General features: G+C 41.9%; 2 protein-coding genes across 3 annotated transcripts in view; one reads left to right on the top strand and one right to left on the bottom strand.

Annotated features, from left to right (window-relative positions):
• Positions 1-54,276: 54,276 nt before the first annotated feature.
• Positions 54,277-229,250, top strand: GRIK1 (glutamate ionotropic receptor kainate type subunit 1; the record flags this gene model as incomplete). 2 transcript variants are annotated; one of them, XM_084261975.1, is made up of 17 exons in its annotated part: positions 54,277-54,403; positions 144,436-144,603; positions 147,698-147,955; positions 155,836-156,017; positions 167,702-167,755; positions 169,465-169,638; positions 174,174-174,317; positions 192,021-192,128; positions 193,322-193,366; positions 196,364-196,477; positions 197,661-197,864; positions 198,424-198,647; positions 203,832-203,950; positions 208,115-208,332; positions 213,071-213,296; positions 217,636-217,886; positions 228,850-229,250. In XM_084261975.1, the coding sequence occupies 17 exons, from the start codon at positions 54,277-54,279 to the stop codon at positions 229,003-229,005; spliced, it is 2,772 nt and encodes a 923-aa protein (XP_084118101.1). In that variant the 3' UTR covers positions 229,006-229,250. The 2 variants fall into 2 exon arrangements, with proteins under 2 accessions (XP_084118101.1, XP_084118102.1); XM_084261976.1 differs by lacking the exon at positions 193,322-193,366.
• Positions 229,251-282,228: 52,978 nt separating this feature from the next.
• Positions 282,229-288,358, bottom strand: part of BACH1 (BTB domain and CNC homolog 1) — a gene marked incomplete at its 3' end in the record, with an annotated part of 14,153 nt that continues 8,023 nt past the window's right edge. The window contains exons 4-5 of the mRNA XM_084277411.1: positions 286,852-287,058; positions 282,229-282,690 (exon numbers count right to left, since the gene is read on the bottom strand). Of these exons, the coding sequence (XP_084133537.1) occupies positions 282,229-282,690; positions 286,852-287,058 (669 nt within the window). The remainder of the gene's footprint in view (positions 282,691-286,851; positions 287,059-288,358) is intronic.

The raw sequence follows: 288,358 nt of genomic DNA, 5'->3' as shown, positions 1-288,358 counted from the left end.
GGAAAAGTCTTTGACTGGATCTTCTACCTTCACCTGGTTCTGATGAAGGTAACCACTTCAGAGTCTGAGTTTTGGATGGAAACTTCAGCTTAGAGGCAATAAAATAGCCAATGCGTTAATGACTGGCTAAGTTCCCCATTCGAGTGCCTGAAGCAATGAGTCATTAACGCAACCATGTAATTAACTTGGACAAGGGACACATTGCATTTAAACTGATTATGGAAAAAAACCCAACCAACATATGCCAAGTAATAAAAAACTTTCAAGGATCTAGGCAAGGACACAATATGAAATAAAGCAGAATGCAGTACATTTTACCCTGAAGGATACCTAAGTGCTTTGCAAGTGATATACAGTCAGTACTGATGAAATAAATCCACCTTGAGGTGAGATGCAATATTCACCTAGCAAAGAGCACGTGCTCTACAATATGGAGAAAAGACAGAAAGAATTACTTTAACTGTGGGATGCATGGAAAACTCAGCATTCTGAAGAGGACCCTTGGATCTTCAGAGTAGATGGGATCTCTGGTTTTATGTGAATTGCAGAGCATCTCAATTAAAATATATAATACCCTATATTAAGGGATAGGAGTAGTATTATTACAGGCAGTAGGGTCAGTGAAGGTGCCCATGCAGCAATACCAGAGAGGAAATTAGTTGCTGCTGAGAGGACAAACACCAGCTGCCCTGCATTGCTTCTTGTCTTTGTTTCCAGCTCCACAGCTATAATTTGGGAGACTTGTAATGCTGTGAAGAATTTCCTCTAGTAGAATATATTTACCTTTGTCAAATTCTTTCTATTTCCAAGGAGAGTACAGAGGGATAGAATCTTCCCTCAGATGGGAGGTGTGGTTACGCCTTTGCAGTAAGAGTGAGAGTGAGACAGCATGTCAACCCCTCATTACCTGGCTGTCCTAACGAAACTGCCTGCCTTATTCTAATTGGCCTTTGTGGATAAGTGGATGGACCTGAATTGATCATTTCCAGCCTTTCTGTCATTTCTTATGGGAAGTCTCATACTGCAGAGCAGCATGATCTTCAGAGGACCACACTGCTGGGGAGACTCTCCATTCCTCCTTGCTGGAGTCTTCTGTGGATGAGAGCCAACTTGGATTCTGTAGGATGTCTCAGTCCAGACTCTTGGAAGCAGTAGGCTGATTTAACTAAGCTGAGCACATATCACCCATGGCACAAAAATGCCTTTCTTCAAGCCACATGAGCCCACGGGCTGAGTGGATATGCACCTTTGATAGCTGCTGGAGCTCCATGGCCTGGCATACTACCTGTGTGTGTCTGGTGGCAGCTCAGTCTCTTGTAGTACCCAGACAGCTACCAGGGACCAAGTCCTTCCTTGTCTCCTCTGAGCACCCAGGAAATGGATGCTTCTTCCCACCTGCACATTATGCAACTCTTTGGGTGAGCTGTGTAAGAGGAAACAGTGAATTCTGATGTCACTGTGCTCAATGTCTCCTTCTGGACCAGGGGATGTGAACATCTTGGTGAAGGTCCCACAGCACTGAGCTTCCAAGAAGGTGAGGGATGCAGCCACTGTCTCATTTCTGTGCTGTCACTATAGTGCGTTTTTTTTTCAGAACACCAGAAAGATAAGATTCCCCAGTGAAGTGCAATTTCTCTATTCCTGTCTGCAAAACTCACTGCATTACAACTTTTCCCAGCAGTAGGATAACCAGACAAATTTCCCTTGTTGGGATATGTTATAAGCCTTTGGTTTCTTAGTTTAGCCACTTTGAAACTGAATTGCTGACTCATTACAGCATAAATATTAGCACTTAAGTAAAAGAAATAAAAGTGGCATTTATCAAAATGATCCCATTGGTTAACAGTAGTTTGCTTTCCAGCATTTCAAAATTAACCAAAATAAAAAGAAGCTCAGTGGGAACCTGGGATTTCTTCAAGAGCAAATTCATCATTACCTTAATGAGCATATAATGTAGATTTTTGAAAACTTGGCCAAAAGAACTTTTTGATAACTAAGAAACCATGAGGCAAGGTAAGAGTGGGGATCATGGGCAAAACTATGAAAAAAAGCCTCCACAAAAAGCCAATTTCTGCCACAGGAATGACATTTATTTGGCTTGTGTCCATTTGAACCAGGTGGTATTTAGATCAGCAGTGAAACTTTAACTCGTTTTTACATTTCTCCTGAGGATTAACTGGGGAGGTGAAACAGTGTCTTTTAGAAGTACTGCCTCCAACTCCTAACCCACATACTACTCACCTTTCTCCACTGATGCACAACTTGGTCAAGGTCAGACAGGCACCAACCTCCCCACCCTTTTCTGTCACCATCCAAGTCTTTAGATTAAGCCTTATAACATACAGTTAAAATTGTATTGTACAAAGGGTACCAATAACTTCTGTTATGGAGTAGGGCTGGGGTAAAGAAGTACATGTTGTTGAGTGTTGTTTTAATATCATCTATATAATTATTGTGAACCAGCTTTTTTATAGTCATATTATGACTAAAATGAATGAAGAAGGGTAAAGATAAATTTGGAATTCACGTCTGTTAAAATCACAGTCTGATTCTCAGGAAATTCTTGGAAGGCATGTATAATTGCAGCAGATGAAATATCAGACCTCTGTCAAAAAGAAAAGATATTTTTATTTGCAATAGATTGATAATGACAATTCTTACTGAATTGTACTATACACCCTTGCACTCTGCTTGTACCATCAAAGCAACAATTAAAAATACCCTGGTTTCTACATCCTAAGCATTAACAATTGTTGCAGACAATGATCCAATGACATCTTTACTGTGGTTGAGCATTGTGTAAGGTACATTCACTTGATTACCACAGGAGAAACCAAAGATTGTTGCTTATGGTTTTTGGCAAACACTGATTTGGATGTGCCAAGACATCAGTAAAAAACATACTGAGGAAATATTTGTTAGAAAACACCATACTAATTCAGAAATTGTCTGATGCACTGATGATCCATGCATCAGACTGTTACCAGGCCTCCTTTTCTCTGACCAAGATGTGATTTCCATACCCTCCTTGCAGAAATACCAGATTAGTTTTCTAGAGATTCATAGAATCATAGAACATCCTGAGTTGGAAGGACCCCATAACGATCGTCAAGTCCAACTCCTGGCTCCACACAGTTCCAGCCAGGTCAGAACATGTGACTGAGCGCATCATCCAGACACTTCCTGAACTCAGCCAATCTGGGTGCTGTGACCCCTTCCCTGGGGAGTCTGTTCCAGTGCTTGACCATCCCCTCAGTACAGACCCTCTTCCTAATGTCCAGCCTAAACGTCTCCTGTCACAGCTTCATGCATTCCCTCAGGTTCCATTGCTGGTCACCAAAGAGAGGAGATCAGCACCCACCCCTTCGGTCTGCCTTGTCGGGAAGCCACAGACTGCAATGAGATCTCCCCTCAGCCTCCTCTTCTCCAGGCTGTAAAAACGGAGGGACTTCAGCCTGTCCCTCTCCTTGTAAGTCTTCCCCTCCAGACCCTTCACCATGCTCACTGCCCTCCTCTGGACACTCTCCAATATTTTTATGTCCCTCTTGTACCGTGGTGCCCCAAACGGCATTGTACTGAAATTGAGTATCAAAAGATCCTGAAATACAAGCTCAATTAGAAGAAACAGGAGTACAGTGAGAGAAGTGTTTTATTTTCTTTTCTGAATCACATTGTAAAGGCAATTCAAGCTGGAGTAGGCATAATCTCTGCAAAACTCAGAGAAAGTGGTCAAGTTCTTGAAGGATATTGCCTTCCAATTTGTCATTGTGCTTTTCTCCATAGTACAGCGCTTTGATCATTGATGCCTTAGTGCAAATTGGGATTTTAGGTGTGTTTCTGAAGGGGGGAAACCTAGTCAGATTACTTTTTGCTACTGACCCCGTGCTACCCACCGCCAGACCATTAGTGGGAGTGCACTGATTTACGACAGTTGCACATAAGCCTGAGCTGTTGTGTAGTGCGAAGGTACGTTAGTTAGCTGGGTCTGGAAACAGATACCCTTTCTGGGGCGAAAAAAAAGCAAACATTGACTCTATCAAATATTGTTTAATGCTGATTTGCCCAGTATTTGTGTTTCTTTCTAGGACTAGAAGAAAAGGTGGACAAGCAGTTTAACACAGAAACTCTAAAAAATACTTTTTCCTCTTCTAGCGTGCAAGAAAACTGTGTTGTTTCTGCCAGGATATGAAACCCTTAATAATCCTGCAATTTGTCACCTCTGGGAGGGATTACTGTAATTCACTGCATTTCAAAGCTGAACAAGAAGACAATGCATTCACTCTTGGTTGATCCAGAGGGCAGCTGACTCTTCCCTCCATGGTTTGGGCTGCTGCAGGCACATTAAGCCACAGTTGTGCCCTTTGTCTGGCTTTTCATTGGAGTGTGGTGCCAGTTTACAGTCTTAATCTCCTGGTGTAGTTGGCATACTTGTGCCAGAAATTGAAATTCAAAGTGCGGTGGACTTGGCAGGAAAGGGGTTTAGTGCTGGTATGTGCCTCTGGAGGAAACATACAACACTGCCCCATCCACTCCATGCCAAGGCAAGAACTTGCCTCTATGAGAACAGGCTCACCCTGGGACCTGGCCACAGCTAGAGCTGGGAGTGAGGGTTCTCTTGTCTTGCCTGGTGGAAGGCAGCACTTGTGGGTCATTTCTTATCTCTGTAAGAACATACCTACCTCTATTCAGGGTTCATAAAAGCAATAATTAAAAAATATGGTCCAGAAGTGGTAACTTCTTGAAGTGGTAATGCCGAGTTTACTCCCTACAACATGAGTAAGTGTGGGTTAACAGGCAAAGTGTAAGGGCCATTAAAAAGTGGATGTTTTAATGCAAGGGTCATCGTATTGGGAAAATACAGGTCATGCAGAAAATCTGTGGCAGATGAGATGGAGTGTTCTCACTCCACTTGGAGCAAGTTCACAAGGAAGAGAGGATGATTATCTTTACACAATACTGAACCCTTCTAATTTTCCAAAATATTCTCATTTTCTGTGATAGATATAACAAACCAAGTACTAGTGCCCACCAGGCACCAGTACTAGTGTTCCACCAGGAAAACTGCCACCAAACCAAACCAAACACTCTTCAAAAACAAAGAACACTGGTCAACTATGTGTCTAGATGAGAATGAAAATATGAAAAATTAACTCCTTTAATTTAGCCCAAAGTAAGCTTCTACCCAAAAGGTGAGAAGAACTAGAGACTTGGGCTCATAAATTTATTAACAATTACATTATTGCTATTGTTTTGATGTAGAAAGTCCTAGAACACCACAGTATTGGGTGCCACAGTGAGACAAATGATGAAGAAAATGTTGTCATTACAGATGCAAAAAATGACAGTAATAAATTACTGGTTTCATTCAATTTACATGAAGCATATTTGATAAAAATCTTCCTCAAACAACTGGCATCTCAAATAAAACCAAAACCAAAGGAAGACTTTGGGAATGATAAACCTGTAATCACATCAATGGATTTACATTTCAGAATGAATTTGACATTGCCATATCCCCATCAGAAGACAAATTTGAATTACTATTCCAAAAGCACACGAGTTTATTAAGAGCTTAACAAAGTCAGTCTTGCAAGCAATAACAGACATGCTAAAGATGCTCTAAGAAGTTCAACTTTTTTTAAATGCTTGGATGTACAGCAAGCAGTTATTGGCTTCACTGAGTGTGCGATCATCAGAATACATTAGCAGTGGAAACAGGAAGAATATATGTGAAGGCAAACACTGTAGCTTCTAAAGACTAAAGTTTGATACTCGGTTTCAAAAGATCATGTTAAATTACAGTGCAGGGACATATTATACTAGATTTGAGGCAAACAGTCCCAATGGCCATCAAAATCAATATATTTTCACTCATCCTTGTAAGAGCTGGAGTTCAGAGGCTGGTGGAAGGTGTGGGAACCTGTGCGAAGCACAATGGTAACTGGTGCTATGTGAATTAGCTGCTAAACTCTTAATTCCAGCCAAAATGTTATGGCTAGGATTTGTGTGCTGGTTTGGTGAAACACGAGAACAAATGACATTCTAGCATAGGTGGACTTCAAGTATGAAGATTTAACTCTTTAATTCTCCCAGACTACACGCCTATGGCTTTCCAGAGGCACATGACAAGGCAAGAGAAAATGAAATGCTCCTGTTGTCTTTTTCTCAAAAAAAGAGAAAAGCTTCTCTTGCTTTATGTTGAGAAACAAAAGCACTCATTTATTTGAAATATCTATCATTTTATCTCCACTGTTACTAGGAGAATTGAGGTGTGAAAGAAGAGGAGGAACAAAACCAGATGACTGGTTTATCAGACGATGCTGTGAGCTGCATTGAAAAGAAGTGAAAGATCGTGTCCTCTCTCTGGAGAGGCAGATGGGGTCTAGGCTGGCATAGAGGGACACATCAGCTGATGCTAATGTTGCTGGGGCCACCTTATATGTTGTTATATTGCTATATTACTAGCATATTATGATTTCTTAGTTGGAATGCTAAAAAAGTGCTTAGTGCTTTATAGAACAATGAGCAGATAATTAGAGAAAACAGAAATGTTGGTAATTAGAAAAGCTTGTTTTAAAAAGAGCTCAGCAGCACTTCTGTCAACCAGCTGGCAACCTCTGGAAATTACTAAATGATGCTTCCTTAATGCTACTTTCTAAAATCCTGCTTTGTTTCCTTCAGCCCTTTGCCTGACTGACAGTGCAGACTCAATTAAACCTTGATTAGACCAAAGGATGCCACTGTTTCTATCCTGGATGTCTCTGTCTTGCTAGTAGATGTAAAAAACTCCAGCGTTGTCTGGGTTTTCTGTTTCCTAAAGTACCTCTTGAAACAACAATATTTTTTTCCAAGTACGTTATATATACTTGTTTCAAAGGCCACCTGAACAGTTGAAAAATGTAACAGTAGAAAGCCAAATCAAAATCATGCCACAAAGCAAAGGCTTCCTCAGGCAAAAGCAGAATTTCTGGAGTAGAGCTTGGAGCGAGCATTCCTTCTCTACTGCAAGCCCATGTACAGACTACTCTTTTTGACCAGAGACAAAGTGCTGTTTTTTAGGAAGCATGTTTATATGTGCTGTGTGTTTAAATGCCCTTTAAACAGGCAGAGCATATTAAATCTGACTGGGAAAAAAAATAAGTCATTGAACTGAACAGAAACATCATCTGAAATCCCTTGGCTTTCTCTGACTGGTATTTCACAGCCAAAAAACGGTAATAATATTTTTGCTTATAACCCCCACCCAACTTGAAAAAAGCCCTTATCAGCATTCTTTGTAGGGAAATGAAAAATAGCATAGGTTTCTCTCTCAGGCGTTTACTGTCCTTGTTGCTCCATTTAACTTTTTGAAGGAGCTATATACAGACTGTCAGCTTGCTTTTAATTCCATCTACTTCATCTATTGGTTCGCTATATAATTGTCTTCAGCACAAACACACTAAATTTGATGTAAAATCAGGCTCTGCAATACCAGCTACACCATAGGAAAAATCAGTGTGGTGCTATTAAGTACTTCAGGGGATGTCTCTTGCATACATAGTTAGAAAAATTAAGTCTCAGCAAGAAGAAGAGACACACAGTTGTAACCACCTTATGAATGATTTATGTCCCTGTTTTGCCACAGATTTCATTTTTACCTGCACAGAACTTATCAAACACGATGTGCAAAACCAGCAGTAAACGGAATGAGTCACAGAACGTTCGGGAAGGAACTTCCCCAATACCACAGAAGAACTGATAAGCCTTTGGGCTTATCTTTCCTCTATTCTGCAGCAGTCTAAATGCCACTGCCCATTTTTTTCCTGCATATGCTGAAAGTGTAACTAAGAGGCAGTTTTGGCCTGAAATGTTTACAGTTGGAGTTTCAGCTGAGGAACACTGAATACAACAGGAAGGGATCACATGAGGTAGCAGGCAGGGAGCACGTGAGGTAACAGAGACACTTGTGTATGGTAGGGAAGTCAAGGCTGTTGTGGTTCAAGGCACGTCAGATGCCCACAGTTGTTATCTGCACCCTATGACCTGAAAGAGAGTTCAAAGGGTGGTGGTGGTGACTGAGGGAGAAAGGACTATTGAGATTCAATTATCTTTACACTAGTTTTAATTTGCACAGTTTAATCTGCATAGGCTTTCTATCTAAGTAGTTCTCCATCACCACTTTGCAAGGCACAGCAACTGCAGGCACTCTCAGACTTACTGCCTGGGGAATGCACCTGAATTAGAGAAAAGGGACAAAGACACTGTGCAGGACCAAAAGCAGCACCTCACCTCCACTAACTGTCTCTGAGGTAGGAGTTTTTGTTTTCCCTCTACTCCCAAGGATTCTGTGCCATGAGAGGAAGTCTCCGGATTCCCTGGGCAGCTGCAGCACACACCTGTCTGCCAGGGCAGAGGAACAGCAAGGCTGGTCAGTGGTCAGGCAGAAACCATTTCAGGCAGGTCAGGCAGTATGGCCAGAGGACAACCTGGCACAGCTTTGCTGTGGCTGGAGGTGAGCTGGGTCCTCAATGTGAGCTGCTCCCTGAGATCAAGACACTGTCCTGGCTTTCTGGATGCACAACAAAAAGGTGGCATGGGAGAAGATTTCTGCCTGTTGAAAACTAGTGTGGGGAGTTACCAGCTGCCAGGGTTGCAACAGGACCCGTTGCTTTCTCTGTGTTGTCACTTTGAAAGATTTTGTTCTGTGTCCATTCTTGTAGAAATTAGAATGATGTTGTGCTTGCCATATAAATGTATCCGTTAGCGTTCCCTAAAAGTATTGAATCTATTAGCCAGTTCAACCAATTTTTTTCTCCCAAGTTTTGTAAACCTCAGTGTCTACGTAGGAAGAGGAAGTCTTATTAATCTTCTTTTTTGGGAGGGGGAGAAAGGTAGCTGCATGAGATCAACTACATTAATACAAAATGGTGAATACACATTAAAAGAAAAAGCTTTATGAATACTCAAATTGCAGGAAGCTTTTTGATGAGAGCTGGTACTTTAGGTATCAGGAAATACAACCACCTCACAGCAGTTCATCTGGAAGCAGGCTTCATTAAGTTGGCTGTTCACAGAACTACTCACTTTCTTTACTGACCCGCTAGTGCTCATAAAAAGAGAAGTGCTGTGGATTCAGAGTACCCCAGGACAGCAAAGAATGACCTCTGAAGCACTGGGAAGTCATGAGCTGGACTGACTGGAAAAAGGGAAACATAACTCCCATTTTAAAGAGGAAAACCAAGAACCATTTAACAAGGCCAAACACAAGTTCCTGCACGTGGGCCAGTGAAAGCCCAAGCACAACTACAGGCTGGGCAAGGAATGGACTGAGAACAGGGGTGAAGGACTTGGGGTTATTGGTGGACAAGAAGCTTGACTTTAGTAAAAGAAACTAGATTTAGATTAGGAAGAAATTCTTCCCTGTGAGGGCAGTGAGGTGCTGGCACAGGCTGCTCAGAGAAGCTGTGGCTCCCCTCTCCCTGGCAGCGTCAAGGCCAGGTTGGATGGGGCTTTGGGCAACGTGAGCTAGTGGAGTGCGTCCTTGCCCAAGGCAAGGTGTGTCCACTAGGTGGTCTTCGAGGTCTCTTCCAACCCGAACAGTCCTGTGATTCTACAGTTCTATATTAGGTGTTTTGCAAAATTACATGAACGGGACAGCCAATGGCAAACAGAATTGTGAAGTTGTGATGTTGTCAGGAAAATAGAAAGGGTCCTAAACTTTGCCAGGTCACTTGTAAAAACACTGTAAGGAAGGGTAAAGAAGATTTTGAAGAATAACTTGCAAGAATAATAACATTTTTTTTCAGACACAGCAGTAGCAGGACATATGCCAGAAGATGTGGAGACCTGACAGACAGCAGAGACATAAAAGGAGTGAATGCTCAAGTAAGATAAGGACAAAGCAGGGAAATGAAATTATCTTTCTGTATCTGTTTATCATGGAGAAGCTCAAGGCATTTCCCACGCTGTGTGTCCTTACAGGGGATGCACCAGAGGCTCTGTCTCAAATTGACAAGGTCAGAAATCAAATGGATGAAAAGAGCAGACACAAATCTCTTGGACCACATGGAGTTTCTAAGGATCTTAATGATGAAACTGTGATGTGAAACGGCTTGCGTGAGACTGTCTCCATATCACAGAACTGCAGGGTGGCTAGCGACACCTCCACCAGGCAGCCTGATCAAGCCAGACTACAAAGAATCAGTAGGCGAATAAATAAACACTGGGTATTCAGAAAGCTCAGCAGAGCTTTGGCAAAGGGAAGTCAGGCCTTACAAATCTTTTGGATGGAGGAGTCAGAAGGAGCCAGTGAGCATGTACACCAGGAACAGCCTGCTGATGAGGCTGGCACAGATTTACAAAGGGAAAAAGTTTCCTTGCCAGAGGCTCTTCAGGAGGCCAAGCAGCCGTCAGATGGGAGGGGAAGTTTGCACGCCTGGAGATCCACTGAAAAATATAAGAAACAATAGGTAGGAATAAGTGGCTGGTTTCATTCTAGTGGAAGGTCGTCAGTGGAGCCCTTCCAAAATGAGATGAGAAAGAAACAAATAGGGAGATGGCAAAAGTTGCTGGTGCTCATAGTTGGCTTTATAGTAATACAAATATTTGCACCTCCTAGAAAGCTACTATGCCATATTCCCCCATAACTGCTAAGTTACACTGGGCATCCTTAAGTTTCCTAAGAAACAGAGGCCAAAACAAATGCTTTTGAGGCACAGTATTTTGTCCTTTCTCCAAGGCACAGCACAGTGTCACTCAGAGGATTATACAATAGGAGCTATGGAAGCATAATAAGTAGGGACCTAATGCTCCAGCATCTAGAGAAGAAGAAATACATTTTTTACTATGTGTAAATCCTCAAGGTTATAACTAATTGTGAAGATGACTTTCAAATAATAGAATTTTAGGCTGGAAGGGACTTCTGGGGGCCATCCCGTCTGGCTTCCTCGTCAACAATAGGTCAGGTCAAGTGGCTTTTTCTAACCATATCTTGAAAGAAGGATGTTCTATGACTTCTCTATTTCAGTGCTGTTCCACTTCTCAAATTGGGAGGGCAAAAAATAACAAAAATAAAAGAAAGATGCCAATATAAAATTATTTATACTCACTTTTTGGACTCTGATCCTTGAAGCATCTCATATTAAAGCGTTTATTTGCACTGCTCAAGGCTAGAAGCACCATTCTTCCTCAGTAAAAAACTTCAGCTATTTCTGCAGAGGTGACTTCAAAAGCTGTATCTCTGAGAAGCACACTTATGACCATGAGACTTGTGAAAAGTTTCAAGATTTTGCAACCCCATTTTTATATTTTTTTTTATTTTTATTCATACTTAACTGAAGTTATACAAGCCTGGCAGAAACCTCTGCTGTTCTGAAACAGTCTGAGCTAGAATTTCAACTCTACAGCCTCACCAGCCAGACAGATAATGAATGACTGGCAGATATCTCATGTCACAAGTAACACAGTGTCGGCGTTGTATTAAAATAGTCTTATGAATTTTAAAGAGCCTTTTCCAAGCATCAAGACAGTGGTTTATAGCTAAAAATGTATCAATACAAATTAAATATTTGCATGACAAGGGTGACTTTAATTAAAACCCTTTGGTATAATTTAAATCACATCCATGAAAGTAGTCATTGAAGAATGAAACGTCTTATAGGAATTGACACTTATAGTTCAACATAATTGGAAGGGAATGTCTGGGACATCACTCACCATAGTGGTTGTAAGATTCTTTTAATAAACAGTAAAGCAGCTGAGCTAAAACTGATATATAATTCTGAAAAGTAATAAATTTGTATTTGCTTAAAATGAAAATGATTTTGATATGGTACAGGTGGATTTTTTGCACTTCAAATGAAAAGCTGTCAAGTGCAATGGAAGTTACCATATTCCCATGAGGATTCCAGGATGTTCAGGAACTCAGCTGTGTGAAACTCGTGCATATGTACAAGTTCACTTCTCTTCAGTCATTCTCCCCAAGGAGAAAGAATTTAAACATCCTGCATTTTCTAACTGCATCTTCCAGTGTTATACCTTCTCTGAATTATGCATTTATAGGTGATATGGTAATGTCTTAGTGTGTGCACACCACTTTTCCTCCCCAGAACTAATCAAGATGTGTCAGACCTATTCAAGAATGTGGGCAGGGGCAATGATCCTAGATCACATTCAGTGGCTGACCTACACTTGTTTTCCATAATTCTGTTTTATAGCTAACAAACATCCTTCTGAGAGATCATATATATTCTCCTTTAAATTTTGGGCCAAAGGCCTGCATTTTTAAAGCTGATTTGTTCAGTGTAATCCCCCACTGCCATCTGAAAAACCTCTGCAGTGAATGTGTGTGGAATTGAGTAACAGTCGTGGAGCTGGTGTTGTTAAAATCATTATACACACAATTGTAGAATATATTAGAGGTCTGAAAAGGCCCTGCTCAAGCTCAGTGTGTCTTGAGAATAAATTTAATGGCTTTATAGTCCTCAGGCAGCCATGAGGAGAGTGTTATTTACTTTTTCCTCCTGTCTGACAAGCTACTGAATACTCAGGTAGAAGCAGGCTGTGGGAACTTGGCCATGTACCATCACTACAAAGCAGTGGTTTCTCTTAATCTTCCTTTCTCCCCTGTGGTCACAGTATTATCCCTCCATCTCTGGCCTCCTATAGCTTGATAAGCTTTAAGACACGAGCTGTGCATATGAGTTCAGAAGAACGTGCACGCTGTCATTGGTGATGCCAACATAGGAAATGCTGCAATACGCTGAGGTAGAAGACAAAGCAAAGCATGTTGGTGTATCCCAGGGAATAACTTAGACTGCTCAGGATGCAAATCAGGGAAGAAAAGGACGATATACTGCTGTCAAAACTCTTTCTGCATAGTGCATGCCTGCAAGAGGTTATAATTATTTAACATTTTGATTTTCACTTTCCTCAAGTGGTAAAGTGCTTACTGCCTAGCCAGCTTCCACAGCTCTGCAGCAGGTTCAGTACAGCAAATTTCAACATTCCTCAAGAGGGCAAAAGCTGAGAAGTCACACAGTTATCATGAATTTTGTTGATCTGTTTGGAGGTCTCTGTGTGCACTCAGATATACTGAAGTATGGTTTGTGTGGAGACTATTATTAACATACAAGCAGATAGATATCCTCATTTTCCAGTACAGGCAGAGCACTGAATCATGGAATCATAGAATGGTTAGGGCTGGAAAGGATCTTAAAGATCACCAAGTTCCAACCCCTCTGCCATGGGCACAGACATCTCTCACTAGACCAGGCTGCCAAAGCCCCATCCAGCCTGGCCTTGAACACTGCCAGGGAGGGGGCAGCCACAGCTTCACTGGGCAGCCTGTGCCAGGGTCTCACCACCCTCATAATGAAGAATTTCTTCCTAATAGCAAATATAAATCTACCCCATTCCAATTTAAAACCATTTCCCCTCGTCCTATTACTACATGCCCTTCTAAAAAGTCCCTCCCCAGCTTTTTTGTAGGCCCCCAGAAACTCTCTGTGTGGGATTTCCAAAGGTGAGGTCAGGCCTGGGAGCAAAGGTCTGTCCTGCATGAGGGTCATCCCCTGACTTCAAGAGCAAAAGGAGGGCCTTGATTTTGATTTTTGAAGTGGGAAGTTAGTACTATGAGAGTAAAGGCACTGAAGAACATGAGGTGCTCAAGTGCTGGTGTAACAAGGATGGGAGGAACGCTTGAAATTCTCAGCATGCTGCTATCTAAAATAGGTATTGAGTCACATAATACTCTAGTAGCCTGTGAGCCTCCTTGGAGAGCTGAAGGAAACCATGTCTGATAGTACATACAAATGAACGAAAGTGTTCTTTATGTTCCATCAAAAAGGAAACAACATCAGTTACCTGAAGCAGTGAGGCAAACAGGACAGCTTAGAAATGAGGGTATCTGCCCATTTTAAGAATCAAAGAGCTGCTCCTGTAAGAACAACTCATAAGTACACAATCCCAATTAAACACTCAGGTGGGAAGCTGTCCCAGAAGCTTACAGCAAAAGCTGGTTCATACCACCTATAGTCTCTGCATTGCTCTAACAGTGCAGCCTCTGGCTTTGGCTGAGCTTTGCTCAGACACAGTATCTGATAGGAGGGACACATAGAATCACTAAAATCCTATTTCCCAGAGCCTCAGGTCAAATAGCCTGTCTGCCTCCTTTAGAAAGGGAAAAGTTGTGTATCCCATTTCTAAGAGAGGCATCTAGTCACTCAGCTGAGGCAATCCTGGAGTAGATCTCAGCCTTTCTTGTTTTAGGTTTTAAGTTTTTCATAAATAACTGTAATTTTAATTAGGTTAAGAAGAGGTACGTAGGTCTTCTAGCACAAATTGTTCCAGAGCCCTGATAGCATTTCTGAGAGTACCTGATTTGCCAAACAATGCAGAACACAAACCAGTTTTTCTCTGTTTTAGCAGGCAAAACTATGCTGACATGGCTGAAAAGGACTCTGGCTGAACCACTTGTGTTCTCATAGCAAACCCCCTTCAACTTCTGCTACGAAATGCAGTGACCCTAATTGCATTGGCAAGGGAGGTCTTAGTTCTGCTGTATCAGCAACTGTATCTCTTGATTTGTAACTGAGTCATAAAGGGAACCCCTGGAATCTTACAGGAGGGGCACCAACACTTGGAGACCCCAGTGCCAATCCAGGTATTGTCATTCTGTTTGATCTCTTTTTTAATTATGCTGTGCCTTCCATATAATCCAAAGAAAATTGGGGCCGGGGGGTGGGGGGGGGGGGGAGGGATGGGAGCGGGGAGGGAAATAAACCAATACACCAAACCTGGTAGCAAGTGGAAAGCTTGTTTCTAACCGGAATTTTTTCTTCTTTCTTTTCTTCCTTATTTTCTCTCCCTTACTTTCTGTTCCCTACAGCTTAGCTAGTTAGGCTAGGCACACAGTTAAAAAGTGGAAAAATAATTGCATCTGTTGCCCTTAGTGTTACTAGCAGCATTAAGATGCCTGTTGGACTGGTGTCCCTTCACTAAGCTCATCACCTGTCCCAGTGCACACATTTGTGTTATGAGCACAGTCTACTTCTGAGCAGCGTTCCCAGTTAGCCCAGCTGCTTCTGCTGGTGCCCCTGTGCACAGTCCAGATGCAGACATGGAATAAATGATGAGGGGAACAACATTAGGTGAAGTCTGTATGTAATGTGTCAAGCTGACACATTTTACCACAAGTGGGCCAGGCTAAGGCCATGAACACACACAATTGCTGCTTAATCATCCCATGGGTAGCGAGTGGGTAGCTGTTGTAACACTTGTGGGAGGTATTGCTGTACCCTTGCAGCACATGGTGGATTTGGGACTGAAACCTACTTCATGACACAGTAGTACAGAGCCAGGACTCATCCTGCTGCTCCAGTTCAGTTCAGTAACTTGTGGGCCACCAGTGGACCTTCTCCCTGGTGCCTACGGAAAGCAGGTGCTGTCAATTGCATGATAATGGCAGTTGTATGGCAGCATAATTTCATTAACTGCTGCCACACTATGGACAGTACCTCCTTTCAAAATGCTCTCACCAGAGTGATGTCCGCCTCAATTGGGTTGGTACTGAAGAATGAGTTGCAGTGCTGCCTTGCATAATTACCTTTACAGGGGGAGGTGGAAGGGTTTATTTTTCCTTTTCATTTCTTTTTAATAAAAAGGGGGTAAAACCTAAAAAGTTACATCTTCATTTCTGCATAGTTGTCAACTGCCCTACACAGCTGCCAGTTGCCCACCAGCCTTCCCTCCCTGCTCCCTTAACTCTTTGGGCTGCCCTGATGTGTTCAAGGAGGAAGGGGTCAAACTTAATTTCAAGACATGGCAGGGAGGAGAGAGAAAATGAGTATATGCTGAAAGTACCAACTGCAAAGAAGCCAGGAAAACAAAGGCTGCCAGGTTTTCTTAGAAGTGAACAAAGTGAACACATTTTTCAGTGAGCAATTCATAATCCTTGCCATTGAGAGAATTTTTCTGTGATAGAAAACAAAGCTTTATGGAATTATTTTGACTGGTTTGTACCTTTACAGAACCCAGTAGATGGGCAAGCAGAGCCCTATTTGGGGACACTTGGCGTTATCATAGCAATGCCAGTAGTGTCATCAGCAAGCTTTCAGTTGTCATACAAGTAATCAAAGTACAACTAGTTGAATGGTTTAGGTCATAAAGGAAATTTTACATCCTTTGAATGGGACAAAAAGCTGAAAATTTAACAATAACTATTTTATTATTTATTTCTCAAAAATTGGCATTTTCTAGATTTATAAGGTTACCCCTTTGTTTCTCTTAAGTGTCCCTCTACTTCTAAATGGACACCTTTATGCACGCCTGGCTCCGACTGCCCTTGATGGCCAATGGGAAGCCAGACATGGCTGCATTTCAAAATTTGGTGATATATTACCTATGTATCCTATACAAACCCCACAGACTGCTGCAGACCTAGTATTTTCAAAAGAAGGACAATGTATTTTTCATGTTTACTAAATGCTCAGCATTGGATTTGACAAATATATCCTTTCTAAGAGCGTGGTTAGCCACTAGAAAAAATCCCATTTATTCTCAGTGACAAGCCATTACTTAAAGAAAGAACAATATAAATCCATATGCAGATTATCCAGCAATCCCAGCCCATGTAAGCGTCTGGATTTCCTGAACCAGCCACCTACTTAAGTGACACGTAATAATTTTGCAAATTTTCCCACTTTTTCCTTACCTACTTTGAGGTTTTGTGCTACATGTGTCCTTGAAAGCAACTACCAGGCACAAGAAAAAAAACCCACAACACAGGAAATAAAAATGTTTCTGTTGCTTGATTTAATCTATTTTCTTCTTGCATATGCATAGATGTGCTGCAGTTCTGCAATCTTGTTTATATGGAAAAGTAAATGAATGCTTATTAATGGAAAAATGTTGCTAATTTTAGACTGAAAACTCTTGATATCTCCAGGATTAGCAGTATGAAAATAGGCACATGAATATTACCGTGAAGAATTGGGCGCCGTCTTCATCCGAAGCAGTACGCGTGATGAGTCTGTGGGGTTGGCATTCCCGATGTCACCAAAATCCAAACAAGTACACATGTATTGTTCACGTGCACACGGTGACAAATTGCTTTGCCTCTCAGGCTGAGCTTAGCGATAAACTACCTGAAACTAATAAACTAAAAGACCTTTACAACCCAAGCGTTTAGCTGCCAGTTAGTGAGTGCTCCATTTTACTGGATTCGTGCAGCTCAACACTGACATCCGATGGCTGGTCCTAATAACCCCAACTGTTCCCACTCCCCAGAGGGATTAATGATTCGCAGCTCCAAAATTACTTCTCAACACACAGGTGACAAATGTTATCACAGGTGGCTTTAAGGGTAACTTTTTCCTCTTGGCTGCTGTTTGAGTAGGCTGCACCTGCTGCAGGGTCTATAATTGCCCCAGGGTCTGTAGTTAGGACACTGGCAACATCAGGCCCAGTCGAATGAATAGGACTGAGACCAAGAGAACATCCTTCTCTCCACATTTCCAGTGTGGCTCTGCCCAGAGGTCAACCAAGCTTGTGGCCATGCAGGAACATGAAAACATGCTGCTGTTGGCAGGAACCAGGTAATAGATCCTAAAACAGAGGCTCAGGGATGTGAGGCTTGCAGAATGGATACAGTTGTAAATATTAGGAGAGTCATGCAGATCGTTTCATTAAGATAGTTGCTCTAAATGCCACCTGAAGAAAGACAAACAACAGAAACAACATTTTAAAGACCAAAGTAGGCTGATCAAGGAGTGATCGGTCTAAAGCAGCTTTGAGAAAAATATTCTGTCATGTCATAGACATGTATTAGAGTAAAATGATAATGAGGACGTTTTAGAAAAAAACACAGATACAGCTGTAAAACAAAACAAAGGAAAATCATAATCCAGAGTTTTGGGAAAAGAAAAAGGCTGCTTTTTTTTTTTTTGTATTGATATGTCGCGTTTGTAAAAGAATTAGGAAAGCGAAAGGATCCGACAATAGACGTGAGATCCTTATCAGCTGTTAAGCCAGATTAACTCAGTTTTTCTAGTTGTTAATTAAATATCTGCAATTTCATGTGTTGGGACAAAACTTTAACCCAAGAAATAAGCATGTAGTCTAAAGCAGACTCAATAAAATGGAAATACATGTCAACAAACAATCCACTCACATCCTAAAGAAGTTAGGAGACATTCAGATGTGGTGTCTTAAATTTCATTGCTGAGTTCAGGAATGAAATTTAAAGCATTTAACCTGGTTTGCTAAATTCATATTTTAAATAGATTTATACAGGAAGTATTGAGGGCTTCTGGGCACTGAAGCGTCGGGGTCTTCAATTTTGATGCATATTGATAGTATGTTAAGGCAAGTGTAGAATTTCAAGCAACAAGGCAGTGTCACCGTTTTGGGATTCTGGTGAGATGTGATGTATAATATAACTTGATATCCAATAATGGCATAACTGCAGTGGACCAAGCTCTCTCTCAGCATTGCACTCTGGCAATTTTCCTATTGAAGCCAGACCATAGCTGACATTTTATGTTTAAATGTCTGAGGTATGGTTACAAATATAATGCCTGACAACTCACTGCTTATCTGTTATTTTTGAGAAGAAGTCATGATTATGATTGAGCAAGCAGCTCTTTTCACCATAATGGGGATTACTTTACTCATACATCTTATCTTGAAAGCAGCAAGTACAGCTGGTTCCATTGCTGGCAATCTTAGTGAAGAGATACTACACCTAGTGGGACAAACACAGAAATTTTGCACTTCCCTCTTTTCTGTATCTTTTGAGATACAAAAAGCCAGATATTCTGGGGCATGGAGCTCCCAAACTTCCAGTTAATTCTGTGGAATTTTTAAATCTCTGAAAGTCACCTACTGCCAGGAGACTAGAAAAGCAAAACTGAGGTACCCTGAGGTTATCAGGCTGTGTTTGATGATATGGATCCTAAGAGGCAACAGATTTTGACTACAGTACCTTCCATATCACATTTCTTTTGATGGATTAATGGAAGACTTCTGTCTTCAGAAACTTCTAGTTGACCGGAATCAAAAACATATGGGTGCTCACTTCTCTCCTCCATCATGAATTTCCACATTTTTGGGTTTTTTGTACTTACTTATATCTATTATGAAACACTGGTATTGCAGAAAGGATTGGGAGAAAATAAAACATGCATCAGCCATAACAGCCCAAGAAGTTTGCTATTTTCTCTGATAACAGCTGAAATAAAGGTTCTACAAGCAACCAGTAAATCCAAAAAGGAGGGATTTTTAATTTTTTTTTTTTTTTTGCTTTACCTAAATAGAAAAGATGGAAAAATCTAGAGGAGTTTGCCTATACTCAGGTTAAGCAACACTCGTGAAAGAAATCTGAGCTGCCTAAATGACGTTCAGGGCTGCCAAAAAAGAATTGACCGTTAACCACCTTGAACAAGTAAATCGATTCCTTTGCGGTTTGCCTTGGACTGGTCAGGAATGTGCAATGATGCCTCCTGTGGCAAGCTGGCAAGCTCTTCCCATGGGACGTGCTCATGTACAGGGAACAGTACTGCAATTACTGATCTGAAGTTGTCTCACGTCAAGCTCGCCCCTTGCCAGCCCAGGTGTTTGTGCAAAGACCCTGTGTCTGCCAGACATCTCCTGGGCATGACCATGGGAAATAGCAATGTCTCCCTTCTGCGAGTGCTTGGGATCTTTCAGGGTCAGGCTGCTCTTGCCTTTGATGTGTTGACACCTTACATGAGACCCTTGAATCTTATTACTAGGTACCAGTGAAATGAATCTTCTGGAGTGCTTTTCTTTTTAAGGTCATGTGATCTTTTTAGATATGTTTAGCACTGCATACTTCATGCCAGAGAGGATTATCTATTCTACCTGAGTAAAAAAGAATTGAGATCGTTTTAAAAACAACTTTAAATCAAGTAAACACCAAGTCATTAAAATGCTACGATGAATTAAGAAATTGTTTACTTAAATATATTGAATTTTGTGGTTTACTAAATCAAGAGTTGTTGTAGTCTCCATGGAAAAACAAACTCCATTTGTCGACCTTTACATTTATGTGCAAAAATATTGGAAAGAGGCCAACACATTCTCTGCCTGTAATTTAAATTTTTCTCATTTTGGACTTTTACAAATGAAACACCTTTTGTATTTATTGTGGTAACAAGTCCTTCAAATTCCTTATGCAGTTATAAATTCAAAACAGCTAAAGGCAAACACATTTCAGACAATCAGTGCTTAAGGCTCCTCAGTCCTTACACAAGCTCATATCTGTTCAGAAGAGACCGTGCTTATGCTGTGGCCAAAGACACTGTCATCCTCAACCTTCTTTGCGAACTTCTGCTGAAGGAAGCCACTTTTTCTTTTTTGGAGGATCTTCACACTAGACCTACAGGACTCAAGAGGCAGAACCTTAAACATGCTTTACCTTAGGAACACAAGATATTTGGCAGGGTGCTCATGCATGTGTGGAGGGACAGCCCTGTTTTGCACTGCATAATCTCTTTACTAACACAAATCCTGACGCAAAGGAATTTGGGCCAATATCTCATCCATGGAATATGATCGTTTCATCATCTAGAACACTGATTAGGGCTTTTTTTGGCTTTGTTACTTGTCTCCCTGGTTTTTTTTTTTTATTTATCTTTCTGTCTCAGTGCATGTATGACTACATTTGTCATATCAAAGCCACTATGGAGGAGAGTTCCTAAGGCAGGGCCTGAGGCTATTCCTTAAAGTTTGATTCTGCAGTCTGAAATAATGTTGCCTGCATGTACATACCAGTCTGCTCACAGGTATAGACTATGTATTTCATAGCTTTACCCATCATAGCCATAAAATAAGTGGACAATCCTCTAGGGAAACCAAAAGCCACTTAGTACTGCTTTTCTTGTTGTGTACTACACAGGGAAATATCCTTTAAACACAACGTAAAAATTTGATCCAGACATTATTTCTATTTCAGGTTGCAATGTACCTTTCGTCTTACACAGCCCTGGTCTCTGGTGACTGGGTTTGTTGGGTTTTTTTCCTTCTTCTGTTTGCTAGGGAGGCAGATTGCCTCAGCGAGCATTGACGGAAGAGCAGCTTTCAACTGCGTAATGCACTTGCTGAGAAATTGAGCGGTCGCAGAGCCGGTCTATTCCTTCAATTGCCAAAGCGCGTTTTCTTCTTACCACTTTGCCCACGGAGGCATTTTTCTTCCTCAAAGGGGGATATTTCTCTAATCAGCATCAGTGATTTGTTCCATTGTAGGCTTAGTAGTCAAAATAGACGTAGAAAGAAAAGAAGGAAAAGAGAGGTGCCTATTTCCTGCTTTTAAAAGTATTAGAAGTTGGGTTTTTTTAGCACAGCTGGTGGTGACACCACTGTGATGTGGAGTAAGTGCAGATATGGCCAGCCATGGGTCAGTGGTGAAAATACAGAACTGAGAATGTTTGCAGCGGTCTCTTCTTTGGCACAAGGGCCATCTTTGCCTGCACAGGGATATCTGTCTCTCTTTTTATAAAAGTGACACTGTGTATTGTATTTCCTGAACAATGTGAAGTTGAAGAGAGAAAACGCTGGACTCAAAGTTCATTGGTTTGGCTACTATTGTCAGGCTGACATGGTTCGTATTTACCTTCTAATTCAATACAGAAACTTTGGGGAGATATAGAGACATTTTCATTTTGAAATCACATGCTACAACCTTTGAAGCAGAAGAAACACAACAGTGGGAATGCTGCCTTAGTTAAATGGTGACTGTAGACACTGTAGGTGAAAGGCAAAGTAGAGATTTGAGGGGCTTACATCCCTTGAGATCTTGGTTGTAACCCTTTTAGGTTTTTTTCAGCATCTGGTATGTCTGAAATAACCTGGAAAAAAGAATATCCTGAAACAGACAACCAGGACCCACCCCCCCCAAAAAACCCCCAAATTTAAATCTCCAGACATCCAAATACAGGATCTTTACAAAAGCATATTGGAAGAGTTAGGCTGAAAGAATGATCAATGAGTGAAACAAGTCACAGCAAAGGCAGAAGGCTTCTTCCAGGCATGTTCATAAAAAGCAACTAACAGTCTTTCACTGATGATCAAAGTGAATTCAAAGTGTTTGCACATTTGCCCACAACTTCCATTATGAAAATGACCAAACCCCATCATTATGTGGTTTAAGTTGAATCCAAAAAAGAAAAGCACGTAGTTGTGCTTGACCTACAGGATGGCACTCTGGGGAAAGCAAGTCATTCAGCACTTTGCCACAAAAACATTAGTATCATTTGTAGCACTAATTGCAAAAAAAGGGCTGTACCTGTTGGAAGTAATGAGGTTATTAGTAAGAAAGTTGAAATCTGTTTCAGAACACAGGCTTTGCTACCTGCTAGCCTTAAGGAATTCGGACATTGTGCAGGAGAATACTTGAGTCAATGCATTTTTATTAATTGCAGCTTTTATATGAGCACTTAGACAATGCATTAAAATAATGACTTTCAGCGAAGTGGCATTTAACATACTTTTCATTCTTGTTTTGCTGCTAGAAAAAGTGATGCAGCTCACTGACAGCAGGTAATCAGAGCTCTTCATAACATCATTTCCCTAAAAGCATGCAAAATAATGGATGAAATTATTTTAAAAAGGGTTGTTAGAGGAGGAATCTATACCCATCTTTTGTGCTTTGAGGCCCACTTCAGCAAACATTTAACCACATGCTTAACTTTAAGTACAAGCTTGCATGCATTACTGAGCAGGCAGAGATTGCTTTTCGAGTGTGAAATGGAGCAGCCGGGCTCTCAGCTGGTGTAAATCAGTGCATCGCCACTGCCTGCAGTCAGGCTGAGAGCCCACCACAAGGTATCTCACAGCGCGAAACTCCGCTGGCAAAACTCCGCCTGTGGTTATTTACCAATATGATTTTCACTGACTTCAACAACACCAGAGTTTTGTCTGGTGGGTCTACCTACTGAAAGCGCCTTTTAGACTTGGGGAGACCTCCTACTCAAAACAACGAATAGTTCTGCTTGAATCAAGACTCATGGCTGTGAGATTTTCATGCTAATAAATGTATCATTAAACTATACGTGCATACATGTGCAAGGAATAATTACATTTGCCACAAGGCATTCAACAGAGACAGGAAAGGTACTAAATGACATCTGAGTGGAAGGAGCACAAAATACATGCTCACACAAGGCTGCCAAGAAATGTGTCAGCTGCTTTATCAACTGGGAATTTCAAATCTTGATTTAAAACTCCGGACTATGAAGAGACAAGCTTTAGGGGCTGATATTTAATGAAACCCCAAATAAAAAGTAGTTTAGTTCATTAAAAAAGTCAGCAGGAACAAAGCTCTGCCTATTGCCATCTGGGATCTTGCACATGGTTTGTTTTTTCTTCCCAGGTTTATTGTTTTCAGAGTACCTTTTTTTCTTTGTTGAACCAGGAACTAATATTGGAATTAATCTGAGCTTCATTACCAGTGAGCAGTGCAGAGTCCTAGTGCCTCTGCTGCTTTATTGACAAGAAACAAATTACACTGGCAGCTGCAGTGCAGGCTTTGGCTTACAAAGGGACACCCTGCCCATCAGAGACCACCGGCTGGAGGGAGTGGGGGGAGCTAGCACACACAGCCCCTCCATTCTGCTTCCCCCAAAACAAAGGGCTGGCATGTTTGCAGGCTTTCACTGCTCATACTGCAGTGGATTTATTAACTAATAGGCTTTTCCAGCAACAACTGATTTGAGTCAATAGCTTCCTGTCAGGCAAAGTGAGCCCTAAGGTTGCGCTTGGAGATGCAATGGCTCACAGGAGATGTGGCATGAAGGGCACAGGTGTAGCAGTAAAGTTCATAGAATCACAGAATATCCTGAGTTGGAAGGACCCATCAAGATCATAGAGTTCAACTCCTGGCTCCACACAGGGCCAGAGAGGTCAGAGCATGGGACTGAGCGCATCGTCCAGATGCTTCTTGGGCTCAGCCAAGCTGGGTGCTGTGACCCCTTCCCTGGGCAGCTTGTTCTAGTGCCCGACCACTCTCTCAGTAAAGAACCTCTTTCTGATATCCAGCCTCAGTTCTTCTGAGGTTTCTCCAAAGTATGTTTGTGACCAGGTTGGTCTAACAGGAGGTAGATTCCAATTAGCATCATCTCTCTAGCATTTTATGACTATTTCAACAGGTTCTCCTAGCCTCATCCTACTGGTTCCCAACATCCCAGGAGAGATATCTGCCTCTTCAGTTATGCAGGCATTGTCTCCTTGTCTCCTCTGTTTGTGTAGCTACTTCATTTTTAACAGTTCCTCATTTCATTTCCCAGTATCATTTTTGTTCTATTTCACTAACTTTTTTAAGTGCATTTTTAATTAGGTGCAGATATATAGAAAAAAAAAGTGTTTGAATAGATGGCAGGATAGCTCTTCATCCCTGAAATACCCAGGTGTATTTGTTTTCTTAAAGCTCATGAATGAGAGAACTCCAGAATTACCAAGGGGCTCTGAGACCCGTGCAACATGTCCTCAAGTGTGCTGCTCAAAAGAGAGGTAAGTAGCAGCAAGTATTGGGCAATGACATTTGCATTGCTGGGGAGGTCTAGTCATCTGCTCCAGCTCCAAATAGATCTTCCACACTGGTAATGACTGGCAATTGTCACTTCCACATTGTGTCCACGGATAGGCAGTGGGAGACCTATAGTTGGGGAAAACTGGCATATTCTGTGAGGTGGGTGGAATTTTGCTAATTTACCAGCGAAGTGTAGACATTTTTTTCTGGTGGGAGCATTTGTTCCTTCAATCAGTGTCCAAAGACTTTGCCATAATATATGATCACATAACATGAAAACCTAGCAGCCATAGCTGATATGAGCAGCTATTAGCAGAAAAAAACCCACATCATCAAAGCCTCCAAAATAATGAGAAGAGTTGCTACCATTGTGATTTTGGCTTCCTGAAGCAGAGCAGAAAGGGAGATGGATGGTGAAATGATGCCAACAACTGAATGGGCGCAGAGAACAAAGTACTCACTCCCATCTGTAATTCTTAGGATGGTCACTAAAAGGAGATGTAGTGATACCTCCTAAAGGGTCTTCCATATGCCCACTACTTCCTGCTCTATGAGTATTACCAACTGTATTTTTACTCATTATTTTTTTTTTCTGTAATACCTTAGCTAAGAGCAACTTCATTTTACAATCCTTTGCTCTGAAACACTTATGGGATCTCCTTATGTCTCTGCTTTTCTGTTCATGGCCTATGGTTTTGTTTTTAATCCAAAACTTCATGAAGCCACATGGTGTTTCCTTGCTGCCCCTCTCATCTAGGAAGTCTTTCTACTGTACTTCAACCGTAATCTACTTCAGCTTTGAGGATGCAATGAATCACAGAATCACAGAGGTTTTGAGGTTGGAAGGCCTCTGGAGGTCATCTTGTCCAATCACACAGTTCAAGCAGGCTCACCCAGAGCCAGTTGCCCCAAATTGTGTAGACTTTTCAATTATCTCTAGGAATGGAGACTCTGCAACTCTCTGGGCATCCTGCATCAGTGCTCAGTCCTCACCCAGTAAAAAACTGTTTCCTGATGCTCAGAGGGAGCCTCCTGTGTTTCAGTTCATGCCCATTGCCTCTGGTCCTGCCACTGGGCACCACTGCACAGAGCCTGGCTCTGTTCTCCTTGCACCTTCCCTGCAGGTATTCCTATACACTAATGAGATCTCCCCGAGCCTTCTCTTCTCCAGGCTGAACAGTCCCTTCCTCACAGGAGAGATGCTCCAGGTCCTTCATCATCTTTGTGGTCCTTTCCTGGACTCTCTCTAGTGTGTCCATGTCTGTCTTGTACTGGGGATCCCAGAACTGGACACAGCGCTCCAGGTGTGGCCTCACCAGCGCTGAATAGAGGGGGAGGATCACCTCTGGCAACGCTTTGGCTAATTCAGGTCAGGGTAACATTAGACTTCTTTCCTTCTTTACCACAATGGCACATTGCTGGCTCATGTTTTATGTTGTGGCCACCAGGACCCCCAGGTCCTTTGCGGCAAAACTGAAATGCTCCTGAACTTCAGTATTGCCTTCCTGTTATCATCAAACTGTAGTGAATCCTAATTCCTCCCTGCTGAATCTAGGAATCCCTTCTTGCTCTACTCTAGAAATACATAGTGTTCTGTCATGTATCTTCAGTGTTCGGGATAACTGGTGCTTAGCATGTGGCTTCTCAGAATTCCCTCCACATTTGCATGTACAATAGACATATATCTATTGCTTGTGTAACTGCAACAAGAAATGAATCATGAGTATATAAAGCTCAGTTTCATGTCAGTGCTCAACCATTCCAGGAACATGCAAACAAGTCCAAAAATACTGTACAGTCTTTCATGTCTCATATTATGCCTTTTTTGTTATTTATGGTTAGAAGCAGGTAGAACACAACATATTCCTCTTTGTCTCAACCATATGTCTGAAAAATACATTTGGTAGTTGATTGCAAGTATGGTATAATCTTAAATCACTTGATTCAATCATTTAAAATTATGTCTGTAGCAGTGGCATCTGCAAGGGAAATATTTACACACAGGATATTTCTTCTACCTAGAATATTAAAATTCATTTCCTGATGGAAAATATTTTTGTCATAAAAGCTATGATCCATACAAACACTTAGAAGTTTGTTTACTACTCGTGTTTTCACAGTATAACACTGTAGAGTATGGAAAGCAGTAAAAGGAAAACAGTAAACCCCTAGTAAGTGCAGTGTAACAGAGAAATGCCAAGAGCTGAATCCTCATTTTCAAGGTTCATTATTCTGAATAGCTACAGTTTTAAAGGACTTTACCAGATTAACTGTGTTGCCTCAGATGAAAAATCTTCCTGCCCCTCCTTCTGTTTCTGATATGAACAGAAGTACACACACAAGGAAAGAATATCTTAGCAAGTGGAGAGTAATATATATCCTGCAGTTTGCTCTCCCCATTTTTAGCAATAGGCATTTTAGGGATTTCTTTAGCCAGAGGTTGTAATTGGAGCCTCATGTCTGCTCCTTGGAGAACTGGTGCTGCTTCCTCTCTGCATTTGCCCAGTCACAGTCTGTGAATGAGCACCACAGTTTGGGTGCTCTGTGAAAAAGTGCTTCTTTCTGCTTGTCTTAACATGCCACTTGATTTCTTCTTTTGGTGAGTTTTGTGCTTACAGAAGCAGAGGATAAATATTCCTTGTTTACCTTCTCCCTGCAATTCCTAATTTCTGATCCCTTTTCTATTGCCTCTTATCCAAACTAAAATGTGCCGCTCCATTCAGTCTTTCCATCTTCAGAAGTCCTTCCCTGCTGCACCTCATTCCCCTTCATCTGAATTTTCCTAATCCTGTTAGTACTCAGAGGTGACAGGGCTGGCTGGAGCAGTACAGGATATTCAAGGCACCAGGTGAGCTGCTTGTTTTTTCACAGCGACACGATGATGTCTTCTATTTTCTTCTCTCGGTCTTTTAAAATAATTTCTAAAGACCACAGATGAGCAGTAAATTGACTTCTTCAGTACATTTCACACTGCAATTCCAAGATGATTTCCTAGCACTTTTGGAACTGAACTCTGTGTACTTGTGTGTGCAGCCACACAGGTGTTGGAAAACACGCGGAGAGGAAGAGAACACATCTGTTAAAGCTGCTTTACTTTGTATTTTCCTTGTTGTCACTGTCATATACCTTTCCAGCATTTGGTCAATCACATGAAGAGTTGCAATTATCTGACGTACAAATATCTAGTCTTGTCATTGCTATCATGGCACTTAGATGAAGAGAAGACCTGCTTTGGCCTGTCAAGTGTAAAAGCGGCAGACCTCACGAAGAACGTAAATGTCCTCTTCAAAAACAATAAGGATAAATGTCAACAATGTTGTGATATATGTTCTGGAGATGAAACCTCTGCGTAGGCAGGAAGAGAGGCTCAGGCTCACCAGAGCCACACAGAGCGGCAGATGGAGAGGCAGAGACTCAGTGCTTCACTGAAAACACAGTGCAAGGAAGGATAGTTGAGATTTATTACTCTCTGGGAGGGACGGGGTCTGTGCAATCCAAAATCGAACCCGGTAACTGAGAATTAAAAATCAAAAGTTCCAGGCAAAATTTTAAGCTAAGACTGGGGGGAAGTCAAGACATGAGAAAGAACACGTACCACAGGATGGTGCATTGCACAGGGGCAAAGTACAAAACCACTGTCTTACAAAACCTATCTTAAAATAAAAGATAGGGTGGAAACATAAAATGCAGCAAAACAACAGTGAAGCACAGCTTACCAAATAAATCCCTATTTCAGCACATGCATACAAATTGGCAAGCTGACTAAGACTGAAATTATGTGCCTGTTTGTATTAGTTCTAGAACTCCGAACTACAATAAGGACAGAGAAACTGGAGTGTCTGGCTTAAAATAAACATTATGAATAAATTAATATATCTGAAACTTGGTAGAAGGAACATATCAGACCAGTTCTGATTTCAAGGACTACAACAGTAATTTAGGGAGTGGCTGGAATCAGATCAGGTAAATATTCTAAATGTGTGTACTAATTTTGGCTGAGATGGAGGTAATTTTCTTCACAGTAGCTGGTATGGGGCTGTGTTTCGGATTTGTGGTGAAACTGGTGTTGATAATACAGAGATATCTTTGTTACTGCTGAGCAGGGCTTACACAGAGCCAAGGTACCTTTGCTGCTCTGCACCCCACCCCACCAGGTTGGGGATGCACACAAGGACTTGGGAAGGGACACAACTGGGACAACTGACCCCAGTTGAGCAAAGGTATGTTCCATACTGTATGACACAGAGCAGCTGGGGGAGCTGAGTTGTTTAGTCTGGAGAAAAGGAAGCTGAGGGAAGACCTTATTGCTTTCTAAAACTACCTGAAAGAAGGTGTAGTGTGGTGGGTGTTGTCTCTTCTCTCAAGTAACAAGTGATAGTATAAGAGGAAATGGCCTCAAGTTGTGCAGGGTGGGGACAGGGGAGGGGGTTAAATTGGATTTTAGGAAAAAATTCTTCACTGGAAATGTTCCCAAGCACTGGAACAGCCTGCCAAGGGATGTGGTTGAGTCACCAGCCCTGGAGACATTTGAAAGATGTGTAGATGTGGTGCTAAGTGATATGGTTTAGGGGTTGGACTTGGCAGTGCTAGGTTAATGGTCAGGCTCTGTGATCTTAAAGGTCTATTCTGACCAAAACTCTTCCATGATTCTGTAATTCTATTATGCTCAGCAATAAAACCTGGGAGAAGAAGTAAGAAGGGAGAATGTTTGACATTATGGTGTTGTTTTGTCTTTCCAGGTAACCATTAAGTGTGATGGAACCCTGCTTTCCTGGAGAAGGCTGAATACCTGCCTGCCATAGGTAACACAGGTAATCACAGTGATAGGAGACCTCATATCTTCCAGATAGATTAAATACCCATCATGACAGGGCATAATGCAGACAGCATTATTTTAAGCACTGTAAAGGATTGTTTTTTCAGTTAATTGATCAGAAAATACACAAAGGAAAAGCCATTGCTGATTTAGTTTCAGGCAGAGAACGTGACCTGTATTAAGATGCAGCCACTGAAGTTCTTAGTAAAAGTGGCCATGAAGTATTCAAATCTGACTTTTTTGTAGACTGAAAAGTCAAAACACTAATCCACCATAATAACATCAAACTTAAGAAGTGGAACTACAATCAAGTAAAGAATTTTATTGAGTGGATATTAAAAGGAACCACTAAAAAAGTAAAATGCTTGCAGGTAATCTAAAGATCACTTCAGGACATAACCATAGTCCAGGCTGAGAATAACAATTGAAAATGGCTTTTAGAGGTCAACCTCCTCTCTGCCTCCCCCTCAAATTTCCCTTCCCCCACAACAAACCGAAAACATCCCAGGCAAGAATGAGTAACAGTTTAGTGAAAGAGATAAAAAAAATATTTAAAAAAATTTAGAAGTGGGAGTTGTATCAATATTTGGTAAGTAAACCAACTAATTCTTGGCATCCAGTATTTGATATTCTGGAGAAGCTTTGTTTTGCAACCTTCCCATAAGGGCCACAGTGTGAGTGGTCTGACACACTAAAGGGCTCCAGCTATGAAAAGAAGATGGAAAAGGGGTTCAGATAGGCAACTGCTAACCTGATAGCTGTGGCTGGTAGCCCATTCCCTAAAGTAGACTTGAGGCCAGTGGAAAAGACAGTGATACATGTAAAAACATTATTTAAAAATATATTAATTCCTGAACAGGAGAAGTTCAAGAATTTATATTAAAAAGTCCCTCCAATTTCTGCATTGGTAAATTAGTCAGGACAATGGCACATGTATAAATAGATAACAGGCAAGTACCCACATGACTTCTGTGGAGGGAAGAAATGCCATGTGAATCTGTTAGATACTTTTCAAATTAGTAATGAGATTAATACCCAATAATAAGAGGCAGATGAATTTTTGTCTTTTTTTTTTAAACTGGCTTTCAGAGAAGCTGAATATATACATATCTCTGATTTAATTTGGAACTGTTTCTCAAACAGCTCAGCATTTTAGAACTGCCCCAGAGTACATCAAGCTGGCAACAAAAACCTGACACATCACAAGCGAACATATGTCTCCTCTGAAAAACTGTGTTTGAGTGTCTAGATACAGCCTACATCTTCTAAAATGCAGCACTGAAGTGATGTTAATGTCTGTTGGGAAACACGAAAAATAAAAAATACATTTCACTGCTTTCAATTTTTGAAGACTTTTTAGCGATAAACTTGGAATTCATCACCGATTTTGACCTCTCTTTTTTCACCATTTACACTAATAGTTCACTTGTACTATTTTATACTGAAGGCTTTCATTTTATTTTCTTTGTATGTCTGAAGCTATCTTCTGGCCTTTGTTTAAACCAGGACTTTGAAATATTCCCATTGTTGCTGAACTTTCCTGAAGGGTTTGGTTTTTTTTTTTTTTTCCATTTCCCCGCGATGTCTACAGACTGCTGCTCATTGTTTTTAATTTGCAGCTCCTGTAATTCCAGCTCAAGCCTAACTAGACTATTTCATCAAGGAAAAGCAAGGGCATTACTCAAAAAGTAAAAAGTATAATGGCAAAAGCAACAACTTGTTTTGCAAGGGGCTTTAAATGTTTATTCCAATGTATTCTGATTGTGCCTAAGAGGAGCAAAACATAAATTAAATTAGTACTTAGGCTTATCATTAGGAAACAAGCCCCCTTTTCTTTTTTTGAAAAAAAAAGGAGAAAAACCCCTAAATTAAGCCCAATGTGGGTTAGGCCCACCAGTTACATAAACCACTAATCCACATCAAAACCCTTTTAGTAGCATATGGCCCGTAATAATTTCCGGTGCTCTTTAGTTCTTAAGCATAACAAGCTGGTAACTGAGAGGGCCTTATATTTGCATTGGTAGTTACAACAGAGTTCAAAACTGGAATTTTCCCATAAGGACCATTAGATACTGCTTAAAAAGTCTGAGGCTCACAGTTAACGACATTATTTAGCAAAGAGTAGAGCTAAGGCATCAGGATTAAGCAATCCAAATCACGGCCCCTGATGGAAATGCAGCAGCAGAGCTACAGTTTGTGGGCAGGATGTTTTGGGGGCCCTTGGAAAATGCATGCAGGGCACTGCATTAAAGTCTTCCTACGAAGGGCAGTGGTGTACTTCCTTCCTCTTGTTTTTAAAATGAGAACACATTATGTGAGAGTATTTTTGTAGCATCTAATAGCAGGTGTAGATTTTTCTTTAGAATACAACCTTTGTATTACAAACAATACTTGATGATAGAGTATCCAATTAATTGCTAGCTTTATATGCATACAGCACAAAATGAATTTACATGAGTGTAGAGAAACAAAGCAATATTCATCCTTAGTGTAATCCTGCTAATTATGGATGTATGTTTCAGTCTTCATCTGTTCCATTATTCAGAGCACCCATTCTCCTCCCATTCATTCTTCCGCATCTCACAAAACTTCCTCCATGGCCGTGCTGCCCCTTAAAAATAGACTCTCATTAAGGCATAACTAATCTTGTAGTCCAGATGAATGAAGTAGCCACTATTTCTCATGAATGCCTAGGATTTACTTTAAATTGTGAGATATTCGCGAGAACAGTTTGAACAAGTCACTTTTTTTCTCAGACTGTTCAGGGAAATAGAGAGACATCACTGTAACATATAATGTATCTCTGCAGGACAGAGCCCACAGTTGCTTCTTTGCACTGCATAGTATAATATTGGTCTGAAAATACAGAATTGGAGGTTTAAACTTAAATGTTAAGCTCTGCAGAGAAGAGGATGGTCTTTTTATTTGTCTACAAAGGGCCATGCCCACCTACAGGGCTGCAGAGACCAGAATAATAGTCGTGCTTTAAAAAAAAAGTAGATATAGGCCAAAAACTGGCATTAACTAAACTCTAATGGCTGTTGCATTGACTGCAATCTAGACAAAAAAGATGAAAACTAGTCACCCTAGTGAGGAAGGGGAGAGGAACTCCTAGTACAAAACTGATTTTTGCTCTTTATTGGTGTTTAGCTCATGTAAAGGTAAGCAAAGATTGAAAAGCTGATTTTTAAAACTGAAAATGATTCCTCTTTTTTCCTTTTCTTTTTTTCCCCCAACAATATGTTCTAGTCTTGTTCACTTTACTTGAAAACTCAGTGAAAAATTGGGAAGAACTGTGTGGCAATGACTTTCTTTTACAGAAAGGATTGCTCTACGTGCATGTGTGCCACAAAGAGGTAGTAGATCAGTCCCTCTGCCCTCCTCCAGCTGGAGGAGAAAGAAGCTGCCAAGTGACATCATCTCAGGACCTACTGGGTTCCTCCAGCATCACCCTGAGCAGGGAGCTCCTCTTCCTCCTTCCAAAAGTATAAACAAACCCCAGCCTCAACAGATGTATAATTCTGGCTAGAGGGTCTTCTTTATTTATTGCATAGGACTTAAACACACAAAAAAAGACCTTGTTTTGCTTCGTATTTCACCTCTGATTTGAAGTACCTGGTGTCCCTCTTACCTTCCTTGGTCACCTTAGGACTCCCCTGTGGGAACTACAGCACTGTCTAAATAAATATCAGTGCAGTGTAGTGTGGAAATTCAGAAAGCAGAAAAGCTTATGTTCTGTCAGAAAGCACGCCCACTTTAAAACTCCACTTGCTTCAGCCAGGTGTTGTCAGTAACATTTATTTCCTACGAATTCCCCCCTGGCTCCTGTCCTTTCTTCCAAGGCAGCGCTCACTCCTGAGGAAAGTGAATCAAACATTAAAGACTCGTCTTGGAGTAATTTCTCAGAGCAGGCAGCATCCTTCTCCAGTCAGAAAGTGTGAAGATTGATGTCCGGAATGAACTAGTTCCTGCAGGGCTGATGGATAGGATCTCCACAGTCCTTCCACTGATTCTGTCATCAGCATGAGCCAATGCATATTTTATGCAAAAGATCAGGAGTCTGAGGGAGGGAGGAAGGGAGGGAGGGAGAAAAAACTGCTTGGCCTGCAGAAACTAAAATCAATAGTGGTGGAACTCACAGTTTTAACCTACAGGACTTACAGCCCAGTAATTAAACCTTAAGGTTTCACAGAATGAGCTCTGTCCATTAGGAGCATGACCTTCCTTTCTAGGAACAAGATTACTTAAATGCAACAATCCACCAAAACTAAGCAGAATGAATGCTTTGCTGACAGAAAAATAAAACCAGCCGGTGTGTACCTGTGAAAGGCCAGGTAATAGGTATGAGGTTGCTAAAGCTGTTATTTGGAAATTTGGGAAGGGAATTATCTTTCTAGATTTTGCACAAAGCAGAGAAGTGGACCTTACAGAGAAAGATCTAACAGAGATGCTGCTGGCCTTACTGGGACTTTCCAGACCATAGGTGCCATCGAACAGTTGGATACTCGGTGAAAAACATACTCTGCTGTCGCTTCCACCTCTACTGCTCTCTGAAAGAAACTCTGAGAGAACTAATCAGAAGGGAGCAAAGTTTTGCGACCACATGGCCAAGTGATGATCAGACCCATCAGAAATAAGACAGATGAATACAAGTAGAATAAATAACCATATACAGTCTTGAGCGAGAAAAGTCTTTTAGGGGGATAAAAGAAGCTTTATCTTTGCTCTGAAGTGGTTTATGAGAGCAGTCTCCAGACCTATAAACTACAAACCAGATAAACTCTCTAGGAAGTACTTAATTTGGAAGAAAACTAATAAAAATCAAGCTCTCTGGCAAACGTATTCTCCCAGCAGAAGGTAATCCCAAAAAGCCAGTTACTCTCCATCTCTAAAGCTATTTATTGAGCACATGGTAAGTCTTCCTCTCATATGTGCTCTCTCAGCACATGAGGAAAAGAAGCTGGGTAGAGGAAAGCAAACTGTTCCCTGAATACCCACAGTCGGGGAAGGAAGATTCCTAGGCTCATGTACCTTACTGTCCGGCTCAGGATTGTATTCATGCATAAGGCTTTTGGGCCTGGAAGATGCGGAGGAAGCTATAAAGGGTCAAGGATCCTGTTCTTATCTCAGTTATACAATAATTTGCACTCAGGGCTGTGTCCAAGCAGATGCACGATCATTACTTGGGGAATACTGCTGCTCTCTGCAGTATGTCTTAACAAATTAACACTTGCCGAGTGTTTCGAGGAGAGCTCTCCCACAAGGACTGCCCTGTTGTTTGTCACTGCTGACACATGCCTTATGTCCAATCTCAGGGAAAATCTGGGGAGGGGCATTGTCACATTCCCCTTGTGACTTTAGTTCCGAGCTCCACAGCCCTGTGTTTGCCATGTGGGAACATTGCAGGACAGAAGGTTGGATGGCACAGGTCCAGCCTGTGTGAGAGCTCTCTTCCCATGGCAGTGGCACCGTGCTGCTCAGGTGTTCAACTGCTCTCTCTACAACATAGGTTTCCAAACCACTACCAACATATTACCTTGGCTTCAAATTGCTTTTTGGAGTGAAAGAAAGAGACAGTAGGCTGCAAGTGCCCATGGTATGCTGACGCTGCGAGCCATATGTATGGGTAAAGGCCTTTTCTCTCTTATGTGCTTAAGCCACTGCCTACATTGGCTTGCGATCCTGCCCTAAAAGATGTATCGCTATTAATCCAAACTGATAACATTTGCTATAGACTCCTGGATAACTCAACATTCCAGCTAGCTACTTATATATTAATTCTATCTAGGTATACTGATGATCTCTTCTACATTTGGAAGAGTGACTGCATCAGAAGTTTAACACAATGTAATCACATATCCCCAAATTACTCAGTTAGAGGGTACACAGTCATGTTTACCAGCAGACGTTACAACTGAGCACTTCACAGACCTACATGAAGTCAACAAAACCAGCTTCGTTACAAGCCTGTTTGGATTTCAGTCAAAGTCACAAGCCTAACACTGCACGGGGCATAACTGCGGTTTTAATACATCAAAAGGACATAATTGAAATGAAAGCAAGTAATTATGACATGCAGATAAAATGTATTTTAATACATGCAAATCTACTGATGTTCAATTTTAATGTATGTCATTGACTGAAACAAATTCCAGTAATATCTATCTGTAACACTATTTCCCCCTGTCTACCACTCTTTCCTTCCCTCGTAAACTTCAAACTGAGATAACTATAATGAGTAAAATACTCCATATCATTATGATAACATGGTTCAGCAGGAATAGGACGTTTCATTGATTTTTTTCTGCTTGCACTGTAAGAACCACTGTGCTCAAGAATTCAGAGGAGCAGAAAACTGAAGGACATATAATGAGAATCTTGTGTACTTCACTCATTTAGTGCATCTGCATCCTCATAATAAAATCAAATTATCCCTTTCACCCCTCTTACCCCACTTTTATTTCTCAGCACAGCATTTAGGATTTTTCAGTCATTGTAACGGTAATGCTACTAACAATTTATGTTTTTCTTCTAGATAAATGCTGTTGATCACCTTTATGCCTGGAAACTTTAAATATTTTTGAAATTTGCTTCAGGGGTGAGCTTTGGAAAGACTATTCCTGTGAATCATATATTTTGAGAATAAACATGATATGACAATGAAGAGTGCTGAGACCAGAGGTGTTTGCTCCCCCAAATTAAAAAAATGCAGTGTTTAGGAAGTGTCATTGACATGATGCCAGTTAGTCAAGTGCAGGAGAAAAAGTTAAATTACCAATGTGAATCCAGGAGATTTTTGGTTTGGATTTTGCCTTTTCTGTTTGGTTCCTTCCAATTTAGATGCTGAGTGCATATACTCAATCCTTGTATGCTTTATATTCTGCTATATAAAACTAAAATAATAGTACTTTCTGCCATGATATGTCTTTCTTTTCCTGCTCTATAAGCTCTTTTGGACAGGTACTAGCTCTTACTATATATGTGTGTGGTGCCTTAACATGGGGCTCTGATTGTGACTTATGCATCTTAGTAATAATAAACTAACACTTTCAATCAGTGCTTCTGTGTAGAGGGTGCTTCTGGCAATAAGATCTGGGGACTTAGTCAATTCATCCTAATTTACGTCATTCTCTGAGATATTAGCATAACATCCTGCAGTGGATGACTTTAAATAAACAGCTTCAGAGGTATTACAATGCATGCATATTATCCCAGGCACTGACTCCCCCAAGGACAGATGAACACCATGTACGCGCACTGAAGAAGAATGGGTGAGTTTAATTTGCAACTCCGGCTCTTTCATGTGAAACAGGGCTTAAGGATCACGAAAATCTGCTTGGCCAACAGTGCATGGATGTGCCTGGTGCAGCTGCTGTTTCTTTTGAATGTCATTCTGATGATGATGGGCTCAAGTAAAATTAATGCCCTAAGTTAAATTGATGGGCATGCTTTGTGTCTGCTTGTTGACTAACTCCAGGTGCCTACGCTCATCTTCTTGGCTCCTTCTGTGGTGAGAAAGGGGCATATCAAAGCACCTGAAACAGGCTCCTGCTTTGACCTGTCCCCTGGAAGAACGTGTTTTTGTTGACTAACTACATTGGGAACCTGCTTCCTAGTTTAGGCGTTTTATGGTCAATGCCACAAATTATTTAGTGTGAAAGCCACGATCCTGCCTCAAGTCCATAGCTGAGGGTTTTTTGTTTTGTTCTGTACCAGTCCAAATATGCATTCTCAGCCCTAACTCTTCACAATGGTAACTTAAATAGTCATCAATCTGAGTATGAAATGTGGCAATATCTATCAAAGGACTCAAATAGTAAAAGACTTAGCTTGGACAACTTATATTTTTGCAATCAAAGTGTAGCATCAAGCTTTCTGGTGTGCTGCAGCCATTTTGTGCCAAGCACATGATGTTTAACATCAGGTATTCCCTGCACAGCTAGCTGGTAGTGGCAGGAAAGTGGCACAGAGCACAGCTGGTGTCCTGAGGCACGCATTGGTGACGCAAAGCCATCCCTGTCCTCTCTTCTGCCATAGCCCTTCAGCCAAAGTCAAGGTGGACAGGTATAGTTTATGAGACTTGAGTTCTTAAGTTACTATGAACATGTAGGTGCTGTTGTGGCTGCTGTTCTCGCATCGCTCTTGCTGTCTCAGTGGGACCATTCTGATACCACCATTCCTGTAGAGAGCTACCTTCAGCCAGGATGGTTCTCTGCCTTTCAGGAAAGCTGTTTTTGTGAGTAACGTGCTCTGTGGCAGAGGCATGACTGATGGCATCTGCATCTCTTCGTCCAACAGTCTTCTTTTCATCTCTTTTGTATTTGTCAAGATTGTTAATAATTTCAATAAATGTCAATATAGGTTCAGTTCCATTTTGGAAGGATTGTTTAGAAGGGCCTAATGCTTTTTGAACATAATTCATTATTATAAATGACCACATTATAAATGGCCATGGTCCTCCAGTAAAGAAAATGTAAATTGCAGAATACAACATTTTACTGAGGTCATATAGTAAATGGCAGTGTTTCTTCATTGTCTCATTGTCTTAATTTCCTGCAATGCCAGCTGCCACTGACATTTAATTACTCTAAAAAAAATACTCTTAACATAGTATTTTAAACCTTCACCCCCTCGTCCAACTGGGATGTCACTTGGCTGACAAAGCATGAATTAGGTCTTTTCTCTAGTACTTCAATGGCATATAGCTAGTGACTACTTTCGAGAAAGAAAATATTTCTTTTGACATTTTAGATGAAAGTAATGCATTCTGTTTTGTTCTACAGGTATTTCGCATAAGGGCAAAGTACTGTTATATTCACAAAGACAGAGTTCAATGGAGGTTTACAAGTACCTTTTATATCTGTGAAGATGACTACTCTACTGCAATAGCATCCAAATTCAAAGAGAACAGTCTTTCTGCCATAAGCAAGACTCATTTTTGTGTCAGCAGAAAGCTTTGCTCTCTTACATAGTTTAGCATTAAAATAGGCTTATTTATTTAAAAAGTCACAAGTTATTTTTGTTGGCAGGTTATTCAGGTAAAAACACTTAACTATTCTGTAGTGTTTTCACTGAAAAAGGCAAAGGGTTAGTTTTTTTACATAAGATAGTGGAGTTACCACTCTAATCTTCCCTAAAGATGAACTAAGAGAGTGAAGAATGGGGTTTGCAAATTAATCAAAGGAGGAGCTTCTAACTCTGGTGCCAATAAAAGTAGCTCTCAGGGTAGTGTTTGTGAATGTAATGGACTTGACACAAGCTAAACTAAAACTCCAGGCATGCTTAGCTTCTTTGCATTAAAAAGTCAGGCTGCAAATAATGTTTGACTAGTCATAAGGCCACGTCAAAAACAGTATCTGCCTTGGGGGCAAATATGAAAACATTGCGTGGGTGATGCTTCAAAAAACTGATAGCAAAAATATATGAACTCTGGGCTCACATCCTACTGCTCAGTCCTACAAAATTATCACCTAACTGTGAAGCGGGGAGTACATTAGGATATCAGAACAGTCAGAATTTAAGAAAGAAGATTAAACAGTAATACTTTCTGGTAAGGAAAACAACACACCCTTAGTGGCCAGATGTAAATACTCCTAGCAACCAGCTCTAAAACAGGGGAAATAATCACATAATACTGCAACAGCACAGCTAAGAATAGGAATTGGAGTGGTCCCACAGCATGATGGACAGGGAATGGCATAGTCTATTAACACATGTACTTGAACTTTGCATTCAGCCAGGCTGCCATGTAAGCAGGTGCTGGTGCATAGCCGTGTAACTTTAAAACAGCTCATGCCTAACAGGGTGGCAGTGAATGGATGCTCTGTGAGCCACAAATGGCAGAATAGGGGAAACTGCAAACTCAGAAAACTGGCTTATTAGGTATGTAAACAGCAGATACTTAACACACCGGTTTACCACATTCTTCTCTGTCAGACATCATGGGGGAGAACTCCATACTTTCCTCAGGAACAGTGGTTGTACAAGACTGATTGACTTAGAAAAGTAGGCATAAGATAGAAAACACAGTAGCAGCAATTTTAATTCATCTTTTGGAGGCACTGTGCTTTGTCCTGCATACAAAATGGAAAATAGCTTCCCAAACAGCCCTGACAAGATCCCTGATCCTTAGAAGATCTTTCAGGAGTCAAAGAAACCCTCAACGTCTTCAAGGAAGTGTGGGGAGATCTGATATATGATAACTATAATTTACCAGACTACAGAAATGTTATCTAGTTTTAAATTTTCTCTTTTCTCCTATCAGAGGAAAATGCCCCATTTAAATCAATGGCCCATTTATGTAGACAGCTATAGCACTTTTTCCTATGAAAAAGAGATTCCAACTGCCCAGTGATTTTGGAGGTCCATTTCTCCTCTGCTGTTCACCTTTCAGTGACCCAATTCTATTTATTTTATTATTCAAATACTTTTGTTCCACCTAAAACTTAAGTTATTCTACCAACTATCTGCAATTTGTTAGTGAAACAGTTACCATTCATATTTTTAAGGCTTAGCTAAAGGTATTTCATCATGAAGTCATGGACACTACAGATCTGCAAACAAGATGAGTACCTTCCATCTTTATTCAGAAAGGTAGCATGGGTGGGCAGATGAGACCAAGTTTTATTCTCAGCACCAGAAAATTTGTGCTCTCTAGCAACAATGAGGTCTTCAAAGAAATATTTGTGAGGTTTGTTTGTTGTTTTATAACCTTGGGAAAAGATATATTTTTTTCTTCTGGATATGGCCGAGCTGCTTCTTGCTAGCTTTTCACCAAAGTTGAAGAAAAAAAGCAAATTTAGTCAAGTCCTAAGAAATTATATTTAAGGTTTTTTCAGTATCACTACTAGACCGTCATTAATGGCAAAATAAATTTTCAGTGTTTGCTGAATTCCTGCTAAATTTATGGAAATCTTCTCGAAAAATAAAGGCTAAAATATGCATAGGTACTATATAATGAATGATATCTTTGAAAAGGGATATGCAAAGACAGGAATCTGAGCAGTAAGTTTTATCTTTTCCTTAATTTAAGATGGAAAATCACCACGCTACAATGAGTTTTATATATCCCACCCCTGCCTGGAAAACTTTTAAACTATAATTATTATAATTAGAAAAGATTAAAAGATAAAAAAAAAAATCACTCATTTTGTGCATTTGACCCTACTGCACACAGTGAATTTCTTTGTTATGTGTGTTAACTGATTGTTTTTTTACCTGATTCCTTGTCATCCACTCTGTTTTTCCTTCTCATGTGTTTCTAAGTAGAGGATGTAAGCCTTGCACACCATGAGGAGTACTCTTCACCCTCAGATTGTTCCACTGAAATCATTTGCATCCACCACCCACATCAAATTAAGAGACTCTGAGGCTTACAGATACACTGGTACTTACTGATATTTACTGGTATTTACAAATACATTTGGTATAACCAATGTTTCTTCTGGAACTAGAACATTAAAGTGGTATTTTAAAGCTATGTACAATCTTCCGACAGTCTGCTCCCTCAAGGCAGAGAGACTTTTTTCACACCTATATTTTTTTCCTAGAAAATGTCATAACCCTTCAGCCCTCCTTGACCTGTTTCTCTGGCTGTACTGTGGAACGTGGAATGTATCTGTGTGTAGCATATATATATGGACTGTGTCAGAGAGTGGGCTTCACATTGGATTAAATCATCCCAGCTCCACTGAACTTGGCACTGATGCTCCAAGAGGTCCTTGGGCCACAGTTGGGAAAAGCTGAGATGGGGGATGGGGTAAAGTACTAGACAACATCTTCCCTTACACCTCTTCTCACACTCCTCTGCTATGGACCTGCTATGGACCTGCTTGCTAGAGACAGGACATCGGGTTTGTGGACCTTTAGTCTAACCCCTGGCAGCTGTTCCCATAATGGCTTCCCTACTGTGACCACAAAAGCGTGTCAAACTCTCTGGTGTCCCCATGCAAAGCCTCTAAATTTGTCTCACAATACCTTTGAGACAAGGAATTACTGCTTTTTATATTTCTCTGTCGTTAACAGCTAGAGGAATGGATATCCCTAAAAGTCAAATTAAACACAGTACACTTGTCCCAGAAAGATAGGAATAGCCATCTCTCCAGCTTTGTTCTTTTAATAGAAATGCTTTCAAACAATGTTGTGTGCTTTTTTCCTTGTCAACTAAGAGATAACCATTCAATATAAGTTAATGCTGATACTTAAGAAAATCATAGAGAATGAACCATTTATGAGATGTGAGAAAATGTTTTGAGCTCAACAAACAAGTAAATGGTATGTAGGTCACCTCTTGTGTGGCTCAGGCTTTTCCTGCTGAATGAAGTAAAAACCTGAACTTTTTGTTCTGTTTTGTTTGGTTTTATTTTGCTGTTACACAGAGGAATTTTTTAAATATCTAGAAAATTTAGCAGCACAAACCCTTTGGCCCATTATAAATCCGGACTCAGATGGCTTCTCACTTGGGATCTGACTTCTGAAAGATGTCTTTTTTACTGTAAGTCATCAAATTCTGGCACAGGTTGCCCAGAGGAGTCTCTATCCTGGAAGATACTCAAAACCAGACTGGACATAACCCTGAGCAACCTAGTTTGATTTTCCCTACTTGAGCAGGTGGGCTGAACCAGATGATTTCAAGAGATGCCTTCCAGCTTTAGGTGCTCCAGGATTCAGAGTTGCTGCTTAATTTTGAACGTGGAACCAACATTCTAGAATATTTTGCAAATCTGTATTAATTATGCAGTTAAAGTCAGATGGAAACACAAACATGGAAACACAGAAGTAAGATTATATGTTAAGTATTTTGTTTTCATTTGATCATATTCACAAACATTTCTCTGAAGGAAAGTTTTCAATTAAAAGCTCTGAAAATTCCACATGTAGAAAAGAAAACAGATCTACTTTTGTGCGGTAAAAGGCTACCTAGGAGACAAACAGTCCTAATGATGAAGATCAGATGTCTTTACAGATTTGCCTATGTCATGGGAACACTGGAGAATTTGCAAATACTTTCTTGAGGAGGAAATGCTTGAGGGACAGAAGCGTATCCAACAGTTTCAGGAACGAAGCATGTCCTGCACTTTGGTTCTTAGGATGGAAGCGAGCCTTGATTTATCATTCTGACCCAGCTTTCCTGGCTTTATCTCCAAAAGAAGATCTCCAGGAGATCTTCAGAAGTGAGTACTTGGAGGATAGGCTAGCTAAAATACCTTAGGAATGTCATTCCTTTCATTACTTTTTGTCCATGTTTTCAATAGGTAGTTTTCCATAAAATATTTACATGTGAAGATGGTCCAGCAAGGTTCTCAGAAAATTATCAAAGCTAATACAAAGCCTCATGCTGCAATTAACGCAACTGCAAAGAGTATCAGGGTACATGTGTACATTAATTAGCAGCTCTCAGAATGAAAACAGCTCCACTGGAGTTGAAAGCTGAAAGAACACCATCTGAGGATCCTAATAATAAAAATATCAGAAGAATAAGTGAAGTATTTTGTCCTCTGCATGATTTCTGTACTAGATCGAATCTGAGAAGAAAATGAGATTTTGTGTCAGCAATTTAATCCCAAATCCAGAAAGGTAAATACCTCATTGGTATTGGTGTAAGATGTATTTACTCATACGGTTTTATTGCCCCACAGATATTTCAACTAAACTATTACTATTACATTAAGGAGTCTGAAAATAGTCTGACTGCAGCAAGGGATAACACCAGCTCAGTATTTTATTGGCACTCCTCCAGTGATAGAGCTTGGATTTTTGGGTCCCTGGATTATATTGCAGTTCAGGATAAGAATCTGATTGATTTCAGATCATTATGTCTGGCTTTCAAGTTGTTTTGGCTTGTAGCTCTGACGTCTTAAATCAAATGGGAAAACTCCATCAATTTGGAAGATTTAGTGTTCCCCTGCTGTCACTAATACAGCTCTAGGTACAGCTCTCTTTTAAAACATGGTAGTGTTGTAGCCCAAAAGGGGATGTGCCTTTAGGAGCATAAACTGGCAAAGGTCCATCAAATACAAACAGACCTACACTGAATTATCTTGCCCTATGTCTTATTTACAGTTTTGATACTGCTAATGCATATAACCAGGGAGAGTTGCAAGCATATCCCCTTGCAGGCACAGCTTTCTCTAGCATTCTGTTGGGGTTTTATTTTTCAATATTTTGTTTAGAGTGGTGAAATACTGTTCCATTCTTCTTTTCTCCTTGGTCGAACATGTAAAGGTAAAAGTAACTAGAAAAAAACCCCATCTGTTTATCATAGTGAGAAAATGAGCATTGTACAGATTACATAAGTAGGAAAGAATCAGGAATTAGTGTCGTGAAGGGAGATTTAAGTAATCTGAAGCAGTAAGAATAACTGTGCTGATTAACTTCTCAGCTTGCAAAAGCATTTTGTTCGTTCCTAAAAGACACTGCACTAAACATCATAGCTACCACTGAAGAAGTTGCCCTACATCAACCTGATTGCTTCAATTAACCTGTACTTCAAGCTAATTAAGAACTTTAACAAGTCCAAAGAAATGTAGGAAGGCTGGCAGTGGATTTCTCAATTACAACATCATTGTTTCAGATATAATCATCTTCATGTGACCCTGTCTGTGATTTTGTCATGGTTTTGCCCCAGCCGAAAGCCGAGCACCATGTGGCTGCTGTCTCTAAGAGGGTGTAGGTGGGGAATTGGGGAGGGGGGGGAGAGGAAGGGAAAAGAAAATGAAGAAAAACCCAAAACCTGGCTGGTTGGGATAAGGATTTACTGGGATAGCAGAGAGATAGATATAGTAACAATAACAATAGGACTTTATAGCAAAATACACAGAACTGGTGATCACAAATGCAATTTTTCACCAACCCGCACAACTCAGGCTGTACAGCTCAGAGCTGTCTGAAAACCAGACCTTCCCCAAACCCACGCATCCTGGAGCTGAGTGCTCCTCCCCCCAACAGCCTCCCTTTATGCTGAACATGATGTAATTGGCATGGAATACCCTCTTTGGCCAGTTCAGGTCACCTGTCCTGGCTGTGTCCCCTCCAAGATTCCTGGGTGCCCCCCACCTTCTTGGTAGCAGGCCAATATGAACAACTGAAAAGTCCCTGACTGCTGAGCAACAACTAAACCAGCAGTGTGTTACCAGCACTGCTCCCATCCCAACTCCCAAACATGGCATTCCACACGCTGCGAGAAAACTGAAACCAGGACAGATTTTTATAGTGAGCTATCAATTTCATAGCTAGAGAGGAAAAAGATACACATAGAGCCAGTTTGAGTCTTGTCATATATAATGTTTTCTCCAAAGTGTGATGTTCGCCCTAATTCTTTGACACAACACAGAAAAATGAGGAATTTTGGGTGAGATATATTATCCTCTTCTGTTTCCTACAGAAAAGGCAGCAAAGTGCTTCTACTGGGTCAAATAATAGGATAGTCATCAGCTAGTTGCAGAGAGCATTCATGCAGCAACACAACAGAGTGGACAGAATGTGAATTAGTCAGGACTCAAGACAAAACAAAAACTCAGGCGGGAATGTGGAATATGGAGAATGTGACTGTTTTCAACTCCCAACGTAATGCTAATACCGAGGTCTTCAGCATCAGCTGTATGAGAGGAAAAGAACAAAACGTGCAAGAAGTTGGTGTTCAGATGCAATAGAGCAAGTTAAGTTGAACACTGCAGAGGAAAGTCCCATAAATACAATTTGCTTACTTAAATGCTGCTTGTTCAGGCTTTGGGTTATTAAAATAAGCGTAAAAGAATATTCTGTGGAGGCACAGGCTCTAGGATAACACAATTTGAACACAGGAACTTGAGGGTAACTCCGAGAGAACATTTCTAACATTTCTCCTTTACTTGATTTCATTTCATACTGGAATTGTTTCCACGTATAATACCTTTTGTAATTATAGGATATATATGAGATGAGCAGCTTACCTCAAACATGAGAATATTAAAGAACTTGATCTGAACCCCAAAGTCAATAGAATGGGCAGCCCCCCAAGGAGCTAAACACAGCTGGAAATGAAATGTTCAATCTCCATCCCAGCAAGACCAATATGACATTAGCTGCAAGGGGAGGACCATCTAAGAGCAAGCTCCAGACACTGTCTGTTCCATTTGTTACTGGAGCTGGGGTAAATATCTGCTCTGCACAATCTACAGACATTTAGACACATGGCTTGAGCCCGAGCTCATGCACCTCATTATCAGACACATGAATAGAAGGTACCAGACATACTGTGCTGTCCCAGCTTTTTATACATTTCTAAGAAATAAGTAAATTAGCCTGAGCAAAGCACTGTGTTAGTGATGCTAGGCATTAGAGTGACACTAAAGTGTCTTTACATAGCACAGCCTTGGTGACACTGCTGTATTATCCTGCTTTTCCCATTCTTGCCTGGAGATGCATCCTTCCCATTGGGCTCTGCACCTCCATCACCTCCTGGGGCAGAGATGCGTAATGCCAAGGGCAGAGAGGTAGGAACTGTGTGCAGGACTGGCTTGTGGGGACCAAAAGCAGTCTAAGGTGGCTGGATGATGCTGATCTTGTACTTTTTGCACACAGCAAAGTAGGCATACACAAGTACATACTGATGACTCTTGTCTGCAAATGGAGGAGTCCAAAAGAAGAAAGTTTCTCCAAATCCACTCAAGAGTCAATGATGTTGCATCACTGCTGTCTGTAGGAATTCATCACAATGTTGAGATCTGGCCTTGTTTCAAACTCAGCAACAGATGTGTTATTTATCAATACTGATAAAGCTGTCAAAACCTGTAGCACAGGGAGAGGCCAGGTGGGTCCTCACATTTCACCACTAGTAGCAATACGGAAAATACAAATGGAATTGCTCATGAAAGCTCCCTCTCCATCCCCCAAGAAATAAAATCCTTTCCATTCCTCTCTGTGACATGCCAGGCTCTCTGCACCTAATTTAGGGACTATTTGATCCTTGGGTAGCAGCTACAAGACCACAGTGCTTCTGAGATATATGATCTCCAAATAAATTCTGTCTTCTTAATGCCTCCACTCCAGCTCCATCTGTCTGTCTCCTTTCTTCATCTTTACTTCTCAGATTCCTGTTTCTTCCTTCCACTCTTCATTCTTAACAGACTTCCTTTTACTTCTTTCCTTTCCTTGACATTTGTACCCTATCCTAATTTACTCTTCCAGCATTTGTACTAACTCTTAATAAAAGCTAAACATGACCAACATCGAGAAAAAAAAAAAGGGAGATAGAAGCTGCTTTTCCAGGCTCTCCTCGGCTGTGCAGGTGAAGTATGGTCCCTGCTTTGCTGCTGCTCATCCATCTACTGCTCCTAATACAAGCTTTTCACAGAGGGGAGAGGGTCTCTCTGTGGCTAGTGATTGAAGAGGGGGAAAAAGCACAAGAAATCACACATTCAACAAGTTCCCCTCGCAAACACACACACCCCCCCCACACACACACAGAGGAGGTCAAAGTCTGCTAATAGATGACTCTGGAGTTCTGAGCAGACCTGGTATGGCATAGAGATACATACTACTCCATTTATGTGTGTGGTGAACAGTGGAACCCCTCTCTGGCTTTGAAGTGCTGTGCATTGCCACAAAAGAGGCAATATAAATATAAATAAGACCCAGTATTCCAGATTATTAAAAAGACACATATATATGAGATATACATACATTATATTATATGTACACCTAAGTATAGATGCAGATCTTAAAATCGTCTAAGTGGCTTTTTTAATTCTGTGCTGACAGGTGTATATATGCTCAAACCCGTTTATCTCTACACAGAGTCAACATTCCATATATTGCTTTTCACCACAGATAGCACATCGTAGCTTGTTATTTGTGGATATATAAAATAGATTATGCAAATGCCATTTGAAAGACAAAAATAAGATCACAGAGCAAACACAGTTTCTTTGATCCTTAGGATGCAATTTTAAAAACAAAAATTACAGCTCTCTGTGAATTTGATTTTGCCAGGTGCTACCTAAATGGTGATGCGAGCTATCAAAATACAAATCGTACGTGTTTAAAATGAAACATTCATTGTTATGAGCAAACTTAAATCTTTATTAAGCAGCGGAAGACTTTTCCCAAAATCCTGATTCATGTCCGTCGCAGAGTGGGAAAAGGCCTGCAAATGCCAGAACTGCTTTAGGCACTCCTTGATACTTGTTTAGCTTCCCTGGGAGCAGAAGCGCTTCAGTCTGGGATGAGTTGCAGTTCTGAGGTGCACTTCTGAGGGACCTCCAAATCTTGTGTTAGTTCCTAGGATCTGCTGTAGCATGGAGGTACCTACCACATCAAAGCTGCTCCAGGTGGTATTAAGAGGTGAACTACCTGCTGGAGTCCGTGAGAGGGCAAACAGAAGCTTTCCCATCTTTTCCACCATTGCTGACCACAATGGAGCAGGAAAAATTTACATTTCTGGAGAATCAAGAGAACTAATCCCTCTGTTCCTGTCAATCTAGGAAGAAAAGGGCAGAAAATAGCAGTTTCTTTCTCCCTCAGGTCCCACTTGATTTTGTCAGGGCTGGGGTACTATAATAATAAAGTGAAATACTCTCTTTTTGACATTTACGTTACTGTTTTGAAATAAGTGTAGAAGCACAAAAATTGCTTAGGACACATTTAAATAATACTGTGTAGAAATCCAGAACAGTCATTAATTTACCCCACCAGCTTACTCATAATTAATAGTTACACCATGGCAGAAAAGAGAAATATACACTAGGGAAACAGTACAGTTTAATAAAAAAATAGTATTAATTGTTTTCCCTGCTCCATTATCTGCTAAAAGTTTTGTGGGTTTTTTTCTTCCAGCAAAAAGGAAATTTGACAAGAGCTTCTCAGGGTAGAAGCACTGGTCTTGGTCAGATATTGGAAGCTCACATTGACCCCACTCACTATAGTGGATCTTTCTAGATTTCTACTAATGTGACTAAGCAGAAATTGATAGAAGTCCCTTCTTCAGTGGAGGATGTACGAGGATGTTCTGTATATATACAGTCGAAGTTTTCTGTTTCAAAAAGCCTCTAGTGTGTCATATATTGGAGAAAAATATGTAATTGGTCTTTGGCTGAGAAGGGTTTTCAGCAGGTTGCATTTGAGTTGCAGGTTATTTATGTCTTTTAGCTAAATAGTACGGTGGATAAAAGTATCTACTGCTCAGGGAAAAGCAGTTTTGCAGATTAATGTTGGACCAGTTCAATGGAGTGGATCAATGTTAGTTTGTTATGAGATTCGCTGTAGCATTTCTAGTGAAAAGAGTTTGGAAAGAGGAGAACTGCATTTTTGGGCTTGGGAACATAAATAAAGAGAGCATTTGAACTGAAAAGAGACTTTTAAAATGTGATGCTTAAACTTGCTGTAATCATGGTGCTATTTTCATCGGGGAAATAATTTATATTTACTTTCCTAGGTATTATTTCAGTGTGATGCTTGTGTCTTAGCATTTTTAATGTTTAAAAAAGAGTTTAATCTCCTAACTTACATGAAATTCAGCGGTGTTTTGGTAACATGCTATTAAAGAGAGAGGGGAGAATTACAAAAGTTATCTTTGACTTCAACTGAAGAAAAATTGAAGGTGTGCCAGGGGGATCTGGAATAATTTCATTCAAACAGCTCTCTCGTCTCCCTTGCCAAATGCACGGTGCTCCATCACTCATATCCACCAGCTCTGCTCTACAGACCAGATTTCTTGTTTCATCATATTGCCTTCCACAGATCTTCGTAGCGGCTCTCCCAGGACAGCTGTTCTTCATGGGCAACGCCACCCTCAGCTGCATAAAGCTTATTTGTGTTCCTGCTGGCTGCAGAGGATCCTTGGGGCTTGCTCCTTGTTTGTTCCCAGCTGGGGAGGGCAACTTTCCTTTCCCTCTCCTCTCCTCTCCTCTCCTCTCCTCTCCTCTCCTCTCCTCTCCTCTCCTCTCCTCTCCTCTCCTCTCCTCTCCTCTCCTCTCCTCTCCTCTCCTCTCCTCTCCTCTCCTCTCCTCTCCTCTCCTCTCCTCTCCTCTCCTCTCCTCTCCTCTCCTCTCCTCTCCTCTCCTCTCCTCTCCTCTCCTCTCCTCTCCTCTCCTCTCCTCTCCTCTCCTCTCCTCTCCTCTCCTCTCCTCTCCTCTCCTCTCCTCTCCTCTCCTCTCCTCTCCTCTCCTCTCCTCTCCTCTCCTCTCCTCTCCTCTCCTCTCTTCTCCTCAGAATCAGAGGCAAGATATGTGGAGACCCAGAAATTAATTTTGCTGGGGGTAAACGAAGTTAACAGCAAGGTGGTGTGGGAGTCACCACAAAAAGTGTTGAAGATGTCAAGGGTCTGTGGAGAATGGGAGATAGCCAGGAATTTGGTTGGTCTGAGAGGGAAACAGCGGCCAAGATGCAGAACCTGAGCTACTGCACCATCTATGGAAGTCCATCAGATGAACAGAACCCGTATCCAGCAGCAGCAGAATTTTTTGGACACTGCGATGACAGCGCTGGGTGAGACAATGTCTCTGTGGAGGGCCAGCACTATAGACAGATACAGAAGAAGGTGTGAGGAGGTGGGATGCACAGGGAAGTTAGTGCTGATGGAGCAGCCAAACTCAAGTCTGCAACCAAAGGAGCCACAGTGGATACTGAGCATCAGGAGATGAAGAACTCGAGAAATTATTTGCTTTTTCAGTTCCTGTCCCCTTTGGAGTGACATTTATTTTGCAAATTACCTTGAAAGAAAATGTTTGAAAGGGAAAATGACAAGAAAGGGATGTTTTTGTCTCTTCTTTTGCTCTTCAGTTTCCTGTGGGTTTTTTTTCTAAAGTTCATTCAGAGTGAAAGATTTTTTTTGAAGATACCGGCTATTTGTTGGAAGAGCAAGGCACTGATGTTGTATGGTTATTTTTAGATGACGCTATCAATTTCTCTCTTATCAGGTGTTGCACGTAGGTTATGAAAGACCTGGGGAAGTCTGATTTATTATGTTTCCATTTGGAGCTTTTACTACTGTGATATTCTACAATCTGGTGCTGAATCTTGTACTGCATGATGGTAGAAGGCTATTGGGAGACAAATGTGGAAAACAGCCTTCCCAAATGAATGTTAACTGCAGCCTGGGGTCTCAGCTCAGTAAGGAAATAGCTTAGACTGGATAAGGTCTGGTTAAAGTCCTCAGGGCAACTCAACACAGCTAAAATTTCTCAGAGCTTGACTGAGCCATTAAGAAAATTTCCAGATTTTCTGGAAACTTCCAAATTTTCCAACCTGTCTGTATACACTTGACCTCCTGGTATTTTGACTGCATCCAAACTCAAAACCAGAATTCTGAAATGGCTATGGAACATGAGGGAGGCAGTTTGCCCTCCCAGACTCAGTCATGAGGCCCTGATATCAGACAAGGTTTTAGCTATCAGCCTAAGAGTATGATTTAAACTGCAGATTGCATAATAATGACACATTATGTCTAACTGAAATCCAACATCATGAAATGAGAATAAAGACCCCAAATCCCTGCCTAAAGGACTCTGTTACTATTTGAAATATTAATGTGCTATGTGATAATAACAGACTTTGATGACATGCACTACCCTTTATTCTCCATGTATTTAGACACACCTTGCTAATAAATTTATCCAAATATTGGTGATACAATGAATGAGTAAGCAAATGTGGCAGCCATTATGAGCTGAGCAACAGCTCACATGTTAAGGCCCTGGGCATCCAAACCTGCTTAACTGGGAGAAAAAAAGATTGGCAAGAGACCCAGGCTTTTTCCCTACTCTTTCTGAACCAAGTCCAAAAGGAGATTAAAGATTCAAGAATATCGATAACTGGAGACCAGCAAGATGAACTGTATTGAGACTTCTCATTTTAAAATAACAGCCAGAAATAAAACAGCACTCCCTGTAAAGCATGCCATGGTTTTGTGGGATAGAGCTTACGGGGTGATTTACTATCTTGCAAGCAACAGAAGAGCCGTATGGATTAGAGCTTGCTGTAAAACTAGAGACCTGGAGGATACTTCAAGGGAAATTTCAGTCACTTAAATTTTTTTCCTGGTCTTTTGTGTTTCAAAATGACCCCAAATTCTATAATATTTTTTCAGAACTTCCTTGAGAAGAGGAAAAATTTTACATCTCAGAGTGGGTGGTTTAAGACCCTGTCCCTCAGTTTTTCTGTGAAAAATTCTGAAAGCACAACTTCCGACTTCATGTCTGCCCTGGCCAGTACTGGACTCAGGGTTCACATACACAAATAAAAGCAGGGAAATAAAAAAGGATCTTCCACAATAACAAATGGACTATTTCTCATGTTAAAGTTTGGCCAGTCTTGGCAGCATTAAGGCCAATCCAAATTCTTCCATACCCACTTGTAGTTTTCCAAAAACCATCTCTCTTTATGTAGGGAGGGAGCTGTGGAGTACAACCTAGGTAGCACTTAGCTCCACGCTGAAGCAGAAGTTAGGACCTCTTCCAAGTGTCCTTATGAGCCACTCCTGCCACAAAGGGGTTAGCAGAGTTTGAGCTGTTCAGGTCTCTGCTGCTGGTGGCAAGCCTCGGCAGACCTCTGCCACCCTCTCGCAGTCTTATTAAGCCCTTGTTTTTCCCATTCTCTTCAGTTCACGTACTTCAGAGAAGCAGAAGACTGAAGCTGGTGGTATTTCCAAAAGCATTACAGTTCTGGTCAACTTCTTGTCTTACTGAAAGGAACACTGAGGTGTCTTTGACTGCTGCAGGAGCCCATTTATCATGAGGACAAGTGATTGTTAAAACATGAGTAGGTGTATATTCAGGGTTTTTTTCCCATTCAAAATAGTACCATTTCTCAGCCAAGAGGAACTAATATGACTTCCCTTTGGAAACCAGTACTTGCTGTTATATCACTGTTATTTGCCACGCCAGCGTGCGAACTGTGAAGACAAAACTTGCTGGTACAGTTGTAGCTACTTGTACTGCATGGTTTGGTGTGGTGGGGTGAGCATGTACCTGCGGGGCAGCTCTTAGGTAGCCGTTGCTCAGCGGACGGGGTTTTCCCCGAATAGGAGATGCACACCTTCTCCCGCGTCCAGCGATTTGGAAGGCAGTAACGGATTATAAAGCTGTGCCCAAGTTACGGAGCTGTTCAGCCCAGTCCCGGACGGCCACGCAGAGCCGTGAAAGCGGGTGTGGGGATGGAGCAGCGATGCCGCCGCCATCCACAGCCGCGGCTCAGAGCTGCGGAGCGCTGGTGGCCCCGGAGGAGGCAGGGGCTGAGCTCCGCGCTGGCACCGTGGCAGGGCAGCGGGAGACGAGGCATGCAAGCTAACGGGAAATGTAGCTGCGTCACCGTGGGGGCTGCCAGGGAGCTCGTGCCTGCCGGTCAGTTTAGCTCCGGTCCTAAGGAAAGGATGCCTCTTAAGTAAAACAGATGAAACATCGACATCACAGGCAAAAACTCTCTGGGATGCGTGTAAAACGTGAGGTAACAAATGTAAAGTGGAGCACTAAGTAGTATCCTGGCCGGGAATCTCGGTGGTGGGAACTCCTGAATAGCCTGGATTGCTCTGTAAACAGTGGAGGCAGGCTTTTCAGGAAGCATTTGAGGCTGACTGGGAGATACAGCGTAGATGCTTGCATTTCCATTGCACTTCAGCATGTGCTGCAACGACTCCGAGGAGTTAATTTCTGGAACAACAGTTAGACAGACCGGGGAGGAATACAAAATAAACAAATCTAAATGATTTCAATTTTGGATCTCAGCTATGCAATTTTAGTTCTGTTGCTAGGTGGGAGTCATTCTCCCGTTATGTTTTTTTCTTTGTTCAGATCAGCTTAGGACCCATATGTTTACTTTGTAGTGAAGCATTTTGAGTTTCACTGAACCTTTAGAACCAGGATTTTTTAAAATGATTTGAGAATGTCAGGTCACATGGGAAAAGCAATCCATGAGCCGAGTCAAGGACAGGGAATGTTATGGTCCCTGTAACCCATGGTTCATAACCTGCCTTGAGTTTTCACAACTTTCATGAGCTTTGTGATCTCCTGATGCCAGTTTAGCAGCCCTGCAGTCCCCCCGCTGAGGCTCCTGCCACGTCTGGGGGAGATGTGCTGTGGGGACACGTTTGCTGTCCCTCACTTGGTTGCAGATGCCCAGGGTAGCAAACACAGTGCAGAAAGGGCTGCATTCCGTTCACCTTTTCCCCAGGGGTGTTCCTCAACCTCCTGTTATGGTCCCTGTTGAGGCACCATTGCCTTCTCCCATGCCGGCCGCCCCAGAAGAGAGCTGTGTGCCCACAGGGGCTTCCTGCCTCCGCTTCGCCTCTTACACTCATTTCAAACCCCCATGCTACCGGGAGGAAAAACCCAGGAACTGTGAGGATGAGAGACAGGCACAGAGAGGAAATCTTCACCCATGACAAGGAGGGACCCGCAGCCTTGCGGGGCTGGCGGGACCGGCGGCAGGGAGCATGCCTGCCCCTCTCCCCGTCCGAGTCCTCTGCCTCTCTACCCTGTCCCTGCCTTGCCCTCTCCTTGTCCCCGTGCCCGTACCTGTCCTTGTCCCTGTACCTGCCTAGCGCGGTCGGCGCTGGTCCGGCCGTGCCAGGGAGCAGCAGGACAGTTTTGTGTGCGTGTTCGCGTGTGTTCCTCCCCACCCCGTGCGTGGTGCCCCGCCACGCCGCCCGTCCCGACCAGTCCCCGGAGCTCGGGGCCCCGCCGGAGCCGCCTCGCCCCGCCCGGGGCCGCCCCGCGGGAGGAGCCGCCTCCTCCCGTCCCCTCCCTCCCCTCCCGGCAGCGGCGGGGGGCGAGGGCAGCGGGGCGGCGGGAGCCGCGGGCGGCGGCGCAGCGCGGCGCGGCAGCGGCGGGAGCGCGGGCGGCGGGCGCGGAGCCCCCGCGCCATGGGCGGGCGGCGCGGAGCGGCGGCGCGCAGCCGGCCCCGCTGGGGGTAGCCGCCCGCGCCCCGCACCCGCGGAGCCCGGCATGAACTGAAGCGGGCGCGAAGGATGGCGAGCGCCCTCGGCCCGCGGTGGCCCCGGCGCCCGGCTCCGGGCGGCGGCGGCGGGCTCCTCTTCGTGCTGCTCTGCGCCTCGGCCGGCCTGCCCCGGAGCAGCCAGCAAGTGCTGCGGATCGGTGAGTGCCGCCCGCGGGCCCTCCGCGCCCCGCTCCGCGGGCAGCGCAGGCTCCAGCCGCCGGGGGCGGGGACGGCGTAGGGGGCTTCTCGCTCCTGGGCTCTTCCCCTCCCGCCAGCCCCGGGCGCTGCTGCGCGGGGGCTTGCTTGTGCCTGGGCAGCGGGACCCGCGTATCTCCCGCGGGGCGCTGGGGCTCGGCGCAGCCCGCGGGGACCCGCCGCGCTGGGGCTGCAGGCGACTCCGGCTGGGCTGGTCCCAACCCTTGGCTTTCCTCGGTGAGGCGTTTGCCCGCGGAGCGGGGCGCAGCCCGCGCTGTTCGCTCCTCTGCCGGGCTCAGCGGGGCTCCGCGGGTGCCGCTCCCGAAAGTTTGCCCCGGCGGGACGCGGGGAAGTTGAGCACGGGGATCCCGGCGGAGCGGAGCGGGGCCGGGGTCGAGGCTCGGGCCGGGACCGGGGCGAGCACCCCGGGAGCCGCTCGGGGCCGGCCGGGGGCGGGGAGGGTGTCCTCGCTGAAGCGCTCCGCCGCCGCGGGTGTAAAGTGCGGCCAAACCCAGGCAGGCACCGCACTCTCCGCCGCGCCGGGGCGATGGCAGGAGAGGCTCGGTGACCTTAAAATGCATGCCGGAAAGTGATAAGGTTTCCCGGGTCGGACCGGAGAGCAAGCAGGCATAACACGTGAAGGGTAGCATTTTAGGATGGGGGACGTGTTTCCACCTCCTCTGCCCTCGGCCCCTGGCCCTGGGGTGTAGGGAGCTTCGCGAGTCCCGTACATACGCATAGCCCCAGAAAGAGGGAATTTATTTTTAAGTAGAAAACTCCGCACCATGGAAACGGGGCTCGGTTCACAGGAAGCCTCTCTCCCCACAGTGGGTTTCTTGTGTCAGTCAAGTGAGACAGTGAATACAAAGTATCGGCAGAGTTAGGGGTTAGGAGAAACTGTGGGAAAGATGTAGGCAGAACCTGCCACCCTTCTGTTTCTCTGCCCACCCCGCTTTGGCTTGGCAAACACTGAACATGAAAGGAGGGGAAAAAAGAAAAAAAAAGGGAAAAGAAGCTGCTTATGCCACCTGGGGAGGAGATACATCCCTAAAGGCATGTTCTGATGCAAAGTAAAAAGATTGATGCTTTTTGACCTGCCAAGCGTTAACCCCATTTGGCTTTCCTCACATGAGTGCTCCTTGGAACATCAACTGGAAGGCTCCTCACATGCTTAGAGAGCGAGGGACGCGATGACTGGAATGTTTAAATAAAGGGGCACAGCCTCTCAAAGTGCTGAGCAAGGGCAAGGGGTGGGGGGGAAGCCGGAGACATTCGGTGCCTTGCACCTGAAAACCTGTTGTAAGTTTATAACTGTCTGTGTTTGGCTCGCTTTTTTCCTCACGGGATGCGGGTGAAGTTTGCTGTTTCTCCACTCACCACTACAGTGTAACCGTGCCAGTTTGGAGCTGAGGGGACTGTCCGTGCAGGGGCACGGAGTGCATGAAGCATAAAGCTTTGTGCTTTCACAGAGTGGTAAATTCAGGGCCAGGGAAACTCGTGGAAGAAAGTAAAACACGTCCAGGTAAACTTATCTGCATGCTATGGCAGGATGCTTTGGAAACACATGAGCATCATCACTGCTACTAGGCAGCCTTAACTTGCTTAGCTTTAATAGGAATAGCCTCTGAAGGAAAAAGGAGCATGCCAGAGTATAAAGGGAAACATATTTGCTTGAATGTAGCCTAAATGCTTAGGCTTGGCTTCCCAGCGCTGCAGGGACCCGGGGAAGAGATTTAGGGTGTGCACTCCTCCCTCTGTCAACCTCCCCATTGCATAACTTGCTTGTCTGCTTCTGTTTGGTCTAGCAAGGCTCCCAGGCAATTGCCCACGTTGCTTTTCCCTAAATTTGCTCTGCGTGGTTTGTAGACTCTCTGCTGCAAGATCTGTGTGTATCTCTAGTTTGGATTCGCTCCTCGAGTGTGTGCAACGATGGTTTAACGCTGGTGAGACTCTTACTTCCACCGCAGCGTACACAAGGATAAGTATGACAAACTGCTCAGCTTTCAATCGCAGCAACACACACACACATGTCCAAAGAGATGCTGCTGGAGAATAAATGCTCCTTGCGTTTTACACAGCTGTGTGAATGCCTAAAATATTACTATAGGTATCCGGCTTATAAAGTAATCATGTAATAAAATATTAATCCTTCACATCCATTAAGAGCAGCAAGTTTCTCTGTGGAATCTGTCACTCTTAGAGGTGACAAACTGAAGTAATGGCAATAACTCCTCCAACACACTTTGTGATAACATAATAAAATCATCCCAAAGCGTTTCTGACAGTGAGGAAAATGCTATTAAGCCATCAGATTTTCTTCTTCATGCTTTAGTTAATTAAGGAAAGCACTGCTATACAATTGTGCAGCAGTTTGCACCTGAATTAATACACTGGTAGTTTAATTGCATTTTCTACTGTTAGGGAGCTTTTTTTTTTGCCTTTTTTTTCCTCCTGACTTATAATACAAACGAATGGATTCTCTTGTTGGTATTTAATTAGTTGAGAAAGGATATGTGAGCGATAGAAATTCTAGCTATTTCTCAGCATCTAGCTAATGATTACTTTTCTAGACCTCTACACAAGAAAATGAGGATGGCAATATGAACAGTAAAACTAACTCATTAGGATGAAAAATAATGGATTTTGAGATAAGGTATAGTTTTCAGTCTCAGGTAGTACAATAATTAAATTTTAGTGTCTTACTGAGTATTTCTTTCACGTTCCTGTGAAAAAGCTTTTCCCTTGATATATGAACTAATAGCGCTGTCCAAGGAAATACCATCTTTATCTACACATAAGCCACTAGACTAAATTATATAAAGCTATATTTAAAGTTCACGACCCTAATATTTTTGATTTAAAAGCAAGGAATTTCTAGTTTTTACACTGAGTCAACCTAACCTGCTTATCTATCCTACTTGTATAAAAGAAATGAACTCAAGTAACAGAAGGAAGGATATAATTTAAGACTAACGGACACTTAAGTTCCAGAAACAGCCTCCAAAAAGCTCAGCAGCAACAGAATTCATTTGCTAGTAGGGGACACAGAGCTTTCTCAGTTCTTACTGTATGTCCTTAAAGCCACTACCACCTCCAGCTAGGTTGTAACACAACACCTCAGCGATAGTAGGTGAACGCTTATAAATGGTAGTCATGCAAGCTACGTTCTGGAGTACAGCTAACCAATAGTTGAGAAACTATGCAGGTTATTAGCATGTTACTGGAGTTAATTGAAAAGAGAATGTGGGACTTTTCAACAAAATACTTGTAGGAAGTTGTACTTGGATGAATCTTGGAATTAATCTCTAAAATTAACAGCTCCTGAAAATGAGCAAATGAGTAATTCTTAGGTTTCATAGGAATTGCTTTAGGTGGTGAAATAGACACCCTTCAGTTTGTACCTGAAGTAATTTTCAGTAATTTGTATGTTTCTGTAGTTAAATGGAATTTTAAAGTACAGGTTCATATTCTGCATTGATTTATTCCTTACTTAAGCAAAATTTCCTCAAGGTTTAGTGAATTGTGTTTTCAAAGATGCCCTGTAATATTTCTCTCAAACTGAGAAACACAAATTAAAACCAGCCACGTGTAAGTCAACCTAACCTGCAAAGTATTATTTCCTGATAAGTTGAAATTTTCAATGTAGACATCAAAACAAATAGCTCTGTTTCCCCAAGCAGGGCTAGAGCTGTGAGGATGGTTTGGGTTTTTTTTTCCCTGTGTGATATTATCGTTTGCACACCGTGGAGAACAATGAAGACAAAAACCTAATTAATTTCACTACAAATCTGCTACTTTTTGCCAGCCCTTTTCAAGATTTTGTTTGTGAAGGGAACGATATTAATATACATTTGAGCTTCATCAGCGTGACACGGCAAAAACCGTATTTGGAAAGTCTCAATCGTGTTTGAACACCATTAAAAATGTTATTTTTTCAGAAGCATTTCTTACTAGGTGCCTACAAGTTATTGTAGTCTGTGTGGTAGGTAGGAAGTGGGACTGCATTTTCTGTCACTAGGTATTCAGGAGTTGCCACGTTTTGTTCACCTGACTCTGAATGCTCAGTGGTTTATCACTTCACTGTAATACAACTTGACTAAGTTTCTTCATTCCACACTTAACAGAAGGCAATTTTGCTACAAATACTCCTAAAGGATTGGCACCAAAATGTCCAGACATCAGTTTTTATGTATCTCCCTCCTCGCTGGCTTTGACAGTACGGTGCTGGCGTGAGGCATTGCAAGGCTTTGCTCGCACGCTTTAAATGGTGAATCAAGTTAAAAATACCCTAGAAAAGGCAGATGAAAAATGTATTGCTAGAACCTTGGCAGGGCACTCCAGCAAGCCTCTACTTGTGCAACAAAAGGTCAGTGGAGCCGAGTGGCTTCTGCGCGTACAGGGAGCTCAGGGAAAACCCTTGGCTGCATCAATGGTGCGCGTAGGTTCACCCTAAATTATTAAAATAAAAATCTCATAGGTGATTTCTTTGCCTTGTGGCATTTAGGCTTGGTGATGCAGGGGATGGGGTGCTCTCAGCTCGGTACTGGTGTATTTCCAGGCTTTTATGCGGTGGGAGGTGGTTGCTGTGACGGGTTGCTCCATTGGGGGATATTAAAAACCTGTGCAGCCAGTGCTTGGCTGATGTAAATGGCGTCCTTCTGCTGAACACGAGGGAGCTATGCCAGTTTAAATGGCCCAAAGAGCTGCCTGGATGTAATACACTGAGAATGATGGAGCTTTTGCAATTCCACTGACGGACATACCTACTTACCACCCATCCTAACGACAGGTGGGATCGGGCAAAATCAGGTCCTGCATATCCTTAGCTCTTGTTTTACCCCAGTGCGCTCTAAGGAGCGTCTCTGGTGCTTGTTCCTGAGGCTTGTTCCAATGGCGGTCATTGAGCAGGTGAAGTTTGTCAGCGTTGTGGTGACCTGTTACACTGTCAACCCTTGACGCCCCAGTAAGGGCGTCTGCTGGGTGGCTGTGTCATGGTCAGAACGTCCTTATTGCAGGGGTGGTATAAAGCGCTGCTCAGGATTTAAAGGAACAATAGAGGAGACCTTCACTTTCCAGAAAATTGGTGCTTTGCTTCTCTGTTGTCAGAATATACGTCTTAGATATCTGCTTTAGCATGAAATAGATGAGCTGTAAAGGCACATGATGGTCTTCAAATAGTCTATAATACTGTTCCTTGATGATTATGCAGCAGGCAGCCAGCCGCTCAGGGCTGTATTAACAGAAACACCAAGCTTGAGTTACTTCTGTCCTGGGCCACTTGTCAGCAAAGGTTGATGGACAACAACAAAGAAAAGGTCCTGAGACCAGAAAATGAAAACGAAGGAAGCAAGGCTGAATTTGCCTGGTTTGGATCAGAGGTAGGACAGTTAATACAATATTGAGGGAGATGATGAACATTTAAAAAATAACTCACAAGGATATATTAGTCCTGCATTTCACATCTTGGGAGACACGTGGTTAACTATGGCAAATTTCACATAGTTATCTCTGTCAAAATTGAAGTAGGTTATGGGAAAATATCTGTGCTGTGGTATTTTATTATTTTCTCTGAACTTATACAGGGTGTATCCTAATGTGCCCCTGTGCAAAATAGGTCCACAGTGCTGCAGTGAGCTCCAGGTGGGCAGATAAATAGGACATCCCGCTGCAGCTTCCCAAAGCTCCAAGTGCATTTACGTAACGCGTGTGCACGTGTTCAGACAGTTCAGACTTCTGTAAAATACAAGATGAAATCTTCAAAACAATGAAACTAATGAAATTTTTCAAAGCATAAGAGGCTCTTATCATCTGTTTTGTTCCAGCAAAATGGCTGATACTTAACCTAGTACTTATGGGTACCTGTGCGACCTGTCCTAGGGAACCTGCTTTGGTAGGGGGATTGGACTCAATGGTCTTTGGAGGTCCCTTCCAGTCCCTATGATTTTGTGATTCTGTGATTTTCCAATTAACAATTCATGCAGAGTACAGCCATCATTGCAGGAAGGACAATATTCATAAATAAAATAAAATAAAATAAAATTTCTTTGAATTTCCTTTCTTGCTTAATAGCCTATTTGTAGCATTCAGGTGTAATTTTTTTTTTAATTTCTGTGACTTTCCTGTAACGCCTAATTTCACTCATTCAGAGGGCATTTCCCTCAGCATCAGTTCTTGCCATAAGTATAAGCTGCTCCATATGGCCCTGTCTTCGCTTAACATTTTCCATTCAGACCACAAGGACAATCTCAATACTGTTTTTTCATTACAGTCTGTTTTGTATATCCTGGTCAGTAATAAAGCTTAAATCCTTCCCTTCCCCTCCCTCCCTCCCCCCTCCAATATTTTAAACAACTGCCTCTAATCGTCTTTTCTCAGAAAGGCTTGATTTGACCAACTAGACTATAGATTGTACTGCAGTAAAAAAAAAATAAAAGAAAAGAAAGAAATCCTATCCAAGAACTGATTAGTTTTACCCCACAGCTTTGGATCTGTAACCCACGAGCCCAGTATGTCCTAGTTTTGGGTTGACTTTAGATTTTAGTTTGCAGTAATGAGTTTATGATTTTGGGAAAGCTTTGCGGGAATGTTATTACCTCTCTCTCTCTCTCTCTTTCTGCTGAAGGTAATGCAGCATTATCTAGAAAATGATTAGCTTTCAAATGATGAATTTGCTTTCACTGAGAAAAATCAAAATTCAGAATTAAAACTGTTTCATTATTCCAAATAGGCATCTTTTCCATTTCAGCTAGAGGAATGAATATCTGATAGGGCTGCTGAAGTATCTTCTGTGGGTTTTTTTTCGATTTCTCTGACAGTGCAGAAGGTTCTTTATACTATCTTTACAGTTTCACCTGTACCGAGACTCTACATTAAGGTGATACAAACACTGGCAAATGCAAATCAGTTATATGGCCCGGCAGTACGGGCAAAGAGTCAGAAGTGTTTTGAGCTTCTTTTCTTGGGCCCAGTGGGCTCTTTACAATTACACCTTCAGCTGGTTTTTTTTTTCCCTTTGAGTTTTCAGACTGCACCACTGCAGGTTTAAAAGTGGAGCATTGTAAGTTCTTTTAGCATTGAAATTGTTCCCACGTTCTGCCATTGGATCTGCACATGCAAACTTGGTCTGTTCAAGGAAAATAATGTTTACAGCACATTGATTCTGGCTGGGGTTCAAGACCAGCCATCCTTCCATATTGCTGAATGGCATGGAGGTCCTGGTGCAATGCTGAGTGGGTGGAAGTGGCAGTCAGTGTGCAGAAGTACCTCCAGAAATATGGAGCAGGACTTGCTTTGAGTGAGCAAGTGTGCGAAACTCATTGTTCTACCTACGCCTGAAGGAGGAGTGTAACTTCCCACAACCGTTACGTCCAAGCAACACTTTTGCTAGAAGCATTATCACAGATGCTGAGGCTTTGCTTTGGCTCACAGATGGAGAAGGAACAGAGACCTCCGTGGATTCAGTGGTACACCACTGAGACCTTAAAATCACTGTGATTTTGCATGTTCTCCTACAGAGAAACAAACCTGACAACAAACCAAAACCAACAAAACCTCAAGTTTTTTATGATTTTTTTTTTAAATATCACATATGCTAAAATGTAGTAAGAGTCATTCACTGCACTGTAACACAGGTTTTTCAGTTCTAAATGTTTTGGACAGAATGATCAGGAAAAGACACTAGTGTATGCTGTGGATCAAAGGTGTTTTTGGGGAAAAAAGAAAAGCTATTTTATAAGACAACATTAGGTAGCTGTAAGAAAAGAAGAAAAATTGCTTGAAGATACAAGTTTATTCTCCTTTTCCTCTGGGATGAGTGATGGAGCGGAGTCCTGCCAGGATGTTTATATGGTGCTTGCTGCCACTCAACTCCTACTAAAGATCGCCTCCCCTTCCCCTCCCAGGGAGAGATGTGTCATTAATGCCCTCAGCATGCAAGCCAGATCCCCAGGTGAGTAATTAGGCTTGCCTAATCTGCCACTGCTATTTCTGCAGTTAATGGCAGTCGATGTGTCAGCCCAACCTATCCTAAGTATTACTTTTAATGTCAACTGTCTTCTACCTGAGAGCTTTGGCCATCGTGGTCCATGAGACCTCACACAGAAGCCTGTAGGTTTCTAACTCTCTGCTTTCCAGCAGCGAGCAGCAAGAGCAGCCCACAGGTTGGGGCTTACAGCTGTGTCTCTAAACAGGTAAATCAAAGGTTGCTACTTCATGAGTCTTGCCTGGCTAGAGCTTTGCCTGCCTATAGTAACACTGCTGCTGTGTATCGTAGTGCAGTAGAACAATTAGTCAACGAATGGCTGCTATGAATCGAGATATCTTTAAGGGAAGATGCATTATATAGATTTGGTTTAGCATGATTCTGCAAGACAGCACTGAGAAGAAAAGCTGTATGTAATTCATATTCTTGGATTATATAATTTGAAGGCGAATCCATGGAAATTGGTGCTTGTGGGGTCCACCATGCGATGAAAGGTGGTATTGAACTAGTTTCCTAACTGCTTTGCCACATGTAGAGTGAACTGTGTTGTATTTCAACAAGAACTGTAATGAATAGCAACAACACTGGGATCTTCTGAAGCAGTAGAGCTCAGAGCACTTCACCAAGCACATACAATTAGTTTGATTTTATGATTGGGGAAGTCAAGGCCAGGTAACTGAAGTGTTTTGTTGGCAAACTTGTGGCAAAGCTGGGAGTGACTCCAGGTCTCTCAAGTGCTATCACCTCAGACCTGGGCCCACCGCATCACAACTTTGATATTTTGTATGGTGAAGATTTGAATATACCCTTTGGAAATTAGTAGTATGAAGTGCTAAGTGTTGCTGCCACAGAGGGCCAAGTGTGTTTAACTAAATAATTTATGGGTAGGTGTTTTATGGCCTGAATGGTTTGGACCTCAGTGCTGGATGTGTGATGCCAAGCAAACAACAGTGACTCTTTTCCCTGACCCTGGATGATTCTCTGAAGGAGCAAATATTAGGTGCTGTGCTTGACCTGAGCCAGAAGCCCCTCGGAGGCCACCAACTTCTACAGCCCTTGGAAGTGCCTTTTTGCTACTCAGATTTCTTCCTAACCATGTTTTCAGCACAGTTTGCTGTGTTGTCTCCTGCCTCTGATTTTGCAGCTATTACAGATGAAGCATGGTAAGTCTTAGGAAGGGATGGATGCCTTTAGGGTGCAGAAGAATTTGAATTTCCCCCCCCCCTCCATTTTGGCACTCCCATGAACTATTCCGCTACCACACGTGCCCTCTTTAATTATGTATATTTTGAATGCAGAAAGATTCTGTTATTTATGCCCTTTGTAGAAGGATATTATGTACAATGGCAAGGTGGTGACGTGTTTTACTAGGCTATAACTCCCAGGCAAATTCACCTGTGTGAATTGGCCTGACTCATTGTCTTGCATCATGTTTGTTCCAGCACTGTGTTTCCTCCTTCATCCCCAAGCAAGGGTCTAAGCAGTTGGAAAAAGGCTTTCAGAGCATTCAAGCCATGTGCGATGTTGTCGACTGTACCATCAAAACTGCTGAAGTCTTTATCAAATATTCAGGTGTCCTTATAAAATTTTACAGCCACACTAGCTGGGAATTAACTCTAGCTTGAGGAATTACACATCTCAGTGCTTGCAGTTCTTTGCTTTCACTGTCTCTGTCTCATCCCCGATGAAGAACTGAAAATTAGATACACCGAATTTTATGTAACCAGAGGAAAAAGAAAACAACCCCAAAATACAACTTTTGCTTTCACAAAAATTACCTTTTCAAGAAAAACACAAGAGAAGCCAAAGCCATTTTAAGCCTCCTTCCTGCTGTGCAGACGTCTTTCTCCTAAATGTCTTGGGGGCCCTGTGCCAACCCAGTCATTTCTATAAAGGTTATGAATAGGAAGCTCAGGCCTGATGGAATGTGAAAAGTAGTTTACGCGAAACAGTTACTTCATTTTCGAGGAACTGCAAATTAATCCAGATTTCTCTGGAATGGTCCCAAGAGATTAATCTCAAGACATCTGAGCCCATATCAAGCTTAGAGGCTGCCTATCAGTAGTCAGAGGAGAGGAGGCCAGGTTGCTGCAGCAACAGTGTGACATATGTAAAACTCTATTTGATTATGTCGGTATCACAGAGAAAGCTGTTTAAAAGTTAGGTCAGGTTTTTTTAGCTGTACTATATTTTTCCAGAGACTGTCAGTCACTGTCAGGTTGGCCAATGAGTCAAAATGCATGATGAATAACTTCAGCAATCTCGTGTGGATAGCAAGTTAGCTGTCCGTATAAAAATATACAGTAATAAGCCATTGGAGAACTATTAAAGAAACTATAATAAGCCACTCAAGAATTCTTCCCTGCAATTTGGAGACAAATAAAACTGCAAATTCTGTTTGAAATATTTTCATGGTTTGTTTTTGAACCTTTTTATTCATCTTAGGGTTCAGAAAGACCATAGGAAATTACTTAAAAATCGATAATCTGTTGGAATGGGACATGAATGAATAAATATCTTGTACAGGGCCCAAAAAGGACATGGAGTCATCGCTGTACTATTTTCCCTTACAATTGTTCACATGTATTTTGTACAATAAACTGCGCTCATACTAAACACAATTGCTTGGTTAATAGAATCCTATATCCCAAATTTATTCATGGGCACTTAAAAATATTAAATGCAAAAGACTGTAGTAAAGGAGTGTGGTAAATGAGGCAGAAATCCTGAAGAAGAATGTCTCTAGTTAGGTTACAAAAGATTTTTAAGCTGTTCAGTCAACATCAGTTCATATTTCCCATCTTGGGGTTTCACTTTTTTAATCTCACGTGTTCATTTAAAAAGTTTTTGGCATAATCCTCTATTGGTGTGTAAGAAACAATCAGAAATGCCAGGAGCATTCCCCTCGCCCTGGGGTACGGCTGGGACCCCTGATGGTTCAGGAGCTGTGCAGTGGTGGGGGATGGAGACCTGTGCCACCCATCGCCAGTAGATGTGGCTGTTCTCCCTGTGGACCCAGCCCTAGAGAAAGACGAGACAGCTTCTGCTGGTGTTTTTCCAGATGTGTTTGATGTCAGGATGCTGGCTGGCAGCACAGCAGAGGGGCAGCCAAGGCTCCTGGCTCGTGCTGCAGCAGGCACCAAACTGAGCAAGGGACAGGCACGTTTCTGCAGGTCTGGACAATGCGTGCAGATGGGTACAGTAGGTACTTGTCTGGCTATTGGTAAAAAGCTGCCACTGACTGGATTCACAGCACTGGGCCATCAGGTGGAGGTGTTCTTGGTGGAAACATTCTCAGCAAAAATCCATATAGTTTTGGCGGGGGAGAGGGAAGTGTTTGTTATTCTCAGGAACAGTTAAAACCTCCTGCATTTCGTCTGGGACAGCTGTATGGGGGAAAGTATGGCTAACATTTGACAGTTATAAGCAGCTATAGGCAAGACCATGTCACTGTGGACATTGGAGTTCTGCTGGAAGGTCTTACTGACAAGGCTTACAAAAGACAGGAGGCCAGGCTTCCTGTGGGAAAGGTGTTTTGCCTTTTCTGTTGTGAAGTGCCTAAGACATCAGCCTGCGTGAGCCTGCCAGCCTTGTAGGTCTGATCTGGGTGGGCCAAGTTTTGGGTCCATAGTCTGGTGAAAGACCATGGAAACTCAAGATACAGTGGCAGGGTGGTGGCCTGCAACAGGGGTGGCAGCTGTGGCAGCTTGTCCAAACCAGACCTGCTAGGACAAGACAACACGAGCTGTTCTCCTGACATATTACACTGAAGTGCTAAGATCTTTACAGTGTCAAGACATTTCCTTCACTGGGGCTCTGCCTGCGTAAGTAAACCCATGATGATGGGCTTTTCCTCTTTTTTTGAACAAGTTTCCACTTGTTTGTCTGTTAATGGCCAAGTCGTGCAGAGAGAAGTACAAGGTTCCCTGCTTTTCCATTTGGAAATGGTTCAGGGAGGGTTACTCCGAGGACACACAGCACCCTTGTCCATAGCACGTGTTCCCTGAGCCTGATGGCAGGGATCTGGGCAGAGGGAGCTCGCTGCAGAGAAAGGCTCAGTGTTCAGTGCATATAAGCCAGCATGGGGTGGGAGGACACACTTTGAAAAGAGACCTCAGCCTGTGCTTGTGCTGAGCTTCACTGGAGGAGGCTTGTTGGTCTCTGAACTACCACTAAGCTGTCATGGTGGTGGCTGTTGTGTTAGGATGACTTCAGCACTCACCCACAGCTTGCTACCACACACAAGGCCCCACGGAGCCGAGCGGATGCTTGGAGTGCGAAGTTGAGTGTGCATGTGTCTAAAGGTTTTGTCCACAAAGATGAAGGAGTCCATGGTTATAAGGAAGTCGAACATCGATGCATCTCACTGGATTGAGTGGATCACTCCTCTGCACAGGTACCACTAAGCTTCCCAGCTTTTCTCCCTCTGTTTCTGCTTCCCCTCTGCTCAGCTCGCCCCAGCCATGTGCTCTGCTGTATGATTTGATCCTGCCACCTAGGCCACTTTCTGAATTTTGATGTCTTTCTTTGCGCTATCTCTTATCCAACAACTTGTACACAAAAAGCTTTTTATTCTTTCAACGCTGCTTCCTTTCAACTATGCCAAACCACCCCAAAAACTTATCAGTGAGGCACCGCAGCTGGAGTCCAATGTGAGCTGATGCTTTTCCAACTGTAACTATCTTGGAAATTTTCATTTCACTTCCAAATTGTTTACTTATCTGTTAGAAACATATGTTAAGAGAAGTTAAGGCTCTGTTGCCCAAGGTGCATTTTAATACAGGGGAAGAACTGCTTCAGATATTTCACATTACATCTTCTAGCTTTATCTGGTGCTGTAAATTATAAAGCTGCTCCATTGAACTGAATGAAGATTAAATTTTTGAGCACTGTTTTCTGAAGAATGCAGATTTTTCTCTTTGAAATGAAGAATCTGTTCTGCATCAGTGTGGCTCGCTGCATACTTTGCTGCTCAAGCCTTTCTTTTTTCTATTAGGGTGCCAGGCTGTTCCCCGGGGACCGTGTCCTGTCGTTGATCCGTGTACTGACATTAAAAAGCATCTGCAGATGGAGTGAGTGTGGGATGTGCCCTGAACAGCAAGTGGTCTGGGAAACCATAATCCTTACACTGTCATCTTGAAATCAGGACTGTCATGAAAGAAAACCAGCAAGAAACACTTATTTTCTCATCAGCATAGACCTTCTCCTATAGATGCCTGATGTATGTATGATACACAGATGTGTTTTAAGAAAAAATCCACAATTGCTTGCACCATCCAAGCAAAATACTTATGCATTGCTGTTTTACTCAGACACACGCCTGTCTCAGGATGAATTCCTGGCTTCCAGCCCTCTTCTCTTAGCTCTTCCAGTGTGGGGAGATCTCATCCGTGTTTGTTTCCTTCTGTGCTTAACACAGGCCCCTGGGAGGAAGCTCAGTGGGTGCCTGCTTTAAAGCAACATAGTACCAATAGGACTGAGTGTTGCAAGCAGCTCTGGTGCCTGTGTATAAAAGGATGAATTTGGTCCTCTTTCCTCTTAGGAATTGTTTCCCATGTATGCATACGTGCACACAAAAGCCAGACACTACAGCTGCCCCAGAGGCGGCTTGCTCGCTCAGAATTGGAACACAACTGCCTCGTGCAGACACTTTGCGGGGCTGGAGGATGTTAACCAATGTGGGAAGAGCGCCAGTGTCACGGGTCACCATTGGCCTCTTCTCTATGTCGTCCTCATCAGCATCGCAGGGGAGAGTGGAGTGGGGGATGTGGTATCATGGTGTCTCTTTTCCACCCCCATGGCAACTGCACTCCTCTTCTTCTGGGAGCAGTGCATGGAGGAGCAACAGCACGTCCTTTATGTCAAAAAGAAAGTGATGGTGGCAAGCATGCCTGGGACAGCTGCAGCCAGCGTTTTTCTGGGTGAGTGGGTCGAGGCCATGTCCAGCTTGCCAAGTTCTCCATCAGCAGAGATGCTCAGGGCATGCTGCGTGCGTCTTGACTTTTTCAGCAGCGCTGGGGTTAGCACAAAATCAGAGAAGGAAAATGTTTTCTACTAATTAGATGGCTCTATGCTTTATGCCCTCTGGTTCTTTGCTTTAAATGGGAACGTTTCTGTGTTTAAGCAGATTACTTGGGTGTTAATCAGGGTGTTTCGTAGCCTGTTTTATGTAGGCAAAAGTGAGTCCAGTTTTCCATGATGTATTGAAATACTTTGCGTAGCTAGATAACGAGGAAGGCTGCTGAGGGAAAAGAGAGTGGTTCTTTATAAATCCAGAATAATTAATATCACAACTTATGTTTTAAGATGACTTGTGTACTAATTTATTTCTGCAAGTCTAAGTGAAAGGATGATGAGATCCCACCTTTTCTTCCTTTTAGCAAAGGCAATTTCAGGAAGCCACTGTATGAATCCTTGTCCCGAGTCTTTCCGTGAGTGCTGAACTGTCACTGTGCATGGGCAGTAAGCAGGTGAATCTAGTTTCCCAGCAGCTGCATTTCTGCTTGGACTTTCCCTCTGCCCTGTGAACAAACTTCCTCCGAGTTGGCCTAGATCTGTTTTCTGGGTTGCAGATTGTTTTACAAGTATCATGTTCAGGAAATCAAAAAGCTTTAGCAATAATGCTTATGACTTACTGAAATTGCCCCCAGAAACAAACACAAAACGCAGCCCAGCAGTGAGAGGTGAAGGGAAAAGTGTCTGAAACAGCCCTGTGATCACCCACATGAGGGGAGGAGGAGGTGCTCTAGGGTCAGGGATCTCCTGTGTCCCTTGGAGAGACCATGTTGGAGCAGATACCTGCACTGCATCTGTGGAGGACCCCAAGCCAGGGCAGGTTGACGTGCCCTGAAGGAGCTGCAGCCTGTGGAGACAAGGTTTATCCTAGAAGACTGGAGCCCATGGAGAGCCTTCATGCTGGAGCAGGGCAAAATTGTGAGGAGGAAGGAGCAGCAAAGAGGAGCTCCTATGGACTGACCACAACATACACACACCCCCCCTTTCTTCCCCCATTTCTCATCCCCCTGTACTGCTCAAGTGAGGAGGAGGTAGAGGAATTGGGAATGAAGGTGTGAAGTTGAACCTGGGGTAAGGCGGTGTGTTAATTTGTCTTTGTTTCTCGCTATCCAACTCTATTTTCACTGGCAATGAATTAAATTAAATTTTCCCCAAGCTGAGTCTGTTTTGCCTATGACAATAATTGTTAAGTGATCTTCCTGTCTTTACATTGACCAGGGAGCTTTATAGTCTTAGTTTTCTCCCTGTATCCTGTGAGGCCGGGAGTGAGAGAGCATCTGTGAGGGCATCTGACAGCCAGCCAAGGTCAATCTACCACAACTAGGATGTAGAAAACCTGAGAAGTATTATTTCCATGGCCTTTATATTGGAATCGCTCATTTTTAGCAACTTTGAGCAAGAACACTGTGAAGCTGCTTCTTTCCAATGGCTTTTAACTGCTATTGTAAAAGCTGGAGTTTCTTAGGTGGGAGACTGAGCTGCTCGCTGATACCAGCTGACTATGCATTTGCACAGTAAGAAACAGGATTTCTGAATAATTTAAATAACTAAGATACTTCAGAAGATGCAGAGAAAACTTTGCCGGGGAGCTTTAATTAATGCTAGAGTTCCTGGCTTTTGTATTTGCAACTCAGCTGTTTGCAATACCAAGAGCATATTTCATTAACATTCTTAGAATGATGCAATGATTCATGGTATTTTATAATGAAGGAATATGAATGTAAATTTGTATTAGTAAACTCTCTTCATTGATTATTTGACCCAGAATTCCAAATGTACAGGAAAAATCCAAATGAAATGTAGTTACTGCTGATGCCAAATTGTCAGTTTTTATGTCTTGTTATCACCATTGAATTAATCCACATTGGAGAATTAACAAGAATCAAAGAAACATTTTAAAAGGAATATCCAACATATGTTGTTTCACATTTTACAATTCTAATACAGACAACTCTGTTCCTTCATTACTCCTCTAAGTTAAAATGGAGCCAGGTGTGATAGAAGGAGGTGATGGTCGGACATACTTCCGATTCAACCCCTTGAGAGCAAGGCTTAAAATTAAAATGTCAATTCCTGCTAAGACATGCTGCTTCAGGGAACGTCATAGTTTAAATCGCTTCCTACTTTTGGCAGAGCTGACAGGAGCAGGCACAGACTTTTTCAAAGATTCAAAACTTGGTCCTTTCATGGTAGTGAAGTTGTTTGTTACAGACTTCACTGGCAACAGGTAAAGCCCAACGACAGTGCATCCAATTTTTCCAGGAGGTTTGATTGACATGAAGTTTAAACTGCCTGTCGAGCAAATTTAACTGCAAAACTTCTTCAAAAATGAAGCCCTCGCTTTTATCTGTGAGTTCTTACAGAAAATCTGTGAGAAAATGGGGCACAAAATCATCTCTTCTGATTCTCTGCCCTTTGTTTTAAGCGATGGACCGCTTCTGCTCAGAAAAAATGAAAAGGACTCAAAGGTTACTGTACCTCTCCCTCTCCCAGAGTCAGGGGACCTGAGGCAGTTTATAGTGATGAGGTTCTGGCGAGTGTATTATTCTGACAGAAGGGAACAGTTGGGCAATTTTCTGCAGCTCATCCAAACTGCAAATGAAGGTTCGGGGTTCTATTAGCTTGAGGAAATCAACGGTAAAAGGCCTCCTCCTACTTCCTTTCTCTCCAGCTGCTGATTTTGTCAAGATCTCTCATTTTTTCAAAGTTTTCCTTCCCTGCCTTGCTCTCTGTTCTCACTGAAGCAGGGGCATGGAAAAGATGCCGAAATTCACTAGTTTGTAGTCAGAACAGATGCTGCCAGGTGTAGGTTATTCCAGCTTCTGATGGTGCTCTGAACAGGCTTCAATAAGAGAGCTGGAATGTCTTCTAGCCACAGCTTCTAGAAATAGCGTTATTATTTACATGCAGCCACGTGGTTGGAGCTAGCACAGCAAACACTAAAAGCGCAAACCTCTATTTATATAGAAGAACATCTTGTTAGAAAAGAATCTTCCCTTGCTTTGTGCGGCTTAGCACGGAGCTTCTGATTCAGTACACGAATATATCAAATAAGGTCAAGTATGATACAATTTTGGTGTCACGCTGAATTCATGGTAGAGCTAATATTGTTACAGTCCTGTTGTGACTGACATAAACCTGTCATATTTTCAATAGGGTGATTCATGAAAGATACAGAAGAATCAATGGGAATAAAAATAGGTAATGCAATAACAGCATCCATCTCATCGTAATTTTCCTTCTATTATACTGAGTAACCTGATTAAAAAGGTCATATTTAAATGTAATCTGACAAAACTGCTTGTAAAAATGAGAGTGGGAGAGAAGTAACCCAAACTGGTGAGGTTTGCCAGTAAGCTCAGGGTAATAATACATCAGTCGCCACAGGGGACGCAGTCCCCCATTGCCAGCAGCAAGCTCCCTGTATGAAGGGGGGCAGCAAGCAGCCCCCACCATCTGTGAAACCTGCTCTCATCTGGAAAACTGCAGGCAGCCTGGCACATTCCTACTCGACAAGAGCCATAGTGAAATAAAAAGACCCTGCATGGTATGCTAAAAGTAAAAAATCTCATTTTTGCTCACACCTAGGGTGGTGCAAGGGTCTCTGGGTCCCCATGGCTGGTGATTCTGAGTATTTTGAGGTTGTTCAATCACTCCTATATATAGTAGGAACGGCCCATTCTGTATTTCAGGATGGATTAGCTTATGCCATTCTTCATGACATACTTGGTGGACTCAGGAGTACATTATCAAAGAAGGAAAGACAGCTGTAAACATATAAAACACAGCATTACAACCTAGTTACAATTTATTAATTTAAATCCCTCCCCACATTATTGACCTCTAAATATACAGTAATCCTTTGGGTGAGGCTGGATAAAGATCTGAAGAGCTCCCTGACCTTCAAAGAGCCATGTGAACTTATAGCATTGAAAACTATTCAGTTTATTTGTACTGTATCCTAAAAAATAAAGCATTACTTCTAGATTCCTTTTCCTGGATAATGATGCTACCTTTACTCTGAGACACGGTAATGCTTATATTGCAAGTAAAGGAAAGAAAGAAAGGAGAAGAGGGGAGAAAGAGGGTCCAAGAAACAAACTATTTGCTTTAGACTTAACCTAATGAAGCCCAGACCTGTCTTCTGCTTCTCCCCATCCTACAGTCACTGTAACCTTAGCTGCCTTTATTGACCTCTCTGCAGCAGCACTCATGGTCTTCTCTTTCTTCAAAGTCCCCTCACTACCCCCAAATGACAAGTGGCAAGAGGCAGTAGTGCTGTTTCCAAGAGACACGCATCCAGCAGACAAAACCTGCAGGCAACTTTAGCTTTTTCTCTGGTGAGACCATTTACTGCATTCCTCAAACTGTTTTTCACAAGACTTGTATGAATTGCGTGACTTTGAGACCTCTACCATTTGTCAAACTTGGCTAAAGGCAGCCAGTGGTTAGATTATCGCTGCTGTCAGCACGGAGATGGCCAGATAGCATAATTTTGCAAACCTTGTTTCCTTAGAAAATCAGGCTGCAAAGGTTTTTGGCTTAAGAAATCAGATATGTGACCTACAACCTAGGTTACGTCTGGGAGAACCAAAATGCTGGCTTCCCTCATTCTACACTCTGTGAAGATGTAGAAGCAAAGTGTGACTGCTCTTGCCACGAGGCTTGTACTTTTGCGAAATATTAGCTCTGGGGAGACTGGTGCTCCTTGTGGGGCAAGAGTGGAATTCGATGTGATGCTACTTTCATTCAAGTCGTGCTATGTTATGCCAGCGATATCTCTCTTTCCCCCTCAACCTGGGGGACAGTGCAGTGAGGATGTAGATGGACATCAGAGGGAAAAGCTTTGATAGCAGCTTCTGGAGTATCAGGCACATCAGTGGAGCTCAGCTTTCTCTTCGTTACAGGGAAACATGTTTCGAGAAATCAGGGAGTATAGGCAGTTCAGAAGCACACTGATGTTTGTTAGTCAAAATGTGTGATCTACATCTTTCACCAATCTCAAAATTTACTCTGCTGCCTTATGTTGTGGATGATAAATAAAGAACAAAATCAAAGAGAGAATTTTTCATCTTACTGTGAAAGCCCTTTACAACCCAGAATATTCATCATAAACATCTATGTTTGAATTAGAAGGAACAAAACCAACACAAGCAAGCACAGGACAGAACCATTGAGTGAGATGATGTCCCCTGCTACCTAAAGTGGTAGAAGAGGACCTGGGACCTGAGCATCCTTTTCTCAATGACTCAGACTGCTGCAATATGCAGAAGGGACATGGAGGCATTTGGAAAGCAGATTATACATTCGTATAGTGATACCTGCATATGGCGGTACAGTGCATATGTATGGGCCACATATGGTAACAGGAACGGCAGCCCTTCTGAAGCAATACTTTACTGTTTGTCATCATATTAAGGAAGGTTATCATCTTCCACATTCCTTCCTGTCACCATTTTTCAATCTGCTCCTTTTCCCTGCCCTCAGAGCCCTAAAAATTGGAGCTGGAGGCTGCTTCTGTAAGCCTGCAGGCTTACTTTATAAAGGTGATCATTTTTGTGAGATTCAGTGATTGGAGTTCTGCTACAATAGCACTTTACTGCAGTCTTGCTATCTCCTGTCATCATGAGCTCAAGCACCAGTACACAAGGAGGATAAAGAAAAGGAAATGGAATGAAAAAATCTTAGATAAGAGCAAATTGGCAGGTTGATGATAATCTTAAGTATGTGGAACTGTGTTTATGCACGTTTTCTAGTTAAGTGCTTTGCAGCATGCAACATGCTTAAGAGATTATGGAGTGTGGGATTTACTCCAAAAACTGTCAAGAAATTCTCAGATACATTTCTCTTATCCTGGCATATTGCATCATGTCCCAAACTTGAAAGAACACTGCAGCGTGAACTTGGACATCTTAGCAAGTCCCATGAATGTGCTTATAACACTGACAAGAGGGCATAAGAATGTATTTGCGGCTAATGGGGAATAAAGGATTTACTAATTTCCCCTTCAGTAAGCATGCCTTTGTATTAAGACTCAAAGTCAGTATTTCTGCCAGGATAAGAAAAAGTGTCGAAACTGTAAGAAAGGCAGTGAGTGTTCTGGCTTTGTAAGTCTTAAAAATTCAAATAGCTGGCAGTGATAAAATGACGACAACTCTGACTGCTACTGACAGCCTGTTACTTTTACAGTCACCTTCCAGAGCTTTACTGCTTATCATCAGATAGAACAGTTGGCCCCAATGGAAAAGACAGGTTGCTACAGATGACAGGATCTTTACAACAGGCAATCATGACGGCATTAGTGTTTATCCACTGCAGTAAGTGTATAAATCACAGCAAATGGGCTTCCCCTTGGAGTCAGAATCTGTTGTGTTATTTTTGCCCAGCCACAAATATTTAACCACCAAATGGTGAAATTGCCAGGCACACTTTATGCCTAGTCTGGTCAGCAGACAGAGATTTCCATCCACAGGTCACAAACTCAGCATTAGGATGCCACTTGGAGATGCAGAAGCTAAATTAAGGGTAGTTTGTGTATTTGTTAAAGAGCTCTCCCTGCTCTCTGTGAGCCAGAGGTGTTTTGCAGTCTGTCAGTGTAAATGAATGCAAGATTTAAACAGGTGCTATTTCTCTTTGAGGTCTTTGGTGGGAGAGTGAGGTAACATATTAAGGGCACGGGGCTGCATTCTTTCTCTAATTCACGTATGAAGCCAGCAACTTGGAAACAGGAGGTTAACTTTACCTAGGTAAATACTGATATGCAGTTTTAGTTCCACAGTCAGACTGCTGTAGAGCAGGCACTTCCCAGAAAGTGTCGCATAAATCCGAGTAATTACAGTATTAGCATCCTCTGGACCTTTTTCATTCCAGTTTTCAATATAGAACAGTATCCAGTGTTAGAGGTTTGAAAGGAAGAAATTAGAAACCCTGTAATGGAGAATTATGAAAGATATCTTTCAACAAACCTCTCTCCCAGCTTCTTATCCTCTGGTGTTTCACCTGTTACTATCATGCATGAATTCTGCATTTAATCTTATCTGAGGCAATAATAGCTCTTCTCATTCTCCCTATAAGTGTCTTGTCTTTCCTTGAATCTCACTGAACTCTCGGTTCTCTGTATCACCTTGTAGCAACACATTCCCCAAGTTAATTATTCTTTCCTTGAAACAGCGTTTTCTTTTATCCGTTTCAAATTTGGTGCTTTCCCATTTCACATTGCATCTGCACATATCTGTACAAATGAAAAGGATAAACCAAGAGGATAATCTTCAGCCTGTATCCCTCTTGCTATTTTCTGTATCTGCATTACATTTTCTCTGCTCCCTTCCATCTGTGGCCACTCCATCCCCAAAGGCAGAGCCTGTGCTGCGAGCTGGTCTTCATTCCCCTTAGTATTAACAGCCAAATCCAAATCTTGGTTCAGGTTAAACAAGGAGCTGGTTTGTTGAGGGAAAAGGAAAGAAATAGCTAAGAGAATGGACAGCAATTACTTCTCCCCCTGGAGGCATCTTAATGGAAATTTTTTGCCCCTGAGAGGGAGATTCCAAGGTTAAACAACAGTAGTAGAAATTTTACAGCTTGGAGTGTGCATCTGTGCTTTCGCTTCTACTCTCCCTCTTCTCTGTTAGCAAAGGATGCCCTGAGAAGAGCAGCATCTTCTGTTCTCCCAAAAAAACCCATCACGTTTCCCTAACTGCCCTACTGAGGTGAGCTCTCTCCTACAAAACCCTGCTGTGGCATTGTATTTTTTTTTTTGACATGGCACTCTGAGGTCACCTGAACGTGCTTTTTATAGCACTCGTCCCTCTGCCTCTGGAGGACACTTTATTGTACAGAGCAAAGCTGAACTTCTCTCCCGCAGAGAGCCTGTGATGTTAGCCTCTAGAGATACAGCTATAGATAGTTATCCACTCCTCTGTAGGCACTGATGCAAAGAAGTGGTAATTTTCTGTATGTAAATTATAACGTCAGGTATAGCACCAGGGCCTTCGATCCCACATAAAGGGAGCTTTCCTGAAAGTGGGTTGTCCCACCCGCTGGACAAGGTTTCCTTTGAAAACAACCTCCCACCTTTTATTCAACAGCCTGTTTTCTGGAGCTATCTCCAGATAGCTTTCTGGTCACTTTGTGAGCAAGAAAAGCTGCCGGCTGTATTTCTCTACAGATAATGCTCTAAGATGTAATTTATGCAACAGTGAGATAAGCACCCATACAAAAAAAGACACAGGGGTGTGCTCTCTGGACTTGTCTGGAAAGACTAGGATGCTTCCCTGGGGACGAGCTCAGATCTGGAAGTAAACCATGCAGTGATCTGAGTGGTCCGGTGGGATGTTAATAGGGACGCGGCTTGCTGCACAAAGAACAAACCCGCCGTTTTTCTTGAGGTCCAGCAGCAGCATGTGTGTCCGAGTCCAAGGCGAGCATGAGCAACCACAAAGGGCTGAGGTTCTTGTTTTGTTCTGGAAGATGAAAGCTATCAATGAAATTGGGAGAGCAAAGGGTGTACCCTTGGCATTTTATGCTTGTCATCTAATTTTAGTGCTACAAAAAACAAGGGTCTAGTTATTTATGTCCACATTACTGTCACCCTCTTCTGTTCCCATTTGTACTGTGTATCTCATCCCTATGAAATGGGATTCTGCTCACAGCAGACACTGATTTCAGCTTTTTTCCTTAAAACAGGTGTTATTCTTTGTTTTATCGTAAACTGGGGAGCTACTCTGCTAGGCACAGTGTAACCAAACACTTGTATTTTCAGTGTGGGATTTACAAAAGTGCTGCGATTTGTCTTGCTTGCACCAAATGTACCTCAATGGTAAAACCTCAGCCTTTATCGGAGCAGAGTTAAGTTAAGCATTTCTAGATGTTTCTGTCTGTTAGTTTTCTGTCCTCAGTGCATTGACAGGTGCAAACCGAAACTCTGTGCTGGTAAAGTGCATTTTTCCAGGGACGGCTTGCTGCAGAGGAATAAAGATATTTGTAATGATCCATATCCAACTATAATGATGCATATCCAACTAGGTGCTTGGAAATGTACCAGAAGTCTTTCCTGGTTGTCCAACCCTAACAGTGTATACAGCAATATTAATATTTATTAGTCCCATTGCTTTTCTTTCCCATGCAGGAATATTGGCAACTGCAGAATTGCCTGGAATTATTTTTTAATTAAAAGAGGAAAAAAAAAAAACCAAAACAACCCACAAAACAAGACATAGAATTTGTTAAATGCATAAATCTACTGAGATCCATGTCAGGAATAAATATTTGGATTTGGTTTTGTTCAACAAGCTTTTTGTTTGTCTTGGTTTTTTTTTTTTTGTTTGTTTGTTTGGTTTTTTTTTGGTGAGGGATGGATAATAACAGGAAAGAACTTACACTGAAGGACTCCTGACATCATGAGAATAGATTATATGCCTACGCCCGAAGGAGAGCCACCCCTGCAGCACTGGGGTATCTTTTTAAAATGCACTTTACAGTCACAATGGACCTTTTCTTAAAAAGGGAAAAGAAAAGAACTGGTAGTAGGCTCTAGGAGCTAAGTTATTTCCTCTTTTCTGAGGGTGAGAGTTACGCGTCTCACCAAGGAGCAACCCTGAAGAGTACAAACATACTGGAGAAATCCACTATTGTATGTCCATTCAAATAAGCTGAGATTCCTCGAATTAAAGTCATCTTCGCTTTGCCTGCTTTTCACTTTCCTGAATATCTAGTTTTTCAGAACTCTGGGAAATATTACATATACAGTATTTACCTGTGTATGCCCTCAGAGGTTTGTGAGGCAGACAGAGCCAGCTCGGTCCATAGGAGATACTAGTGCATCAGGGCAGAACAATACCCAGGCTAGCGTGTTGTGTCAAGGGAGCACTAGCCTGGCTCCACAGTTTTGACTCCAGTTCTTGCTTTTTTTTCACCTGCCTTGGGATGCTGATAGAGATGTTGAATATCTTTGTGGGCATGCCCTACTGGGATGTTGGTGCCACAAGGTGCTATCCAAGCACGCATTTCCCAAAGCAGTAAATGTAATTCAAAATAGGAGTGAAATCCTACAGCATCAAGTTTATATCCACCTAATAGCCTAAAACTTGCAAAATATTAGAAATTGATAGGTTCACTATCATTTTAGCGACGAGAGGCTGCCCCCTCTTCAGTTAGAGTGTCCTTAGACATGCCTGGGCATCAGGCTCTTCCTGCATTAGCAGACGGTGCTGTAGACCCATCCACCAAAACAGGGGACAGCCCTGGATGAGCGGCTGCATGCATTTGTGGCGGCTGAGCTTTGCTGTGGACAAGATACCTGCTGGTGGTTGGTCACTCTTCTGGAGTGCACCTTCCTGCTTGGCTTCATCCAGATGCAAAGTAGGTCGTGTGCCCCAAGACTCCTCCAGGATGCAAGGAAGAATCTGGTAACCTGGGGTGATCAGGAGGGTACCTTCAAAAACACACTCTGAATTTTGGCTGAGCAAAAACGCTGCATAGACCTGCTCTATAAAGAGCTTTTCATTCAACCTCTAACAGCAGCACCATCACTGCAGAACAAACTATGTATACACCCTGTGTGTCCTGTATCTGAAAAAGGATACGATATGCTGTGGGTCTGTGTGCTCAGAATTTTCACCTTGTACTGGATCTGTCACTCACAGGCCTGCGTGCCAAACATTATACCTGGCAGCTGTCCTCCTTTGGTAATCCAACAAGCCCTGGTTGTGCTAATAACAGAACAAACCCACTGTCGATTGTGGCATTTCAAACCCCAGCTTTTACTGGGAGCATGGGCAAATCTTTATAGGAGCGCAAACATCGGCGGCATCATCCTAGCAGCCGGTCCCGCTGAGGAGGATGTGTGACTGTAAATTGGGGACATTGACAAAAGTGATGGTAAGAGCAGTCAAAGGAAGTGTGAAAAATTGCACACTGACTGTGATAAAGTTAGATAAGAAAACTAGGAAATGAAAGAGCAAATGTACTGTCGGGAGAGTTGTGTTGAACACAGTGAAAAAGCATAGCTGCCATAAAGCAGGCATGGGATGGAGCCCCAGGAAAAAAATTCCTGGGGGACTGCAGGCTAATTTAGTAAATAGGATTTAAATTTAGTTCAGCTTTGTCTGTTACAATGGAAACCAGTACCAATAAAGTGTGATTTCTTGGAAGTTTCTGTCTGGTTTGGGACGGGGAAAAATAATGTCTGAAAGAGAAAGAAGCCATATTTTTTTAATGTTAATTTTAGATTCCTTGAGTTAATTATAATCCCATGTAGCAGAAGAATCCCTGTAGCCAGGGACCAGACTCTGAATCCAATATAACTTTCCTTTCTGTTTACTTCAAAATGTGTTTATCATAAATGAATTGAAAGAGACAGAAACATCTAATTTAGCTTCAGAACCAATCTGTTTCTCGCAGTGGTTACTTAATCATCAGACACTGCATATAAGCTCTATCAGTAATAATGATAAGTTTGGTTGTGGACAGGAAGCATAAAGAGAAAAGAAATTCCTGGGCAGAGAACACATCCCTAGATATGACACTGAAAGCACTGGATTTGCTTTTTGAACTCACTTGTTAAAGCAAGAGCAACATCAGATTTCTCCAGGGTGTGCTGAGTTGTCACACTCAGCTCCTCTAAAATGGGAAATGTCTTGGGAATTTGCAGCCAAACAGGAGGAACCTGGATGCCCAGCATATCCTGTGGTTCAGTCACTCTTTGGGATTTAACCTTAGGTCAGGGCAATTGTAGTAGATTAGAGCATCCATGACACCATACAACTGCAAATTATTTTTCCCCCAAATTGTTCCTACAGGGAACATTTGACAGAAGGGAAATTATGACCCAGACTATCTGTCCTTATTCATGCCACTGGCCTGAGGGGCTTTCCATAGGTTTTCAAGGTTAGGGTGTTTTAAAAAAAACAAAAAGTCTTTGACTTTTTTTTTGTCACAATGTGATATGCTGTTTTGGCCACTTTGTGCTTCCTTCCTAAAATAAGTTCAGAAACAGCTGGGAGCTCTCACATATTGAAAATCTAGACAAATGTTAATACTGGGTCTGTTTTTCCCCAGGTGATATAATCTTAATTACCCCAAGAAACCTACTTTAAGTGCCATTTGCTGACATATCATTTGCTGCTACTTATCTGTTTGCTTTGGTTTAACCATAGAGAATCTGAAGAAATTATCTATTCAGAAGTTTTATTCATGCCTAGAAGATTAAACCCTTATTTGTTTACTTAAATCCTGTCAGCCTTTAGCTTTTTGCTTTTTTCTTATTAGCTTTGGGTTTTTACATTTTGTGGTGGCAAGCACAAAGGTTTTATGAGGTGTCAGTAACTCAGGTTTGGGAAGATGTACAGGAATTATCTGGTATACAAACAAGACCATCGTGGGGAAATTATGAGATAAGAAACTTCAGGCAGAAGCACACTGCCAGTACTTTTGCAATGTGCAAACACATTTCCCCCCAAGACCTGTCTATATATAGAGCTACAAAATAATAAGTAAATAAATGAATAAAAAAAAACCACACAGGCAAATAAAATATTTAGTGAGCCTGTGGAGAATATCGTCCTTGTGAACTGGACTCCTGCATCGGATGGCTCAGCACCATCTGGCCTGACATATTTTTAAGTACTGAAATGTCATATATTTTTAAAGTTTAGTAATGTTTCAAAGAAAAGCTTTATGGAGCGGAGAGAAGAATGAGTGCACATGAGCATTGTGTGTGAATCAGGTAATTTGGTGACTGTGTTCCCTGTTCCTGAGACTGGGATTAGGAAGAAGTGGATCATGAAACAAACCATGCCCATGTCCCACTCTTTGCTGCCCAGTTTTAAAAAGTTTCTCTAGTAGCCATGAATGACTGTTTATGCTTGGGTGATGAGGGGTTACTGTGACACGGTGATTTTCCTGAAAAATGGCAACCAAGTTTGGGTTGGTCACTGACGTATTGCCAACTGCCTCAATGTGTGGTTGCAACTGTCCATCCTACCAAGCAGATAGTTTTCCTTCTTGTGTGTGTACTTAGAGATGAAGTCTACTGTCCTCACATTAAAGCCATTTTTTTCATAAACACAAATATTCTGCCATGGGAGCATTAATCTGCTAAAATCAGAGTTTGTTATGTTCTTTATTTAAAGAGCAATAACTAGTGTCTTTTTTAGTTTGACTTCAATTTGATATGATTTTAGATTCCCAAATCCAAGGAAATTGAAGGGTAAACTACAGTTTTATTGGATGGGGATAACCGTGATCTGATGAGGTATGATTCCAGTAAGAGAGATTGTTCTTGTCAAGACCTTACAAATAACTGCTTTTAGTGATCAGTTTCTGGTTCTTCAGATAGAGGATAGATCTGTGTTTTCCCTTTTCCAGAAAGTAAGAGGAAAGGTATCTGGAGCTAAAAATTACAATTTGGCTATCCGGTATATGAGTGCCAATCATCACTCCAGTTCTGAGCTTCCTTTACTGGTACAGATTGTCAGAGTCATCTTCCTTATGAGGAAAGGCTGTGGGAGCTGGGTCTCTTTAACCTGGAAAAGAGGAGACTGAGGGGTGACATCATTAATGCTTATAAATATGTAAAGGGAGAGTGTCAGGAGGACAGAACCTGGCTCTTCTCAGTGACGTCCAATGACAGGACAAGGGGCAATGGGTGCAAGCTGGAGCACAGGAGGTTCCATGTGAACAAGAGGAAAATCTTTTTCAGCTGTGAGGGTGATGGAGCACTGTAACAGGCTGCCCAGAGAGGTTGTGGAGTCACCTTCTCTGGATACATTCAAAACCCACCTGGATGTGTTCATGTGTGACCTGCTGTAGGTGATCCTGCTCTGGCAGAGGGCTGTAGGTGATCCTGCTCTGGCAGAGGGGTTGGACTATACGGTCTTTTGAGGCCCCTTCCAACCCCTAACATTCTATGATTCTGTGTTTTTCCTTGAGACTGGATCAGCTTCAAGAGCTCAGCTGATCACAAAGGAAGTTTATGGGAAAAAGAGCCAATTTGACAGGATTCATTTGTCATGATCAGTGGTGGGCAACTCTGATGAAAACATATTAACTACATGTTGTCCGTGTGGAATCATAGTCATTTTTTCTATTGCTTTCATAGGAAATACTGAGTGCCACCGGTACCTGGCCAAGCTGAGAGTTATTTTAAGTGGCAAATAAGACCTAATTCTCTGAAGAGGTTTTTGTTATAAGTATATATACATATATATATATATATATATATATAATTGACTTAAAAAGACCTAATTCTCTAAAGAGGTTTTTGTTATAAGTATATATATATATATATATATAATTGACTTAATAACTCAAACATTGGAAGGTGACTTGCAATTAGGGTGTTTAAGTAAAAATTAAGCTGTTCACTCTTTTTTAGGTTTGCCTTTTCGATACACTGTTGGACAGAACTAGCATTTTTAAAATGGATGCAACTTTTTTTTTCAAATACACACAAGTCAGGGACTCCACTCCAAGCCAACCTCAGAGTAGATTCAATGGGCGGGGGGAAGCCTCTGGCACAAGAATCTTTCTGCTTCTCTTTTTGGATGAAATGAATGTCATAGGAAAGAGTATCTGGTAATACTCTTGGGTTACAGAGGTGTTCACATTTGGAAGAGGCAAATCTCAACCAAAAGAAGCTGAGTTTGCCATAGTGGGCCATTCAGTGTCCCGGGCCCCTGCACGGACACTGAGTCTTCCCCAAGTCTCCTCTGTCAGCTGCATTTGCACCCTCTCTGGAAAGGACCTGTCTGACACACGGGAAGAGTCCGGCAGACCTGTTGTCTAAGTGAAAGCAATGAAGGGATCTTGTGTATTACTCCCACAACACTTTAGAGACACATTTACTGTAAAATAGTTGTTGAGTGGTTGTGGTGTGCTCTCACACGTGGCAATGTTGGATGGAGAAATGGATTTATTTATTTGTTTGTTTATTAATCAGGAATAATTTTCTGGCTACTTTTGAAGCTGCCAACATGTGCTGCTGTGGGAGATGAAGTTTTCTGTCCAATTTGGGATTTAAATGGCCTTGGCATAGTGATGACATTTCTAAGGGATGCATGGTTTTGCTCCGGGTTGCAGGGTTGCATCCTGCTCCTGCTTGCAGCTCTCCAGCTGATCCATAGACAGATTCTCTATAATTGTTTGATTGCCTTTGTCTGAGTCGTACATTTCAGATTCTGAAAGCTTCAGGTTTCCCTTAGTAGGCAGCAAACCCAAGTAGAATATTCTGCAAAATTGCATCCACATATAAATAGGAAACGAGATAAGATACCAGCACTGCATGAAAATGTCAGCTGTCGTCAGGGAGAGAGCTGCTCTGGAGGACTATGCAAGGAGCCCAGCCTGTTAGGGAAACTCGCTAGCAGTAAGGCGGTTAACTTCTTAGCTACATCAAAGCCACCTCAGCAGTGCGCTCCCCTTCTTCCTTGCCTCAGCACTCCTAGACACCACAGTATTTTGTTATATGTGATGTTATTTAATATATTCTTATCCTCCCATTTTGGTTTCATCTCAGAGAACTCTACGATAAAGTTTGGCCGTATTTTCCTAGTCTTTTATTTTCCTCAGGCACAAAGTCTTTGTGAAGTGGGCAGCTTACTTAACTAGCGGCGAGGGTAATGGCGTCATTGACATATCCTGTGATGTGTGCCCAGTTGTTTCCAGAGATGCAATCTATTTTAAGGAATTCATTTTCCTTTGGGACAGTCAGTAGATTTTTAGTGTTATTTAATTACACTCACTTTTAGACGGTGCTCTCTGATCACCGTAGCACCGTCCTTTGGATGAGAATTAGATGTGCTGCTTAGAGAAAGAATTTAATATCCTTTTCCCAACTTCACTTCTTGCTTTTGTTTCTTCTGTCTCGCCTATCGTGACACTTTGATTATACCGGCTCTTCTTCATTATTGTATCCGCTTGACCGTTTTCCAACTTTTGCTGAATTTTACTTCCTCCAGCACAGCCATACTCTTCTCCCCTTCTCCCCACCACAGATCCATTTCTCCCTCTTCAGTCTTTTGGCTTCCAACTGCCATTTAATAAAGTTCTGACCACTGCGCTAAGAGCTCGAGATAATAATTTCCCTTTACCTGCCAAAACAGTCCATGCAGAGCAGAGCGGTAGAGATGAAAAGGATGCACTAAGCCTTACAGCTGCAAGCCTCCTGCCCTGCAGAGCTCAGACACAGACTGCCCTTAGTGCAAATGACCCCTCAGGTATAATATGGAGGAGCACAGAGATGTGAGAGGGGGTGCGCCACCCCCATCCTTTGTCAATGCATAAAGGCTGAGGACCCTCTCATTATGGAGCAAAGAATTATTCCTAAGTTATTTTCTATCTTTCTATCTAGCAGCTCTCAGTATGGAGCTGGCGAACAACTGGGGGAAAGCTTGAATCTAGAATGCAATTATATAGATGAATATCAAACATAAAAAAGAGCTCTTCTGAGAAATCAGACTTTTCTTCAATACCAATGTGTGTGCTTGCAAAAATGTGAAAATTAGTGCACCTGAGGACGCATAAAACATTTTTTAGTTTTCTTCCAGAGATGTAATATTATTAATTCAGGGAAAATTGGAATAATAGCATAGCTAAGAAATAATTATGCAGTGCCAAGATCCCTGCTCATTCTGTCTTTCTACATTGTATAAACTTCTATCAAAATGGGCTATTATACCTGTTTCTGAAATTTTTTCTAGATCCAAATCCTACGGAGAGTCCCCCTCCTTGGGAGTGACCCCATGCACTTCTGCAGCTGGGTTTCTTTGAGCCCTATGCCCCGGAGGGTTATGACCACAGCTAACATCATTACTGACGAGGCAAAGTGCTGACCTCTGCCTTCACACTCCTAAACTTTGGGCACCTAACTTTGGTGCCTAGATTAGGAACCTAAGGGACACACTGCCAATGGAGACATTTCTCCATAGGGTACTTGCAAGTTATCCACTGACTTCATTAGACTGCTAATTTAAATACCTTAATTACATGTCTAAAATGCAGCAGTGTGAATTCTCCACATACTTGATGTGATCCTGTTTCTGTGCCTACCGATTCAGCTGCCACTCTGCCATTCTGATATGGTTTAGTGGAGACTACAGGCAGAGAACCTGCTCTGTAAACTTTTGGAGGAAAATGAAGATAGGGACCAAAAGATTATTTTTCTCATACGTTCTTCTTATCTGACTTTATTCCTTTCTCTAAGGAACATGAAAAAATGAGTAAGCCACAAATTCAATCCCTTCCTTATGTTCTTATCACAGACATCTCTATGTGGTGTGTTTTTTCTCACCCTGTGTTTACAACAAAAAGTGGAAGATTGAAAAATACAAGTATCAGATCTGCCTATACTAAAAAATTCTGTTGACCCAAAAAATACAAATTTAACCTAAAAACCTGCAATATTTGCTGTCATGGCAAGATAAGGAATTTTTTGTGTTAATGAATCAATGACTTTACATCATACTTAATAAGACAAAATAAAAAAAACCCAACCCAACCAGCTTCAAAATTAGCAAAATTAATTAACATGTAATTATATTTGAACTACCCTGAACTGATGTTCCTGATGAGCTGCGCTAATCCTGCGCCACTTTCAACCTGAATGGAATTGAAATGTAAAAGTCAGAACTCCGGGAAGCTGAGTACGTGGGGGATTTTGAGCAGATGCAAACAGTGAAATGCCGAACCATTTCCTGGAGTGCCATAGGCCTAACCAAAAAGCTATAGAAATCTTTACGCCTCATGACTCTAATACAGATTTTTGGACACTTAAAAACAATTTTTGCCCTAAACTTTGTGTGACTTTGTTAGGTGGCATACTTCAGAAAGATGTGGGTATGAATCTGAGCTCCGGCTTTGGAATCACTGCTGTGTTTCTATGGACAATTCTCTGAGGGAGAGGAGCTGGTAATAACTCTTTGCATCCTTTCCTGTTGCCTGCCAAAGTCTCTGCAGACAGGGTATATACAGAATATAAATTCTGTTTCCAGAATCAGTTTGTTTTTTCCTCACAATCCTGGAATGAATAGGAGAGCTAAAGGTCAGAGTCCAGGCCAAACTAATTAACGATATCCTTAAACAATGATGGATTGGTATCCTAACACAGAGGTTGCTTCTGCCACCACTGGTTTTGAGCAGGAAGCCCCTTTTAAACCTTTGTATTGCTTTACTCATATTATCAGACAGCTCCACTTTTAGGTGTATTGATAGAAGAAAATTGATCGTTAATCCTGGCTTAACATCTCATTCGGGTGTTTGTGCCAGCATGCCTGATATGTATTTTGGATCTTCTCTTGAGTGTGGAGATGAAGACAGGCTGAGAGATGCAACGCTCTGAGGCCAAAAAAAAAAAAACTGGGCAGATTATTTTTCAGCATCTATTCTTTTCTGAAAAACAATGCACTGCGCTACAGGCACATAATGACACTGCTGATATGCAACATTTCTGTTATGATTAATTTACTGCATGGATGAGATCATTCTGTATTGCAAGATGTCTTAAATTATGGTTCTGAATGTTTGGCAGGGCTGTTATAAAGCATTGTTGTGGAAAGCAGAATATTCAAAATTCACAACAAGGCTTTTTTTTGGTTTTTTTTTTTTTTTTTTTCCCCCGCTCTTGCTAGACCATATGCAAGTAGACAGTTTGCATCAGGCCCCCAGTGCCTACTTCTGAATTACTGCCTAAATGGGGAATGTTTTGATAAAAGCAAAAAGCTTTCTGATGGCATTTCATGCCCCATTAGAAACTCGAGGACCAATCACTAATAAGGTTATACCAAAAGTGTACTTATTCATGTTCTTTTTTCTCACTGTGCAAACGTTTCCAGCCTTCACCCATTATGAACGTTACAGTGTATGATGTGCGAATCAATCCTATCTGTGCAGACACAGCAGAATGAAAGGTATAATGATGTGGGAGTGAAGTGTCAATGCATAATTCATATCTGACAGCGCACTCTGTGGAGTGTTATCCGGCAGGCTTCCATGGCAGAGAGGTCCTCACGCGCTCGGGAAATTCATCTGCATCAGCTCATTGTGCTTCTGCTTGGGTGGCAAGCTCATCATTTAGGATGAGTGAAACGCCATTCAGAGACACTGCCGTAGTGGAGAATAAGGGCAATGTAGTTCTGCACTACTCCATTGAGACCTTTTTGCCCCAAAAACTGGTCTGGTGGAGCGTTTCTCTCTGGTTCAAAAAACCCACCTCCAGCCAAGATCCAAACCCCTTTAATATGGTAATTTAGTGTTACCAAATTACAGAATAAAACAGAACAGAACAGAACAGAATAATTTCAGTTGAAGGGACCCTCAAGGATATCTAGTCCAACTGCCCAAGCACTTCAGGGCTGACCAAAAGTTCAAGCCTGCTATTAAGGGCAATGTCCAAACCCTCTTAAACACAGAGAGGCTTGGGGCATCACCACCTCTCTGGGAAGCCTGTTCCAGGGTTTGACCACCCTCACAGTAAAGAAATGCTTCCTCATGTCCAGACTGAAAACTTATTACAGTGTCGAGTCCAAAAACTTACTGTATACTAGGAAATACCATCACAGCTCCATCCTGTCCATGCTAGCACCCTGACCTGCTGGAGTCAAAGGGGCTACCACTGTGAGGACATGCAGTTGGCTATGTAGGCTGTTGCTGTCTGTAACCTGCAGCCAAGCGGAAAGCTCACAAGCTGAAGTTCTTTCTTCAGTTCACCTGAGCATGTTTATTTATCATAAAACTTAGGACCATCAGATTGTCAGCACATTTAAATAAACACCATGCACCAAAAGCTAGTGGAGCTGTGCCAATTTACACCTCAGTGATAATCTCCCAAATAGTCAGTACAAGGTAAGGACCCAGAGCTTGGTCTTGCACTAGCAGTCAGTTGGAACATGTCTTGATTTTGACCCAAAAGAATCAGTCACAGCTGAGTGTGTCTTCTGAGTATCCCTGAGTTTGAAGTTTCTTTTTTTTGGGGGGGTGGGTGTGGGTGTGGGTTTTGGGGTTTTTTTTTGTTTTTTAAACCTTCACTTTTCTGAATGACTGCTTTTGTGTACAGTGCTTAGTGATTCCTTGCTATTCCAGGATCATAATAACAAGGTTTATTATGTTCTAACCCAGTGTGTTGTGACAATATCACAAAATTATTGTTTTGTTTCTCCTAAACTCAAGACTTTTTGTAACAGTAATAATAATAAAAGACATACAGGCTGATGAATTAGCTACTGTATCAGGCTGCCGCACAGTGGAATCTGAAATAGCTGAGAGAGTAGAACTGAGAAATACCACACTTTACAAGTGAAACACTAACACACACTAAGCTTTGGCTGCTGTATTCCTCATCTGTGTTTTTTTAGTTTTGTCTTCACAAGCATGCAAGGCTCACGCTGCTCAGGTGATGAATTTTAAGCAGACCGTAGGGATCTCCAGCACAGGCTTTCTCTGGAATGCAGAAATTGAGTTCTTTGTGCAGGTTCAGGATCCGAGGAAAGCAGTACATCTCAGATTGGTGAGAGATGTATTTCCAAACAAATAAATAATCACTACTGGTTCCCAGCTAGATAATAGCTAACTTCTGGTATGATATATCAAGTAGAATAATTTGAAATGAAATAGCAACTGCTGACTGTGTGCCATTAATGTTTCTCAATATATGGTTCTTGTGAGGTTTACAACTTTGGCCACGGGAATTGGAGTGGTTATACCTTGTTTTGATTTACACCAGCGGGTAGCTGGCTCATCTGAAGGCATAGCAAGAAATGTTCACTTGTAACTTTTTTTCACCTCAGTTAAAGCTTATCTCCTCTTGAGATCATGGGAAGGAGGAACAGGAATGGCGGCATGGCAGAGACAGGCACAGTGCTCCAAGCCTGGACCTCCTCTAAGTTTTCGTAGATGTGGATGCAGCCACATCTAATCTACTGCAGCTTCTGCTGAGGGAAATTCCCCTCCTGGCATCCCAATATTCCTTGGGTAGGAACCCCAGCTGGGATTTTTTGTAAGCAGAAGCTGTCATCTGTGCAGTTTTGAGGGATGGCTGTCCTCAAACACTGGAAATCCTTCCTGCTAGGGAGAGGATTTAAATCTGAGTCTCCATCTCAGCCCCTGCGGCGTAGTACATCATCTGCTTCCCCTTCGGAAATGAAATTCTCCTGAACAGGAGGATCATGGGGAAGTAGCAGTTACTTGAAGGAATTCCTAGGCAAAGGTAGTGATATTCATTTTCTGTCACTGTAGCAAATATTTATGTCTTATGAAAGGTTGTATCTATTCCGGGAGACAGGGCATGCTATTTAACATCTGTTAAGCTTGCTGAACTACTTTGTATTAAACTCCACACACCTTTTTCATGTCATAGCTTTAGGGCATGTCAAACATGCCATGCAACACATGCCCTAGATTTGGGGGCAGTTGGCGCATTTGGGCATCCTGTGCTGTTTGAAATCATATTCACAGCAGGACATGAAACCTCAAAATAGGACCCTAATGGGATTTTAGGTGTGTCTGTGCCCTTCGCTGGCCCTCTATCTGGAGGTGAGCTGCAAACAAGGGCCAGGCTGTGTGGCTACCTGTCTCTCAGCACCTCACAAGCCAGTGCATCAACAGAGTGGGCTTTTAATACTGGGCTCTGATTTTCATTTCAGCAAGCAAATATACATAGAATAGCATTAAGTACATTGTAAGTGAAAAAGAAACAAAGTTATTTTTCTGGGTTTTTTTTTTTTTTTTTTTTTTTTGCAACTGCAGAAGGTTTGAGATGTTCTGTAAAGGCTGGACATTTAGTTTTGTTATCCACCTTTGTCTAGTCAGGCTGCAAGTTTTGGGGGCAGAAAGCATTTATCTGTGTGCACTTACACAACATAAAGGAAATACTGATTTTTCCTGTACCTCTGACTGACCTTCAGAAGTGCACAAACTACTTGACTGGTTTAAGTGAAAAAACATCTTTTCATGGAGAACTAGTAAAAAAGAGACTGAATGAAGATAAGTGTGCTTCAGATGTCAGACTGGTGCAGGACCTCTGAGCTAGAGAAGTAGTTTTTGAGGAGCTGGTATTAAATCATGATTAAAGCTCTTTGTAGCATCCCAACCTGTCTCCTAAGGAATGACACAGATCATCACATAGTGTCACCTACGTACTCTGGAGAACTTAAAAAGGGGAGGGCTCGGATGGAGGGAGCAGCGTTGCATACCTGGAAAAGCAGGTTTTGTAGGAGGAACCTTGTAAGAGTGACCTCTAGACACTTTGAATAGGAGTTAGTGTCTAGATGGCAAGCAGCATCGATAAGGTGCCCATAAAATGATAAATACTATTTGCAAGGGAATCCAAGTGTACATTGTTGTATGTAGTCCTTACCTGGTATGCTTTCTGAGGAGAATACACCTGCAGAGAGCCAGCAACTCAGCTCTACTAGCCTTTCCAGGACTGCCTGGGGAGGCAGCTGCCACTAGTTTGCATCAGGCAAAGTGAAGGAAGAAAGAGGAACATTAAACAGGAAAAGAAAATGACAGCAGAGATGGTCAAGGGACATTTAAAGAACCAGCCCCCAAGCCCTGCCCATAAATAAATAACTTACCCAAATCCGTTTGCCTTTTCTTCCTCTTCATCTGCCATATGCTCTGTATCCCCACTGGATTCTTTTCATGCTTCCCTGTGTGCAGAATTAACACAAACCCTCACTTTGTACTGCAAAATTGTGAAGACAATTTAGCTTTGATTAATTCTAGTTGCAAGTGAATGCAAAATATGCATGAGGGACAGTTACCCTTTAATCTTTGTTAAATCCTAAAGTTCTTAGAATGAAAATATTAATCATTATCTCCCCGATTCCATATGATAAAATGCAGTACTTGCTGATTATGGGAGAAATTGTTTCATCAGTTGCAGTTGGAAAAGTGATGCTTAATGTTATTACACTGAGGATGTCTGGAATGAAAAGGTACTTTTCTGTGCAAACACCCTGGAGGAATGTAAGAGAAAAAGGCCAGAAAAACCTACAGGATTTTTCTTCCGTTCATCCTGCACTCTTTCCAGCTCATTTGGTCTCACAGAAGGCTGTGGAGAGTTGGTATCTTTGATTAGATCTGCTGATACTGCTGTAAAAAATGTTCAAGCTCTTATGTGCATAGTTTCTTCCCTGAGATTTCATAGTGTGGCCATCTCCGCTGTGCCTCCACACACATCCTAGGTCTCAGTTTGAGTGAGAAAGCACCCTACCAATGGGTTTCTTCCCTTGCTCAAAGATTATTGCAGTTAATTTGATTTATGAATTGAAATGTCATTAATTCTTTGATAATATAAGTAGATTCAAAATGAAGCTTTGCCCAAGGAAGATGTGATGAAGGGTCACTGCAGGGATTCATGCTTATTGTGCCCCCCCAATTCTGTATCAGATTTACCCAGAATAAAACAGCATTTTCCTGTCCTGACCTCCAGGTTCTCTGTGGATTCTGAGTCTCAGGGGGGTTTCTTTCCTTGCACTCGTCATCATTATAAGTAGCCAGATTATGCCTTCAGGTCACTTTGTGCAACCCTATTACCTTCGAAGTGAATCCAGTGATCTACAGCCTCATTAGATTTGAGGGAGTTTGCATAGGTTTTTCCAAAGGCACAATCTGAAAGTAATGAAGTTATAGAATATTACATTAGCTGCAGAATATCTTTCTGCTGATGCTGGGAAGGACCCAGCTGTACTGGCAAAGCCCTGGTTGAACTTTCAAGGAGGAAGAAAACATTTAGAAGACAAATATAATGTGAAGTAGGTGGGACACCGTAATTACATGGTTTTGGTCCATTTTTACAGCCATTTGAAACTGATTCATATTTTCTTACTAACATTTCTATTAAGCTAAGATTTCAGTAAAATAAAGATTTGGATTGCTAGAGGTGATTTACATTTACATGGGGCACCTTTTGTATGTCTCTCCTAAAGAAGGCATTTTGAAGCACAGCATCCCAAATGAATCAGGCATCAGATTAAAGAGCTATTCAGAAGCACTAAGCAAACATCAGAAATCACATGTCACAGTCAGAGGAAAATGAAGGATATTTTAAAGGCAGCTTACTTTTTAATAAGAGTTCTAATTACTTTTTCTTATGTTCTGTCAACATTACCATAGGAAATCGAATGCCTCATCACCTTATGTGTCCTTTTAGAAAGTGCACTTTTTGCTCTGCCTTTTCAAACTGAGGAAAATGCTCAGTAAGTTCTTCAAGCTGGCAACGCTGCCACACCAGTTGTCCTTCCTGCTGCCAATGCCTCCATCACATCACAAGACGTCATTTTGAGAGTGTGTTTCGAGGAGCTCTGGTTACAGTGCCATGGCCATCAGGCCCAGTGGAACTGGACATTGGTCAGTGTCTCAGGCGAAAAATGTCCATGCCAAGCTGACCGAAACACCGTTTGATTTTAGTAATACCTGTGGTCTTGGGGTTTTCATTCTGTTGCATACATCCCACTATTACTCTGAGTAGGTTATGAATTCTCTGGTTCCTCTTACATGGATTGTGCAGTGCCTGGTGCAGTGGAGCTCTGGGACTCAGCCAGCCAGAAGGCAATAGTGATCTTCAATTCACTTCAGGGCCAAATGTCAGCAAAGTTTGGACTTGACCAAAGTTTTGAAAATTTAAAATTTTAGTAAAGACTTAAATAGCTTTAAATTTTACTAAATGCTCATGTTTATTCAACTCCATCTCATTTAAATATGTGTGTCCATTTACTTTTGCCCATTTTTTAATGGAAAGATGGAAAATGTGGTATGAAGAAAAGACAGTGATAGCTTGGTGGTGGCTGTGTCTCCGATTCAGGCCATGTGCAATTTAAAAGGAACTACAAAGAAGCATTCTTCTCCTCTGTGGGAATGGAGTAAATACCGATCAAGTTCAGTAAAACTTGTCTCTAATCAGACTGAAATAATTTCTCCAAATGGCTCTATAAATTAAAATATTTGCTCTGTCTTGAGCACAAGGGAAGACAGATTGTTGCACATTCACCATTAAAGGTCAGCAGACCCAAATGAAAATGCAGAAACATCAATTGTTTCCATTCACTAATCATATGTAATTGGTCTGGCTCACCTGAACTAGAATACATTTGTTATTATAATGCATAATTAAAGTTCTTTTCATTTTGCTGCTCCAGTTGCAATTATCTTTCTTATAACAAATGTATGAAAAGGAAATTTCTTATAAAAATGAAGATACATTTGATAAATTAGTATAATTAAGAAAATGTCCCTGAAACAGAAAAGCATTTTGTAAGTATGAGCATTTTCAGTTCCAGATTACTTATTGACTGTCCTCCGTGAATTCCACGAGACGGAAGAAACTCCGATATTGTCTCCTATGGATGTGTTCGATTTTCTGTTTAATTTTAACATGCAGTCAGGCATATTGGGAGAACCAACATTCTGAATTAAATCATTAAAGGACAGTGCTAATTCTGATTTTGACTGAGAAGGTTAGCATTAAAACGACATGTAAAGACAGCGATAAACACTACAAAGACATCATTCCCTTGAGTAACCTGAGGTGATATCATAAAGCAACTGAGCACTAAATGTTTTTGTGTTCAACAGCATTAAGGAATTCTATTACATAACGAGCTGTGAATAGGATGTTTTATGTTGCCCATTGCTGTGTAATATCTGCTAGACACTGCACACTATCTTAGCAGGAAGAGCTCCTTTACTGGACCTTGCCAGAATTAAAACCTGGAATTTTCTGTTTCCATTTGTACAACGGAGAGTCGGCATTGCAAGCGGGGGATGAAATTGTACAAATCAGAATGGCTGAAGTATTTATGTCTTTGTTTTGCTTTTTAATTTTCAGTCTTCCTATTCTTTGGTTATGCCTTTAGAAAAATAGATTTCTCACCTTCTTCTTTACATTTGTTTTGTACCAAAACGTTCTTCAAACACAGAGCATCCTCCACCTCTCCTGAATTTTCCCAGTCCTGCATCCTTCCCTCCAGTTCCCTGACCCAGCTGTGTGTGCACTGTCAGGGGGTCTCTTGTTCTACATCATAAAATAAATGAAAGTAAACCATGAGATAATGCGTTGGGGGGAAAAACCCATAATCTTTTAAATTGAACCCGTAAAGTGAGATAATATTTTAAAGCATAGCTAGAGGTATTGCTTTCAGAAGGGACAAAGTGCCAGTGAGAGATACTGAATTTTAGCCTTGGAGGCACAAGTCTTTAGAGCAGTCACAGTCCACTGATGATGCAAGCTCTCCAGTGTGCCTCCAGGTTGCCTTGCACATTTAGTATTAAGAAGATTAGGGCAGTCAGTGTTACAGCTTTGAATCTGGCTTTCAAAGGTGAGTGAGGCTGGTCAGCATCACCTCTTAGAAACAGCTTTTAAGCTTTCAGCATGCTCAACATGGTTAGGTCCAAATCAAATACCCCAGGCTATTTAGATCTTTTGCAGAAGTAGCCTTCTGGCAACTTGCGCATGTGTTGGACACAATAGATTTCATAATCTACTAAAAATATAAACCTGACCACAGGGGTTCAGCTCAACCAGAATGACCCACTGATCCTGCATCAACGCAGTGCTCTGCTAGTAAGATACAGGAAAATGTTGAATGAAACTGAAGTAAGATCTTCCAAGAGGTGGTTGTGTGTCAAAGGTGGATTGCTCTGAAAGCAAGTCATTGGGGGGAATGGGTCTATGAACTGTCCAAAACCTGACCAAAGATCTTTGATCTACTCAGGCCTTGGTAGTCTCAGTCTATGAGAAACAACTAATAAGTGATACTCCTGCACACACCATCCCATACTCTTTTTGCTATTTCAGCCCTTGCCTTTCTGGGCATGAATGAAGAAATCCCACCCTCATAATGATGGCTTTACACCAATTGAAAGCTCTGCCATCACTTGAACAAAGTTTCTGTGTAAAGTCTTATGCCACCTAGTTTGTTTGCTTGCTTGTTTGTTTGTTTGCTTGCTTGAAACCACTGAAGGTTTTTTCAAGGCAGCGTTTTCTGCCAATGTGAAATGATGAGATGGCGCTAACCAATACCTGAGTCTGCCAAGCCCATCTCCAGAGGAGAACAAGCTAAATTTGAACAAAGCAGCCTCTTCTAAGCTAAATCAAAGAAAGAAGCCACAGCAGCTGGTTCCAGTTAACCATGAATGCAAAACAGGCCTGTTATAACAAAAGTTTAAGTGAAATCTCACATTTGGAACAATCTGCACTGTGCTTTTTTCTGGTGTACAGTTACTTCCTATAACTTAAAGCTAAATTGAAAATTTTAGAAGTTATAGTTTTAAATAATGGTGTTAAAGTCAGTGACGGGTTAGAGAATTATTAGTATCTTCAGGGATCTAAGATTAAAGATTGTAATATTAAGAAAAGGTAGGCAGTCATTACTACAATTTTGAATTGTAAATCTTGTACAATCTCATTTACTATATTACAGCATGATATATAATTTTGATTAATTAAATGTCTCTAATCTTTCTACAAGCTTAAGCTTCAATTAAACAATATTTGCTTTCTTAGAATAAAATTAAATGCCTCAGTTTCCAAGGAAAATCTTCAAACATCTAGCCTCCCAATTTCAATCAAGCAACACAGTGCAGACATACCAAAAGCCATTTTAGAGAATCAAAATGTGCTCAATGATCGAGTGCAGCATTTACATAAGGAGGACTATTAAAAGGAGGACTGGGAAAATGAATTTAATGGACTGGAATTACTGGGATGTTACAGGCACAAATCTTTGGCAGTGCTGTTGTCCAGAATTTAGGATGTAGGAAAAAAATGAAAGGCTTTATTCTTCTCTGTTTGTGCAGCACACAATGTAAACCAGATCTCAGCTCGTTAAAAAGATCCTTTAAAGTTCACCTTCCATAGGTTTTCCCCACAAAACAGAATGGGTAATAACTATTTCTGTGTGTGAAAGAGGAGAGACTGCAAAAAGAAAATGCATCATAACTGGAGGGCAATATATTTAAATCCTCAGCGCTGCTAACCGTAGAATGAATGTTGCATTTACAAACCATGGAATGCATCAGGCAAGACAAGATATAATAATGATAAACAAACTAGAAAGCGGAAAACTTCTCAGCAGAAACAAGTGGAGGCATCACTGCAAAACACTGTTTAAAAATGTGTCTGCTATCAGATATTTCATGCGGCACAGCAGCAATTCATATTTAAGGCTTGTCAAATATACCTATTCTCTGTATAATAAAATGCCCCCAAACCAACGCAAACAGTTTTTAAACAGTCACCAAAAGGAGAGGAAAGAGCCTGGAAATCATTGCCTGTCATTTCCAGCTGAATGATGAGGCCATATAAACGCAGATTCTCTTCCCTGAAGAGTGGCCAGGAATCCTGAGCAGTCACTCCTTTCTGCTCCCTCCCTTCCTCACCCCTATCTTAACCAGCATCTTTTTCTTTTGTGTGTCTGCGTGTGCGTGTAATGTGGGAAGAGGAGGAGAGGGGATTTTTTGCACTACGTTCTAAGAACTTATCATTTAATTTGTGAGCAAGAGGGAGCCTGTCAGAATGGAAGGCTGCTCCAGAACCTCATTTTCATTACTGTCTTTGATTTATTCATGACTACCTTATATCCATGTCTCTGTGTGCTGGTTGTATCCTTCAGCCTTTCCCTCACTATGTATCAGGCTTCTCCATGCCACCAAAGTGGATTTTAGAAAGAGAAACCTTGTTTTCATGCAGCCTTTGGTTTGCTCTGCGAAGAAGCCTTTCTCATATATTCCCCACTCAGAAGATGGATTTTGCACCTCCTGAGCACCCTGGCAAGCCACCTCTACACACCATCTCTCATCAGCCCGGTGATGAGAACCGTGTGGGCTCTCACCAATACCTAATGCAATCACACTGGTATTTTACTCTTTCTAGGGGACAGAGCTAAACAGAGGCATCCAAAGATTTCATTTCCCTTGCTTATAGGAGCCCAGTCATTTAAGAAAACAAATTTCTACATAAATACCAGTCTGCTGCAAATTTGCTACTTCATTGCGATCCCCAGAAACTGCTCTTCATTCAGAAGGGAACACTCCCTTTCAGTAGCAGCTGTGGAAGTTCAGTATCACTCCGAGGTAAATCAGGCTGCTGCTTGTCCAGCCACCATCTGGCTACTGATTGCATAAAGCAGAATCAGAGGTTCATTTTGGGAGAGCTACAGACAGAAGACAAGCTTGTCAGGAGGAACGGAAGGGAGGATGACTCACTTATTTGCTGAAAAACAAGGTTTCAGAAAAGCCAGAATTGTCAGTGCGTGCAGGTCTACGGTTGTGAAGAGCGTTCATCTCAGCATTTTCAAAACTGGGGTAGACCCATAAATTATGACACTCCCGCCAGAACAGGAAGGCAGGTGCTATTCCCAGGTTCTCCGTGTCTCGCATGTAGGGCAGGATGCTGGGCCAGGTCTTGGCTCTGCACCGCAAGGGCAGGGTCTTGGCTTGTCTCTCCCCGGTCCAACCCCAACATCTCTGCCAGAGGCACTCTGGGAGCATCCCTGAACAGTTGCATTTGATTCTTCTACACCCCCCATTCAAAAGCAAATAAACACTTCTGCTCTATCAGTCAGATCCCAAGCTGCCAAAGGGACTTTGTGTTTCTTTAAAAGGTGTGTGAAAATGCTCTGGACTATTTTTTTGTTTGTTTGTTTAAAAAATGTTTGTTTTCAAATCAGCCCTGTCAGTATTTGTTTTGTTTTGGTGTTCTTTGCAGGCAGTCCTAGCCTCAAAAGACATATAGTGAGAAGCATTTAAATACAACCTATATAAATAAACTCCCTTTTGAAACCTGTTATGAAATACCTTTCTCTTTGTTTTCTTAAAGCTTAGTAATACTATGTATTCCTTACAGGTTTCACTCACAGACCAAAGCCAGGCTATCAAGCGCAGGATAAGTGCAAACAAAACATGAGGAATAGTTTTTAACTTGAAAATAGTGTGGTTTAGAAGAATTTTCTTAACACTTTGCAGGGCAGAATGTAGCATTTCACGTGTATTTACAATAAATTCTTTTATTTGGATGCTTGATTTGGTAAAGGTGTAATGAATGGTAACATGAAGCAGTAGACTGCCTGTTTTGATCACTCCAGTGGAACATAAATGATCAGCTTAAATGGATATGATTGCACTAAATATTACTGTGATGGAAATAGAAGTTAGAGCAATTATTGTAAAATGAAATGAAACCAGGAATAGAATAATTTCTTTAGCACAATTACAAAAAAGATTTCCATAAAGTAGCCCAGATCTTACAGAGTGTTTGTTGCATCGCTTGCAATGGTTGTACCCTGATTAAAAAAAAGTTGTTTTCACCCCAGAGCACTTTGTAAGAGTGAATGTCTTTGTTCATTGCTGAGTTGAAGCAATACCTGTCATTATATACAAGTAGTTTTAACATGGGCTGGGGAGAGAGACCAGATGCTGCACCTAATAGAAGCAGCACAGGAAGATGTGGGTGGAGGCAAAACCTCTCCCATGAATTGGAGCTGGCCACGGTTTTGGGTGTAATACTCTTTCACTGGAAAGAAGTGACAAATGGCCTTTATTTTCCTTGAACAGTCAGAAGTACTGTTATTTTCTGTTTTATCCAAGAACTAGCTTGACAGAAAATTGATTCAGTGCTGAGTGAGAACAATGTCAGTTCCTGAGTCATCAACTCTTTCTGGGTTTACCCTGGAAATCTGCCACTCAAGAAATGGCTGGAGCTGTCCCATCTCAACCTGGAGGGATGTGAGGAAGGCAGTGGTCCTTTAAAGGCATTTTTGGACATTATGTAGGCCAAAAGTTTCCTGTGGGTAGAAATCTTACAGAAAACATACTATTGTCGATGAGGCATACATTTGGGGGAGTTATCACTTCCTAATAACCATGCTTGAAGAAATAGAATTGTGTATCATAATTCTAGGAATATTTATAAATATATTTAAAAAGCAGGAGGGGAAATAGCAGGCAATTTTGCTTCCAGAACGTAAGTCAAGTGTGTATTATTAAGCCTAAATAGACTGGATTAATCAAATATCATACTGGCACTTCTAATAATGGTTTTACATTGCAAATTCCATTACCTAGCTTTACCAGCCAGGAAAAAAGTTACAGAAATTAAACAAACAGGAAATTACCTTTTTTCTTTATAGTCCATGACTTCCAGCACTTACAATGATGCCAAGATCCCTGAAAATTAAACAGGCATTTGCATAAGATTAATAACTCACTTGCTTTCTACCTAAGTCACTGTAGCTTATTTAGGATCCCAGAGTTATCTAATGTCTACTGTAGAGCCTGGAGATGACGAGAGTGAATTAAAAATGGCTTAATATGTCAGAAAGGATCACACCATTTTAACATGGGGCTCTTATGTTAATAAATGCACCTGCAGCATCCCAGAGATTAATGAGTAAGATCTCAACAGAATTAATTTAAATAGGATGCTGCCTACACGAGTTCACTGGTATGCTTGCCTGCCCTGAAGCGGGTAGTGAGTCCTTGGAACGTGTGGGAATGAGCTCCTCAGGGGGAGACACCCCACCTCTGAGGGAGGAACCTTAAAGTTGGCCCCAGGGGCCATATCTAATTTGAGGAGAAACCTGAGACTTGCTGGTCTTAGAGACAATGTACCCTGTCCCATCAACAGGGAGCTCCTGTTTGAAGCCCAAGCAGCCAAGCTGAGTTAGCTGGTGCATCTTAATGTAGGACTATTTTTCATTGTTATACTATGGGTGCATTTAAAGGATGCTGTTAGAAGGACTTCCTCTCCCACGCAGAAGAAAGTAAAGGGTGCATTTTCCTACCCCCATTTTTGCCTGCCTTCCCCCTCACAGAACTGAGGGCATGCTGGGGTGGCTTCCCACCAGCCATGCCACACAGGAGGTAGCACTGGGGGTCAGTACCTCTGAGCTTGCACAGCTCGAAGTTTGGACAAGGCCAGGTGGCAAGCAGTTTTTAGGACCCCAGATGGTCCCCTTGCTTCACCGCTGTATCTGCCCGATGAGCAGCTCTATTCTTCTGTGGTGCTTACAAATCCTTGTACTTGGGAAGAGACAGTGACATGTGGCACAAAACTGGTGCTGTGGCAGGCACAGGGTCCCTTTTGTGATAACTAGGCTTGGGAACACTAACTAGTGATAATGGCCATGGGGGAAATGAAAATAGTTTGGCTTGACAGTCGGAGTGGAGAGGAATGAACATTTCTTGTCACCTATTTGAGAGCCACGGCTGTGTGTCCACACCCCAGATGGGGCCAGGGGATCTTGCTGGACCCAGTTTCGCACAGACCAAATAAATGGTGTGGTTGTTACTACTTGAGCTGCTTAGCAACGGCTTGGGGAAGAGAGTACTTCCTCCCTCTTTCAGCGGCTGGCTCCTAACAGGATGTTTAGCCAGATGGTGTACATAAGATTACTGGAAAATGATTTTCAGATAAACCATGAGCCTGAACAAACTAATGTAGTTCCAGGTGCATTATCTGGTAATCCATAGCAGAACATTTCAGTGGAAAGCGCTGCTGAATCTGTCCCTGAAAACCTGCAAGTTTCTTTGTGTGTATCTATCAGTACACAGAGCCCCAGAAGCAATCTTGCTTCTTTAAAAAGTGAGTATGGAGGGGGCTGGAAGAAGGCAGAAGTCTCCTTTAGTGGCAGCTATTTGAAATGAGGCACAGAATATGGGAAGACAGGATATGTGGAGATGAGGGGATGAGGGCAGCAATCCTCTTTATCCAATCTGAATGAGAATTAAGTTTCATTTAGGGCAAAGAATTGTGGGTAGCTTCATCCAAAAAAAAAAAAAGACGAAAAATCTATCCTATCATTCCTTATTTCAGTACATGAGATTAATATATTTTAAAATAAAAAAAAACCAAACCACAACCAAATAAAAAGAACCCAAAACAGGATTTGGCAGTTAATGCCTCCATGATTAAAGGATGCAGAAACATATGAAGCAAAAACCAGCTTTTTGAGGGTGATTAAATGCTGAAATGAATCCAAAGACATTTGATAACTGCAGAAGCAATTTACTGAGAATGTTCCTTCTATTTTTAACAGTAGCCATAGTCTTCATTGAAGGAAAATAGTTTCAAGAAAACACAAAGAGCGGATTATACATAGATGCATGTATATAGTACTTATAAAAGTAGGAGTTTAAAAGTTTTGTATTGGTGCTGAGGTTTGGTTCCGGTTTGCTTGGATTCTGCTTGTTTGCCACACTGAGATCTGACTCAGCTGAACATTTATTTGACTGGAGCTCACCAAACGGGTAGCCCTTGAGAGCAGGATTAAAAAGCCAAATAACATTCCGAGAGCGATGTTGGAAATGTGCAAGCGACTGTACTGGCAAGCTGCGCTTACAGAGGTCATTTGATCCCAGCATGTGCAGAATGCATGCACATACTAATTGAGAGGCATATCTGCAAATGTGACAGCCTGTAATTGTGAGAGCATTGCTTGCATTTTCAGGAATAGGGGAAGTTCAGGCGAGGGCAATAAAAATAGCTTGAAGCATGACAGGAAAGTGTATAGGGCTGGCATGCAAAGATGGTAGCGCCGAGGCAGAGGGCTGTGAAATCACCGAGGCGGTGGAGAAGGTGAATGGGGAACGTGCTTTCCTTGCCTTGCTGAATACAAGGATTAAGGGGCGCAAAGTGAAACGAGCAAAGGCCAAATTTGCAACAGCGACATAAAGTGGTCCCTCACACGACTTGCAGTTAAACTGTGAAACTCTTTGCCACAGGGCACGGAGGAAGCTAGCACCCTCTCACGGGTTCAAAAAGGCATTTGAAAAATCCCAGTAAAATAATGCAGGGAAGGCTACTAAATGTCCAGACATCACCTCTGGAGCTGAGTGGGCTACAGACACCCAGATATCAAGTACTCGTGCTTCCCTGATACTTGTGCTGTTTCCTAAGTACGTGCAGTTTGGCACTGCTGGAGACAAGAGAGCTGGAGAGCCTGCCCTTTGGTCTGAGCCAGCACCGCTGTGTCTCTGTATATCTTCCCTGGATTGCTCTCGTTAGCTAGCTGCTATCCACTGGGAGAATATCAGCAGGGTATCAGCGTAACTGTCTGGAGTAAAACCAGATCTCACTCCTGAGCTGGATGAGGCCCCTTCATGCACCACTCGGGGAGGGGGGGGTGTTGTCAGCCTCCATGGAGGCATACAGAGACAACCAGCATGGACCTGGAGAAAGGAGAGGTGGGCTATGCAAGGGAAAGGCCAGCTCCAGAAGTCAGGGAGCAATAGTGTCATCACTGGAAATAAAACTGCCCACCTGGTGCTGAAGCTGGGGACAAGCTCAGCGGGAGCAGAGGTGTCTTCGTCCTTCATGAGAGAGTTATTCCCTCTCAAATGATGCACTGAGCATCAGGTGAATGAGACCTGAAGACGCAGCAACTTAGAGAACAGCAAAGTGAGATCAAGCAGGACATGGAGGTGTTCAAAAAAAGAAATAGAAGGAAGGCCAGTCCAGAGTCTCCATTCATCCTGTTCCATAGCATTCCTTTTAATTTCTCATGCCATTGACCAGATACCAATGTGAAGTCACAAAACAAAGATGCTGCAGTCTGGCATATGTGTAATGGATACAGCAAGGGAGTGGGGTCAGGAATATGCTGTATTTCATCAGTGGCATTCTTAGGGCTGGATTCCCTCCTTGCTTTAGTTGTTCTGTGATTTCCTGCTATACTGGAAGATAAGCAGGATAATACAACATTGCATGCCTGTACAGAAGCCATTTTTTCTAGTTAATTGCATTTTGAAGCTCCCCTATTTTTCTCTGAACCATTCGACACTGGTTCATGTTTGCAAAAGGTCTCAGTGCAGGCTAACTGCTCATCTCTTTGGAAGCATATTATTACTAATAAAATCAGGCTTTCTCTCCAAAACTGTTTATACTTTCATTTGGGCATCTGTTTTAATCAGAACCTGCACACTTATACAGAAACCACTGAAGTCACCACTGATTTTAACAAAAGGAAAATTTCCATACATGGATTTTGTTTTGCAGAGACTGACTCCACGATGCTGCTCCTGCAGCCCTTGACGCTTCCACTCATGTCGGCAAAGGACAGTGTCAGCTGCAGGTAGTTCTGCAGTACACAGCCTATCCGTGACCCACCAGCACACTTTGTGTGAACTTGTGAAAAGCTACTGATGAGAGATCCTCTCATAACATGGTCTGAATATCAACAGATTCTTGATCCAAACATGGAATGGCTTTACTGTACTTTTCCCGATGTATTTCTTTTCCTTCTGTAGGTCTAGAGGTATTTTGCCATACACATTGTGACTGTGCTTCCATTTGTAAGGTTGTTATTCTGCTTGAAAAAACTTACTGTTATCTTTGAGTTACACAAGACTCAACAAGCTAAAAATCTCAAAGCTGTTTATGAAAACATACATACGTGATATAGAGTTTAACCAAAAAGCCTCCTTGAACCACAGTTACCCTGAATAATATCTGCTTATGGGACACCCCAGTGCTGGCAGACCAGAAGAGATTCTTCATTTCTATCTGTCAGGCACAATGTGCAAATACTCCACACGCTCTCAAAGCGACCCAGGAGCATATCGGCTGCTACACTGGCAAATTAACTAATAAAATAGCAATATACACACAGGTATTCAAGGGCTTAAGGGGAAATCTTAGTTTGATTGTTTGTTGAAGAAGAGTGCATTCCTTAGCAACTTCTTAGAAAACGAGCTCTATAGATTCTAGGGTATTTTGTTGAAGGCTAAATCCACTTGGAAACAAAAGAAAACACGTTCTGATCCTTCACATGTATCTCATGGCTGTAAATGACTGCAGACTCCACAACATGGTAGCTTACAGTTAGATTGGAGGCAGAAGGAACTGCAACTCATAATAATATCCTGCTTTGATAGATGGAGAATGAACAGAAAGCAAAAAATACCCACCCCAAAACCCCAACCTCACCTCCAAACCAAACCCCAACCCCCTAAATCCAGACTTATCAAGCCTCAAAATTTTCTTTTTACCTTAATTTTGATTAGTAGCTTAAACATTCGGCTACTAAATAAGCTTGTCTCCTTAAGCTTACTCTGCACCACCCCCTGAAAGAGTACAGATTACACTGCGCACGCTCAACAAAGCCATGCAGAGTTGAGCTCTGTGTCGGACCTCATTCCTTGGTACCAGGAAAATACAAAATCATGTATCATGTAACATATATGAACAGCTTCCATGTATGTAGCCTTAACTTTTGTACGTCAGTAAGTTATAAGAACAGCTTTACTGGGGTAAACTTTATGGACCTCAATTGGTACTAAGCGCTTGAAACCTACTGTATTCGGAATTGAAAATGCATTCCAAAGGAATCTAAAAATGTTCATATTTGGAAATGTTCAATTAAGTGATTCTAATTAACATCTAGTCTGGCTTTAAATTAATGATATGTATGCACAACTTTTATGCCATGGTAATATACTTTTCTCCTAGCATCTCCTCGCTTTTATTAAAATTTTAATAACTTTTTAAGCAAGAGAATTATGTCTGATACTGACTAAGTTATGGCTAAATTAGAAGCTAGCAGTCTACATCAACAGCTGAAATTATCCCCCCCTTGAAATCTGACAGGTTTTTTTTTTTTAATTCATGATTCCAAACTAGACTATCATAGACTGTCTTTGCTCTCCTTAAAGGTTATAAATCTGGTTTTAGTACAGATTATGTACCTGTAGTTGATTAAAAAAAAAAAAAAATCAAAGAAGAATGCCATCTGACTCTGGTTATGGTTATATTCTCAAGATCTAACACAAGCCCCTAGAAACCTGATCTAGAATTACCAAAATATCTGCAAGTGTATCATGGGAATAGTGGTGCTGCAGTAATTTTAAAGTTATCACTAATAAATGTGTCTAGAAATAATCAGTGTATTGGTGATAGCAAAGTAACCTGTATTATCTTGGATTTCTCTCAGTGTTATCAGTTCTGACATTGACACATTGATATCCTGACACGAGGTATTCCTTTTATATAATCTTTGTGTGAAAGTCTGAGGCAATTAAGCATGTAAAACAGGGGTTGAGGGCAGGATTGATGGAGATGTAGTCATTTAGCTTCTGATGACCAGCTTGTACCAAACTACATTAGTCCAGCATCCAAAGAAATACTGTCATGGAAGCAGATATTTAACTGCAGTGCTCTCCATGCTGTATATTTCCATCCCAGGTGCCTTCTATCTGACCTAAGAAATTTCTTTACTGGGCAGCAGTAATTTAGTTTTAATCTGAGACCAAATCAATGCATTTGCTTCCTCGTTACCTAGAAAAATCAAACAAGCTTCTTGGTAAGTGAGAGACAATTACTGATGGATGTAGGGAACAGAACAACCTATTACTGCAGTTCTGTTTTTCATGTCAGGTGGTGATTTCACATATACTTGCAGGTATTGCTGATGCCAGTCTGAACCAGAGAGTAGTTCATGGGCACTTCTTTACCCACAGGCACTACTCCTGCCCTCAAGGCTAGCCCTTGGTTGCTCCAAGCCAAACACACTGGGGAACTGATTTGTCCAGAAAAATCTCAGTTTGAAGAAATAGCTTTTCAGCTGGATCTGCTCCCTTACCCGAGTCACCGTGGGCCTCCCTTACCCAGCTGTGGTGAGCATAGGGAAGTCCTCAAGTGGAAACAAGCAGCAAGGGCCAGGGCTTGCTTAGACACTGAAAATTGCATGGTGAGGGTGGTGGGCACAGTGCCTTTCACAAATAACTTGCCTGTTTTGAAACATTGTTTCCCAGAGAATTCAGAATTTCCAGAAATACTTGTTTATCTTAATTGGAAGCATTCGATTTTCAGCTGTCTGTGCAGAGGCCATCTCGAGGGCAGGTCATAAAAAGTAGAGGACGAAAAGTCTGAAAGATGACATAAACGCTAATAAAGATCAAGTCTCATATCTCTATATTATCATCCAATCTCAAGCATCTACTGCTTTTGGGTACTGTTGTAAGGATCTCTTCACCCATGTCAAAACCTAACTGTACCAGGAGAGAAAGAGCCAGCACAGGAGAACAAATTAATGGGTTCGCATGAAAAAGGAGGGGGAGAGAGCTGGGACTGCAACAGGGACTAAGTTAGAAAAGAAAAGATTCATTGCATGACTGAGTAATAGAAGCTTAAGGGAAAATATAACTCATGGAGAAAAGTGAAGGAAGGAGGAGAAAATGAAGCTGAAAGAAAAAGTGAGAGGGAAAAGATGATAGTAGAAGGATGACACGAGTTAGAAATGAAGATGAGGAACAAAGTAGCTGAATAAGGGTTTGAGAGGAAATATCATGTCAGTTATTACCATGTTTAGGGAAAATGGGTTTTTTAGTAGAGAAAACTTAGTCCTATGCAAGAATAAAAAATAAAACTTAAGATTCGAAGTGCTGATTAATAATGGTTGGGACGAAAAAGGAAATAAAGTGAGTTAGGGGGGGAAACGTTGGCAAGGAAAGTAAATGCCAATGCAGTGTAAAAAAACAGAAGTGAGAATACTCCTCATGGAGAATGAATAAAGGTAGGGATGAGAAACAAAACTGTTGCACAGAAGGGAGCCAAATGGCTTCTCTGGAAAACAAGGACATTGGCAGAAAGAAATGAGAGCACTAAGGGAAAGGAAACAAAACTAACGACCACAGATTCAGATATTATTTTGGTAAACACTGAAAAAGAAGTAATGGAACGAAGGAAGACTGAAGGAGAGCAAGAAGCAGATCAAAATAGGAGAGGTCAGCTTCACCAGGATGTTGATGGGAAGGGCAAGGGAGAGGTGTCTGTGATGTTGTTGAAAGACACCTACTAAATTCCTGTGAGTGCTTGGCTTCCTCCTGCTTCCTTCTTTAGGGGACTTCATCCTGAATATACTTAACTAGGAAGAGGAGAGACATGCAATGAGACCCAGAGAAGGAAAACAGCCACCTCAAGGAACACAGAGTGTATGGGAGGAACATTGTCACTGCTCAACCACGCCCAAGACAGCCTGAGACCCATAAAAACTCACTACCTAATGGGAAGTAATATCTCATGATGTATTGTGTAAGGAAGAACTGCAGTAAGGACTCATCTGGTTATATGGTTTCCAGTAGCTGGAAACCATTTTCAGCTCTTGCAAGGCGAGGCAAGTTCACACTCACGATTTCTCAAGAAAGGTTCAATAGCTCATTACCTACATGAGTGCTTATATTATACCTTTGAGAATAAGGTTTCTTTTCCAGAAATCTAAGGCTGTTAAATCAGCTTCTGACCTCTTTGAGGCTTACACAGACAAGATTATCTACTGCCTGGAAGCAGACACATGGAGAAAATCCTGATCTGCCACATCTTGTAGAAGAGACAACTCCCATTAAACACAGCTAGTACAGTAAACTTGAACAGCACATTTTTGGCCCATGCACAAGTTCACGCAAGTGCTTTTCAAGGTGTGGCATCCACAGACTCTTCCAAGAGTCCAGCACTGAAATTTTGTCTTTTATTTCTCCTCATAACACTCTAAGCCATACGTGAAACTTTAATGTGTGAATCTTTCTCAGACTCATGAGGGTGTTCCACGTACATTACCTGGGTAAACTGCAGGAAGTGTGCTTTGATCCACTACGAGCACCATCCAGTAAAGGTAGACAGGTCATGTTTATTCCAACATTTGTCTGTAGGCTACAAGAAGCTTGTTTCTTACTTTTCCTATGAAAGCGGGACACGGACCAGTAACTGCAGAATACACAAATATACTAGCACTCATTTGATCCCTCCCTCTACAAAAAACATGAGCTGCTATCAGTCATGCTTGGGGTAAGGAGTTGCATTTTCCTGTGTGGCATGGCCTCTGGAGTGACATAGAGTTTCACCCAGTTCAGGAGGCTCACACAAACTTGGTCTTACATACTGTAAGAGTGGAGGAGACTTTACTTTCTAATATTTCAAGCTGTTCTTCCAGCTCTGCCTGAAATGATCCATCCACAATTTTAGGTCACATCCATGTCCAGGTGTGAATACGCCCTCCACACAAAGCTTGCTCCCTGTTGCACCTTGCCCTTGTCACTGCTGTGTTTCAGTAATTATTAATCAAGCAGCAGGCTGATTTAGGGGAGAGGGTTTTGGTTTTTTTTTGTCATTTATACTGGTACTGTACTGACAGTCTGGCAGTGCAAGTGGTGTTTACTGGATTGCTGCCACTTTGGGACAGGGATGTCTATCTGTTTGAAGAGTGTCTGGAAAATGCAAGAGGCATCAGACTACAAAAAAATAAGCAGGACATTGTTAGTTTTCTTGGGTTTAGGAACATCTCGGTGACAAAGGGGACTAGAGCCATGTTTATGAGAAAATAACCAGCATAACTAGTTACAGTGGACAGCGCTCAGCAGAATGTCATTACTATTGTACATTTAGACATTGATGTTAAATAGCATTACTGTTTCACTGTAATTACACAGCATAGAGTCTGCACTGTGGCTAGAACAACAACAACAACAAAAAACCCCAACAAATACAACCCAAAACCATTTCAATTTCCTCCAATTTTTGTTACTAGAACTTTACTGTTTGTTAATGTGCCACAGTTTTCGTCATGTACTTTTCCCATAACTACAACTGCTGCCCAGTCAGGGAGTGAAAAGCAGGCAGTGATTATGTGACAGCTTTAGGGTATTTGCAAAAATAAAATATTTTATAGATGCTTTTATGGCCTTTTCAGGGAAAGGCTGAAGTCACAAGAATAAAGCCTGCTGTTAAAAGCCTTACCCCTTCCCCACTTCACAGCAGAAAGCTAGCACCTCCACTCAGCGTGCTAAGGCTATGCATAAAACAGAGCAGCAGCCTCATTGAAGAAAGACATGCCTGCCACGAGGATATAATGGCCACAGACACAGTCTGACAGAGTGAAAATGCGGCAGCCTGTGCCTAGAAATGCGAAGGATTTAATTCCCCAGATACTTCCAACCAGCTGTTTTGCCTTCTAAGCACCTCATCAGGGACAGTGCTTGGGGTAGAGAGGAAGTCTCTTCCTAACCACCTTCTTGTCCCTCACATAGTTGGGAATGGCTACCAGTCAGCTTTACTGAGTCATACCAGCTTGGAGTTACCCAGCTCCTCTTTTTTGCCCTTCTTGGAAGCAGAGGGGATATTTGCTGCCTTCTCATCCATCAGAAACCTTCTCATTCACTGTGGTATTTAAGGGCAAAGGAAAGAGGCTTTGCAGTAGCATCACTCTCAGATTCAGCCCATCCAGGCTCATGGGCTTATGCATGCCAGTAAAATGTCCTTCAGTTTCCAAATGGTGTCAGAACTAAATTGAATGTCAAAGCAGCAGAAATTCCTTTGTCAGGCTGCATCTCCCCATGTCCCCCTGCCCCAAATCTTGCGGAGCCCATTTCCTGAAGGTGTGGTGCAGGACCCAGGGTGCTGAGACTACCCTGATGGTAGTTAGTCTGGAAATTAGCTCAAAGGATGTGAGTTGCAATCAGAAGGATCTTATCAGAGGGACCACAAAAGAAAAGGGTGGCTACAATTTTTGCAAGAGAAAGGTGGCAGACCTTTGCTTTGAGCGCTCTAATCCCACCTGTTTCTGGGGCAACTGGGGACTATGTCCTTTTTTCTCCTGTCACCATCAAAGGCAGGTTTACTCTCATTACCTTTAGAAATAGGATGGGGCCTCCTGCCACTATGCAGGCCATCAGGATGTGACTAAGTGCAACGGTTCATGGGGTTGCCTCCTCAAGATTGCCACATCCTACTTGCTCGGTCATCTCATCATTGCTTTCTTTAAGTGCTTCATAGCTTTTGTTGTCAATAACTCAGGTTTCAAGACATGCTGCTCGTGATGGTGCTTCATCCCATTACAGTAGGAAGAAGCAGATACTTGCTTCCTTTGGGCATGCAGAAATCAGCCTGCCTGTGGGGTAAGTTTGGGTGGTAGCGTATAAAATTTGGACCAACACAAATTTTTCAAAAATTGAATTTCAAAACAAAGGTTCACATTTGGCTAGCAGAACTCTCTCTTCTTTTATCTTTTTCTCATCTTCTGTCCAGCCTAAATTCAGAACAGCTAAAAGAAGATAATTAATTTCTATTTAACAAGCTGACTTTGGGTCACTGTGGGGTGAGAGCTGCTTTCCCCAGTGACACAAGCTTGCATGACTATATCATACCTCTGTGGGGCTGTCAGTTTTTACCTTCATTAGCGACAGAGAGACAGTGTTCATAGCCATCAAAAAGCCTAAAGACATTATCTGTCAATCATCTCCTACTGAAGTCAGATTTCCTTCATCTTTTCAAGAGCTGACAACAGTGGTTCTGGACCACAGTGGCACGTTATTATCTTATGCACAAGGGTAGGTAACATTGCAGAAGGCACTGTAACCTTCACCATGTTTGTCTATTTCCATACATCCTTTCCATTTCTGTTCTCAGACACTGCGAGCTTTCTAGAACCTTAACTCTGAAGCAAGAGTGGGTTTAAACTTTTTTTTTTTAAAGTTTGAATAAAACATTAATCCCCTCTCCTCTCTGGATTAAATTCCTACTTATTTCACACATTTTTTATTGATTTCAGAACTGTTTCCCAGAAGTTTCTCCTGTCTGACATTCTCTATAGAAGTACCAAATGCAAGACATGGTGACAAAATGTTAGCAAAGTCCCACTCCAAATATTTCAAACAGAACCTGCAGCTAGAATCCATCCACTAAATCCTGCCCTATGAAAGCAAGCCTGTCCTAGAAAATCCATCGTATATGTATGTTATGTACCACTACGGAGGCTTGTGTGTATGTATATTGCAATCCCTTCATCAATGTCATTATATTTGCATGGAATAGCTGCAACCTTCTGTGGAAAAATAAAAAGTCATCCAATTAGAAACCAAAGACAGGGGCCAAATTTTAGAATGGAAGCTCAGTAGAAAATAAAATTCTTATTTTCATAAGTTAATTAGTCCATAAAGCTGGGTTCTGGTCATTATGAGTAGTTTGCAGATGCCATCAGAGGGGATCTGTCAGAAAATGCAAAATGATTGTGACCAGGGAACCTTTTTCTGCATTTGAACAAATGCTGCATCACTTAGTGTAGGGAGTCTTTATGCTCTTCGGTGTTTTTTAGGAAGCATCCTCTTGCTACCTTAGTCACTCACTATCTGCATACTTCCTTACCTGAACCATTAAGAATGTAATAATTTACTTTAAAAATACTCTTTTATTTTTCTCCAAGAGAAATGTTTCTCCAAGAGAAAAGCCCTGCAAATTTTTTCCAGCTACGTGGTATTTCTGTAATGCAGGAAAAAGCCCCACATTAGCTCTGTATTTCAGTTTTCTGACTCCTTTGCACCTTTGAAGGAGGTGCAGCCTGTGTCTCCTGCTATGCAGAAAGACGACATGGGCATTACCAGGTGAGCAACATGGTCACAACTGCAGGTGCTACATCTGGTTGGCCCATAAGATAGAATGGGAGGTCTGGTTGCCCTGACTGCTTACCTGCAACCATCTATGGTTACTAACATAGCCTGCTGTGTAATATGCTTTACCTACTGCCAAAACCAACCAAATACAAAGGACATGGCAATAAGAACTGGGAATAGCCCTGGCCCAGTGAGTCATGACCAAGAAATCTGAACCTTGCCATTGTTTGTTATCGCCAGCTGGTTATAACTTTGGGGGCAAGGATAAATACTCTCTTACATGTTCTTGACAAAACCTTTCCCTGTGCCACTTTATGACAAAGCTGGTATCAGTAGGAGCATACTCAGGGGTGTGGGAAGACCAGGCTGGAACCCCTGCTCCATCTAAGACTCTGGAGGCTAACGCTCCCTATGGATGAGAGTCTTCAGGTTATGTGACAAGCTAAGCATTCTTCTACCCTTGCTTGTCCCCACCTGCTGTCATCTATTAAGCTCTCTGTCAAACTGATGCTTTTTCACTGGCACGGAGGAACATTTTTCATTAAGACTGGCTTTGGATGGCATTTCAGAGGTACACACCAGGCTCACAGGCTTTGTGCTGCCTAGGTGTGTGCGTGGCTGCTGGGATAGAATTAGGCACTCTTTGTTGCAGCAGATAATTAACTTCCAGTTCTAGATGGAAAAATTTCATCACCAAAATCATTAGAAAACTCACCAGAACTCACAATTGCAGCCATGGGGCTTCTGGAATAAAGATCAAGAAACCACATACTTTTCTAAGCAGCTGAAGGGAGAGAGAACACGCTAAAATAGTAATAAATACTAAAAATTATTTGAAAAAAATTATATATAAAACTCTCAGCATTATTAGTTCATCAACTGTTCCCCAATATACCAAAATCTGACTGCAACATCTCAGTTCAGCTGCTCCCACCCACATCTCCACTGCTTCCAGAGGGCACACTGCTTTAGTAATAGCTCAGTGTAAGTAGAAATTTGGAATTAATCTAAATAACCTTTTCACCCTAATACTCACAATATTTAGATGTAAGCTGTCTCAAGCCCATGGAGAAGAGTGGAAATTAAGCCTTATGAAATCTCTGATTCTTTTCCTCCTTTAACATAATTCCTTCTATTTATTTATTTATTTAATGGTAGCCCTATTTACTTTTTGTAAGTCTACTACGTTTAAAAATATTATATAATACATATACACTATGCTTCATAAATCCAAATACTGGAACATGAAAGCAGTTTTTATAACAACATTAAAGAAGATCTATCTTTCTTATGTGTACCAAAGGCATCAAACTGACATTTTTAGGTGATGGACCATAAGCTTGCTGGTGCAGCAGACCCCAGGGAAATGATGATAACAATAAAGCACATATTTAAAGAAAGATTTTTAAGGTTTTTAAAGCTGCATTCCACAAAGATATACAGTAATCATATAATTACTTTTTAACTTCGGGATTTTTAAAAGAACTTCAATTCAGGCTCCAATTTCATGGAAGCAATTTGCCAGAAACAGATTACTCTGGGAACATTTTATAGCACATAGCCATTTTTTGTGGGATAATCAGGTAGGCAGAGGTCTGCATTTCAAAAAATGCCCTTGCATCTAGTTGCTATAAATTGTACCTGTAAATATTTGCAGGCCCAGAATTGGAGGCTAATCCTGAAAATTTGGGTCTTAATATCTTGAATAATTTATAGCAAATGGGTTTGGGTAATTTGCAAGTTGTAAAGCATCGTAAAATCGAAGGCATTTCCTATATCCATCTGGCATATTGGTTAATATGGGCCAACTTTGTCAGGGTGCAAAAGCAATTCCAACACTAAAGAGGCAAAGGGACTTTTTCCTATTTGTATCAAAGCCATGCCAAGTCCCCTAAGCTTGCTTTTCTTTGGCACTGGCTATCCATAGCATTTAACTATCGTAATAATGCATGACATGAATAAACATTATTGAAGGTTAGTTCCTGCTTTGTGCCTAAAACGATTCCCTTGAGAGCACATATGGCTTCAGTTTCACTGTTCCTCTTGTCAGTCAGTTGTATATGGTGGGATTTCATGAAACAGTGGCTTATTGATAACAGAGGAAATTCTGTACATATGCATGCAGTATCAGGACAGGCAGCTACCCAGCAGTTTTAAGGAGTTTAATTATAATGAGTTTCAGTCATCAATATTTACGTGCAACTGTAGGCTCTTCAGTGGAACACAAACTGGTGTGTATTGGCAGTACTCTAAATGCATAATGGGGGATTGGCCATGAGTAGACATGAACTAGCTGTGAATACTTTCATGTAAGATAGGAGGATAATACCCTGGAAGGCTTCTCCAACACGTACAATGAGTCTGAGCTCAGGCAGGCTGGCTGTAGTATACAGATGCACCATCAGAGATGATGCGGGACAGTGTCACAGAATCACAGAATCGCAGAATCACAGGGGTTGGAAGGGACATCAAGGGATCATCGAGTCCAACCTCCCTGTCAAAGCAGGTTCACTAGAACAGGTCTCACAGACAGGTGTCCAGACGGGTCTTGACTGTCTCCAGAGATGGAGACTCCACCCCCTCCCTGGGCAGCCTGTCCCAGGGCTCTGTCACCCTCATTGTGAAAAAGTTCTTCCGCATCTTGGTGCAGAACCTCCTGTGCTCCAACTTGATGCCATTGCCCCTTGTCCTGTCCCCACAAACCACTGAAGAGAGGCTGGCTATTTCCCCTTGTGTCCCACACTTGAGATATCTTGCTATAAAAGCTTAGTTAAGCAACAGCATGACTTTTATCTCACCATTGCATGGCCCAGCAAGGCAAGCCTGCCTTGTGCATGCAATGGCATGATCAGGCATTCAGTGTCTCAGCAGCCACGACCCTCATCCTTACAAAACCAAAACCTGCCAACTCTAATTCCCCATATAAAGCTGATCACTTTCTTTCCTCTAAGTCGGAGTAGTGCCTACAACTCACCCCAAGTGCACACAACTTTTTCCTTTGCTATCTGTTCTAGCAGGTTTCTCTCTGACTCCCATGAAGCTAATGCCTCTCTGCCACGCTCAAACCAGCATTAAAGCACAGAAGCACAGATTGGTTCAGCACACCCAGGGCAAGGGCTCGTCTGGCCCCTGATCACCCCTCACAAACTGAAAGAAGCATTTGGTCAGTAGTGAGTATATCCCAGACCATTAATTTCCTGCAGTTAAGCACTTTAACAGCATAGTGTTTGAAGGGCCTGGGACAGCACCGTCTGTCTCGGTTGCTGCGTTTTTGTTGTTAGCTGTCCTGAAACAGAAGCAACTGTTAAGCCTTGTCTGTTAGGTTATTTGACACAATTTTCTGGAACCTGTATGACTTTGCAGAACTAAAAGAAAGGGTCTCTTGAGAAAAGATAATATGACAGAGGCAAATATCAGCTGCTCTTCCAGGAGGGATTACACAGTGCAGGTACTTCTACACTCTGTAGCTACCTGTCATAGGCAGGAACTAGGAAATCCACAGATTTATGTTTTTATTCTTTCTTATGCCATGAAAGTGGTAATGTCCACAGACAGTATGAAGGTCAATATTTTAATCTCTAAATGGAAATGAGTTACTGCAGTTCTACTCACTTTCATACATCCTTTCTAACATTATAAATGGTAATACCAGCCTTCAGGACAATCAAAATCTAGCCACAGCAAAAGAAAAAGATAAATAAAATACACAAAACACCTACTACCTTTTTGGAACTGCACTGTGCACTGAGATAGATCCTCGAAGAATACATTTGCAAGAAACTAATCTTCTGCTCTTTCTGTTTACTCTTTGCTACCAGTCCTGAGGAAGAGGTGCTGGATACTGCAGGGAATTGCATCCAGATTCACGGCACAGACCAGCCAAAGTTTGGTATAAATGTTCTCATAGAAAGACATCAATCAAGCCAGTGCTGTGTTTGCTTTGTACCACCAAAGCAGTGTAGAAGGACATGTATGCATGCAAAAATGGGAGAAGAGCTTATGCAATACACCGGAAAGGAACATAGGAACATCATCTGCACTATTTCAGCTAAAGACCACTTTCCCAAGCAGTGCTGGCTACCTTCTGTCCCAGAAAAGCTATCCAGATGTTCATAGGACAGTAGAGAATTCAGGCTGGAAGGAACCTCTGGAGGTCTCCAGCCCAACATCCTGGCCCAAGTGTCCTGCATTTGGCTGGGATAGAGTTAAATTTTCTTCCTAGCAGCTTGCACAGTGCTGTGTTTTGGATTTAGGATGAGAAAGGGAAGCAGGGCCAGCTCTGGAATCAGACCAGGCTGCTCAGGGCTTGCTTCCAGGCAGGTCTCGAAAGCCTCCAAGGACAAAGGTTGGATGCCTCTCTCCTGGATACACAGTACTAGCCCAGAGGCAAGTACAGCAACCGTAGGATAGCAAGGTACTAGGTAAATTAGGTCCTCCAGATATGAGCTGGATCATCATCCACCTGCCCCAAACCTTGTGGAAAATCATCCTTCTGACACACGAGCTGAGAAGCTGAGTCCCAGCAGGGCTGTGGCAGGACTTGCCAACTTTTTGCATGTGGCTTATTCCATTTAGATCTCATGATCCCAGGTAGAAAAAATGCAGGGCCTTGACTGACCGATTTCCTTCTCATTTCAAAAACTCCTCTCAAACATGCTGCTGGATGTTGAATAAGCAACAAGGAAATCCTGGAACACTTAAGAATACATAGTTCTATATTTATAGCAGAGTCTGAAATGTAGGTCTGCTCCTTATAAGTGAGACTGATTTTTCTCTCATTTTTGTTCCCATTTTGCTGGAGGAGAATGCAAAACCAATCTTCTTAGGAGAATTTCTGAATGCTGCTTTGCGGCAGGTTTTAACTTCAATATAATCATAATCATACCTACAGGTTTTCATGAAAATGGTTCTATTTTGATGAGGCTGTTCTATTTGCTGTTGTAAACTTCCTCCCATAGAGCAGAGCTTGTCCTTTTCCATGTCCTCATATTTACCAGAGCTCGAGAGTGACCTTTAAAGTTTAAAAATGAGAAGAAAATTGAAGTATCAAATCATGTCTACCTTAGCAAAGTCTGTTGAAGACTTGCCAGATTCCTGCATGCTGGAATCTTCTTCTACCATACTGTCTAAGGCCTTTTTCTGTGACTTTTAAAAAAATCCTTCTCTCACCTCTCGTCTATAAACTTTGAATGATTTTAGCCCTTCTGTAGGATAAATACTCTAAGACACTTGTCACAGGACATCAGTCCTAGACATCTTAGGCAATCAGCCGCTACTACCTATTAAAGTCTGCTAACATGAAAGGCCTCCTGCTGCACTCATCCCACCCACAGATCCTTGCAGGAAGGGACAAGGGGACCTTGGCATGTGGTGCTCTGTGTCTGGAAGCCATTTCAGTGCAAGGGTAATTTCGCACAATGTGTGTTATTCTGGAAATTTTGCAATTAATTATCACCCGGTCTGAATAATGCAAAGGAATTGCTTTCATAACAAAAATCCCCACATGACGAAAAACTTGCTTTCTTTAAAAAAATCTTTAATCAAGAAACCCCAGTTGCTTCTAGCAGATGATTTAGACACAAAAACACCATCTCCAACACATGCATGATTCAAATACTCTTTTCAAAGAAAGTCTTTTGATGAAATAAGGGAATTAAACATCAAAACCAACATCTACCAATTGCAAAAGACAGTCCTTGGTGTGACAGCTGGTCAGCTGAGGAGCTGAGAGCTGACAGCTCTATTACTCAGTTCATTATCCAAATGTTTCAAAACATGAGATAATTTTATTAAAACAGTGATGTCAAAGAGTTATTAAGAAAACTGGCAGAAAAATGGTCCTTAAAAGAAAAAAAAGAAACTGCCAAAAATGTGTCTATTGGTCTGTATGGAGCCACATAGTCGCAAGCAGACCTTTGCCACCAGCCTGCCAGAGCAAAAACCATGGCGCAGGCACAGTTGTGAACTGCTAAGCAGTCTTGGTACATGTCCTCCCAGGCATTGTCCTGTGAGCAGAAACCTGGCTAACTGCAGGCTCCTGGTGGTGTCTGAAACCCCGTTATCTAATGAAACCTGTTTATCTACAGACATGCAGGAGATTTCTCTTGAGGCCCTCCTTTCCCTCATTCCTCACTGCAATAGCTTCTACTCCCGGCTGGGCAGGGCAGGGCTGAGACAGGAGATGGGTAGCTACCGATCAGCCAGGGCAGGCCGTGCCTGGCCCACCAGCTCTGCCTGCCTACCATCCTGGCACTCAGACCTGCCTGCCCTGCCTGGCCCTGCCCGCCATGGGGCTGCTGCTCTTCTCTTCCTGCAGGCTGCTACTAACCGAAATCACTGGAGAGGAATTATCTTCTAGAAAGCTGCTGTTTATTTGTGAGGACAGATGGAGACAACTGACAGATGGACAGAGGGCTTGATCGAGCCTTGTCCTCAGAGAGAAGCTAAAAAGTCTTGGCTTCGGGTGGAATGTGCAAGGGATGTAACAGCAAATGGTAAGCTGGTGGAACCAGCACAGCTCTGAATTTATACCGACAGGGCATATTGCTCACTCCTATTTACTGCACCTTGTCACAGCATTCAGTGCTGGGCAGGCAGGGCACTGCGGAGCTCCACCTCTTTAAGGGCTGAGGAAGACTGTACACACTTCTTCATCCTTCCTCGGTGCTAAATGTTTGCAGTGTTCTCCCCTGCGCGTTTCTGACAAAGCTTTCACATAATGCTAGCAGCAGCAAAACCAGATGAAGGGGCAGGAAAAATGGATGCAGCTCGATCCATCAGCAAGATGGTCATGGTTTGGATGTCAGCCCCACAGACTGGTTTCTCCCTTTTTTACATCTGTGAGCTGCCTGCAGTTGCCCCATCACCAAGAGATTATTGTTTGTTTGTTTATTTTGAATTGTGGTAAATTGCACAGAGTTGTATCTCAATTTGTAAGGGGTTTTGTGTACCCTTTTAAACACCAGCTGTGCTATGCACTCCCCTGCCCTCCAAGACATGGCCCATTTTCACTGCACAGGCTGTGAAGCTTTTCAGATCCTTATGCTGCTGGTATATGGGAAGCTTTACAAGTCCCTCTGGGAAGGAGACAGTCCCTGGGTGCAGTGTGAGCACAGGATGCCTGCTTCCCCAGCTGCAGGCTTACATCCTGCAAAGGGCAACTCCAGCTCCCCCAGGAAGGAGATTGAAGAGCCCTCAGGGCACGTGGTGACCCCATGGCGGGCTGGCAAAGCCTTCCTGTGTTTTTTTTTTTTTGCAAGGGAAGGAAGATCCCAGTGGCATTTCCACCTATAATGACATCTCTAGCTCGTAAGACTGAGGAGTGAGAAAATCAGGCACAGAGGAAGGCTTCTGCCAGAAATGCCAGTAAGTTGCTTTTCCAAGCCACTGAGTGACCACCTTTCTTCACTATTTGGGTAGGAAGCCTGAACACAAGTAACCAGCTCTGCTTGGGAAGAGCACACCATGCAGGCTGCCGCCCTCCGAGCTGAGCAAATGTGCATGCATGAGGGGTGAGAAAAGGATGGTGGGAAAGGCATTTTAGTTAAAAACTCAAAATGCAGGGGTCAGGGAAGTACACCTGTATGACTTTGGATCACTGCAAAAAGACATATTTGTATCCCTAGATGCAGTACAGTGCAAAGCCTTATACAATGCCACAAAGCCAGGCTCTGGAACCAGGTGTGGCAGAGCCGTGTCAGTGCCGTGCTGCTGAGCCAGTGTGCACGCTGGTGTGCGTGTGCTGCAGCTGGGAGCCAGAGCTTGTATCCTGCCCAGCAGGCACCTCTGTGGAGCAGCAAACTGAACAAAAATCTAATAGAGCTAAGGCAGGCTTTTGCTGTGTTTCTCACTTTTGTACCTCCATAAGATGGAGTTTATCCAGACATCTCTGCACTTCCTCTCTTTGTTTTGATGTGGTTCTGTGGGGTTTTTTTCCCTGGTGCTGATAATATAATTTCATGCGCTAAAGGGACAAAACAGTCTCACTAATAGGACATCAAAGCAAACCCAGGCCATGCTGTGTTTTAAATAAAAAGACAGAGGAGTAGTTTCTCCATGTAATTTTCCTCTTTTTTTGTGAATCTGCATCAGCAATATTCAAAAGGTGTGAAACCTGGAAAACCTTTTTTTTTCTTTTTCAAATCACCATAATGCTACTGTAATATTAAGTTACATGAATAGAAAATACGAGACCATCAAGGACACCGAGCCCCTGTGGGCATTTTCAGCAGTGTTACACTGCAGTCACAGCAAGAAATGCAGCAAACACAGGGGAAGGTGCCATACCTCTTAAAAGTCCCCTGTGGTTCACCTCAGAGTAAAACCTAGTTCCTTAGTGCTCTTCTTGGGTTTGCTTTTAAAAGATCTGAATGGTAATAGCAAATTTCCGTGAAAGCAGCTACCTTCTTTTGTGAAATGAGTTCCTATTTTGTAGAAGGCACCTTTGATCACTGAGGCATCAAGAGAACTGGCATAGCCCAAAATTAATAAATAAATAGAAATTCCTTGTAATGCTAAAAGCTTTTGTATAATTTGCAAATGAAAAACAAACAAACGAAAACAACCAAGCAAATGTCCAGCTCTGTGCATTTTCTTCTGGACAGCAGTGACCCAAAACTGAGACTCTGGGCAAAGCATAGAGAGTAAATTGAATTTCACATGCACGTCCAAAAGGACTGTCTCCAGTCAAACCTATCACCATATTTGTAGATGTATTTGCAACCCTTCTTGCTCAGTTATCGTCTTCATTTGAGATACCTATAGTACAGCCACTCCAAACCTCTTCTCATCTCTTTCTGGTTCTCTTTTTCTATTTACAATGAAGTAATAGTTTTCTTTATCAATCTCCTTCCTAATCTCAAGTCTGCAGTCAGGCCTCTGCAAAGTATCATCTCCTGCAGTGAGACTGCAGTTAGGTCTAACTTTCTGAACGCTCAGTGTTTAAGGTAGATTGTTACTTCCATTGAACCAGGAGCCTCACCAGGCTCTTGTAATAGCCCTTTATAAAGATTTTCCAGGCAAGGTGCTGAAAAAAGTGAGAAAACGGTCCCTCTTCTATGTAGAAAAAAAGTCGCTGATTTTACACACTCATGTATAACTTCTGAGGCTTGGAGACCCACGCTGTGCATCCATCTGCATGAAATCTCTTCTACCAAGATGAGAATATTTTAGCTCTGTAACACCTACCATGCAAAGAAGTATGCACCGTCTCGGTTTTAACTTTGGTCCCATTGAGCTCAGTAGGAGCAGTCATGTGCATAAGTTTAGAGATACAAGTCTTAGCATAATGAGAGGCAAAGAAAACATCTCTTCAGAAACCACGTGCATAATTTTTATTCATTTGGATCTCAATAATAAAACCCTCATGAACCAGAGCTTCAGCTGTGACTGCTGTGTAAAGTATGATTCAGGCATATTCTGCAAGCAATTTATAAATATGTTATCTGTCTTGTCTTACTTAGAATTAAATCTGATAACATGAAAAGAGTATCCCGCCGTTTTTCAGATAGTTCTCACATCTCTCCATTTTCAGTGGGAAAAATAGAGAAAAAAAAAAAAGACCATTAGTTGTGTTTGCATTATTTTTCTGCAAAAACCTGATTTTTAAATTTTAATTTGATTAATATCACAAAGAAATTTACCTATAATTTATGTCTCCATTTCCTAAATTCATCTGGCTTGATGTAGGGCATATGGCAAGATTTCTTCCCACACAGAAGCATAATGAAATTAGTTTTTACACTTTTTTATAGAAAATGCAGAACCTCCACACTAAAACATTCAGAAACATTACATGGAGCTTTCAGAGAAAGAGATTAATTTTTAATTTTTTTAATTGCCAGAAAATGCATTAAACCAGGAAGCTGTTCATTCATGGGTTACACACAGAAGAGTTAAGAGAGAGCATTGCCGAAATAAAGCATTTGCCACATTAGGCAAGGAGAAATAGGTTTTCTCACCTCCTGATGAGATGGACATGATTAAACGTGTGGACTCCACACACAGCTTTCAAGAGGAGGTGTTTGCAGTAATAAGAACTCTTAGGCAGCACATGTGTGATCCATTTACACCCAAAAATGGGAAAGAGGGATTGTGAAGCTTTGTCCTCCTCAGGAGAAGAGCCCTGAGGACACCTTGTCCCTTGGCATGCTGCCTCCTGCTTCATTATTTCTTTAGAGGGAAACCCACCCAAGCTCCTCAGCTGAGCACACAGCGGTGAGTTGCAATGCTGCTCCTTTTCACTTTTTTCCTTTTTCCCCTTTCCCTCTTTCCTCACTTCCTCCTTTGCCTCCTCCTCCTTCTCTTCTCCCTTTCCCCCCCTTTTTCCCCTTTGGTGGAAGCCATGTCAGTAGGAGGTGAGGCTGCAGTGCCTCTGCAGTTGGCAGACAACCTGCTCCTGGCTGTCACCAGCTGGCAGAAGTCACGCAGGCCCCTGAGGCTGACACACAATAAAGAGATGGAGATGGTGTCATGCCAGATGCATCCCCGGTTCCTCCCATACACATCTTGCTCCAGTGGCAGGGATATGGGGCAGAATAAAAGCAATGTCCAACATAGTGGGACCACAATTTTCAAAGACAAGAAAGGGTTTGTTATCAATTCCCTGGTCTGTTTGACAAGTGTGTGGAGGGACTCTGCCAAACAAAGACAAACTTTCATTTAGGGGTATTGGCTGATGGAAAACTGAATATAAGCCAGCAATGTGTGCTTGCAGCCCAGAAAGCCAACTGTATCCTGGGCAGCATCAAAACCAGCATGACCAGCAGGTCAAGGGAGGTGATTCTGCCCTTCTACTCTTCTCTAGTGAGACTCCACCTGGAGTACAGCATCCAGCTTGGGAGGCACCAGTACAAGAAGGACATGGACCTGCTTCCCATGGAACAAGTCCAAGGGAGGGCCATGAAGAAGATGAGAGGGTTGGAGCATCTCTCCTGTGAAGTCTGGAGAAGAGGAGGCTCCAGGGACACCTTATTGCAGACTTCCAATACCTCCAAGAAAGCTGGAGAGGGATTGTTTACAAGGGCATGGAGTGAAAGAACAAGGGGTAAGAGGGCAGATTTAGACTAGACATTAGGAAGACATTCTTCTCTGTGAGGGCGGTGAGGCCCTGGTACAGGCTGCCCAGAGAAGCTGTGGCTGCCCCCTCCCTGGCAGTGTTCAAGGCCAGGTTGGATGGGGCTTTGGGCAACATGGGCTAGTGGAGGGTGTCCTTGCCCGTGGCAGGGGGTTGGCATTAGATGGGCTTTGAGATCCTGTCCAACCCAAACAGTCCTGTGATTGTGTGATTTTTTGCTGCCAAGAGCGGGGCTCACTGCATGGGGGCCAAGCACTCGGTGCGCTGATGGCAATGACATGGCGCTTGCACTGGTGAGCGCAGCGACACCACATGCTTCGTGTGTCTTCTGTATATGACGATGGGAAAGATGTTGGGTTGGAGCTGGTGTCCTGAAACAGGATGCTGCAAAACTCCCTGCAAAGGGAAGTGACTGTCCCTGCTAAGGAGCAGAAGTGCTGCTGCTCTTGTTGTGGGTCTGCCCCAGGCATCCTGTGAAAGGCAGTGTGTGGTGCTAAGCAGGCTGCAGAGCTCCAGGCCTCTGCACCTCCAAGTCAAAACAGGATTGCTCTCTGGTAACCATGAGTTGGGCACCAGATACCCCAGCAGCCAGAGGGACTTGCCGTTTCTTTCCATCTAGAAAGATAGGGGCTGTGGTGTGAATTTGTGCCCCTCTATGAGAGTGTTGTCTGTTCTGTCTGTATTGCTCTAAAACTCAGTGCTCTTTGCCTTTTTGACTTTTGCTGCACCAACATTTTCAGCAGTATTCACAGTGGCTTTGAGGTGCCCTTTCTGAATACCAAGATTTAATGCAATTAATTAATTTTAAAATTAATAATTAAATATATATATAACTCAGATTATTTTCATCAGCCTTTTTATGAAATCCATATTGTAACTTATCCTTTTAATCGATCTTCCAGGTAACTAATTTGCTAGTAATTCTCAACACTGGGTCCCAAGCTCCTTTTCCTAAAACCTTGTACAACAGCGTTTCCTACCTCTGAGTCCTCTGGTAATTATTCCTACACTGATGAGAAACTGCATATTGTGTTAGCAGCTCAGCTACTTTCCTTTTCTGCTGTTTTTTTCCCCCAGACTTCTTGAATACATGTCATCTGGGTTCATTTGCTATTTAAAAAGTGTCTAGTTACCACAGAAGAAGATTTTAAAGATACACACACCTTTGAAAAGATCCAAATTATGCTCTAATATGCTAACCAGATAACGCCTGGAAGAAAAGAAACAAAATATTAAGGAAACAGGATTTTCTCAGTCAGATTTTTTTAATGACCTTTTTCTTTTTAGTTTTCCCCTATTTTCTTCTGCATTTCATTTTTGCAAATTCTCACCCATCGAATGAAATTTAGCAAGAACCAACAGCAATTTCTTACATTAATAAGCTTATTCATCTTACTGCTGAAGCTTTATTGAATAGAAATGAATTCTAAATACCTAATAATACATTTCTACTGCCTTTTCTAGAATTCAAACCTTCAGTCTACCGCCACTCACAAAATAATGTATAGAGCAAAAATTTACCCACAGTAAAGAAAACCCATCTGTCAGAGTCCACGAAGGACAAATTTAAGAAATCATTTCTTGGTTCACTAAAACAGCATGTTGAAATCCTGTCAAGATCAACTGGTATTATTTTTGGCAGGATTAACCATATGAAGGCAGAGATTAAAAAGTAGAGTATCCTCTGATTATGAACAATGCGTGTGCTATCTCAAACTACAAGCGATGCGACCAAATTCCTGATGTGGCAATTTTGTGCATTGCATTCTTCATGCAGTGAGAGAGAGAAATGATTAAAAAATTATTTCTGTAAAAGGCGAGTTATACCGTGTCTTTATACCTACTTTTCAGCTGACATCATCCACTCTCAAATCCCAGTTCGTAGCTGAATCCTACAATACGGCAAGCCAAAAGTCAAAACTCCAGTATGAACTGGAACAGAAAGATTCAGATTTTCATACCCACATCACATCCCAAACCTCTTGTCTATGCTTGAGTTTAGTTGATTTTAGGGATCTGGATTCAGCATTTCTGATTCTCACACATTTTAAACAATATTCTTGAGGCCACTGTGATTATGGCTTATATATTCAGAAAAATGATCGGAGAAAGATATATTTTTATTTTAATAGAATAATTTATTATACACTCGTATAAATATATCCACAATTGACACTTCAGTTACACCAATTTCACTTATTATTTTCTGAGACTTCCCTTTTATTGATGCACATTAAAAATCCATGGCTACCTTTAGAAATGCAAGCTACATTTCCAGTACCAGGACCTAACAGAACGTCACCTAAAGAGGTGCCCCCAAACTCCCCAGAAGGATTGCTTCCTCCAGCAACTGTCCAGGAGATGCTGTAATATAATTACTCTTGTTTCTTTTAATTGCTAGTTAATACCATAAAACTATAGGCTGCAGTTTAACTGAAACAATCTATTATTTCAAAGATAATATTTGCTACAGTAAATAGAAAGGCAAAGGTGTGTCCTAGGAAACATTCCACATTTGTGAAAGGGAAATGTAATAAAGATTAAGGAGTCAAGAAAAAAATCAAAATGAAGATTTATAAGATATCTACACTTTGAAAAGCATGACATTTCACATGCAGTGTGTGCAAATTATTCTAACTCTTTTCCTTAAAAATACTGTTCACTCTCCTCTCAAACTCATTTAGCTAATTCCTATTTAATACTCTTTTAAATCTCAGCTTTTCTGTTAGGGTTTCACTGGACTTCAGACCTATATTTTACACCTGCTTTATCCGGGTGTACCTACATACCCACACTGCTTGAAAGAAATGTAGTATCCCCAGAAGACATGTATAATTAACATTGGGTTAGCAGAGGGGACATCCTAGTTCTGAGTCTATCGAATCCCAGAGCACTTCTTGCTACACCGACTCAGATCTCAGTAGTGGGTTTAGCAAGAGGAACTTGCAGTTCTCTACAATGGGCAAGCACCACTCACAGAATCAATAGGTTGGAAAAGACCTTTGAGATCATCGAGTCCAACCATTCCTGTCCTCTACTAAACCATATCCCTGAGCACCTGATAGAATAGAATAGAATCATAGAATGGTCTGGATTAAGGACCCCAAGGATCATACAGTTCCAACCCCTCTGCCAGTCCTGCACGCTGCTCATACAGGGTTTATATGATGCACTGGGCTTAAGCTAGCTCTCCTCCCACAGAGGGAAAAGGAGGCTTTCAGAATGGTTCTAGGCCAGTAAGGAGTGCAAGTCTTCCCTTTTTGGGATGGGTTTTCTAAGAAAAAGTGCCACTGTCCCAAATAACATGCAATTTAGATGCAAAGTCCTCTGAGCTTCATTGTCATTGTTTGGTCAAGACTGGGCCGTGCAGCAGTTTGAGATTCTGTGTTGCAGTCTCCCCCAGTGCCACCACTGTATCACAACTGCTACCACCTTCAACTGCTGCCAGCCAACAGCTTGATATTCCCCCCACCCTGTGCATTATGGTATCAACTGACACGTGTAAATGCCCACCCTCCCCTGTATATATTTGGACAGCCTGCACTAATAGAGAGAGTCCTGGAAGAGTAACCCACTCCTTCATAGAGCTTCTAGAAACCAGGGCAGAATAGCCAACTACCTGACAAATCTGAAGAGCACCATCAGCCATCCAGTATTCAAATAATAATGAAATAACCATCGCTTCAGTTCCCCTCAGTCTTTTCCAAGCCAGCTGGCATTGCGCTACAGGGAAATTACACATTCATTTTGATTATTTATTCTCATCTGCACTCTGTATTCCCCACCCTCCCCCTGATTTTAACAATCATTACTGTTAATAAGGGCCAGACCAGTGAGTGCTGAGGGGCCAATCCAAAGGCCAAAAAAGTTAATGAAAGACCTTGACATTTTGGATCAAAATCACACTTGCACACTCAGACGACTTCAGTGAAAGCTATGCACTCAGCTCCCATGTCATTCCAGCAGAAGATGTGCACGTGCATCTGCAGATGTTTTATGGAGAGTGTATAGCTGCAAAACAGTGCGTAGCAGAGTGTATCAACATGGGGAGATAATGTCACAACGCACAGGGAAGGTTAGTGGGAGCTGTATACCTCAGATTATATTTGAATTGCTACCAGATTGGATGGTGACACTTCTGAATCCACAGGTCCCTACAATCGGCAGTTCATTGGTGATACAGATAGGAAAGTGAAGACTTTATAAGCTTCTTAAGGGGCTGGATGGCCATTTCTCATGAATTTTAGTGGAAAAAATGTGAACTAGACATCCAGAACTTGTTGCCAAGAGAAATAGTTGGGGAGGCCTTAAAAGTTGCAGACCTAACAAATACACAGAACATCAAATATAAGAATTCAGCAACATCTGATTTTACAACAATGGCTGATCGCACCAGAAACTGGCTAAACTGATTTTACAACAATGGCTGATCACACCAAAACTGGCTAAACAATATGTATGGTGAGAGAAAACTGTGGCAAAAGCCCACAGTTTAGATCCTGCAAGAGATAAATGAAATGTACTCAACGGATGATCCTTAGCTGAACACAAGCTGCAGGGTAAAACATAAGCTTCAATCAACTCTTGCAAATAATTTGAGCCCAATGCCATAAGTGCCTTAAATTAAATCCCTCTCAACAGGAGCCAATCTAAATCATTAAACATATGTCACATAAAGAGCTATAATCACTAGAAGTGTCATCTACACGACATTTCATTTACATAGAAAATGTATTGCAGTTGTTAATTTGACCATTTTTCAATGTTGAGTATCTCACACAAAACATACACAGAAGCAATGCTTGTTTTGTCACCCAGCAAAAACTACATGTGCACATAATTCTGTTACCCAGTTTGTTGGGACGTATATAACTGCGAGACAAAGCTGTCCTGCCACATAGGAGCACTGTCCCTCCTGTTCCAGATCTCTGGTATGATTTATCACTGCCTTTAGAATTTGGGAAACTTTCAGGTCAGGCAGGATCATTGACAGATCTGCTCTTATCTTCCTCCATAAGCTAGCAGCAGGATTTCATCCCCTTACCTCAAAACTGAGAGCAATAACTTCTATGTGGCTGTGGCACTCAGGGTTGATTTGGATAAATGACGGCCTGTCAAGGAGTAGTGGTCTGGCTAATGCTCTTTAAAACTGCCTCTTGTTTGTTAAAATCGTACAGCACTCTGCCAAATGTCACACCCCTGTGAAAGACCCCTCCCTTCTGTTCAGGTGACTCATGTCACATGAAATTTTCACTGATCCTTGGGCACCTAGGTCTTTGGAGGCTTGTTCAGCCTCAGGTGGCACGCGTGCTGGTGACGTTCCAGGTTTGTGTGCTAGGGAAAATAACAGCTAGAGACCTATTTCTGTTCACTACACTTCCTGCACCTTGTGCATCTTTTTTTGTGTGACAATCAACGAGCCTGACTCGGTTGTTATCTTTAGTGTGCGTTGGAAGTTGTCTGGGGCAGTGACTAGTGGTAGCTGGAGAAACTTCAGCAGTGCTGAGACCAGTCATGCCCAGCAGGCATCAGCTCTTTGTAGGCATGAAACAACTAAGCAAAACATACAGGAGAGAAAAGCTGTGTCAGCACAGTGAACCCGAGCAGCCACTTTTCCCCATCTGCACCGCTCAGCAAGTGTTCAAACAGTAGGGTTTCACTGTAGCAGCTTATATGGGGTTAAATACTAATTTTCATGAAAGAAGGGGGAAAAGTTGCATGCACATCAGGAGTACAAGAACCACATGCCCCCTGAGAAGTAGTCTGTTTCTTCCTACAAGGGCCTGTGCATATCCAAAGAATGTATATGATAATCTGCAAGACAAGGATGCCCCACTTCAGTAGACCTTTTAGTCACCCACACTTTGATACCTTGCTTTCCTCTGGCTCTGCTGCATTGCCTTCAGAAGGCCTTCTCGAGTGACCTAGAGCATCTGAAAACCTTTGTCCCATATCTCCCTTAGAGCTGTAATGCATGCTTAACAGGATTTGGTGAAGTCTCTCAGGCAATCCCATTTCTCCAGTTTCCACAGCTACAAAATGCAACAGTTTCAGTAACCTGAAACTATCCCCATCCTCTTGTGATAATCCACCCTGAGGTTTTCAAATGTGTCGACATGAGGAGCTTGATACAAGCTCTGTTTGATTTACAGGGAAAGACTGGCCTTGGTGTCACTTTGAAACAGACTTAATGTATAGCTTCCAAAAATTGCAAGCCTGTTCAAAGGGAGAAAATGTCAAGAAAATTCAAAGTAACACAATGTGTAGGAAATCTTACACAGAGAAAGGAAAAGTGACTCACTGAGGAAGCAAAAGAAATCTAGTGTCTCCTGAGTGGAATTTTCAAATTTAATTCGAAATTTAAGTTTTTTCTCTCCTGATTGATAGTAACACATTGGAATTATAACCATTCTGGACATAATTTATTCCATAAATTATGGTATTGTTTAATTGAATTAAAAGTATACTTTATACATTGTACTAATTGTAAGTAATTAGTTTCCTCTTCATATCAAGGTTTGTTTAGGAACTTTAGATCAAAATTTCTGATAAAATCTGGGGCATTTTAGCCTCATAGTTAAAAAACCCAGAAGTTAGTTATACCTAGTGGCATCAGCTTTTGTATGTTAAAAATCTGAGAAATAATTTAGTAACTCTGATATTTACCTCCTGGAGCCCAGCAATATATAACTAGGTTTTTAAAGAACTCTCTTTCTCTTTCTTTATTATTTTTCCTATTAAATTAATATTATGCCACAGTTTTAACCACTTGTAAAATTTTCCACAATTAAATTTCCCTGTCAGTTTTTTAAAAAGACACCTCTAACCTTGCTTTCAATAACTATGAAAATTCTTGATGAAGCTGTTCCCACTGAAACCTTTTGACTGTTTAGCCATGAGGAAATGGAACACATGATGTCTGTCATGCCATATCCTAGAAGAATTTTTCTTGTAAAATTTGGGCTTGATCCATGAGTCAGAGAAGTCAGTGGAAAGACTTGAGCTGCTATCACATTGGTTGCCTATAACAGGTAAGGCTAGATCAGGAAAAAAAGCCCACAAAAACAAAAATGGGAAGAAAACAGTCCTGCAGAGACAGAACTATTTGGTTGTTGGATGAAACAAACAAAATCTTTTCAAGAATATAAAATGTGTATTCATATGATGTCTTTGTGCAGGAAATGGATAATGCCCAGTACCCTTTGCAAATCTTCATGTAGTTTTGGCCAAATTGTTGCTAGTGACATTTCTTCCAATGCAAGGACAGACTACCTAGGCCTTACAGTAAAAATCCAAGGATCATTGTGTACAGTCATGCTACCATAATTTAGTTTGCAACCAAATATAAGCTAGGATAGACTTTCAGTTTTCACTTGATACTTGCTGATAAGCAGGGATGTATGCACATTTTAGGGGTTTTGTTTCCTTTTAAGAATTTTACAAGTCTTTGGCAGACCCCACTCAGACAAATCACATCTGTTGCATGTAGGTTTTGGAAAAAAAAAATGTTACCTGCAAAACAGTCTGGAGAAGAAACAAAGACAAAAAATAGATGTAGCTACTACAGGTGTTTCTACTCAGCTTTATACTGAATTAATCCCTGAGAATCAGCACTGAAATGCCTCAGGGTATGACTATTGGTGAAAAACACTCCTATGTATGCACCAGCTACAAATGTTAAACATTTTGTGTTTAGGTTTTATCTGGTTATAACTTTGCTGGCTCAGGTATCCTGAAATTTGCCTACACAGCATGGAAGGGGCTTATCTAAAAGATATCACTTGTACAAGTTTTGTGTGTGATTTGAGTAGGAGCCACTCAAGTCCCTTGATTCCCATACAAATGAAAAGTTTGGTTCCAAAGAACCTTTAGGGATATCAGCATTACGAAAAGTCATGATGCAACCTGCAATGTTCCCCCAAAGCAAGAATTTCTGGAGTTAAGGATCTTACATCTCCTTTAATTTAGGCCCCATGGATTTCAGCACCATATGCTTATCCATCAGACAGCACAACGCTTCTGGGAAGTCTCAGTTCCTCCATGCATTCTAAGTATTTTTCAAAGCAGTCTTGATAGATTTTGGGTTTTTCAAGCTTATATATATCGGTTGGGGGAAGGGAGGAAGCATTATAAGAAAACAGTTCTCCTGTAGTTGTTTGGGTTCCCATTCCAAATTTATATTGAATTTGCATGATTTAACACTTCATGTAAAGTTGTGATTAGGTGCAGATGCATTCTGTTTACACTTGTTACTTTAACATTTGCAAATGTAGATGCGAATAAGCTATTTTTCAGACACAAATGGCCCTTAGTAGATTGAGGAATAGAAACGTTCCAGACTGATAATTGCAAAGAAGGCTTTAAACTGCAGGCACCTCGACTAAGTGTCTTGTCAAGAGCCAACCATGATTACTGTAAAGATACATGGCAACTCAAAGTGCAGGTGCTGATTAAACATTACTTAGAAGAGTGGATCAGCTGCAAAATCTGCAACCATCACCCTTAAAAGCATAATCCTCCATGAACTTACTTAGACATTATACTTTCCAAGACTGAAAACCTATCCTGGTATTTTTCTTTAAAGCACCTGCTATGCTGAGGCTGCAATATAAATAATAACTTGTTTTAAAAACGTCAGCTGATTTTCTCAGTGTTCCTTTTTGGTACTTGAGGTTTAAGGGACGAAACTACATTAATGCTAGTAAGAGAGGGACAGAAAAGTCTAGGAGGATGTAAGAAAATATCTCTCTATAAAATGTAAAGAACAGTAGGTAAGTTCTGAGCAAATTCTGCTGATTTCTTTGCATTTCATAAACTGTGGGGGACTGTCAGAGAAGTAAGTACCCCATCCCAGTGGTGTGCTTGGAATTTCATGAGAATCAAACCAAATGATCCAGTGAGGACCCCAGTAACACTTAGTTTTATATCCTTCCTCTACACTGATACAAGATTAAGGAGGAGGGAGGTTTGTTTATTTTAATGTAAATCAATTCAATCACCTATGTCATTTTTCATCTTCTGTGGTTATACTTCACGCTTATGCTTTCTTAATTACATACCTGATGTGATCTGCGTGTCTTGTGGCACTCTTACCTGTATTTTGTCACTCTTTCTGTAAGTCTGCAAGTCTTTCTTTCACATGGCAACAGGTTCAGCTGTGCACAGGAGGCTTGGGAAAATCTTCCACTAGCTTAGCTGCAGTATGAACATACTCTGTTCACAGAGGGTCTATGCAGGGTGCCACTCCATACCTCTTTTTTGTCAGAGGAGCATAAAGCCTTCTTCCACAGAATAATCTTTTCTTAATAGACATGTTACATCGTTCCCCTGTAAGTCAAGACAAGCCCAGCAAGCAATATGTCAAGCTGGCTATGTTTTATTAATGCACGTCTTCTGGGTTCTGAGCTATTCTTTAATAGCTATAAAACATAGCTGATGCTCCCCTTTGCTGAGATGTTACAAGAAATGCCCTCATTTCAGTCCGATGAGGACTGAAGCACACTCAGCTCAATGGTCTATTTCAGTAACAGGCATATTTAAATGGCTGTTGGGCCAAACCCAGTTTGCATCCAAATGAAGCTGAGTAGACCTGGGGAGAAGAAAGGCACTGACTCTGAGGCTGCATGGTGAGAAGGTGCAGGTGAGAGACTGTGCTGGGGGGGGTGAGGAGCAGGGAGTAGCAGCTGCCCTGCACTGATCCTCTTCCTCCATACTCTGCTGGGGACCTGTGTCTCACGGGGTTAGAGGTGTGGACAACAAAGGAAGGTGCCAAGAGGTTCCTAAGTGTTGTGTCTTGTGGTAAGTTGCTCAGTGGTAAGACTATGTGACACCTTGCCTCACGCCAGAGGTGTTGCAAGCCCACGGAGTTCATGGCTCTAATTGCTTAGGAAAATTTCTCAGCCTTGAGCTCAGCAAGGTTAGTGAAGAGCCCTGGGGGAGCTACAGCCACCATGGGAGAAGGGAATAGTGATGACTGTCACAGGTAAAGTCCTCTCTGTTTAGCTGAATTATTTCAAGCCTTTTCTTCAGAGTGAGAGGACCAACTTAAGAGTCTACCATAAAGAGTTGATGGATATTTGAAGGAAACCAAAGTGGAAATTCAGTTACTTCATGCGCAATGTATGACAGCAAAAGCTGTTGTTGACTTTGTATCCCTAATGTTTAAACTCTCAATGAGGATACTCGTTTTTGCATGCTCAGAAATGCAAAGGGTCCACAGTAATTTACAAATTAAGATCTCTGCTGTAGCTTGCTAGCTGTGTGCTTCTTGGCATTCCCTGTGCCAATCATTTCCGGATCGATAGGTAGCATTGCCTTTAGGGGAGCTATAACAGCTGGATTTCAGAAAGGAAAAAGCGACTGACTAAAGTTAAAGTGCAAAATGGCCCTCCTACCAACTTTAACCTCTTTCCACCACCTCCTTTATGGAAAGGATGTACTTTTGGATAGTCTGTGATCTCAGTTTATCCATGCTTTTTCAGGATAAGCTCAGATTTCTTCAGCTTTCATAAAGACCTTATGTTCCTAAGCATCTTACAGATAATAGTGCTTAATGGGCATTCATGGAAAGAAAAAGTGTATATTTTTAAAGATAGAAACCTGATGTTCATGCTTAAAAATCCTGTTTGCTGAATAACAAACATTTCCAAGTATAGTCTAGGATTTTGAAATGTTTCTCTATTTGTCTCTGACAGCTTGAGAAAAATGGCTAATCCTGAAATACTCGGATTGCATATGCAAACTCACAGTTGCTTTGTAACAAGGTTATATTCTCACACCTCAGGACTGCTCTTCAGCTAGAGAAACCTTTTCAGGACTTCAGTTCAATGAATCCATACATCTTTCTATGGGTCATGTGCAGTCGTAAGTGCAGAACAAAAAGTAGAACTGCTACTTTCTGGAAAGTGTAATGCCTTGAAACCACTGCAAAGGAAGGTAGTAGAGCCCTTTCTTTCACAGATACATCTGTTTTAACCAGGTGCCTGCCTAAAAGCAGGTGGCAAAAACCCTCTGAATTCAATTTTTCTTGCTATGCTTTTAGATGGGATCTCTATTGTTCTGTTTGGTTTAAAGTTTCCTTAAATGTAAGGTAAAATTGCTTTGTATCTGCAATAAATGTTACTGTATTTTTTATTCAACTTAATATTTTTGAGACGGAACCAGATCAAATCACTAAATAAAATTTCCAGCAAATTCTGCAGCTCAATGTCATCAGTCTTCCAGTCTTCATTCAACCAGCTTGTTTCCAGTCTCCTCATCTACTTTCGTGAGATTCTTTTTTTTCTTCCTTTATTCCTTAATATACACATTGGGGTTTTTTCTGTGATTGTTGCTTCCTCTCTACTTTCGTGTTGCCTTTCATTCCCTTTCCATTTTCTGGGTAGTCCAGCACATGATCAGCAATTAGTGTGTCAAGATGTCTGGATGTCTCAGGGGGAAACACTCTGATTCAGACAGGTACTTAGGAAAAGCCTATCTGTGAAGTAGTGCATTGAAAGATTTTAAAAAACACACCAGAAAGTAAGTTTATCTTCCAGTGGGACTATTTGCATTGTTACTGCATGGTGGGAGAAATGCTCAGCCATAAGAGAATTTGATCAAGTCTTATTAAAATCAGTAGAAGTATTTACCTCCTTCAGTAAAGTCTTATTTCTTTTGTACAAAATCCTGGGGAGGGAAGTTGAAAAGCCTGTTAGTTTGTTGCAGGGATCCTTAAAAAAAAAGAAAAGGAGAATTGAAATTATTGTTTCTGCTGAGTCCTGGAGCATTTTTGCAGGAGGATTGCAGCAAAGGGCACAGGGCTATGTGTACCATCAGACAACGGTTAACAAACACATTCACCAAGATCATCTCATTAGCTAAATGAACAGCCTTTTTAGCTTATACTCCTAACTGTCCTTACGAGTGTTACCACAGCACTGAGCCCAAACCTTCTCCTGAAGTACGTGGCATAGGAGCTGCGTTGGGCAAGGGCTTCATCACTGCGCCACAGGGAGCTCATCTCGCAGAGGCACTGCCCTGTTTCACTGGGTCACTGGGGAGCCCTGAAGACAGCAGCTCTGCTCTCGGCACGTGTGGTTCTGCTGAAGATGGATGCTCAAGCTGCCACGGACTTTTGCAAAGAAGAGCATGCCAGCCACACTCTGGAAAGCATAGCAGGTCTTATGCATGGGCAGAGGCAGAGCAGAGTGGTGAAACTCTTGAGTATACAGCTTTAGACAGTGCCCTGCTTCTGGGGAAAACATTGCACATAACCATCCCTGGTCTCTGCGAGGCTCGTCTGCCTAATTCTGGCTCCAAGAAGAGAAAAGAAACAATTTTTATTCCCTCCTCCTTGATGCACGGCTAGAAATAGCTTCTGATGGGACCCAATGTTGCATGTGCGACTGGGTAATTAGAACCAATTTTCTCCCTCTCCTGTGTTTGTCTTGTTTGAAATCACTGCTGCAGTGCCTGGATAGCTAGTTTGCCCAAGTAGGTACGGTTATGTGGGGGGACGAACAGCAAACAATATAAATTACATATGTACTACCCTGCTTTTTCAGTGCCTCTTGACTAGCCTCTGCATCATGAGAAAACAATGAAATAAAGGCAGCAAGACAATAGTTGGGTTTTTTTTTAAATTTCTATCAAATAAAGTGTTTGCACCTCTAAAATAATCCTTCAGTTTCCAGCCAGTACTGTCACTGCATTGCAAGAGATACCTAAATCAGGACAACCATTTTTTTCCCCTGTAAAGAAAAAAAAAGTTCATTAGTTAGAAATTCTATAACATGAATCATGCTGATGCCTTTGGGAAATATCTCCAAATTCATAAGCTGAACTGAACTAAATCCCATTGGAAAAGGCAGATCTTTGTATCTTAATAAGCTCAACTTTTTGTATATGTACATACACACATACATATTTTTATCCCTTTGCTTTCCAAAGGATAAAAGCATCGCTGAATGCAGTACCTTCTAGAAGGGGGATAATTATCTGCATAGAGAATGTTTTGGATAGAGAAATGCTTTAACATTTTCTATTTAAGATCTTTTTCCCTCTTTTGTGCTCCTCGTCTCAATCATTAACTAGGTCTTGTTTGCTGTGAGTTATGTATTCAGACCTGGTATAAGGGGCTGCAGCTCTTTGGCAGTCACAGACCTTGCACCTGTCTGCACAAGGGCTGAAACCAAAATGTGATTTCTACCGGTTTCATCGCTGTGTAATTAAGCACTAACCATGTTGCATGAAAATAACAGAAAGGCTGAGTCCCTGTGAGAGTTCAGTCTAAATCAAGCAAATTTTGAATCAGACTGCAAAGCCTGACAAACCGTACCTCGCCTCTTGTTAAAGCTGAGAACAAAACCTCCACAGAAGCAACTGGAATACAATCACGTCCTAAACATGTGCCCAGAGGTGGATTTCAGACTTGTGATTTTGAACCTAGGAGATACTCAATTTGTCAAACAATCAGTGGCTTTTCTGTAAACAAACATAATTTGAAAAAAAACCCAGAAAACAATCCTCTCAACTTTGACACTTGGGCTGCATCCCGTTCCTTCTTTTTTTGTCAAGTTTCAGGTCATAAACCTGACCCAGGTTTTAGCCCCCCGATCCTACCACACAGTCATGGAAAGGCAAATGTAACCTTCACCCCAAACCCCTAAAGCCAGCCCTGCTCAGAATTATTCTGTTGCGTTGCAAATTACTTATCATCTGGAGAAGCTTGCAGTCTATGGAGACAGCAGGGCAAATAAATGCAGGTGGGCATAAGGAAAGCAGGAAATCCAGGTGAGCACCAGAACAAGGTAGATGCCTTTCTGTGCCCACCATCTTTTATTTCAGATTTGGATAGCTCAAAACAATGAGACTAAAGTGTAGAAAGGGCAAGTGTATGGGCTTCAAGTTTTGTTAGAAGTACATCCTAAAAGGCGGAGCCCACAGACGGATGATGAGTTACAGAGGGAAAATAATCCAGACCCAGGATCTGGCATAGGCAATGAAATGGCAGTGACATTTGGCAGGGTATAACAATGAGGAATAAAACTGAAGGCATGTTGGACAGAAACCAGGATGGGTGAATGCAAAGGCAGTGAATGCTGAGGTAAGGGCAGGGGCTTGAAAAAGGCGGGAATAGACCACAGTGTATGGAAGGTTTCCAAAACAGCTTTTGAACAGATTGAAGAGAGAGTGATGGTAGGAAAGCCACTCAAGCTCTCAGTTTCGCTGTCTGTAAAATGAGGATGATAATAGCTGCCTAACTCAGAGGTCCCTGTTGCAAGGCTAAATTCACCCGTGCAAGGAATGCTAATATGTTCAGTTTGCATTCTGTGAGCCAAATACAAAGCCCATGCATCTAATTCCAAGAAAACCTAGGGGAGTAAACCCACTTCAGTCTGGATTTGTAAATGTAAAATACAATTATTGTTTGTTATAGGATTTTGATTGTTAATGATTCTTCCTTAGAATTTTTAATTTATTTTTGTTTTGTTTTAAATGCACATACATACCCATAACAGAGTAGTTTATAGGTCATTTATAAATTAGAGGTAATAGCCAATTTCTGGTCTAATCTTACACAGTCAGTGAGCTAACTTTATAAAGAAAGATGCTGTTAAACTGTTTGCTAAAGGTAAGCCTCTAAGTAATAACTCATTTGATTACTCTTTCCCGGTAAGATGAATGCCCAGGCTTGGCTCTGTAATGAACACACTCACACTGACTCTCAGTCAGGCGCCTTGTGTCCCAGGAGAGTATGTCCTCTGCTGAGAGGCAAGCATGGAAAAAAATGCTTGGAGAAGGTTTCCAGTAGCAAGTGGTTTCACTCCAAGCCACACACTCTTTAAGACTGTAAGTGGAAATTATCTGGAGAAAAATTTCCACAAGCACTGTTTCTCTCTGCCCTGCACCTTTTTGAGCCAGCAGGTCTACCCCTACCACTGCCAGCCCCACCAAGCTCCAGAAGTGCATGTGAGTCCTTAGTCATCCCAGCAGCGGAGCAGTGTGAGCCCATATCTGTATCGACATAGAGCAAGGGCAAACTGCATGCTAATTTGGCTTTATGAATCTCCTACGTTCACTTGGCATCAGCAACAGCTTCTCTTTTGGGAAACTGGTGGCACATAGCTGCACAGTCATTAGGATTTTAACTTTCATTTCTCTTCGGTGACTGACAGGTGGATTTTAATGAGGTCTCATGGACCTCCTGGTGTTCAGATGGTGCTGTGAAAAGGAGAGGATTCTCAGAGTATAAATCCCCCCAGGAGATAGATGTTCAGATGTTTTGGAAATCCTGCTAGCAAATCACCTGCACGTTGTGGCACTGGATTGCCTTTGAAAGCCGTCAGTCGCTCAAAGCTTCAGGGATGGAGCAATGGCATCCAGTGAGCCCTGTGTTTCCACATCCTTTATTCAGTATGTTACCCTGTGCAACAGACACCTCCCTAGGTGGATGAGAAGGTGCACATTTTATGCTCAGGCTATGAAACTAGGATATTCTTTGAGCAATGGAAGGAAACCTTGACACCAACCATGTAGGAATAGGGTTTTATCCTTAACTGAAAGATTTGTAAACCATAGAAGTCCCCTTTTTCTCTAGTAAAGGGGAAAAACAGTGTCTCTATGAGGAAAAGCTTTGTTATTTTTAACTATATTTTCCCCCTACCATCCTTCTTAGTCTCTATGTTTTAAAATTTCAAATGTTTTTTACTGTATGGTCAGCATGTTTGTTTTCAAGGAGCATTCTTTTGAAGTGTAGAACATGAATGAGAGTATAAACAACATATGACCTTCAGGTTTTTTAACATCTCTTGTTTATCACTTTGATTTCTGTCAGGATATCAAAATACTTGATGTAGGTATTAATATGGATACTCCTGAAGTCACGTGTATATATGAATAGCTGATCTGTTGTCATTAAGTTGCTGGCACTGCTGGCAGTAGGGACAAGATGGTATGTTGGGAGATGAAAATCTGGCAGCACATTAAAATGTCAGCAATATATCTTTTAAATCTCATTACATGTGGTGGCTTGACTTATGGTCCTTGAATACTGTATCTAGTATTCAGCGACACTTCTCTCTATTTTAACAATACAAGCAAATGACTGACTTACACTGCCAGCATTTTCCACTGGTCAAAAAGTGGAGAGAATTATTTTAAAGATAAAGAATATTAATTTAAAAATGCCTGGAGGACAGTTCAATAGCTGATACAGAGTGGAACCCCAGCATCAAAGAAAGGTTGACTACAGGTCCACTGTGTAAGCATGGACATGGCCCTGTTGTGGAGCCGCCTCACACAGCTCCCAGTGAGTGGGAGAGACCTTTAACAGATTTAATTGGGAAATATGGTATTTATCCACTGAGATAATGAACATGTGAACATCCCAGAGCATGACCTACATTTGAAAAACAACCACTTTTTTGGCATCTCTGTGGTGGCTACTATCTTGGGCTGTCTTAAAAGCAGAACACTTTTTAATCTCTTTCACTCTTCTTTAGGTGTCAGAAGGAAATACAGACCACCCTAGAAAAGCACAGCATTTTCACATTTCTGTTTTCCAGGATATCAGTACTGTCTTTGTAAACCTACCTCCATTTTATCTGGCTTTCCACAGCATTTTAATAGAGCACAACAAATAACAACAAGTCCCCAGTGCAGAAAGATGCTGTTCTTATGCTTACTATGGAGTAGGCAAGGGAAACCTTTCTGCAAGCAGGACAGAGTTTTTAAAAGCATTTTGAAAAGTTAGCATTTTACTTTGAAAGCATCAAAGTGATTCAGCTGACTGAAATCACAGAAATTCCTTCAAGGCTACTCAGGAAATTTTATGTGTATGCAGCTAAAAAAAATCCCACAACTACATCTGCTGTACTGGGACTGAAATATGTTAGTGAGACACTTTGCACTGAGGAAACCTGACCAAAGAAGCCCAGGGAGATAGGTTGACTGCCATCAGAAAGGGCAACAATTTTTAGCTGTTGCTGTTTATGACTGGTTTTAAAACATGCATAGGGAATTTTTCCACTAACAAGCTTTTGCGCTCTGCCTTGTCTTGAAGTGAAATGTTGAGACCCATTGAGAGGTATGGAAATTGATTCAGCCATGACCTTTTCTAAAACTCCCTCTGTCCGTGATGACCCCTTTAAATGGAAACATTTGCTTGCTCAGAAGGACTGGAGCTGCTTTTTCAGGTGTGCCCACTGAGGTGTGCTTTTATATTTCTGACATTTTACTTGCTGTAGAATTTCTTGTTTTTATCTTCAGAAGATGAATGGGGCTGATGCTTTGTCATATTTGTCAGTTTGAATTGCACCCCTCGCTCTCCTCTGAAGAGCAGTCACTCATGTGGCTTCAGTCCTCATTTCTGTCAGAGCAGCATTAGCCAAGCAGTCATTTTCCTCTTACTTTCCGCAGCTAAACTCAAAGTAGGGGCAGATACGGATTTTTTCCTTCATCCCTGCAGATCTCCCTTTATAAAGCAAACACTGAAAGCGAATGTTTTCCTCAAATATGTGCACTGAAGCGGGATTATCAGTTAAGTGAACACAATTTCTTGGTTCTACTGATGCCCTCACATGCAGCTGGTGGAGAATTACTCCCTGCGTGCAGTAGGATCAGGTAACCTACTGCCAGCCTTGCTCCTCAGCTGTACCTGGTGAGAGAGCCTCTGGGAGGTATCCATGTGAGGCAGAGCAACACCTAGAGCTCTGGCACTCACCTGGTTTCAGGTAGGCATCTTCCTGCTGGCTCAGGTGGACAATTGTGCTCATCATGGGGGTGGACATAGTGCTGGAGCAGAGGAAAGGTCAGGTCTCCTGCTGACCAGGACTAAGCAGCTTTTGGTCATCCAAAGCTGCTGCATTGGATTTACTTACTATTTGACTGAGTAAATGAGGAAGAGGGGAAGGAGTTGAAAGGGAGGACTCAGCTTTTTACTGTGTATATGCTACAGGAAACCTTCCTTGAAATCCAAAGCTTGTTTTCACTTAGCAATAATAACCTTGTTTCTGGAACATCATTTAAATCATGAGTTAACATCGATCCCCCACCCCCCGCTTCCCTTGTAGAATCCTGTGGTTAATTTGGTTTTAAAATGTTGTACAGTAATTACTTTATTTAAATGAATCATCTGACAAACTGGTTCTTAATCAAACTTGTCACTTACTTGGCTATTTCTCTTTTAACCTGGACCTTACCACAAACTCTAAGCTTGACTGTCAGTCATCAGCAGAACATGGCAAAAGAGAAACTATTTACTAAATTGCTAGATTTCATTTAGGATATGTGGATGAAAACACTACAGCATAAAACAGCTAGATTTTGTTTGTTGGCTTGTTTGTGATGCAAATTTACAGACTGATTCAATTCTTTTACACACATAGGTCCCAACAGAAAAGTTCAAACTTTTCACAATACAATTATCCTCGACTTCACTTGCAGTAACAACTACTTCCTCCATAAACTCTAACTATCTCAGGGGCTTTGTTCATGGGCAGCAGGGTACCCATCTTTGTGCTTTCTTTAGGGCTTATTCAGGAGAACTTTCAGGCAAGTAAACATTACTGACTTGGAAGAATGATTTTGTGGTTTCAAAATTTCCTTACCCTAGCAAGGAGGAGAGCTTTCTACTTGAGCTTTCCGACTCTAAATGGTACCCTATTCTGCATCTCCAGTTCAGCTAAATGAAATTTCCACTGTAAAGTCATGAATTTCTTGACTATCTGTCCCCTTCTTACTCAGACCTATCCAGAGTATCTCACCAGCAAATGAAAGCGTCTAACTGAAGTTCTCTGTAAGTGCTTTACTGCTACTTTAGCGTGTACAAAAGGAACCTGGAAAATATACTGAAGGGGTACCAACATATTGATTCTACAGCTGACTTTCAGAGAGACCTCTCTGATTACATTTGATATGTGTATGTGATAAAGCATGAGCAGTTTTGATTAGTTTGCGTAGGAAGCTTTTCCGTGCAAAATTTTCACTCTTTCATCACTCCCCCTTTCTCTCTACTCCTTCCTTCTGCCCATTGAGCTTCTATTCTATTTTAAAGGGAACCAAACAAAAATTCTGCTAACAAGCTATAAATAGTTTATGAATATACATCAATTAAAATTAATCTCCGTTTAATAGGCAACTGATCAGAGGTCTGGAAAAAGTTCTAGTCCAAGAATAAGAAAGCACTCGTGTATGCATAAGTATGAAGGTTACCTCAAGGGTGGTTGAATGAAATTGTTTTAATTAAAAAAATAAGAAAGAAAACCAAAAAGGGAAGTAGAAAGGCACAGCACAGTAATAGTTTCCAAGATGGAGAAGATTTTTTGCCAAGATTAAATGGTAAGAGACTCATCCTACTGGAACTGGGGAGAGATGGTGGTCACCCTATCTCATTAAATACTTATCCTGGACAATCCATAATACTCAGTGACATGCACCTTGCCTTATGAAAAAGCTTTCTGCTAGTTCTGATAGGGGTGAAAGTAAAACATAATGGTTGTATCTTGCTGGCCCAAGGCCAACCTGGCATTATAGCTAGCTGAAAATACTCTCTTCCTCAGGTGAAATGAGGGAAAGCAAATTTTCTTTAACCTGAAAAGTGGTAAAGTTGTTGGGATGAGGAATTATAGGATCTGAAAGAACAGGCTTTAGATTTTTTTCCTTCTGGTGACCTTACAGTTTGCTAGTCTGGAAAATCCTGCTGATTTAGCATTTTATGTGAGGATTTACAGTTAGTTCCAAAAACCAGCACTTAAACTTATCCCAGCTATTTCTGTGTGTCACCGTCTCCTGTAATCACTTGTACATTTTATGAAGGAGAGAAAAAATATCAGAAACTCTTTAAGGTTCTACTACATGCATATTGGTGTGAGAAATGCATATAGTGAACAAGAAAATTGCTTAAGTTGTCAAACCGCTTAAGTCACGTTAAAGTATTTTTAACGTATGGATTCAAGAGAGAATGTAATGCTGCACATCCTAGAGTAGCTAGAGATTATGTTGCCAACTTGGGTTTGATAGCCTCCAGTGTTTTCATTGCTGAGTTAAAATTCGAAACAGGTTTTAATTCCACTGTGTTCCCATTTCCTGATTGTCAGCTAATGACTACACTATTCCTACTTTGGTGACATCAAAATTGCAAGAGATTGCAGGGCATTAGCTGAATACATTCTGATACTCAGAAAATATAAAGCAATATCTAGGGCTAGAATTTCACATGGGGAAATGCAAAAATATGTAACTGAGAAATCCAAAGTATTCTCTAGTGACTTGCGCTAAATGAGTAAATTATACTTGCAAAATCAAGTACTGAAGCTGGAGATTGCTGTTTAAAAGAGCTATTTTTTTTCAAATTAGCTGTGTTTGTTATGCATTCATCAAATCCCAATGCTCCTAGACAGTCTGAATGTGTTGTTGGCATAATAAAGTCTCTAGAGGCTAGAGGGAGTAGACATCCCAGTATAAGTTGGACACCCTGTTGACTTGAAACACAGGCACCTTCCCCATCTCAGAATTTATGCCAAAGTAGTTCATTATGCTTCTAAAATTCAGATTGGTTATTTAATGGTCCTCTCTTGGAAAACTTGCTTCCAGGCTAAAGAAAAGCTCAGACTCACATAATTTCTTTTAAAAAGGAGTAAGAATTGTAGAAAATTTCAGTATGAAGGGTAGAAAACAAGTTCTGCCAAACTGTACAGCACTCAAAGAGCAGTTGCCCAACTGGAATTGCACTGAATGGGTTGTGACACCTCTTGGTTCAAATAGTTCAAAACAGATGTTGGAAGAAGATTCTAGAGGAGTGATACAAAGTTGAGAGAAATTGTGCTAGATCCAGCACTGTCCTTGCAAAGAGACTTTTAAACCAATGCCATGATGATGCTGGTAGAAACTTCATCACTGGAGACATCACTCAACACTTTGAGACAGAGGTGAAATCTGTGGGAGCAGTGTGTTGCTCAGCTCATGCTCTATATCAACAAGTTCAGTTCATTAACGAGCTTTGAAAGAGTAAAAATAAATCACCTGTCCCTGAGCAAACTAAGAAATGACAGACAACATTGCCTAAGGCTTATAAAAAACCAAAGCCCTACTAAGATACAGACCTCAAGTGGGAACTTTAAGTCCATTTCTACTTAAGCTCCTAAATCTCATTTGAATGTGGATCTTGTAATGCCAAGATTTGTAGAAACATTTCAGAAAATATCTCCAACTCATCCAAGTTTCATCTCCATCCACATAGATTAGTTTGGAGCAGGGAGAACAAGACCTATGAATATCACTACTTTCATTAGTTACAAACTTGATGGAAGTTTTCACAAGCATTTAAAAATTCTTCTTTGAAAAGTCTGAATAATAAGCATGCATCATCTTTCACAGATGTTTGCCTAAGCAACATTCATAATTTGGAATTAACCTTGTAGATAAAACCCAATAATCCAATATTCCTTTGCTGTAGTGCTTTTAACAGGAATTTTTAACTCTTTTCCTTTATGAACACTTGGGTTATTATTGCTCATTATTTTTCTCTTTTTATGTACAGTGATGAAGAGGTGAATAATACTTCTCATTTATCTCTGTTTCAACAGGAGGGATATTCGAAACTGTGGAAAATGAACCTGTTAATATTGAAGAATTGGCTTTCAAGTTTGCAGTCACCAACATTAATAGAAACAGAACACTGATGCCTAATACCACATTAACCTATGACATCCAGAGAATTAACCTTTTTGATAGTTTTGAAGCCTCGAGAAGAGGTAATTATCTCGATTACTCTATCAGTAACATAACATGTTCTATACTATCTTAACCCAGCCCAGTCTCCTTTTTTTGCTCTGACTGTAATGTGTATATGAATGGTAACATAAAATTAATATTTCAAAGTTATTTGAACTAGGAATCAAGCTGGACTTGGACCTGTCATCTACTTTCTGATAAAACACCTACATCCTGTCTGCATGATAAGAGCCCCAGATGGAAGGTGGCAAGTCCAACCCATTTTTCTTTCCAAAAAATAGATTTGCCACCTGGAATTCTGCAGAAAATGATCATAGACTAACAGGGAGCACAGTGGGATGTCACAACCCATAATTAGCACACACACACACACTCTCAGATATCCATTATTCATAACAAATTATTTCTATCGTACGTTAAAGAACAGAGGCCAGTAGTGTCCCTGTCCTGAAATATTAACGCTTCAATGGCTTAGACACAGAAGTTACATCAACTGTAAGAATTGGAGTGGACAAGTTTGGAATTTTTTTGCCTGTTCTTTTACTTTTCTCGGAGAGAAAATTGTTGGTCCAATTTGCTTGTGTCTGATTTACTTGCAAACCAAAATGGAGAGGGGGAAAAAGTCACACTTCTCCCTAAGCACCATGTACTCCTTCACCCCTAGGAGGCAACCAGGAAATTTGATAAAATGTTATCTATGACAGTCTAGTTCCCAGAACTACACAGCGTGCACCGGGAGAAAGAGCCCATAAGTTGCTAACGCTTTGCAGATGTGCTTTGCAGTTCACTAGCACATCTGTCACTGTGAATGGTACAAGGTATGCTTGCTATAAGGCAAAAGATGTGTCAGATATAAAAGCGAATGAAGGCTGGAAAGCAAACATGTTTTCGCACCACAAATCATGTTAGAATGCTGGTGAACCATGATGTTTCAGAGATCTAAACTACTAAATTCTCCTCGTGGTACTTTAGTTTCTTACTAAAAAGGGGAACGCTTTCAAAGTACATCAAAAATAACTTTTCTTTTTTGAAGTATCAGATATATGCTGAAACTATATGATGTTAAAAATCAAGTAGGCTGGATTTATAATCCATGTTATCTAAATTGAGACAGGATTTTGTATTCCCTGTAGAGTGAGAACCTCTTCTGTGACTGTTATGAATGTACCCTTTCCATTTGATCTGTAGGAAGGAATTAATTATAAATTTTTTTTTTTGCAAATCTACATGCAGGGAATCTATGCAGACAGTAGTAATTTCTTCTCATCGAGAATTATTGATATCATTTATGCAATTCACACACTAAAACCTTTAGAAAGACTTCTGAATTAAAATTTGAAAGCCTGAGCATTTTATGCTGTCTGCAAAACACTCATTTGTAAACTGAAAGCTGAAAATAATTGATTTTCTGTCATATTCTATTAGTATCAGAGAACTAAATATTAGGTTAAAAAATCTCAGCTCACTGATGATGTTTGTGTGTGTGGTATTAAAAATCTCAGAATCACAGGACTGTTTGGGTTGGAAGGGACCTCGAAGTCCATCTAGTTCCCCACCTCCCCACCCCACCATGGGCAGAGACACTCTCCACTAGACCCAGCTGCCCAAAGCCCCATCCAACCTGGCCTTGAACACTGCTAGGGAGGGGGCAGCCACACCTTCTCTGGGCAGCCTGTGCCAGGGCCTCACCGCCCTCACAGGGAAGAATTTCCCCTGAATATTTCATCTAAAGGTACCCTCTTTCAGTTTAAAGCCATTATCCCTTGTTCGTTCACTCCATGTCCTTGTAACCAGTGCCTCATCATCTTTCCTGTAGGCCCCCTTTAGGTACTGGAAGGCTGCAATAATGTTTCCTCAGAGCCTTCTGTTCTCCAGGCTGAACAAGCCCGACTCTCTTAGCCTGTCCTCATAGGAGAGGTGCTCCAGACCCCTGATCATCTTTGTGGCCTTCCTCTGGACTGTCTTCAACAGCTCCATGTCTTTATTGTTCTGGGGGCCCCAGAGCTGGACACCGTACTCCAGGTTGGGTCTCACCAGAGCAGAGTAGAGGTCACCTCCCTTGACCTGCTGGTCACACTGGTTTTAATGCAGCCCAGGACATGGTTGGCTTTCTGGGCTGCAAGTGCGCATCGCTGGCTCATATTGATGTTTTCATCAACCAGCACCCCATGTCCTTCTCCTCAGAGCTGCTCTCAATCCATTCTCTGCCCAGCCTGGAGCTGTGCTTTCACTCAGTCACTGCAATTTCTACATTTCCCACAATGAAATATCTTACAAAGGGTATGGCATTGCCTTTTAGTGCTGGGCTTTTTCCCAGTCGATAAACCTTATTAGAAACATTTGCAGTAAATTTTACTAATGGATAAAAATAGTTAATAATACTTCATCTTCTGTCTGTTAGGCTGAAAAGACATGGGAGGGAACTAAAAATAAAAAGACACCTGCAGGAGAAATTGTTTTGGCTGAGATATAGGCACAAGGAGAAAGAAACCTTTGTTGATACTAGCATTTGACTGATTTGGAAAGGTATTAAAATGTCAGTGTGTGTTGGTTCTTTATTTCTCTGTGTTGCTACTGAGGGCTTTGGGCTTTACTGCCTGTTTTGTAAACACAGATTATGGAGCGCCATGAATCATAGCGCCCTTTACTGTTTATATTCCTTCAGTAGCCTGAAATTAAAGCAATTCACATTGGTAGAAGCTTGCCAGTCACGGATGGAATCCATATAGTGTCTTTTGTGATTCCACAAACGTATTTCCTGACATGCTGCCATGAAACTTAATTCACGTGAGGTCCCTTTGGCAAGCCAGTGTCCAGAAAGCTCCTGGTTTCTCCAGAATAATGCCGTTATGAAAAAGGCAATTTAGGAATCAATGTGATCTGAAGGTAACAAGCAGAGAAGTTGTTTTGTTTTTTATTTGTAGCAAACAGGTTCTAGGATATAATGCTAGGATATCATGCTAATCAGCAAAGCCATTTTCACGAGCCATTTGCAAATAGGAACAACACGGTTATACATTCTCACTTTGAAATGATGGGCAATCAGTAAAAATTATGCAAGTTGCTTGCTTTTGCCAGCTAACAGCTTCTTCCTCTCCTTTCTCCCCTGCTCAGCATGCGACCAGCTTGCTCTTGGTGTAGCTGCTCTGTTTGGCCCCTCACACAGCTCCTCGGTCAGCGCCGTACAGTCTATTTGCAATGCACTGGAAGTCCCACATATTCAGACCCGATGGAAGCACCCTACAGTGGATAACAAAGATGCATTTTATATCAACCTCTATCCAGACTATGCAGCCATCAGCAGAGCAGTTTTGGATCTTGTACTATACTACAATTGGAAAATAGTTACAGTAGTATATGAAGACAGCACAGGTAAGCACTGTGGGTCATGTACTTCTATTATTGTACACATATGAATAAATTCTGTGTGAGAGAGTGCCTGTGATAGTACCGTTTGGCACACTTAGAGCAGTATATTCCCAGAATATAGAAGAAAAACGTGTTGTAAGGTGAAGCTATACTGTCAGTTCTGTGGCTTTCAGAAAGTTGTTCATTTCGTCAGACCTTCAGAAGTCACCAGGAGGTAGCTCCTGAACTGTGAATAATCAATCACATTTTGCTTCCTATTTGTGGAACCAATAACAGAGCTTTAAACTGCTAAATATTCTAGTGTGGAGCTGATTAGGGATTCCCCCTTTCAGTGAAGTATTGATTTTAAAAGGGACATGTCTACAACCCAAAAGTTCAAGCTGCAGCATTTTTAACATAGAGACTACCTTGTTCCTTGGAACTGTCTCAGGAATAGTCAACTCACTTGTCAGCAGTGTGCTGAGGACTGAATCTGAAAGTTGTAATTTGTGTAAATGTTTCCAGCCTGGGACTCTTAACTTAGAGAAGCTCATTCACTCTTTGTGACAAGAACCTCCTTCTGGGCCACACAGTAGTCTCAGCTGTCCAGAGACACACCATGGACAATCAATACTGTAACACACCCTTTTTATCCACAGAACACCACCACCACCAAAAGATAATAGCAATCTCATTTCTGGGAACAAGTGATTTAAAGCTTTATAAGAGACTAAGACTTTGGGGGTTTTTAATACACAGAGACTGTGGAAGAGTGTTGATGTTATAAGGAAGTCCAACCCACTGCTGCATATCTTTAGATATCTAGGCTTTACCTATAGAATCATGGAATCACAGAACAGTTTGGGTTGTAAGGAACCTCAAAGCCCAACTAGCTCCAATCCCCTGCTCTGGGCAGGGACACCTTCCACTAGAGCAGGTTGCCCAAAGCCCCATCCAGCCTGGCCTTGAACACTGCCAGGGAGGGGACAGCCATGATTTCTCTGGGCCCCCTGTGCCAGCACCTCACTGCCCTCACAGGGAAGAATTTCTTCCTAACATCTAATCTAAACCTCCACTCCTTCAGTTTAGGGCCATAATCCCTTGTCCTGTCACTACACACCTTCATAAAAGGTCCCTCTCTAGCTCTCTACTCTTGTAGCTGATGCCACATGTGTTGTGTGAACAGACAGAATATTTCAGGTAGTGCCACTGCCCTCACTGGAGTGCTAAAATATTGTTTCTGAGAAACATATTAGTTGTTCTGGTCATTGACAGAACTGCGCACCTAAATTGCTCTCAGAAGGAGTCCTATATCTGGCAGGATTACACACCAAAATTTATTCCAAGCATGACTGCGAAGAACATAATCTCTCCTACAGTGTAGACTCAGTCATGGTCTGTAATAAGGCTTCACAAGAAAAGGTTTATATGTAAACAAACCATTAAGAGCTCAGAGAGGTCTATAGCTCTCCCATTAAAACACAGAAAATGCCAAATAAGATCTCCCAACTGGCTGATTTTTGCAGGGCACAAAGTTATAGGTAAGGGCACATTTTAAGCAGCAGAAAAGATTTTCTTGGAGATATCGTATCTGTAGCAATGAAAAAAAAAGAGCTAATTAAATGAGACTTACACAGTTGTTCCACTGTAAACTCCCAACACCATCCTTCCACGCTGCCTTTTTGTTGTAAAGGTGTAGATGGACCATATGCATTTCTGAAAAATCCTGTTGTGCGTTACCAGTCATGGGTACAAATTAAGCACGTCACTGTCAATGCCACTCCAAGACATGCATTACCCTTTCCCTTTCCCATTGTCCAAATATAGCACCTTCTAGACCTCTATGGGTGTGCAAGTAGCTTTAAAATTGGTTCTTTGATAAGGGCATAAAACAAACCTGAATGAGCCAGATGCTCAGGCATCTGCCTAAGCCTTTAAAGGAAGTAGGCAAAAATAAATAAATAATTAAACCAATAAATACAAAAATCATGCCTTTAAAATCAAGTTGTAAAAACACTCCTGAAAGGCACAATTCTGCTAAAAAAATCCCACAAACCCAAAGCTCGATTCCAGGCCAAAAATCTTGCATTTATTTCTGCCCTGTTGACAGTAACAAAGGAAGCATGTTTCCTCTTGGATCCAAGAGGCAGGTCTCAGTGCCAATGTTCTTCTCACCTTGGACTCAGAGAGCACACTGGAGGGCTGGAGGCAGAAGGAGAAGAACAAGTCAGGCTGGGCTTATGGCAGCAGTCTCCTTGCTTCCATTATGATGGCCTAGCTTAGCAGGATTTCTGCTGGACTCCCAGCTCTGTATGCCAAAATACACTCATGGACAAACAAGCAAAGGTCTTTTTTTAGCGTACCCTCTTGTTGAATTAGCATTCCAAAACACTAAACGCTGTGTGCGTGTTCAGTTACAAAAGTGACTGATGTTAAAGAGACTTCATTTGCAGAGATATTTACAAGGTAAATTAAGCATCAATCATCTTATTAACTCAGAGTCAGAAAAGTAAACAGGTCAACTTTGATCAATATAAATATCCTTTGGATTTTGGGTTACAGTGACGTCATTTAGCTCAAGCTCTTCCTATTTCTCATCTCTTGTGTTTGAAGTTGTTACACCACAAGAAGAAAAAACATATGAACCATTTTTTTTTCTTAGCCACTAATTCTACCTGAAGAGCAGTTTCATTCCTAAAAAAACAAAGAACTCATAGCTGTAACAGTAAACTTCCAACAACACATACCCAGATTAGTCAGGTTGAGGTTAGCCTTGCTCCAAGTTAAGAGTTTATTTTGAAGTTTAAGGGTGGAAAATTCTGCTTTCATCCATCACACTACAGCACTGCTCCAAGCTCACGTGCCATCCCAGCCAGCTCCAGTGCAAAGGCCACATACTGCATTAGTTTACCAAGCTGTTGTTGCCCACCTCCTGCAGTTATGGTTTTCACTGCTGCATGAGCACATCCATCCATGGAAATGCAGTTACTAGTACGGGCTGAGAAATGTGAAAAAACCCCCATGAGTGAGCTCATGTTTCCAAATGATCCAAATCACTTGTGCCTGCCCTTCTTACCTCAAACACCATTTACTGTGCTGCCAGTTTTTGTCACCCAAATGTTGTTCGGCTGTAACTTTTTTCCAGTCAATGATTTTGGAGTGCATACAGAGACAAGAGCACTGCAAATGTCTGAACAGCTTACCACCAGCCTTTACAGACCTCTGCAGCTTAATAAGGCTTTCTCATTTACATCTGCTTTTTGAGATCTGGCAAACTATTATTTTATATTCCCACACTTTTTGTGAGCAGGTTATACGATATATGAGGTTGGACACCTCCTGGGGGCAAGAGTTTTACATCGAGGAAGCTACTTGTGTTAACAGATTAACATCTCCCATAATTATAGTACTGACCATTCATTCCTCAGCATTTTACTACCATATCAGCTTTACTGTTAGCTTGTCCCATGTTTACACTGGGATAAACTGGTCTATATTACCTCACATACCCTTTCTGACACTGACAAAGCATTAGCTCTTTTTTCCCAATTCTCTAGAATTCATTCAAGGTTCAGACATCTATCACATTAGTTGTTGAGTGTTAGTAATCTACTGAATTGACTCTACAAGATGTCAACAATAAAACAATGTAATATAAAAGCAGGAAGAGAAATCTGCAACCAATAGTATGAAAATCTACATTTTTAATAGAAAGCACTTAATCATCCTGCTTCATATTAAGTATCATGTTAAATGGTACAAAAGGCCCCCTGTTAAACAACTTTGCCGTCTCCTCTGAAGGGATCTACAGCAACTGTAAAGCTTGTATTTTGTTCCTATAAAACGTTTGCAAAATTCCTTCATGTTTCCTTATTTGATCAGATTTTTACCCTTGTCTCTTAGACTTCAATATAAATAAGAATAATAATGCACACTACAGCAGATTTTTATTTCTAATTGCCCTTGTTATTGTGCCATTGAAAGATGAACTTTCAGACAAAGTAATCTTTCTTGATAGTAAATTAATGCCTTCTGGCTAAACAGTAAATATTTATTTAAACATCTCATAGTTCTCTCTCTCTGAAAATTCTCATCCCAACTCATTGATGATTATAGCTTTCCAATACTCGGGAAAAATAAGACTTCTAAGCACATGCTTTTCTTTTTCAGGATGAGACTGTGCTCCCTTTTTTCCACATTAAGCATAATCCATGTTATGTTCAGAGTCCTCAGGCCATAATCAGCCTTCATTCTGATTATTAATTCATCTTTATTTTTCATCAAAGGGATAAAAATAGTATATAGCAAGTGCAATGCCTTTGTGTGAGGCAGAAAGTTGTCTCTTGAAGGTTAAAGATGATCTAACAAAGCCTTGCAATAGACTGCACAATACATCCAGCATGTTTTTCCCAAACTTAGGTACCATAAATTACAGTTTATCTTTCCACATGCTAGAACTGGGTAGACATACTGTTTTCTGGTTTAATTTAGTGGTTTGTAATAGATCCCTTCCAATATTCCACTGTTTTATTTTGTTGTGTGGCACATTGATCTGTAACAGACATCTGACTTTGCCTCAGTTATCAGCAACTCAGAAAAAAGGAATAACACTGCTTTCAGTGCAGGTTTGACTCTTTTTTGACTCTTATCTTCCCTGAATTCAGTAATTTTAACCTACCAGGTGCTGAGAAGAGAAACTACATCTAATTCCTCATCTTCTCTAAGAATCCCTGAGTTTCCCCACTTGTTAGCCTGCTCTCACAGCATAGTTCAAAGCTCAGAAGAAACAAATCTTTTTGTCATATCAGTTCAATTAGTTTGTGCAGGGCAGAATTTGCACTCTTACTGAATTTACTTTCTTTGAAGTTGCGGTTACAAGAGATATCCAACTTTGCTAACCTTAACACAGTTTTCTCATAAAAAGAACTATATTGTCCTAAAGCAATGAAAGCATTTATTAGATTTTAAGTCTGGCAGAATTACACATACATTTTTTTTAATTAAAAAAAAATGGGGGAAGTGAGGGTTGAATACTTTGTACTGACACACACTACAATGGTTATTGCCATTTGACATGATTATTTACCTGTTGGAGCACTGTGTAAACACGTTTGAACTCCTAAACACATCACATATAAGTTGCAGTAAGTTCTAGACACTATGAAATGAAATGAAGTTTAATGAAACATTCAAAGACTTTCACATGTTTTAACACTTTACTCGTGTCAGAGCAAACCATGTCTCTTGATCACACTACTAGGTGAAGGTGGAAATCCAACCCCAAAGGTTACTCCATCCATCAAGGTTAGAGACCACAACATAAGTTCTTGACAATACAGGGAATTCCCAACGGTGTTTCCAAAGGAAAAGGGGAAAGTGTTTATATGCAACAGAATGCAAACAGTAGGCCAAGAAAGTTAGTGAAACAAGTCTTGTTTCCATCCTTAGAGATTTTGTTTTGAAGCCCTAACTTGAACCTTTCCTCTCAATAGTACTGGCTAATGCTTTCTCCATGCACTTCACAGTTTGCACTCAGCTACTGCAGCTTCCACCTGGCTTGACTCTCCAACATCTACCCAAGTTCCTGCTCCTGTGCACTCCTGCGTTGCTGTTCAGTTGACATCACCTGCTTTGCAGAAAGAGGTCAAAGCACAGAATATGTCACTTCTGAGCCCTTCCTGCCTTGGCTGCTACTCCCTTCCCAATTTCATGGGCAGTTTGTGATGACTCCTGTCTGTTTCAGGCTGAGTTCTGGATGGTCTCACCAAGTGAGAGAAAAGTGACTAAGTTCTGCACTTGCCCTTCATCACTTCCCCCAGGAATCAGACTCAGCACCTCACATTTATGGTTTGTCCCAAATCAAGATTTGGTGGTAGCATGTCTGAGGGTTTCAATTTGTTGAGAAGGAATAGGAAGGAAGGAGAGCACTGATGGTTATTCCCCTGTGCATAATTAATTATGCTGGCAGTCAGCTGATTCATGCTTTTGCCTGGTCCTCCAGAAAAATAACTGCAGTCTTCTTGCTGCTTCTTTGATTTCTTCAGTATACCATAACTAGCCTTTACTTTAATTTCACGTGGGAGTTGGAAGTGGTGGGAAGTGCAAGCGCAAGCTCCAAGCCTCATGTGACAGAAGTAGGTATTGTAAGGCACACAGCATTTTCCTTGCCCCAAAAGAGAGATGAAGGTGGGTAGGCAAATAGTTTTGCTCTTCACCACGCTGGCACTCAAGTACTTTTGGAAACAACAGTACTCAGCCTGAGGCTGTGGATAAGATGCAAGATCCCCTGTATGCTGGACTCTTCCTCCCAAAACTCAGGTTTCCCCCTTAGAGCCACCACTCATTGCAGCGGCCAAGACACTGCAGTCAAGGGCAGAACGCTTGAGTGCATGATGCAACCAAGCTACAGCTTTACAGCCAGATTACATATACTCCCCTACTTGTGAGCCAGTGTTAGAAGCGTGTGCCCCATTCCCGTAATAATGAGCTGGAATTGTTTCATATTTACACAGGCTGGCTTTCAGCCAGGCTCCGATCTCACAGCGCGTGCAGTAATTTACATTTGAATACTCATAATGCTTAATATTCTATATTGATTGTTGATACTTGAAAACCTGCGAAGAACAGACCCAGCATTGCAGGCGGAGGGAAAGATTAGTTTTTTTCAAAACACATTGCCAGTACTTGAATGGAAGCCAACAGTCCTCAACACAGCAATCACTCGCTAACCTCAAAAGAAATAGGGATGCTTCATCTTGCCTTATGTGTACCATCGGACCATTCAGCCAAGGACATTCATGCACAAGACAAATATACACCTGTTCCCATCATGAGAGCAATGAGGTTTTTTCCATATTAATAATTTGTTTGATTTTTTGTTCAAGAAGAGCTTCTTGCCTGTATTCTCTCCCTCCTTATGTACATTTTTAAGGCAGCCTTTTACTTTCACTCAGCAGGATATCACAAGTTTTTTGTGGGTAAATTACATTCATGGATAATGAGAGACTGTAATCACACACCTCAAAGAACTCCTAACTATCTTACTTAAGTGTTGGAGGCAGTACAAATTACATAGGAGTGCTGAATTACTTAGTAGAATTGTACTGTGTTTAAATACTTGGACAAATCTCCAACTGGTTTAGCTCCACTGACTTCAAATAAGCCGTTAAATCTGTACCAGCTGAAGACACGGTCTTAGAAATCATGTTTTTGGGTTTACAGGAATAGATCTGGATCTCAAAATATTTTGGTTCTTTACAAGGTCTCAAACTTGCTGAGTGACCTTATGCAGGTCACTGTGCCTTCAGGCTTTTTGTCTCTGAACTGATGACAAGAAAAATTTAAGGCTCTTCCTCTGGGGCATTGCAATGCATGCTGAAATACAAGCAGTGAAAGCTGTATGGATGACTACTGAGAGCAGTAGTAGAGCACATGCCACACAGGCAAACCACTGGCTTCTGCCTGAGCCACGATGGAGGTGCTGGCCATGGAACATTTTTCTCCCTCTATCTTCCCTCGTCTGCTCATGCTTGACATTAAGCAGGGAAGTCAGTAAGGAGGCTTCCTCAATTCTACATCCTTGTTGTTTAATATTGAAATAATTAACTGCCAAGGAAGAAGCCTTGTATTCTTTTTAGAATAAACTGTATCAATACAAACATATCCTATATATAGTCAACCAATTAAAAATACATTTCAGAATATTCAGATGTTGAAGGCAAGTATAATCATGAAAAGGAAAAGCTATTATAGCAATATTATTTAGGACGCTGGCAAATATGAAGCTAACAACTACCCTTTGGGTATGTGAAATATGTTAGGACTGATAAGAGACCCTGCTTAAGTGACAATAAACACTCATTGTGCAGAATGGTTAGTTGTATAACTGCATTTATTTTTTTCAGGTCTAATTCGCCTGCAAGAGCTCATCAAAGCCCCTTCCAGATACAACATTAAAATCAAAATCCGCCAACTGCCCTCTGGGAATAAAGATGCCAGGCCTTTACTCAAGGAGATGAAGAAGGGCAAGGAGTTCTACGTGATATTTGACTGCTCACATGAAACAGCAGCAGAAATCCTTAAGCAGGTAAGGGGAAGGGGGTGAAAAAACATTACATTGATTTTGTCTCATGAAAATTGTCAGCCTCTCTGTTTTTCATTTTCTGGGAAACATGAAAACCAAGTGCATTTATCAATTAGGCCACAGGCTTGTTAATGCCAGGGACAGAAGTTGTTACAGAACGTGTAACATGCAGCATGTGAACACTCCACGAGACTTCAGGGCTTCACAGAGCCAGAAGGACCAGCAGCAGTATTGATGTCTGAAGAGAAGCCCGTGGATATCCCACAGAAGAAAACATGCATTTCTTTTTAATACTTCAGGTTCTGCTTGACTGGGAAGATTGTTGCATTTATATTAGCTTGTCCTGGCTTAATCAATATAGTTTTTGTGTCTTCCCCACAAGAAATGAAAGAGTCCATTTTGGAGTGCTTAGGGAGCGGCTCACATTGAGCTACTGCCTCCTCAGAGGCTGCACGTCAGGCTCAGCACTGACTACAGCAACAACAGGGCATTAATCCACTGCAGACAAGAGCATAACTTTGCATTCACTACCCTGGAACAAAGCAAGATTGGGTCTTCTGGCACTACCGCGTTACGTTTTAAACTCCGGTACAGCGAGAAGATGCAACAGAGACAGTATCAGAAGGAAAAGGTATACTTTAAAATACTTTAAAACAGACAAACAAAATAAATAAAAGGAAGTGTGGCTATTGTACAAGGATTGACATAGCCCTGACCTGAGGATGAGAGTTGGACAGCCACACAAAGCAAGGACACACACCACAAAGAATGATGTTAATGGGCTGGGACGTTACTAGGAGCACACAAAGAGTGGTGCGAATTAGAATTTACTGTTGTCACTTGCCATATATTTCTAGACAGTCAAAGTCTAAAGCACTGGCTCCTGCAAGTCACTGACCTATAGACAATAATTTCGAGCAAGTAATACACTGTGAACATCATTTCCCTTTTTGCTGCAGTTGTAGGTATGAGGGCTTTTTATTCTTACTGTCAGCCAGTCTGATGGGAAACACTGATCCCAGAAGACCACCAGTGAGATTCCACTGATCTAAATGCACAGACAAGGGCTGTCTCATAAAGGTTAAAACCTGTGCTTCCATCCCAAATTGTGTTGCTGTAATATTAGAGTCATGCAGGCCAGCATTCTACATCAAAGTAAGCAAGGTGAGTTAGTGGCTCTGTTAGTTTGTGGAACCTGAAGCCATCCTCTCCAGACTAGAGAATCTTGATCCAGAGAATACAGACTTGCAGGATGGTATCTTAAATCAGATGCACTACCATTGAGAGCAGCATACATGTTCCCATGAACTACTAGAGTTAGATTTACTGCTGACAGGAAAGTTGGCCCATACTAAACTTCAGGATTTTCTGGGTGCAAGTTATGTGTTTAGGCTACATCAGGGCCAGACGCAGGCATGATTGGGGAATAACAAGGGGAGGGTGCACTCATCTCACATGATAGAGAGAGCACTGTAACAAATGGCAGTAACTGGGAAGGGTGGGGGACAGAATAACAGCCGTCCCCTCACTTTGCTCTCTGTAGGGCTGTCCTAAAGCATTAAAGCATGCCAGCAGGAGCAAGCTGCTCCAAAATGAGATTTGTGGAGGAAGAGTTAAACTGACAATACAAATTTTCAAGGATCTGCAAGAAGAAAGTACATGTATCTGGCACGCTGCAGGAGGCACAAAGCTTCAAATATACTAGGCTGAGTAAGAAAAAAAAAAACCCAAAACACCAAAAAACCTCCCTTAGTGTCAAAAGAAGAAGAGGAAGTGTTAAAGGATGCACTAAGACAGGGCAAAGTGGCAGAATAGTTTGTGTGGGAAATGGATCAGGGAGACAGCTGACAGGCTGCAGATACAGATAATGCTCTCTGGTGCCTTAAAAACTCAGAGGAGGTTGGTGAGTGGCAGTGTGGAAGAAAAGAGGAAAATTAAGAGAGGTACACCTGTGGGTCAGAGCTGCGGGAAATGAAGCAACATAAATATAGGGTAGAGAGAAAGAGAAAATGGCTTTTATATGAGATAGTATGGTGGGTGAATCTAGATGCTGGCAGCAGTAACTCAGGTGTTGAAGTTCCTCACTGTCAAAGGCAGCCGTGAAATGTGAAGGTGTAGAGGGCTCTGGATTCACATGGGACTCAGCTGATTGTAGGTTAACTACATGCAGTTCCTCTGCTCTCGTTCTCATCACTGTAGGCACAAATGCTTATATAATTTTACACCGAATGAAAAAAAGATATTGAATAGAACACTACAGAAATTATCTTAAGAAGAATCTGCAGGATTTTATGGGAAAAGGTGGTGAATTATGCAAGATTTCTAAAAGGAGTGGGAATCAGAGCCAACAGTCACCTAAACCTGTCCACAAAGCAACAATTTCTTGTCAGCCTACCGTATTTACAACAATGTAGTAGATGCCTAGTAGCCCATGCAGGATGAGATGATTAAAGAAGGGGAGCTTTGTAATGAGCTGGGTTGCAGAGGGTATTTTACAGATTAACATTGCAGCAGGGTGACACAGGGACATCCCCACTATTGCTTATGCTCAGTTCTTGTGTTCTATTCATCCACCAAGCCTGCACAGGGTTCCTCCAAAAACTTTTGCATAAGGGTCTGCATTTCCCATGTTCCAAGCCCATGGGTGCCCCCTCCACACCAGGGTCTGCTCCATCTGCAGACACGCCCCCAGCACAGGCAGGCAACATCTCTCACCTCCTTGAAGCCTTGTGTATGCTGGGAAAGAGGCAAAAATCCACCTTACACACACTTTAGCCATGTTTCCTTGCTGGGGATGGGGCAGTGAGGAATACAGCCAGGAGCATTTCTGCTGCCAGCCTGTCTCAAAGCTGAAGGCACAGGCAAGGTAGGAAAGCTGCCACCCTTCCTCCAGCTGTGCCCGTGCCACCAGAGACAGCGGCAGCAGCAGCAATAGCTCTGCAAGCAGGAGCCATCTGCACCAGCACTCAGGGTGCACAGTCCATGGCACAACGTGTTTCCCAGGTAGGGAGGGCAGGGGATGCCCAAAAGCTCTTTCTAGGCATGAAAGGATTAGCACAGCTAGAATTACGTCCTGAAAGAGTTGGGATATGGAGCTGTGCTTGGGAGTGTAGAGCTACCCAAACCAGACTCATTACCAGGCTGTGGGACCAGGGGAAGTGACTTCTTCGCTTGCTTCTTTTGACCTTTTGTTTACAAAAGAGCAGAAAAGACAGATTACTTTTCTTGAACAAGACTATCTTTTGTTTATTTATAGCTTCAACTAAAATACCACTGAGCCACACTTCTTAGTGCACGACAAGAACAGGCGAATCAATAACCTAATTTAAACAAAATACAAAGCCTGCACACAGCTGACTAATATCTTCCCTAAACTCACACATTTCCCTTTCTATCTGACATGCTGCAGAGAATCCCAGGCTTTCACAGTCCCCGAGCAGCTTAACGAGGCCTGGCCCTTTCCTCACTCAGATATGGAAGGAACAAGAGGAAAAGGTGATTATTAATTGCTGCCTTTTCCAGTAGTCGCTTTGAATTTTCTCTCCATATTCCCTCATGAGGGTTGGCAACCTCATGCACGGCACACGGCTGCACGGTAACCGGCAGCTCTGTTGCCTGTACCAGGTAACTGTCCAAACCAGCAGCTCCCCTGCCCAAAGTGACCCACACCACACACATCAGGATACTCCAAATTTACTTGAACCAGGAGGGTATCCCAGCAGGGTTTTCAAATAAGACATACCACACCAGCAGATCCGATGGAAAAGGTTGTAGCTGGTTTGTCACTCCCATATTCTGCTTGAAAATCTTGGCTGCTGAAGCTTTAACGCTCATGAAGACTGAACAAATCATCTGACTGAGATCTCGTGGAGAATTAGATGTCAAAAGCAGGAGCTAGGTGCATTTGTGGCTTTTTAGGGTAAAACTGTGGTCTCCAAAGTCCCACTCAGGGTCTGCTTAAGATCTGGAGAAACCTCCCTGTTTGCCTTCAGTATTGCTTGTCCTGCTCTGCCCTGATGAAGCTTAGCACCTCTCTACTTTCCCAGTCAAAAAATAGATATCCCCGAAAGAGTGTGAGATAGCAAGGCATCCTCCAAACTTCCCTAAGACTAACGAGACTGAGTTCCATATACAAAGGAGCTGGAAACACATTCTCAAGGAAAAATCTGCTGGTTATAACACTTCACAGAAATATTTTGTGGGCGGAGATTTGATTCTCTGTCTAGACTAGGTAGACATCCTACAAGTCAGTTAAACCTAGCTATTAGAAAGTGCCACCTGTTTTATGCACAATCTTCTAATATATCCCACACATACTGTATTTAGCCTGATACTGCCTTTTTATATGACAAAATTAGTTGAAGAGGTTAGTTTGCTATTGTTAACCTTCATTTTGTTCTTCTAACATACCGAAGGCTGACATAGATTTTACTGCTAGGCAAACTCGTCTTTCATAATTATGTTGCTACTAGCCTTAAATTAGCTACTCCTTCCTCCACAGCTCTAAAATAAATATCATTAAATGTACTGTATATTTTATCAGGTTTGAGACACTTGCAGAGCATTTTATAAAGACTTCTCTGTTCCCTTTCACTATGTGACAGACAGAGAGCAAAATAATTAATTCAGTCTCTACAGAAGTATGAAAACTGAATGTCATCATAGTATATATTGCAGGTACAATAATAAATGTGAACATATAAAGCTTCAGTTCCTTCCAGTAACTTGACAGGTAGGCTGAAGCCCACTCTCTGCTATGAAAAGGCAGGATTAGCTGTGCTCTCACTGCTGATGGAGAAATACCAGTGTTAGATGCCCCCAGATGCCTCTAAGCCCGGGGACGAGAAGCAGAGGCATTCTCACCTTCCTGGCTCTTTTTCTTCTCTCCTTGGTTTTATAAAGGGGAATTACTGATGGGGGAACATCCTCTTCTGGCCATCTAGTTACTGCTGAATGGTATCAGATGGCAAGAGTGTTGGTCCTTAGGGCACACATGGGGTAAAACAGTTGTAAACACCAGGGGCACAGCAATGGTGTGGCTGGGTATTTCACCCTGAAACTTGGCTTGTGTGCTTCAGTACCCAAAACTAAATGTAGGTCTCTGTGGAAGTAAATGTCTCCATTGCCCTGGAAGCTTTATTCTGAGATTTAAAGACACAGCAGCACGAGCTATAAATCAGCGTACAGCCTTGTGGGATCCTTGCTGTGTGTTAACATCCTAGCTGCACTGTGCCAAGACCTCTGCTTCTCTGTTCTTGTCAGCTGTGCTGTCTAGATGAAAGCTAAAGCAATCACATAAACTCAGTGCAGTGCAATCTGTGTATATCTTGCAGGTGTACTTAGTTTTTCTTTGCTTGGAATATTCACTGGATGGTGCAAATGCAAGTAGACTTTCCAACTGACACCTCATGGCTAAACTGAGGAAGTGTGGTCTGGAGGATCAGGTAGAGAGATGGATTGAGAGCTGGTTAAAGGGAAGAAGCCAGTGAGTTTTGATCAATGGGACAGGGTCTAGCTGGAGGCTTGCATCTAGTGGAGTCCCTCAGGGGTCAGTACTGGGACCTGTACTGTTCAGTTTATTCATCCACAACCTGGATGAGGGAATTGAGTGCACTGTCAGCAAGTTTGCTAACAACGCAAAACTGGGAGGAGTGTCTGACACATCAGAAGGCTGTGCTACCATTTAGTGAGACCTGGAAGGGCTGGAGAATTGGGCGAGGAGAAATTTAATGATATAAAACAAGGGCAAGTGTAGGGTCTTGCATTCAGCAAAGAACAACCCCAGGTACCAGTATAAGTTGGGGATGGACCTGTTGGAGAGCAGCATAGGGGAAAGGGACCTTGGGGTCCTGGTGGACAGCAGGATGACCGTGAGGCAGCAATATGCCCTCATGGCCAAGAAGGCCAATGGCATCCTGCTGTGTATTAGAAGGGGTGTGATTAGTAGGTCTAGAGAGATTCTCCTCCCCTTCTGCTCTGCACTGGTGACACTGTATCTAGAATATTGTGTCCAGTTCTGGGCTCTTTAATTCAAGAAGTACAGGGAGCTACTTGAAAGAGTCCAGCACAGGGTCACAAAGATGAAGAAAGGCTGAGGAACTTGGGTCACTTTAGCCTGGAGGAGACTGAGAGTTGATCTCATCAATGTCTATAAATATGTAAAGGGTGAGTGTCAGGAGGACAGAACCTGGATCTTCTCAGTGATGTCCAAGGATAGGACAAGGAGCAATGAGTGTAAGCTGAACCATAGGAGGTTCCATGTGAACCTGAGGAAAAACTTTTTCACTGTGAGGTTGACAGAGCACTGGAACAGACTGCCCAGAGAGGCTGTGGAGTCTCCTTCTCTGGAGACATTCAAAACCCACATGAATGTGTTCCTGTGTCACCTATTCTAGGTGATCCTGCTTTGGCAGGAGGGTTGGACTAGATGACCTTTTGAGGTCCCTTCCAACCCCTACTGGTCTGTGGTTCTTTGATTCTGTGATTCTATGAAAGTGTGCTTTCAGTCTTGATACTGTAAGATGATATCCATGCTGGAGTTTGAAAGGTAATGCTGCTGCCCCAGCTCCCTGGGATCTCTTCAGGAAGCAATCACAGCTGACTGGGACACTCTGCCAAGACATTTTTTCTGTCCTATTGCTATGGCCCTTGCTTCCAGCCGGACCAGAATACTAGCAAAGTATTTACAGAATATATCTTATTTCTTGACATGGCTCATGTCCATGTTGGAGGAACTCTACACCACTTCAGCTAGACTGCTGCTGTGACTGAGTGGGATGCATATTTCTGGTGAGTTAAGTCATGTTCAAGTAAAGCTGCCTACACAGAGTTCTGGGAAGCACTCTAAGCACAATATAAACCTTTTATTTTGAACACTTGAGAGGCAAGGAGGCAGAGGAGCTTTTATTCATTACGGTATATCTTGCTGACCTTAGAAAACAGTGGTGCTAATTAACTGGATAATGAAATGCATTCATTTAATGGTGATGAAATTAAATAATAGCATGAGTGAGGAAAATTCAAAGTGAAAGGAGGCAAAGTATTTGATTCAGTTCCCGTTAATATGCTTCACCATCATTCTGGTTTTATCCCACCTTGACAGAAGACTGACACCAGCTCTAAATGAGGTGGTCATTTTTACAAGGTAAACCAACACTGGTTGGAGCTGGGATATGATGCAAGCCAGGAACAGCGCACACAGAGAGATTTTACAGATGTAAGACAGTCTTTTTGTTCACTTTCCATCAGCTGGCTTTATATAATTTGACCGCTGATGCTGTTTCAGATTCACATTGCAGTTCATGACCCACAGCTAGAAGTGCATGTCTGCAAAAGACAAGGCTCAAACTTCTGATCTGAAATGGATAATTAGAGATGGAATTCTCTTTATCTTCCTTGCCAAGATAATCCAACCATATCTGAGTTTGGCAGGACAGATTTTATACAGGGTATGATGGATAGGAGATCTACAAGGAGAATGGAGAATATTTTAGCCTGGTTTCACTAGTTTACATTCATCTAAGTTCCACAGTAAGTAAAAGCTGTTATTATTTAAATAGGACATTTATATCAGATACATAATTATTTAAATAATTACATGCAAAGTTATTTAAATAGGAATGTGTAATGAAATCCCATTCAGTGTCTTACGGGCAGCTGTACATGCACAAATCAATCTTGCTGCCTTCTCTCCTCCCAACTGCTGCGCTCAGAACAGGCTCTGTGGGAAGAGCCTCTGCAGCTGCTTTAAAAGGTACTTCACAGGTGTCCCAACCTGAAAGGAGTCTTTGCCCCTGAGGTGCTTTTGTCATTGTCTCACTCCTGGTAGTTCCTAGAAGTTGCTTTTCTTCTATGTGTTGTTGTTGTTTTCTTTGCAAGAAAACAAGTCCTTGCAGCTCTCTTATTTATGCTAATAGGAGCATGGCAACTCATTAAGGCTTGGGAGTTGTCAATGCTTTTCAGTGTCAGGCATGATACTCATAATTTGTCTCACTTTTGCTTTAACTTCTCCCCATCTCCTGATTTTCTAATACCATCCATCAGAGTGGGAACTGGATACTTTCATTAAATAATCACTCAATGGGAATTTTACTTAATAACCATGTTACCCTATAACACAATTTAAGTTTTTATTACAAATTATTATTACAAAAACCCCATGAATAAAAACTACCCTACTTAGACCAATCTACAGATCTAACATCTAATGTCACAGTGATGTCTAGGTGCTATATAATTGTTAACTAATCATCATCTTTAATGACTGCTAGAGGGGAGGACAACTAGTAAAGGCTGTTCTGGTGACCAGTGCTAAGTGAGGGGGCAGAGCTCTACGGCAGATCAAGGACCAGCCTGGGACAGATACAGATTCCTTAACCAGGCAAGGACATTATTATGTGTGACGCTTAGAAGCTCCCTTCCAGCAGTCTGCATCTTCAAATCTTAATTGAGTCATTGCTAATATTGGAAATACAAAATTGACATGTTGGTTTTGGTTTCCTGGGCTGCTGCAATTCTTTCTTTGGGTGCAGGGTCCTTGGCAAATTCATGGCACCTTTCCTGCAACTGCCATTGGGAACACGTCTTGGTTATGGCAGGTAACATTACTGGCTGAAACTTGCTTTTTGCATGCAATTGCTTTTGGTTTTCAAGTGTTTTGGTTCTGGTTTTGTTGGTTTGTTGGTTTGTGGGTCTGTTGAGGTTCTTTTGGGAGGAGGGTTGGTTTTTTTCAAAGACAATCCTGCGGGATGACTTTTGAAATCATTGGTATTCACAGGTATCTGTGTGTTCCTCCAGCTCTGATTTCAGTGCATTACTTGGGAATCAATGTTCTTAAAAAAGGTGTTATTCAGAAAGGTGTTCAGGATGCAGACTCCTTTCAGGCTACTATCCTTGGATTTCACAGAACCACAGAAGGGTGAGGGTTGGAAAGGACCTCTGGAAAACATCTAGTTCAACCCCCCTGCTAAAGTCAGATCACCTAGAGCAGGTTATGCAGGATCACATCTAGGCAGGTTTTTAATAACTCCAGAGGTTCTCTGGGCAGCCTGTGCTGGTGCTCTGTCACCCTCACAATGATGAGGTTTTTCCTCATGTTGAGATGGAACTTCTTGTGTTCAAGCTTGTGCCCATTGCCCCTTGTCCTGCCACTGGGCAACATTGAGAAGAGTCTGGCCCCATCCTGTAGACATCCACCCTTTAGATATTTATAAGCATTGATGAGATCCATTCTCTGTCTTCCCTTCTCCAGGCTAAACAGCCCCAGCTGTCTCAAGCTCTGTCAGCCTTTCCTCATACAAGATTTGTTCCAATCTCTTAATCATCTTTGTAGCCCTCCACTGGACTCTCTCCAGTAGTTCCCTGTCTTTCTGAACCAGGGACCCCAGAACTGGACACAGAACTCCATATATGGCATCACCTGGGCAGAGTAGAGGTGGAGGATAACCTCCCTTGACCTGCTGGCCATGGTCTTCTTATAGTCCTTCAGGACACCATTGCCTTTCTTGACCACAAAGGCAAGCTGCTGGCTCAAGAAGAGCTTGTTGTCCACCAGGACTCCCAGGACCTTCTCTGCAGTGCTACTTCCCAGTAGGTCAACCCTGAATCTGTACCAGTGCTTGGGCCCTTGTTGAATTTCGTTTGGTTACTCTCTGCCCAACTCTTTAGTCTGTCAAGATCTCACTGAATGGCAGTGAAGCCTTCTGGTGTGTTAGCCACTCCCTCCCAGTTTTGGATCATCAGCAAATTTGCTGAGGGTACACTCTGTCCCCTTGTCCAGGTCATTGATGAATATCCTGAATAAGACTGGTTCTCCATTATCTAACTATTTCTACACAGGAAAATAGCAGTTCATATCTTCTGGTAGCAGAAGTGAGATGACTTGATGCCAGTTCTATCTCAAGGTAGAATTAAAGCTGTAATGAATCAATAATTTAAATCTGGGTATTTGTATCCTCCTGTTTACACTTAGTAGTATGAACATACTTTCATGCTAATGTAACCCCATGGACTGACTGCAGACATCCTGAAAGGGACCAAATCAGTTTAGGCCATACGATTGCCTGGGCTCAAACCACATTTGTATAACCTATGGTATGTGCCCCATGTGAAGCAACTGGGTTATTTCAATACACTTTCAGTTCAAATGAGACACATATCATAAAAATTTCAACTCTTCCTATAACAAGAACATTAGACACAGAAATCCAGTCGCTCCAGGGACCAGAACTGATCCCAGCCAGGTCAACTGGGAAACATGGAGCACAACAGCTTCCATTGATTATATGTAATTTTCTGTGCCTAAATAGGGAAGAACCATCAGTCTCCAAGTTTACTAGACTGCTCATTTCTACAGGTAATAAAATAACTCTAAGAAATGGAATAGAAGAGGATTAATAAAGTAAGAAATAAAAAAGGCAATTTTGGCATGTAAATTCAGTGGAGCATTTCAATACAATACTTGCCTTCTGGCTTGACTTTTAGTGATTGGAAATGGATTGGTTGTTTGTGATTAACACTGAGCTGTTTTTATTATCTCCTGCAGCTTACAAAGTTTAGATCTTTTTAATTTTTAATTTTTTTTTTTAATGTGAGGAATTGCCATACACAATCACACAACTGGTTTTCAGAGGGTTTTGCCATGAAAAAGAGTTTTGGCAAACCAAATCACACTGTTTTCCCCTGCCTTTCCAACAGCTATTCAGGTACTGCTAGAAGTGTCATACAATGCTATTAACAGCAAATACTTATGTTACTGTGATCAAGATTGAATAACATTTAACTTTTGTCTGTGTTACTGTCACAATGAGTTCTTTGGTGGTTTCCTAGCTCCTAATTCCTCCTCCTCTTCACAAGATCTCAGAGAGGGTAAAGTGGTAATAGTGTGCATGGATGCTGCAAGAGGCGTAGGTGATGCTGGGCTGAAACTGTAAAGAATCCTGTTATAACTTATCAGGGGTGTTTTATATAGGAATTCCCAGAGATTTTTAGAGAGGGACTGAGGGAAAAATAAACCTATCATTCTCGAAAATTTCTGCAACATAGGGCCAAGGAAAAAAACCTCTTCTGCCTGAGGTGGCTAGTCAGTATGCCTTTAAATGCATCCTTACCTTGCAGACCATCAAAAGGTCTGACACTGGAAAATTAATCCAGACCAGAAATCCTTTCATACCTGTTGTTTTGACAACCTCTCACGGACCTGCATTCCCCAGGAGGAACAAAAGGCTTTTATAGAAGATTTTTTGTTCCTTTTTGTTTTTTTCTATTTTACCTCCATGAGGACTCGTGTCTTGTTCTCACAGGGTAATGCAGAATTAAAATAACCCCCACAGCTAAGCACTTTTCCCTACAAATTCCATTGTCTGCCAGTAAATTCCTTTGTAACACTTCTAAACTGCAGGCTTAAAGAATTTAACTTAAAAAAAATCAGCTCCTCATTATCACTTGTCATTTTCCTTGTTTAAGAAGTTTTGCAATCTTTAATCTCTTTCACGAAGAGAGGTGATAAAAACATAATTTAAATACATTGTGATATTTTTGCTCCTGAAGAAAAATGTAGGTTTTATTGTACTCAGGTTTTCATAACCTATCACACCTTGTCCAGATTGACCCACGCTTTTCAAAAGACAATGCAGTAAACTGAAAGTGTCTGGTGTAAAGTACATTCACCTTTCAACCTCTTTCAACAGATTCTTTCCATGGGAATGATGACCGAATACTACCACTACTTTTTTACAACACTGGTAAGGAACTCTTAAGATTGGAGGGTGAATCTTCTGGTTGCAGAGAAGATAACGAAAAATTTACACTTTTTCTAGGAGATTTTGTTGCCATTATTCAAGGAAACCCTGAGGTATATGAGCACTAACGTTCAGGAGTCACAGTTCTGTAAGAAAGCCATCTCTCTGGTTAATACTTTAATAGAATGAAGATTAATTGCAGCATTGTGCTTAAGGAGGAGGCATTGGTATAGATGGATCAGAGGAAAGCAAAATAATGAATGAATGGCTTTGCAGAGGAGACATGGGCAAGCACCAGGGGTGGTGTGGTTCATTCCTAAAATGTTTAATTTATTTATAAAACCACAAAATCTAAAATGTATAAAATCACTTGGGAAACTTCATAGTAAAAGAAAAACCCTAAATTTTATTTTATGGTACAAACTAGAAGTACTTATTTCGGTACATTTCCTATATTTTATCTTATATGCTATATAAATACATATAAAAATATATTTCAATCCATGCTTAAGATCCATTTGTCTTGTAGACCAGAATGACAGCAAAGAAGCAGTGTTGCTAGAACAGCCTTAGAGGGCTGGATATCTGTTCATGTGCATCAGGTTATTCTTTATTTCTCTTACACAGAAAATTTTATGTGGAAGTGAAAAATCGTTTTGAATCCAATAGTCAATTCATTAATCAGAAAACACTCTCTAGCTGTTTGGAAATTGAGGTAGTAGCTTGAAATAGTTCTCTTCAAGGCCGTTTTAACATCAAGAAAAATGTGAAAATTTAGGATTTATGGTGGAACATATAGTTTTATAGAATAGCAGTGAATCCAGCATAACACGGTAGCCACTACCAAAAATATGCATGAGATAGTATAGAGCACATATTAGAACAAGCAGTAAGCAGTGGTGGTGGTATCTCACCATTGTGGTATTGTAAATGTTGACATTTTGATGGTTGCTGTGGTATTAAACCATGACCAATGCATTCATCATTTTACTGGCCTGCCAGGATCAGCAAAAGGTTGTTTTGAAAAACAGCCTTCGGGCTTTGAAAAGCAGTTATCATATTTCCACTGCCTGATAAATACAGCTGTGGAGCGCGCCACACAATTATGTTGCTTAGAATATCTATTGTTTTCCTGCCCTGTAGACGCTGAGCACCGGAGCGCGTGGGCTTACTGTGCGCTGCTCTGACACCTCCATTAGACATACTGGCAGCAAGTCACCTGAAGCAGGCAAGGCAGGAGAAAAATGGGATTCATAAGTAGTAAAAGTGTATCGCTCTTGACATCTCTTGGAATTTTCCTTCCCCAAGTTGAGAAATAAACTTGACATTGGCTGGCTAATTCCTCATGTTGGTTTGTCAGAACTGTAACACTGTTAGAGGACTGCTGTAAATTAAAATTAGATACCGCTATGCGGGTAGGTTGTGAGCCAGTGTTGTTGTGGGGAACTGATTTTCACGTTCCAGCAAAGCAGATATGTGGTTTGCCATAGATTTCCCACAGCTTTGGTTTATTCAGATTTATAACAGAAGTGGTCATGGCTAGGCTTTGAGGGTAAGGAGAGCGTTCAGAGGGAGGGGAAAAAGAGGAAGAAAAAAGCACTTGAGCTTTGGATTGAAAATCAAATACAATTTTGGTCTAATCGTGCCTTTTGAACATTTTGCTTTAAAAAATACTATATCTGGTTTTGTTTGTTTTCTTAATGGTGATTTAGGATCTATTTGCATTAGACCTGGAACCCTACAGATACAGCGGAGTAAATATGACAGGGTTTCGCCTGCTCAACATCGAGAATCCGCAAGTTTCATCAGTCATTGAGAAATGGTCAATGGAGCGTCTGCAGGCACCACCAAAGCCAGAGACGGGCCTCCTCGACGGCATGATGACAGTAAGTGAACAACCACAATGATGCCAAAGGTGTTTACAGTGTGTTTTGCAATGCTTTTCTAGCAGATGTGAACCAGCCTCATTACTGCTTCTTTTCACAATGCAAATGCTGAAGCAGCATCCCCAAAACAGAATTCCTTTCACCCATTTCTACCCAAGAGCACATTTGGCCAATGAACCAGTGTTGTATTGATCTGTGTGACAAACCACTGCTGGGCAGCTCTAGAAATGAGTGACAATTCTCCATCATGATGCCGTAAGGCTAACATCATTCATCTTATTGTTGTCAAATGTATATACTTCTGCCTCATTTCTCTAATAACATTCTGGATGGAGTGAAGAACATAGCAGGAAATAAAAACTTTCAGATCAGGCATGCGATTTATAACCTGCAGGGAAAGATATTGTACATGTGGACAGGTAATAGCATTTTTAAATTGGAAAAGTGCCCTTTCTCTTCATTTCCATCATCTACAGCAACTCTGGCTTTTAAGATATAATTTGAAGATAAATGAAAGGTATCATCAAGACAGGAAATTAGGATTTCCTCCCTACCACTCCCCCAAGAAGCAAAGGAAAGAATAGGAACAATTACATGGACAGCGTGACTCCATTCAGTTTTGCCGGGTGAAGGGTTGGCACCTTTTCGCAATATAAGATAATGTATCCTATGTACTGAGTGGAGCTCGAAGTGGTATGAAATAGACTTTATTGCAGATGATTGCAGGGAAAAATTTTGAAACATCCTAACATCCTGAAGAGAAGTGCATTATGTGGGCTACCTCTAGCATTTCAAAAGGATGCTGCTTGTTTGGGCAGTGCCATTGTGCTCGCTCATACGCAAAGCAGAGGAGAAAGCTGCCTCTGGGAACTTCTGATGTGCATACATGGGCCCTGTAAGGGTATTCACCTGCATTCACCCTACTGAAAAATGAGGGAAGGCAAAGTCATGGTTAGATTTTTAGTCTCCCCTTTGCATCTCTATAATCTGTTAGTGTCCTTGTTGCTCTGAAACAGCAAGAGCACCAAGGAAAGCATCTTTCTAGTTGGCTGTGATCATTTAAATATTCATAGCAAGTGCTGCTTATTCAATTTGATGGAGAGCTGCAATACTGTTATATTTCATTAGATAATAAGGCTATGACAAGCTGCACAATATAAAGAGATCTGGATCACATGTCCTATTGTTAGCTCAGGATTTCTCCCTTCTGGTTCACGCTATCTTGTTTGCCCTGGTGTCAGCTTGTGGGAAGTCAGCAGAGCACGACCAAGAAAGTTTTGAGTTCACGTCCCACTTTATGCCCATATTGCACACAGAAGCACAGTTGTCCTAATGAGATCTTTGGGTTTCTTTGCAATCATTTAAAAAGAATACAAAAATCAGAAAGACAAGTTCCAGGCCTAACCCTTAGCTCTTTTGTTTTTATGAACAGGTACAGGCATCAGTATAAGGTGGTTTGCTTCAGAAAATGGGGTGACCTTTTGTTCCTCCATGCCACCCCAAGTCTTAAAACAGAACAACAGTGAAGGAAAAATAAAAAGCTAAGGGGGAAATGCAACCTCCTGGTTGCTGCACGGGAGGATGGATGAGTAACAAGTTACACAAGCACCAGGTTCAAACAGCCAAGCCTGGCAATGCTGCCAATATACAAACAATGCAGGAGGCACCATGTTCTCATTTAAAAGCATCAGTGGTCTGAGATAGGCGTGCAAAGCAATGTATGCATTAAAGCATTTTCACCCAGTCTCCAGAGACTGTTGGCCTGGGACACAGGCACTCTGGTGCTCAAGTAGAATTTGAACCTGAATGCATGTGTCCCCAGACTAATGTGAAAAACAATCTGAAGTCCGCTGACATTGATAGGAATCATTCCACTGATTTTGAGGGTGTCCTGGTTTCAACTTGGAGAGAGTTAATTTCCTTTCTAGCAGCAGGTGGAATGATGGGGACTTAGGATGGGAGCAGTGCTGGTAACACACTGATGGTTTAGTTGTTGCCCAGCAGTCAGGGACTTTTCAATTGTTCGTATCACCCTGCTAATGAGAAGGCGGGGGGTGCTCAGGAAGCTGGGAGGGGACACAGCCAGGACAGGTGACCCAAACTGGACAAAGAGGGTATTCCATGTCAATTACATCATGCTCAGCATAAAGGGGGGCTGGTGGGGGAGGAGAACTCAGCCCCAGGACACACAGTTTTGGGGATGGTCTGGCTTTGGGACAGCTCTGAGCTGTACGGCCTGAGTTGTGCGGTTCAGTGACAAATTGCATTGTGTATCACCAACTCTGTATATTTTGCTATAAAGTCCTATTATTATTGTATCTTTATCTCTGCTATCCCAGTAGACTATCTTTATCCCAACCCAGTAGTTTTTGGGGATTTTTGCATTTCTTTTCCTTCCACCCCCCCGCCCCCTAAGTTCCCCCCTACACCCTCTTAGAGAGAGTGGCTGCATGATGCTTGGCTCTCAGATGGGGCAAAACCACAACAGAGGGATTTTGGATCAGGCTCTCAGTCTCTAGGACTGCTTAGAACAAGTATTTGTTTCAAGTCACTTACTGCTGAGAGCAGCTGTTACTGTCTCCTCCTGGCTGCCTCACCATTCATAACGTTTTCAATTTCCTCTGATTGTGGGAACAGTGTTTGGGGTAGATCCTGACTAGTGTGTCAAGAGCGAATCCTCATCTGCAGTATAATAAGATTAGTTGATAAATTCAGATCACATTTGATTGCCAGCAAAAACCTCCAATGCCAATACAACTGATGCTGTTGTAATTTACTAAGGTAAATGAAACAGACAAAGAATCAAATCCATTCATTTCCCAAAGGAATTGCATGGGAAAAGAATAAGAAATGGATTAGTTTTGCAGTTCATATAAATGAGTCCAGTTTCTCATCTTCAGAGTGAGTACTATTTTTTAAGGACCCTGTTTAATTATTCAGTAGATTTACAGGAGCTGTAAGCACTTCATTTTTACACCATCCCTGCAAATTAAGTGAAGCATGGCCATTCCCACCTCACACACTAGAGCACTGAAGCACAGTGAAAGTGAAAGCGAAATTTTCTAAAACTTCCCAGCGATAAAGCGTGACAGTGTGCACAATCCCAGTTTGAGGCTTACTGTGCATATTTTTAAACCAATGTCCTGGTGCTGGCCAGGACAGAGTTAAGTTCCCCAAGCAGCCAGCACAAGTGAGGTGAGCTGGTTCAGGCTGTTTCCCACACCATGTGACATCACATTTGACTTCATATGTGCCATCCCCAGTAAAAGGAGCTGGTTGACGAGGGGCAGCTCCATGCAGCTCCTGGACAGTCTGAGTGCAGTCCAGCATTGGGTTGGTCCTTCCATCAGTGCAGTGTTCCATGTTATCACCTCGTTGGGTCAGTCAAATGCTCAGTGTTATCAGCAGGTGTGTGTATTCTGTCCTGGGCTTTGTTGTCACAGTGCCATGTCAGTAATGGCCCTTACCCCAACCCATGGTGCTCTGTCTGTTTCTCCTCCTGGGTGAGGGAAGGGTGCGGGGTGCTCAGCTGCTGGCTGCGGCTGGACCACAACAACCAATAAACTCATTCTCAAAAGAAAAGCAGATGCACAACCAACATCCAGCAATTTTAGTAATATTTAGATGTTTAAGAAGGGCTATATTCATCTGTCCTTAGTTGGATAAAAAGTTAACTGTCTAAGTTCAACTTAATCATCAGAAAAAGGCGCCTCAAAAGGATAGTTTTCCTCTCTTCTAAGACATCGTGGGAGGTATGGCAGGGGAACAACCCTGGCCAAATCTCCGTGAGGTCATTTCAAACATGTGTGACAAAACAACAAGATCCTTGAGGTCAGCAGACACTTAGAGACAGCAGATACCTGTCCGGTGGGATACCACCAGATGCTCAGTGGTATTGACTGCCCTGGCAAGCAGGGCCTGCCTACCCTTTGGGGAGGAAAGCAATCCCACAAGCACCATGAGAAGAGCAGCTATGGGTAGCTAGCATGGTCTTACATGGACAGCCCTCCCACATACCACCATGCCATGCCACCATGCCACAACAACCTGCAGGCTAGGCAGCAACTGGCTGGAGCATCTGCCTGGTGCTTTTGAATGACACCTCTTGAGGTGGTGAGAGAATTTGGCAAATCCCACAAGGAAATGATAGAAGACTGAGTACTGCAAAGTGCCCTAAGACATGCCTGGAGGATGAGATCTGCCCTGCTGTATCACCTGAGGCTTGTTAAAACTCCTCTCCATGCCCCAGAGATACCTGTGTGCTACTTCCTGCTCCAGACCCATGGACCCCTCTCTTCCTGTTGCTACTCAATGTAGTTTTCTTCCTAATGCTCACCTGAAAATACTCTGACATGAATATAAACTGAAAAACATTGGGTTTTTTTTTTTTTATGTCATATTTCCATGGAGAGCCCAGTAGTGGCTTTTTCCATAACAGTTGCCTGAGGGAATGGTTCTCAGCAGAGAAAAGCAAGGGCTGTGCACAAAGAAAGGGGCTGGTACACTAAAGAAAGTATTTCTGTTTTTTCTTGCAGACTGAAGCAGCTCTGATGTACGATGCTGTTTACATGGTAGCAGTGGCCTCCCAGCGTGCCTCCCAAATGACTGTCAGTTCCCTGCAGTGCCACAGACACAAGCCGTGGCGTTTTGGACCCAGATTTATGAACCTGATAAAAGAGGCAAGTGTAGACCATCTGCTTATGGTCAGCCTAATCCTTTCGTTCTTCTTTGCTGCACTGGCTTGTGTTGTTGCTCCCTGCTCTTTGTCACGTGCTATGCTCTGGTTTCTGGCACTTGGATGCCCAATTCTTCCTCACCTTCTTAGCAGAGAAACACTGATTTACACAAGGCTCTGGTCTGCATTCTGGTGGAGACTTTATCCGGTCTTTGAAAACCACAAAGTACTAAACTGCAGGTGTGATAAAATGTCAGACTAACACACTATAAGACCGCCCATAATTTTTGCTCAGTTAATGTTATTGTTATGTCATTATGGTTCCATATAATTTCTAAACATATATGATAACTACCAACAACCATTCTAGACATTGAAAGAAAAGCAAGTCTGTAGCTTTCCCCTTGTTTCACCACTTAATTCCAATTATTTTGCAGACTGTTCAATCAGGAATCAATATCTATAAAATATTTCAGCCAGTATTTCTAAAGAAGTTAATTGCTTCATGAAGTCATGCACTCTCTCTCTCATAAGAATGCATCACTGAGCTAACATGATCACAAATGTTTGAAAAAATGTATATTTTAGCTGAAATGCCTTCACTCTTCCAAAAGTTCAGCTTTCATTGTGAGTTTCAAATGGAAATTTTTCCTTTAGGGAAGTGTGTGGAAATGGAAACTGGAAATTATGTGGAGTTTCCTGTGTATTTTTCATCTTTTCCCGCAGCTCTTGTCCATGACAGTGTGATTTTATCAAAGCCACATTCATTAGCACTTGTCTAAGTAGAACGGAACCGTAGGCTGAGGTACGAGGTACGTTGTGGCAGCACGTTGGGCTGTACACCTGAATCCAGAAACACTGTAGGAGAAAACTGAAAGACAAGACATGTGGAGGTTACAGAACATGTAGAAGAGCTGTCATCACCTTCTCCAAACCTTTCTAAGTTATTTTTTTTAGAATTGCCACTGGCAATACACGACATAGTGATTCACCTACATAGAAAGCACTGCAAGTTACTGAAACAGTACTCTCCACACAGGGAGTTTTATGGATTTTAAGGTTCCTTTGCAAGCTTCTGTCTTTGAAAACATAAAGAAAAGGGTTTTTTTTGTTGGGGGGGGTTGGTTTTTTTGTGTTTTTTGGGGTTGGTTTTTTTTTTTTTTTGAGTAATCCCAGTACTCAGGGACCTGACTTAAGAATTAAGGAAGCTTTGAGATACCTTTCTCATTGCAACACAATCATGGGAATACCCAGAGGAGACAGGGAAGCAGCACTGGTAAAGATTATTTCTCTCGCACTGACATCAGCTGTGCTGCATCCAGCTCCCTCACTGGGGAGGAGGTGGGAAGACAGTAGCAGGCACAGTAAAGACCGGAGAAAATTGTCTCATAAGTGCCTGTAATAAAGAAGAACTTCTCCCTCCCTTCTGATTTGATCTAAGTGGGAACCTTAGCTCTTGTATTTCTCAAGCTCAAACTAAGCAAGGTGGCATTGCTACTCATACAATTTCCTGTGCATTTTAAGAATAATTATAGTGAAATTGAAAGTTAACAAAAGACTTTGTATCAGTGAAAGCATCTGTGTAATTCTACAGCGGTGACCTACTTATTTTGGGTGATGCTAAGTATATAGTATAAGAGTCCTGAGTCCTAAACCAGAAGAAGTACTTGGACCAAGAACACCAGACATATCTCAGCAGATCCAAGTCAAAGTTTAAACAGTTATACAGTTCACATTTATCATATACAGCTGGCTTTTCTTGCATGGAGTGAGATATGTGAACTAACTGCTGATTGTTTTGCAGATAGTGTCTTTCATGGTCAGTAAAACACCAATTTAAATACTGCAGGATTCTTATCTTCCTGCTTCTGTTATAGCCAAAAAAAGATGTTTGATAAAAGTACAGGATAAGGTTGTCCTGGCTGTGGCTAGGATAAAGTTAATTTTCTTCCTAGTAGCTGGTATAGAACTCTCTTTCGGATTTAGAATGAGAGTGGTGATGACAGCACACTGATGTTTGGGTTGTTGCAAGGCAAGGTTTACCAAGTCAAACACTTTTCAACTTCTCATCCTGCCCCACCAGCAAGCAGGCTGTGGGTGTCCAAGAAACTGGGAGGGGACACAGCAGGACAGCTGATTCAAACTGCCCCAAGGGATGTTCCGTACTGTATGACGTCACACTCAGTATATAAACCTGGGGGAAGCTGGCTGGGGTTGCAATCTCTGCTCAAGAACAGGCTGGTCCTCCACCAACAAGTGATGAGCAATTGCATTGTTCATCACTCATTTTGTATATTATTATTATTATTATCATCATCATCATAATTTTTTCTTCCTCTTCTGTCTTATTGACCTGTCTCTGTCTCAGTCTAGTGCATGTTAGTATCTGGTTTGCTCAACAAAGGTAGATGAACTGTATACATTAGGGATGAAGCAAAGAGACATGGAGAAAAAAAGTCAAGCAGGTAGAATGATAGTTTGGGCCCACATAAGTAAAATTTAATTTTACTGTTTTGTGATATGGTACTGGAAGTCTGAGGAGACATTTTACAGACCGGTTTGAAGACAAATGTCCTGTACTGCAGTCTAAAGGAATAGTTTTCAGAAAAAGAGTTTGCATGCAATGAGTCCTGCGGGTTCTAGAGCTTACCAAGTACTTCAGTGGCTCTGTGGTGGTTATTTGCACTTTATTTCAGTAGTGATAAGAACTGCAGTTATCTCGTTTGATTTGTGTGCTACTGTTATAAAATGCCAGGCTTCTGACAACAGAAAGGACCGCAGAACCCACCTGGACATGAGCAGAGGTCAAGGCGCATAGCCTCCAACTCGTATAGCAGCTGATAGGCTGCTTCTTTCTTCACTCAGAAGACAGCAAATTAAATTTTTTTCAGTCTGTCACTGTACTGTCAAGATGTCAAGGTTCAGGCCTTATCCTGTCCTCAAGTACACGTCAGTTAGCTTCTTCCTGAAAGCAACTGGAAAGTGAATACCTCAGGGCAAAATTTTGCCTTTTCATTCATGCTGCTCTGAATGCGTGAGCATTAGAGTTGGTTTCTGAATTGTCACAATACATGAAAACAAAAGATGGCTAGTTCAAAGTGAGAGTACTCCTCTCTTGGCCTTAAGACTTTGAGTAGTAGACTTAGAGCAGTAGTAGATCCATTGTCTAATTTTTTTAATGACCAAGAGTGCTGCTAGCAAGACCACAGGAGAAAATCACTAACAAAAATGTCTGGGGCTATAGATTACTCAATTACAACAACAAATAAGAGTAAACACTTCTATGCTTTAAAGATCTCAGGAGCTAATACTGACTGTAAGAAGCCTTTAAAAATTTGCAGATAAAAGCGAGCCTGACCAAAGGGCCCCAGCCCTGAGCATGGCTTTAAGGTCAGAGAGGTCACCAGCTAGTTCCCACGCAGGAGGATGTTACATAAAATACCCTGCCTGGGATCAAGATTCTTCTACAATAGCTCATGAAGATCTTTTTAATGAAAAGTAAATCCCTGTTAGAAGCTTGTCTTTCTCAGTGACCTCATGTCATTGATATCTAAGTGATATTTTAATCTTTTAGCCCTTATGGAGGCACTTGCAGGGAGTACATCATGTCCAGAAAGAAAAAGGAGATCATTGTCTCTCTTCAAAGAGGAAAAAAGGAGAGAAATCATGATTGTGCCTTCCTAAAAGGAAAACATATGTAAACATGAAACAGCTGTTTGTAACTGAATGATTAAATTCCTTGGTCAAGTCCACTTTAAAGAATAAGTCCCAAAATAATGGCTGACAGTTACTCAGTTATCATCTAGAGCAATGTGAGCTCCCCTCACTCAAATCCAGTGACAATTAGAAGAACAACTACATAGAGAAGTATTTCAGAAGGTAGAGATGAAAACTTTTATCTTGAGTGACACTATTAAATCCCCTCAAACAGAATCACACACACAAATCTCAAAGATTAAAAGAAATCTGAAGCATTTACATCTACATTTCAATTTATGTTATTTTTGACGTGACAGTAATTGATTCTTTTGGTGGTGTGACATTAAAAGCTCTGAAGAATCATCTGAGCTGAATCATTTATGTAGAGTAACATAATGACCACAGAAAGCAACAAGCTAAGGGGACTTGGTTATACTGGCACTTCCATGACTGTAAAACTTCCAAGCCTCTGTCTCAACTTATTTGTAATAATTCTTCTGAGTGAAGATGTCCCAGTTAGACTGGAAAACCAGCCTTGCTCAAACGCCTTCAAGCCCAAGAAACTCTTCTCTTAAAATTTGTAAAGGTTTTTCCAACCTTTTGTTAGCTGATTCTCATTTCTACAAATAATAAATGGTATGCCTCATAGAACGTCTATGGCCTGCAACAAATATGAGGGTTAGAAAAATTAAATCCCTGAAGAAGCCTGCTTAAATTATTACACCATTTTTCATTGTTAAAATGAGACCTTAATCGAGCTTAGTTTTATGCAGAACAACTACTGTAGATGTTGAACATTCTACAGTTTTTTTAAAGCACCTAGCTGTGTGTGACTCTGGTCTGTGGATGACACTCTGCTTCAAGAGTAATTTTTTTGTCCTTCCAGTTACAAGAAGATCACAACTGTCTCTGCATCAAGAAATGAAATTATGTAAACAGGCCATCTTCATTATCTTAGGTTGTTATTTTTGCCTGCTTTTTGAAAGTGTGATGGTAGTTCACAATGTAGTATGCTGTATTCTGGTTACATTGGCTATAACTGTTTTAATTTAATGTTTCTTCTTTACAAAAAGAAAAAAACAACAAACAAAACCCCACCCTTATCCTAGATACAGGAGATTGTAATTTCTGGTATCTTTTCTCCAGACTCAACACTTTTAAGTAAATGATAACCGTCCTTTGTAGAGAAAGAGGCTTTTCCATCAGCATAATTAGCCAGACTGGGAAACAAGGAGGCGTTATAATTTCCAGTCACCATAAAACGAGATGGAAAGACCTGCACCACAGGAAAGAAATCTTGAGAATCCTCTGAGGTGAAACACTTCTTCATGTAGACTAATGACCATAGAAAGCAACAAGATGGGTGGACTTGGTCATGCAGGAACTACCATGACCGTATATCTTTCAAGCCTCTGGCTCAACTTATCTGTAATAATTCTTTCTGAGTGAAGATGGTTCCGTGAATTAGTCACTCACTAGCCCATGCTTGCCTCCAAAGCCAGCTGCATGTCTACTTCAGCTTTGCTGAGTGTACAAATGATTTAGAAACTCCTGTCTGTCCAGATATATCTGTTATATACACACTTATTTTAGACCTGTTTGTTCTACAATAAGAAAGAAGTAGAGTTCTCCTTTTTTCACATTTTTAGTGCTGTTTTGCAGCTCTGAGATATTATCTTTTTTCAGCACATAAATGTTTAAAAGTTTATATCCTTTAAATCTCTGAGCTTTTTGATGTTTACTCAACACTTTAGATCACAGAATCATACCATAGAATCACAGAATGGTTTGGGTTGGAAGGGACCTTAAAGCCCATTTAGTTTCAATACCCCTGCCATGGGCAGGGACACCATCCACTAGCCCAGGTTACCCAAAGCCTCATCCAGCCTGGCCTTGAAAGCTGCCTGGGAGGGGGCAGCCACAGCTTCACTGGGCAGCCTGTGTCAGGGCCTCACCACCCTCATAGGGAAGAATTTCTTCCTAAGATCTAATCTAAATCTACCTTCTTCCACTTTAAAGCCATTAACCCTTGTCCTCTTCTTACATACCCTTGTAAAATGTTGCTCCCCAGCTTTCCTATAGGCGCTCTTTTGGTACTGGAAGGCTGCAATAAGGTCCCCCCCAGAGCCTTCTCTTCTCCAGAGTGAACAACCCCAGATATCTCAGCTTGTCCTCATAGGGAAGGTGCTCCAGCCTTCTGATCATCTTTGTGGCCCTCCTCTGGACTTGCTGCAACAGCTCAATGTCTTTCTTATGAAGGGACCCCCAGAGCTGGATGCAGTACTCCGGATGGAATTTAACAAGAGTGGAGTAGAGGGGCAGAATAACCTGCTGGCCATGCTTCTCTTGATGGAGCCTAGGATCTGATTGGCCTTTTGGGCTGTAAGCGCATATTGCCAGCTCATGTTGTGTTTCTCATCAACAGACACCCCAAATCCTTCTTCTCAGAGCTGCTCTCAGTCCATTCTCTGCCCAGCCTGGAGCTGTGCTTGGGACTGTGCTGACCCAGGTGCAGGACCTTGTACTTGGCTTTGTTGAACTTCATGAGGTTGTCATGGGCCCACCTCTCAAGCCTGCCAAGCCTGTTTAGATGGATGGAGGATCTCATTCTGATCCACCAGTAAAGGTGAGATCCATCCAGTTTGATTTTGTCTTGGTACGAAGAAAGCAAGCAACCATCCTCAGGACTGCTACATTTCCTGGGAAGCTCCAGTGCAGGAAACAGAAGACATAACTAATGAGTTGAAGATGGCATGACCACGTCCAGATTGATTTTGTCCAAATTTGATGAGCTGACTAACATTTTGAGAAAAGGGCAGGAACGCACAAAGTCTTGATTAACTGGTATCAAATCACAGGATGTAATTTTCAGGGGATTTTTGATAATAACTAACTAAATCTTAAGCAAACACAGAACATCATTGGAAGAAGGAACCGAATATTTTTCATTACTGGAAAAGTACAAAGTTAAAATAAGACAGAAGGGAAAGCAATCCATCTGGGGAGATATTAATCTTTTCTCTTCATTAAGATTGGCAGCATCTCCAAACAAAGGAGCATAACGCATCTTGTATGACAACAGCACATTTCTTTTAGTTCATGGCCCTTTATTGCTACCAAAATTAACATGTAATAGTTTTTTCATGGGACTAGAAATCTTCAGAGTGGAACACAAATAAAAAAGCAGTGAGCACTACAAGAGTCTGGATGTCAGGAGAGCCAAGAACTCACCATCTCCCCTGTTGCCTGAGAAAAGGTCTGTGTCACTCACCTGATCTTTCTGCTGCACAGATATGTCTATGCACATGGCTGGAGAAAGATGGAAATATTTCAGCTCCAAAACATAAAATAGCATCTCTTCTCCTGTGTCTTTCTCACTGTGTTTTAGAGCTGAGCCAGTTACAGCATCTATAGATTTTGGCCGCAGTTATTGCCTGGGCTCTGATGCAACAGTATTTAGTTAATCCAAAGAAAAGCAGTTATTTGCTTCAGTAGGACTTTTCTCATTAGATAATTTGATATTAAGATTTGGTCCACTCTCATTAAAATAAACACTTTTCTTTGTGTCATGGCTTAACCATGACAGCCATTCGATCACTCCTCCCCAGAGAGATGGGGAGAGAATTAAAAAGAAAAAAAGAAAAGGTAAAACCTGTGGGTTGATATAAACACAGCTTAATAGGACAGGACAGGAAGGCAACACTAATACTAATACTAATTCTAGAATATACAAAGCAAGTGGTACACAGTACAGCTGCTCACCTCCCAGAGCTGACACTCTGCTAGCTCCTGAGAGAAACTGTCTCTCAGCCCGCACCCCAGTTGTATATTTAACATGACATCACATGGTATGGAATATCCCTGGGACAATTTGGGTCATCTGTCCTGGCTGTGTCCTCTCTCAGCTTCTTGGGTGCCCCCCACCTCCTCATTGTCAAGCAACTATCAGAAGCTGAAAAGTCCTTGATTGCTTGGCAACAGCTAAAAACATCACTGCATTAACAATATTATTCTCATACTAAATCCAAAACACAGCACCATACCAGCAACTAGAAAAAAAAAACAAAAAAAACACCTCTATCTTTTACTATTTAAAAACTTACTTCTTGTCCATAAAGTAATGGATGCATTTCCTATATGTCTGTTACTGTTTCTTATTTTGAACTGAATCCTCTTAATTAAAAGAGCAAACAAAACAACTGCTAGACTTGCATCCCTTGTTGATTTATTAGAAAAAAAGGTCAGCTTTCCATGAAGATAATGTATGGCAGAGGTTAATGCCTATTGGGCTTACTATTCTGAAATCAAATTTCAAGTGGAAAGTCACTTTATTTTTGCAATGATCTATGCACAAATTGTAAAACAATGATCCAAGAACTTACATAGTAAGAATAAGTACATATTGAATTAATAAAAAAGTATCTGCAAGGTTCTGATACTGTGATATCTAAAGTCAAACAAGAAATCTGAAAAAAGATTATATATATTTTCTTCCATTCCATTTTGCTTTCTTAAATATTACCTGGAAAATAGCCTTGTTTATAAAGAATGAGCAAGAATTACTATAAAGTGATTTTATCTGAATATATGGAGGATATTTTGATACTTGCTACAGAAGACTTTTTCTCAGAACATTTTTTATATGTCTTGGTCTACTAGAAGTGTTCATCATTTACTCCTCGCTGATACTTCTATTAAAGTGTTACTGCATGGTCTAAACTAGATGATATTATTTGTATTGGGAAAGCTTCCATGAGCCCTAGCCACATCACCATCCAGCCATCCATCTTTGCTCCAAAAAGCCAGCGACAACTGTTAAATGTAGATGATTTAGAATTTGGAGCAATATACTCTCATTGAAACAATCTGTTTCTCAACCACATAACCTCCTACTCACACATTCAGAGATTTGCCAGCACTTGGTCCCATTATTTTACTTGGAAATGACAGTGCTTTGCATCATGTAAACCCCCCATAGACTCTTTGTCATCCACGTTGTTCATTGGGTCACTGTAATAGGACAACAGCTCAGTTGGGGAGGACATTTCCCACCCAACATGCTGTGTGGGAATGCCAGAGCTTTAGCTTTGACTCCTGTCTCTGCCATGGACTTTGTGCAAATAACTTCAGGTCAACTTGAAAAACTGTGTTGCAGTTATGGTTACCTGATAGGGTAAAACCAGTCACTGGTAGTGTTTGGTAGGCACTTCCAATTTGTTGACATAATCAGGCTGTTCACCACCCACACTTGTAGTTATCACATCACTCTAAACCAAAAGCAGCAGGACCTAAAATCTAGGTGAAGAAGACCTGTAGCTGGAAAAGCTGTGGTTCTCCTCTGTAAAAAATGGATGACAACTTTTGTCTAGTTAGTGTATTGAGTCTGCTAGCTGTGTGGAACGGGATTTCTCTCTGTACAGTTTCATTTATACAAGCAGTATCTGTTACAGTGGGATCTCTATTCCCACCAATACAGTAAAGTTATGGTTCTTAAATTGACAGTCAACAGTAATCCCACACAGACACTTCAGTAACAGTCTTGTTTGTGGATGGTAAAACAGATTCTGTTCTTACCAGGAAGAGTAACTTGTGAGGTTTGACCTTAATGGACGAGGGGAAGGTTGTGGATGTGGTCTACTTGGACTTCAGTAAAGCCTTTGACACGGTTTCTCACAGCATTCTGACTAAGAAACTGGCTGCCACTGGCCTTGACAGGTGGACCCTCAACTGGGTTAAAAACTGACTGGATGGCTGGGTCCAAAGGGTGGTGGTAAATAGAGCCAAATCCAGCTGGAGACCGGTCACAAGCGGCGTCCCCCAGGGTTCAGTCCTGGGTCCAGTCTTGTTCAACATCTTTATCAATGACCTGGATGAAGGCACTGAATGTTCCCTCAGTAAGTTTGCAGATGACACTAAGCTGTGAAGAAGTGTTGATCTGCCTGAGGGTAGGGAGACTCTTCAGAGGGATCTGAACAGACTGGACCGATGGGCTGAGACCAATGGGATGAGGTTTAACAAGGCCAAGTGTAGAGTGCTGCACATGGGACATAACAACCCCATGCAGCGCTACAGGCTTGGGGGGGACTGGCTGGAGAGCTGTCAGGCAGAGAAGGACCTGGGGGTGTTGGTTGACTGCAGACTGAATATGAGCCAGCAGTGTGGCCAGATGGCCAGGAAAGCTAATGGCATCCTGGCTTATATCAAAAATAGTGTGGCCAGCAGGTCTAGGGAGGTGATTGTGCCCCTGTACTCGGCATTGGTGAGGCTGCACCTCAAGTACTGTGTCCAGTTCTGATCTCCTCACCATAAGAAGGACACTGAGGTCCTTGAGTGAGTCCAGAGAATGGCAACCAGGTTGGTGAAGGGGCTGTAGACCCAACCATATGAGGAGCAGCTGAGGGAGCTGTGGATCAGATTAGAAGTTAGGAAAAAAATTTTCACTGAAAGAGTTGTCAGGGCCTGGAACAGGCTGCCCAGGGAGGTGACTGAGTCACCATCCTTGGATGTGTTTAAAAAAAAGGGTACGTGATATACTAAGGAATATGGTTTAGCATAGGACAGAAATGGTTGGACTTGATGATCTTAAACGTCTTTTCCAACCTTGTGATTCTGTGATTCCTTTTCATTTCTGCACACCCACTCCCTCATCTCTGGTATCAATATAAAACAATCTGGTAGCTATAAGTAATCTGTAAAGGAACTCATAGGCTTTTCAAACATGTGCTCTGAAATGAATCCACCTAAGCCATCATCTTCAAGTATTGAGGGTTCATTTGTCACATTTGCCACACAAAAACCTTTCATATGACTACCCCTGAATCTCATTAAGCTCAACCACTACTCTGGAAATGAGTGCTCTTGGGATGGCTCACAGAACAGAATGTGACTTTCCTAAGAAATCTGTTTGCCCACCATTTCTCTCTCTTGTTTCAAGACTGGTGTGTGCTCGATCTTATAAGACCTGCTTAAACCCCTTCCTAAGAGTACGCCTCGCCCAGACCCCTTCTTTGCATTATGGTGCTTGTGGTGGTTTGACCCTGGCTGGAGGCCAGATGCCCAACAAAGTCACTCCATCACTCCCCTTTTCAGCCGAACAGGGGAGAAAATATATATTGAGAGGCTTAGGAGTCCAGATGAGGACAGGGAGAGATCATTCTGCAACCAGTGTCACGGGCACAACAGACTCAACACAGAATAAAGGAAAGAAACTCTAATTTATTACACTTCATTGCACACCCAGTGACAACAGAGTCAGGTAACGAGAAGTGCGACCAGATCTTAAAGCACCTCCCCCCACCCCTTTCTTCTTAGCAGACTTCACTTCCCTTCTTCCCCCCCATTGTGGCATTGAAAAGGGCAGGGAATGGGGTTTTTGGTCAGTTCCTCATGAGATGTTTTACTTCTTAGCTGGGGGGGGCAGTATTCCTCCCACCCTTCCTCTGCTGCACCGTGGGGTCTCACCCACGGCAGACAGTCTTTCACAAACTTCTCCAATGTGAGTCCTTTCCCACAGGGCTTCGGCTCTTCACCAGCTGCCCCAGCGTGGGTCACTGCTATGGGGTGCAGTCATAAATCATGGAATGTTTCTCAGTCTCTCAAGGCCAGACTGTTCCAGCCTGGTCCTCCATGGGGTCACAAACCTCCCCACCAGCAAACCTGCTCCAGTGCATATCTCTCTCACTCATCTCTGTGTCTCTGTCTCTCTCCATGGGCTGCAAGTGCTGGCAGGGACTTGCTGCAACACAGGTCACAGCAGCTCCTGCATGTCCCCACCTGCTTCAGTGTGGGGCCTCTCACAGGCTGCAGGTGGGGTCTCGGCCTTTTCCATGGGCTGTGGGGGGACACCCGCTCCACCATGGGTTTCTCCATGGGCTGCAGGGGAATCTTTCTCTCCAGCACCTGGGGTGCCTCCTCCCCAGCTTCACTGCCCTTGGTGTCTACACATCTTCTCACTCCCTTCTCGGGGTGGCAAAAAGCAGCTGTTTGTGTTTTTTTTCTCCTAAATGTGATTCCCAGAGGCGCTGTGACCGTCACTGATGGGCTCGGCCTTGGTCAGCGGTGGGTCCGGCCCTGAGCTGGCTGGTGTTTACTCTGTCAGGCCTGCAGAGAGCTTCTGGCTGCTGCTTGCAGCAGCCACCCCAGCAGCCCTCTTCTTCACCGGAACCCGGCCATTCAAAACTACAACAGTGTTGCTTAAAAAACCCTTAGGACTGTATCAGTCCTGGACCTCTTCTGAGTAAGGACACTATGAAGTAGCATGATTTTCAGTGGGGTAGGTAAAACCTTGTGAAGATGAATGCTGAAATTCTTTATATTACATCTGTTATGCTAGATTTGGGGTGGAATAATGGAAAAGTCATTCTCTAACTTGTTATATTCCATAATCCTTGAGGATCTCTTTTAATAAGAGAATTAATTGTAAGAACTGATAAATTGATGTGTGGCTCAGAGCACATTATGATTTCCACTGTAACTAGAAGAAATATCACTATCACTTAAAGCTATCAACTATCTCTGCAATTCTAATAAAGTGGGAGCAAATTCTTTGTCCCAAAAGGAAGGAAAATCAAAGGAAAATTAAAGTTTTCCTCGATTATTACCATTTTGGTTGGTATATAGCGGTACTGCTATTTACAGTTTTGGAAGATTTTGTTGTAGAAAAGTGATCTGTGGCATTCTGAGCATGAAGCCACATTAGGTTTAGGTATGGCTAAGTTGTATAATGTTTTCAGAAATCTAATTTTGAAGTCCAAAAGGAAGAGTCTGGACTGGGGAAAAAAAGAAGAGAAAAAGAGCTCACTCACTCTCTTGTCCCATGCCACCAAGGAATACAATCAGTGTCCTCCATATATGTGCATTAATCGTTGTCAATAATTCTGAAACCATTAGAGTTCTGCTCTGTTAATAAAACTGAGACCCAATGGAGGAGACATCTTCTTCCATCTCTGCATTTGGATGTCAGTTAGCACCACCACTCTCATCAGAAATTTTGGATTATCAGTTCAAAACTAAAATAGAGGTTCACTGTCTTTATAAGCAGGTAATGCTGACTAAACAGAACAGGTCTGTCAGTCTGGCACACCTGGCATGCCGTTTGGGATCTCCGTGTGTACTCTTCTGCAACCTTTTCTTAAAAGCTGAAGGATGCCACTTGAAGTGGCACGGAGACACTACCACTTGCAGAAGTTTCTTTACTGGCATTTACTCTAGGTTGCTAATGTTTAGCTGAAGTAAAATGTTCTAGTCAGGTGGTAATAAAAGTGAGGTAAAGGACAAGACTGATTTCCATTCAAGGTGCTCATTTTGGTAGACCAGCACAGAAGCTGGACAAATTTCCCAATCCCAGTCCGAACATATATTGCATTCATTTTAGAGGATGTACAGGTGCAAAAAGACTTTGATGTTAGCATGTCTTTGCCACTGTTCAGTGGTAAATGAGCAAACCTTATTTGAAGATTTGAATACTAATGCTTCCTGAATTCCAGGTCAGATGACTGCCATTTTTGTTTGTTTGCTTCATTTATGAATTTTTTAAAAAAGAAACAAAATCCACAGCAAGATGGTGATCTAAGTTAATACCTATTACTTCACAACTGTGGTTAATTTGAAAAGTACATTAAATTAATACTTGATGTTCAGTGGAATATTAATAGAGGAGTGGAAATGCCTGCATATTATGAAACATTATTAAGCATAATAGTTTAAAAAGTTAAAGTTAGATTATGCCTTTGCATATTTGTATTGCCAGGGCACTCTGAGCACTTCAAAAACTATCTTGAAAAATTTTAAGTTTTGTAATCTGAAACACAGCTATCCAGTATCTGTCACTGTGATACTGGACTCAGAAAGAAAAAGTATGCCATAGGCAGGTAAAAGATTAACTAAAATATTTGAAGAAATGTATCTTGAGTAAGAACAAACAAATAGGTAATAAAAATGCAGTCAATTTGTCTGATAAAGATTGACATTTTTGTGTGCAATAGTCCAATACAGTATCTACAAAATTGGCTATATCCCATTGAGGCTATATCATAAAGCTGAAGATTTACTTAGTCAACACATTATATACACTGTGCGTTATGATTTCTTGATCTAGTTATAGCTTACTAATACAAATCTGGAAATATAAGTGATATCGGGTAGAGACAAAAGAAACAGAATACGAAATGTACCTGTTGTTTTACCTTAGTGAATCTGGTAGCAGCTGAACTGATTGATTCTGTGATTGAACTGTCGATTAGCTTTGGCTGAAACTAAGGCTGCTATAGTAATTGATTCAAGATGATGAAGTGGAAATTGATAAAAAGACTGCATGATGGTGGTGTGAATTAATAGCAAGTTTCTGGAGTGTTTGCTCTCAGAAGCTGAGTCAGCTTCATTTTCCAGTTGTTATAATTTTCCATCAATATACTTATATGGAAACTGATACTGTAATTTTAATATTTAACCCCAGATTACAGTTTGTAGCTACTGGTCCCATATGGTTTACTTCTCAGCTACCAGTTGAAACCAATGGATTGGTTTAATTCCCCGTTTTGTTTAATAAGCAGGAGAAAATAATCAAATGTTTACAACTTAGAAATAGGAATAACAATTACCTGATGAAACACAGTATTGAAGATCGTGAGACCTTATTTTGAACCTCAGCTGAAAACAGCAGCAAACCAAACTCCCCAAAGAACAGCATTTCCTCATGGTTCTGTTGTCAGAGGTAGCCCGCTGCCTTGTATAAATGAGATCTAAGACAAGAAATGGGTGTCGCAAACACAAGCTGCTGAAAATCTCATTTTTGTAATTAAGCTGCAAGCTACACTCAAAATTATCCAAACAGAAATCAGAAACACATCCTCTCTGTAAGTGTTTCAAATTGTGCCCTTAGTTTCTCTAATATTAAAGCAAGGACAGAGTGCAAAAAAGCAATTTCTTTTGATGAATTACATGATTAGGTTCCAATTCAACTTTTATTATATCCTGTAACATTTAACACGGAGTGTCACTAGGAACATTAAAATCGCTATAAATCTTGCGTATAAAAGCGTGAAATCTCATCGCTGTGTTAAACAGTTGTGCGGTTTCTGACTATTCAGAAAGTTCTGCTTCATTTCTGTTCGCTAATTGCATTTGAGAACTGTGCCATGGCTGCCTATGCTGTTTACCTAATAGGTACTCGCATCCTCAATTTCCCTGGCGGGCGCCTAGAAGTGATGGCGTGTGGCTGTGGTCAGGGGGCACTGATAGGTTCCTCTGTCTCTGCACGCAGCTGGCGGTTGTGCTTTAGAACTCAAACCCCATTCAACGCTTGGAAGTTTTACCATAGATTTCAGACGGCCTGGCATGGACTGTAGGTTCCTAGATGCTCCCTCCCTTTGTTGCGTGAGGAAAACTTTTCTCTCTGATCAGAAACTTCACCCATCTGTCTAGACACTTCTCTCAAGAAACTTCACCCATCTGTCTAGACATGTTGCACACACAGGCTCCACAACTGTGTTGAAGTCAGGAATTAAATTACGGTCACTGGACTCAAAACCTAAATGTTTTCTTTTTAATTAGAAGAAATAAAATAAAATCAGGAAATATATTTAGAATTCAAATGCTACTTGAGGATTTTGTCTCACAATTAGGGTCTGAAGAACATTCAACATTTAAGTTTAACTCTTCTGAGAAAGACTCCCTGACTCCTGTTTATTATTTGTCACTTTTGGATCTTTATTTTGTGGTCTAAGTGACATTTCAGTTGACAAAGGCTATATGCACTTCTCTGTTACCTTGAAATTTAAGCACACACCGATGCAGCTTGTAACATCTTTTCCTTTCTTTTCTTTTTTTTTTTTTTTCAGTGGGAGGGTAGAAGTACCAATGCCTGTTTTCAAAAGTGAGCTACCATATAAATCTTTTTTTTACTAGAATGGAGATTTAGGCTCCTGATACCAATTCCAAAAATAACATATTGGTTCCTTTATTCAAGATCGTATCACGTTAGCAGAGAAGCCGTGCATCTGATATATAATCAATAAAAGTGAGCATTTCACAGAAGCAAATTGCCCTCTGGGGAGGAATCGATCTCTAAAGATCATATTTTAAAAAATGTTCCATCTTTATGAATAAGAGGTGAGGGTCATGTCAGACTAGTAAAAAGACAGACTGGAAAAGAGATATAATGAAATGCATTTGTGTTTGTCCCCTCCTGTTATTTTTAGTATATCAGCATCCAAACCCTCAAATGTTTCACTGTTTACAGCTGAGATTTTCATATGTTCCCATGTCCTTAAGATGGAAAGTCTCAGAGAAAGGTTGTTGCATTTGCACTTACCCATTCTTAGCTTACTTCAGCACACTTAGGAATCCTGCTGTATTTCCACAAAATTCTAGATGCACTAGATTTGTCTGAGACACACGGTGATAACATCCCAGCATCTGAGATTAAATAGTGCAGATTCAGGACTAGAATTTAGATTTAACAAGAAGGGGAAGACACCATTCCGTAGGTCTCTTGACTTAATGCAGCTTTCCTGATGTCATCCATCTACAACAAATTAAATGAGCAGATAACAGTGCGCAGTAGAAAAGCTTATAATTTAAGACTTATATGGCTGACACACATGAAGAAACTATGCCATCATTTATCATCAGCTTTTCCTGTATCTTTGAAGAATTTAATCTAATGTGGGAGCTCCCAAAAATAGGTTATAAAAATCATCTGCAGTTTGAAATCCATCAACTACTTTCTTTTATAGATAAGCTTCAGCACTGGGGACAAAATAGGGGCTATCAGAGAGACAGATAGATCTCATTTAAAAGACGGTGAGCTTGCTGGGAAGCCTACAACATACAGAAAACTCAAATTGCAGAGAAAGTTAGTTCTGGACATTGATCCTGCTGCACTGAAGAAGTGTTCCCCAGCACAGGGATTATGGCTCTACAGACTGATGCACAAAGTCCACCACTTTAACTTATTCTTGATGATAATGTTTAAAACTAGGAAAATGCGATTTCACTTAATTATGATAGAACACTAAAATGCTGTGTGGACCAAAACCGACCATATGTAACTTGTCTGCTTTACTTCAAACATATTTAAGACTACAAAGTTTTTTATTAGGTCTCTGTTACTGGGTGATTTTTTCCTGAAAGCCTGCTTTTAGAGCCATCATCATCATGCCATCACCATCTGTAAGCACCAGCAGTGGCAGTGCTCCTACTAGAAATGGCACACCTTGTTTGTCTTGTTCCTTGGTGATGCCAACTAAAGAGGGATTGGTGAAACAATTCTGCTGATATTTCTAGCAAAGTCCAAGGGCATTGGGGTCTTGTGCTGGTGCAGGAGATTTCATCCCGGAAAAAGGCCGGACTTCTGTGCCCTGAGTCGCAGAGGCGGTATCTATCACAGGAGACCAGGAAACACCCAACACAAGTGTTGTTTAAGCTTTGGTGATTTGGGATGGTTAGCTACCTTTGTTCATTAAATACCTTCCGAGGACTCCTATTCACTAGCAATGGTCATTTGTTACCCAATTGTTGTACAGAACTTAAAGCGTCCTGGGGCTGGAGCAAAGCAGATCACTCCAGAGAGGTTGGTGGGTTTACACTGTCGAAGGTTCAGACCCAAACCTCAGACAAAGCAGACTCCTTTTAAAATTTCTCTGTGAATTCTCATGCAGTGGAAGCCTGCCCTGTGTTTGGGCACATGTAACACATATTTGTATTGTCTCTTTCTCTCTATTCATTCTATCTTTTTATAGATGGTACCAAACATCTGTAAATCAGTGCATATAATCTGTTACGGACTCATGCCCGATTGTTAAATACAAAACATATACAAGAGAAACTAAATAACAAAAAAGCTGAAGAAAGAGCTGTTTATCAAAGTAACAAAGCTGTATATGTTTTTTAAAAAAAACTATTTTGAAGTGATTTAATGCTACGTTTAATTCCAAGTATAATATTTGTTATGGATTCAGAATAGTTCCTGCTAATGGTTACAGGGAAGAGTGTTCTTGTGTTCACACAGGCACGGTGGGACGGCCTGACAGGGCGCATAACCTTCAATAAAACGGATGGCTTACGGAAGGATTTTGATTTGGACATTATTAGCCTCAAGGAGGAAGGAACAGAAAAGGTAACCAGATCTTTTGTAAAACAATGACAGAAAGCTAATTTGACAGGGGTGTAGGAAAGTCCATTCTCCTCAGCTTGAACCTCCAGTGCTTGGGGTAAAAAACACTATTCCCCAGATTATTTAGGTCAAGGTTAAAATGGAGCTTCTAAGATTGTTTTATTGTATCACAATGCATACCTTGCAGTTTGAGGTATGTGAGAAGAATTTGGGAGTGACAATAATTATCTGAATGGAAATAATTAAGTGCACGTTATCTTTGGGTCTTACTGCTGTAACTTAGTGTGGTAAATTCATATATAGATAAAACCTAGGTTTATCTTACATGGTACTACTTTTAATAAATGTGACATGAGATAGAGAGGAAAGAAGGTGCTTGAATAATAACCTCGACAAGAGTTGAGATGTTAAAAATTCTTCATATTTTTGAGATTAGATCGGTGCTTTTTTCCTAACCTCCCTGTTTATCATAAATTGTGCTGAAATGGTAAGACTACAGGGGACTAAGTGACTTGTAGTATCTTTGAAAACAGAAAGTTCTGCATGATACAATTTTGGAAACTGGTTCTGCATTCAAAGAGAAAGCAAATAAAATTCATGTTCCTTCAGACACAGAGGAGCATGCCTCTGGAAAAAACAAAGCAACAACCACCATGACAAAAGACCTTGCTTTCCTTACTTTGCCATTTATAAATGCACCTGAAGACACAGAGCTGTAAGGCAAGGAGACCTCCTTGACTAGCAGACACCGTAGGAAGGAGCACAAAGCCACAGAAGCTTTTGGCCATGTTTCATGCAAGCTGGTGGGCATTGCTGCTGGCATCCAAGCCCCACTGTCACCAGCTGGGGCCCACGTTGGAAACTGAGGGGGTCTTGGGGTATCCTGGAGGGAGGTGGGATGGCCCTGTCCTGGCCTTCAGCCAGCAATCATTGTCTCCTGAAGGGCACTGCAGGGCTCCCTCCACCACTGCCTAGGAGGTGGCTGCGCTGGGTGTCCAAAGATACCTAACACAGAGTTACCACCACCAGCTCATGTCAGCTGGAGACAGTTGTTCTTTGCTTTGCATACGCTGGCTTTACTCTGAATGATAATTGATGATGGGTTAATTGAGACTTTAAATGTAGTTGCTCCCACACAGCTCTGTGGTTCTCTTCATTTTTAATGAAGCACTCTGTTTATTTTTCTCTGTACCAAGGCTGCTGGCGAGGTTTCTAATAATTTATATAAAGTGTGGAAGAAGGTTTGTACACAGACAGGTGATGCAAAAAACCTTTGGGCTGGGTCATCAGACTCATCCTTTGGGTTTTGATAGTGACTCTTGTATTGCAGTTTAGAGACAACAGTCTATCTGAGAGGATGAATTTTTCTGGAAATATAAGTTTCCCAAGCTGAGACACTCCAATTCCAAATAGTAAAAGAATCTTGGCAGGATTCAGCTTTTTCAACTAGTAGATTTTTTATCATTATTATTTTATCTTCTGGGTGCTGTGCCTTTTCCCTGTTTGAGTAGAGGCTCCTGGCTGCATCAAAAGCAGTCCTTCTGGCAGCTGTTACCCTTCCTGATTCACCTAAGATTCATCATGGGTGGTAAATGTACACCATTTCAATTGTCTGTTAGTATGAGCAGCAAGGACTTTTTTAATCTGCGGGGTTGGATTTTTTTTTCTTTTGCCTCCCACGAAATGCATATTGTGCAGGCAATGTTTGAGCATTGCTGGCCCAAAATCTTGACAAGTGTGTTTTTCTCCTTACAGAAAAAAAAGTAAATAGATGATTAAGTGGGTGCTGTCATTCACTAACATACAGAAAATGGAACTAAGCTTGTTTATAAAATATCTTAATCACCCCAGGAATCTCAGCCCTTTTTTAAGGTGAGGTGCCTCTGACTGGCAGATAAGGCACTGAAGTGGGAGTCAGGGGCCAGCTCCACATGCTGCACCCCACTGGAGGTACAACCCACAGTTGAAATTCTGTAAGAACATGACAACTTCATTTACCACATTTAAAGTGCTCTTGAGTTGCAAGATAAAAAATTGTTATAACGCTTAGAATTATATTTTGTTTTTATTTCACACGGACCTTATTATTTTCCACCCCTCCCACATAACACAGTTAAAAAAGGTTTGGGGCTTGTACTGTTTTGAGAGGGATTTTAATGCTACAGAGTAGACCTGTGCAAAACATCCTATAGCACTCTTTTCATGTTCTTATAAAGCACATAGTTAATAACCTTGATTTAATCTTCAGTGAATCAGGCTAAGGCACAAAGGCCCCCATTTCCCTCATTACTGGTGAATAGATCATCCTACCTGACATGCAGAACGCTATTGAACCAATCTTGCTTTTGACTCTAGGCATTTCGTGTTACGCTGAATTGATTTAAACCAAATTACAATTGGTTCAGAGCACAGGCTTGCTGAGAAGGGCATATGACACCTCTCAAACTTGTCACTAAACTGCAATAAATCCCCCGGATTCACCATAGTGATGTACTACCTTGGCCTCATTCTTCCAGTGCCCCTCCGACCTCCTCCATCGCTCTAATCAAGGTTGACCTGCGGTGTCATTCTTTTATCCAGACGTAGAGTCGTCTCCTGGTGTATTTTGTATGCACTGTGACTGTGTCGCTCCATGTTCTTCATGGTTGTTCTCCTCTTCCCTGCTGCCAGCCAATAAAAACATATCAAGTCACTAGCAACAAGCAGAAAGGCTTTTTGATTAACTCAGACACCTTGGTGCAAATTCAAGGACACTGGTTATTTACTCTATTCCTGGCACAGGCTATCATAATATCCAACATTTTATTTTGTGTGTACTTTCCAGATCAGTTTCCCAACCTGATCTAGTTTTGGAAACAAAGGGAATGACTGATAAACACTTGAAAAATAGTTTTAAAATACGGCATGACTATTCCCATGAAGCATGATTTGGAAAAAATGGTTGTGAAAGGCAAAAGCCATGGTACCCAGGGACACAAACCCAAAGTTTTTTTGAAATTATGCAGTTATTCCCCCAAATCCACACTCAGCAGGCACAGACTAATCTGCTGGATTTCATACAAAGGCAAAACCATCTCTGCCTCAGTTAACAACCAAAGCAAAGAAGTCTGGCCTCGGTGTGAAATGATGGGAGCATCTGATGGCAGATAGAGACCTTCAGTTCACAGGACAAGTCAATCTTAGACTTGACAGCTTTGCTGGCAATCCCAGCAGGGAGGATCTGAAAGCGGATCCCTCCTGGGTAGAGCTGAAACATGCTGGCAGAGTGGTGTGGCAGTGCAGACAGTTCTGGATGGCTGATCTCAGTCCTGCAGACCGTCTGTTTGGTGCTCTCCACAATGTCCAATACAAACCAAATTGCCCGAGCCAGCCCTTTGCCCAGAGTTTTTTCACATCAGCCCTCAGCCATATTATGTATGTAAATCCAAAGGGGGGGGGGGGGAAAAGGAAGATGCCTTCATTCTGTTTAAGTAAATACTTATCTCAATAAATCAACATAATTATAATTTCAGCCCTCAGTAGGTGTAGATACAAATCCACTGCAATCATGAAGATCTTTCCCTAGAGGCTTTGGATTGGGCATTAAATACGGGAATTCTTCACTATCTCTGGTGCTTGAAAAGAATTTGCCTTTGGCTAGTTATATTTACTGAGCAAATACTGATCAATGCATGAAATGGTATCACCTTGCTAGCTCTGACATATATAGTAGTCAAGAAACGACAGAATAATCTTTGCTAAACCTGCTGAAGGCAGAGCAGAAGCAAAAGGCCAGTACATCCATCAATTTGCTTCAACATATTTATTCAAGCTTTTAATCTGTTACATTGGAAGAGAGAGGTCTTGCCATGTTTCAACTCTACCATTTACAAAATTAAAAAAAAAAAATCATAAAAATAGACGTTTGACGTTTTTTAGCAGCAAACAAAGTCAACGTGTTCTGCTTTTGTAGCAAATTGGCTAATACAGCACTGTATTGACATGCCTTATACTCTTACAGTTCATTCATGCCCGCCCTTTTGAAAGGGCGATACGTTCCCTGTGTTTTCTAAATCAGCCATTTGATGTTGCTGCCTTCCTCAGGCCTACAGCTGTTTCCTTTCTCTAGCATTTCATACTGCTGGTGTCTCTTTCTGTGGTGACTAGAGCCAGGGCACTCCTCCTAGGTGGCGAGCGTTTAGGGAGAGGCTTCGGCTCGCTGTGGCCAGGCAGCCGCTCACGCGCTCTTTTCTGTGCAGATTGGGGTTTGGAACTCATACAGTGGCCTTAACATGACAGACAGCAACAAGGACCGATCGACCAACATCACAGATTCCTTGGCTAACCGGACACTTATTGTCACCACCATTTTGGTAAGTCTCACTGGACAGAGGTAGTACCTCAGGCATTGCTGATGAGGAGTTGTGGGGCTCTTGGCAGGCACCTTTTCCACCTCCGTCCTGCATTCCACAGCTGTCTTCCTCCACATTAAACAATCGATTGTTCAACTAGACTGATTTCAAGCAATTTTTTTTTAAATTTAGACTCAGAATCGACATACACATTCATCTATCCACAAGACTGATTCAAAAATATCCCACTGCCAATGAAAGACTCTCAGGAACCTCCACCTCCAAAATTGTTTACCTTACCTCAGTATTTCAGAGATAAACCCTGCATACTTTTCTTCCCAGAAGAACTAACACAAATACTGAGCTTTGTAGTCAGTGCTTACACATCCTTCTTTTTTACTGAAAATGAGATGAAGAGGACTTAAAGAAAGTAGCAAGCAGACTGAGGTATGTCCTTACTACGATAAATGGAAAATATGCAACCAGGTACTCATGAGTTGTTCTGCCTCATGCATTCTCCCAGGCCAGTAATGCCACTTTTTCCAATTTTTCTTCCTGATTACTCAGGAGAAGATAAAGACCTCAAAGAATCCCTCTACACCCCTTTTCTATTGCCAGAGGTCTTTCACCACATTAAACCACAGAAACCTGCTTGCCCATATCTTCTTCTGACTCAAAATCCTTTTTGAAAGAAAAGCAACAAGGGACTTTGTAATCTACCTGTGCTGTTCTCCATTCTCTCATGCGAATACCTGCTCAACTCACAGCTAGTTTGTACATTTGAAGTTGTTTTTCAATAAAGATTTATTTTTCACAGAATATAAAATTACAGGTTCCCCTTATGGTGCTTTTTCTGTTATTCAGGCTTCTCTCTCCTTCAGTATCCCTTACAGCCCCTCTGGGTGGGACAATGTAGAGTACAGACCTTGGGTCTGATTTTGGAGCTGCTAAGCACTACTTTAATTAAAGCTCCTGGGAGCTATAAATGGTCTGTTCCACTGAAAATTAGGCCCCTTATGCTTATCACTAATTGATTCAGTCAATTTGTTAACACACCTAAAACAGCTTTTAATGGACATGGTAAATTACTGGTTTCCTACTAATTGCAATCCATTTATAAAATATTAACATAATTTAGAGAAACTGGTATAATCCAAAACAAACTCCATTTTTATCACTGCATGTCTACTTTTATTTTTTGTAGGAAGATCCCTATGTTATGTACAAGAAGTCTGACAAGCCCTTGTATGGAAATGACAGATTTGAGGGTTACTGCCTAGACTTACTAAAGGAGCTGTCAAATATTTTAGGCTTCATTTATGAGGTCAAACTAGTTTCTGATGGTAAATATGGAGCCCAGAATGACAAAGGAGAGTGGAATGGGATGGTCAAAGAACTCATAGATCACGTAAGTTTGAATCCTCTCTTATTCTCCTTTCACCTATGGTATTTTATATGAAAGCCAGCCCAAATGAAATGTTTGCTTTAGTTTTCAGGTTTTTTAGAGTGATTTGTCAGAGTAGGAAGTCATGTTGGTATGTCTGAATCAACAGTTTGCAGTGTTGGGGGAAATCTCCATCTGCAGCAGGGTAACTGGTACTGCCAACTCCTTGGTTACAAACTCCAACAGCAAAGGCTGAGCTTCCAGCTCACCTTTGCAGCCTCTGATCTGTGAATTTGGGCCCTGCCGAGACACTTCAGCAGTCCTCACCCACAGTCTGCCTCGTGGCACTAGACAGAGCCCAATGTTCAATGTCATACCTCTCCTACTCACATGCAACTCACAAATACCTCTCTGGCTGCAAAAAGAGGAAGCAGACTACCAGGTAATAAACAATACCAAGCAATGCTAAGTTTTGTCACACTTCAGATTTATAGTAAAATTTGGTTTAGTTTTTAATACTTGGGGGTGGAGAGTTTGCTGAACATCAAAAAAGAATGAGTTTTTTTCCCATTTGTGTTTTCAGAAAGCTGATCTGGCAGTTGCTCCTCTCACTATTACCTATGTCAGAGAGAAAGTAATTGATTTTTCTAAGCCCTTCATGACGCTGGGAATCAGTATTTTGTACCGGAAGCCCAATGGGACAAACCCTGGAGTTTTCTCCTTTTTAAACCCTCTTTCTCCTGATATTTGGATGTACGTTCTCCTAGCCTGCCTTGGAGTCAGCTGTGTCCTCTTTGTCATTGCAAGGTAAGTCAAAGACACAGTTTTAGATGCATCGACATCAGTTACGCCTTCTCCCATAGGTGTTGCGTGGGCTTTGCAAAGTGGATGTAGTATAACGCTACCCTAAGGGGTTTATCCTGTCCTGGAACATCACATTCTGTAAGGTCTCTGGGTGTTTTCACATCGACACTGCTGTCACTTTTATATATTGCAATGTGATGAGATTTTTGCTTTCCTTGAAGACTGAATGGAGAGAAATACCCGATGACATGTGTCAGCCTTTCTTTGTTAGTACATAACACCTCAGCAGATTACATGTTGAAAAGCAGTTTCTGTTACTTGCATGTAAGTGCTTCTCTGTTCCACCACCAGCGCATACAGTTAAAAGGTAAGAAGGAGGAACTGAACATATTTTTGCTGAACCATGTTAATTAGGTCAGTTCATTTGCCTTTGAAAATACAAGATGCCGTGCCTGGCAACTGGAAAGGGCAATTCACAAGGTGATGTACACCCAAGACTTGTTTCCAGCACTGTCCTGAGGTGCACCCTGCCTGTCTGAGGCAGGTTCCTGGTGAAGTACATGTTCAAAACCAGCACACTGCTTTTCCAAATGAGGCCTAACCTCATAATGTTCTCAAAGGCAGGTGCATCACAAAGTCTTTGGATCAGTGGACCACATTCACATCTCCAGAGGGCCAGCAGAGCACTCTGTACCCTTACCATTGAACTTAAAACCACTAGGCAGCTGATATGGTTTCACAAACTGGATACAAGCCACTTAGTGTGGCCCCAGAGACAGTGGACCACAGTCTGGAAGTCAGCTGCTCTGGGACTTTGAACAAAGACATACCAAGCATGAAAGAAAATGAACTCTGAAACCGATCAGAGGAAACTGCTCATTTGAGACATACTTTTTTCTATACTCCTGAATAAACCTGGACTCCAAGCTGGCACAGTTATTGTCCTTTCCCCCAGATAGTGGCCTTGAAATTTAATTTCCAACTCTGTTTGTTTGATCTCATCCTTCATTTTTTTATTTTGATAATTTAAAACATAAATATATTTTATTAGCATTCAGAGATTCATGGTTTGGTTCTTTTTAGCTAACCTAATTAAGCCTTAAACCCATTTCTGTTATGTATTGGTTTGTATATACAAAAATATATTCCACATTAATAAAATATATGGAAAATACCCTGAGAAAACATTTATACTATGAAATATGAGAACTGAAGTGATGTATCACTGGAATTCACACATTCACATCTCAGCAAAAGTAGCAGAAATGCTTCTGGTTTTATTGCAAATGATGGCATTCAACTTTAAGAAATCAGCAGTAATGTATATACATTATATATTCCAACATATACTTCATTCAAAGGTTATAAAAAAATTGTAATCTAGGTCATTAATTCGGCTAACATTGCACATTGTGTCTGACTTCTTCTGTGTGAGCCTGGTCAAATTAAGCTCTTGCTGCTTTTTCTCCAGTTCACTGTGTTCTTACAACCAAGACACAGTCCTGCAAAACCTTTATTCATGTGAGCAGTTCTGCTGAGAGTAACTGGCCTCAGACATACATTTCTTTGTGGTCCACTTGTTCCAGGTGGGCAACCTATGGGAAGACTTCTCTTGTTTGAGTGTTTCTATGCTGGTACCAAAGTACAGAAATTTGTGGGATTTGCCTTTTGCTTTAAATTGCTAAGAATGTGAAGAAGGAGGGGGGAACTAGAGGAGGAGAGGTTGTGGGTTAACTTATTAGTGTTGGCCCTAGGTAAAATAAAGAGTTCATCCATCCCTGGCAGCTATGGGACTGTATACAATTAGTCATGACTCCCAACAAACTCTTGCCGTAGCTCACTGTACCATAAATAATAACTCTTACTGTATGCAATTCATGATCTCATTCATGACTAATATTAAATCTGCTCAACTGTGACAGATTGACTTTTCTGCAGCCATGTGCCAAGACTAAAAACATCCCACAGTCCTCTCCACCTCAGAGCAGGCTGAAGGGAAAACACAGTCCAAGTTATCCTCAGTGCTTCTGTGCTTTAAAATAACAGCATCAAGTTTGAAAGAATAAATAACCATCAGGGTCCTCTGTCTGCTCACAGAGCTGCCTACATGCAGATGCGTGGCCTGGAGCAAACCAAAGGGAGACACACAGTGCTCACAAATCATCTGTGAAACCTTTTGTTTTACTCTCTTGGGTATTAAATATTGCTCCAAATCACAGTGTAGTCTTTGGGTAAATCCTTAGGTTCACCCTGTGTAACTCTATTATGTTTTGTTTCCACAATCTTTCTAAAAAGCAGTATTTCCTGGAGCAGCGTAACTAACGAAGCCTGATTTCCCTCCAGATTGGTGTCTCATGGTGGATTGTGATCGCCAGTTGAAGTTTGTTTACCCGTGTGTTTGCTTTCCCTGCAGCTGAAGGATTTATAGGCCACCTTTCCAATGCGGATTAACTGATACGTAACAAGTTGTGAACTCACCTTGCAGCTTCTCTCCTCATGTGGCTACTACTGCACTGTTTCAGAACACGTGCAGGACCGTAGTAACCTCTGAGGCCTCTACTTGTTTGTCAGACGTGGCTAAAAACATCTAAAAGGTTACATGTCACTGGAGGTATAGACCCACACACATTCATAACACAAACACAAAACCCAGCTTGTGACAACTTCAATATATCAAGTTTGCGTGTCGTTCTCATAACCCACCTATTTTTGGGAAAAGAGAAAAAGAACAAACTAGTTCAGGAAAACAGTTAATGTAATTTTCTGACTGTTTAAATATTTTCTGTCACAAAACCTTTCTCTGAACTGATGCCTAAAACCAGACTGCAACTAAGTCGGCTGAAGAAGTACACAAAATTGTGTTTACATGTCATATTAATTTACTTCAGAACATATAAATTTTAATTTACTCCAAGAACCTAAGCCATTCTTACAGTCCACATCTGAAACTATTCACGTCTCCAAATACATCAAAATTTCTTTAAGATTGGCCAAGTGTTTCAGCAAATATTGGTTAGATTGATTGTAAGAACCTCAGGAAGCATCCACTCCTTAACACTGCCATAGCAAATTCAACATCACTTCATGGAAGACAAATACTTGGGAATAATTTTCATAGACTGGGATAATCTTCCTATTATTTCTTCAGACTTCTCAGCAGCTGAATAATTTCTCATTTGTCTTTGAGCCTTATGTGGCCCTGCCATTGTTATATTAATTTTTAAACTCAAACACTGAAGTTCTTATCTCTGCAAAGGGTTACAGACTGAAAAAGCTCTTCCCCTAAGTACACTGGCAGTGAATGAACAAGGCGTTTTCTGCCAAATTTTCCCTTTACTGCTAATGCTGTATCGGCTGTGCTGTTGATGTCAATGATGATGAGATAGGTAGCTGAGATAACCATCAGTGGTGATTGAAGTCACACAGTGCCTATATAAAAAGTTGCTTATGCAGCCTGGAGCATCTCTTTTTTTATCAGAAATCTCAGCACAGGTACTGTGTAAGGCCTGAAGAGGGAGAAAACCAGGGGGAAAATGGCCAGGAAAACAGAAGGCCTGAGCAGTGAAACAGAGCAGAATTGTAAGACAGCCTCTTCTTAGAGCTCAGCACAGCAACAGAAACACAAGAAGAAGAAAGGCTTTTCTTTCAAAATTAAAAAGAAATATACACCCTTGTGCCACATTAAAGTATATACCCAGTGCTATAATAAACTCAGCCTGGCAGAAAGCTTTGCTGCCGGCATTTCATTGCCATTGTCCACCAACTGCCTTTTTGCTCTTACGGTGATGGAGACATTTGTGACCAACCTACTGAACATGGTTGTTGTCTGAAGTGATGCAAGATCCCAACCTGGGGCTTCCCAGTAAGGTCAGCCAGAGTTATTTGTACATCTTATTGCCGCATGTTAATACTCCAGGACCCTGTGAGTGAAGGCTTACCATGGGACCTCTTCACTTCTACAGCAGTTGGTGGCTCAGGCAACCTACAGGTCATAATTCTGGGTCTCTTGTTCAGGGTGTGTTTCCCCATGCATCCAGGAACCAAGTTGGAAACAATTTTGTTCCTACACAAGAGTCGGTTCCATTATTCTAGCACAGATTTGAAAGATGTGAGTTGGTGATCGCTTTTCTTTTTAACTGGTGTGTGCAAGAACTGTTGAATTTTGGTCCTGAAAGGTTCATCTTTTCTCATGATTTTTGTTGCTGCCATGCTACCACTGGTAATACTGTGCAGCTAACAGCATCCTAAGCTACACACCGCTTCAGTTAGTGGGTTCATTGCTATTGGAGTTCATTACTTCAGCTAAGTGAGGCACTGTGCTTGCAACTGTGCATAAATCCAACGCTTAATTATATTGTTGAAACAGTAATTAAAACGTATTGGCATGACATTGTCAATTAAAGCTATATTCATAAACTTCATGAGAAAGTATGTGGTAAGCCATGGAGCAGTGGGATGCAACAGCAGGCGAGTTACCTTGGGGAGAAGCGGTCCTTCATGTAACTCTGCCAAGAGTTGCACAGAGCAGAAGGGGCACGGCTTGCTGTTGCAGGATGCTGCGTGGGGAATAGAGCAGACTTCTTGCATTAAAGGCAATCCTCTGTGTAATTCCATCCCCTCACTGCTGACGGCGTGACCTTACGGCTTTTGCGCACTGCAATTGCTCCCCAGTGCCTTCAAAACGACCAGCAGCGGGTTTTTCCACAGCAGCAGCAGCCTCGCACAAGGAGAGCGTGCTCAGCATCCAGGACCTCAACCTCAGACAGCTAGTGATGGTCACCTTTCTAGGGCTGCTTCTCCTTTATTATTTTCTAAACACTTTCCCAAGGAGCAGCTGTGTGGCTTCCAGTTCTCCCAGTGCCCCTGCAAATGTCTGTCTGTCTGTCTGTGGTGCCATGGGGCATTGTAGCAGCCTCAGCCTTGGTGTCTCTAACCTGAGAGAGGAAAGAGTAAGGGAATAGCCCTGTGCTAGACCCAGGATTGTGAAAACGACCCCTGGCATCGCAGTGCTGCTCCACAGCTTGCAGGAGGCAGCTGCGAGATGTCCTGCGGACAGCCTTCCAGCTGAGGTTTCCTTTTTCTTGTTTCCTTCATTAACTTCCTCACTTTGTGCGTTGTTCAGCAGGTTTGTTGCTGCTGTGTGTACTCTATTTGATGTTTACAGATTGTTTCTGTTAACTGCCACAGGTTTACACCATATGAATGGTATAACCCCCACCCGTGCAACCCAGACTCAGATGTGGTGGAAAACAATTTTACTTTACTAAATAGTTTCTGGTTTGGAGTTGGAGCTCTCATGCAGCAAGGTACACCGGTTACACTTCGTTATCGCACACGTCCCACAGTCTGCTCAAGGGCTTCTGTGCTGGTAAACTCCACCCTCTGTAAATGCAGCATATACTGTAAAACCTGATCTCAAAAACTAGGCAATAGAAGAAAGGAAGACAACGACGTGCCACTGCAACCAGGAGCAGGCAGAGGAGGGGAACCTGTGACACCCAGAGCAGGGCTGCAGCAAGAGGAAGGAGGGGAAGCACCTGAGAGGAAGGAAAGCAGACAGGGCCAGCCACACAGGAGTTTCTGGAGCTGAAAAGTAAAACAGTCTCAAGAGGGATACGAAGTGCTTCATGCTGAAGTTGAGTTTATCGGTAAATGAGGTTTGCCAACAGGAAAATGTTGGGCCCTTTTCCCAACAGAAACAGTAGCAGCCTTAGCTGCCCTAGAAAAACTGTTTAACCTGCCAAACTGAAAAAGGTGCTCTTTCTTCAGAAGGATTGTTAAGTTTGTTGGCACTTGTCAAACACTGTTTAAAACCAAAACCAAACTTTTTTTTTTTTTTTATGGCTTTTCTGCAGGTATGAGTCCCATCCTTCTGTAAATGCATCCAACCCTAGAAGCATTAACTTAACCCAGTCACAAGTCCCTGTTGCTGATGGTTTTGGAAACATCTGACATTTTACTCAGTTGACAAGGAAGGGCAGAGAAGCTTACTCCATATGGGAAGTCAAACAGATATGTGTACTAAACACATTTGTTTATGGCGTGTATATTCTAAGGTTTCCAATTAAATCACTATTCTCCAAAACTGGGGTCCACTGAAAAGAATGAAAATATTTTCTGACAAACATTTCAAGTTGAATCAAAGCTGAACAAAAAAATCCCACCCCACGACAACAACCAAAATGGCAATCCAGAGGAAAGCCCAGCAGTACCTTGGTATTAAATTCCTAAACATTTAAGTAAGGAATATAAAACCATCTCTGCATTCATCCAGGTACAGTTTATTCTTCCCTCTTTAACAGACATGAGTAGCAGTAAAAGACAAAATAAATAAAAAAAAAACATAAGGAGGTTTTTTTTCCTAGATATGATAGAAAATAGTTTGCATCATACCTAGTGTGCACTTTTTTTATTGGTGCACTAGTGTATTGACAGGACATGAGGCTTCCTCATAGAGATGACTCTCAAGGAGGTTGGATGAAGGAAGAGCCATTCTGGTTTGCCTTTTTTTTTGTTGTTGTTGTTGTTTTGTTGTCCTTCCAATTTATCAGGAAACCACGGGCTGAGGTTTTACAGTATCAGGCAGGTGTGTGTATATAACTGTGATTGCCCTGTGTGTGAAAGTGCCCCAAGATTTTGTGTTTCAATGTACTGCCTTTTTTTGGAGTTTACCATCATCCACAGCAAACTGTGGGATGCAGTGTCTGCTCGTTACCACTACCTTGGGTACATGACAGTCAGCCCCAACCAGACTCTGCTTGTCTTTCAAGAAGATAAACAAAACAAAAAAGAAAGAAAGAAGGAAAGAAAAAACATTTGTAAGGCAACACAAATGTTTCCATGTACAAACTTGTGGTGCGTGTGATTGTAAGTGCATCATCATTAATGTGAGGAGTTTGAACATGACGTGAATGATTGTGAAACTCTGCGTCTAGCGTTACGCTCTTTCTTGTTGGCAGCAGCTGCTTGTTATGCTTGATTGGAAGCCACTTGTTATTAAATTTTAAAATGTGATGATCAGACTTTCTCTTTTCTACAGAGCGTGAGCAAAGTCTGGATCAGGATTGGCTGTCATGTCTGCCATAAAAAGGCACTAGAGAGACTTCAGCAAGTATTGTCTCTGACCCCGAGTCTTGCTAGCAATGTTTTTATTTAGATGTTCCTTCCCCTGTTTTTCCCCTGAACGTTTCAGACATGTATGCATACTCTGAAAGCATCCAAACAGGGCACATCTCATCCAATTCATTCAGAGAAACTATCACTTTCAGGAAGGAAAGCTATCTGTCCTAGGCCTAGTTCAGCAGTCAGACCAGGAGCTTCTGGCTAAGGAGAGCGTGGAGGGCAAAACCAGTGGGCATGGAGTATATATTAACACTTTCTGCTGGAATCAAGGCCCTCGAAAAGGTGAACGTTGAAATAATCAGGGGAGTGATCAAAAGAGAGGCTGGGCCTGTGTGGTTCAGCTGGGAGCAGAGTGTGCTCAGCGCCTCACAAAAGCAAAACCATAGCTCACTGCATAATTAATAGACTGTGGCGTCTTGAACTTAACTGAACTGAATGCATTCTGCTGCATTTTCACAAACAACTTTTTTGCTAGAGGACAAACCTCACAGGAGGTTTGGCACCTCACTCCACAAATTCAGCGCATGGGGCTTCTCCACCTACTCCTTTGTGTCGCTGTTAAGGCTGCGCTGGCAGATTTCATGGTTGCTTGTTAAGATATCTGCAAGGTAGCTGGCTGTTGTGCATTACTGGGATGTAAATGTCAGAGCTAGGTATTGCATCACGGTCCAAGTGTAGGAATTATATTTGTATAGCTAGCTAAGCTTAAAAAACGGTAATACCTTCAGGATGACCTGAATCAGCACTCCTAGAATCCAGCTTTTGCAGGTCAACCCCAGCTTAGAAATAAACACACTTTTTCTGAGGGCAACAATCCAAAAAAGAAAAGGATTTCATTGCATTTAAAAAAAAAATCTAGCCTGAAAAGCAAGAAAGTACAACAGATCACAGACCTAAACCAGATAGAGCTACAGCTTCTGAAACAGGTACATTTGGACTTGAAAATTTCATGTGAGAGTTTTTACTTTTAGACTGCTGGCTTAATTTGAAATCTGTGCAGCACCAGGGCTGCACAGGCACAGCATCTGCTCTTGCAGTTTGGCAGTTCTGTCAGCCTACTCAAACCCTTGGGCTATGCTTAGCTTTGACCTTTAGGAGACATGTCTATATGTTTACAAAGCTAAGTTAAATATGTTTGCTGGTTATTCGGAAAGTTTTTACCCTTTTGGGGTTTGCCCCAAAAGTTACATTCAGAGTTTATAAAGAGTTTGAAAATATTTCTCAAACAGGTTTAAATTTCTTACAGAAATCTCTAAGTAGCTGGGGAGAGATAATATGCCAACATGTTTTTCCAGTAATTGAAATATGTCATATCAAAACTTTATGTGCTGAGATCTCCATTCACAGGCCCTTAAGTACTTTCTTAAGTCCATCCTTCATCAACAAGATAATTATGCAGAGGCCTAACACTGAAGTCAAAAGTATTCAAGTGGCTGTCTAAGTGCTTTGCTGGATCAGATCCTTGAATCCCACATAATGGGTTATGTTCAATGGGGATGCCTCCAGAAAAAAAAAAATCAAGAAAAAAAAACCCAGCATAAACCTCACATCACAATTCTTAGAAATATAAGTACCTCTGTTGCTTAAACTCAGCTTGTCTGAGCTGTTTAGAAACCATTTTAGTGCATTTTACACCCATACATGTTGTTCATGGGGTTTATGGCAGTGGCAGATCACTTTGGTCCTTGTCAGTGTGACATGCAGTCAGATCTGCTAAAAACTTTTCAGTGAGGATAAGTGTTAAACACACTGTCCAAAGCTTTGCATTGGCCTGTAGATCCAAAGGATACGTCCTCTCACCATCTAAATTTTCAGATGTTAATTGCGCTTGTAGTAAGATGTGCCCTCGCTTTTGAGCTCAGGTTCACTGGAATGGCACTGATCACCCTGTTTCTACTTAGGGATGTGGATAGGAGGCACAGGGCAGGTTTATCTCTTAAGGTATTTCTGACAGGTAGCTTGTAAGCAGATAAGTGTTCTGCTAAATATCTCTGTTTAAAAAAATCGATTACTGTATGCTGGAAAAAAGGGGTTCAGGAGGCAGACAAAAATACTAGTATAGCTTGCCAGGGGTGTAAGTGGTTGACATCACAGTGAGCATTTGCTCAGAGATGTAAGTGGGGCTTAGACTCAAGGATAATTCCATTTGTCATGTATCATGGCATACATCCCCTTCACAGTGTGTTACCATTATAAATGTTAGCTGTGCATCTGTGAGATTATTGTTTAAATCATTTTGTCATACTACAGCTCATAAAAGCATTCTGTGCTTAAAAACAGTCTGTGGTATCAGGAAAGGCATCTTTCAGCATCATTTTAATGTGATTGTTTCGATGATATTGTAACAGGATCAGAGCTGATGCCCAAAGCTCTTTCTACCAGAATAGTTGGAGGAATATGGTGGTTTTTCACCTTAATCATAATCTCATCCTATACTGCCAACCTGGCTGCCTTCCTGACCGTGGAGAGGATGGAATCCCCCATTGATTCAGCAGATGATTTGGCAAAGCAAACCAAGATAGAGTATGGGGCTGTTAGAGACGGATCCACAATGACCTTCTTCAAGGTAAGTTGGCATCAGCCAGCTCTGTATGGTCGACCTGACTCATGGCCCTCCAGTCCTAAATGGTGAGGTGGAATAGCAGCACTTGAAAGGATTAGCATAATAGGTAAATACATCGTTTGACCAAACCCATAGAGGATCCTTCAGTGGTGTTAATGTAAAAGATGGGAGCTTTTTCCCCGGGATGTATCTGATGCTGTACTGCTGTGGGGGAAAACCCATGCCTTTGATGGGAGGATCTGAAGGAAGCCAAGGCATGAACATGGGGACATTCTCCTCCAGGTCATTTCTCAGAGTGGGTTCTCAGCTTCTCACAGTCACTTGACTAAGATCTCTTCTGAAGGTCACTTTTGCATCAAAAAAATGACGCAGGCAGTCAAAATGCAAGGTTGTTTGTCCTGTTTTGAAAACAGCTCATGGTCAATATTACACATTAATATATGGGCCATATACATGCAAGAGCACATCCGTACGTAAAAGATCATTTTCAGTGGCTAATTGCTTTGTAGATTACTGCATTATTTTTTCCACTATTAGTATTAATTACATACAAAATTTGTTAATCTCATAAAATGCCAGTGAAAAGCCAACAAGCTATAAATACAGGATATATGTACAAAAATCCTGTGATGATTAGAATTAATTAGCAGCTTCATCGGTAGTCTCAGCAGGGAAGTTAAGCGCGGAATGAACTGGTTATCGTTCCTTTCACTGTAACATCTAGGAATGGTGTTTACAGATAGTCAAATATGCCTTTGAAGAGGATGAGCCACCATGGGGAAGCAGCATGTGGGGCCACTCACGCAACATGTATGTGCTGGAGTGAACAGCTTCAAGTGCCCGGTGCTGAGAGCCCAAGCCCCAGCTGCTCCAGCCTGAGTGTTAACCACAAACCCTTCTGCTACCACACAAGACAAAAGTGCTTAGACAGATGCACACAGGATCATGGCTAAAGTATTTGGGTCATCTCTCAGAACGAACAGTGCTCATAGAGGGTGTTTCAGTCATGCAATAGATCTGAGAGCAGGCTATCCCTGTTTCTGGGCTGAGAGAAATGCACAAACTGCAGCTTTGGCTACAGCCTCATTATAGTCAATTCCTGAAATGATGAGCTGACATTTCCATTAGAGATATGCTGGGAAACCCATCTGGAGGTATTCCTGGAAACTGCACAAGGCAAGTACCGGCCTCTCATTAGGAATATAAGGCAATAGGAGGCCCATTCCACCTTCTGAAGGACTCTGGGAAACTCCCTCAGCCTAAGAGCTCTTCACTGCCCAGTCACTGTCACTGCTATTCTGAAGCCATATTCAGTGTCAGAGGGAAATCCCTCAAAGCCTGTTGCTTCCACAGCTTTCCAGAGGAAATAGCCTATTTATTTATTTATTTATCTGATGCATTAATTAATTAATTCTTTGATAGCTCCATGAGAAGCTCAGAAAAAATTTCTAGAGATGTTTCCATCTTTACAGATTTTTCTTTTTTTACACCATTACACCTCCCAAAGATAAAATTTGTAGGCTTAAGGAAACGCAATCCTTTAAAAAAAAGTTGCAGACAAGGTGATTAAATGTTTATATGCTATGCATGCTAGATTACTTGTGCCTGAAATACAAGTGTACACAAACACAAGTGAAAGTATGCTAGCTTTTTTTTACAGAATGGAGATGGATTCTCTGGCAGAATGAAGGTGACATAGTGAAAGATGCATGGAAAATACAATTTATCACCCTTGTAAACCAATGAGGCACACACGGTGTTATATAAAAGGTGTTATTATTTTTATTACAGAAGCCCTTCAAGATCCTCACAAGATACTCACAGGATTTCTTTATACTGTCCAAAACTTTAAGAAAAAAAAAAAAACCTCAGAGTAGGTGCTTGTAGAATAAATATGATAGGTACATTTGCGTGCAAAAGGAAGACTGGCTTCTCTGTGAGGGCACGACTTTGCTTCCCTTGGAGTGTAAAATGCTGCATGTACTTTTTGAGCTAAATCAATACGTGCTCACACACGCGCCCCTGGTGAGAGATGTGGGAATTACAAGGCCGGCGTAGGAGCTTGAGGGCAGCAGGTACCCCCATGCCTGCACTCCACAGACATTGTGGCGTACTCTGTGAAAAAGCATTTTCTCCACAGCAGTTCTGGAGAAGACATCTAAATATCTCTGCCCGTGTTTGGGGACCTGTGAAGTCCTGACCTGGCCTGGATGGTTTACCCTGGCTGTGGCAGACTCTGGGAGCACCCCAACACCCAGGCGTACCCCTCGACAGCCATGCCCCTGCGGTTTGAGGGCTGGGCAAGTTTAGTTGTGGTGAAAGGTGCTTTTCATGATGGGCAGCCTGTACTTCAGGGACAGTCTTGCCACCTGGGAACGCCAATGTGATGGGGACAGGGACTATGGAGAAGAGAGAAACGAGAGTCATGTAGGACACAAGTTGCAAAGACCAGATGTTTGATTTTCCAGACACAATTGGCAAAAGGGTTTCTGAAGACATTGAGTGCAGAAGATCCTGGCACAAACGCTCGAGAGCCTTGTTTTAGGATGTGCTGAAAGTAGCAGCAGGAAGTCCCTGAAAGATGATGTTACACAATGCACCTATACTCAGTGGGATGCACGTTGTGAACCATATGATAGAAGGAAGGTACTGCCACTGTTTTGAACGTCTTACACTAGTAACCCTGTTGTAATAGTGTCTCTGGAAAAACTATTGCTCAAGAGGCAATACTTTCAAAAAAGGTTTCTGCGGTGATTATGCCTTCTAACCAAATAGTGGTGGGAATGAAAGAAAAAACAATTTAAATTACTTAGAGGGGGTAAAATGGAGTCCTGAATTTGAAGGAACCTGAGAGTCAGCCTCCTCCCTGATCTGGCCATACCAGGTGAAAATACCTGGAAGATGGGGCTAAGGAACACTCCAGCAAGGGGGTGGGGCTCTAGGCAGGTGACAGAACAGGGGCTCAGGCAGCACTCACCATCTCTGTGCATGTCCAAGTTTGGGAAAAATATAACTGAAGGAAAGATGTTTCACATCCTCTAATTGTGACATACACATATTTCTCCAGACCTGCTCTGTTTCCACATCTAGAAATCTTCCATTACTTTCCCTCCCCTCTATGACAGTAGATCTTAATCGCACATTGCAACTCTTGCCAGCTCCTACTTTCTGATGTGCAGACATGCTTCTACGGAAGTCACTGGAAATTCAAAGGGGAGGATTTGGCATTGAAAAGGGAGGTGGCAAGTTGAGAAACTGAGATCTTCCTTTCAAACGCATCTGTGTAAAGAACACATCCTTCCAGTAAATTCAATGTCAGACTCGATCTCTGCATAAACTTCATCAATGAAAAAAAACATTCCCAAATGAAGTAGAGGTAGCTTCTACTAGTAAAGAGCCACTTAACCATCTTCAAAATTTAGTGGTATCTGGCAGCTTACCAAATTTCGGTGAAATTCAGGTGACATTCACAGGTATTGAATTCACAAGTAAAGCACATTAACAGTTAAAGCTCAGAGAACCAGAAAATCACCTTCTTACAGACACTGCTGCTTGAGAAGCACGTATGGTCTCCACTCAGTGAGCCTAAAATCAGCTGTAATGGCTATAAACCAGCTAAGGGCCCATGAAGGAAGTAAGGATACACTGCCCCAGAATGGGAGAAATGTGTGTGGAGGACCTTAGGCTCATATTTATATTAAAAAGTGTATTTGTGTGTGTCTGGCTCGTGCTAGGCTGCAGCAACAGCAATGCTTGGCTTTGCCATCTTGAGACAAAATTCTTTCTATTGGCAATTTTCTAGCAGTCCAGCTGTTTGAAGGTCTACCTCAGTATTTAATCCAAAAGCCATGCTGTGTGTTCAATTTGGAAGAGAGAGGTTTTAACTATGTCAGTGCTGTGTGAGTGCTTGAAGGATTTTTACTTGTTGGTAGCACAACTCGGGGCCTGCTGCACATCCCTGAGCAGCTTCACTTTTTTTTTCTTTCCATATCCTCCAGCAGAGGGAGAAGTGTGAACAAGGGGGAACCAGGAATGCCTTTTCCTGAAGGATGCCTGGGTCCCTTGGAGCTCCCACAGTACCGTGAAAGGAGCAGGGAGGCCAGAATGCTTAAAATTGTACAGAGGTGGCTGCGGCTTCTGGCATCCCTCTTCCTGGTGCACTGGGCATTGATGCAGGTCACATACATGTTTGTACTGAGGTCAGTGGTGAAATCCCCTTTAACTTCAGTGGGAGAAGGCTGAAGACCTTAAGTGTGATTGCAGTGGAAAGCAGAAGTCTGCTTAGAAGCCACTTTGGGTTTGTTTCTCAAGCTTTATCCTTGCCATACACAACTTCTGGGCAAGGGATGCCAGCACAAAGGAGATGGTACATTGCCTGTCATCAGGCTTTCGGAGGAGCGCGCTTGCCCCGAGAGGCAGAAGCGCTGCTTCTGACTGCAACTGCATCCAGCTGCGCTCACTTAGCCGGGTTGTGTGTGCTAATCCGTGTAACGGCATTAGCCTAAAAAAAACTTCAAAGCACTTCCCAGTTGTGCCAGTAATGAAGTTCCTGGCACTGCGAAGAAAGCGAGAAAAGAGATTCCTCTGCATAAAGCACAGTAGGAGAGAAAGGCTGCAGAAAGGAAAACCCCTTTCATTCGAGATGTCCTATTGGCATCGGTCACAACAAAAGGTTGAGGGATGTTTTGCAAGTGTAATCTAGGTGCTGGTGTGATTCTGTGCCCTCACTTTCCCTCCTTAGAAATCCAAAATATCAACATATGAGAAGATGTGGGCGTTCATGAGCAGCAGGCAGCAGACAGCGCTGGTGAAGAACAACGATGAGGGAATCCAGCGCGTGCTCACAACGGACTACGCACTGCTCATGGAGTCGACCAGCATAGAGTATGTGACTCAGAGAAACTGCAACCTCACACAGATTGGGGGGCTCATCGACTCGAAAGGCTACGGCGTGGGAACCCCTATTGGTAAGATGCTTTTCAGCACAGGTGGTGTGGAGCACACCCGTCAAGGTCCCCTTTAGAAGTTCAGATGGCCATTTGAATCATGATGCCCTAACCTTCCAAAAACCTTTCTCATCAAAACAGACCTTGGGAGACTTCTTTTAGGCAAAACACTTACCTTTGCCCTGCTTATCTGCAAGCAAGCTCTGCAAGCAAGAGGGAAGATAGCAGTACAGGCTACATCAGCAGAACCAGGTCATGTGATATGCCTGTCTCCTGGACAGTTTCATTCGTACCAAACTGGGTATCCTCTGTGCTGTGAGCGGTGCAAGTCACCCTACTGAAGTTCAACTTAGTTTGAGAAATCAGGTAGCATCTGGGAAAATGGAAGTGGGCAAGGTAAATGCTATGTCCAAAGCATGCTTCCTAAAGAAAGCTGAAGGAAAGGGGATGAATTTCTGATCTGTTTCATGACCTTAGAGCAAGGCATAAGAACAGTGAGAAGCAATTGCAAGGCTCTGCATCTGTATCAGGAGTTTCAGTGTTTTAGCTAGGCAGAGTCTTAAGACAATCTCTGTGAACTCTTTCCAGTAGACATTTTTGAGTACATCCAGCATCTTTTTCAAGATTTTCTAGTTATAGCAATTAGACAGATTATCAGGTAGTTTTGTTCTTTGGGTTTTGGGGGTTTTTTTTGTGTGTGTCAGGTTCTTTTGAATCATTGGCACTATGCAGCCAGAGCTTTTTTCTACTTCTCCATACTGCTCACATATGCATTTATCATGCCATGCTGAGTTAATAGCTGTGCAATTTTATTGTCTTCAGGGAAATTATTCAGGGCAGTATCAGATTGCACAGATATAACAGGTGAAGTATTTGGCCCATCGGTTTCCTGGTAGACTAGATATAAATAAGAGAGAAATACCACTTTGAACTGTGATTCTCTCTTCTACTGAGTTCCTCAGACACAGCGTCATATAGATAACCTTTTAAGTATATTTTTCCACTGGCTATGTGAAAACAGCTTTCTCACCCTGAGGAAAATGACACAAAGGCTAAAATCCTAAATAAAGACCAATGTATGGCATTGCAGTTATAAAGCTGACACACTTTAAACCAAGAACAATGAAGGAATAATTGGAACAGATGGTAATCCTCAGAGTGAGTGCATCCATTGGAAATACAGCTGTGCAATATATTTATAAGATGTTTCTTGTATGATAAATATGCTTTTATTTTTTTCTTAAGGCAAACCAGCAAAATTTAGGGGAAGAGATATCTCCACACATTGTGGAATAATTCAGTTCCATCATCATCTTAAATTTTTAAGAGATTGAGTTCATAAACGAGTTAAGCCATGGAGATTCTTCCATTATTCCAGTGGACTCCAAAAGCTCTGTTATTTTTCTCATACCATTCAAGACTATTGATTGTAGAAGCTGTATGGTGTTAAAAAAAAAAAGGAAAAAGACTTGCCTGTGACCCTTAACATCAAAGTTTCAGCAAGTTTTAACTGGTCTGCATTTGTTCCTTCAGGGGAATGCACAGCCACACGTCTGGGGCTTGCAGCAGCAAAAGTATGGCTTACACTCCAAAATTTCCAGTGAATGAGCTGAATACCATCACCATTTGGCTCCCAAAGAAACAGGGAGGAGAGTTTTGAAAGTTCTATAAACCCAAGAAATGTACTATTTTATTTATCAAAGGAACTTTTGCAAGTAAAAAACCCTGCAGATACAGGGTCTCTTCCTCATCCTTTGTGCTGATTTCGGCATATCGGCAAACAACTCCGTCTATGTTTATTACGGAGTGGATAGGTCATGAAGAGGATTACTCAAGAAAAATCTGCAGCAATGGTTGGTGGTGAAATTAATGCACACTGGTACTGCTATAGCAAAAGCATCTCTAAGCAAAACCTGTGCAAAGTGTCACCCTGGGAGGAATCCAGTTGAAGAAAGCAACATTATTATAGGTGTCAAGACAGGTATTAATTCCAGTATCACTGCCAGTGCTGATGCTAGTAATTCTAATGCTGAAGCTATTACCAGTTACTTAGGAGGCTGCTAAGAAAGTAGATAGATGCATTTCTTGGCCTGAGAGGTAGGTTGTTAATAGCTCAGAGGCCATAAATGGCACACTGAATATTCAAAGAGGCATTGAGATGGATTTGTGTGCAGCTTTAGTGCTCACCAGTAAAACGTCACCAATCTAACACTCCAGGCACACTTGACAAGCTTTAAAAGCACACATAGAGATATAAATCTACCTGTTACCCTCAAGATGAATTGCGATAATCCCACTGGCAACACAAACATCGCAAGAAAGAGTGAACGTCCCCACAAATCCTGCGCCGTGACTCAGGCTGCTTCACTTTACCTAACAGCTACGTCCTTTCAGACAAGGGAAAATAGATGAGTCCTACAATCTAACAGACTCCAGCTATCAGGGCGATGAACCTCTCCTGAGGTAGAAGCACTTCTGCTCTTTCTTCCAAGAGGCATTGCTGTTTTCAGTGGTAATAATTCACTTCTCTGTGTAAAGTCAGTTCGGAAGGTGTTTCTGGTTTTCTTCTGTCGTGCTTATTTTGGGATCTTTAATAGCGTGCGTAGAAATCAACTATTCTTACAGCAGATGTATTTTGCTTTCAAAGCTGGCTACCTCAAGCAGTGGCTGCCGATTGCTGGCTTCCCAGATGGACTTTGTATAATCTGACACATGTCTCTTGGCATCTGTGGTCACAGCATGTCCTAGCGCTGGCAGTAAGATACGCTGAGAAATAGCTGAGTGTTGGCGCAACAAATGAAGAACTGCAATGTTTTTCATGCTGGTTTTCCACAGACAATGCTGCGGGCTAAAGGCAATAGAAAGCAGAGCAGGGGACGTGTATTCATGGTATGATTATTTTTAATAATGTCCTGCACAGCACTACAAGAAAGAAAACTGTGAGGCCAAATTTCCAAGGCTGTTCAGATGCATAAAGACACAGAAGTTGTACCTGGTGAGGTTTCCTTAAGCATCTCTAAGTTCTGGCTCACCTTCTGCCTTCAAGTTTATTTGCCTTCATCAGCTTGGGAAATATAACTGCCTTAATTTGCAGCAAAACATGACTTTTGGTGAAATTGCAGCTTAAGAAAATAGTCTCAATGTGCTAAAGGATAGGAAAGAATGGATGGTAGTTAGCTACATGGACAAAGAACTAGCAACATTGACTGCATCACAGCCCAGTCTGAACGCTTCCAGCCATCTGAAGCCCAACACAGCCAGATTTGGGGGCATCTATATGCCTTCAGAGCCAAACAGCCTTTCTTGTATTCCTCTCCTGCTTGCCATCACAAAATCCTCACCCCATAAAGACAAGTCTCTCTCACAGTGCCAAAACCAACTTCTGCTTGTCTATTATAATTAACAACAGAGTCGCTGCTATTACTGTTGATAACTTCAGTTTCTGGCAGCATGGGAAAAATTAATTGGTAGCATTTTCCTTTACCTAGGCACAGCTCCAGAAGTGGGCTGAGGGGTAAGTCTCTCCCTTGTCCCCCTTTAGGGCTACCGACTTGTGCTTTGACAGCAGCACAAGTTGGCTGAAGGGACTTATGGGCAGCAGAGATTTTGGAAGGTGGAAAGTCAGAGCTGAGTCCATGAGAGGCAAACCCTAATAGATTGAACCAACCCAACGTGACCCTGCTATTTGCCAGATAGTGTATGGGCCCATTAATGCCGCTGAGCCTGAAGACACATCATTTAGCAAGCTGGTGGCCTGAAAATAAAAAGCATGGAAATAGTTGCTATTTTCAGCTTGCAGTGCCAATACTGTTGCAAGTCACGGAAAAGGTGTCTGGGCCATCTTGTGTTCTTATAAGCTCTAAGGCAGCTGAGGCAGAGTTGTGGGCTTCTGCAGGTATAAATGAGAAGAAAAAGCATTTGACGGACTGTGGGCTTAGTCAGCTCCTCATTTTACATGCAGTAGGAAAAATAAGCAGATGTTGAAGTAAATAGAGGAGATGCAAAGTGGAAAGTCTCAAAGGACGCTCAAAGCAATATTCAAACATGATATGGAGGAATTACTTAGCAAGAAAACCCACTGCCAAGACTTAAATAAACCTCAGTAGGAGACCCTAGAAATTGTAATGAATTCTCAAACAAATAACTGCACCAAAGGAGCCTTCTGCTTTCCAGTCCCCAGGGCAGACACCAATGGATAGTCCCCTTCCCTCTTCCAGCCGAGGAGAAACCAAGACTTTCCAGACAGAATCATCGGTCTTGTGAGTGAGGAGCACTCTTGCTTCAGAGGGCGGCAGCTGGCTCCCTCTCTGCCTTCATTTTGCTGCAGCCAGCACTGACGGGTCTTGCTCTCACCTTGCAGGGTCTCCTTACAGAGACAAGATCACCATCGCCATCCTCCAGCTCCAGGAGGAGGGGAAGCTGCACATGATGAAGGAAAAGTGGTGGCGAGGCAACGGCTGCCCCGAGGAAGACAGCAAGGAAGCCAGCGCTCTCGGGGTGGAGAACATTGGGGGCATCTTCATAGTGCTCGCTGCAGGGCTTGTACTTTCAGTGTTTGTAGCCATTGGTGAATTTATATATAAATCAAGGAAAAACAGTGATATTGAGCAGGTGAGTCATCTATTTCCAGCTTGCTTGTGTTTCTGGAAGGCTGAGGTTTGTGGACGTGGAGGTGACTGCATTATAAGTCTCTATGCTGGAGCGCAGATTTTGTATTGCTGAACTCTCACCGTGTGTTTCTGGCGCTAAGGACAAATAATTTATTAATAAGAACAGGGAAGTACCTCACCCACAGTCCAATTAGTGCTGTTTAGTATGGCAGTGCAGAACAAGAGCAATTAATTTCTCAAACAGCTTCTGCTTGATCTTTAAGACTTCAAGTATAAATTACTTTGGAAAGGGATAAAACACAACTGGATTTTTAAATATTTTTTTTTTTAATGGCATTAGCATCAGCCCTTTGAGTAACAACACGAACGTACTTCCAAATCCCCAAGTGTAATTTTTCTCTTGCTCTAGGAAGCATTTTGTTCACAGCTAAGGGTTTGCATGCTGCTGAAGCATGTACTTCAAAGCAGAGAGACCTACTGAAAGGTGATGGATGCCACAGTAAAGTAAGATTATGGAGCCAAAGAAATTCTGGTTATGGCTCCAGTGAAGCGTAATGAGCAATTTAAAAGGGCAGAGGGAAAACAAAGAAAATGCTGTGTATAAATCACGCCTTGGGTTTTACAACAGTTTGTGAGATAAAATCAATCATTAAAATAGACCATAAACACCCGTTTACCAAACCACCAGTCGCTGCAGAAGAAACAAGGCAGGAGCAGTGACTTGGAGTCTGCTCTTGCAGCTGTTTCACAGCTTTCTCACTCTGGCTGGCTTGCCTGGTGATGGTTTGGTTCTGCCCTCCTAGAGCCTGATGTGACCCTATTGGACTCAAATGCTATAGCTGTCCTGGTCTTCATCTGGACTCATTGGAGGGAAAAGGGTCACACTGCACTGCAGGATCAGTTGCCCCTGACACAATCACCAAGAGATGGGTTCATATCACCTACCTTCAGCCTTCTAGTCATGAGGCATCTACTTCAGATACAGTTGTTTTAGCTTGCTTTGCACTTTCAGGTGGGAAAGGCACAAGCTTTTCCGTGGGAGATAGATCCTGTTCATCCCAGGTTTAGTCAGGCAAAGCCAGACTGTCAAGAAGTGACTGTCAAGAAAAATAACCTTAATGGTTATTTATATATCAAGGACCAGTAGGAGGAGAAGGAGAACATTTTGAAACTGGTACCAGAGGTGCAGTTTACAGTGCCTACACCAGGGGTGCTGGAACATGAGAGGGAACAACAGCAAAGTAAAAAAAAAGCAGTCAGGGCTGAGGGCCTGGAGAAGACAACATGTGATTTTGGACAGGACAATTCACTGTAAACTGAGGCTACCGACCTGCTGTTCAGACAGCTGGAAGGAAGTGAGCTGAATCCTACCATGCATCTTCATTTCCCGGACAGCACTTGGTGTTATTTTGGGTCTGTGACACTTAATGGCAACATCAGTGGACTTGGTGGCCCTCACCGTGTCCTGCAGCTCCTGACTGTGCAGACCTCTCCACCTGTGCCTGAGCTAGTCCTCATTAAAGGCAGCGTCACTGTCTATGAACAACAGATGCAGCTCACGAGGAGAAATTTTGCAGGTCTTGTCCCTGGCTTGGAATAAGTTGGAGATAAATGATGAATGTATTTTGCACACATTGTAGCTATCTGATCAGTACTTTAACCCTGTAGAACAGTTTTAACACATAATGTATAAAGAATGCATCAATACCTTTGTTTCGTTCACGCTTCAGGAGATCTTTCATTCAAATTTGTTGCAGCCAGTCAGAATGTTTAGTGTAAATGCTAATATGGTGAAGAAAATTACGGAAACTCTTTAGGAGCCTGGGAAAGGCAATGCGTTCCTGAAGTCATAATTAAAGTAGACAACACGAGGGAGTGTTAATTTACTTAGATGCATGTTGGGTGGATAACAAAGCATTCAGGGATACATATATATACACACACACACACCATTTATGAAACTCTGCTACTGATCACAGCAGTGTGTTGCTTATTATAGGCAGTCTCTTAATAATTCAAATATTTAAATAAGTTAATGTGGCAACATCATACTTCTTTTCTAGAAGTGATTTTACAGAAAGCAGAATGCCAGCGATTCCAGTGTTACTTTCTGATTTCTCTGTTTGCTTTATTTTTATTCTGTCAAAATAAGAAGCTTAGCTGGAAAATGCCATACAGTGTATATTATCACTAAGCTAATCCAAAACATGAGTGGAATACTATGACTTCTTTGTTTCCGTAAATAGAATCTCTTTTGATTTAAATACCTTTTGAATTTCATTCTCATGTTTGTTTTTAATTTTACTTCTTTCATTTATTTATTTTCTCCATTTTTCTTTTCTTGCATGCAAGGCCTTTTGTTTCTTTTACGGACTACAGTGTAAGCAAACCCATCCGTCCAACTCCACCTCTGGCACCACCTTATCTACGGAGTTAGACTGTGGCAAGTTAATCCGAGAGGAGCGAGGGATTCGAGCACAGCCCTCGATTCACACTGTGTAGTCAGGAAAGAAAAAAAAGGTGTGTCTGATGGGAAGGATTAAACTTGAACAGTGCACGTAATTGCAAAGGTTGCACTCTCCGACACTTAGGTAATGACTTCAAAGTGCCTCTTGCTTCAGCAGGAGATAAGCTTATCTAACGCAAATTGTCCTGGAAATTCCGGCAGTTTAAATGCATATCCCAGAAAATAATTACACCCACAGAGAAGAGTGAGTGCAATAGACTGTAGTAGATGCTAAGAATTATCACAGTCTCTATGTACAGTTGTCATCTTGTTATTTCATGGGGTAATTCAGCTTTTTCAGGTAAGAAAAATTATTTACCTCCTTTTCATCTCCTACCAAACCTGAGTAAACCTATGGCAGTCTCATTACTAAAAGCGTGGAGACATATATTGCTTGGTCTTTGCCGAAGCAGTGAGCAAGTGGGCCAGGCAGCTCTTTATAAACCTCAGAAAACAACCTGCAGGGCTCTATTAACTTTCTGAACCCCTGTTATAAGCAGCCAGAGATTTTTAGCTGGCATATCTTATTCCCAGTGTCAATATTTAATGCATTTTAATTCATCCATTTAAAATTCATTAGCCAAAGCCTCCAAGTAACTATCATAGCACAAAATCATATCTATCAGCTAAATTTTATGCCATGTAACCATTAACATTTAAGAACATATTCAGCAAAAGCACCCTCAGGCACCCCTGCTATGTACCTTTCACAGGAGCCGGTGACTTGGCTCGAGCAATTCATGGTGTTCGCTCTTGCAAGGCTTTGTAACATAGAAAACTCCTCTACAGCAAAATCCTGACATCAGTTAATATCTAACAGTAAAGCCTGGGCATTTCTTTACACATTGAAACGCACAAGGAAGCCTTTGCATAGGAGGTTGTGTACTGGATGCTTTTTATACCCTGGAAGGGTAACAGTTTCATTTCATCTAGTCCTCAGCTAGTCTGGGGACTGACAGGGCAGGAGGCAACCAGTCTGGATCTGTTCCTACCACCAAAAAACATGCTACAACAATTTGAGATATTCAAAATGCATAGAAATGCCAGCCCGTAGGACATCACGATCCATGGTAAACCACCATGTTTTCAAAACCTGATTACCTTTTATCCATATTTCATTATATCCCAGCTTACCACCAGCTTCTCCAATTCATTTGCCAACCCCTCACACCTACTTTATGTTTCCTTGCCCACTGCAGTTCCTCCTCATCAAACAAGTTAATGATCTGTTTTATTGAGGGGCCATTTTTGGACTCTACTGCAATTAGAAAACTTATTCGAGTGGATGCCTTCACACTCAATCACCCAAGTGCTGCAGCGAAGCTCTGCTCTCTCTTTAATTGTTTCTCTTGTTCCTCACTCCTGAGAAAAGCCAGAGCACAGTCACCTGTGTTTTCCTTCTAGTCATGTTACAATTTTTGGTCAGTGTTAGTTATAATGCAGAAGGTTGAAGTACTTTTTGTGACGAAGATGTACTGCTCATAGCCAGGCTATTCCAGTTCGTGTCTGCCAGTGCTCATGCCTGTATGCGAGCGCTTACGGTCTGCCTCAGACGCTGCAAGAAATTCTCTTGCTCAAAATGGCATTTTAACTTATTTGAAAAGGGCCTTGAAAGCTTTGGTTCTTCATAAAATAAGGCTTCTTACCAAAAAAGACCTGAATGAGACCTTCTGCATCCCTAATTTAAGAAAGCGCTTGTTTTGGTTGTGGTTTGTCAATAGAAGAGACTTTAAACTAACTAAATTCGACTTCTCTCGAGTCTCAGAGGAGAAGGAAAATTCCTAATGTGCTTATCTCCATCACTGTTTTAAGCAAAAAATTCTCTGTGTTTCAGCTTCGACCAGTTTTCTAATGGCTTTTTAGGTGAATGCAGAATCCAGAAAGTCTCTGCCACTTTTTAAGGAGAAGTGTTCATATCTGTCAAGGAAACAGTCTTGTAGTTAGTAACAGTGATCATTACCCTGTGCCTGGCTGTCCCCATGGCCAGCCTCACAGACTTCGCTTGCCTCTGGGAATGACACAGCAGCTCCTCCTTTCCCTGGCAGAGCTTCATGGCTAGCCACACGAGGAGTTATTAAAAAGCCTTCCTTGCTCCTTAGCAGCCGTGCCAGCAGCTGAGGCAGCGATGAGCTGTGGTGCCTCCCGAGTGCTAACAAACCCCAACTCTTGCAAGGTTTGCTGTTGCTCCAGGAAAACGCAGATGCCTCCAGGTTAACAGCAAGGCTTGTGGAAGGCACAGCCCATAGCATCTGCCATGAAGTGCATGGCACCTGGGAGGATGCTTGAAAGCTTTCAAAAAGGGTTAAAAGCATTCAAAGATTTTCTGCTTATCAGCGTCCTAAGCTTCTGTGACCACTATACTTTGAAATCTGGACACAAAGACAGTACTCTGCTCAGAAATACAGAAGGTCACCATTGCATCTTCCTAACTTGCAGCTTTGTAACTGTGCCCAGGGCCCAGCAATCAAGCTGGCCTTTTTCTCAGGTGTGTGCCAGAGCTGTGCTGTCAGCAGAGACAGAAACTCAGCCTGTGATGGAGGACCCACAACACACACCACCAGCTCTGGCACTGTGGTACTACTGAGGCATAGCCAGAGCTGTTCTGGGAGGAAAATGGCAGTAAGCATTCCCCTATGTCATTTTATATGATTTCTTGTTGTGCTGCTGCGTATTATTCAAATTAGTGAGTTTGCAAAAAAATGTGTCGTGTGCTTTGACATGCAGAAGCTACCTATGGCTGAAAGCAAAAGGTCCATGAATGAGTGAGTCCCAACACACTGACAGGTTGATTTGGCTGGGGTGAGTGTGCTTACCCTTATTCAGTGCAAGGTCCTGCCCTCAGCAAACAGTCTGCAGCTCAATTAGGCGAAGGTGCAGGGGGAAGGAGGGAAAAAAGATGAAACGAGAAGAACGAGGAGGACAAAGCCAACATGAGCACCAGAGAGCCAGGGTGAGGGTGGATTAACAATATGGGGCTGCACCATAGAACTGCAGCCAGCACAGCAATAATTCTTCACCAAACTTAATCAATTACACTCTTGAAGTTCTGCCATCGCATCATGCGTTTGTGCCATCTCTCTCAGATCACAGCCTTGATGCTTCACATCTTTAGCTCTTTGGAAACAGAGAAGGGGGAGAAGGAAGAAATCCCTCGTCTCAGTGAGGTTCTTGCAAAACAGAATTTTCTGTTAAGTCGCCAGGTCTGCAAATTCTCCCCCTTCAATAAATATCAGCTTGACTCCCTCCATTTTCAGGCCATAACCCCACCTCCGAACACAGCTGTGGCCATCTATGCCTTCACTGAGCAGTCCCATTTGTGTTTAGATGGTTTAGGAGACCAGAAGGCTTTACTGATATTTTTTCTCAGGAACAGTTTATGTAACTGAAGAATAGTTGAAGTAATCCATGCATTATTGTCATATTGTTTTGACAGTCACTGTTCAACAGGCTCTGACAGTTTAAAAGACTTAATTTGTGATCTCCATGTGCAATTAGCCATCAGTGACAAAATACTCAGATTCTTAATGTACCACAACAGCAGTTTGGTAACTAGGAGAAACTATTTGGGATGTTTTTCCCAAATTCAGTGATTCCTTTGGTGCACTAGTGTCATAGTTTAACCTGAGCCAGTAAGTAGGCACCAGGCAGCCACTTGCTCACCTCCCATCCACCTCAAGGGGATGGGGAGGGGAATAGGAAAAAAGATAAATCATGGGTTGAGATGAAGACAGTTTAATAGGCTAACAAAGGAAGATAATAATAACAATAGTAATAATGATAATACCAATACAAGTGATGCACAAATGCAATTTCTCACCACATGCAGAGAAAAAAAAAACCCAAATCCCAACATCCAGTCTGTTTCTGAGCAGTGATCCCACTTCCCGGCTCATTTCCCCAGTTCTATCCAGAGGATGACACTCGATGTCAGGGAACATCCCTCTGGCCAGGCTGGGCCAGCTGTCCTGGCTGTGCTCTCCCAGCTTCTGGTGCACCTGGCAGGGCGTGAGGAGCTGAAAATCCTTGGCTTGATGTAGGTACTACAGCCACCTCACAGCAGCTAAAAACATCGGTGTGTTATCAATGTTATTCTCAATCTAAATCAAAGACACACCACTACTAGAAAGAAAATGAGCTTTATCTCAGCAGAAACCAGGACAACTAGGCACCAACAAATCGCTTTTCTTTCATCAGAAATAATATGTCCTTGTCCCAGAGAGGGGTCCTTCACAGTGATGAGGGTACTGTAAAAGAAGAATCCTGACTCCTGCACTTCCACCTCTGTGCCTGAGCTTGTCAGGTGTTCTTCCAGAAGAAAATCTGTGCCACATCCTTTGATTTTCATAGGTGTCAGTTCTCAATACAGCTCACTGGGTTTTTTGTGGGTTTGTGGGGTTTTATTTTTTGCTGTTATTTGTTTGCTTTTGCAAAGTGTTATTAAAATGCAATTGAAAAGTCTTATCCCCAGTGGTAGCCCAGCAGCATAAGCAGCAGATGGATAAAGCCTGACTACAGATTCTTCTTTTTTTTTGGTTTTGTTTTGTTTCTACTTTATCTTATTTTTAAAATTCTGAACCTATAATTATCCTAAAGCTTAACCCACTCTTCTGTATGGGAGTGTGAGGAAGGTTTTGGGACCTTCATGACCAAGCTTTTATAGCCTGCTGAAATGACTAAAGGGCAAAGAGAAAAGAGTCTCACATCACAAGGAGAGCAAAATCTATTCTTTTTTTAAAGGATGACATTTCCTTTTAGCCTCACATGCCATGTCCCGCAGCATTTTGACACTGCTAGAATGAGAAAGTCAAGCTGACTAAAAGCAAAATGTTAAACTTATTACTCTGTTGTTAAATGTATTGCTTTGTGCCTACTCTGCTCTCGTTCTCAGCAAGACCTCAAAAGTGGACTTAACAGCATGTGAAAAAAATAGCTTTTTAAAGCAGCCCTTTCAGTCTGGCTATCTGAATATGGGACTAAAAGAACATTACGTTACCCCTCTAAGTGGAATTTTGGTGTCACCATCCTCTATTTAAAAGCTACTGTAATTATGCTGCAGAAGGTGCTTTTCAGAAAGCCATCTTGGGAGTCCCCACTAAAATTGTTTCTTGCTGGTGATTTTCCTGTAAATCTACAGCAGTCTGGCTGAGTTTTTACTTGCTCTGCACCACAGTTTTCAGAGGGGTGTTGAGAAGTTCAGGGCAATTCCAGTTTTCAGACATCTGTTCAGTTTCCCAATTGCATGCACAAACTTGGAGATAAGTAGGATTTTGAGCTATACTTCCTGGGGCTCAAAAGAACATTCATGTGCAACTGTCCTTCTGAACCAGTACCTAAACTGCTGAAAGTTTAAAGCATCATCTCAGATTTCTCTTTTCAGACCATCTGAAGCTCTGTGTGAAGGCAGAGGGGCAGAGAAAACCCTGTGTCTCCCACCTTTGTAATGCTCTTTGTCTCCTCCAACTGGCTTTCTCCAAGGTGAAGTTCAGGATCTCACCACAAAAAAATTGATCTTGTAAGAGTTGTAGGATAAATCCAGGGGCTCAAATCTACATTTAATTCATTGCTTCTGGTTGACAAAACCCCTGCCAATGATAAAATGTTTAAAGTCCCTCAAAACTAGGCATAACATAACTGTAAAACTGCTTTTATGTTTTTACAAAGCCAGGAGCAGGAGCTGCAATGTGTAAGACCTGGAAAACAATCACTGTGAACCCTCCTCCTGTCCCTATCCCAAACCTCTGTCTGTAGGCCGTGTGTTTCCACCTCTCTCTTGGGTAATCAACCCATTGGGCCCTTGCACTGCCAGTATAGGATAAGATATTAGGATAGGATAGGACGTTAGGATAGGACAGGACAGGCTAAAATCTCAATGAGGCTCAAGAGCCCTTTCAGATTTCCAATGGCCTACTTCCATTTTTTGTTGAGTGGGTAAACACCATCATTTTACAGAAAAGGTCATCAAAAACAGTACTGTTTTTCTGTCCAGTTTTAGATGCACTTGCTATCGATAAGCAACTAGGCAAAAGTTTAATTCTGAGAGGCAAGACCAAAATATCAAAGCCATTCCCAGGAATATCTTGAAGTCCTTCTGAAAATATTTATTTTAATGTTCAAAAAAGAACTGGAAGTGGAGGCAGTTGGGTGCTTCACAAGTCGTGTAGTTGAGTATAAACAAACCTCACATACTTAATGTCAGCAATATGTTTTAAATATCTATCTGCAGATGTAAGATGATCTTCACGGGACTATTTTGTTGATACAGAATTGAAGGACATTATGTTAATTGCACGGGCCGAATATGAATCAGTTTGGGAAATTAAAATACAAGCCTATTAACAAGGCAGTAAAGTGCACTATTTCATCTGCAGAAATCATCCCTGCAAGCACATTGCAGAGCCTAATGGCTATTATTAAATACACACACAACACAGGTTAGAAAATAAAAAGAAACCTGATTGGTTGTACAAATGGTTAATATGATCTTTTCCTTCTTTGCCGTGGAGTTCTGGAATCGCTCCGTAATCTAGATTTTGAAAGCTCAATTAAAAATAAGATAGAAGAGAAATTATCCATGCTAAGTCATGGCTAATTTGAGCACAGTTTTTTATTAGTTTGGAAATAATAGGTGCTACCCTCTAAAAAAAGCCTGAAGCAATATAAAAATAGTGTCTGTGTTAGGATGATACCTGCTTCACCTGCTGCTTCCAGAGGGCAGAGGGGTGCAGCAGGCACCTTTGACTCTTAACTCTGGCCAACGCTGGAATTCCAGTATTACAGTGTCAAAGGTGATATTAAAATTATAATTGCACCAGCAAATTCCTGGCTATTACCAGGCAGTAATTTGAAGGAAAAAAAAAAAAAAGCAAAGCAGTGCACTGCCCTGGCATATGTCTATTACATTTTGGGTCTGGAATGAACTAATAGTAGTTTAATTTATACATACTTAAGAATTTCAGATGAGAAAAATTAAGCAGCTGAAAGAAAGAGCATAACTCTGGATCCACAATGCTGGATGTAACTATGGGATCTCAGTGGGCATGCAGCCCGTCCCCACAAGGACATGATGGCGTACCCATGGTGACACACATTTAAGAGACACACACACATATGCTGATGCACTGATGTCTGGAGCTTATTTGCAGGACCAGCGTTGTCCACGTTACACAGTGGGATTTTACTGGAGAGGAAGAAGCACAGCCCCTGGGATTCCCTTCCTGGGGATTTCTTTACCACCTTAAACAAAAGATTTAACCTTGATCCAGGTTACCCTCATACTTTCTTTTACATTCCTCTGGAATAACTGGCTACTAGGAGAGCTTAGCTTTTCTCCTCTTCCACAACATACCTGTTCTTACCTTTTTTATCTCTGTATAACTGAGGCCACTGTTGGGTTGTTACTGGTTAAGAACTGAGCACTGCTTACACTGCACTGGTAGCAGTCTAGAAAAGGATTTGTGTTTGACAGAGGGAGCCCTGCCTGCGTGCTGTGGCTGCCCCTTTAACCTGCGGCTTTAAAGCTGGTCGGTTCCGCAGCTCTAGAAAGGGTTTAGTAGGAAGGATGTATTCAACCTGCTGAAGGTAAGGTGGTTGACGCTTCGTTTCACACTGCTGCCATCACCTCATTTTATATATAAATGACATATTTATATATATTTGCATGGAACTTTATTTTTTTTTTTTTTGCATTGCTAGATACGTCCACTTCAAGCCCTTTTGTGGGTTTTGTGGTGTTACATGTGCTTATTCCAGCTGCAGATTTTAAAGGATGTTTCCATTACCCGAAGTGTCTGTGCTAATGTTGTGGTAGTGGGAAGAAAAAAAGATTTCTGCTTTCTTTCTCAACTATTCAGCTACCTTATTCTTGCAGTAATTTTCTCCTTTCTTCAACACACAGTATTTGAAAAAGATTCTTTCCAAAGAAAGAAGAGGACTGAGGATGGTGCTATATTTTTGAAATGTCTGTTAATTTCTTGAGGGAAAAATAACTAAACTGCAAAGAAAACTTAAAAACCAGTATTCTTTGTTTTTCCTAGTATACCCATTTTTTGTGTGTGTGGCTGAGATAAATGTGAATTTACAAAGAAGATCTTTTTTTCTTTTAAGGTCAGGAGGAAATTTACCTACATAAAAAGGGTAAGTTTTATGATACGAAGCCACCAAAACATCACAAATGTGCCTGTGTAGACTTTCAGAAACATTACTAATCAGCTTTAGCTAAGCCAAAGTTAAATTAAATTCAGTGGAAGCCAAGTTAGGCAAAAAGCGTGGCTTATGCCCACTCACCTGTTGTACCCTGGGGGCTTACTGGAAGCTGGCAGACCTCAGCAGAGCAGCTTTCCAAGCCGGTGAGTAGGAGCCCAGGTCCTCGCTCCTAACAGCCACCGCTTGTGCAAAGGGTTTTGCGGAGCGCTGCTGCCCCCGGCGGGGAGGGCTTAACGCCGTTTCTGTCTTCCACCAGTGTCTTTCTTTCAACGCGATAATGGAGGAGCTTGGAATTTCGCTCAAGCACCAGAAGAAGTTAAAGAAAAGGTCGAGGACGAAGGGGAAATCTTCATTCACAAGTATCCTTACTTGTCACCAGAGGAGGACGCTGCGGAAAGAAACCATAGCGTGAGCTGGGGAGACCCCCTTTGAGGAAAAGTCAGGAACAAAGAAGAAGAGAGAACAAAAACGTTGCTGCCTACAAGTTGATTGTGGTGGGATTTCTGAAAGATAGACATTTACCTTGTTCTTCAGAAATTCTCTGTGGTTTCTCTTTTTAATCTAGAGGTACAGCAGTTTAAATGCTCACATAGACTGATGTACTACTAATCACCTGGGAAGTGTCTCACTCTTTCTTTTGAGATGGATTTGTATGCTCACCTGTTTTGCATCTCTCTTCCCCTCCCCATGCATCGCTGTATGTGCTTTCTAAATAAATAAATAAACAAGAGACAGGGTTCTTTTTTCCAATAATCTGGGAGTGGAATTGGTTTTTTCCTTCTGAATAAATGTTTGCAGTTCTACTGAGCACAGTTGTTTAGAAGCCAGGACCCAAACAACCAAAGTAAAAATTCATACAATTAACTCACAAACAATGACTACAGAAATGTGTTCAATACAAAGGTATCCAACAAGTTAATTTTATTTTCTCTGATACTGTACAGAACACTCTTCGGCTTCTTTTCTGTTGAAAACTTGTTTATCCTTATCTTATCTTTTAAATTTCTTTTAAAATACAATTATTAGGTCGGGCCATGGCTCTGGGAGCTAGATGTTCCAAAAGAAAAAGCAAAATCACAGAATTAATGATGAGTGAAGAGGGGAAGGCAACAGTGACATCGTCACACTGCCATATCCTCCAGCTCCTCATACCAATAAAACAATTCTTGACTTCAAAATGGAAATCCCTTAGAAATTGGAGCCAAGAATATTCAATTTATAACAAATCTTGACCACAGAGATAACAACACCTGACAGGAATACAGCCAATGCTCTGGAACTGAAACCCCTTCTTGAAACTGCTGGGGGCACCAGCAAAGTGTTTAAATAGTGAAAGAGGAATTAAGTCTCTTTTTGTGAAGAAAACTCTGCCTGAAGAGAAGTGATGCATTACAGCACAGATCCCCTCATCCCTCCACCCAAAAAAAGGTTCCTTTATATTGCAGTGAGGTGAAGCACGTTTTTATTTATTGCTGCATTGTCTCTGTGATTAATTCTGTTGTTCCTGGAGCTTTTATTGGCACCAGCTGGTTAGCTCCGAGGGTGCCAACAAAAGGAAACGGGTGAAATGCAGGCACATCCACACTCCAAGGTATGAGGGTGGGTGTGGGAGATGAGTGTCCCTTGCACCCAGCAGCTGGGAGTTGTACCCCTGCCTTTCTACACGCCTACAGACCTGGTCTATCCAGGGCAATCCAACCACTGTGACCACCTCTAATCCTAAAGCAAAGCTGGGAAAAGGGAACCAGATGGCTGGAGCCTCTGACTGCTTTTCTGTGCAGGGGATGGGGCCAGGCAAGCGCAAGTTGTATCAATAGCATATGCTTCAGCTTGTTGGGATGTTCATTACCTGGGTGCTTCAGTGAAGTGTTGCATTTTATTGTCCTTCTTATATTCCCCCCACAGAAATTAGTGCTTGCCATTGATTAGCTTTGCCTTGTATCCATGGCCATTTCCTCTGCAAAAGGAGAAAGTGAATGTGAAGGCCTCTGAGTGGAGAAGTCTCTCCTCCACCTTCACCCCATACCACCCCTCCTTGCAGCTTCCCTGCTTTGAGCTTTTATGCTGCGCTGCACAGTGAGGTCAATTTGCAATGAGCAGTACTGCTTACAAAAGTCCTGCTCCATGCATTTCAATATTGTTCTAGACTAGAAGACACCAAATTGCCATCACTACCACTTTCCCCAAGGCTCTCTGTATTCAATCCATATCCTACTCAAAACATGATGCCCAAAATTAGATTTACTTTTCCACCCACATTGTGCTGGGCAGAAAAAAGTCATCTTGTGTCTTGAAGGCTGAACTGATGCTCACAAATCTTGTGAGGAGATCCCCTTGCCTGAATCAGATGGGTGACCCCTCCGTGACAAGAGGAATGGTAATTTCAGCTTGAATATAAGGCTGTGGTTGTATGGAATTGCAGGTGGTTTGTTGGGGTATTTTATTGAACTGTTTCCACAGTGTTACAAGCTCAGTTTATCCCCGGCCATGCCGGTTGCCTGAAACAGCTTGGTGATACCTGCAAATTTAGCAACTGCACTGATTAAAATCACCCATGAAGGGACCAGGTGATGGAAAGACCCCTGTAGATGCCCCCAGTTTTGACAGTGAAGATCTGAGAGTTAATAGGACAGTTAATAGCACGTTTGGTTACCTTACAGTACATGTCACCTGGCCAATTGCCCCACTTGTTCATAAAATGTCATGCAGAACAGGACCAAAAGCTTATTAAGGACCCCTTCCCTCACCCATAAGGCCCATTAAGCTGTTAAAGAAGGGAATTAATCAGATTAACAAGATATGGTTTTGACAGAACCATATTAACTCTTGCTCATTTCCTACCAACTACTTACAAAATAGTTACTTCATGCAAGTGTTGGTCAGGCACCTGGAGTTAAGCTGGCCAGCCCAAAACTCCTTGGATTCTTCTTTTCCTTCCTTTGAAGGCAGGAGTTATTATTGCTGTTTTCCAGCATTTCTTCTGGAGTGTGTCTATCCTCCAGGAGTTTCTCTCAGGAGGTTTGGAGCAGTTAGCCTCTGGAAAGGAAGAAAAAGGGTCTCTAAAAGTGTCTGCAGTAGGAAGCTCTGAAATCAGTGCTTCCTTTTGGGAAGTTTTGTCTGCTACATACAGCAGTGACACACTGAGCTGATGAGCAGGAATTAAGAAAACCAGCCCCTGGCCATGAGAGCTCATAGAGGAACTTATAAAAAGGTGCTTTCGTACTTCCCAAGGTAGTTTCATTTATTAAGGCCACTGTCAGATTCCAAACAGGCCATTCAGACCACTGGTACTGATCTAATACCATGACTGAAAAGTGGGTTATTATTTTTCAGTCCATGTAGCTCTGTTGCTCTGCCATCCACAGCCTTCAGCTAAGATATTTTTAAATGAGTAAGTTCAAAATGATAAAAGATTTATGATCAAGCCTTTTTGCTTTTTTCTTTTTTCTTTTTTTAAAGGAATGCTCTTCTGTGGCTTAGACCTCAAGGTTAAAGAATTCCAAGTTGTTGGTTTTTTTTAAAAATCTACTAATGTTTTCTTGAAACTAAGAGACAGTATTTTCTTTTGTTACTTTTTACATTTCAGCTTTCCCATAAGTATTACTGTTGTCTACTACTTACAAAACTACTTACCTACTACTTAAACCGTAGTACAAAAAGGTGTTGGGGAAAAAAAATGAAACTCTCTGCTGTCTGGGGAGAAATATGTGGCAGTGGGAAAACTATAAATAAAGCAAATTTGGTTCTTCTTCTAGTTCTTTTTTTTTTTCCCCTTTTCACCAGCTTGAAAGAGTCACAGCATATCAAGAAGTTTCTGTATGAAACTTGGATGGCAGCTTAACAAATTGCAAAGGAGCTAACTAACCTGCCATGGTTTCATGAAGTTTAGTGATCCAGGGAGACAGGTTACTTTGTCTGTCTGATCTGTCATTATGGGTGTCCCTCCCCATCCCAGCAAGATTTTCTTTGTCAGACTCCAATATATATATATATATATATATATATATATAAAATATGTATGCATGTATAAAAATATGTACAGACTGGAATCAATTTCAGTTGTTCAGTTTAGGGCAGGAATTGTCGCTAGCATGTCCAGTTAAATAATGTTTGTGGTTTTGTTGGGCTAAGCCTGTAGGTTTTGAAAAGTTGGGTTTAGAGAAGGCCAGGGGAGTCGCCTGCTGGAAATGGTAGGAGAGAAGACAGTAGAAGACTAAAGGAAGAGAGGGATTTTGCCCTCCAATATGGCAAGGGCAGAACGATGGAAATTTCCAGATTCAGGATCAGGAATATCCCAAGATGTCAAAATAGCTCTAGAAATAAATAGTTCTGTTAAGAATCAAAGGGCCTGTATCTGGGGTTTTCTTTCTTGCAAAACAGAGAAGATATGAGACTATGAAGATTGTGAACTGTGTACTTTTGAAGAAAATCTGAGCTTTGTTTCAGTGCCAGGTGATCTTTCCTGTGCAGCTACCCACCACCAGTACGTGGGCCTAGTAAGAATTCCTTATAATCTTTTGTAAGGTTTTAATAAAATCAGCAGTACAGCACCACTTTGGGGGTCTGTGACTCTCACACTAATTGGCCTCCTTTTAAGAAACTACAGAAATGATTAAAATGAAACAATGAAGGAGTTCAAGGGACACTGTCCCCTGGTGCTTGCACCCATCAAGTCCACTTCCTGGGCTTCGGGGTGTCCCCAATGTACCCCTGGCATTGGCCATGAGCACATCTCAAGAGCACCTGCAGACCTGCGGGGAGCTTAAGCAGCATTTCCCGCCTTGATTCAACAGAATTTTTTGTATTTCAGCAAGCTAAAATTGTAGCTAAGGAAAATGCTTAGGGATGCATTTAAATCCCACCGGTATTTAAGGATTCAGCCAAGTGCTGACCTGATTCAGAGCTGTGACCTTCTCTACCCTCCTCCAGATGTGTTTGGGTTGCCGGCTAGGCTGCTCATAGACTGCCTGGACAGGTCCTAGCTCCACACACCCATGCACGTGCAGTCCACCATGTCTGTCACATTTCCAGCCGTGCCATTCTTGGTATTTCCTCTATGTAGACATGTAAACAGCAAAAGCAGATCCTTTCCTAATGCACCTTCCCTCCTGCAAACCAAGCTGTGTCACTAGAGACGTTTTCCTTAGCTCCAGATGCTACTTGTAAATTCACTCCACGACTGGGAAAGCTACTTTGTCTTGAGGGAGGAGGGACAAGCACAGGGCAAGTTTACATATCGATGGAGTAGCAGATATGATTACTGTGACCTTTTCACCATGTCCTGACAAATGTGATTTTCCTGCCTTTTTTACCTGTGTGGCAGCATGCAGTAGCAGAGAAGCCTGATTAGAGATTGTCCATTAGGAAAGCCAATATCCTCATTAGATCTCTCTCTTGGCAGCAGCAGGCATACATCCTCATAGCTTATAAAAGAGAAATACAATATTGATGGATGCTGTTGAATGGCTTTAATGCTTTCCATTCCAGAAATGGCCTTGGTTTAGGGCACATGATCTTTCTCATACAGCTATCCACCACTGGTCTGTGGGCTTGGTAAGGATTATTTAACATCCCTTAACTTTCTTGAGAAAGTGGAAAGACAGACACAGTGAAAAGGAAGACTACTGGAAATACTTAAGCGACTGTTTAAGCTGTGTGCTCAGGGCCCAGCCTGATAGCATGATTGATAAGGTACTGCAGAAAAAGTAAGGATCAGCTTGCTGTCTTTTGAGGCCTTTGTCAGAGGACCCCATCTTGTGGGTCTGCTGTGAACCTGTAATCCTGTGGGGCATTTATTGACTGCCAAGCTTGTCCCTTAATTACTCTCTGTCAGGCTTACAGGAATCAGGATTTCTCAGTGATCACAACTGCCACTATTTAGAGATACATCACTTACAGCTGTCAAAGGATCACAGTTTTCCTTTAGACCCATCGATTGATAAAGATGCATATGTTTCTGCTTGCTGATAAATTCTGTCTTGAGCCACACTCCTGGCACACATCTCTCTCCACTTCCCCCAAATCCAAACTCAGTTATCATTAGTGCAGATGTTGTATAGCTATCAGTGTTAGGACAAGAAGCTCTCCCTTGTGTTTCTGGATTCTGATACCAGTCACACAGCCCAGGAGATGAGACCCACGCTCAGGTAGCCATTTCTGGTTTGTATGCAAGACCCAGACCCATGTGCAGGCCCAGAGCCTGTGGCACAGAGCAGCCTCCCACAAGGGGAGGTCTGGGGGGAGGCCGGATTTCCAGCTTGGCTGAATAATATGAAAATCACAGCTAAATATCCATAGTCCTCCCTGTTGAGAAGGGTTTCCCCGAGTAAGAGAGACTCTGCCAGCACAGCCCATGGCTGCATGGGTCCCTGTCCCAGTCATGCGTGGCCAGGAGCATATGGGCAATCCTGCTCGGGGAGGGCAGATAAAACACATGGCAAGGATCATGCCCCAGTCTTATTAAAAGGCTGCTTGCAACAGCACCTTTGAGGTTAAAAAGGCCAATAAATACATCACAAAGAGACTGCAAAAGGAGGAAAACAAATCTGGAACCAGACAGTACAGCCATATGGTTGCTATCGCAGCAGGAGCATGCAGGTGCTAGGCACCCAATGCTCTGGTTATCCTAATGAATCACAATTATAGAAACACCCAAACGAGATAACTCTGGGTGCACCCTCTCTGAAATGCACAAAAGCGTGCAGCAGCCAGTAACACTTCTCAGCTCCCCAGGGCTTTCAGATAAGGTGGTGTTTAGAAACTGCTTGGTTTTTTTTCTTCAGACAGATCTGCCTTGCGTGATGCAGTACACATCCTTAACCAAGGCTTTCAAAAGCAAAGGGGAGCTTAGATACATTTTCCAGGGGCTGGATTTCCCTCTGTTAGCACAGCTCAGATCCTCCATGGTGGGTCTGGTCACACAGAAAACCTACCCACTTTGGGGAACTGCAGTCAGTGAACCAGCTTCACACAAACTACAGCTGGAAAGAAAGTAACTGCTGGCAGGCTTTCTGGATCCTCCATCCTAACCTGAGTGGGGACACATTTACCCCACTCCATCCCAGACAATCATGCCCAGCTGCCACCCTCTGTATTGCTGTGCTGCTAGGATTTAGGGAAAGCCATATGTCTGCAATCAATTTTTCCCTCCCCAGGCAATCCCCCAATTCCTTCCTTCCTTGGAGCAAGGATAGGGCTGACCTTGCTCACAAGGACTGCCCTAGTCTGCAACTGTCCTGCTTCAGTACATCCTTTGTGAATCTGTGGGGCACAACATGAACTGAGGGACAAGGGGTGCAAAATTCAACAGAGAGGGAGGAAGGTGGGTCTGGTTGTGGCAGTTTCACATATTTTAGACCAATGTGGTGCCAGAAGCTGCAGACACACAACACCTGGGCAGCCAAATATGTGGGAGGAGGCTGCCGTGATAGTCCTGCGTCTGTAGCGCCTCTATCCACAAGTGCACTTGAGCATCTGTTACAGAAATGGGGATTTTGTTATTAATAGCCCCAGAACACTTACAGCAGGGAGGACTCTTCACCTTGAAAAACACAAGGAAATTTACAGGAATATGTGAAGTGATAAAAGCTGAGATGCTACTGAGCTTTGCAGAGGGATAGGGTAAGGAACATTCACAAGGTTACTGGGTATGTGCTATCCCAATCTTCCAAATGAGCTCCAGCCTGGTGAGTCATCGTTCAGAGTAGTAATTGGTTCAAATAACCTAATTACTCATCAGTTGACCCATTTTATCTCCTTTGGGTTCTGCCCACAATTGACATCAGACTCTGCTAGTTAAAAAATATATAGTAAAGGAGACATTGCAAGACACATAGAATTTTTCTTTCTCCTCCCCCAGCATTGGGTTTTCTACAAAGCAACACAACGCAAAGCTGCTATGTCTGAGTTTTTTCATGGCCCTTGTGCTTAGTTTTCTGCTGAAAGGCACGTTCCTGCAGCAGAAATATTCCACAGTTTCTGAAAATTGTGACAAAAACAACCCTGCTGCAAAAGTGATAAGATGTTTTCAAGTGATTTCTAAGGATATCCTTGGAACAAATGTAGATTTCCATCCTAGAGCTGCCTACCATATCTGCCTGGAAATGACTCCACCAAGGAAATACTCTGATCTCAAAATCCAGCGGGGCAGGACCAGATGAGAGTACTGTGGATGATGTTTTAACTGTGCAAAGGGCTGTAGCAAACTATCACAACCAGAGGGAGAAAAGCCAGGTATGGGGAGACTCGTTCCTGTCTTGCGGGATGGCAATGGAGATGACAAAGGCTTGCAAAGCTTTGCTCTGCCAGGCTGGTTCTGCGAGCAACTTAATCCCCAAGCAGTGACAGTGGAAAATTTTTAATGAATTATCCACAGACGGAGTTGAAATTTCTCCCTGCAGGCTTTTACTCATACACACAGCACCATGCTGCTGGAAAAACTGCCTGGAGAGACTGCCCTGAGCAGTGCCCCGAGTGCCTTAGCCACGCCGCTCAAACCCTCAGCCCCTCCTGTCTGTGCAGGGAAAAACATGCCTCGGCTTCCATGGGAGTGAGCCACTGAAGGCTAGCTAGCAAAAGCCTCTCTTTGTTAAATCAAGTATGAGCTGTGCCATTTAAAGAATTCAGAAGCCTAAAGATACAGCTGGATCCTAGCAGAATATTCAAAAGCGTTGCTTAAATCAAGGTTATCACGCAGTTTTGCGCCCCAAAATGACACCTCCGTGTGTGATGTGACTTAATTCTAATTACTTACCTATCAAGTTGCTGAAAAAGGAGAATTGTGAGAAATCACATTTAATGCTGCCTGTTAAATCTATCCCTAAAACATCCTCTGTAAAGGGTTTAGGGTTTTTTTTTCCCTGTTCTGTATTCTCTGTTCATTTTTTAATCATCTTTATTCTTTAGAAAAAGGGAACTTGGCATAAGCACAGGAATACCCAAAAGCTTGCAGTTCAGGTTGCTACAAAATATTAATATTTCCCTTTCATTTAGTAGTTACATTTTCAGGTTTTATGCAGACCTGCTTAGAGCAGTAGAGTGCTGAACTCTCACCTGCCTCTTGGAAAGAGATGCAGAAATGTTTGCAAAAATATTTATGTTTTCTAAAGCTCCTGCTTGCCATCTCAAAGAAAAAAAAAACCCAAATATCATGTATACCTTGTCCATTCTGAATTAAACTAGCCAATCAATTTAACGGTGTCTATTAAAGCACATACCATATTTCAACAATTATTTTTTAAATCATAGCTTTTGCAAGTGCCACCAGAGGAGACTAGTGTAACCCTTAACATCCAGTGGCAGATTTCAAGCAGGCAGCTCAGAAAACTGTGGGGAACACTTTGATCTTTACAGCCACGTCCTTCCTTAAAAGCTGCTGCCCCATACCCAAGGAAATGATAAAACCACAGAGAAACACTTTTGCTCCTTGCGGTAACCAGCACCGAACCCCCTTTTCTTCAAAGAAAACAGCATCTTTTGAGAAGGCAAAGCTTTAAATGCCCAGAGAAAGAAAAATGGGTTGCCTAACAAGCAAACAGCAAGAAATACTGCTACCAAAGTTATCTTAAGCTTCAATCACCCTTCTGCAGGTCAGCACGCTTACAGTTTCCTAATTGCTAGTGCGGTAGTTTTTCATGGACTACCAGCTCGAAATGAAAATGGAGGCTTTACATCTGAAAGAATTATGTCTTTAGTAGTTAATCTCTCTAATCACAAGGTTTCCTAACTGCTAATCTAGCATTTTGTTATCCAACAGGGATTTACCCCCTTTCATTCAATCAGATTGCATGTCAGATTAATGGCCTGCTCAGAAGGCAGAGGCTGGGTATCAGTCCCCCGCGGACGAGGGCAGAGGGTTGGGGAGAACATCTGCATCCTGCAAATCCTTCCAGAGGATTTCACACTCGGAGGTGGCAAGCAGGCTGCCATTTATTTTTAACAAACACTGTGCACACCCGTGAATCTGCATCTTCACCAATGCAACAACAGAATTCAGTGGTTTTGCTTGTTTCAGGAGGAAAGAGAAAGCACAAGAATCAAGTTTCACATGCCTTCGACAGATGCTTCTCTTGTCAAAAAGATGTCACCACATGCAGACCCCCAAAATGACAGCTTTTTTACAGACATGCTTGTTTTCTGCCTCCCCAGCTTCCCTTTCAAAACAAATAGCAAATTACTTACCATTAAAAAATTAAAACCTGGGCTCACGATAGATTAAATAATCTTTCTGTGCTTATTAAATCAGTCTGAGTATAGTATCTCAAGGGGATGCTCTGAGGCTTGAGGAAAGCTTTTCCTGCACACTGTCACTGTCCCTACAGTTCCCAAAATACTACCTACCTCTCTTCACATAAAAGTGTTGCCCCAGATCTTTGCTCTCCACTAGACACCGGAGCTATCTGCCCATCTCAGCGTGTAGCCAGAGCTCCGCAGCTACAATCCATTTGGAAGACCCTCAGCTAGTCCAGCAATACAAAGCCAGATATAAAGCTCTATCTGACTGTTTAATTAAAGACAGCAAACTTGTCCAACTATTGATGGCTAAATTATCTTTTCCATTTTCCGGTCTTAACATGCAAAGCACCCAGATCTCCACGAACCTGCCCAAAGCATGGCTGTATGCCACAGAGCTAGCACAACGGTGTTTTAAGGGTCAAGACTTGCTCACCCGTGAAGAAAAGTGGACTGGAAGAGAATCCCTGAAAGCAGCACTTTGTGGCAGCTGGCAATATCAAAACAAAATAATTTTAAATCAATTCCTAACCAGCATGACCTATTTGACACTTAATTATCTAAGGGCTAAATTCAGTGAATATATGTCCTTTTGTTCTGTACTCCTATTGATTTTAATAAGGCCTAGTGCTAAGTAAGAGACATTTAATAGGAGGAACATATTAATTATTTATATTACTTTCAGTTTTATCTCTGCAGGCAGCTACCAGCATATCACCAAGATACCTACCTCACATGCATGATTTTTTTTAAAAAAATAAAAGCTGTAAAAACATGCCCACAGTGGTCCAGCTCGGTGGCAAATGGCACAGTGAGAGCAAATATTCATCACAGCAGCTTAAGGTGCTTCCCTACCACAGAGGAGAAGGTAGTGAGGCTGGAGGGGTTTTTGCTCTTGGGCTTTCCTGTGGAGGTATGGACCCACTAGGGCAAGATTACAGTGTTCAACTAGATAAGGATGCTCATGCCATAGGAGAACATACTAGCACCACAACTGGAGGAAATTTCTACTCGAAAATATCTAAGCCTTCCTGCATCATGTGGAGACACCAGCTCAACTTGTATGTTTCTGTAGTTGTCCATTTTGCAGGCTAGACCAATTTCTATCGAGGCTTAAGCAACTTTAATTACTTGAAATTTACCCATAGGATTTAAATGTAGTACCTTTCAGGCAGGTGAATGGTTTGGTTTTATATATTGTTTCTACATTGTCCAGACTCTGGATGGGACATAGTCAGTTCTGTGAAAAGCTTTGAAGATGAAGTGACTGATAAGAGATATAAAACTCTGTATATAATGACAAGCAGTGACTGTAAGAAAGATGGTAATCTTACATCAAGAAATTAACTTTTTAAATTCTTCAGTGCCATCCTAGTGAGATGACAGGCATTACTTAACCACTTTTTTGTGCCACGGTGGTACAGCAGACAAAAGGTTTATGGATATATTTTTTTTCAGCTGCTAAAGAACCAACTTAGCCACATACCTAATGGTTTATACATCTAATACAATACTGTTTGCATCTCCTTTGCAACCCTGAGAATCTCCTTCACTGGAACATATCGCACTGAACAGCATGTCAGAAACATTCAGTACTTCAGTATCAACTCATCATCCCCACAAATACTTCGAATAGTGGAAGACAATGCGCTTATCTGCAGAGTGTCCCAGCTTCAGAGTATCCACAAACACTTGGGAGGGGGCGGGCGGTTGACAAGGCAAAGTGATCTTGCCAGAATGGAAAGTCCCTCTGACACAGGCAGGATGTGATTCAGGAAGGATGGCTGCAAATCCTAATGTGTGGATAACCAGCTGCCTATGCGCACGATGGAGGGCAGATGGGTGTGCAGCAGTCCTGCAGAAGAGGATAGAGGCATTACAAATGACTGTTCATACTGCTGTGCATGAAAGCAAAGGTGCCAGGCTGCATGTAGGGTGCCACACGTGCAAGGACACATTGACACCTCACTAACTACTGTGGTCTGCTTCGGTTAGAGTCCAGCTGGAGTACCATTGCCCAGATCTGGGTGCTATGCTTTAGAATTAAAGGGGCAGAAGTTAGAGGAGAGCCATGACAATAGTCAGAGGGCCAAAAGCATCACCTGTGTGAGCAGATGAATGAACTGAGGTTGTTTAGTCCAGCAGTGGCTGAGGGGAAACATGATGATTTTCAAATATATTAAAGGTTCCTCCAGAGAGGAGGTACCATTCCTTGCCTACAACACAGGGACAAGAAGGAACAGGTTCAGACCTTAGCGAGACGGAGGACACTAATGACACAGAGGCACTGGAGCAGGTTGCCTGGAGAGGGTGTAAAAGGCCTGAGGCCAGACTTCTCTTTAGATTGCCTTGACTAATATGAACCTGTTTTGGAAAGGGCAGTGCTGGTGGAAAAGTCCTGGAGCGGTGATCAAGGCTGCCCAAAAGATGAAAGGGAAGAGCTAAATTACTGACAAATAAGCTGCAATCCTAAATGAGGATCTGCAGGAACAGGCAACCACATCCAAAAGGGGGGTGAGCGAGACAAAACTTCCACAGGAGAAATAATAGGGGAGAAAATAAAGGAGGGAAGGGGCTGAGTGGGAAGAGAAAATCCTATGCCTGTATGCAAGGGGAACAGGCTATGAAGAAATCTGACTGTGAGTCAAAATGAAGCAGCCTAGACAAGGCCAGTGTGGTGGGAAAGCTAAGAAAAGAGTTGACATGCTGAAACAAGAAAGGGAAGGAAAGGGGGAAGTTCACAAAAGGAAAGGTTCACAAAAGGAAAGGTTCAAAAACCCCCTAATCTCAGGGCAAGTAAGGAGAACTCAAGGACCATATTTTGACAGAACCAGAGAACCCACACAACTTCTTACATGCCACTCTCCAGCGTACAAAAAAATGGGGAAAATCCAGGGTTATGGTAATTACACAAATAATTTTTTTTTCCAAGGTTTGACCCAACGTGTTCTCTAAACCAGTGATGTGGGTCTGCAAAGACCTGATTTTATGCAGCAAGGGACTATTGGCTAGAGATACAAAGAGTGCGATTATGCTAATAAGATCAAATATGACTTTTCAGTATAATCTACATTTCTGAAATGATTTATATCAGAGCTTCTCCCAGTCTAAATCAGCCAAGGCAAGTGTAAGACGTGACTTTCCATGAAAAATATTACCTATATTTAGCTGAGCTTAACAATTTCCCCAAAGTTTACATGAGAATCTGCATGCCATTTACAATTGATTAACTATTATTTGGCAGACTATTTGTGCAATGAATTGCTGACATTTTGAAAAGAGCTATTTGATGATTTAACATAGACTTAAAATGTGACCTTTGATTTATACAAAATGCATATAAAGTGGGTAAAATGAGGTGTTGAACTTCCTGCATAAGTCTTGTTTGACAGCTATGCATCCTTTCTGTATCTGCTCTCCTCACCTCTGAAGCTCTCTGCAGGAAGATTTTGGTAGATAGTTTAGGTACAGATTTAAGCATCATCCATTCCACTGTGCTATTGCAAAATGTTTATAAGCAGTGATGCTGATCCAGAGCCAAAGCATCAGCAAGATGTGTCATTCTTAACATTAATAGATGAACAACGTTTATTCAACTTAGCCAGTGTTGTGGTTTTGGTTTTGGTTTTTAATAAAGGACTGGACTTCTACATTTATTTAAGAATCCCATCACCTGTGAGTAGCAACTTACCATGATAGTTAATGCTAAATATTATCTTTTTGTTCTGAAACTAGAAAAAGAGGCATGAGCATTGCTGAAGGTAGCTTTAGCCTGAGATGAAAAGGCAGATGGGGACAATCTATTTTGAAGTGCCTGCCAGACTGACTCCCAGATATGCCATCTGAAGAAATATTAGAATATACAGAACCAGTGGGAAGGAGAGAAACTTTTGCTTTGGATGCATACGAAAATCTGTGTGCATTTGTTCTTTTACATGTTTGACTTTATGCTTATTGACCCAAGTCTGTTATCCCTACTTCAGTGGTTCCGTGTACTTCCAGGCAATCCCAAGCAGAAATACACATTACCTACCTATGAAACATTTCTGCACAGTAAGACTCTGCTGCTCTGTTGCGTAAGAGCCCAAATTCCTGCTCTTGGTGAAACATCTGCCCGAGTTCTCTCATGCAACTTGGACACCTGCTTTTATTCTGCTGCTTTTTGCTGTATTGTGGTCTTCAAAAATATGTAGAAGACTAATGTATCAACAGCAACGTGGTCATTAAAGGTTGCACAGGGACTTTTCCTTCAAATCTGACCTTTCCAGTGTTATTGGAAAAAACCCAAAATAATGGGAGATATTTATATCTCTCTGTGTGCGTGCGTGGGTGTCTGTGTGTGCGGGTTCTTTCCTGCTCTTTCTAGACATACTGCAGTGCTACATCAGGGGCCCAGAAAATTGAACTGTAAAGAGTCATGAGAGGTCACTAGGAGTCTTGAGGGGTCACTTAGCTCCCCTGCAACAAAGCACATCTGCAGATACCCACATATTCCTGACAGATGTCGATATTTAATTCCTCCAATCAAAGAGAATCCTAAATGTCTCATGGTGGTCACTTTCTGGGGGAAGAAGTAGGAAGGTTAGCAGTTTCCTAAGATTTTTTTCTTCACATATGAAAGCGAGCAAGAAATTGTGCTTTTTTGTTGCTGTTGATTAGATCAGTAGCAGATGAAGGAAAAGAAATAGGGTGCCTGAGTCAGAAATTTAATCCCGTAAACATGGAACCGTCCATGGGAACGGTTGAAGAGGTTGACCTCAGTCTGCTTATGAACAGCTATATATAGAGGCAACTACCTCCACTTTCCCAAAGAAAGCATTTCAACCTTAATTTTGATTGCAAAACATATTGCAGCTACAAGGCCAGATGTGTGCAGTAAATTTCTGAACTGTTACAGCCTGAGAATTCCTCACCTTTACTCAGGCTCTGCCCTTTCCATATCTAGCTCCACGTACCACGTTCATCTTTGAGATCCTTGCTATTGGGTAACCAAGGAACCCAACAAGTCTGCAACACTACCGTGCAGAAACAAAAGTGGTGATTTCAAAGAAGTTTTTTCCACTAATATAAACAGGTGAGACAAAACTTCATTTCACAACTCAACAAATGACCCAAGGAAGACCATAAAACAGCTGGTGGCCATTGTGGATTTCTGCAGTTATACAAAAATCTCAAAGCTAATAATTATAGCTTGGCTTGCAGTTTCCCATTAACTCTCAGAGGCTGAAAAAGTGATCTTCAAATTTCATGGAAAAGAGATCCTTCTTGAGATTTTCTGTCTTATTTTGGCTAGATCAGAAAGACCGTGATTGATAACAGCCTCTTAGAAATCTGGCACTTTGAACCTGCAGACTGCACCAGCTTAGGTAGAAGCATGAATTTACAGTTTTTTATTAAGGTAGCCAGCATTAAAAAAAAAAAAAATTAAAAGAGGATTAAAATGTGGTTGTCACTCATATCAGGTTTTCAAGAACTTGTCATTACTATATCGTATAAACTTAACTGCCCAGTCCCTTTTCTTCATGGTAGTACAAGACCGAAATCAGGTCACATTATGCTAAACACTGGTCATGAGTAAAATACAGAAACCAAGTAAGTAGATGACACTTCTGACACTTCCCACCCGCTTAAAACAGGAACTGCAAGTGAAAGCAGAGAGAAATCTATCACCACTAATTTACACAGAGTAACCCATTTCAGAGGTGTTAAGCAGTTTGATCCATGGCAGCATAAAGGACTGAAGTTAAAAATAGAAATTGCCCAAATCATTTACCTTCTCCTCATTTAAATCCTTAAATAACGGCAAAAACACAGCTAATATGCCAGAAGATAAATAGATATAGGCCAAAGTCCGTACTGCGTGGGCTTTATATCATACAGACACACGGGGTCTGCATCCATTGATGAAGTTTTGATTGATGCTTCTTTAAACAATTAGATGAGCAGCACAAGTCTGAAAAAAAAAATGTATATTGCCACTCCTATTGACAGTAAGCAGCACTCTCTTTCTCAAGAGCAATGAAGTACATGAATCCCTCCTGAAGAGCTCTGTACCAGTTCGCACCTTCCCTCCTTCAGATTATAAAGTACCCTTTCAGCAAGACAGACAACGTACCCGAACCAGAGCCAGGGTGCTCACACAGCGACGCATGAATCCACTTCCCCTGACAAGAAGGAGCATGAGTGATGTCAGCCAGTGTGTGTGCGTGTCTGCATGTGGCGTGGAGCTCTGTGTGTGTCCCCAGCCCGTGCCCTGCTGAGCAGCACAGGGGCTTTGCACCACAGCGGGGGCAGTCCAAGGGTCTCGCCTGCCAGGGTCAGCTCGGCAGCAGCAGGGAGCTAGGGGACACTTACTGGCACATGAACAGACTGGCTAAAATGGAGGGGGAAATTACATGTGTGCTGGATGTAATAAAAGTGCTATTTCACCCACTAATAAAAGACCAGCCCCCAGAATAAAGGTGGATGAAGACACTATCCCACAAACATTCATGATCTATGCTGGAACATGGCAATGGGTCAGCTATGAGGTGCACGATCGTTATGCATACACGTGGCTCTAAACATACACATGTTCCTCATTCACCCCCTACTCCTGCTATTGTAACAGCATTAGCTTAGCTCTTAAAAACAGTTTTTTCAAGTAAACGTATTTTCCATCTGTTAAAATAAAAAAGTGCAAAAAAATTTAAAATTTATTTTAAAAATTTTCTTTTTTCTCTTCCTTGTGCCAACACCTTTCCTGAGGGTGGAGAATTTTTTTGAGAGATGCTGGTAAGAAGGAGGTGGGAAGGGAAGGAAACCTTTCTAAAAACTGGGGAGAACATGTAGGCATCATTCACCTTGCTACAGTTGAAAGGTATGACAGAGGTGAAGGGAAAAGTGAGAATAGGCAGAAAAAGAGAATAAAAAGAAATCCAAGCCTGTGTTTAAAAGAGCAAACTAAATAACTATGAAACTCTGTAGTTTCTTGTCAGAGAAAAGAAGTAGGTTCTTTTAGAGGCAGCCCTACTCCTGTGATTTCTGAGAATATTACAGTACAGTCAGTCCTTAGTCCCTCCATGCTCTACAAGTAGTAACTCCTTCTTCTTCCCCCTTCTCTTCTTTGCTGCCTTTTCTGCTGCTAAAACCCCCCTTTACCCTGTACTGCCCACCTTATCTCTCAAGCAGCCTCACCATCCGCACAGTGAGTTAACTCAGAGCAACTGCTCATTTCAGCAAAGGAGGGGGTGTGTGCCAGAAAACATCTTTACTTTTCCCAGCTCTAAGAGTTTGTTTGGTAACAGATACTATCTCTTCAGCCCCACCTGGCTAGTGTGCTTTGCTCATGATAGCCAGAAGTGCTCTAACTCTCCTCCCCTCTCCCCAAAATATTAAGAAGGAGTCATTTATATTAGAACTGAGCAGCACTTGAGAGAACACCTCACCATTTGGGGGATGTCTTCTGCTCACTGGTACAAAGATGTGGGGAAAAGGCAGATTTGACTGTGTTACTCAGTGACTCAAGATCTGCTTCAAATGCTAGAAGGTGGCGTCCCTCCTTAAGATTCATCTGACAACATTATTCACGTGACACTCTTCCCCTTACCATCACAATCCCTATAATGGATCCCTCCTTCCTTTCCTGTGTACACCCTGGTCATCAAAAACGCAGTCTTTGGGTTCAAATATTTTTTTTTCTCTAACTTTGGTAAAGACAAAGAAGGTAATTTCAAAAAGTAAAAACATTTAGACACATTCAATTTATTTTTTGCTTTGTTTTTATGGTTGTTTAAGAAAGGTAGCTGCACTGGCATTTTGTAAACCGGCACAAAACATTTTGCTTCATACATGTGAAAAGGGAACGTAAAATTTGACATGCCAAAGATGATGTAAAATGCCTTTGCCCAACCTCAAAGCCCCATGCAAAAATAAAAATAAAAAAAAAAGAACAAAAAGAAAAGAAAACATTTAGTCATCCAGCAAAGAGGACTTTTCTGACTTTTTCTGGTGGAAAGAGTCAGTGTTCCTGGCTCTGGCTTGAGCACAAACTCTGCCTACAGAAGGCTACAGTACATGCCAGAGGTGTCTGAGAGAAGCTGCCCGCTGCTGCTTTAGCTTCCTTTGCAAAGAGCACTTACATTTTCCCTGCAAAGCTCCCCGTCAGTGGCTGCTCACACCTCAGCTCCCACACACCCAGGGTGGCTTCTGTGCTGCTCCGTGTGAGTGACAAAGCCCAGGTTCACACTATATGGATGCATGCCCTAAGAAACCCCGTTGTTAAAAGCACGATCCAGCTGACAATCTTAACATTTGATTTGATATTTTTGCAGGGATCTCAGGACTACAGAAAGTTAATTACTTTCCTTGAACTGTTTTTTCTTCTGTGTTTTCAGCATCCTTTCTTTTACCTATCTTCCTCATGGCTTTATGTCTGTGAACAATAGAATGGATAGGAGTAGCATTTCATCTCATTAAACACAGAGAGTTCTTTTTGCTACAAAATGGCACATAAGGTGCAATGACACAGTCTAAAGATTCATCAGCCCTTGCTCTGCCAGTAGTTAGCAAAATAAAAATCTCCCTAAAAGTAACAAAACTGGTAGGGAGCTCAGGATCCAGCCTTGGGAGAAGCCATTCTGCAGTCCTGGGGAAAAAATGGTTTTAATGTGCTTCCTAAGTTTTGGTATCTGACCACAAATCTTAAGAAACTGTCTTAGAGGGAGAAAAATGCATCAAAAACCACAGCGGAGACGAGAAAGTAAAAAAGAACTTGTGAAAGTCACATACAGAGCTGCCAAATTAAATGTCATACCAATCTCTGTTACTCGGGGAAATTATTACTCATTGTCCTGCTATTCTGTGGTTAAGGAAAGCACCCATAGGTCATGCTGACGACAAGGCTTCCAGCAACACCTGCAGCCCCTGAGCCCTGGGCCAGCGACACAGGGGGGCTCTGCTGGCTCCAGCACCAGGCAGCTACTTACGCACCTCCTGTCTGTCACCCTCAATTCAGGGTGAGCGCAGGGGTACCCCCAGGCACACCCCCGGAGAAGTGCATTCAGGATTTCTCACTCCTGAAACACTCATGGCTGTTTAGGATGATGGGCACGTCACCAAGTCAGTGCTCCTGGGAAAGGCCAGCGTTGCCTCACTGCCGCACAGCCGGGTCGTGCCCCTTGTTGTTCGGTGGGGTTTGCACACCTGTGGATTGAAAAACGCAGCCTGATGTTGGAGAGGGAGCTCTTGAAGGAAGAACACGTCGTGCCCGCACGTATGCTGGCCTTGAACGTGCCTATTGTGTGTGCATACTCAGGGGACAGAAATGTCAATGACTGGAGCTGATACTCTGTTCCTCTCACAAGAGATTTTTCATGCAATGACAGAAACGGTTGCACAAGGAAAAGAACCCTTCCTGGCCTGAGAGAGTTTCCTTCAAGAGAAATACCCAGCCAAAACCAGAGTTTATCTCCCAGCGAGACTCCTTCTGTATCATATGCCAAGGTATGGGTATGCCTTGCCCTTCCTCCTTTCACACAGTTTCAGGTCCGTGACCTTTCTCAGCGGCTGTTTGAAGTGTAAGGTGAGGTGTGCTCAACTTTTTGTAACCAATGGAAATGAATGTGTGTACTACTGGCAATAACTTGTACAGGCTCCATGCCTTTCCCAGAGAAATCACGAATACACTTTTCCTCTCCATGTCCATGTTCAAAACATGCCGATTGCCACTGTGCAAACAAAACAAACCATTAAAAAACCCAAATAAACCTACGAAAAACAACAAAAAACAAAGGAAAAAGGGATATTGTGAGAAGCACATGATCGGTTTGCCTTCAACAAGAAGCTGTACCACGAGCTTTCTGAGTGATGCCGGGCAAGTCATGACTTCTTTCTGTGCCATCTGATGGGAATGATGGTCTGGTTTTGGTGTTGCCCGTGCTTTGTCCCCATATAAAGAAAAGAAATTTTTCCCCTGTGGCAAGTGCCTATAGCTTCTGCTGACAAAATGGGGACTGGACTTTCTATCCAAAAAAGACACACACATCCAATCTCAGCATAGGGTCCCAAGTAAGTGCAGTCAATAAATCTTCCAGATTCAGGGTACAGCTAGTAGGACAGTGCTGTGCTTAAGTGAAATACAAAATATCCACAAAATGCAGCAGCCTTTCAGGAACACAGAAGCTGCTCTAAGCTGTGTAATTCAGTGCAGCACAGGCAAGTCCCTGCCCCTTAGCACCATACAGCACTGTGACAGCTGCAGGTTGCTGCACTGCGGCCCTTCAGCAAGGTAGAAATACCCTCTAGAAATGTATTTCGATGACAGAGAATGAGTCTGGGTAAGCATTATGGCACAATTAGAGATTTCTTGCTCAGACAAATTGATTTTGGTGCCCCTATTCTTCAGCTCTTCAGTCGTGACGAGTCAGATATAGGAAAAACCAGCAATGAAAGAGACAGGAGGCTTATAAGCAGACATAGCCATTGCCTGCATTCCTAACGAGGAGCAAACCCACCCTTGAAAATTCAATTTTTTAAGCGTTAGCAAAAAAATAGAATTAGAGGTGCTTCATCCATGATTCTTCATCCCAGCTACCAAGCCCACCAGTACAGTACAGGACTTGAGATGCTGCAGCCCCATCCCAGCAATGCTCTTAGGTGAGCACCTGTCATGGAGGGCTCCCTGTCTGCCAGGCTCGGGCAGACATCTCCCTAGCCCAGCACCTCTGTGGGGCCACGTCTCTGCTGGAGCTGGTTCCCCTCCACCAGTGCTCACACCAGGACTGATCCTAACTGCCCAGCAGGGCAGAAATGCGCTGCTGTTATTGTGCAAAACTGATGCAGAAGCACAGAATCGTAGGGGTTGGAAGGGACCTCCAGAGATCATTGGGTCCAATCACCCTGCCAAAGCAGGTTCCCTACTACATATTGCACAGGCAGGCATCCAGACAGGTCTTTAATATCTCCAGAGAAGAAGACTCCACAACCCTCCTGAAATGCAGTGTTGGATTTATGCTGACAAATGCACTATGTCTGGAGGTGCTCTTCAGGCTGGGGCTACAGGTACAGCCCAGCTTTCAGCCTGGCCATAAGGGGTCTGTGGGGCCCACCGGACACAGATGTGGTGGGTGTGCGTGTGTTTAGACAAGATCACCAACAGCACTTTGGGCAGCCCAAAAAGGAAAGCCTATTGATTTATTGTAGGGTAAAACATACTGCAGTGTCCTGGACCGTTATAATCCCATTCTGTCTTTGCCAAGGTCTTCACCTTCCTCTCCGTCTATCAAGCTTTTCTTTTCCCCTTTTCCTTTTTCCATCTTCCTTTTACTGTTTTCCTTTTTCCTTTCCTTTCCTTTCCTTTCCTTTCCTTTCCTTTCCTTTCCTTTCCTTTCCTTTCCTTTCCTTTCCTTTCCTTTCCTTTCCTTTCCTTTCCTTTCCTTTCCTTTCCTTTCCTTTCCTTTCCTTTCCTTTCCTTTCCTTTCCTTTCCTTTCCTTTCCTTTCCTTTCCTTTCCTTTCCTTTCCTTTCCTTTCCTTTCCTTTCCTTTCCTTTCCTTTCCTTTCCTTTCCTTTCCTTTCCTTTCCTTTCCTTTCCTTTCCATCAGGAGTATCTTTATTCTATGCACCGGACTGATCTGTACACCCAGGATTAGCGTCCAATGTCTGTACAATTTAGGGAGGGGAGGAAATAGCAAACCACATCCATTGTGCCCCTACTGACCAAGAAAAGGCAGACATTAGGCTATCTTGTACTACAAGTATCTGTTAGGTCTCCACTTTGTTCCACACATGCAAAGTGAAATCAGGTATTTCTCATATGAAATGATACTAAACTAAAGGTGATTTTAGAGAAATGATTACAAAAGATTTAGGGACCAGCTTTAAAAGTGCTCCAATGGCACTTTTGGCAGAGTAAATTCTTTGTTATTCAAGATGTTAAATGTACGTTGGAGGAATTGAACAGAGGCGTCAGAAATCAAAGTGATCCTTCTACATCTGTGTTCCATGTATTTTGCGGGTCATGAACTTATTTTGCTTTGTTTTCTCAGAGGCTTGTGAAGAAAGGAAAATACGGAAAATAAAAAGCTGAGAAATGCAGATGTGATCTGAATTCCTAGGGAACTAAACCTCTTGATGAAATATTAAAAGAAATCCACATAATCTTCTTTTCCCATCACACATGGTTTTAGTTTGGGGTTAATGTTTCATTTCCAATTTGAACCGTGTATTTCTTTTATAATAATAATTAAAATATTAAGAAAAGTCATCAGAAAAATAGATTTTAAGGCAGCTTTTCTTATTTACAGACGTAGTAGCAGTTAAAAACTTGACTATTCCCGGTTAAAGGACTTTACACTACAGCATATTACTGACATTTATCTAGCTATAAACAAACACCCACTGAAGAGCAGCACGTTATGGTTAATTAAACAACAACAGTTGGGTGGGGGAGGGAGGAGGAGGAGGAAATAATAGTCATTTAGTTTAACTGGGAAAACGTGAAGAGATTTGTAATGCAGCTACAGATCCAGTAAGTCAAAAGTACAAGCCTCTAAACTTGGCGCTGTAAGCACTACAAATAGCAAAGAACGTCAGCATCCCAGGGCACAGTCTCAGCTAATTGATCCGTTGTCTTTCATTAGTGGTACCAGACAGAGTTCGGTAGTATCTGAAACTTTTAGAGAATAGAAAATTATCTAATCAATATTGGCCTTTCCACTGAAGTTCTATTTCTTCGCTGCAGGGTGGGCTTCCTTGTCCATCGTGCCTAAAAGGAGGACACAGCCCTACTGCAAAGTCTCCAGCAGCCTTGGAGGGAAGCGCTCCGCATTGCTTGGGGACGCACAGTTTAAATTCCCACTCAAACCCATTCCAGGGTTGCTGGCAGGCAGATGGTTGCTGACTGGGAATCACGCTCAGCTTTCCAGCTCTCCTGAAGTGCATTCAACTAGGTCTCATTTCTGCGGGGTCTCAGCGCCCATCCACAGATGGACCACAGTCTGGAGCCCCACACCAGTAGGGTGGGGTGTATGGGTGGAATAAACCACATGAAATCAGCTGGGTGCCTTCGGAACTGGGCTTCCTGTGGAGTCCCTTCCTGACAGGAGTTGAGACAGCACCACCAGAGACGGCAAATCCCAGCCTCCAGTAATGCTGGTAGCTTTTATTTTCTCAACTTCAGGCAACTCTAATGTAGAAGGGCAAAAGCAGCCAGAAACACAAATATTTGTGGGATCAAAAAAACACTCCTACCCTGCATTTATTTTGAGCTCATCTCTGCCCTTCTTTTTAAATAGCACATTAGAGATACATTATATAGCAATTTAAAAATAACTCTTCATTCCTAAAGTAAGCAAGCATAATGTATTAGCCTTTTATAGACCAATGAACAGGGATGGAGGGTAAATGTATCCTGGTGCTGAAAAATCAGCTCAAGTTGCCCTGCACTGTACTAAGCCTATCCGTTGTAGGACAACTGTACCTGAGACAAAATGACTTAATATTCACCTCTTCTCTATTTTATGACCTTCCCTCTAAATCAGGCAGCCAGAGAGAAGAGCAACGCAACAGTACAGAGGGGAAGGCAGAGACTGACATCTTGTGCCCATGACACCCAGTCAGTATTGCACCCACTGCTGCCAGGTAGAGGGATGGCCTCCACTGTCATCTCCGAAGCTCAGCAAGACTCTTGGAGCATCATGGAGGATGCAGGTGGCAGAGAAACCTGGGAGGACTCTGGTCCTACTTCACACCCAAAGTGGGGGCCAGCTCTGGGATCACACCAGGCTGCTCAGGTCTTTGCTCTGTTGGGTCTTTGAATACTCCTGAGGACAATGGCTGCACTCAGGTTGGGATGAGCTGCTGATGGGCATGGGACTTAAAGAGGTCTTCAGCACAGACTCCTAGTGAATAATGGGAAGCTTTAGAAGTTAAAAACATTAACTGGGAATTAGGGATGGTAGCTCTGCATGAGAGCCAGTTCATAACAGTACCCTTCTCAAAAGTTCCCTGCATAGGAGCAATGGTTACGGGTTTTGAGTGCCTCAGATGCTCCCCCTAGAAAAAAGATGGATACTCACTTTGAAGTGGCAGTTTAAACTTTGCTGCTTCAGTCATTAGTGTTTGGAAGAAACCACTAGATGTCACAATGGAAGCTGCCACAGACAAGGTGCAAGGTTTTTCCTCCTCTGATAATCAAGGAAAAATATGGCATCTGATAATTTATATCTTCAGGGTCCCCTGTTAGACTGTAGCCAGCATGCATTTCATTTATGTTTTTATGGAAAAATGTGTATTTCAGCACTTTTCCCAAAACTCATTAGCTCAATCAATTTTAATCCATTTTCTATTTCCCCCCAGGGTGAATAGAGGAGGAAAACATAGATACAGGGAAGAAATGCAAGCAATATCTGCAGATGACATCTTCCAGCAGCACCAATTCTAACATCTGATAACCTCCCACTGACAGTCTTTCTTGTGGTAAAGACTGTAACAAACTGTTGCTGGGCAGAAGGAAAATGTCAAGCGCATCATAAAAGTCATAGTAAACATGTGCTTCAAAATGCTTGAGGATTTATTGCAAGTGTGTATTTCTCCTTTGTATTGCCACATTTTGAACTCCCTAGATCTTTCTTAAACTAAAATTAAATGGAGTCATATTTATAAGACAAAAATACATGCTTTTACATAGCCCCTCTTCAACTACTCTTTTCTTATCAATGGACCAGAAAGAGTAGTTACATACGCAATTACCTACAAGAGTCTATCCAGGCTCAAATGCTCAGCACTGTGCTGCCAGTTAAGGAAGAGAACTTTAGACTCATCTTCCCAAAGGCATAATAAATAGCAAAAAGCTGCTTTGTCCTATACCTTTGTTTGCTTAAGGAAAAAAAAAAAATCACTAGTGAAGCTGTGCCACTGCCTCTATAGGAAAGAGTAATATTCAATAACTAGGGCTTTTAATTCATGGTAATATTTTTGGTCTATGGTACATGATGTACCTCTAATAATAAAGTAGCAGGCAAGTGCAACGGGGTGGGTGCTGTATTCAGAATACAAATGAGTGGGTAGTCTCTTGAAAAAGAGTGAGTAAGAGACCTCTAGTGCCCAACGAGATGGAAGGGCTCTAATGCACTGGAAACAACCAGCACAATGCCACAGCTGAATCGCACGTATTTGCACAATTGTTAAAATAATTCAGTGTAACAAAGAGCTTAATTCTAATGCTTCTCTAATGTTAGAAATGGTCTATTAAGAACTGCACTTGTGAAATGCTTTTGGAAAGAAAGAAACTTTTCCAGAAGTGTAAAAGGGGAAAAACCAAAGTGAAACAGACCCAAAAAAACCCTAAAACCCAACAATGAGCTCAGGGAATAATGTGTCATAAAGAAGGCTAAACTTATCTCCAGGCCAAACACAAGGGAGTCTGGAGGGCAACCTTGGTTTTAGATAAAACAACTGCACCAGTGAGTCATCAGGTTCCCTGGAACAATTAACCAGGAGCAAGGACTTCCTCAGCCAGCCAGTCCAGTGCTCCGCAGGGAGTTTGCATCACGCACTCTCAGCCCAACAGAAAGTATAAAATTCCAACAATTAATGAAGCAAATGTTGCTGACAGCAGTTATTTGAATTGGCTTCAACCCATGTATTCCTTCCCAGTGACTGGGGACACACAGTGTGGTGACAGTGGACATACAGAGACTGGTAGTGGGAATCACATTTATATTGTGACTTAACTGTACATTGCAATTGCTATATTACACTTGTGTTGTCGCTTCAGCACACTGCTGTACTACTTTACTTAATAGCAAATTACTCATTTGGTTTATTTGTTTTTATATGAGATTTTCGTTTAGCAAATTTTGTAGTAAATAATATTTGATAACAAGTAGATCTTATATCAGACCCTCTTTGTGTGGAATAACTAAAAGAACGTAGGCAGAGAGTATGGCACTGACATCCGCTGGCCACGTTTATCCTGCAGAAATGTAAGCTGTGATTCTTGTATCTTCATATTCCATATTGTAGATGAAGCTTTGTGACAACTCAGTGTAGCACATTAATGCTCACACATACGGATTTCAAAACAACATGCCAATTACTATCAGAAGCATCAAGATGTATGAATGAGGAGTGCTATGTATAGTAATTTCTGAATAGATATGCTAAACACAATCCTGCATTTTTTAATATTCGAATTAATGCTTACTTTGCTCCTGTGTTCAAACACACAGGAGCCCACAGACAACACTACAGTGCTTTTTCTGTCATAGGAATACTCAGGATGAAATTGAGCCTTGAGCTACAAACCAGCACTGAGTATCAACTGACAGAGGCTTCAGAGAAGTAGCCTCATGGCATCATTCATGGTTATACCTTAGCCTTACCTTTAGCAACATCCTCTCTCTTTTGAAATACTCTGACAAAGAAGCATTGTTGATCGTGAGAAAGTAGAGCCTAATGTGATGACAAAGTTTCTACTCACAACATGACATGTCTATACCAGAAATGGTAAGAACACAAAAGCAGCCACAGGGTCTGACCAGGAGCCTGTATAATATGTTGTCTTCAAACAGCAGCTACAGCAGATGCCAGGGGCAAAGAGTAAACAAACATGTATGACTCTTCTCTTTACACTCTCTTGAAAAGTTGCCTCCCATCACTTGAAGCTAGGGAACTTCCTAAACTAGATATGGTGGTACAGTAGACTTCCACCGAGAGTCACTTCTCAAGGCACTTGTCCATGCTGTCCTTCAGCCTGTGTAGCATTTTAGCACCTATACCTACCACTTGGGCAAAAAGATCAAGCTGTCCACTAAGTGAAGACCCACCTCTTTGTTTCCAACATGGTCCCTGTTAGCTTCATTTGATGGCCCACAGAAGAAATATTGAACAGTCTCTGACCTCCCCATGCTAGTCATGATCCTGTAGGACCTCTGTGATGTCATTGCAGGGCCTCCTTGCTCACTACTTGTGGGTCATTACTGCTTTTGAACCTCACAAACAAGGCTCTGTTTTCTCTGGCGCCCCTCAACTATTTACCGTAATTGTCAGATAATAAATCAGATGTCCTTGTCACAGTGGTGCTGAAAGGACATTTGTGCTGAGAGGTGGGGTCTTACAGAATCACAGAATCACAAGGTTGGAAAAGACCTTTGAAGACCATCAAGTCCAACCATTCCCATCCTAAGCTAAACCATATCCTTAAGTATCTTATCTACCCTTTTTTTAAACACATCCAGGGAAGATGACTCAACCCCCTCCCTGGGCAGCCTGTTCCAGGCCCCAACAACTCTTTCAGTAAAAAATTTTTCTCTAATATCAAATCTAGACCTGCCCTGGCAAAGCTTCATGCCTTTTCCCCTTGTCCTATCTCCTGTTACTTGGGTGAAGAGACCATCACCCACCTCTCTATAACCTCCCTTCAGGTAGTTGTAGGTGGTGATAAGGTCTCCCCTCAGCCTCCTCTTCTCCAAGCTAAACATCCCCAGCTCCCTCAGCTGTTCCTCATAGGATTTGCCCTCCAGCCCCTTCACCAGCCTGGTTGCCCTTCTCTGCACTCACTAGAGGACCTCAATGTCCTTCTTATGGTGAGGAGCCCAGAACTGGGCACAGTACTTGAGGGGTGGCCTCACCAATGCCAAGTGCAGGGGCACAATTACTTCCCTAGGTCTACCAGCCACACTGTTTTTGACACAAGCCGAGATGCCATTGGCCTTCTTGGCCTCCTGGGCACACTGCTGGCTCTTATTCAGCTTGGTCTTAGTCCAAGCCTAGAGATGGGAAGTAGTGTTAAACTTAGGGTCAGGGTTAGAGTTAGAATTAGGGATAGGGCTGAGTGAAAGAGGTCCTAGAGGTATTATTAGAGTAGGGCTGGAACTGGGTAGGCCAAGCCAATGTGATGACATTGGTTATCCAAAGACATACTACAATACAGCTAAGCAGGGACATCCAGAGAAACTTGACTCTGCTCTCTGAAGAAGCTGCAGGATTCCTCATTCTCTACCCATCAATACAGTAAAGATGTTATATGAAAAATGCAGAGAACACCTCAGAAGTTCTTGCATGTTCTGTATTGTGGTTCTTCAGCTATGGATGGTAAGCAAGTTATAGTCAGATCACTTTCCATGGATTATTCCACTTCCTGTTTTCATTACTAATCACTTAATTTTCCATGCATACAGAACAGGAAATGTGCAAAGAAACAGGCAGTGTCCTGCACCCTTTTTAGAATCCTTTGCAAATATTGATATTGCTACGTGCTCTCAGTAAGGTTGTGGGAACGATATAGCCAGGTTTTCACCCCGATTGCATCCATATTGAGGGCTGCCAGCTGTGGGGGACCTCAGGGGCATCCTGTGCAGGTGTTACCCCCATGCCCTACAGCTGTGTATTGTGTTTGCATGGCCAGGTTTTCATAGTCGGGGGGCTGCAGAGGTGACTTCTGTGAGAAGTTACTAGCAGCTTCTCCCATATCTGACAGAGCCAATGCCAGCAGGCTCCAAGATGGCTGAGGCCAAGCCCATCAGCAACAGTGGTAACACCTCTGGGATAACATAGTTAAGAAGGGAAAAAGAAACCCAACCCACAAGCAGGAACTGTATCCAGAGAGATATGAGAGGAATAACTCTGCAAACACACAGTCAGTGAAGAAGGAGAGGGAGGATGTGCTCCAGGCACCGGAGCAGAGATTCCCCTGCAGTACCTGGAGAAGATCATGTTGAGGCTGTTCCCCTGCAGCCCGCAGAGAATGATGGTGGAGCAGAGGTTCCACCTGCAGCCCATGGAGGACGCCATGCTGGAGCATGTGGAGACACCTGAAGGATGCTTTGACCAGGTGGGAAGCCCACACTGGAGCAAGCTCCTGTCAGGACCTGTAGCCCTGTGGAGAGAGGACCCTATGCCAGAGTAGGTTTGCTGGCAGGAGTTGTGAACCTGTGGGGGATCCACACTGGAGCAGTTGAGCCCTGAAGGTCTGCACCCCATGGAAGGGACCCCTGCTGGGGCAGTTCGTGAAGAACTGCAGCCTGTGGGAAGAGGATATTCAAGGTCAGGCTTGATGGGGCTCTGAGCAACCTGATCTAGTGAAGATGTCCCTGCTCACTGCAGGGGGGGTTGGACTAGATGGCCTTTAAAGGTTACTTCCAACCTAACCCATTCTATGATGTTATGATTCTATGACTCACATTGGAGAAGTTAATGGAGAACTGTCTCCCATGGGAGGGAGCCCAGGCTGGAGCAGGGGAAGAGTGTGAGGAGTCCTTCCCCTGAGGAGGAAGGAGCAGCAGAGATGTGTGATGAACTCACCCCAACCTCCATTTCCCGCCTCCCTGTGTCACTGCAGGGGAGGAGGTAAAGAAATTGGGAGTGAAGTTAAGCTCATCCATCCAGCAGTCACTGAATCACATGCAAAGTCTTGACTGATGTTTTCCTTCCACACCTAAGCCACTCAGCCTTGAGCTTTTAGGTGATGTCCCCTTTTCCATGACAGCACATGACAGCATCAATTTCCATGCAACACTCTCCTGTGCAAAATGTATAGCACGCCACACACCACAGTTGGATGGCTCACTCCCAGGTAGGCTTTTCCCATCCCCTGCTCTTAGCAGTGCCATTTTTTTGCCCTAAATGCGGGCAGATGAGCTTCTCTCTGCAAACTTCCCCCCAGCAGCTTCCTGCCTGGTTTTGGGCCAGACAACCACAGAGCACTCTCAGGCTCCTCAGTGTGTTCTAGTGCTTTCCCTGTTCTCTCCTCCCTTCAGCATGGAGGACTCATGGTGGTGAGCACCCAGGAAGCAGGGCAGGGCATCCCAGCCCCACCTGCATTGCCAGATCGCTCCACACTGGCTACCCAGGGAAGCAGACAGATGCCACAGTATAAACCCTGCAACCTCCCCAGTGGCTTCCACCATCCACCTGAAGCATAAACAGAAAAGGAGGGCCATGAAAAGGAAAAGTCCAATCTGCAAAAACGTTTTGGAGGGCAACTTTCCCTTCAGCAGGCCAATACACTAGGAGCCCAGCTGTACACAGCATTTTCTTCAGCACTCATGGTGACAGCCGTATCAGGCTGTACGGAACACGTCTTGCCAGTAACACGCAGGACCTAATCCCAATAACAGTGTGATCTGGATCTTGCCAGAAGTTCAGAGTTTAACCTCACAAACACTGATTTTCTGGCATTTTCTCATCTGCTTGTTTCAGTTCCTACATAACTGAATATTGTGTGCAGTTCTGGGCTCCCCAGGTGAAGAAAAGACAGGGAGCTACTGGAAAGGGTACAAAAAAGGGCTAAAATGATTAGGGGACTAGAACATTTCTCTTAGAAAGAGAGACTGAGGGTCTTTGGACTTTTTAGCCTAGAGAATAGAAGACCAGTGGGGGATATTATCAATGCTTATAGATACTTGAGGGATGGGTGTCAGGAGAATGGGGGTCAGTCTTTTTCCAGTGATGCCCAGTGACAGGACAAGAGTAAATTTCCATGTAAACTGAGGAAGAACTTCTTTACTGTGGGAGTGGCAGAGCACTGGGACAGGCTGCCCAGAGATGCTGTGGAGTCTCCATCTCTGGAGATACTCAGAACTCACCTGGATGCTGCCCTGTGCAACCTACTCTAGGTAACTCTGCTCTGGCAGGGGTATTGGATGAGACGATCTCCAGGGGTCCCTTCCAACCCCTACCCTTCTGTGATCCTGTAAAATTTCTATCTGTTCATGCTGCAACCATAAAGGCCTGATAAAGAAGAGAATGCGTTCAAAATGACATCTCAAACAGATATAAAACTAAAAGCAGCACCTAAAGGGCCAAAAACTTGCAGGTTATTTGAGAGTATAAGAAGACAGTATATCAGAAGCTCCAAACATGAGCAATACCATGGATCAAAATAACTCTGAAATTATTGCTGAAAATGCTGGTGTGGTCAACCAGCAGAGTAAAGAAAGCAATTAATAGCAAAAAGGCATCCTTCCAGAAGTGGAAGCCATGTCAGAGTGAGGAAAATAGAGAGGAGCACTACCTGTAGCTGGCCAGATCAAGAAAAACACTGAAGACAACTCTTTGGAAATTTTTTCAGACTTTTCATATGTAGAAAATCAACTAACCAGTAGAACCTGGAAATGAAGTAGATGTAAGAAAAACACACAGGGAAGTTAAAGCCAGAGAATAAATGCTAAATCAGTTTTTTGCATCTGTGTTCACCATGGGGGAAGTGCGGAGTTGCCTGCTTCAGCTCCTACCCATACCATTAGCTTGAGAAAGTTGCTAAGTAGAAGCATCAGTAAGAGTTGTAGAATAAATAGGTACAACAAATAGTGACACTTCATGAAGACAAGACAGCTTTTGTTCATGTCTAAAGGATCTCAAATATTAATTCTTGAAGTATGTAAGTGCAGTGTGTCTCCTACCGCATGAGCGTTGGAGAAAAGGAAAGTGATGTCAGTCTCTGAAAAGAGCTATGGGAAGATGTAGAAAGCTGCAGTGTAGGACTTCTGCTGGCTGTAGAGATCAGAATGGCTGAGATTGTAACAGGGGAAGAATTAAAAGAAACTTTAGTGATATGATAAGAAGGGGCAGCATGACCAGAGGAGGGAAGTTACGTATCTGTTACAGCTCCTTAAAGGGGTTGCCAAGATTGTGCCTGTGAGTGAACCACACCTGGCTTTCCAAAATGGGTTTGTGTGACACTAGGTGGACAAAGCTCTTCGTAAGAATTGGGCCCTCTTACAGATTAATATCAGGTTAAGACATAGTAAATAAAAGGCAGGAATAAATTATTAGTCTTCACCATAAAGGAAGTTGCCACATGGGTCCAGTAATGGTTTCTGTGTTTAACACACTCATAAATTATCTGGAAAAGAAAGTGAACTATAGGATAAAGATTGCTGATGGTAATAATTCAGCACAGTAAAAAGAAAAAACAGGCTATGAAGAGTTGCAGAAGGAGGCTGAGCAGCAGGATGGCAAAATAGGCAGATTAAATTCAATGTTATATGCACAGTGATGTATATAGGGAAAAACAACCTTAATTAACTATACACATTAATGAGCTCTAAGCTATGTGTGCATCACTAAGTAAAAAAAATGTAAATAGTAAATAGTTTTTTGGAAACAGCTCTGTGCTCAGAGATGGCCAAACATTGAACCAAAGGTTAGGAAAGATTAGTAGTAGAGAATAAGACAGAAAGCATTCTTTACCAGTCTATAAATACCTATCTCAAATAGGGCATGTGATTCTGATCACCATATCTGAAAATGGATATACAGCAGAACTTCAGAGGTAAACTGAAGAGAGACAAGATGGAAGATGTGAATAAGAAGCCTGCTATTCTTCCTTTTTCATAACACAAACTCTTAAAGGTATCGGAAGAACTGGTCAGGCAGAAGATGTAAAAGCAAAGTAAGAGGAATGATTTTTTTGAGGGGCACTTAAACAGTGACGCTCACTAGCATGTCAAGTGTACATGTTGTCTACAACCCCAAAGAAACACTAAACCATTAAAGAGAAAAGCTTAAGTGCAATCTTGGGCTCAGGAAACTCATAGTCTGGATATCTCTGGGAGCAAGTAGCAGGGGGAGAATAAAACTGTGTGCGTCCAAAGTGATTTAGCTACTGTCACAAAGGCACACACAGACAGATGGGCCCCTGTACAATCAATACCACTGTCCCTACGGTCTATATTTTGAAAAAGAAAATGTCCACCAAATTGCAGAAACAAATTTGCACAAAGGGGTAGGAGCCAGCCCCATCCCGGGTTCACCAACTCATGAATAAATTTAGCCTAACTCTGCCCAGTCTTTATCTGCTTACCCCGAGATGAATTTTCCAATATCGTTTTCAGGAGCTATGAATACCTTACCTGCCATGATTGCTGTGAGCTGGAAATCACATTCTCCCACTTTCACGTCTCTCTATGACTTCAATACCAGTAAATGAAATCACGAACAAGGGAAATTAAGATATAAAATAACTGCAAGCCTGCCAGGAGCAGGATGCCAAGAAATTCAGAAGCAATAACTGCTTTCCCCCCTTCGTGATTCTCCTTGTTCTTCTGCATTCATTTTCCCCCATCTTTACTCAAAAGGCACATATCAAGTTCTTCCAGAAGACCTAGATAATTTGATTTTTATTTGCTGAATGAAAGCATTTTCAGGCTCTATGCAGTATGTCCAAAACAAATGAGATCAGTAGGAAGTTTCCAAAACAATGGTGGAAAAATATTACAAGGAAAAAAAACCCCAAACACCTTTTCTCAAAGCCCAGGAATTGATCCCTTGTCTTCCACCATCTTGAAGAATATTTCTGAAAGATACCAGATACAGTATAGTATCTTCACACCACTTGTATAGAAGTATTTGGCCATGTCCCTTAGTAAAAGCAATAGCCTCAAAAATGATCACAAGATACAGAGCAGACAGAGTCCTTATTAGTACACAAATGAAGATACTATATTTCAATAAAGAACACAAATTTTAATTTGCCTTAAAAAAGGATGTATTTTAGCATATGATTTTGATGTTTTTCATAAGATATTTCATACAGGAAAGTCAAAATGTAGGTTGAGAGCACTACATTGTTATTCTTAACACTTACAAAAAATTTTAAGCCTTAAGATGAAAATTTTTAAATAGATCACTTGGCACACTAGCTTGCAAGGGGGAATAACTTCAAATTAAAGCTTTAATTAGAACAGCATTTAGTAATTTTATTAAGTTATCTTTTGTGGTTGCAATCCTGGAAAGCATAATCTTAATGAAGCTGAGACAACCCAAATTCTATAAATAAAAAATGGAAAGGGCTCAATTTATTATACTGGAAGTCAGGGGAACATTTACTTTCATGCATTACAGCATGAGCTTTAAATAACATTTATGACAGTTTGTAAAATTTATTGCCAAAGTAGTTATCTGCATTAGCAGATTCCTGGATAGAATCACTCTCCAGACTTCCACTCTCCCTATCCCAGGCTTTGACCAATTTCAGCTGAAACTATTTGTGGTTCCAAAAAGATGTGAACATCAGTTACAGACTTTTAAAACTCATTTTCAGGTACCTGATGGTGACCACCATATTAGCCTCATCTCATCCTAGTTACTTAGTGCATTTTCCTTCTTCCTGGATCTTTGGATTCGATGGGCTGAAGCACAGAAAGGAAGTGGAAAGTATTTACTTCTTGGGACTCGCAGGAATAGTCTATAATTATCCGAGAGACTAAGACCTTTTTTTCTGAAACAGCCACATTTGCTAAGCTTTAATGCATTTCGTGACAGTGCATAATGCAGAGCAGTACCTTGCTGCAGGGGTATCAACTGCAGGTCACAAAAAAATTGTAGGGTTCCTAGGTTAAGTGGGACATGGGTATAAAAAAAAGCAAAAGTCAAAGACGGATCTAGGTGAGATGAGATCTAAATACAAGACAATAGCTGGTTTTATGCCGAGAGCACAAAACTGGAAGGGGAATAACATTGTTGACTGAAGGACATCAAATCAGGGTTCAGGGAAGCTTTGCACTAATCCTGTGTTGTAATGACAGCTTAAAATTTTGGTACTTTGATGAGTTCTGAGATTGACTTAAACCTCTTTAATTTGGCTTGCTGGTATTTAATCTTTTAACTTTGCATTCTTAATCAAAACTCAAAGCAGATCTTTAATCTTGTATGTACAAAATGGAAGATTAGGGAACCCTGACCTGACTCTGGTAGACAGCTGTCTGCTTCCCCTTTCCCTTCTCATTCTCACAGTAATAGCAAGTGAGAGTCATTTCAAACCTGTAGGAAGGTCTCAGGGGAAAAGGGAAAGTGCATAAATATTCTCTGACAGAGAAGAATACAAAACCTTCTCTCTCCTCAGTGAAGAATTAAATTCATCTGAGTATCTGCTTGTGTTTGTTTTAAAACATTGTTAATGTGACTGGAAAATAATTCTGGTTTTGCCAGATTCCTCACTGGAGAGGGAGATCTATATTCAGATTTCCTTCGCCCCTGGAACATCTGAGACATCTACGGTCTTCAGTGCCTACTCAGGTTTAATAAGGCATGATACCCAAGTGTGAGTCAACAACATACTTTGTAGAAAGCTAGGAACTGTCTTTGCTGATAAAAAATAAATTTGTGAGGATACTTCTACCAAACATATCTGGTTTTATTGTAAAGTCTTTAGGGCAAGGAATGATTTTTTTTTTTTAATGATAAATTCTTACAGCAATTGCTTTAAGATGGTTAGGTTCTCCTATATACCAGGAATCCCCTTTAAACCTATTTAGTATTTGAAGGAGATCATGTTGGCACTAAGTCAGGGCACTTGAGGTGACCCCAGCTGGAGGTACCTCATGGTAGGGACTTAGGGAGTGGGCACTTGCAGGAGCTAACAAAAGACTCAACCAGCACTTCAGTAGGCTTGTCATGATTCAACCCCAGCCAGCAGCTAAACCCCACACAGCTGATTGCTCATGCCTCCCTGGCTGCATGGTGGCAGGTATCGAAGAGTGCAAGTGAGAAAACCTGTGGGGTGAGATAAAGACAGTTCAATAAGTAAAGCAAAACCCATGTGCACAAGCAAAGCAGGACAAGGAATTCATTCCCCACTGTCCATGGGCAGGCAGGTGTTCAGCCATCCCCAGGAAAGGAGGGCTTCAGCTGGACAGACTTGGGAAGACAAACATCATCACTCTGAACACCTCTGCCCTCTCCCACCCCATCCTTCCTCTTCCCCAGCCCCTTATAAGCTGAGCATGACATCATATGGCATGGAACATCCCTCTGTTCAGTTGGGGTCAGCTGTCCTGGCTGTGTCCCATCCTTGTGCCACCCCAGCCATCCCACTGATGGGGTGAGAAGCAGAAAAGACCTTGGCTCTGTGTAAACCCTGCTCAACAACAACAAAAAGTCTTTATAGAACAAAGCCATCTCTGTATTATCAACACTGTTTCCAGCACAAATCCAGAGCCCCATACTAGCTACTGTGAAGAATATTAACACTATGTCAGGACAGCAAGGCATCATGAGGTGTTGTAAAATCTCCTTTCCTCTACCTGGAGTGTTTTTAGTCATGTGTAGCATTTCTGCAACCTCCAGTATCAGAGCATTTGAAGAGGCAGAGTAAAGACTCTGGACCCAGCAGGCCCCTGGTGCACCCGGCTAGAGGCTTCCCAGGCCACCAAACTGCTCTTCTCTGTGACCCATCTAGTAATTCATCTCACTTTGCAACAGCAAGACGGCCCACTCCAAGGTTTTGACTCAGACTTGGCATGAAGAGAGGGATCACTACATGACGGTTGATTCAATTAGTTCTAAAGCAAGCACATACTGGGCACTGCTAATTGCAAGAGAGATGTGGGACAAAAAGGAGTCACCTTTCTCCCTCTGTGAACTTCATTTATTCACAAAATCATAGAATGGTTTGGGTTGGAAGGCACCTCAATGATCATCAAGTTCCAACCCTCCTGCCCTGGGCAGGGACACCCTCCACTAGATCTGATTGCCCAAAGCCCCATCCAGCCTGGCCTTGAACACTGCCAGGGAGGGGGCAGCCACAGATTCTGTGGGAAACCTGTGCCAGCGCCTCACTGCTCTCCCAAGGAAGAATTTCTTCCTAATGTTTAATCTAAATCTACCCTTTACTTTAAAGCCATTACCCCTTGTCCTGTCACTCCATGCCCTTGTAACCAGCCCCTCCCCAGCTTTCCTGTAGGCCCCTTTCAGGTACTGGAAGGCCGCTATAAGGTCTACCTGGAGCCTTCTCTTCTCCAGGCTGAAAAGGCCCAGTCCTGTAAATCTGTCTTTGTAGAGAGGTGCTCCAGCCCTCTCATGATCTTCATGGCCCTCCTCCAACAGCTCTGTGTCCTTCTGGTGCCAGGGACCCCAGAGCTGGATGCAGTGTTCCAGGTGGGGTCTCACAAGAGCAGAGAAGAGGGGCAGAATCCCCTCCCTTGACCCACTGGCCATGCTTCTTTTGATGAAGCTCAGAACATGGCTGGATTTCTGGGCTGCAAGTGCACATTGCTGGCTCATGTTGAGCTTTTCATCAACCAATATCCCCAAGTCCTCCTCAGGGCTGCTCTCAATCCATTCTCTGCCCAGCCTGGAGTTGTGCTTAGGATTGCATCAACCCATGTGCAGGACCTTGCAGTTGACATTGCTGAACTTCATGCAGTTCACAATGGCCCACCTCTCAAGCCTGTCAAGATCCCTCTGGATGGAACCCCTGCCCTCCAGTGTGTTGATCACAACACACACCTTGGTGTCATTGGCAAACTTGCTGAGGGTACACTGAATCCCACTGTCCATGTCTCAAACGGTGCCTGTCCCAGTATTGACCCCTGAGGAATGCCACTTGTCATTGGTCTCCACTTGGACATTGAGCTGCTGACCTCAACTCTTTCAGCATGACCATCCAGCCAATTCCTTATCCACTGAGAGGTTAATCCATCAAATTCCTGTCTCTCTAATTTAGAGACAAGGATGACACGCGGGACAGTGTCAAATGCTTTGCACAAGTCCAGATAGATGACATCAGTTGCTCTTCCCTTATCCACTGATGCTATTTCCCTTACGTCAAGTTCCCTATCTTGTACAGACATCTCCCCGCATCTGAGCTGCCTGACAAAACACCTGCTGATTTTCATGACATGAAGCTGAGATGACGTCATTTAATGTCATGAAAATCTTAATCAGTTGCATTAGGAGAACAACCACCTTGATTTCACAGTTAATTTTAAATTCATTGCACTTTCCATCATAGTTCTGGGAACACTTAAGTTGACATCATTGTTAGCAATGGTTATAGTGGTTTAGCTGTTCCTGAATTATTCAAATTACTTAAAGAGTCTATGGAAAAGTCATTTCCTGAAGTTCAGTAAGAGTTTCAAACTATTTTCAACATCGTTTGATGCCAGTGAGCTAGAATTAAAGTTTTCTTAATCTGGATTGTTTCCTTAAAAGCACATATGGCTAGAGAGAATAGCAAAAATCATCTGGGTTTAGAGAAGGGGCAAAGGTCAAAAGCAAAAAGACATTTCTTATACAAATCAGCAAATAAACATGGGGAAAAATTCCTCACTGAATAAAAAGAACATTTCCAGTATGGTTTTTGACATCATGATTTTTATACGGTGAATTTGTAAGCATAAATATTATTTATATAATCCAAGGGATAGATATTTATATAATCAAGGATTAAGAAGATGTCTTCCTCCATTCCTTAAAGAAGATAGCTCAGGATTGCAAAATTTTCTAGCAGCAAACCTGACCAACACAGGTAAGATCTTTCTTCACCACTTTCCCTAAAGAAAGCATATACAGGTCTACTTAACAATCTCCATATTTAGCAAAAGCTCTATTACTGTCACCAACATTTTAAGATTTTTTTTTCTTGCCACAACTCTTAGTCTAGTGTAAATAACAAAGAAGTTCTTTAATCCTCAAGTTTAATAATGGAATGTAAAAAGAATTCAGCAACACAAAAGTTGTTTCTTCAGCTTTTTGGGAGTTACGATTGCTGTTTGACTGAGTGAGAAATGAAGAAGTCGAAGGGTTCTGTAAATATTCAGAAGTGTTCCCACATCCTTCTTATGATTTCTGGAAGCATTATCAGTGAAGTCAGTGGATCATCATGTGGTCAGGCTGTCACAAATAGCACCAAACAACAGATGGTATTAAAAGTCTGTTATTTATTAGCTGTTTGGACACTGTTGTTTTTCTACTGTTTTGGGTTCTTTTCTGAATTCAGATTAAAAGCCTAGCTTGTCATACCAAATTTTAGTAATCTTTCTCAGCATCTTTATCCTCACACAAAATGCAGTATTTAAAAAAAAATCAGTAGCTGTATGGTGCACTCGTGGAGTTACTGAGCAAAACTGGCTAGATATCCTCAGCCTGTTGGAGAAAGAAAAGGAGGTATCCCTCCACCAAGAAACCAGCCTAATACCAGTCATCCCCTTCCCCTCCTTATAGTCAGATTTGGCAGAGGTCCTTCAAGTTCTGCAACAATGTGTTTTATTAAACTTCTACTACTAGAAACGTTTTTGATGTTCAGGGATCCTTCCTGGCTGTGTTTGTCATCTGGTTTTGCATATTAACACCAACTCTCTTTCTTGGGGATTGTATTTTACCATGTAGGTGACTTTGCAAAGAAGAAGGAAGAATGAGAAAGAAAACATCTTTGTTCCATTTCCTTTTAACCTCAAACCAAGTTCAATTTGTCTTTCAGTGATATTTACAGTGAGACTAAAGGACCAGATGCACCCATTTCAAACGACTGCACAAACTGTCCTTCTCACCACCCATTTCTTATCTGAAAGCCTACATTCAAATAATTCAACTTTCTGTGTCTCTGGCTCCTGTTCTAGGTGTGACGCTGTGCACAGCCAGCAGGGAGTAGGAGGAGGAAGTCAAGAACTGAACTACAGAACCGCTGCCCACAGTCTTGCTATGCTCAAATTCAAATTCAACCAAGTAGCTTCCAAATAGGGATGGTGATGAGCAAACTTAGAGCTTCAGCACAGCTTCTAGGCTCAGATCATGAGCACTAGGGCAGCCTCAACTACTCACTCAGCCTGTTTGTAGGCCCCATGCAATGGGGCTGATTTACTAGTTGTGCCACACCCTTGTTAAAATCCACTTGCTAACATTTGAAACACATAGAGCTAGTAACATTCACCTGTTAACCCTTACTGGAACAAGACTCAACTTTTTAAGTTCAATTCAGTGTAGATTTATTTGAAGAATAACTGAGGAATACAAAAAACCCAGGAGACTTAGCTTGGTCTCCACATTGGGCTTTACCCCATTATCTAACATGCACAAAACATTTGATGCCCAAAGTTGCTTTAATGAATAAAGCTTTAAATAAACAAACAAAAAATCTCTCTATGATTTTTCAGATTTTCTTGTGGTCTTTCCAATTCTGTGTGGTGATTTGACCCTGGCAGGAGGCCAGATGCCCACCAAAGTTACTCTATCACTTCCTTTTTCAGTTGGACAGGGGAAAAAATATATATTGAGAAGCTCAGTAGTTGAGATAAGGACAGGGAGACATCATCCTGTAATCAGCACCATGGGCACAACAGACTCAACACAGAAGAAAGGAAAGAAATTTATGACACTGCACTTCACACCCAGTGACACCAGAGTCGGGTAATGAGTGACCAGATCCTAAAGCACCTTCCTCCTACCCCTCCCTTCATAGCAGACTTCACTTTAGTCATGATTTCGCTCCCTTCTTTCCCCCATTGTGGCACAGGGAGGGGCAGGGAATGGGGGAATGGGGTTTTTGGTCAGTTCCTCATGAGACTTTCTCCTTCTTAGTGGAGGCGGGGATATTCCTCATGCCCTTCCCCTGCTGCACCGTGGGGTCCCACCCATGGGAGACAGTCTTCCATGAGCTTCTCCAATGTGAGTCCTTTCCCACGGGGCTTCAGCTCTTCACCAACTATCCCAGCGTGGGGTCACTGCTATGGGGTGCAGTCATAAATCATGGAATATCTCTCAGTCTCTCAGGCCCAGACTGCTCCGGCCTGGTTCCCCACGGAGTCACAAGCTTTCTCCCAGCAACTCTGTTCTGGTGCGAATCTCTCTCACTCATCTCTGTGTCTCTGTCTCTCTCCACGGGCTGCAAGTGCTGGCAGGGGCTTGCGCCAACACGGGTCACAGCATCTCCTGTATGTCTCCACCTGCTCCAGCGTGGGGCCTCTCCACAGGCTGCAGGTGGGGTCTCGGCCTTTTCCATGGGCTGTGGGGGGACACCTGCTACACCATGGGTTTCTCCATGGGCTGCAGGGGCATCTTTCTCTCTGCCACCTGCAGCACCCCCTCCCCCTTCACCAGCCTTGATGCCTGCACATTCTCTTACATCTTCTCACTCCCTTCTCAGGGTGGCAAAAAGCAGCTGTTTGCATCTATTTTTTCTCCTAAATGTGGTTCCCAGAGGAACTCTGACCATCGCTGATGGGCTCAGCCTTGGTCAGCAATGACTCCAGCCTTAAGCCAGCTGGTGTTTGCTCTGTGAGGCCTGCAGAGAGCTTCTGGCTGCTGCTTGCAGAAGCCATCCCGGCAGCCTCCCTTCTCCACCAGAACCCAGCCATACAAAACTACAACATTCTGCCAAGAAAGCTCGTGATGAACAGTCATTGGGTGACTAGAAGCTCAGCAGACTTCTGATCCACTTAGCTCATCCAACCAACACAGATGTCTATGGGCTGCCTGGATGTGCCCTCTTGGCCCGATGCTGAGCTATGGGTGTACTGACTTACCAGACCCATGGATGTACACCTGGATGGAAGTGTTGCAGAAGGCACCATCCAGTAGCTACTGAACCCTGACTCCAGGCTGGCATGTGGACAGGTAAGAAGTCTGCTTTCAAAGCTGGCCTTCCAATAGCCCTTAAAATGCAACACCAGAATCATCAGTGTCAAATTATACAGCACAGGAAGAAATACTTCCTCTTAGCAGTTTGTGGGTTTGCCTAATTTCAAGCTTAATTGCCGATTCATTTTTCCTGAATTAAAATTCCTGTTCCGCCTCACAAACTTGCTTTGATTCTTCTGATTTATTTACTGACTACAATACGTTTACCGCCTATTTATCTCACCAATATGATAATTCCCAGTTCTGCTTGGTTAGCTATTGGCTTTCTTTTAATACAGAAAGGGCGCTTTGTTGTCCAGCGCTTTAAAATATTTTCTTTTAATCTGATGTTCTTTCTCATTGCCCAAGTTAATCTGATCCCTGGAATGAGAAGTCCTTAAACTGTACAACCTACATCCACTTCCAACCTTCCCTGAGTGAAGCTGGAGAGCTGCCAAAGCTTTCAGTACCATCATTTAGAGTTACCTTTCCCAATTTTGCTAGCTTAACTGGTGGCGTTCTGTTGCAATGTCTAAAGGGTGCTTTGCTGTCCAGTGCTATAACAACCTGTCTTTTAATCCTGCCTCCACTTCAGGTATCATAGTAAGCACCATCAGGTGTGTAATAAGTCACCTGAGACTAAGAGGTACGACATATGGGAGATCCATGTGCCTGAAATGGTACTGAATACCATTTCATACCATCTTTAGGCAACTGAATCCCTCTGCCAGCATGACTGATGGCAGTAGCAAAATTAATCACAATCACAGGCACTTTACCTTGGAGTTTACTAGGCATCTAGTCAGATAAGAGTGTTTCTGTGCAGCAATCAAACTACTTATTGCAACTATTGTTCCCACAGTGAGTCCCCTTCCCCTGAGTATCTTCACCCCTGTAAGAATGCAGAACTTTCAAGCTAGCCTATGTTCAGTCAGTCTATCTCAACAACACAAATCCTTGCCAGTTACAAGATGCTCCAATTAATACTCGGTTTGCAATTTCATTACAAAGCCTTATTGTAACCTCCATTTTTGAGCTCCTGTAAGACCACTAGCACTGCAGCCATGTTACACTCCTTAGCTGTCAGATACTTCAAGCTGTAGAGCAGAGCTGAAGAATCTACCTAACTTTATGATGGCCACGCCAGCATCCTGCTGCAGAGGAGAGCTGAAACCCATGCATCGCGTGCACCAGGGGACCAGAAGACAGGTGATGACAACTCAGTGCCACTACACAGCAGATCTGACCAGACTGCAAAACAACCCATGATTTTGGACACAGTGACGGTTGCTGGCTTCAGATTATCTGCCAAGGAGGTGAAGGCTGGGGATGCTGAAGCTGTAGCTCCTGAGCTACATGTGCAATTTGCTCTGCCACAGTAATTTATCCGTTTAGATCCCTGGCTGCACAGAACTAACACCGAAGACAGTGGGAAGAGTGGAACATAATACAAAAGCACTTATTCTGGTGACGTCCATTTTGTAAAAAATAAGGATGCACCATGCCAAATCTAGTTTACGGTTTAGGGTTACGACTGTAAGAACCTGAAATGATTAAGTCATCGTTTTAAAAACCGCGTGGGAAGAGTCATGACTAATATTACATCACTTTTTCATGTGTTTTACTTCCTATCTTAACAGCACGGAATAGCTTTTACAGGGGATAATAATAGCAGAAGAAAATCAGCAAAACACAAGACTTCTCTTCAATCTTGCGCAATTATTTTTCTGATTTCTAAAAAAGCCAGTAAGTCATAAATTTCGTTCTAGTAAAGAGTGAGGAAACTATGCTTTTGGATCCTCCTAATTCATAGACGTGACCGGTAATGCTATGGGGCTGTGGTCCTGCAGTGTACACGGGATTACAATTCTTCTTTTGTATGACTAGTTGCAAATTGGGAGGAAGAGAAAGGCAAAAAAGGACATGATAAAAACAGGAAGCTTGTGCAAAGCAGGGGGTTTTCCTTCATTAGCTTGCTAGTAACACTGAAGCATGGTCTGTGATCTATCTGACTTCTGTCAGTGTTCCCGTCAGGGATTCTGAACATAAGGGATGTTGTGGTAGCAAGAGACGTCAAGCTTAACCATTGGCATTGCTCAGTATGACTTGAAACTTAGAGGAAAAATTAAAAGCCACCATTCCTTAGGAACAACTTGACTTTTAAGGTGTTTTTGCAAGCATTCATGAACACATTAGCTGGAGTGACTGTGTCTCCAGCTGCTGCAATTTGTTTTGTAAAGGGAGAAAAAAATCCAGGAACTGTTTTTTTTTTTAAAGATAGACACGTAGGATGGACACCTACAATGCGTTCTGCACGATTATTTTCCAGCAAGAGGCCACCTGTAGAAGGTGGCTATGAATGAACAATTTTGAGGATGCGGTGCCTCCTGCCACGCTGTGCAAGATGCTGTTTCTCCCTGATGATATTTTCCTGGGAAGAATTTGCACATCACAAAGTTGTAACGCCAAAATGCCAACCCCAAACAGCAGCTGTTGGATCTCTAAGCCGCAGCCTCAAATCACAGCTCCTTTGGGAAACAAACCCAAACTCTCAACAGAGCAGAGCAGCTGGGTTCTCGGCATGAATTTTTTTTTGTTTTTTGATTGATGGATTTCCTAAATCTGTGAGCCTGCAAGTGAAATTTCAGCCATCAGAATATCTCTGGATGTATTGGAAGCACTGCATGGCAAGCGCCTTGGATGCAGCATTGAGCCTTCCTCCTCCCCGTTTATATTTTTTCCCTGTTAATAGCTCCGTTGGGTAATCCAGTCAGCACAGAATATTTCTAGGATCAGATACCAGATCTTCAGATCAACATAATAGGAAAAGAGTAAAGAAGGATTAATGAGCCACCATATTCCATCAATGTTTCAGGCTGTATTTTCAGCCTTTTATATGCTGAAGCATGACTGTTTGATTTTAGGATGGGGCAGAAATAATTTTTGACAGCTCAAAGAAAGGATTTTTTTTTTAAGCCACTTTTAAGATGGGAATTATACACAGGTCATTTTCCATTTCTAAGAAAAAGCATTTGAAATACTTGGAAATTTCTCATAACTAAAGTATTAGGGGACTGTATCAGTTCTGAAATAGTGATTTTCTCTTTATGACATCTGCACATTCTTGCTTTTAACATTTGCATTTTCATACATCGAGAACAAAGACTTTTCTACATTTTGTCCAAAGAAAAGGTGGCTTTCCAGTTTAGCTTGTCGCTTTTCAAACAAATTAATATCCCCTGTTGTGTCTATAATCAGTGTTACATAAAAAGACAACCACATTTTTGGTAATGCTATGGCAGAAAATTTCGCCACATGCGCATGACCAACAAGCTCTGGGGTGGGTTTTTTTCAAGCTGATAAAGAAAAGTTAGTGTTAGCACCTGCTTGTTACTGAGTTTTCAAGTATTTAAGCAATATAAGCAATTAAGAACTACACAAAGCTTCAGTCTAACAACTGAATCACCAGCTTTTAACTTCCTCATTCTTCTTCAATATTTGGATTAATCTGACATGAAGACATTGACATGAATGATGCTACAACAGTTTTTCATTAAAAAAAATGAAACGAAGGTACCTATTTTATCTCAACTAATTAGTTCTTCTTTGTTGACAGTGTTACATGGTAGCCACCAAGGAGAGCGGGAGTTGGTGCTCTGTAAGGTGTGTAAAAGCACATCTTTTCCTCCAAAGCCTGGTCTGTTCTGTCGTGGATCCTGAATGTTTGGTATCACCGGGCGCTCTCTGGCTTGTTTGAAAACAGCATTTTTCTTCTTCAGAGAAGTGCCCAGGAAGAGAGTCCACCAAGGAGGCAGAAAGAAGAAACAAAATCGTCCTCGCTTTGTGGGAATTGCCTCCCCATACCTTGCTGTGCACAAACTGGCCAGATCATAATTTCTTGACCACTAATTAGGGATACTATTAGATCGAATGTCTTACAGCAATCATATGATTTAGAAAACAGTGCCTTGAATTTTAAAGTATTATCTATTTCCCTCCCTACTTACATTTAAAAGGCCCAATGCTGGCAAGGAATTAAAAAATAAGTAATTCTTCTCTTTTAGAAAATAAGTAATATAAACTCCTTGAACATTTACTATGGAACAATAAAAATACTAGATAATATAAACCATTAATATTTAAAAGGTGCTAAAGTGCTGCTAGGCCAGGCTCCAAGGCACAACATCACTGTACTCTCCTCACCAACTTAGGTACAACAACAACTTAGAAAGCCTCAGGAGATAGTTTGTTAATGACTTTTACCACTGCTCACATCTAGTCCATAGCATACTATACACTTCAAGAAGGAAAAGTTACGAGCAGAATCCATGCTTTTGGAATTCAGACCTGAATTTAACCTAACATCATCATCACAGAATCACAGAACATCCTGAGTTGGAAGGACCCGTAAGAATCATAGAGTCCAACTCCAGGCTCCCCACAGTAACAACGGTGCTGCATTTGCATCTCTAATCTGTTGAAATTAATAAGGTGTTAAAGACGATTTGCGGGTTGGAAAGATAAATATTAAGAATTAGTTTCTAAATTATTATTTTTAATTATTTCAACTAACTTTTCCGCTAGTTTTTGGGTGTTTTTTTTTTCTTTTAAGCCGAGGGCTGTGGCTGGAGCTGTTCTGGCTCTGAGCAGCAGCAATGCAGGCAGCACACGGTATAATGCTGCCATCTGTAGTTTAAAGCAAAGGGACAAGTGATGGAGACGCACAGACACATTCGTGTGCTCACATTGTAGTGCTCTGAGCAAGGAAACATGGGCAAGATGCTCGGTAAGGGGTGCCAGGCTGGATTAAATCCTAGTGGGCCGCCCTTCTCCCCACCATCCCCATCCCGAATCAGCAGGCCTTTGTGATGAAAAGGTAACTGTTCATATCCAGGGCACGAATAACAGAAAAGGCAAGAGTGTACCAGCAATCCAGAAAGTCGGGTTTTATTTCACTGTATGAAAGAGAGGTTTGGGAATCTGAATTACACACACCAGATCCTCACCAGACCCTCTATTTCCATGGCAGGCATGGAAGAAAAAAGTTATGGAAATAAAATCCTAGTATCCCAAATTATTCAGGCATCAATCAGGGTTCTTCTTTCTTGCAGGGGCAATAAAATCACACACTTTTTCGGAAAGCTGAATATTTAGGAAATGGAAGTTGTGAAAAATTTCATGAAAGTTAAATTAGAAACTTGTTTTCCTGTTAAGAAAATAATTCAAGCATATATATATATATTAATGTGGAAATCTTGTAAATGACTGATTTCTGTCTTCCTGAAGCTGCCACTTCCTGGTATGATTTTCTTTGGTGGTGGTTTTTTAAATTAAAACCCTAAGAGAACAAAGAAGTTCCTTGTTTAATTTCGTTCTTACTGAAATCCCAAAAGAAGACAACACTTTCCTCATGTCCTCTGTAAATATTATAAATACCTTCATTCTGGCCTTCTAATTTGGGAACATTATGAACATTATGAAATCACCAATAAGTCAGTTTTTCATTAGTCAAAAATGCATTATAAGAAATGTGCTATAACAAACCTTAAATTACAATTAGCACATATAAAAACATGTTGGCAGTTTTTATCAATAACCTTTTTATTTTTTTTAATACATTGATAGAAAGCTGGAAGGTTTTTACTGTCTGTGTGGCTCAGGAAAAGCTTCTCATCAGGTGAAGGCAACTACTGCACGCACACAAAGAACATTTTAATCTGCTAACTGCAGTTGAAGACCTATCCCCAAGCAAGCATTCAGCTTCTAGAGAACTTTGTAACATAACCTCAAGACTTTCTAGAGAAGATTGACCATGCAATGTGACTTTCTCTGCTTGATGTTGTCAGGAGGAAGTATCCCGAGTTGTCCCGCTCCTTGGTTTCCTCTCACACACAGGTAGGGGTGCAGTCAGCAAGAACAGTGACATATCCACTAACTCTTGTATGGATGGCATGGTTTATAGAACTCCAGGTACACGTGTGTCAGTGCCCCTGACAAGCAGGTACTTGCACATCTTGTGAGGAATTCTTGAAGGAAAATACTATTTTTCTTTACGTGCATGTATATATATTTATACCTAACGTATCTAACACTCAATACACTAGTTGGTAATAACATCTTTAAGTATGAAGGAATACTGGCAATATAAGTAAACCTAATAAACAGTGCAACACACCAGAAAGCAGATATAATGTTCATTCATAATCTAAAGCTGTTTCTACCCACCCTCAGCCACACTGTCCCTGCTCACAGCCCAGAATGCCCATCAGGTGAAGTGTTTTGTAGGTAGCAAGTGAAAATGTTGTCCCAAAAAACTACAATGAGATTATAGTCTATCTGGTTCTTTGCAAATCCTGTTAAGGGATGTGAGATAACCCAGTAATCAAAAATCTCTTTGGAATAGGGACTGTTCGTCTGTCTGCCTAAAATACCCAGCATATGTGAAAGCTTTTTTTTTTTTAACAGCATCCTTGGGCACTATAATGACTCTTATTTCTTCCACTTTTCTTCAAAACAGTGGAGAAGGGACAGAAAAGTTAAAAGAATACCTTAGCTAAACTAGAAAAAACTGGGTTCTAGCACATGCTGCTGACAAAGTTCTACCCTGAACCTTTCCTGGCTCAACAGAAAAATAATCACAGAATATCCCAAGTTGGAAGGACCCGTAAGGATCATCAGGTCCAACTCCTGGCTCCACACAGGACCAGCCACGTCAGGGCATGTGACTGAACACATCATCCAGATGCTTCTTGACCTCAGCCAAACTGGGTGCTGTGACCCTGGGGAGCCTGTTACAGTGCCCGACCACCCTCCCAGTAAAGAACCTCTTCCTAACATCCAGCCTAAACCTCGCCTGTCGCAGCTTCATGCTGTTCCCTCAGGTTCTATCACTGGTCACCAAAGAGAGGAGATCAGCGCCTGCCCCTTGGTTCCTCCTCGTCTGGAAGCCATAGACCATGATGAGGTCTCCCCTCAGCCTCCTCTTTTCCAGGCTGTACCAACCAAGGGACTTCAGCCTCTCCTCATAAGACTTCCCCTCCAAACCCTTCACCATGCTTGCTGCCCTCCTCTGGGCACTCTCCAACAGTTCTGTGTCCCTCCTATACGGTAGCACCCAAAATTGCACACTGTGCTCAAGGTGAGGCTGCAATAAGCACTGTTGTTTATTTCCTTTGAAACCTACGACATGGCAAAGTGTTTCAAGCAGCAAATGCCATTATCTGGATCCTCACACACCACCTTGTTCTCAACAGAAACGTCTGTTTAAACATCCTGTTAATTTCTATAGCTTCGGTCCCTGAGGGGAACACTTCTCTCCCTGCCCTGAGGAAAGACGTTAGCTAAAGGTGAGGGGTTCGGTCCCTGAGGGGAACACTTCTCTCCCTGCCCTGAGGAAAGAAGTTAGCTAAAGGTGAGGGGAAAAAAAGCGATTGCTAGCAGTCACAATCTGTCAGATTAATATTTGCAATCCAAAAAGATTAAAAGTAGTAGTAAAAAAGCTGAAGTGCAGTGTAGAGAAATTTAAGAGGCCTGGAGAGTTTAACAAAAGCTTAAATGGGCTTTAATAATATTCATATTCATGGAGTCTCTCTCACTCAAACCTCAGCTAAAGCAGCTCATTTTCCTTTTTCCCTCTGTCTACAAACACTCAACTGTTGGCAAGTCTTAATGTACCACTACTGGAATTCTTCTTTGTGCACGCTAGGGAATCGCAGCTGTGTACTTCTTGAGGCTCATTCTTTTGAGGAACAAAAACAACCCAAAAAAAGACATCAATACACAAACAATAGAATATCGAACAGGAATAAGAGTCCAGCTTGTCTGAGCTTCTATTTCAGTGCCAAAAAAGCACAACATTCACTTTGCTCTGTAAAGATCAACTATTTTGTTTACATTGAAACAAGCGTCAGAAAACTCTTTAAAAAAACACGTCCAAACCCCACTTCAGTTAACTGAGATGCCTTTACCTTCCTTTTAGCTTTTGGAGAAATTTTGCTATTTCCCTTTAAACAAATTTTGCTTTGCTGGGTCACGCTCAGATAAAGCCCCAGAGCTCACATATAAAGGGTCCAAATTATCAACAGTTCCTCACTCCTTGCTTCCTAAAAACCAGCACGGAGACAGAACTAGCTGTAGGGCACCAGTCTCCGGCACAGGCACCGTTTAGCTTTGATTATTGAGAGGAGTTTCAAACGCATCACAGGCCCTTGTGTCCAGACTTTAAGCTTTCTGGAAGAGGAACCAGGCTAACATTCTTGTGCAAGTGGATGCCTTGGTTCTTCAAGTCTAGAAACACACAATTAACTAAATCCAAAATGACTGAGAACAGTAAGGCCAACACTGTCCTGCAGAAGACGGGGCTTTTACTGCCCCATCAATCACAAGCAGCAATTTTTCCAGCATTTTCCCCCAAAAGAAGTTTTAACTTCAACGAAGTGGGATCAAGTAATCTGACTTGAAAGCATCAATTGCACAGGTTACAAAAACATCAGGTGAAGTCAGATTTTGAAAGAAATGCTTCTTGAGCAAGGTCCATGTGATACTGAAAGATCAGCTCCAGAATTACAGCTTGCTGCTCAGGAGCTACACAGGGAGGTGAGGATAAATGCAGTTTCTCAAAGGACACGTTTTCTGCAATCCTTCTGGTTATTTAACAACTCTACAATTATAAAGACACTTTCTGAGAAGCTTAATGAACGTACACAGCATTACAACTTCCCCCATGACAGGGCCTCAGTCTCCCACACTGACTTGTGCTATGCAAATAATCATCACCCCCAAGCTTTTCTAGACCCCTAAAGAAAACCTACAATATCCCATTAATCAGTCATTTACCTCTTGTCTCCCACAGGATAAATTAAAAATAAAATAAAAAGAAATAAATGCATATCAAAGTTTCCCAGAAAAGAAAACCCACTCAAACAGAACAGGACACCAAGAGTCACATAGGCTTACAGGGAATTTATTCCAACTCAGTAATATTTGCTGTTGTGTGTTATTATTCAGGAACTTACGAACTCCAGACACTACTGTGTTACTGTGTTCATAAATGTTTTAGTCGTGCTTCCTAAGTGAACAATGGGCAAGTAAACACTTTCACTGCAAAAGACTGGTACAAAAAAAGAAAAGCCTTTGTAGAAAGGATAGTGGTTTTTATTGTAGTCTTAGAAAATATCAAATTATGAAAGATACAAAATCAACTGTTGTAATTATCTGTTTATTTTACAATCTGTATGCCATCATACCCTTATGGCTTTAAGATAGTTCAAAGTATTTTAAAACATGCTTTAGCAAAGTATTTTACAATTTCAAAATCGAGTATTTCTTTACTGGAAAAAAAATAACCCCACCCAAACAACAATCCAACAAAAAAACCTCCAAAACATTTACCTGAGAATTCTGTATCATAAAATTGTCATTCATTCATTCTTAGCTTTTGCAAGTTGATGATATAGGCTATAGAAGTCAACATGCAACTTGTAGGTCTACCATAGTAAATAAATATTTTAAAAATTATTTAGACTCAGCTGGTTAGGCAGAAACCTACCCTTAAACTTTGAATTCAACATAGGTCTATGTATGTGACGTGAATTTTATCACATGTCCATGACAGCCATGGTTTCTGCACCAGGAGCCCTGCACCATCTGCTAGGTGGAATTCGGACCCCGGCTGATCACCAGACCACAGGAGTGGAGCACAACTCTTCCGTGGGTACTCCGGCCTCTGAACTTAGCGATCATGACCTCATTTCCCAACAGCCACTGCCAAGCATGGTTGTTGGGGGGGTAGGTGGGGGTGTATCGCCCACCGGGTACATTTAAGTTTCCAGGCAGTCTCTAGGTATAGGCTCCATCCCTTTAAAACAAAATTTAACCTAAGGAATTCCATTTCAGAGTACATGTACTACTAGGACAATGCTTCAATGTCATTATCCACGTCGTTTCAGACTGTCACCAGCTTTAGAAGTGATATTCTGTACGGGTGTTAGAGAGGTTTGGGGCTTCCTGGTTTGTTTTTGTGTTTTGCTTTTTTTGGTTTTGTTTCACTGTTTATTGATTGGCTTTTTAAATAAAAGGGCAGCTTAGGAGCAAAACACTGCCCAGAGTAGCAGTATGGGGCGGGGAAGATTAAATTAACCAGGCTTATACAGGGGCTGGAGAAAAGACCCAGAGAGCTTAATGAGTAATACATATACAGGATCAACATCTATAAGTGATAGTCATTTCAAAGAATTTCCATTCAATTATCTGAAAATATGTCCAAAAGCAGTACAAGTCTCATGTCGTCTGCCATATAGTATTTATTTCTGAATTTCAGTTACTGCAAGCACTGTGATTTATACAAGCTATGCTTCATTAACATAGATTCTCCCCTTAAAAAAGTAATGATATACAATGAAAACCCAAGGATATCACTAGAGATTTGAATCAACTTTCAATCCCATAGGTGAGGTAGTGTAGTCACTTGTATTACGTGCTGGTTATGAAAAGTACTGTTGAAATCTGTCAAATTTTAATTTTTTGTTTTAAATAAGTGGCTTTATAGTCTTAATATATTTATTAATGCTATGTTACCCATACAGGGGGGAGGGTGGAAAAAAAAAAAGCCTTGCCAAGAACTGTCCTTAGCAACTTTTGTCTCACTACAAGATAAAACTGCAAAGCAGTATTTACAATAGTCCTTTACTTAGTTTCTGTCTACTGTACATGCACACAAAGACACAAAAAGTTAATATACATTCTGAGGTAGGAAATGAAGAATTCCACTGGCTTGTACAAGATTCTTCATGGTTTGTAAACCAGCAAAACCAAAGTTTTCTGTGGTGAGGTTCAATACTTAGTTCTGGTATGAGAATAACAGCTAAATAACAAAGCATCATTGGTATTCAATATGCACCCACTGCCATGTAAAAAAAAAAAAAATCTAAAAAAAGGGATTATTTTTAGTGGCTGAATTTCTCCTTCACAAAGAAAATAAAGGAAATCCCTCCAGCTCATTTCCTGACTATATGTTCTACATGTTTATACTTACAGCACAAGCCATTGAAAACATATTACAGATTTAGCCATAAAAGTATCCTGAAGTCTAATATTCTGAAATAGATCTTTACTGGTCCCAGTGATCAGAGAACAAATGCATTTGTAAATTGCTTTAGGCAATTAGGCACTGAAGTTGAAGAATTTGGTGCCTGAATACCTTTAAAAAAAATTATTTGTCCTTAAACTTTCAAAATACTTTGATTCCAATGTCTCACAAGCAGCAGCGAGCTTGAAGGTGCTGAGACAGTAAGTCTCCATACAGCAATGAATTTTAACAACCACATGGGATTCAGATGCCTGAGGATCCAATGCACGTTAATCAAAGAACAGCACTGGTTTCCAATTTCTGCCTTTCCCAGTATGTTGCTATCCCTCCCACAAAATTCAGGAGAAGAGAACAGTGTGCTGCAGCACCTCCACTGTTCCAGTTGTCTTAAATATGTACTGGAGAGCTAAGACAGAGGCATGTAGTCAATAAAAGCTGGCTCTGGTACAGGGATGGGCACAGCCAGAAGCAATGAGCTGCTCCAGAGCGCACTTGCCTGAATTTCCTCATATTGTCACGCTACCCTAACCCATCCACTAAATAAGCATTGAGAGCTGTATATGCTGCTTGAGGTTTGTTGGCCAGGAGAAAGGAAATCTGAAAGAGATAAGAACTCCAGGTATAGAAGTCATCGTGCATAAACACCTGTTAGGAGGCTTGGCTTGAGATGCAGAGTGGTGTTAGGTACTGTGGCATAAATCAAAGTGAAGGCTGCTCTATACCTGAATTAAAGCTTCCTCCCAAACACACGTCCGAGTCTGAACTCCCCGTGGCAGCACCCCGCAGTTAAAGCTCCGAGGCCGGCACGTACAAATCACACCCCCTTAGAACTACAGCGAGCAAACCCCGAGCTTACCAAGTAACATAATGACCACGTAATCAGCAATGTAGTTTCGAAAAATAAAGCTTCACCTTTTCTTCCACTTGGTTCGTTACTTCACAATAATGCTCCGTTTCACCTTTAGCTGCGAAGCTGAGAGGCTGGCAATGGGAAGAGGCCGGGCTCACTCGTCTGTAGTGCACTTGTCAGTCATCTGCTGACAGAAGTCTGTGATGCCGCCGCTCTGACCGCACTGTTCTACCAGCGACGTTTTCTCCGCTGTTCTCACAGAAACCGGATGCAGTTCTTGCCCTGGATCGTAGGCCACCTCACACACGCCTTTCACGCACTGGTAACAAGAACTCTGCTCGTTTGGTGACGTAACACCTGACACGCCATCCGCCAACTCCACACACGCCGGTACCGCAAGCTCGCTGTCGGAGGCCGCTGCTCGTTCTCTCTCCGGGAACAAAAACGACAGCGGGCAATCCGAGGAAGAGTATTTTGCAAGTATCTGTATTTGCTCGTGACTCAAGGCTGCCTCCTTACACACCTGCTGGCAAAGGCCCGTCAGATTCTGCTTTGTCTCCCCCAGAGTTGACAAGATGTGGTTTCTTTCCTTCAGCAAGTTCTCCTTCTCATTTTGCTGCGGGGACAGGGGGGAGGGCAAAAGAGAGGAAAAGAAGAAGCACCTTTTAGTCTTTTTAACACAAACTCTAGTTCATGCTCCAAACCTGCTAAAACGAGACTGTAAATAATCTGGTCTGCTGACACTGAAGTAATCTGGCAATTAGAAGGTAAACAGCCACACAACCAAATGCTTATCAAAAGGACAATCCTAACCTCTCTTGAAGCATCATCAACTCAGCTATCTGAAGTGACTTTTCAGAAATAAAGCTTTTCCAAAACTCACGCTGGCAGCCAAAACAGTAATTTGTAGTTATTAAATACATTAACTGACTTACTATAAATATTCTTGAAACACTAATCCTATAGGGTAACAGGTTGAAACCATTACACCATTGGGTCAACAAAACATGAAACAGAGATGTCTTCACTGAGATTTATATTTTTGAAGTTAAACACTGAAAATGAAGCATGATGCTTTCACTATCGATACTACTCTGCTAGAGGAAAACAAATTCAATTCTCAAAGAACTGCAAAGGCCACTGTAGAACAAACAACAGGGTTTCTACAGTAAACAGAAAATCACAGGAAGAGTTAAAGAAATAAAACATGATAAAACTGTAAACAAAGTATTTTCTCTGGAAACAATACTGACAGTTAAAGAATTCAGAAGTAGAGAGACAGATCAGTGAATTGGAGAGATGAGAACTGCAGTGCCATTAGGTAGGTGACCTGCTATTGGCACTAGAGAATACTGGCTGAAGGCTTGAGTTTTATTCACACAGCTACCATGTTCAGGAGTGGCAGATACCTCTCAGGCATAAGCCTGTCCTTGCTCAGAAGGGCTTACAGTCTAGTTACCTGACGCAGAAGGATTTTCCAAATGCAGGGCAGTGAAAGGGATGGCAATTCACTAATAAATATCACATAGAAAAAGGGTTCATTAAAAGTTAGCTTTTTTCTTTTACTTCAGTAAAATTTTTCTGAAACTTCTGATAGAACTGGGTGAATATTAAAGGACATTGATAACTGAGAGGTGTAATGACAGAAACAAGCAACATCTGGAATAAAGAGAAATAAGGAAATGGCAAAGAACAGGAAAGCCAACCATAATAAAGCAATTGAAAGAAAAGGACAAAACCACACCAAAACCAAATATACCACACCTTTTTTCAAGTAATTAATTATAGAACTCACAGAGGTAGAGTTCTGAAGACATACAAAGCCTTAAATAGTTTCAGACATAATTTTTAGCAACAGTGATAACACACAGTCCCTACAATTTCATCAATTCACCCTCAGAAAATGTAATTCTTCAGTCCTCATGTTTCCTTTTGCAGCAGAAACTCACACTGCAACCTCTACAACTTCTTTTTGAAAGAACTAACTTCAAGTGACATTTTGCAAGAGAAGCAGTTGTTGCCAGTCCTTTTTGCCTAAAGTGATTAGAAAGAGTGCTTTGCTAATAAACTTCAAGTTGTCAGCATACTGAAAGCAACTGTTGCCAGAGATCTTCTAATCTGAAACCACCCTGTGTGCAGTGTGGGCAGACGGAGGCACTCAGCTGTGAATTATGGACTGATGAAATTAGCTGGGCTGCTGCTTAACATAAACTTCAAGGCCAAGAAACAGCTATTCCAGTGTAAATCCCACATCCCCATCTGAAGGTGTGGGCAGATTAAGACTTTTAATTATTATTGGTTTATTTTAGCCGCAAATATGTTAATATTGCAAAGTAATGCTGGCTAGTTTTGAGGTCACAATAGCCAGCAAACCAAGAGCTTGTAATTCTTCTGGCAAATCATCTATTTAGTTCACAGACTTCTTGTCCCTACCATGGTGTACCCTGCTCCACTGCCCACCTGTCCCCACTGGAAACAAGTGTTTCTTTATATCCAATTGAAACCTCCCACTTTAATATACAACAATGCCTCTGGTTTTCCTGCTGTGAGGTACTACCCCCGGAGAAGCCAAAGATCTTCCGCTCCCAACAGCTGCATCATCTTGAAGAATTTCCCATAGATAAGGGCAGGTGGCTGTGAGGTCTCCCCACCGCCATCTCTTCTCCAAGCAGAACCACACTTCCCTCCACATAGGAGAGTTACTCCAGGACCAATCAATCTGGTGGCCACCTTCTAACCTTGGTGCAACTTGTCAATGTACTTCTGGCACTGGGAGGGGTTAAAACTGAGCAAAAGAGTTCATCTTACACGTGCCAAGAGCATGATTGCTGCCCTCAAACCACTGGCTGTGCTCCGGTTAATACAGCCCAGGACACCGATGACTTGTTCTTCAACCTGGACACACTGCTGTCCCCTCCTCAGCTTGCTGTCTGCCCAGACCCCCAAGGTCCTTTTCAACAAACCTACTCCCCAGCCACATGGTCTCCAGCCTCCACTTGCACAGAGGGTTGGTTTGTTCCAGATTTGGGACTTTCCCAAGGAATACACCACAAATACTACCTTTTAGAGACAACAAAAGCCTGGTAAGCAACAAAAAAATTACTACAAGACAGCATGTCACACTCACTGTATGCTACGAGGAGGAATTTAACCAAATAGTATTTTCTACCAGGCTATAGTAGACAGTATTACCTACTTCTCAAGAGTTTTCAAACTATAGCTACACCACGCTGTCCTCTCTCAAAGCCCCATTACAGAGGATACATGAGAAGATCAAAGACAAACAAGTCTGAGACACATGACTGATCCAGAGAAGCAGGAACAAGGCAGGAGTCATCATGCACGAAGCAAGCTGGATGTGCCACACAATGCCTTTTCCCAGATGTCTCTCTTTCATCTGGAAATTATAACTTCAACTGGAAATTATGCTCAGGTAGATCTTAAAGTTTCCATGACTTAGAAAAGGTTGATGGTGCGTAACACGAAGTGCTGTCAGACACGCTCCACAGCTCCAAACAAGATCTTTTCCAGGAAGTTCTGAAGAAACCTACCTGGACAGTTGGAAAAAATAAGCAACTGGAAGGAGTATCTTTGTGCCTAAAGCACGATTGATAACTCTGACCTCACCTTACAATCTTCAACTGTCACCGTCTCGACAGCAGTATCTGTCAAATAGCAGACATTTAGCCTGGTCCTTAGCACAGGTCCACCAAAGAAAGGGTATTATGATTATCAGTCACTACTGGTCCGATCACTACTACACTATCACTACTACAGGTCCAATCTTGCAGATCAATTTCTAATTCCTCCCCCTGAGTGTTGCACAATATTGGCAAAGTTACATAAAAAACCAGAAATGACAATATGATGACAAAACCAGACAGAAAGTTCTGGACTGTCAGAAATGTGACTCCTCTCTTTAGTCAGAGTACAACTGTTATTAACACAATCACCTGATTTCCCTCCCTCCCAGAGTGCCTTCTCCAGTACACTGCATGACTTGCCCTGTTGACTCATCTGGACTGTATGGCACTGCTAGCCTTCCTTAAAATTCCTCTCATTTTATTGCAGGAGTAGAAGTGCACATTGTGAAAGATAACGGACCACTTCAGGAAAACAAGTTTCTAGCCCATGGCACTTTACTTTTATTTTCCTTTTCAGTTTGAAGTCATCAGGAGAAAGGTGCAGTATGACTGTGCATGTTCCCAGCTGATGCATTAATTCCTCAGCCACAATCTTGATTCAACTGCTGAAGAGTCAAGCAGCTTCCTGAGCTCTCCTGCATGTTTTGCCTTTCCACAAGGGTCCCATTCTTAAAATTCAGGAAAAGGTTTACCAGCCTATGTTGATATGTAACAAAAACAAGGCACAACTGCACAACTGTAAACTTGATCATGAGCAATACCACAAGCTGAAGAACAGAAGTATAAAGCAAGTAAGGGGAAAGAGGTAAACAACAAAGCAGAGTGGGATAATTGTTTGGGAGTCGTTCTGTACAATTGAGTTCAATGCTCACGTGCTTCAGAAACACCACTCACCAAAAATTATGCAGTGATGCACTTTTATTTGAATGGAAATACATTCACAGAAGGGAAAATGTATACACTTTAAAGCCCAGAAAATCTAAAACTGCTATCAAGAAGTTATACGACTGATAAAATTTTCTACGTTTGAGTGGAAGAAATAACAAGTCACTTCACCCTCAAAGCGGTGCCAGATGTGCAGTCAAGACATTAAGAGAGAGACCCAAGCAAGAGCAATGCCTGTTTCTACATACCAGTTTCTCAATTTCAGACTCGAGGTTCTGTATGCAGTCGAGTTTTCTCTTACGACACCGCTGGGCGGCAATTCTGTTTTTGCTGCGCCTGCGGATGTCGTGGATGCAGTCCAGCTGCTCAGGAGTCAGCTTGTGCATTTTCAGAAACGACTGGAAGTCGTTTCTGGAAAGCGAGATAATCCTTTGAGCATTAAAGGGCAGCTTCACCTAGAATGGAAGATACAGTTGTAAATCAAAGGCAGAACTTATATACACAAACGTCAACAGGCCAATTCAAGTTTTCATTTTAAGCATTCTCTACCCACACAACCCATCTTTCTTCCAAAATCTCACAGGAAAGAGCATCCTAATGTAGCCATCAGGTGAGGTGTATAAAACCCAGGGGGTCTTGAACTAGAGGAGTTTGAGCACAGGCAAAATAAACTTTGTACATTTACATTCTATCTTCCAAAGCATACTCAGAGTAGGATGGAATCTATCTGTGTATGCATCAAATAATTAGGGTATATGCTCCAGGAAAGTAAGTTATGATTAGGTGGTGCACAAAACAGGAGAGAATCACTAATACTGTCTGAAGTTCCCTCTAAGCTGCCACTAGGACCTTTTCATACTTCAGTTTTCTGCAGGAAAAGTTTATCTGAAACAGGCATTTACATAAAATATAGAAGTTATAATATTTGTTTTCTTAATGCTGGAGAAGAGAGAACACCAGACTTTTGCTACTGTTGATACACCTGAACTACAGAAGCAGGAGCCTCTGAAACTTGCATATATATCACAGATTCCTGATTAATGGTGAAAAATGCCTTTACATTTACAAAATAATTGCAGCGTTTTATGAAGCATCCAATTAAAGCCCCTTTATTTTAATCTTTACACTTAAACATACTAAGTGGCAGAACACGTTGCCTTGCTGTGGTCAAGGATGTGAATTCAGTTTAAAAAACAGAGAAATCCCTCTGTGTTTCAATGCCACTGGTGACAAACAAGCAACCAAAAGGACGGAGTATTGCTCTCAGCAATGATGTCATCTACTACTTTTTAATGTAAAGATCCTGGCCTTTCGTTTGGCCTGCCCATTTTCTATATTGATGCTAGCTTACACTTGTTATAAGCTTCAGTAAGGCCTCCACATCTTGAAAAGAAAAAACCTCAGTTCTTTAAAAACAACTGAATTTTCATGGCATTAAGAGATCCATCATACCCAGAGCCACACTGCAATACTGCAACAGTACGAAACATGACAGCAATTAGACTACTTATGTATGGCACCTGCTAAAACACTGACAAAGCAATGACAAACAAAATTTGTGCCAAATAATTTTTGCAGTTGGAGGAACAAATATAACTTCAGCTTTAGAGAAGGTGATACTATTAAAGCAGTCTTAAATATACAGCTACTGAAGCCAGCTTGAGAACTTAATTTTCATTTCACAGTAAATCTGAAGTATTTCTCTCCCACCTTCACCCCACAAGTCAAATTAAATCCAAGAGAACTTTAAGTTTC

Source organism: Gallinula chloropus (assembly GCF_964237585.1).
Source record: "Gallinula chloropus genome assembly, chromosome: 1".
Lineage (NCBI taxonomy): Eukaryota > Metazoa > Chordata > Aves > Gruiformes > Rallidae > Gallinula > Gallinula chloropus.
The sequence above is the reverse complement of the archived record's forward strand: the minus strand, read 5'-3'. Positions and strand labels throughout refer to the sequence as shown.